Below are 265439 nucleotides of genomic sequence, written 5' to 3' on the forward strand. Positions count from 1 at the left end.
TATAAGTTTTAAAGTTGCAAATCTGCCTTGAAATTATGCCCACTCAGCAGGGTCAGCCAACTTCTGTCACACTACCAGAATTAGAAACTACACTGGTGGTGTAGTGAAGGTATGGCAGAATTCTACCACCATTGCACCAGCAGTATGCATGATCAATGCAACCTCTGTGCTGGAAGGACAGTGCCAACTGTTTGTATTCTATCCAGCATCCTTTATGTTGTATTGTTTAAAAGTTGGTCCCAGTAAGGATCCGGAAGAGTGTGCAAGAAAGGGAAAGGGAGGAGAAGGAGAAAACTGAGTTGTTTCTGAATAAACTCTTAGTTAAATCAATATAAGATTACTTTTTGTTTGTGAGAGAAGCAGCTATACAACACGAACAAAGGAGAAAAGCTGTCTGAAGTCATGGGTGTGGCAGGGGAGGAGTGACATTTATAGATTTCGCTTCTGTTGTCCCAGGTGTTCCAATGATGAATTTAAGAGGTTCTATGGTAAGCAGAAGGACAAGTAGCTCCCACCCAGAAGTGCACTACCGGTGTGTCTCTAGGGCCAGTTAACGCCAGATTATCTGGACACATGTAGGTAAGGCTTCTTACCTGGGCAGCCTCTAACTCTTCCTGATAGCAGTGGTGGCTTATGAAGACTCTGGGGGGACAATGACAGAAACTGTCCTCTCTCCTGGCCTTAGGTAGCCACATTTTAGTTTGCATCTAGACATTTTCTTTCCTGGTGACAGTAGTGCTAAGCTTAGAACTCAAGCAGAGGGTGCCTCATAGGACCTCATCAGGGGCGTAGCAAGGTTGAAGTGGGCCCAGAGACAAGATTTTTTAAATGCCCCCCCCCCACTGAAGCTCAGCTCATGAAGTAAAGAAATCTTTTAAAAAGGTTTTGTAAACTGTGGATGATGCAAGTCATGTAATGGTACTAGAGAAAGACATGCTGTTCTGGTAGCTCCAGGTCTTAACACTCACATCAGTTTCGGAAGATGAATACAACTGAAGGAAGCCTGGGCGGGTGCGCGGCTGGGGGAATCAGTCATGTGATTTGCCTCTGGGGGCCCCCAAGGCAGTGGGCCCCCAGACAACTGTCTCCCCTTGCCCTATTATAGTTACACCCCTGGACCTCATGAGGTCCTCATAGGACAGTATGCTAGGTTTTGAGCTATGATCAGCATAGCAGCCTATATCACTAAATCTGGTTTGTGAGAATCTAGCACAGAGGTTGCCACCTTTTGGCCTGTTGCAGATAAATTACTAATCCTCTATAAGTAATTTGTACAGGAAGCAACTTTAGCTGAGAAATAAGATTTTGATATTTAATACTAACTGAAACATAGGCTAGGACAAGAATAGACTAACAGTCTCATACAGAGAGAGGGAGAACCTCTCAGTTTGAATCCAAGACAGCAGGTCAGAAGCAAACAAACTGTGACTTCACCTCCAAGCCAGTACACAGAGACAAAATATACAGGCAAGCATATCAAGTACAAGAACTGAGACAATGCTATGACAAAATCGCACGTGCTCTGCCCCAGATGTTGCTCCCCTCATCCCCAGCCACAATGGCCTCTTGGATGATGATGGTTGTGGTCCAGCATCATCTGGGGATCCAGGGTTGAGAACCCCTGATTTAGCATGCTGAATCAATATGTAGGTCAGTCACAAAAGCATTCCATTACCAAAAGAATTAGGATGTCCTTTCTTTAATGTTTGTTAATAATGATTGATGTTGGCTTTTCTCAGCTGGTAGCAATTCCCATCTGGTAGCAACACTGATAGTTTTGGTGTACTATTTTTATTGCATCCCCTTTCCTCACTTTTTACTTCCATCCAGGAGACCTCTGAAGCTGGCCACATACATATATTATCTGTGCTTTGAATTAGTTCCTCATTCTGATTCGAGATGTCACTTGAGCTTTGATGCTGCTTCCAGGTTTGGTTTTGTTTTTGCTCTTTCTACTGAGACTCCTGTGCCAGCTTCTTAGTTTGGAGCTCATGCCAAAAGCATTTTTCATCTTGAGGAGTCTTTATATAGTACACAAGAACATAAGAACAGCCTTGCTGGATCAGGCCCAAGGCCTATCTAGTCCAGTATCTTGTTTCACACAGTGGCCCACCAGATGATGCCCCTGAGAAGTCCACAGGCAAGAGTTGAGGGCATGGCCCCTACAACTGGTACTAAGAGGTATCTTGCCTCTGAGGCTGGAGGTGGCCTATAGCCATCAGACTAGTAGCCATTGATAGACCTGTCCTCCTTGAATTTGTCTGAGCCCCTTTTAAAGTCATCAAAGCTAGTGGCCATCACCACATCCCATAGCAGAGAATTCCAGTGTTGTAAAAGAGGGAGAAAAATTATCTCTGTCCATTCTCTCTACTCCATGCATAATTTAATACACCTCTATCATGTTTCCTCATAGTCGCCTCTTTTCCAAACTAAAAAGCCCAAGATGCTGTAGCCTTGCCTCATAAGGAAGGTGCTCCAGACCCCTGATCATCTTGGTTGCCCTCTTCTGCACCTTTTCCAGTTCTACAATATCCTCCTTAAGATATGGTGACCAGAATGGTACGCAGTACTCCAAATGTGGCTGCACCATAGATTTGTACAAGGGCATTATAATATTAGCATTTTTATTTTCAGTCCCCTTCCTAGTGATCCCTAGCATTGAATTTGCCTTTTTCACATTTGCTGTGCACTGAGATGACACTTTGAGTGAGGTGTCCATCATGACCCCAAGATCTCTCTCCTGGTCAGTCACTGACAACTCAGGCCCCATCAGTGTATATGTGAAGTTGCGGGTTTTTGCCCCAATATGCATCACTCTAAACTTGCTTACATTGGACTGCATTTGACATTTCACTGCCCACTCACCCAGTTTGGAGAGATCCTTTTGGAGCTTCTCACAATCTGTTTTGGATTTCACTACCCTAAATAGTTCAATGATATCTTCAAATTTGGCCACTTCACTCCTGCATACCCCAGGCGCGGCTTGTGAATGCATCTCCGGGGGGCAGGGGGGGTAGCTTCTTTAAGGTAAACAGAGCCAGTGCTCCATGCCGCCCAGCAGCCCCCGTGGCAAAGAATCACCTCCGCCACTCACCTGGCTCCCGCAGAGGCGAGCCTCCGCTAGCGGCCAGGTGAGTGGTGGAGGCGATTCCCTGCCACAGGGGCTGCTGGGCGGCATGGAGCACCGGCTCCGTTTACCTTAAAGAAGCTACCCCCCACCCGGAGGAGAGTTCACGAGCTGCACCTGGCTTACCCCAACTTCTAGATCATTTATGAACAAGTTAAAGAGCACTGGTCCCAGTACAGATCCTTGGGGGACTCTCACTTCATACTTTCCTCCATTGTGAAAACTGTCCATTTACAATTCAATACAACAAATATTTATATACCATTTTTCAACAAAGGTTTCCCAAAACGGTTTGCATAGAAATAAGGTTAAATAAATAAACAAAATGGCTAAAATGGGTCTCTGTCCCCAAAGGGCTCACAATCTAAAAAGAAAAATAAGATAGACACCAGCAACAGTCACTGGAGGGATGCAGTGCTGGTGATGGATTGGGCCAGTTGCTCTCCCCCTGCTCAATAAAGAGAATCACCACTAAAAAGGTGCCTCTTTGCCAAGTTAGCAGGGGTTGACTTGGACATTTTTGAACTGTGTGTTTGGCAAAATGTGATATTCTGTTCTGTTTGGGGAGGGACTGTGTGTGTTTCTGTTCTGCAGTATTTTTTGCAAGGCAGAGTTGCAAAGAGGTGGCATTTATTCCTACCCTCAGTTTCCTGTCCTTCAACCAGTTGCCAATCCACACATGAACCTGTCCCCTTATAACCTGACTCCTAAGTTTACTCAAAAGCCTTTAGTGGGGAACTTTGTGAAAAGCTTTTTGGAAGTCCAAGTATACAAAGAGGCTATTCTCATAATGAGAGAAACCCAGGATAAGAGGCTATTTTCACAATGGGAGAAAACCAATTTTCTCCCATTGTGAGAACCACCAGGCTCACAAGAAGCCCTCCTCTTAAATGGGATTAGTGGACCGAGTGCTCCGCTAACCATGTTTTCCCGATTGCGAGTCGCCACAGTGGTGACTTGTGAGGAGATCCCTGCCGGGAGGCTAATAGCACTTAACAATAGCAATAGCACTTACATTTATATACCGCTTTATAGCCGGAGCTCTCTAAGCGGTTTACAATGATTTTTAGCATATTGCCCCCAACATTCTGGGTACTCATTTTACCGACCTCGGAAGGATGGAAGGCTGAGTCAACCTTGAGCCCCTGGTCAGGATCAAACTTGTAACCTTCTGGTTACAGGGCGGCAGTTTTACCACTGCGCCACCAGGGGCTCATTATATGAACCTCCTGGTGTCGGGGTCTCTAGAGGATGCCCCGCGCAGTAGCACAGGGCATCCTGGGACTTCTGAGGACCAGGCAGCCCCCGATCCCTGCAGCCCCTACCGTCTCCAATCCGGCCACCCAGTAATGAGCAGCTGCTCGTCTGCGGGGAGAGTGGGCTAAGCCCGCTTTCCCCACAGAACCCTCCCAAGCTCTACACATGGATCATATGTAGAGCCTCTATGTCAACCAGATCACCTTCATCCACATACCTGTTGACACTCTCAGATAACCCCAAAAGGTTAGTAAGGCAAGACTTGCCCTCACAGAAGCCATGCTGGATCTCCTTTAGCAAGACCTATTCTCAATGTCTAACAATTTTGTCCTTAAGTATGCTTTCCATCAATTTACCCAGCACAGAAGTTAAGCTAATCTGTCTGTAATTGCCTGGATCCCCTCTGGATCCCTTTTTGAAAAATCAGAGTTATATTAGCTACATTCCAAGCCTCTGGTATAGAGCCTGACTGTATGGACAAGTTACATATTTTTGCTAAGAGATCAGTAATTTCACATTTGAGTTCCTTTAGAACTCTTGGGTGGATGCCTTCTGGCCCTGGTGATTTGCTAAGTTCTAGTTTTTCAAGGCAGTTTAGAACACCCTCTCTCATCATCGCAAATTGACCCAATTCTTCAGCCTCCAAGCCTGAGCAAGTATATGGTCAGTATCCTCTTCCGTGAAGAGGTGAGATGCAAAAAACTCATTCAGCTACTCTGCAATCTCCTTATCCTCCTTAATAATCCCTTTCATGCATTCATCATCTAAGGGTTGATTAATACTGCCCTGAGCCATTTTGGAAGGATGGTATAAAAATCAAATCAATCAATCAATCAATCAATCAATAAGGGTTCGACCGCCTCACTTGCAGGTTTTCTGCTTCTGATATATTTAAATTCCCGTTGACACCTCTAGCTATATGCTCCTCTCTTTTTGCATCCCTTATTGTATCCTTGCATTTCTTTTGCCAGAGTTTATTTTCCTTTCTGTTCTCTTCATTTGGGTAAGGTAAAGTGTGCGGTCAAGTCAATTTCAACTCTAGTGCCCACAGAACCCTGTGGTTTTCTTTTGGTAGAATACAGGAGGGATTTACCACTGCCTGCTCTTGCACATGTTGAGATGATGCCTTTTTCAGCATCTTTCTATATCACTGCTGCCTGATATAGGTGTTTCCCATAGTCTGGGAAACATATCAGAGGGGGATTCAAACCAGCAACCTTCTGCTTGTTAGTCTAGCATTTCTCTGCTGCGCCATTTAAGGTGAGTTTCTTCATTTGAGTAGGACTTCCATTTGGGTAGGACTTCCATTTTCTGAAGAAAGCCTTCACTTTAATAGCTTCCCTGACTCTACTTGTTAGCCATGCTGGTATCCTCCTGAACTTGGTGTACCTTTCATCCTTCTTGGTATGCATTCCAACTGAGCTTCTATTATTGTGCTTTTGAATAAGTTCCATGCTTTCTGGAGTGAATTGACGCATCTGTTCACCAAAGATGTTCTTCCCACACCTAATAAATTCCATGCCATGCCATATCATCTGTTTTCAGTTACCATTGTTTCTTGTTACAAGTTCCTTGTTTTAGAAAGATGCCATGGATGCATATTCTGCAGGCTATTACTTATGAGGAAATCAATGGCATATTATTTGAAATAAATTTAGGGCTACAAGACTTGTATTTAAACCCTAACACTTTTTTAATGCTCCCTGCAAAAAAAGTGTCTATGGAAAAATAGGGCAGACATTTAAATTTATCTCTCTTTTCTTAACAGATCAGATCAAGAAAATAGGAGAGAGCTCAGAAAGTATTGCATTGTCTGGAGAGATGCTTGAGTTTGGATCCGTGACCCTGTTCTGATTCTGAATGCCAGCCCAGCTACAAAGCTAACAAAGTATTTTGAGCCTGATCCTATGCAGGCTTTCTTAGAAGTAAGAGCATGGCTACAGTGAGCATAAGACAGCAGCCTTAGGTTAACAACCAAGAATATTCATCTCTAGAAGACTTTTATGTTCATAACTCTCTTTGAAACTAAGCAGGACTTTGCATCTGCAGCAAATGTTACTGCTGCTGCTCCCCCCCCCGTGCATACTTCTTGTGTGGTTTCCCCACCCCCACCTCATCCCTTCTACATTTGCAGATGAAGTTCTTGCCAACACTTCCTCTGCAAGCCAGTAATAGGTCAGCTGTCAGAGTGTGCAAACTGCAGAGGAAGTACATTTTTTGCTGCTGAAGAAACTGCCGAGTCAATGCAACTGGCTATTCTGTGGTGCTGTTTATCCTGCAAGCGCGTACTGACTACCTGTGTGACAGAGATCAGATATTCTGCATGAGGAAATGAGACTAAGGCTGCAGTCTTGTGCGCACATGCCTGAGAGCAGGTCCCGTTAAACTCAGTAGCACTTAGGACCAAATTTGACCAGTGTGTTTAAACCCGGAGCTTCTCCAAAGGGGTGAGCATCCCTCTCCCATGTATAGCTAAATATACTGGCAGGGATGTGCACAGAACTGGTTTGGAGGCCCTTATGGGCTTCCAGGCAGTGGGGGTCTCCTTTTAAGAGTGGGGGAGGGTGCACTTACCCCTCCCACCGCTCCCCCCACCGCCAGCATCAGTTTTTTTAACAGCCTATTGGGGCAGCAGCGTACCTCTCTTGTCTTCTGGATAGGGATGTGCGAACCGGTTCGAATCTGAACCGGGGTGGTTCGGAGGTTCGAGTTCGAACCAAACCAGCCATCAGGTTCCAGCTGCAGGTTCAAATTCGAACCGAACCAAACCAGGGGGTGGTTAGAACAAAATCAAAACCGAACCACCCTCTCCTGGTTCGAACCCAGTTCGAATCCGAACCGAACTGGGCAAACCTGTTTTGTGCACATCCCTACTTCTGGATATGACTGGAATTTGCTGACATGCCTGCATGCACTTGCATGTGTGCTTGACATGCCTGTGCCCGTGCCAGCATGTGCAGGCACGTCAGCAACATCCGGTCATATCTGGAAGATGAGGACAACGGGGCAGCAGGGAGGTACGCTGCTGCCCCAATGGGCTGTTAAAAAGCCTGACACCAGTGGGGGGAAAGTGCCAGGAGGGGTAAGTGCACCCTCCCCCAGCTCTTAAAGGGAGACCCCCGCTGCCTTCGAACCATCCCAATGCGGTTCCGTGCACATCGCTAGATACTGGGTGCTGGGCTCTTGAACACTTCTCCTTACCCACTGTTTACTCCCATCCCCAGGCGCTTTTCTTCCATTTGGGCTCACTTCCAGTATCAGAGCCCAGCTGAATGGCAAGTGATGTCAGGGGATCAACTACAGAAAAGTATGCCACAGTTAAGGGAGGAATGTGGGTAGCAAGTAACACAGATTCCTATGCAGATGGCCCCTCAGAGTCAGATTTATCCCATATAGTACTGAAGGCCTTGAAGCTGCATCTCATATGCTTTGAGATGCTGTATCTCAGATTCATATGCTTTGGGAGTATATTCCTAGCATATGGAATTTATCCTTACACATACCTGCCAACATGTCCCTATTTTCTCATTCAGGTAATGGGGAAACAGGGACATTTTGTCAGGTATGCTTACATAAGGAATTATGGATCCTTCAGGCATGAATTGCTAAAAGGATCATTATACAACTGAAAGGACAGATCCACTCCTGACTTCCAACTTTGGAAAACTGATATGTGATTCCTTCCCTGCTGGCATTTGAATTGGTTTTCTTTTGACAGAATGGCAAAGAAGAACCTTTAGCAATCTGGTCTAATTTTAATGAACTGTTTGTGGTTTAAAGAGGAATAGCCTTGGAAGATTGTTTCTCAGTGATTAAAATGAGCATTACTTTTTCTGTTTGGGGTATTTTTTATTTTTATTTTTCATTTGACTATGTATTTATTCATGTGGGTTACTATTTTTGTCATTGTCTGTTTTAGTTGAAATAAAGATATACTTTTCAAGATAAAAAGTGATGATAAGAAAAAGAAAAATTAAGGCCTGCTGCTCTTTTCTGAAGTAGAAGATATTCTGGATTTTAGAACTCTGAAATTCTATGATTCTGTGATGAAGCATAAAATTTCTTGGACTATTGTCATATCTTTACAGTCCTAACATAGAAGGAGTTATCTTAATTAGATTGCAGATAAAGGTTTGTTAAAAATAAAGGGTTATCTTTACTTGCTCTCAAACCTGAGAACTATGGCTCTCACAAAACTGGGTGGTGCCTTACAGGCAGAACAGAGCAGGGTAGGTCATCAGTCTTGTTCCAACCCAAAATAAATCCAGGGAAAGGGATTATTCAACGTGTGTGTGTGTGTTTAATGAATTTGTATACCGCCCACTACCAAAGTCTCTAGATTATTTACAGCATAAAGCAAACCAAGAACAAAACAAACCAAGAATTTAACAATTAAAACAGATTAAAATATTAATGAAAATACCAACTAACTAAAAAGCTTGGCTACAGAGATGTGTCTTCAGTTGTTTCCTAAAAGTCAACAGGGATGCAGCACCTCTAATCTCAGCATATTTATCTCAGCATATAGACTGCCCTTTCTTTCGTTTGGTTGCTACATAGGAAGCCTCATTATACTGAGTCAGACCATTGGCCCATCTAGCTCAGTACTGCCTACACTGACTAGCAGCAGCTCTCCAAGGTTTTGGGCAGGATGGAGTCTTTCCCAGCCCTACCTGGAGATGCTGCCAGTGTTGGAGATGGAGTTCCAGTGCATCGACCTTTTTGCACCAACTATCCTAATGACCACTAGAGGCATTGGGAATAGAGATAGTGAGTGAGGGTCTCCTTACCTGTCTCTTCTCTATGACCCCAGGACTGACTCTTCAGCACTTCCTATGCTGAGTCACAATCCTTCCCTTCCTCCTAGAGAGCAGATGGAAACATCTCTCTCTATCCTTACCTATTCATTATGTAGTCCTTTAGATTAGTTTCAGGTCTTTCCTATCCAAGTGTACTTAACCAATAAATACTTAGTATTTAGTTCTGTAATGACTTCCATGTGTATTTTCTCTAAATAGCTGCAACAACTAAACCATCCTCTGCTACCCACTCTGTAACTGGAATGTGTGCCCATTCCTCAATCCTTTGCTGTTTTACCCACTGAGTTAAACATTAATAACCTCTAGCAGCCAGGGAGTGAAACTGGGATCTTCTGCATGTAAGCAGATGCTCTATCACTGAGCTCTGGCCCCATCCCCTAAAGAGAACACCTTACAGTGCTCACACATAATCATCCATCCAGATACAAACCAGTGTGGGCCCTTGTTAGGAAAGAGGACAATTCATGCTTGCTTCGCAGAGACCAGCTCTCCTCCTCTAATCCTCCTTTGCTAATCATCCAGTAAGTAGTTTCTAACCTGTTTATAAGGCAGGAAGGCATCTTAGTGTTTCTACTTGGCAGGAGAAGTATTCCCTCTTCAGTATACTAGGTGTTGCTTCTCACACCCCCTTTGAAATAAAAAATGTGTGATTCTCACTAGTGAATCATACCTGTGTCTGAAGATACCAGCAGAGGTAATCTGATGATAATTGATAATAACATATGGCAAATAGCTCAGAAAGAAGGCTTGCAAATGTGAATACTTCTCAAAATGGTGAAGAATGGTTCAAGGTCAAAATACCTCTCAAAATGCTTGTAACCATTCAGCAGTGTAATTGCATTTATAATGCAAGATGCAACAGCTGGCTAAAGCAGGTTAAATCAAAACAAAGTGTATAGGAGCAAATAACTAAGGTGCATGAGAGGTGCAGAAGAATTCTAGTGCTATTCACAAGTTATGTTCAAACACCCATACACTGAGTGAACAGTATAGTGTACACAGATAACAGATCTGTACACGGGTACAGTTATTCACACATTACATTGAACACAGGTACAGCAGCAAACTTCCTATCTGTACCATGCATTTGAGGGGCCTGTACTCAGGTTCATGTTTAAAATGAACACAGATACAGTCATTCACACAAAAACATGCACGAGTATACAGGCCTCTGTATACTTTTACAGCATAATGTCAGAATGGGGCTAGAAAGCTGCTTCTGTGGCTATTTTGAGGGCCAAACTAGATGTGATCTAGGAGACCCATGATCAGAGCTCCCAATCTTTGTCTAAAATCACCGATAGGGTCCCAAAGATTGGATTGGGGCCCTGGCACTGGGGGAGGGGAACCAACTCCTCCGCCCCACCACCATTTCCCACTTGAAATCCCACCCCCTCCAAGCTGCTACTTGTTATTTTACTTATGTTATTTTATTAATTATTTTATTTATTTAACATGTTTTTATACTGCCCCAAACTTATGTCTCTGGGCAGTTTACAACAAAACAAAATAGATTGCAACAGAAAAATCAAAACATTAGTTAAAATAAATGACAGCAAAAAATTTAAAACATGACTACAATTTAGAATTTTAAAACAATGTTTTAAAACAATGTAAAAACTATTAAAACAGTATTTGATTAAAAGCCTGGGTGAACAGATGCGTCTTAAAAGATTTTTTTTAAAATTGTTGAACTCGTATATGTCTTTCCCCACTCTGTGGCCAATAGCAGGGGTGTGTACATGAAAAGCCCAATTCAGAAATTATGTTCAACCCTCATACAAGGAGTGTACAGTGTACACAGTTATTCACACATTATGTTGAAACAAGGTACAGCTGTATGCTTCCTATCTGTACCATGCATTTGATGGTCCTGTACCCAGTTTCACTTTCAGAATGAACGCAGACACAGCCATTCACACAAAAACTTGTACCTGGGAACAGACAACTGTACGCCCATACAGCATAATGTCTGAATCGGGCTGTGTGTGATTCCATCAGAGAAACAACCTGATTGGTGGTGGGTGGGGGGCAGGCAATGAAAACACCCTAACCCCTGGTGGCCCTCTGCTGTTTTGAGAGCGAGGGGAGTTCATGAGGCAAGGTGAGGCGGTGACTTCAGGCAGCAGATGATGACCCTTGCAAGCTTTCAAGGAGCACCTCTCCTCACACTCCTTGCAAAAAGGGCGAGAAGAGCAGAGGAGGCTACTGACAACCTTCCGTCCTCTCTGCCCCCTGTGCCACTTTCAAAACTTGCAAGGGTTGGTTTTGAAAGGGGGCTGGCCCCCAGGGCCATGGACAAGGCAGCACACACACACACACACACCACGCATTGCTTTCAGGCAAAGAAAAAACAGCAGTTGATCCCAACACAGGACTCCCAGGTCACCTGCAGTTTGGCCCGGAGTTTTGTCTTTTGGCATGAGTGGCTATATCCCTAAGTTCTCATCTCTATGCCTAATAACAGGGGTTATTTGATAACCCCAAATATCAGGGATTTGGGGACAGGGGTTAAGTTAGGGAATGGATGCAGAGGCACAGTGCTAAATCCCACTGGCCATGGCTTTTTGGTTTTTGTTGAAAACAACAAAATGATTTTCTAGCCCTAATTCAGGCATTATGTTGTATGTGCATTCAAAAGGAACATTTTATGTGTGTGTGAATGACTGCACATGCCTGGGTACATGTCCTTCAGATACATATAGGGAGTGCACTGCTGTACATGCACTGAATATAATGTGTGAATAACTATGTGTGTACAGATCTGTATGTGCATACACTGTACACAGCTCAGTTCACAAGTTATGTTCAACTCACATAAATCTGTGTACAGTTCATGCACATACATATATGTACACACATAAAATCATTCACATGCTATGTACCAGAATTCCTATATGTAGGTACATTTTATAGGGTCTGGACTCAGGTTCGCAATTTAATGTATGCATGTGCAGTCATTCACATAAAAACTTATACATGTGTATAGAGACCTGAATACACATACTATGTAATGTCTGAACACAACTACATTGCATGTGCATTGAATGTAACATACTGTATAAATAGGGGCTGTGAATCTAGGGTTTGTATATATGTTTGTTTGTTCATTAATTCAGTTATTCATTCATAATCATTTATAATCACAGGCCTCCCACCTCATGTCTAGTCTGACCCTCAGGTGTATAATAAAGGGAAACCTCAATATTAGCTTCTCATGTTCACACTGAGGAGGAGAGAGTTAACAGCCCACTGTTTTATATTTCACCTTTTGTAGGAGAGAGTTCCAACACAGGAACATAGGAAGCTGCCTTATACTGAGTCAGACCATTGATCCATCTAGCTCAGTATTGTCTACCCAGACTGGCAGCAGCTTCTCCAAGCTTGCAAGCAGGAGTCTCTCCCAGTCCCATCTGGAGATGCCAGAGACGGAACTTGTAACCATCTGTATGCAAGCATGCAGATGCTCTTCCCAAAGAAGCCCCATCCCGTACGGGGACTATCTTAGAGCACTCACATGTCGCCTCTCTTTCAAATGCAAACCAAGGTGGACCCTGCTTAACAAACAGGACAATTCATGCTTGCTACCACAAGACCAGGTCTCCTCTTTATGAAAGGTTAGCTAGAGGTAAAGTGGCCAGGTCCAGATCTCCAAAGAGAGCATGGATTGTTAAGGAACGTGGTTTCCCCCACTTATCTGGGTGCAGAGGAGCAAGTACAGAGTGCAGGCGAAATTCTAGGGACCCAAGCCTTGAATATGTTGCAATGAGAGTGGATTATCTAACAGAATCACCAAAAATCATTATTAGACAAGTAAAAAAACTTGTCTAATAGAATTATTATTCTATTCTATTCTATTCTATTCTGTTCTGTTCTGTTCTGTTCTGTTCTGTTTGTTTGTTTTAGTACATTTATATACTACCCCATACAAAAAAGTCCCTGGGCGGTTCACAATATAAAGGTATTAAAACATTAATATAATTAAAACAATTAAAATACAATAAAAACTCTAAAACCATAACTTTAAAACTATAAACTAAAAGCCTGACAAAACAGACATGTTTTTATTTCCTTCTCAAAAACATTCAGAGAAGGGGAAACTCTAATTTCATTAGAAGTGCATTCCAGAGTCCTGTGACAACTCTAAAAAAGACTCGGTTTTGAGTCACCACCAAACGAGCCAGTGGCAACATCAACCAGACCTCCCCAGATTATCTTAACAAGCAGTGGGATTGATGAAGAGGAAGGCACTCTCTTAAATACCTTGGACCCAAGCTGTTTAGGGATTTATAGGTAATAACCAGCACTTCATATTTTGCCTGGAAACATATTGGCAGCCAGTGTAGTTCTTTTAAAATTGGTGTAATATACTCTCTTCAGGCAACCCCAGAGACCAGCCTGGCTGCTGCAGTCTGTACTAACTGCAGGTTCCGAACTGTGTACAAAGGCAGCCCAACATAGAGTACATTGCAGTAGTCAGGCCTGGATGTTACCAGCATATGCACCAGTTTTAAGGTCATTTATATCCACAAATGGACGTAGCTGGTGAATCCGCCAAAGCTGATAGGAAGCACTCCTGGCCACTGCCTCAACCTGAGAAATCAGGGAGAGGTTTGGGCCCAGAAGTACTCCCAGACTACATACCTGCTCTTTCCAGGGGAGTGCAACCTTGTCTAGAACAGGTCAATCTAAACCATTTCCTAAGTCTTGACCTCCCACAATGAGTACCTGTCTTGCTTGGATCCAGCTTCAGTTTGTATTCCCTCATCCAGCCCACTACCACTTCCAGGCAGGCACTTAGGGAAGTTAGGCCATTTCCTGATGAAGTTGACATGGAGAAATAGCTTTGGGTGTCATCAGCATACTGATAACACCCTGCACCAAATCCCCTGATGATCTCTTCCAGTGGTTTCATGTGGACGTTAAAAAGCATTGGAGACAGTATGGAGCCTTGCAGGACTCCATACCGGAGCTCTTGTTTTGAAGAGCAACAGTCTCCAAGCGACACCCTCTGGAACCTACTTGAGAGGTAAGAGCAGACTCACTGCAAAACCATGCCTCCCACTCCCAACCCGTTCAGGCACTCCATGGTTGATGGTATCAAAAGTCATCAAGAGATCCAAAAGGATCAACAGAGTCACACTCCCTCTGTCAATTCCTAATTGGAGATCATCCAACAGGCTGACCAAGGCCACATCAACCCCATAGCCTGCCCCAAAGCCAGTTTGAAATGGGTCCAGATAATCCACTTCTCAAGATAGCCTGGAGCTGAGACTCCACCGCCCTCTCAATCACCTTGCCCAAGCATGGGTGGTTGGAGACAGGCCTATAATCACTCAGTTCTGAGGGATGCAATGCAGACCTCTTCAAGAGTGGTCTAATAATTGCCTCCTTGAGACAAGGAGGCATCCTGCCCTCCCTCACAGAAGCATTAATGATCTTAACAAGGCCCTGAACTCCTGAGTTGATCCTGACAAAATTGGTTCCAAAGTGAGCATTAAAGTCCCCCAGAACTACCAGTCTGGGAGACTCCAACACCAGCTCTGCAACCAAGTCAGCCAGCTCAGTTAGGACCTCTGTTGGGCAGTGGAGTGAACAGTACACCAACAGAACTCCCAGTCTATCCTTGGTCTCCAGACATAGGGATGCACATTCAGTATAGGCCAGTTCCCTGACAGGAACCCTTGTAAAGGAGATATTAGTCTTATTTACTACAGCCACTCCTCCCTGCCTATGTCCTCTCCTCTCACCTGCTCTATAACAGAGTATCCTGCTGGGAGATGCTGGGCCCAAACTGGACCACTTGCCTCCATCATCCAGGTCTCTGTAACATACCAGGTCAGCTCCATCATCCACAATCAAATCATGGATGATTTCTTTTTTATTTTGAACTGACCTGGCATGACAGAGAAGCAAGGTGAGGTTCTGTGGAGGTTTGGTACTGCTCTCCATGGTCCATGAGCTGGCAGGGAAGCTGGAAGGGGTAACAACTATTAGGCTTCTGATCTCCCTTCCCCTGTAATGACCTGCTACCCTTTTTTTATCTAAAAAGGACTGTCCTCTATAATACATATGGCCACCCTACTTACAGACCAAGACCTTAGGGGCAGCAGGTTGACTTCTCTCCCGTGTGGTCAATCTGCTTTTTCTAGGTTCATTTTAATTAGGCTCCCTGTGGTCTACTGAGACATCTACCAAAGTGCCTACTTGAAATAATCTCTTAACTGTTAAGGTGTCCCCAATTTGTGTTACCTGCCGATGAATATGTGAATGGGAAATTAGGAACGTGTTGGCAGGTATGTATGTGCATTTGTTGTGAGAAGAAACTATGTAGAAGAAGTATGTGGTACACCGCTCTGGGCTCCTTGGAGGAAGAACGGGATATAAATGTATAAATAAATAAATAAATAAATAAATAAATAAATAAATAAATAAATAAGGACATTATTAAAAGTGTCTTGCTGGATGAGAACAAGGCCATTTCACCCAGGATTCTTTGCAAAAATCCCAGAAACTAACAGGAGGCCTAAATGTTGGCAATGGTCTCCAAGTCAAAAAGAAGAAAGGGAGAGGAGAGCTGGTCTTGTGGTAGCAAGCATGACTTGTCCCCATAGCTAAGCAGAGTCTGCCCTGGTTGCATTTGAATGGGAGACTAGAAGTCTGAGCACTGTAAGGTATTCCCCTCAGGGGATGAAGCCGCTCTGGGAAGAGCAGAAGGTTCAAGTTCCCTCCCTGGCTTCTCCAAGATAGGGCTGAGAGAGATTCCTGCCTGCAACCTTGGAGAAGCCGCTGCCAGTCTGTGAAGACAATACTGAGCTAGATAGACCAATGGTCTGACTCAGTATATGGCAGTTTCCTATGTTCCTATGAGAGGCACCAAACCAGTTGAAAATGGAGAACTTCAGAATTCAACTTTATTATTAGCCCAATGCATAACAGCAAAGCCTTTATTATAGACTCTTTAAGACAAGAGCAAGAAGAACATTATTTTTTCTTTACATACAACGTATACTTATTATCACTCCAAAACTGCACGGAGGGCAGAAACTGCCAAAAATGCATTGGCTAACAAAAAAGCATTCCACCAGTAAATTGTGGTCTAATTCCTGCCTACCCCATTCTAATAATATCTGAACTCATATTGACATTATTTTCTAGAGGGGAAATTTTACTGGGAATCTAGGACTTTTTTTGATTGACTGAGTCCTGCAATTGCCAGAGAAGGTAGATAGGCAAGACACACTCTAAGGTACTCAGATTCTTAAGCCTAAGGAGGGGGGTATTTCCTAAGGTATGGGGAGAAACGTACCTTACAAAAGAGCTGATGAGGCTGGTTTCGCGCCATAGTTACTTTCCAACCTGCACTGACACTGCTATGGGACTACCAGAGATCAATGCAGAGATCATCACAGTCCTTGTAGATCCCTTCGGAAGCTTCTGTTGAAAGCCTGATAAATGGATGGATGGATGGATGGATGGATGGATGATGATGATGAATTTGATTTCTATACCACCCTTCCAAAAAATGGCTCAGGGAGGTTTACACAGAGAAATAATAAATAAATAAGATGGATCCCTGTCCCCAAAGGGCTCGCAATTATAAGATGGATCCCTGTCCCCAAAGGCTCACAATGTATGCAGGGCCATAGCTATAATTGAGCGGATGGGTTCAAAGAACCTGGGCCCCCCAGCTCCTGAGGGCCTCCCCAGTTCCACACCTCCCTATTTTCTTCATTATCTCCCTTACTCCGAGGGCCCATTGGGGAGAAGGGCGAACACAGGCCCCCTCTCCCCTAGCTACGCCCCTGTATGTATGTACTGGTGAATTTATATTCTGTCTTTTCTGTACATTGCAGCCCAGGGTGCCTATAATGGCATACAAAACCAGGTTCCCTCATTGCTTCTCTACTCCCAGCAGCTCAGTGACAACAATTCCCCAGCCCCTTCCTCCCCTCTTCTTTTCTTCTCTTCCCTCATATATCCAGTTTCCTTGAGTGGCCTCTGCGATTGAGGCACCACAAATCAACTCTCTGGTGTCACCACCTCCTTCACTTCTTGTTTCCCCTCTGTCATGGGGCAAGTTCAGATGAACACTTCCCTGCACACACAATGCTGGGGATGCACTGAGAGCACATCTACCTTGACGTCACCGGCAGATGTCCTGGTGTGCTTTTGACACCGTTTAAACAGGTTTTTTGAGCATGTATAGAGAGAAAATTCAGGTGAACACCCCTCTTGTGCAATTAAAGGGAATGCTGAAGCATGTTGGGACATCTGCCTGTGAAGTCAGGGCATGTGTGTTCTCAGCACTTCCACATCACTATTGTGTGTGCAGGGCTGTGGTCAGCCTGTGGCGGTCACTGGAAGAGAGTGGCGGAATGATGTGGAGAAACCATATGAAAACATTCTCCGAAATTTCTCTTGGAGAGGAATTATGAAATTTGAAGTGAATTTCAGCTTCTCCTTGGGCACGCTGGCAGCCCTGAAATTCAGAGAGAACTTCCACTTTGCAGAAATGTTTTCACAGCTAATTTTTATCTGGAACTGTTTTGCCTGAGGGACATACCTGTCATGCTGCAAGTCACATGTAGCACACAGTCCAGTCTTAGCATCTGTGAGACTCAGGGGAAGCATGAAAAACCAGGTAAAAGACTGAAAGGGATGAAAAGAACGAACAAGAGGCAGAAAATACAGAATGGGAGTGGGGGAATAAGAGGAAAGCGAGGGTGTTGCATTCCCCTCTTTTACATCTACAATATGACAAGGAAATTGCTATGCAGAGTTACACATTCTGTAAGCACAAAGGAGAGGATGATCAGCCAAAACATATGACTCACTTCACAAAAATACCCACATTCGCATAATCTCATAAGGCAAATCCCCAAACCTTTGATCAAACCTTTGGTCAAGTCTCTGCAAGGTTGCATTCACATGGACAGATTAGAACTTAGTGTTTAGGACCCCTTCCTTAGTATAAATTAGGAGACTGGTGTAGCTATTACTGAGTAGTGCCTGTGAGTTTTGCTAACAGAGTTTCTACAAGCAACAAATGCACATTTGTTTCTCATTTGTTACACATAATTGTTTCTTTGTGGCAGAAGATAGTTCTTCTGTTGCACAGGTGTTGTCTTTGCTTTATCATTTAAAGTGCAATATTTTGTTCTGGGGGAGTGTTAACTTTCCTCCGCACTTGCACATTCACTAATTGCTCTCTATAATTGTCATGTGGAGGTATGGGGACCACAGGCTCATGTTATCATTAAGAATTAATTTCTTTTAAAAAGTAGTTGCAATTTTTTTTAAAAAAAGAAGCCATGCACTCTTTCATTGTATAATCCCAACACAGGAAAACTCATCTGTCCCTACCCCCAGTTTTAAAAACTGCAAACAGTAACAAGTTCCACATCTCTTGTGCAGCAGTTCCTTTCCATTTTATATACCTTTTGAACAATTAAACGTGTTTTTGGCAGCTGTGTTCTTCTCCCTTTCCTGCACTGAAGTGCTGGTCTAAGTAGCTACTAGAGAGAGGGCCCTTTCAGGGGTGGCACCCCATTTATGGAACAGCCTCTGCAGCAAGGCTCCCCTGACACCATCACTTAAATTTTCTAGATGCCAGGTGAATACCTTTCTGTTCACCTGGACCTTTTAAAAATTAAAAAATGTTTTTGTATTTTATTGTAGCCTTTTTGTTGTTGTTTTAACTTGTTTTCAATTGTATGTTTTATTCGATAATTGTTTTATTGTTTTATGCTGTCCGCCACCCAGAGAACTTTTGTTATGGGGTAGCCCACAAATGCTGTTGTTAACAAAAACAGTTCTTAACATCATGATCTATGCATTTTTTATAGCACAATCTATGTTTTCTTAGTCTCACTGAGCTCAGTGGGACTTACTCTGAAGTAAGTGTGCATAGGATTGCAGCCTGTGTGTGTGTATGTGTCTTGGACAACATATAACTACCTTCATGGGTGCAGACAGAGTGAAAGTTTGAGGAGGAACTCCTTAATTTTTTTGTGGAGAGAGGAAAAACACTTTTGGGGGAAAATAAAAATATGTTTTGGGAACTGAAGATATGGGTTGTTACAGTTTATTGTGGCTGGGGATGATGAGAGTTGTAGTTCAGCAACATCTGAACTACAGATGGGTGTGGTCTTGGAGGTGGCATTGAGTTCCCCCAAGCTTCTTGTCTTGGGGGACTTCAGCGTCCACACTGAGGGCCCCCTTATAGGAGTGGCTTAGGATTTCATGGCCTCCATGGCAACCATGGGCCTATATCAATTGGTATCGGGCCCTACCCACATGGCAGGACACACTCTGGATCTGGTTTTTGCTGACCAGGGAATAAATGATCTGGAGGTGGTGGAGTTTGAGATAACTCCCTTGTCATGGGCAAATCATCATCTTGTGGAATTTTGTTTGTCTGCTCCATCTTCACTCTGCAGGTGTGGTGGACCAATTAGAATGGCCCACCCCCAGAGACTTATGGATCTGCTCAGTTTTCGGATAGCCCTTGGGAAGTTTCCAGGGTCCAGAGCTGGTGACTCTGTTGAGGCCCTGGCTAATCTATGGAATGTAGAGACAGCCCGGGCTATTGACACAGTCATTCCTAAATGTCCTCTCTGGCTTGGTGGAGCCTGTTCTGCTACTTGGTTTCCCTTGAAGCTTAGGGCAATGAAACAATTTGGACGACAGATGGAATGCTGCTGGAGGAAGAGTCGTAATGAATCTGACTGAATATGGGCTATAGCTCATTTTAGGGACTACACCGTGGAGTGGTGGTAATGTTTTTTTCTCTGCCTCCAATGCTGGTCTGCTCAGTGCAGACCTGCAGAGCTGTTCTGTGTAGCAAAGACATTGTTCCACACATCCCCCCAGGTAATGGGGGAGGAACTATCTACAGCCCATTTTGCTCACTTTGCATGACACTTTGCATATAAAGTTGCTTGCATCTGTGATTATTTGGAATTCAGGGTTCCAGCAGTTCCGGCAGACATGCCTCAGATACCACCTGTTCCTATTGTGTTGGATTTTTTTTTTCCAGTTAGTGCACCCTGAGGATGTGGACAAGATCCTGGGCAGTGTGTGGGCAACGTCATGTGCTCCGCACCCTTGCCCTTTATGGCTAATAAAATCTGCCAGGGAGGGTACAGGTAGAGGGTTGGAGGTTATAAACAATGCTTCATTAAGGGAGGGCAAGATACCACCATGCCTCAAGGAGGTGATTGTAAGACCATTATTTAAAAACACTTCCTTTGGTTCCTCCAACCTGGACAAATATAGACCTGTTTCTAACCTTCCCTTTCTGGGCAAGGTGATAGAGCGTGTGGTGACATGCCTGTTGAAGAGAGTCTTGGATGACATGGATTATCTAGACCCCTTTCAGTCTGGCTTCCATCCTGGATATGGGCTGAAACTACCTTGGTTGCTTTAGTGGATGACCTATGCCAGGTGCTTGACAGAGGGAGTGTATCCCTGTTGGTTCTGCTAGACCTCTCAGTGGCAGTAGATACCATCGACCATGGTATCCTTCTGGACTGCCACTCAAGTATGGGGATTGGCGATATTGCTTTAGAGTGGCTTTGGTCCTTTCTTGGGGGGATTGTCCAGAAGGTGGTGGTGGTGGACTACTGCTCAGCTCCTTGGCCATTGGCCTGTGGGGTCCAACAATATTCAGGTTTGTCCCCCATGCTGTTTAATATCTACATCAAACTGCTAGGAAAGGTCATCCGGGGACTTGGACTGAGTTGTCAGCAATATGCAGATGACACTCAGCTCTGTCTCTCCTTATCATCCGATCCTAGGGAAGCAGTAGATGTCCTCGGTCGGGAGCTGGAGGTGGTGATGGGTTGGATGTGGGCTAATACACTGAGATTGAATCTGGGCAAGATGGAGGTGCTGTTAGTCAGCAGGAGTGTCAATCAGGATGAAGGTATTCGACCGGTTCTGGATGGGGTTGCACTCCCCTTTGAAAAAGCAGGTGTGCAGTTTGTGGGTATTGCTGGACCCGGCTCTGCTTTTGGAAGCTCAGGTGGAGGCGGTGGCCAGGAGTGCATTTGCACAGATTTGGCTAGTGCACCAGCTGCGTCTCTTTCTTGAGAAGGAAGATCTGGCCACAGTTACCCACACCTTAGTCATGGCTGGATTACTGTAACACACTCTTCATGGGGCTGCCCTTGAAGAATATTTGGAAACTGCAGCAAGTACAAAAGGTGGCAGCTAGGATTTTATTTTTTTTACACCCATTTTGAAAGCTAAATTGGCTGCCAATTTGTTTCTGGGTCCAATTAAAGTTGCTGGTTTTGACCTTTAAAGCCCTTAATGATTTGGGCCCTGGATATCTGAGGGATTGCCTGCTCTCAACCATTTCTGCCCACTTGACAAGGTCATGGGTGGTGGAGGGTATGGCTCTGCTCCGCGTGCCAACAATGAGGAAGGTATACAGTACAGGGCCTTCTTAGTTATTGCCCCCAGACTTTGGCATGCTCTCCCACTCCTCAGTCTCCATCACAGTCTTGAGAAAACAAGTGAAACCTTGGTTTTTTTGCAGGCTTTTATATGAGTATTGTTTTTGTTGCTGCTGCTCTGTATTTTATGGTTCTATTTTGTATGTTTTTTAAACTTTTGATTAGATTTGTATTTATATATTCCAGTTAAATATTTTTATTGTGCAACTGTTTTATAGTTTTATATTGTTTTAAAAGTTTTGTAAACTGCCTTGAGATTGTTTTAACAAAAGGCAGTGTTTAAAAAAATCAATCAATCAATCAATCAATCAATCAATCAATCAATCACATCTGGAGTACCTCGGGTTGGGAACCCCTGGGTTATTTTTAACTTCATGGGGAATTCAGTAAAATGAGGAGGTACTTCCTCAAATGCTTGTGCATGAATCTGCATCCTGACTATCTTCTTATAGCAAGGCTTGCCTCCATCCTTATTACCCTCTAGGACTGAATGGGAATATATCACAAAGGTTAAAATGCAGCTTGTGCCCACTGATTTGTAGAAAAATCTTAATGTGCCCCCTTCTTAGGAGGCTCTCACCTGCATCCTTACCTGGAAGTGATTAAAGTTGTGCTGTCGAGTCAGTGTTGACTCCGGGCGACCACAGAGCCCTGTGGTTGTCTTTGGTGGAATACAGGAGGGGTTTACCATTGCCATATCCCACACAGTATGAAATGATGCCTTTCAGCATCTTCCTATATCGCTGCTGCCCGATATAGGAGTTTCCCATAGTCTGGAAACACTGCAGTGGGGATTCAAACTGACAACCTTTTGCTCCCAAGGCAAGTTACTTCCCCACTGCCACTAGAATAATTTAAAGTTAATTGGCACAGTCCTCCTACCTGCTTATGCATGACTCTTCTCACATGTAGGTGATTCTTCCCCATAGGGGTGAATCTCTCTCTCTCTCTCTCTCTCTTCGGGCCCCCAAATAGGTAGGTTGCAACCCAGCATTTTCTGTCCTGAAAACCCTTGCCTCTTGTATACTATGAGATGCTTTGGGAGGTTTCTGTGGTTACCTCTTGATAAGGGAAGACAGACTGATCTTCATTATGACTTCACATGTCACCTATTCAGACATTACATTGCATGTGCCTGCAGGTGTCTATACACATGCACATGCTTTTGTGTGAATGATTGTCCCTATGTTCATTTAAAAAGTGAACCTGGATACGGGCCCCTTCAAATGCAGAATGCAGACAGAAAGTGTACTATTGTAAGTGTGTAGAACATAATGTCTAAATAATGGTAAGTGCGTACCGTGTACCAGTGGCGTAGCAAGGCTGGTAGTGGCCCATGTCTGAGCAGCGCCAACCCCTCAGGCCACCACCTTGCAAAATATCGCTGCCGCTGCCACAGGCTTATTGCCCACCTGGCCTCTGAGGCCCCAGCTATATGTTGCTGCTGCCTGTCACGAGGCAGTATAATGATGTAGCACCCGGCACCATGCCAGGTGATGACATCATTATACCACATTGCGGCCAGTGACAGCGGCATGTAGAAGGGGCTGCAGAGGCCAGGTGATTGGTTGACCTGTGGTGGCAGCAGCAAATGGCAGGGCGGGTGGAGGCGCAAAATGGCAGACGCCCCGGTGGTGCGCCTGGGGGCCTGTGGGACAGAACACAGGTGAACGTGAACACCAGTAGATATACCCCTGCAGTGTGCAAAGATTATACGTGCATTGAATGTAATGTGTCAATAGGGCTATGTTCTAAGCAGAATTGACAACAATGTGCCAAAGCTAAACTTTGGTGCATCTTTCCTCACATTAAGACCTGCCTTCATTTCTGTTCTACTTTCATCTCCACCCACTGTTTAAACTCAGCTCCTACTCCTTTAAGCTTCTTTCTCCATGCTGCCCCTTTTCTTCTCCTCCGTATGGGTTTCTTAAACTATGTTGTCAACCTACATCCCAGTAGACACTTCCTAAATATACTTTATGTATTTGTTTATTTTTATCCCTGCTATAGTTTCAGTTCCCCCTCGTATGGAAACTGGTGTTTGGTTTTCCACACGCCAATAAATAATAGGTGCTATTTTCACACAAACTGGTTTGTACCCTGGGGACAACCCCAAATCCTCCCAGGCTAATTAAGCTGCATCTGAAAATAATAGCACAGGGTCTCTGCTGGTTGGTTAGACATTCTCAGAAATGCAACGCCACGGCAGACTGGAGTACCACAATGGTGAATCAGTTCCATAGTGCTCTGTAAGGACAGAGAAACTCGGCTTCAGCTGCCAGGATGAATGGGGTGGTGCTTTTGGTTAACCCATTCCTTGATCCAGGGGCGTGGCAAGGTTGGAGTGGGCCCAGAGACAAGATTTTAAAGTGCCTCCCCCCATCACTGAAGCTCAGCTCATGAAGTAAAGAAATCTTAAATGATGCTGAATAGTGGTAACAAAAAGCAGTGTGTGTGTGTGTGTGTGTGTGTGTGTGTGTGTGTGTGTATCTCCTGTGTGCCACAATAGAACATCATCCTAAATTGTTTTTTTAAAAGGTTTTGTAAATTGTGGACGATGCAGGTCATTTAATGATACTAGAGAAAGACATGCTGTTCTGGTAGCTCCAGGTCTTAACATTCAGATCAATTTCAGAGGATGAATACAACTGAAGGAAGCCCGGGCGGGTGCATGGCTGGGGGAGTCAGTCATGTGACTTGCCTCTGGGGAAGCCCCCAGACTAGGGATGGGCCTGGACCGGTCCGGAGGCCATTAAAAAAGCCTCCGGACCGATCCAGACCGGTCCAGACCTGGGTGGTCCGATTCGGGTGGGGGGGTACCTTTAAGAGTGGCGGGAGGGTGTACTTACCCCTCTCGCCGCTTTCCCACTTGGCGCCGTAATGTTTAGAGCAATTGGGGTGGCAGGACACCTCTCTGCCGCCCCTTCCCCGACGTTGCTTAAAAAAATGCCCAGCAGTCCTTTGCGCGTCACAGAGATGTGCGCGGCGGCAGGGAGGTGTCCTGCCGCCCCAATTGCTCTAAACATTACGGCGACAAGCGGGAAAGCGGTGGGAGGGGTAAGTAAACCCTCCCGCCGCTCTTAAAGGTACCCCCCCACCCCAGTGCCGGACCACAGTTGGCGGTTCCGTGCACACCCCTACCCCAGACAACTGTCTCCCCTTGCCCTATTATAGTTACACCCCTGCCTTGATCTACACCAGCTTTTGAATGAGGCTTTAGTTACTTGAATACCAGTACTGGAGTAGAGGCAGGGATAACAAACAGCCAGCAGCAAGAGCATGGAAAAAGCAGTCTGCTCTTGCCTCTCTGTACATCATGTCTATTTCATTAAACTATTAATATCCCTAATTCCACTCCACTGCCTTGTCCTTGCATACCACAGCTCTTTTCCCTTGGATTCTACAAATGGGAAGTTAACTACAAATGCATCATTTGAAGAGTGGCCCCTAGTGGCCTGGAATCATCCCTAACCTCTTAATCAGTGCCAGATATAGGCACAAGATAAGTGAGCTACAGCTTAAGGCCTCACATTATGCAACAACCCCATTTTCTCCTTCTCCTTCCCCTCCCTTTTCTTTTTCTGACTCCAGCCCCCGCTCCCCTCTACAGAATCCCCAAAGGGATATACTTCTAAACAACAAAACAGAAAAGATACTGGATATAATACAACACACTTTTGTTAGATGGTTTGTTTTTCGTTGCATCCTTGGCAAGCAAAAACAAAGCTTTATTGTTTCTATTTTCATTGTCCTTTTAAAGACTTGTATGTATATATGGTCATGCTATGGCGTCTGTTAAGCTTGGTATAGCTTAGGGCCTTGGCATGTCATTATCTGGCCCTGCTCTTCATGCTGTTTCATAGGAAGCTCCCAAGACGTGTCAGATTTCCGTAGGAGTGATGTTGCTGAACTACAACTCCCATCATTCCCAGCTACAATTTATTGTGGCTGGGCATGATGGGAATTGTAGTTCAGCAACATCTGGAGGAAGGAACCCTGATTTGGAACCACTGCTATAGACATTTACTAGTGAGTAAGTATAGCTAAAGTTTCTCACCAAAAGCCTTACTGTATATGTTATTCTTTTCAGATGTATCTCAATTAGCCTGGGAAGGTCTGGGATAATTCCTACTTTGCATGTGACGTGTGTGTCACATACTGGTTTGTATGAAAATGAAAACATACTGGTTTGTATGAAAATAGCATCTATTGTTTGTTTGTGTGCAGAAAATGTCAAATGCTAATTCCCATATGAGATTTTTAAAAACACCTACTGTGGATTGGTTAGTTTGGCTAGGGAGTACCTTCCTACCGAACTCAGTGGGAGTTACTTCTGAATAAACATGCACAGAACTGGGCTGCTAAAGGGGAAGAAAGACACTCATCATACTTCACAATTTCTTCACACATACGTCACAATATACCTGACCAATTTTTTTTTGTAGTTGTTGTTCTAGTAGTGCATGTGAACCACTGTGTAAAACAGAGGTGACCAAGAACAACATGTTAAAAGTAGTTGTCATACTAAATAGTTTCAAGTCAATATGAATGTGCATGAACCAGTTCGGAGGCCCTTTTATGGGCCTCCGAACCAGTTAGATAGACTGGCGGTTCTGCTCTATGGCGGATTAACATAGTAGCAAATGTAGCATTTGTTACGGGCCCGTGTTTTTGAGGGCCCTGCCCGCCCGGCTTCCAACTGGGAATTAAAGTTAAAACTTTACCTGTTTTATTTGGTCCATGTTAGATAAAATATCCCTTTCCTGCTAAATGTGCCTTTTAAGAGAAGGCCCAGCACAACATTTGTTCAGTGGCTGTTGCTGGTGCCTACCACATTTTTCTTTTTAGTGTGAGCCCTTTGGAGACAGAGAATAATCTATCCACTCTTTATTCTTCTATGTAAACCACTTTGAGAATTTTGATTATATAAAGGTATATAAATCAGGCGCGTAACAATGATAGGGCAAGGGGAGACAGTTGTCTGGGGGCCCCACTGCCTGGAGGGGCACACCAGAGGCACCTCACGTGACTCCCCATTGCCCCCTGCCCAGCCCCATAGCCTCTCAGCCACTTGCCCTCTTCGCCGTCTCTCCTGCTTGTTCTCCTGGCCGGCAATCCAGGCAGCAGACAAGCTGCCAAGAGCTCCTTTTCTCCCGCCTCTCAGCTGATCGGCGGGTGGGCGGGGCTTCCACGGAGGCCTCCGTGTAGGCCGCGGTGAAGCCTGAACTCGAGTAGGGCCCAAGCAAGCCAGGAAGGAGGAGGCAGCCAGAGTGCTCTCTGCAGCAGAAGACCCCTTGCTGCCCTGCTTAACCCAGACCAGCATTTGCCAGGTAGAGTGTGAACTCCTTTTTGTGGTTACCTTTCCCGCCCTCCCCCCCCCATATATAGGGATCTGTTTGCCATAGGGCTTGGATATGGGGGTGGGGGAGGAGGGACCGAGAAGTCTCTGAATATTTATTTTGAAACAGCTTGGAAAATTTGCTGACTTAAAAAAAACTATCTAAAAGTCCTATAAGTGGCTTGTTTCATGGCAGAAAATAGCAAAAACTTCTGGAACAGTATTTTATTAATTTTATTCATTCATTCATTCATTTATAAATGCACTTATGTTCAAGTTGTTTTGCAACCCAGAAGGTCTGAGCGAGAACTGTGAAGCATGTGTGGTGCTTTTATTTTATATTTCTTGTGTGTGAACTGCTCCCCAATAACTTGCAGGGACTTCAGGGTCAATCTGGCCAACATGTGAATGCAGCACCTCCATTCCAGAGGAGATGTGTGTTAAAGGGCTTTAAAAGCCTCCTGTGAAAAACCTCCTGCAATCAAACTTGACTGAATTTGTTCAGAATTCTGAGAAAACAAACATAGGCTCACCCTGCATGGTTGAAAGTCTCCTTTGCTAATCTGCAGCGAGGGGCCCATTTTAATAATTCATCTTTCTAGTGTGTTCTAGGCATGAAAAGTAATACAAATGTATAGTACTCAATGTATATCACTGTATATTGTGACGTGTGTGTGTGTGTGTATTCAGTGAAATGTATTTGCAGGCAGCATACTTATTTTGGAATATCAGACTTAAATCCTTGGGGGCCTGGGGTGTGCGGAGGCCCTGGACTTGGGGGGGGGGGCATTTTAAAATCTTGTCTCTGGGCCCACTTCAACCTTGCTACACCCCTGATATAAATGTTCACTGTTGTTGTAGTAAGTGTGAGTTTGTGGCTTGGTCTCCCATACTCCAAAATATAGCAAATGGAAAAATTGAATTACTTTACTATGCAAGCAAATAATTTATGTTTTAATATGTATGTGCATTTTTAAAAATTTAGGGCCCCTTTTTCACATATTCTACAGGCCCCGCACTTCTGCTGGTTCGAAGGTGGGGGGGGTAACTTTAAGAATGGGGGAGGGTGCACTCAACCCCCCCTCCACACTTCCCCCTCTGGCACTCTGTGTAAAAAAAGTTTGACGGACCGGCAGCGTACCTCCTTGACACCCCATTGATCCCCTGACTAGGAGTGACCAAAAGTGCCTGGCACACGTGCGCATGTCTCGTACACACACACACACACACACACACACACACGTCACATGCATGATGTGTGCATGCCCACCTGTGACGTGTGCACACACGCCGGGCACTTCCAGTCACTTCTGGTCAAGTGATCAATGGGGTGGCAAGGAGATATGCTGCTGCCCCACTGGACTATTTTTACAAAGAGCCCCGGAGGGGGAAGCATGGCAGGGGGTGTGTGCACCCTCCCCCATCCTTAAAGCTACCCCCCCACCATCGGCTCAAAGGACGCTGGCTCCGTGCACATCCCTACAAGTCAACACTTGTAGGCTTGTAGGGTTATACTGGTTTTATTGTAACCCACTCTCAGACCTTTGGGTATAGGGCAGGCTAGAAATGTAAATAATAAACAAACAAACAAACAGTCCAAAGGCATTCACCTGAGAGTTCTTAACAGAAGAGGTCTTACAAGAAGCTGTTACATGTTCACTGAAGCATCTAACGACAGTAGGGTGCATCAGACTAAATTAATCATGACTAAGTTCCGGGGGCTGACATCCTGACGAATGCTGCACTTACACAAGGATTTTGTGCTGGTGCAAGGCTGTTGTGCTAGCTAGTTGCACTAAGTCTGGTGTGTTGCACTAGCACACACCGTTTTGTGGTTATGCAACAAGGTACACAACCTGTGGCATGCCTCATATGTTTTGCAGAGAACGTTTGTACAAGAATCCAAGAACACCGTTTTGAGCATCCTTTGGATTCCGCACAGCTGCACAATCTTATTGCGGTAGCACAACTTTGTTCATTGCACAAACATAGCATTAGTCAAGATGTCAGTCATTGAAATGAATGGGAATGAAGTTAGCCATGAGTAATGTGTCTCATTGATTTAGATGGTTGACATCCTTACTAAATTACTCAACAGAAGTCCTGTTGAAACGAAGTAGTCTGTATTTGGAACATCACACTATTTACAAACCTATTTTAAAAGATTAAAACTGAATGCAAAAGCAGACAAATTTGTGCAATGATGGATTCTATTTATTACTTTTTAGAATTCAAAATTTGATGATATATGTTCCCAGAGGTGCACCGAGGCAATTTTGGAGCCTGGACCTAAAGGCCTTTGGAGGCCCCCCTCCCTTGCAAATTAAGCATCATCATGTTCTGTCAGGCAACCACACCACCCAGGACAGACTAAAGAGGATTGGGGGGGGGGGTGCAGGGGCTGTGGAGGCCCTGGACTTTGGCCCCGAAGTCCAGGGGTAAGAGCGCCTTTACTCTGTTTTCTTTGTTATGATTGTATTGTATTTTTATATTAAGATATTTTTTTCATTAAAAGAAAAGGAAAAAAGAAAGAAAGAAACCAAGTAGCATTTTAGGGTAATTCCTGCGTTGTATTGTTGAGTAACTTAGTCTAGATGTTAGCCAATGGTGTTCAGTTATGATTTAACTAGTCCGGATGCTGCCCATTAAAATTAGCTTCCATTTTATTTATGGTGTTTTCAAATAGGACCACTATTCAACCAAGGCAATTATAGGTGGATATTCAGAGCTTGTGGTTATTTGGTACTTAAATAAACCAAAACCCAGTAAGTAATTACAACTGCATTCTGTTGGAATGGAGAAACATGTGTGCTAAAAACAGATTGCAGATTAATCCAGTTGCTGGGAAATGCAACCTGAGTTTGATTCCCAGGTGTGTTCTTGCCGAGCTCTCTGAATTACACTTAAGATGTTTACCACAATATCGATGCCAACAACAGATGGTGGTGTGACGTTCTCCTCCAGTCTGTTGATCTGTTATTCCGTTAAATTGCAGAGAGGACTTCTTTAGGCAATAGAAATCAAATGGACAAGAAACATCCCCCAAGACTAATCTTTAATAGTCCTTTTGTTGTTGTTCAAGTGTAGCAGATTATTTTAACAGATTATGTAGGAATGACACTGTATTCAGTATTTCAAGCACAAGAAGGAAAGCAAATGAGCAGCTCTGAGTGGTAAGAAGAACGGTTCTAATTTGGAATATTGGAGAACACCTTCTCAGAATGGATCTAGTAAAGTCTGCATGTTTAAATGTGACAGCAGTTTCAATAACAAACTATTTGACAAATCTGAATGTTGGGATTATCTTTTCTTGCATGGACCACTGGTCTGTGATGCATCAGGCCTGTGTTTTGGTTGTTTTAAAATGGAGGAACACTAGAAGAATTTGCAAATTAGATGTTTTGCTTGCTACAGTTGGTAGAGTCTTGTCCATGGGTAATGGGGATCTGAATGTGCAGCCCCCGACATTTTCCCTCAGCCATTCAGGGAGGCATTCTGACTTAGTGGCGTTGAGTCATAATCCCACACAATGGTGGTGGGAGGGCTGGTGTTTGAATCTTTTCACAGTTACAGCTTAGTGTTTGAATTTTCCAAAAAGACCCTTTATTGCACAAAAATGGAAGAAAAAAACACTAAAAATTGGTATTACAAAAGTTGGGTCCCCCCCATTGTTGGGTGTTTTTTTTGCACAATAAAGGATCTTTCTGATGAGAGTTGAGGAGTTATTATGTGCATTGCATCTCTGACATATCAACTTATACATATGCTTCAAGTACAAATAAATACCAAGTGGCTGCACTGATCTACTAACTACTATTATTTATGTACCAATTTCAGTTTCTAAAAGTCCTCAAAGTAGTTGACAGAGGAGGAGGAGGGAGTTCCCTGTCCCCCAAAGGGCTCAGTCTAAAAAGAAACACAAGGTAGATACCAGCCACAGTCACTGAAGAAATGTTGTGCCAGGGGTGTATCTAGGGTGGGGCAGGCAGGGCATGTGCCCCAAGTGCCACTTGAAGGAGGGTGCCATTTTTAAAAAAAAAATAAAAAATGGCCACCAAAACAAAATGGCCACCAAAACAAAATGGCCACCACGCATGCTCTAATGGCCTCTGTGAGGCCCTAGGCCATGCCAGGCCTCACAGAGGCCATTTGAGCATGCACAGTGGCCATTTTGTTTTCAGCGGCCATTTTAAAAAAGTATTTTAAAAAATGGCCACTGCACATGCTCAAATGGTCCCTGTGAGGCTCTAGAGGCCAGCAGGGGGAGGGGGAACTTTTGCAGACACCCCCCCAACCTTAGGAAGCCCCCTGAAGGGGCTACAGAATAAAAAAGATTTAATTAATATAATACAAGTCACTGTACACATATTTAGTTTGGCACGATGTACAGAGGGTTTGTGAATACTGAGCTGAAGCTTATGAGCTAGGATTGTATTCATTTGCTCGACTTTGCTTCTTATGATAAGTGAGTTAAATGTGATGTTTTAATAATATGACTATTAATGGTGAGTTTGTCTTTGAATCAGTGTGAAATCCTTAGTATTAAGACCCACTGGGAGTTTCTTGCTCTCTTTCTCTCATTTTAACTGTCTATCTGAAATACTAGAATATATTCCAAGCAGTGACACAGTTTACTCTGCATATCCTTTAATTATTTTCAGAGTATCTGGGAAAAGTCAAATTCTCCATTTATTTTTAAAACTTATGTAATAGTGATGCTACAATGCATAGTAGAGAATTAGACAGGCACTTCTGTTTAGTTTTCCAAGTACACCTCCACATAATATTTGGGTATTTCATGAGCCCCAGCATACTGAAATTTGTCATTTTCTGGCATTTTTTGGTCTGGCTACATCCACTGCTAAATATTTTTTTAAATATTAGAAGATTAAGGAGCTTGACTTGTATTTTTCAGCTGATATTATGGTAAAGTTATCTGAAAGATGGGTGTCAGATGTTTGGATAGGGGGCGCCATTTCAGTGTTTGCCCTAGGTGCTATTTTCCCTAGATACACCTCTGTGTTGTGCTGGGATTTGGTTGCTCTCCCCGTACAAAATATAAGAGAATCACTTTAAAAGCTGCTTCTTTGTCTAGTTCACAGGGCCTAGTTAGCAGGCTGCACCTCTTTGATACTCCCAGGCTCAGCCATGAGCTTTGCACCACATTTTCTCAAGGGCACTCTTTCAACACATAGGAACATAGGAAGCTGTCATATACTGAGTCAGACCCTTAGTCTATCTAGCTCAGTATTGTCTTCACAGACTGGCAGCGGCTTCTCCAAGGTTGCAGGCAGGAATCTCTCTCAGCTCTATCTTGGAGAAGTCAGGGAGGGGACTTGGAACCTTCTGCTCTTCCCAGAGCAGCTCTGTCCCCTGAGGGGAATATCTTACAGTGCTCGCACATCAAGTCTCCCATTCAAATTCAACCAGGGCAGACCCTGCTTAGCTAAGGGGGACAAGTCATGCTTGCTACCACAAGACCAGTTTGCATATACTTGTACTGTATATGTAAAGAAGGTTACATAAGGTTAAACTCCCTTGAACACTAGTCCCTACTCTAGTTTTCTGCACAAGTGAGGAGTGTGTGTGTGTGTGTGTGTCTGTCTGTCTGTCTGTCTGTGTGTGCTCTTCACTTTTGCAGGCCCAGGGCAATTGGAGCTGATAGTGGGGTGGGTGTGGGTGTTGGGGAAACACAAACAGACTCCCTGCAACTGCTCCTTCTACTGCAGATGAATGGGACCAGGCTGTTCTCCCCCTTGCCATGGGGTTCTTCCTGACAGAAGGAGGATGAAGTTACCCAGTAACCCTTGTTCCTGTAGTTGGTGGCAGAAGCCCAAATTTCCTTCCTTTCTACTTCTCCTGAAACAAATACATTTAATGCATTGCAAATAGTCCACCTTATTGATTCACACTGCTCCTGTGTGTACCTCCTCCAATTCTAAATCCAACAAACTCATCCTTGTATTTGGTTATTAATTTTAGTCTCTTTCAGTGATGTAAGTTGGTGCAGGACAAGAGAGCTTTTAATTACACCTGTGCAAACCCTCAGCTATTCATCCCATTATCTGCTTTGCTTTTGCACATAACTGGACTAGCCCTATGTAAACAGTTCCACTGATCAGGAGTAAGGAGGAAATATTCTTTATTATCTTTGCAGAGCTAACAGAGGCAAAAGGCTACACAAATATTTTACATGCATACCATTTCTCTTAAATATGCCTGCATGGAAGACAGCTGATAAGGTACTGTTTGATAAGATGGCAGAAGTAAACGTTAAGTAGATACAAATAGTGTGTGTGTTCAGGGAAAGGCTCTGCTTGCTGAAAGGTTAAGAAGATAGAGAACAGACTGCTTGCTATGGTTTGACTGACAGCCTTGAAGGGTGATCCGGGATCAGGCTGAACATTGCTTGATGGCTCTGGCCTTTGGAATGTAATACCCATAAGGGATTGGGGGAGGTACAGAGAAACATCTTGAAGGATTTTCTGCAGCTGGAATTTGAGCAGGGACAGAAAAAGCTGTGAACTGGCTGTAGGTGGAGCGGTTTGGAGTGTATTTCTCTCTCTCTCTGGAACATTAATTTAGGATTAAGAATCATGCTGTCTGCTGTAGGAGTCCTTTGCTCCCAAAGGGCTCTGCTTGTACAAGAGCACAAGAGGCGAGGGGAGCTCGTCTTGTGGTAGTAAGCATGAATTGTCCCCTTTGCTAAGCAGGGTCCACATTGGTTTGCATTTCGATGGATAACTACATGTGAACACAGTAAAATATTCCCCGTAGGGAATGGGGCTGTAGATCAGTGGTACAGCATCTGCTTTTCACACAGAAGGCCCCAGATTCAGTCCCCAGCATCTCCAGGTAGGACTGGGAAAGAGTCCTGCCTGAAACCTTGGAGAGACACTTCCAGTCACTCTAGACCAGGGCTGCTCAGCTTCGGCCCTCCTGCAAATGTTGGCCTACAGTTCCCATAATCCCTTACTATTGGCCCCTGTAGCTGGGGAGTATGGGAGTCGTAGTCCAAGAACAGCTGGGGGGCCTAAGTTGAGCAGGCCTGCTCTAGACAATACTGAGCTAGATGGACTAAAGGTCTGACTCAGCTTTCTGTGTTCCTCCCTATGTAGAGCATTGGAGACTAACAGTGTTTTAGTAAATCATTACAAAGATACAGTACTAGTCTCCAGGGTACTTTTGTCCAATGGGAACTAAGTGTTAACCACCCTTCCCTGTGCTCTGCTATGGAGAGCTAACTGTAGAAAAGGCATTTGGAACCATGTGCAATAGAGAAGTTAGATTTGCAGGGATGGTGGTGGAATTTGCATTTTCTGTAGCCACTAAGAAATGACGGTGCGTTCCCCAAACATCGAAACATCATGTACTTGGTGTGCCTTTTTCCTTCCGCTCTAGTGTGTGGTTTAGTTTACTCACTTGAGCCACCAGTAGCTTTCTGCCCTGCAGGCACCTTGGATGTAGAGCACTGTTTGGGCTCCAGTTTCCTGCTTGTGAGAGGCACATCATGGTGATAAGGATGAGAGGAGTAACCATGGGGGTGGGGGAAGCAGGGTTGCAGACAGAAGGAGAGCTTGAGAAGCAACTCCTCCTCAATTAACTCCTCACTTCCTTCTATTTTGTGAAGAGAAGAAAGGCTGTTTTCGAGGAAGGACATCTGGATTATTAGGTTTGGTGGGGGAAGTTCAGTCAATATACAGGAACACAGAAAGCTGCCTTATACTTAAATCTGTCTGTCTAGCTCATCACTGTCTATGTTGATTGGCAGTGGCTCTACAAGGTTTCAGGCAGGAGTCTCTTCCACCCCTACCTGGAGATGCTGCCAGGGACTGAACCTGGGGCCTTCTGCAAGCAGATGTTCTGCCAATGAGCTATGGCCCCATCCTCTAAGAGGAATGTCTTGCATCAGACAGCACTCACATGTAGTTACCCATCCAAATGCAAACCCGGTGGACTCTGCTTAACAAAGAGGACAATTTATGCTCACTACCACAAGACCAGATCTCCTCCCCAGTAAAATGAGGGGAAACTCCTCAAATGCTTAGGGGAGTATCTACTCTCCTGGGAAAAGGGCTCATTAGTGGCACCTCCTTCCTTGGTCTGGAGGGGTAGGGGCTTATACTTGATGATGACCTTCTGCTGGTCCCTTCTGTGATTCTGTTCAGCACAGTGTAGTGAATTCAAAAGTAAGATTGTTGCCGTGTGCAGCTCCTGCAGAAGAAGAATCACCTATAATTATTCCTTCCAAAGAAGCTGTTTATGTTATAATTCAACATCTTAGGCAAAACGTGTCAGCTCAGTAAAAATATCCCCATCCCCACTGTCAAATGCAATGTAGTTTTATGCCAACAGAACTCTAACTATGTTGCTGCAGAGCTAATTTGTTCTTAATCTATTCTATTTGCTTCTTCTAATTGTCTTTAGCGGCAGCTAATGTGAATGTAGGGGGGCAAACCCGCTGTCTTTGCTCAGCACATAATGTAAGAAAAATGAGTGGAATGGAACGTCTCTCACTTGTTTGTGCACAGCGTAGATGATGCAGAGGAAGAAAAACAACAGAAATCTTCATCGTGCACCAAATATATTGGATGTTTAAAATGTCTCAGTGTGAAAAACAAGTTTTTGGACCAGACATTCCTCAGACCAATTGCAACATTATTTGGTTGGGTTTCACAAACACAGGGAAGTTATGATTGTGGGGTGGGGGAACCCAGGGAAAAATTCTACTTACACTCTTGTCTATGAATGTAAGTGTATCAGGTTACATGGGCATGACAATGCTTTATTAATGTTCTACTGGCCTTGACCATTTGCAACAGATTAATCTGAGCACATCTGTGTGAATTTAATGTCAGACTATTTCAATCGGCATATGGAAAATGCGACCAAATTGTGCTATAAATCAAAGTGACTGATTCACGCTCTAAACATTATTCACAGGGCTTGTTTAAGCCGTCAAGGGATAGACATTGTCTCAGGATTGATAGTTCTGAGATAAATTTTGTCTATAATGGGGTGCAGCAGGTCTAAGGTGTGCCATTCATGGTGCCAACAGCAGCTTTCCTGCCACCACAAATAGCAGCTTTGTGTGGCAGTTTTAATCGGGACCGTGGTGCCAGGGGAGAGGGCTAACCCTCCTTCCCATACACTGAGGTTAGAACATAAGAAGAGCCTTGCTGGGTCAGGTCTAAGGCCTATCTAGTCCAGCACCCTGGACCACACAGTGGCTGGTTGGGGTTAGATCCCTTGAAAAGTCACACAACCAGAAGATGAAGGCACTCGGCCTCTCCTGCCGTGAGCAGGATCAAGAACCCCCACCAGAGTTGACCTTTGGGGTGGGCGAACTCAATGGTTGCCCAGCGCACCTGAAGGGAGCACTGAGCTGAGCTTTGTGGCCTGCTGTTTGTTGAGTGTAATGTCTGCAGTAAGCTAGGGAGAAAGAAAGCACTCTCAGGAGCATTTCCAGGCATCAGGCTTTACCATGAGAGTATACTGAAAGTTCAAAGTTGCCCCCCAAAAAACTGATCGAAAAAGTGGAATTTTTTTTTACCCTGGACATAAATCATAAAATACTCTGCAATGAAAAACTCAAATTGTGTGTGAAGTACCCCTCAATAGTCCACAGGAACTTCGGGGTGAATCTAGCCAATATGTGAACGCACACCCTCCATTCCAGAGGAGAAGCAAGCTAAAAGCTCCATCTGGAAATGTTCCAGGAGAGAGCTTTCTCTGTCTAATTTTGCTCTTACTATAAGACAGTAAAGGGCTAGGTTGGGGGAAAGATGGAGGGAAGAAACTGGAGAAGCTGCAGAAAGCCTGTGAAACGTCAGTAGGATCTCAGAACTGGAAAAGGACCTCACTGGCTGCAACGCATCAAAGTATTGAGGGGTAGCTCTGGGTCCTTCTCATGGGCATTGCTGGGGAAGCTTGGAAACAGTGGTAGAGTCTGTTATACTATTAGGATTTGTAAAGAGGAGAGCTGGTCTTTTGGTTGCAAGCATGACTTGTCCCCTTAGCTAAGCAGGGTCAGCCCTGGTTGCATATGAAAGGGAGACTAGTAGTGTGAGCACTGTAAGATATTCCCCTTAGGGGATGGAGCCGCTCTGGGAAAAGCATCTAGGTTCCAGTTTCCCTCCCTGGCATCTCTAAGGTAGGGCTGAGAGAGATTCCTGCCTGCATCCTTGGAGAAGCTGCTGTCAGTCTGTGTAGACAATACTGAGCTAGATGGACCTATAGTTTGACTCAGTATATGGCAGCTTCCTATGTAGCAAACTGCTTTCTACAGCTTCAGTCCTCAAGCCTCCTGATGAGTGGTGGACCCACAGCCTGGAGGAATTCGACCTCAGAGTGGGGATGGAGCCACTCTGGGAAGAGCATCTAGGTTCCAATTTCCCTCCCTGGCATCTCTAAGGTAGGGCTGAGAGAGATTCCTGCCTGCAAACTTGGAGAAGCTGCTGCCAGTCTATGTAGATAATAGTGAATTAGATTGATGAATTGTGTGATTCGGTAGAAGGCAGCTTCCTGTGTTCCTATGTTGTCCTGTACAAGCTAAACAATTTCCAGCATTGATCAACTAACCAAGGGGTGCAGGGGCATATCTACTGGTGTTCACCCGTGTTCTGTGAAGATGGGCTACTGGGATCTCCACCATTCACTGCCTTCATCTGCCCTGTCATTTGTTGCTGCTGCCACTACAGGCTAGCCACTTGCTTGGCTTCCGCAGGCCCTGCCAAATGCCGCTGTCCCTGGGATAACAGGCATTGGGTGGGGACATCATTGTACAGCAACAGCAGCGTTTAAGAGGGTCTGTGGAGGCCAGGCGGGTGGTTTTTCTGTGGTGGTGGCAGCAGTATTTGGGAAAAGGTTGGAGGGACAGACCTGGAGGGATGCTGTGCTGGGGATGGATAGGGCCAGTTGCTCTCCCCCTGCTCAATAAAGCGAACCACAACTTCTAACGTGGTGATTCTCTTTATTTAGCAGGGGGAGAGTAACGGGCCCTATTCACCCCCAGCATAGTACCTCCAGTGACTGTTGCTGGTGTGTGTCTTATGTTTCTTTTTGGATTGTGAGCCCTTTGGGGACAGGGAGCCATCTTATTTATTTATTGTTTCTCTGTGTAAACCGCCCTGAGCCATTTTTGGAAGGGCGGTATAGAAATCAAATCAATAAATAAAGAGTGCCTCTTTGCTCAGCTAGCAGTGTGCATGCACACACACATGCACCCACACCCACCATCAGTGGCATTGTGAGGCTGGCAGCAGCCCAAGACCCAGCTTTTTGGTGGTCTGCTGCTATCGCAGCCCTGCACCCTGAGGCCTCCACTGGCCTCAGCTCATCTGCTGCGGCCCCTGCTGCAGGTGGCCATGGAGGCCAGATGGATCACTGACCTGTGGCTGTGGCAGGTGGCAGCAATATCTGGCAGGGGCTGCAGAGGCCAGGTGCTTGGTTAGCCAGGGGTAGTGACAGCAGCAGATGAGCTGAGGCCAGTGGAGGCCTCAGGGTGCAGGGCTGCAGCAGCAGGATACGAGCTGCTGGATACGAGCTGCTGCCGCCCTCACTATTCGACTGACGGAGTGTTTGTGTGTGCATGTCTGCACACTGCTAACTGAGTGAAGAGGCACTTTTAAAAAGTGGTGGTTCTCTTTACTGAGCAGGGGGAGAGCAACTGGCCCTATCTAACCCCAGCACAGCATCCCTCCAGTGTCTGCCACTGACTGGGGTCTATCTTATGTTTCTTTTTAGACTGCACATCCTTTGGGGACAGGGATCCATCTTTATTTATTCTTATTTATCTGTGTAAACTGCTTTGGGAGCTTTTGTTGATATGCGGCATATAAACATTCATTGTCATCGTTGCCACAACAATTCGTCATCATCGTTGCCATAGGATATGGTCCAGGGCAGGCCCGACCTTAGGGCAGGGCGACTGGGATGGTAGCCCCGGGCCCCGCATTTGGAGGGGCCCCACTGTGCCAGCGAGTGGCAGGCAGCTTCTCAGATTGCCCACGTGCTCAGCTCCTGGAGGCAGCATGCACAACAGCCGCTGCAGCCGCCCGCCACCACCATGTGTGCTTGCCTGGGGGCGGGGGGGGGGAGCAAGCCCTGTGCTCCCTGCACCTGACGCAGGGGGCGTGGCTCCGTTCTGAAATGGGGCCACACACTCCATTTCAGAACAAATACCGGCAGTGCTGCGTTCAGAGCGTGGCCAACATCTGCTCTGAAACGGGGAGTGTGGCCCCATTTCAGAGCAAGGCCACGCCCCCTGCTGATGCCAGACGCAGGGGGCAGGCCCCTTCGCCCCACACCCCACAAGGGACGGTGCTGGTCCAGGGGCCATATCCTATGGCCAGCTCTGACCCCTCACAGCTAATATGTAAAAATAAACATACACAGAGAGACGGGGAGCTGATCACATGTTTAACGTCATCATCATCATCATCATCATTATTTGATTTCTATACCACCCTTCCAAAAATGGCTCAGGGCGGTTTACATAGAGAAATAATAAATAAGTAAGATGGATCCCTGTCCCCAAAGGGCTCACAATCTAAAAGAAACATAAGACACACACCAGCAACAGTCACTGGAAGTACTGTGCTGGGGGTGGACAGGGCCAGTTACTCTCCCCCTGCTATATAAAGAGAATCACCACGGTAAAAGGTGCCTCTTTGATCCATATAGTTTGATCCATATAGAAGAAACTTGACACTGATCCAGTGACTTCTGTTCAGCAAGATATGCCTCTTACACATTAGGGGGGGATCTGTCTACATTGGGCAAGTTTGTATTAACACCAAGGGACACCAAAACAATTTTCCGAAGAAGCTAAAAGTACTGGATGTGTCATACAATGACATTGTTACTCAATGAGGTGCTCCACATCTCCTGTGTTCTTTTTGTTACAGCAAACCAACATGGTTACCTCTCTGAAATTTGCTGCTGGATGGGATGCTTGAGGCTGAATCCTTTGAGGAATTGGGTGAATTTTGGATGCTTTGTTATCTACTCCACACAGCACACTGAAAGACTATAGAATGTAAACAAAGTTCCCTACTGTGGTAGCCATGTCATTAAATTTATTTTTCCTCTTAAGGACAAGGCTTAGTGAAAAGATTGTTAAAATGATGCATGTGAAAAATAAATAAGGAATGTAGATTACAGCCTTCGAGTCACAGGAGTGTGGTGGATGCTTCCGTAGAAAGGGAATAACATGTCTGGATATAGCTTCTTCGCAGACTTTAAAGTGTGAGTGTGTGGGAGGAAAACTAAAAATAAGCACTAGTATGATTATTTCAACACTAAATTGCAACATCTGATGCATTGGCAGAAACAAGTCTTTATTGTCGGATTGCCAGTTTTTCAACTAACTCTTGCTCCTGAGTTTTTAACAGTAGCTTGATGGACTGACATGAGCAGGTAGCAATGTTTATCCCTGTGCTCCAGAAAGTGTCAGCTACTGATCTCTGTACACCAAGGTGCTGCTAAAGGCAAAAGTGTGGGCCAGTCCATTTTTGCTAGTCAGTTGGCAATCTCATTGTATTACTGAAATAACAGAGCTTTCGCAAAAGGATACTGGTCGACATCAAGAGCAAAAAACTGCATGTAGGAGGATGTTGCACTATTTCAACCATAGGTTCAACTAGGAGATGTTGCACTATTTCAACCATAGGTTCAACTAGGAGTCATTCTCAGAACTGCAGCCATGTCCATCCATGGGTATGGAGGTGGAGAAATTCCAGTGTCCCTTTCTTGTGCTAAATTTAATGGTGCAGCCTCCTCTCAGGAGGAATGTGAGTGTCACTTGAAATAATTTCACATGCTACTTTTGGCACCCATGACATAGGCTGCTTCGCCCTGCTGTAGCTTATGGCATAATCAACGTAGTCATTTATCTGGCTCTTTTTGCGAACACTGAATTACAAACTTTGTTTTGCAAACTAGAGCAATTGCTCAGTGTGACAGACTCATTCAGATCAGCTATAAATTATTAATTGGGGCTGTGTTGTCAGTGTGAACATATTGTGCTGCATAATAATAGCAGCACAAACAGCAGAGGAGCTGTGCTTAATCTGCATTATTGATAAATAGAGAAGAATGTTCACTTCTAATTACACATTACATTCCAAGCAACAATCTAGAAGGTTCTCTTTTAACATCACCTTCCACAGGAACCAAAGGCAAAGGCAGCTTCAAAGGACACACTTGTAACTCTCTGGTCTGGGAATGACTCTGTGTTGAATCTATGCCTCATTAAGATCTATTCTAGGATCAAACAATTTTGGTTTAAGAGTTAAGATGCTGTTTTATAGCTGCTTCCCTCATACACACAAAGAAAACTTATGTAGATTTAACTAAATGTTTATTCAGCAACAACTTCATTTTCTTCTTCACCTTTGCCTCCCTTTTCCTTTCTGACTCCACCCCACACACTTTCTACAGGATCCCAGCTGGGATAAAAATCCAAACAACAAAACACAAAAGATAACTAGATAGAATACAACAATGCTTACAGCTTATGTGCCCAAAGCCAGGGAAATTGTAAGTTAAGGTACTGCCTTAACTTCTGTGCTGTGTAAGCAAAAAACATAACCTACAGCAAAGCTGCACAACTTTGGTCCTCCTGCAGATGTTGGACTACAACTCCCAGAATCCCTGACTATTGGCCTATGTGACTGACTAGGGATGGTGGGATTTGTAGTCCAATAACAGCAGTAGGGCCAAATTTATACAACCCTGACCTACAATCATATAATGTTCTCCTTTAGAACTTATCCTCCATGCACCCTGCGATGAGAATGCCCCAGCAACTTTCCAGAGACTGGTCAACCAGTTGCTAAATGGGCCATGCCATTTTGCCCTTGCATGTCTGGATGACATTGCGATTTTCAGCTCTGGGACGAACAATTGTTCATGTAAGTACAGTCTTGATTGACATGCATATAGCAAGTAGAGCTCACCATAAAGGCCCCCAAATGTCAGTTTGGATTGGTAGAGGTGACTTATTTGGGACATAGAGTGGGGTGGGGCAGAATCAGGCCCATTACCGCCAAAGTAGAAGTGATCACAAACTAGCCTAGGCCAATCAAGAAGCAAGTTCAGTCCTTTTGGGGACTCGCTAGCTATTACTGCCAGTTTGTGGAGGGTTACAGCACAACGGCAGCACCTCTTACTGACCTCCGCAAAAAGTGTCTGCCAGATGCTGTTGCCTGGATTCCAGAGTGCCAGCAGGCCTTTGTCAAACTGAAGACCCAACTCACCTCCCAGCCCGTTTCCCCTGTAACAGGGATTCCCAGATGTTGTTTACATCTCCTATAATCCCCAGTAAAAGGCCATTCTAGCTGGGGATGCTGGGAGTTGTAGGAAACAACATCTGGGAATCCCTGTTTTAGGGAACACTGCTCCCAGCCCTTCTTGACTGCTTCTGACTTTTATAAGGCTCTCCAAATCCATACAGATGCCTCAGACCAGGGCCTAGGAGCTTTTCTGCTGCAAGATGATGCAACTAGAGAGCTACATCCCATTGCCTATCTACAGCCGGAAGTTTCAACCCTGAGAGCAGCAGAACTATGCCACAGTTGAGAAAGAGTGCCTTGCCATTGTTTGGGCCCTCACCAAGCGTCAACTCTACGTGTGGGGGAGAAGGTTCACCTTGTAAACAGACCACTCCCCTCTTTGTCGGCTAGACAAGGCTAAAGGAACCAATGCGAGATTGTTGCATTAGTTTTTGGCTCTACAAGACTCTGACTTTGAAACAAAGCACCTCAAGGGAAAGGACAATGTGGCTTCTGACTCTTTGTCCCAAAGGCCTATCTAAGGCCTCTTTTGTCACAAGAACCTACCAAATAAGGTCCCCACTTGTTTGCTATGTATGAAATAATATACCTGTATGGCCATCCAAAGAACTATGTATTGCCTTGTATTCAAATTGCCTCCCAAAATGTGTAGCTAATTAGTGTGCATGCATTATTATGCGATGTAATGGACCATGATAGTAGAAAGACTTTGAATTTCCTGTTCAGGTTGATGGGCGTGTTCAGAAGAGAACAGTGTCCCGATCTGAAGATAAGCGGAGAGGAATGTGACAAAACACAGACCTCCATCTTAGCTCAAGAATGTCTTACACTCCACCCTGAGTGCTCTGAATGGGGGACATGCCTCCCTTTTATCACTGAATGAGGACAATCTCTTACTTTTGCCGCTGAAGAGACAGGGCCATCAAGGTACAGGCCTAAACCCTTTTCCAGAATAGGTAACTGACTCAAACCAGACCCACCTTTAGACAAGTAAGTTTAGGTCCACTAAAGAGGAGGAATCTCCAGTCTGAAGGGAAAATCTCAAATCCCAACTGGCCCCAAACCAGCATGACATCAGAGATGTGTCAGGCCTTCTCATTGGATCCAAGAGCTGCGTATCTTAGGAAGAGGAGGACAACCTTCCCCCTCCATAATGGCTATAAAAATAGAAGGCAAGGGCCAGGGGTGTAGCAAGGTTGGAGTGGGCCCAGAGACAAGATTTTAAAATGCCCCCCTCCCTCACTGAAGTAAAGAAATCTTTAGCTCATGAAGTAAAGAAATCTTAAATGGGGCTGAATAGTGGTAACAAAAAGCAGAGTAAAATGTATATATCTATGTGCCACAATAGATGGTACTAGAGAAAGTCATGCTGTTTTGGTAGCTCCAGGTCTTAACACTCACATCAGTTTAGGAGGATGAATACAACTGAAGGAAGCCTGGGCGGGTGCGCGGCTGGGGGAGTCAGTCATGTGACTTGCCTCTGAGGGGGCCCCCCAAGGCAGGGGGCCCCCAGACAACTGTCTCCCCTTGCCCTATCATAGTTACGCCCCTGGCAAGGGCCTGGCCAGCGTTCACCATTTTCCTTCTGCTAATGAGTGTTCCAGGGAGAAGCTGTAGAGATTAATGCTCTCTCGGCCAAGGATTGCTAGACTAAGGTAAAACTCAATGCTCAGTTAGTTAGTTCATTCATTCATAGTTTTTGTATTTTCTTTTGAATTCCTGTGTACTTTTCTTTACTTCCAGTTTTCCCTATTTTCCCCAATTCCTTATTCTGTGTGCAAACCTTGCTTCTTTATACATGTCATATATTTAGAAGTGGCTTCAGTCTGGTTTAAAAGGTTCTGGAGGGTTACTTGCAAACTCTTCTCCATGTGCCTGGTAAAGTCATGCACTACTGATGAGTTGTTTTCATAAAAATATATTGTTGTCTAGAACTGGGTTGTATAGACTCCAGCAGTACAATGTCTGTACGTCCCAAGCCAGACAGTTCTAGGGTTCTTGAAGCCATGTCCAAGCCTGGTCAGTGGCTTTAAATCAGTCTTCAACTGGTGGCAGCCTATCTCGAAGGAGCAGCGTGCTCCTAGATTGGGATCAGAGCAGTCTTTCTACTGAGAGTAAATCCCAGGAAAGCATAGAGTAACCCCCATCTCATCACACACCCACATGCAAACACATTAAAACACACATACAATCAAGTTTCATGTCTACTCAAATGTGCACAAACATGTGCAGCCACCTGCCACATGAAAACAGATGCAGCTGCATTTCATATATAAATAGATGCTGCAACACATCACACACAGATGCAGCAACACATCACATACAAACCAGTGGCGTAGGGAGCGCACAGGTGACTCACGTTTTTATGGGCAGCTGCTCCCCTCTCCATGTGGTGGCACACTCCCCACCTCATTCTTTTCTGGGGCTGCTTTGTTCACCCCTTCTTTTCCCCGAAGCTTGCCATCACGGGCACCCAATGCCCCTTTCTCCCAGCAGTGGTGAGGAACTCCCTGACCCAGCAGCCCACAGGGGAAGTGCCCTGTCTCCTCCACCCAGCTGGCCACTCATTTGAATGGTTGGCACAGCAGCTGAGTGCAATGCTGCTCATCCAGCTGGCTGTTGCAGGCAGGGCAACTTGGCCACCTCCTTGTGTTAAGCAGAATCAAATTCCTAGTTCTGGCTGACAACTTGAAGTGGTTTCTTAATAGCTCTGTTAACAGATGCTCTCCTCTTCAAAGGCAGCTATTAGGACTCTTACAAGTGTCACATTTCTCCCGCCTCACAGCAGAGGCACAAGAGAAGGTGTAAGATTACCATATCTCCCTTTCTCCACTCCCTTGAAGATATGTGTGAGTCAGTGAAAGAAACGTTAGTTTTTGGGGTTGTTTTTTTTAGCAGAGCCAGACTCAGAACTTGAGTCGAGAAGATGCATGAGCCAAGCACACTGGTACGGGAGGCATCTTAGTTGACAGAGGATGATGATGATGATAACACAGTATACCTGGACTTCCAAAAAGCTTTTGACAAAGTTCTTCATCAAAGACTCCTGAGGAAACTTACAGGTAGTGGTCATGGGATAAGGGAACAAGTACATGTGTGGATTGCTGATTGGTTGAAGAACAGGAAACAGAGGGTAGGTATAAATGGAGAGTTTTCACAATGGAGGGAAGTAAGAAGTGGGGTCCTGCAGGGATCTGTACTGGGACCGATGCTTTTTAATTTATTCATAAATGATCTAGAAGTTGAGGTAAGCAGTGAGGTGGCCAAATTTGCAGATGACACCAAACTATTTAGGGTAGTGAAATCCAAAATGGACTGTGTGGAGCTCCAAACTGGGTGAGTGGGCAACAAAATTGCAAATGTGGTTCAGTGTTGGCAAGTGTAAAGTGATGCGCATTGGGATGAAAAATCCCAACTTCAAGTATACATTGATTGGATCTGAGCTGTTGGTGATTGACCAGGAGAGAGATCTTGGGGTCGTAGTGGACAGCTCGTTGAAAATATTGACTCAGTTTGTGGCAGCTGTGAAAAAGGCTAATTCCATGCTAGGGATCATTAGAAAGGGGGGTGAAAATAAACAGCTTACATTTTATTTTATTTTATTTATTTAACACACTTCTATACCACCCAAAACTCACGTCTCTGGGAGGTTTAGAACAAACAAACAAAAAGTTAAAGCATTAGTTAAAATAAATGACAACAAAAAACTAAAGACAGTCGTTTAAACAAAATAAATGACATAGTAAAAGTTAAAACATTACCACAATTTAAATTTTAAAACAACATTTTAGAACGATGTTAAATCAATATTTAATTAAAAGCCTGGGTGAATAGGTGCATCTTTAAAAACTTTTTAAAAGCTGTCACAGATAGGGAGGCTCTTATTTCAGCCATGAGCACATTCCAAAGCTTCAGGGCAGCAGCGGAGAAGGCCCGTCCCTGAGTAGCCACCCCGAGTAGCCACCAAACGAGCTGGTGGCAACTGCAGACGAACCTCTCCTGATGATCTAAATGGGCGGTGGGGTTCATAACAATGAAAATGTTCTCTTAAATACCCAGGGCCCAAGCTGTTTAGGGATTTATAGGTTATAACCAGCACCTTGTATTTTGCCCAGAAACTTACTGGCAGCCAGTAATATGGTCTCTCTGAGATGTCCCAGAGACCAACCTGGCTGCCACATTCTGAACCAGCTGTAGTTTCCAGACTACACACAAGGGCAGCCCCACATAGAGCACATTGCAGTAATCCAGTCTGGAGGTTACCAGCATATGTACTACTGTTCTGAGTAGGGTTGCCAGCATTTCATTGCCAGAATGAGGGTCACAAGTTCCAGAATGGGGGACACAAGTTTGTGGGGGCTGGCTGGGGGTGGCTGGCTGGTGGAGGCTGGGAAGTGTATGCAGTAGTAATCAAAAGCCTGAGTATCATTGACATATATGTAATTGAATTATATGCTAGTGAATAAATGAGAGACAAATGCTGTCCCTATTGGGACCAACATTTCATCCCTGAAATGAGGGACATTCTGCATAATGGGGGACAGTTGGCAACCCTAGTTCTGAGGTTGTTTATCTCAAGAAATGGAAGCTGAAGCTGATAGATGGCACTTCTGGCCCCTGCCTCAACCTGGGAGACCAGGGAGAGGCTCGGATCCAGAAGCACTCCCAGACTGCATACCTGTTCCTTCCGGGGAAGGGTAATATATATAGTTTTGTATATTGCTGTTATTCAAAACTATGGTGCGGCCACACCTGGAGTACTGCATACAATTCTGGTCACCACATCTAAAGAAGGACGTTGTAGAACTGGAAAAGGTGCAGAAGAGGGCAACCAAGATGATCAGCGGCCTAGAGCATCTTTCTTATGAGGCTAGGCAACAACACCTGGGGCTATTTAATTTAGAAAAAAGACGGCTGTGGGGAAACATGATAGAGGTCTATAAAATCATGCATGGTGTGGAGAAAGTGGATAGAGAGAAATTTGTTCTCCCTCTCACATAACACGAGAACCAGGGGTCATCCCATGAGATTGATTGCCAGGAAATCTAGGACCAACAAACGGAAGTACTTTTTCACACAACGCATAATCAACTTGTGGAATTCTCTGCCACAAGATGTGGTGACAGCCAACAACCTGGATGGTTTTAAGAGGGGTTTGGATAACTTCATCGAGGAGAGGTCTATCATCAGCTACTAGTTGGAGGGCTATAGGCTACCTCCAGCCTCCAAGGCAGGATGCCTCTGAGTACCAGTTGCAGGGGAGTAACAGCAGGAGAGAAGGCATGCCCTCAACTCCTGCCTGTGGCTTCCAGCGGTGGGCCACTGGGCGAAACAGGATGCTGGACTAGATGGGCCTTGGGCCTGATCCAACAGGGCTGTTCTTATGTTCTTAGGTTTGCAATAAACCACTCATTGGCCACGTGTGATGATGTGTATGCAGGCTCATATGGTATTACTGCACTGAAGCTGTAGTACTGGACCTTATACTGCACAAATGATGGAAATACCTGTAGAATCTGCAACAGATGTGCTTTCATAATCTTCTTTCACTGCATTCTGCACGGCTGTATGTTCACATTCCCATGTGCACTTCAGATATATGTTCAGTGCCAACGTGGGGGATATAGTCTGCACCACTGGCAGGGACAATGTCTGTAGAAAGTTTACCCGCACTGCATTGCTTCAAGTGGGAAATATGCTCCTGCTCCTGCTTCAGTTGCAAGGATCACAACAGGCATGTCAGCTGCCAGCTGTTGGGCATCTCCTGAGAGACCATCATGGCAAAAGAATGAGATAACAGTAGATTTATGAAATTACTGTAATCTGATGCCAAGATGGATATGAGGCCAACATTGCTCTTGTCAAGAAGCAGTGGAAAAGATTAGTCCAAATATCACAGGTCAGAAGAAGGCCAAAGGAGAAGCAGGAACATACGTTCTTGTGAATCAGTGAGTTCTGCCTTGTGATTTTGGCTTGTAATGGAATTAACCTAGTAAAGGAAATAAATTGTGCTTGGACTACGGATTAAGATTTCTGTACACATGGCGGTTACTGTGCCATCTGTTTTGTACTGCAAGGAAAATTATTTTAAAACTGATGCTTGCATGCTACATTAATACATTATTATTATTTTTTGCTTTAAGAGTGTGTTCTTTAAAAGAAAATTGAAAGAGTACAACTAAGCAGCCAATTCTGTACTGAAGTAAATGTGGCTAATATCTCTCAGGAGGCAATGAGCAACTCTCAGAACTGGCTCTTTTCAGAATGAAATGTTCCTAATGTGCAGAATTACAGCTGTAAAAGTTGCATTTGTGCAGAGCATTTCCATAATTGTTGCTTACCCGAAGCCACTGAAATATATTGTTTTACAATGCACGCACTAAAAATTACACATGGAAGACAGAGAGAAAAACAGTGTTAGCAGTGTAATTGCTTTCACTGTGCTGGAGGGGGATTTTAAAATGTAGCAGGAATGGAAATGTATTTATTATTTGTTTAAGCAGATAGATGTCCCTGAAGAAATGACAACAACTCACTTCCAATTAACATTGCATACTGTACCTACATTGAAAGCATAACCTCTCTTTTCCATGCTGTTAAAAGATTTGTAAGGCAAGTTTATGGTCCAGTGGTCCAGTAACACAGCTTTTGCTATGTTGGAGCTTACCCTAATGTAACTAATTGAGGTCATATGCTCTTCCAGCAGTGCATGGGCATTTGGGCGGGGGTCAGGAGGCAAGAGGGGGCAGTTGCCCCCCCCCAGATTTAACCAGTTCCAACTGAATTCATTGGGATATCCAGGGAGGGGGTATAGGATTGCTGACTTTGCCCCCACCCCCTGCCCCCAGAAAAAGTCCTGTGGACCCCCATATAAGCAATGTCAAAAGTACAATATTAGGAGGAGGAGGAAGAACATCCAACAGCTTGCCCACCCACCCAAATCCCTGGCAACTGTGATGCTACCCACCACTCACAAAGTGGGATTGTCTCCAAGCAGAAGATCAACTAGGCCTCAGTGTCCTGAATAGGGGGAGCTCTCCCATGAGGCAAAGTGAAGCAATGGCCTCAGGTGTGGAACGCAAGTGTGCCCCCCCCGCCATGCCAGCTGCCACCACCCCTTCTGCTCTCTGCTTCTACTGCCCCTGTTCTGGGATTGCTTGCTCCTTGACCAAATGTAAGAAATCATCTCTCTCCAAACCTTTTGCCTTGGGTCAACAAAAGTGTGGGGAAGATGATTTGTTTGTTTGTTTGTTTGTTTGTTTAATATACCTCCTGACTCCAAAGGCTCTAGCTATGATGATGATGACGACGACGATATTCTAACAACAACATAATTGTATTTCTTAGCCGCCCCATAACAAATTGTTCTCTGGGTGGCTTACAGCACAGCATAAAATATAGAATACAAACATACAATACATTAAAACATAACTCTTACTTCGATGATTAACCTCTTCGATGCTCTTACATGGCCTAGGGGTTAGTGTTGGACTAGAACCAGGAAGACTTGAGTTCCCCATTCAGCCATGAAGCTCACTGGGTGACTCTGGGCCAGTCATGGATCTCTCAGCCTATCCTATCTCATAGGGTTGTTGTGAGGATAAACATAACCGTGTACATCGCTCTGGGCTCCTTAGAGGAAGAGCAGGGTATAAATGTATGAATAAATAAATAAATAAATAAATAAAAATAAACAAAAAAACCAGACACATGTATCTTCCGCGAAGAATTAGTTAGCTGGAAGATACACAATGGATATTAGCTAGGATTAATCCAATGAAGCCTCAGTGGTTAGAGGCAGTGTATGTTGTTTGCTGGGTGCAGGGGCAAGCCGCAGAAGATGGTTATTAATTTCATCATGAGTTGCACATGAGCTTCTTACAGCATCTGAGTGGTTGGCCACTGTTGGAGAAACAGAATGCTAGACAAGATGGACTCTTTGTTCAATCCAACAAGGCAATTCATATCTTCAGTAGAGTTAGTTCACACATTTAGCTATGAATCATTGAGGTCATTCACACAATCAAAAACTGTGTTCTACCCGGGTTTGGGAGCTGTGTGTGCTTCCAAATTTTGGTTGTGTAGAAGCAAGGTTAGAGGAAAACCTGGATAGAAGTGATTGTGTTGGAAGCAAGAAAGGTTTCCTCTACCTTGTTTCCACACAATCACTTCTACCCACGTTTTTCTCTAACCTTGCTTCCACGCAACCAAAAATTGGGAGCACACAGAGTTCCCAAACCCGGTACAACACAGGTTTTGATTGTGTGAATGACCTCATTATGTAATCAGAGATGGAGTAGTATACATGTGTCAGGGTCACCCTAGACCAGGGATTCTCAAACTTGGGTCCTCAGGTGTTATTGGACTTCAACTCCCATAATCCCCAGCCTCAGTGGCCTTTGGTTGGGGATTATGGGAGTTGAAGTCCAATAACACCTGAGGACCCGAGTTTGAGAATCACTGCCCTAGACCAAGGGTAGTCAACTTTGGCTCTCCAGCTCCTGCTGTTGGACTACAACTCCCATCATCCCAAGTCACAATGGACATGGTGACTGGGGATGGTGGATGTTGTAGTCCAACTACATCTGGGAATCTAAGGCTGGGAATGCCTGCCCTAGACCACATCATCCCCCAAGTGAAAAATGCCTTCACTACCTCCTCCATTTGTTTCATTTTGGAATGCCTTTTTTTCATTGCATCTGTGGCCTCTTTCATGACCTTCATGCATAGTTCGTTCCTATGATAGAAAAAGATAAATTTCCAAAATGGGCTGATCAAGATGAAGAAAATTACTCAACATAGTCCCACTGAAATGAAAAGGACAAGTCAGACATTTCAGTAGGATGACTTGGAGTAATCTTCCTCCTCATGTCATGGATCTGATCTGTATTTATTCATACTATATATATAAGCAAATGAAACCAAATTGTTTCCTCCAATCTCACAGAAGTTTTTTCATTTTAGAATAACTGAAATGCCCAGTGCCCCTGGAGGTCACTTGCATTGCATGCCCCTAAATCCAGCCCTGACACGCATGTATGAACTGATCTTGAGGAGGTAGCCGCTCTTCTAATTTCCCTTCCAAATTATTTCCCTTCCAAAGCATGTGATTCCAACCAGATATGACACATGGAAATGGAAACTGTCCACAAACCAAGGACAGGCTTTTAGATGGGTGGTTTGACATGTTTAGGAACAAAAGGGCCAAGCCTGATCCACATTTGATCCAATTAGGTTTTTATTATAATAACAAAAAAGTAATGTGCATGACTAGCTGCTGCCTTTTGAATTATGGCGCAATGGATGGAGAAGTCTGGCTTCCAATAATAACAAATTACACAGAAGGTTAAGCCAAGGTGTGTGTGTGTGTGTGTGTGTGTGTGTGTGTTTTTAAAGACTGATGATCGGCAACAAAATTGCATATAAGCAACACTTCCTGGGTTTATGAGTGCATATTACAAATGAACAATATAATTTGTAGGAGATAACTGCATGCAACACAAATACTGTGTTTCCTTCAGATGCTTGTAAGAGGCTTCGATAACTGAGTCTATTACTGTTCTAACTGAGCCTATTTCTCCACTGAGTGAAAGATTTCATAGCACATAAATGACAATAGTCACACATAACTTTTATCACATTTGTGAAACAATGGCCCCTGTTTGCTGGAGAACAGCCGAACAGAATTCCACATTTCCTGAGCAACAGGGAGCAGGAAGTTGATAGTTGTGAAGCATAAAACAAGCATAAAACTCTGCACTCTTTTGCTATAATGCCTGGGGCTATTTGAAGCCTTGTTGCTTGAATTGCTGTAAATTTGCTGCTGACCCACTTTTTGGTTTTACTTTTAGGCAGTGGTGTAGTCACAAATCCAGAAGTGCAGGCGCTCTTCATGACAGCCCCCATAGCCACGCCCACCCCAATGGCCACATACCCCACTTAGATTAGTCAATCTTTTGGGGTGGGTGGGTTCTGTTACATGAGGTCAAGGATAGTTTCCTAATACTAAAGAGCTTGAACCTCACAAAGTTATTCATCCAGAAGAGAGTCTGGATTGTCAGCCACAAAGGGTGGAGGATACTCTTTGTAAGAGAAGACAGGAAGAACAGTAATCAAATCAACTGTAGTCCTATATTCAGTTATGTAATATCGGACTGCAATATTAGTTTATGTAATAAACTGTTGGAACAGCAAGAGGAGCATGCCATTTCCCTTTAGAAAGCAAAGGGCTTTGTGTACCTGCTGAGACCTTGGAGGGGGAAAAGTACCGAGATGGCATCCCTACCTGGCCTGACAGCACTATATCACAGCTTTTAGGGCTCATTCTCAGCAGACTTGTTGCCCTGCAGATAGCCACAAGGAAAAGCAGTTCCGTGTCTGTTACTTTTTCACACAAAGTGCCTCATTAATTGATGGAATTCTCTGCCACAGGTGATGGCTACCAGCTTGGATGGCTTTAAAGGGGGCTTAGACAGATTCATGGAGGACAGGTCTATTAGTGGCTACCTCCAGGTTCAGAGAGGCAGGATGCCTTCAAATACCAATTGTAGAGAGCCATGATGGAAGAGGAGGTTTCTGTTTAGGACTCACAGAGACATCTGCTGGGCTGCTGTGAGAAACAGGATTGAGGGGGTAGATGGATAGGCTTTGGGCCTGATCCAGCAAGGTACTTCTTATGTTCTTATGTTACATTCAGCTTCAGTTCTCAACTCCCACCAAAGTCCCTAGCAGGAGTGTCCCCACTACCAACAGCCACACAGCTGCCATTTATCCTGGGATGAAGGGGGAAAAAGGGCTCATTTATCCTGGGATGAAGGGGGGGGGGGAAGGGCTCCAATTAGCACCAATGGGAGGAAAGCACAACTTGCTATTCCCTGGCTCAAAAGGACAGACTTCACGTTGTAGAATGACTGAGAATTATAGCAAAACTTTTGTCCTGGCAAAATATCTTCATGATAAATTGTGGGGGTTTTAATTTCTGGTTTATTTTAAAATTCAAAACCCGATTTTGGGGTTTTAATCACTGTAATTGTTTAATTGTTGTTTTAAAATGTTTTAAAATTGTTAATTGTTATATTGTTTTTTAATTTGTTTTAACTCTTTACTGTTTTAGTGGTGTGTTTTAATTGTAAACCTCCCTGAGCCATTTTGGAGGGGCGGTATACAAATGAAATATAAATAAATAAATAAATACATAATCTTACATTATTCTTTACTCTTGCCTGCTTCAATGTGTTGCCATCAGCCCTTTTGGAGGGAAGATATGCATGTACTTCCCATCCTCAAAATTTGTGCCTCTGTTATTCAGGCATAATTGAAATGGTGGAGCACATGATGCACTACTGTTTGTTCTATGAGGACATTTGTTCCCTTTTCATTATTCCAACTCTGATAGATTTCCCAGGCAGGACTGATGATTTTTATACACTTCTTGTTCCTTATTGATTCCAATGCTGAAATTACCATCAAAGTTGCAAATTTTTGCGCTTCTACAGCATGTGTTCTTAGGAGACAGTTCGTTAAAGGACGTAAGAACTGCCCTGCTGTATCAGGCCAAAGGCCTGTTAAGTCCAGCATCCTGTTTCACACAGTGACCCACCAGATGTCTCTGAGAAGCCCACAGGCAAGAGGAGAAGGCATGCCCTCTCCTGCTATTGCTAAACTGGTATTTAGACACATCTTGCCTCTGAGGCTAGATGTGGCCTGAAGCCATTGAGAGACCTGTCCTCTATGAATTGGTCTAAGCGCCTTTCAGAGCCATCCAAGTTAGTGGCCATCATCACATCTCTTGGCAGAGAATTCCATAGATTCACATACGTGCGATGTGAAAAAGTATTTCCTCTTGTCGGTCCTAAATTCCCTGTCCTTTAGTTCATACTATGACCCTTGGTTCTAGATGACCCTTGGGTTTGTTGTGTGTAAGAGAAAAGTTTTTCCATGCAAAACTTTGCACACCTCTATCATGTCTCTTTGTAGTCTCCTCTTTTCCAGACAAAAAAGCCCCAGATGCTTAAGATTTGCCTCATAAGGAAAGTGCTCCAGGCCCCTGATCATCTTGGTTGCCCTCTTCTGCACCTTTTTCAGTTCTATAATGTCCTTCTTAAGATACAGTGACCAGAACTGTACACAGCACTCCAAATGTGGCCACACCATAGATTTGGATAAGGGCATTACAATATTAGCATTTTTTATTTTCAGTCCCCTTCCTAATGATCCCTAGCATGGAATTTGCCTTTTTCACAGCTGCTACGCACTGAGTTGACACTTTGAATGAGCTGTCCACCATGACCCCAAGATCTCTCTCCTGGTCAGTCACTGACAGTTCAGACCCCATCAGTGTATTGCCCAATTTGTATTGCTTTACACTTGCTTACATTGAACACATTTGCCATTTTTTGGCCACTCACCCAGTTTGGAAAGCTCCTAACAATTGCTTTTGGATTTCACTGCTCTAAATAGTTGAGTGTCATCTGCAAATTTGGACACTTCACAGCTTACCCCAACTTCTAGATCATTTATGAGCAAGTTAAAGAGCACTGGTCCAAGTACAGAAAGTTAAGTTTCCAGCTAAGTGTTTTTAAGGTATAGACTGCTGATTTTGTACTGCTGGGGTGATGTATTGGTGTTGTTGTTGGTATATTTGTTTTGTATTTTTTGTTGACTGGTCTTGGACCATAACAAAAAGATTGATTGATATTCCCTGGCATCATGAAAGCAAACACTCACTGAGCTCTTTAGCCCCTACCAATCTGATGATCTTGTGGAAGAAGTGGGGAAGAATAAAATTGTGTAAGTTCACCTCCTTTTTTCACAACTTTTTGCAGGGATGAAGAAAGTAATTTGCATGATATTGCTCTTTCAATGAAATAATACACCCATCTTGATGAGGAGTTGCACATTCATTCTTATATATGCCAGTTTCTTCCTGTTAGAACAGGAAAAAAGTTATTTATTACCAATCTTTTCAAAGTTATATCAAGCAAGGTGAATGAGGAAATTTTGTGCAATATGTTAGTAAATCATATTCATAATTCATAGCTGATCATAAAACATAAAGTGATTGATGCCTCTGGAAGAAAATGTGAGCAAGACTCCTCTCAAGTATGCAATCTGGCAAATAATAATGCCAGTACTGATCATTCAGGAAATGAAAAATAGCTTCTTCAGCAGGGTGCTGCTTTCTGTGTATGTGGAAAGATTATTTCAGGAACCAAAAAGTATACAAATTTTCTGATGCTGAAATCTTTCAAATATGTTTGTCTTTGATGTACAAATATGTGCTGCTTTTAAATGCCTTTGCAAAATGAAGATAGAAGATGTTCAAAATTATTATGGGTTTCAAGTTTTCTGAAAAGTCACACTTGATTTATTTCATGTGAATCTGCATTAAATAAATCTGGGCAGGATTTCTGGCACTCGCGATAATGCTTTTAAAACCAAGTATAAACTGCATACATTATTTTGTTTAACTAACTAAATTAAAAAAAAACTTATGTGAACTGTTAAGATATGGGTGTGCATATTAGGAACACAGGAAGCTGCCTTATTCAGAATCAGACCATTGATCCATCTAGCTCAGTGCCATCTAGCTACACTGATGGGCAGTGGATCTTCAAGATTCCAGGCAGGATTCTTCCCCAGCTCTACGTGGAGATGCCAAGGATTGAACCTGAGGCCTTCTGCATGCAAAGCAGATGCTCTGCCCCTGGCTACAGCACCATCTTTGTTTTTATACTGGCATCACCTGCAATAAGAACAGATAGGAAGAGAGGAAAATAAATGAGTGCTGGATCAAGCTGCAAGTAAGTGTATACTACAAAGGTTGAATGTGCAGTGGAATGTGCATGTATCCTTCTCATAAACCACCATGTAGATTAAATAGGTAGCACTCACACACTTCAATGAACAGAAAAAAGTTCCACATTCACAATGGGGAGGGGCAATTTTTGCCAACCTCCTCTTTCTGCTTCACCCCACCTTCCAAAACTATATCCCTGAGGGTAGGGGAGCCCTCAGGTGCAGATTTTGGGAGACTGCAGGGGCAGCAGATGTAAGGGGTGTATTGGCAAAATTGCCCCTCCCTCCTTGCATGATTGGAACTTCTTTCAGTTACTGAAGTACTCATTTGGATGCTGCCCAGAGTTTCTAATTTGGAACTTAAAAGGTTTTAATTAAAATGCTGACCTCAAAAAATTGATGGAATGATTTACTTCAGAAAGCAGAATCCATGGAGTGACTCAGACACCACTCAGATCGATGCATCACTGGTTAGGCTGGATATAAAGTTGGGATGGGGGAGAGAACATAGGAAAGCCAAGTGGCTATGAAATGCAAGAGGCACGACTGTTCCAGATGAAGCTTAACTATATACAAGATGAGCACAGACTTGGGGCAGTTATAAACAAAATAGAATCACAGCAACCAAGTAACAAAACAAAGCAACCTACAAAAAGGGGTGAGGGAGAAAGCAAGCAGAGTTAAAACAATAAACCTAAGTACAATCAAATCAGCTAAAAGTACTAAATGGCACACATACAAGAGTACAGCAAATCAACCAAAGTTAACAAAAGCAGAACAAACAGACCTAGATCTAACAGTCAGAAGGCATTCTATAAAGACAATTTCAGGGCAGGCCAAAAGGCTCTTTGAAAAAAAACAGGTTTAAAGGCATTCAGTAACAATATCGTGTTTTTAGTTTTGCATTGCTAATTTAACGGCTGTAGTAGGAGAAGAAACCCTTGCCTCAACTGGGGCCTAAACAAATAGAATCAAGCATGCCATGCCAGTTTTCTGGCTCAGCAATTTCACACTGGAATCTCCCTCTGACATTTATTTGTTGAAGAATGATGACTTTGGGGTCAGCAGCAAAGTGTCCTGAAGGACTGAATGTTTTCTGAATGTTACCATTTTTGATTCAGATTTGTCCATGTATAGAGACTGATCAATTTGCCCTATAAAGACAGGAGAAGAACATTGTTGGTAGATGATGGTGTATACACTGGAGGATAAGAGGTACAGTAAATTGAGTCTCTTATGTTGCAGTTGATGTTATTACATCCTGTAATAATGATAAATAGATTTGAGGACAGAAATGGCAATTGAATTTGTTTTAGGGCAGTGCTGATAAAAATACCTCCCCCCGCACCACATCCATCAAGTCCTTTCGGGGCGGGGGGGATTGAGGAGCTAAGACAAATTTCACCAATTTTTGTTTATGCAGGGACAAATTTCTCAAAATTTGACAAGAGTTGCTTAATGAGGCAGTGCAGAAGTCCTTTTTCCTCCCCACTGCCCCCCCCACAACTACGCACCTGTGCAGAGAGAGGGAGCAGCAAAGCTGGTAGTGCTGTAGGTTAGTGACCAATTCTTGCTGCCATCTGAAAGGAATAGTGTGACATCAAAACGTATTAACATTTTTTTTAAAAAAAACCATCCTGTAATGCACTGGGAATTGTGCACCATTGTGGTTCTGCAAAATTCATTCTAGGTTTTAAAAAACACATGATAAGTATGAGGTCAGTTGCCAGAAAGTTGTACACTGCTAGCATTGCTGCATCTTGTTCAGGCTGAGCCTAGGTCTCTGGTTGCAGAGCTAGACAGGAATCCAGGAGGAATTCATACCTTGGACAGCTTCCAGAAGAAAGGGGTCAGAACTTCAGACAGCTCCAAGCAGGACATCAGAGGTGCTGAGTGTTGCAACACAAAAGGGATGTTGACCCAGCATCTACTTGGAACGGAATACCATTTTTTATGGCTACTGCTGAGGTAGAGTGGATTAGCCTTACATCTTCCCTGGGAACCTCCACTTGGTCTGGCAGATCCTTAAAAGATTCCTCTTAGTCAAAGGATGAAGGCTGGGCCGTGTTCTAAAGACTTAGTGGGGTACTAGTTCTGGTTCCCCTGGTGTAGGGGGCTGGTGGTGTGGGTGACCCAGATCTGAGTCATAGGATCTTCTCACCCTCTCTCATTCCCTGAACAGTCCACTTCATCCCCCAGTTGGCAGGGGGAGGTCCCAGATCTGGGGTTATGGCTTGCTGCTACCACCGCGCTTGTATTGGCATGGGGCTAAGATGGTTAAAATGAAGACAGAAAGTTTTTAAAAGGACTTCCATGGCACTGCTGATTAGTCTTTGTTTCCTAAAACTTTTAGACCTTTGCCCAGGTGTGGCTCATTCTTACTCTTCTCGCTCTATCCTGGCTACACCCTCTGTCTCACCTTGTCTAATCATGGCATTAAGGAGCCAGCATGATGTAGTGGTTAGAGTGCTGGACTAGGACCGCGGAGACCCAAGTTCAAATCCCCATTCAGCCATGATACTAGCTGGGTGACTCTGGGCCCGTCACTTCTCTCTCAGCCTAAGCTACTTCACAGGGTTGTTGTGAGGAGAAACCTAAATATGTGGTACACTGCTCTGGGCTCCTTGGAGGAAGAACATATAAATATAAATGCAAAATAATAATAATAAACCCCAGGATCATGGGTTGGTCATTTGCCAGGCACCAAATGGGAAGAGAGCTGGTCTTGTGGGAGCAAGCATGAATTGTCCCCTTAGCTAAGCAGGGTCCACCCTGGTTGCATATGAATGGGAGACTGTATGTGAGCACTGTAAGATATTCCCCTCAGGGGATGGAGCCGCTCTGGGAAGAGCATCTAGGTTCCAAGTTCCTTCCCTGGCATCTCCAAGATAGGGCTGAGAGAGATTCCTGCCTGCAACCTTGGAGAAGCTGCTGCCAGTCTGAGCAAAATGGACCAATGGTCTGACTCCGTATATGGCAGCTTCCTATGTTCCTCTGAACTTAGCACATGACCAGCCTGCACGCCCAGGGTTACTGCCGCAGCAGTAAGGCAAGGCAAGAGAGAGGCAGACAGGACAGAGTGAGGAAAGTGAGAATAAGCCCCACTTGTGGCTTATTCTCTGCCCTGCCCAGACCCATCCCTACTGGCCACCACTGCATTCACTTTTAACTACTACTGGAAAATGCTGAATGCCCTCTCCACACTTTTGCCACCTTTAAATATGGTGGTGCAAATGAGAAGATCAGTAATTCCTGTAGTACACTATTCCCGTGTGCCAGTCTGGTCATATGTCGTTCTTTTTTTAGAAATACCCAATGATGTTATTTTCAACTATTTTCAACTATTTTTAACTGTTCTAGTTGTTTGAATTTTGGTATTATTGTTTTAACTTTTGTGTAAACCCACCATGACATGCAAATTTTTGACAGCATATTTATGTGCCAAATAAAATAAATAGAAATACATCTGAAGGAGTTTGTCCCTGTTTGGGGAGCTGGAACAAGTGCAATGATTTTGGCTACAGGCAATGGAACATCTGGGATGTCCTGAATCAAAAAGGGAAGTATATAGATATGTTTGTGGTCAGTGAATTTCTGCTATAAGGAGGTGCTTTTATAGCCATTGCATAATTGCACAGTATTGTCCAAAAGATGACAGCATGCTGAATGGTGCTAGTGCAAGCTCAGGAGGGGTGGAAGATCTTGAAGTTCTTGTGAAATTTCTCAAGAGTCTTCTGCTCTTGAAGCTGAAACACAATATAGCTGAATGTCAAATAATGATGGAGATAGCAAATATTCACTTATTAGTCTCTATCAAAATTCACAGAGGATACTGAGAAAAATGTAGGGGAGAAATTAATTTCAGTCTCTACCAGACATGCCCTGTAGGATTACTATTCCAGACGTTCTTTGTAACAGCATTAAACAGGAACTTCTGTTATTTTGTTATTAGCAAGAAAACATCAGTTCTTACTACAATTGAGAGCTGTTTTCTCATGGCACACAATCAGGATCCAAGATTCTCCCAAAATTGCTTTAAAAGAATCAAATGAACAGCAAAACTTCCTTGAAATGAAATAACACAGGGAGAGAAACCACATTATGAACACTAAAAACGGTTTCTGCAAATGGTAATGTATTTATATCACTGAATATATGGAGTTACTTTCTCTTCTGCCTGGAATATGAACTGAACAGCAAATGAAATATGGACATTGATGCTCAAATGGAAACATTATTGTTTTCAGAAAATGCTTTCTATGCAGTTTTAACCTGACATTCAGCTGAGAGAAAGAGAGAGAAACTGAACAGTGTTACCGGTGAAAGTTGGGTAAAATTTGAAATGAAAGCTTTTCTTGAAAAATAATAACATTTCCATTTAAATATAAATCAGATCTGCTCCCCCCTCTCCTTTTATGCTTTTTATGAACAATTTGGTTTTTGTAGTTTTCAAAGGGGGTGACAACTCAAAAGAATGTGAATTCCACCCGCATTTTCCCCAGCAGGGGGACAATCTAAGGGTTGGTTTTTTTGCATAAACCCTTTCCCAGCATTTTCATGATGCAAATAAAATGTGAAAACAGATGGCTAAATGAAACTCAGGGAAAGAAAAGAGATTAAGGTTGTAGTTGTCTATAAAATGTTTATGTGATCTTAAAGGGTTACTGTGGCTAAAGTGGCATTCAGAGCGTGACTAAATAAATTCGACAGGCTTGGATCTAGGTGGTTTTTCCTTTACTATCTTAGATGAAGTAGGTTTAGAGATTCTCCATTTATGTATTATTTATTAATTACTGCCAAGCATTTCCCCCCCAATTTTTCAGTGTTTCCACACCCTAGGTAGCTTACATGTGAATAACAAATGTGCCCTAAAATCCTTCTAGTATCACAGTGTTTTCTGGCATGCATTCTCAATCTCTCTCTCTTAGATGTTTCTCAATCCACTTTTGATATAACCAAGTTACACATCAAAATCACAGTAACATGGCCATTTCTATCAGCATATTACAAAGAATATTTGTTTCCATTCCAAAAACCAATAAATGGATGCCAGTTATGAAGCGAACAGTCTCTGAATTCTGCCTTCTGTCTCTTAATTTAACAATTCCACTTAACTTTCCCCCTTTCTTTCATGTATAGGATGCATTGTCCTTGCATTCTGTGCTGGGGTGGTACAGTTGGAGTTCCAGTTTCATGTTTGTGTTGCAGGCAGGTACTCTTGCTCAGGCAGAGTACCTGTAACAAAGAGGATTCTGAGAAGACAAATGTTAGCAAAGTGCTCTACCCATATATGTTTTGGGTGTAGCAGGCTGTTTGTGCAAAATGTTGCCTTTTAGTGCAAAGTGCCCTTTCTCTGTGGTTGCCAAAAGGAAGAGCCAGGCAGCACTCCCTTGGCTTACCCATACACTGCAGAAGGTCTCCAGTGGCCTCAAACCTAAAATGCAGAGCTCTGTCAACATTCAGGATATGAAACCATTTACATCCTCCAAACTGTTGCACATTGCACAAGGTGTTGCTACTGATCTGATAAAGCCTGTGTATGCCACAGCTGTGTCATTCACAGGAAGGACAAAGCAATCACAATCTCAATGGCTTCTACAGTGCGATGGACCTGAAGCCCAGAATGAATGCATTCCCCCCAACACACACACACACACACACTCTCTCTCTCTCTCTCTCTCTCTCTAATGATGGTAGCTATGAATTAGTTCTAGAATCCCATCATTTGATTCTATGAGCTAATCATAATGTGAGTCAAAGGATCAGGTAGAATCTCCCCACCACCACCCCTTGCTTTACACACACACAAACAACACACACACACAGCATTCTACTTGCAATTGCCAGATGCTTTTACTGATAGTAGTCTGCAATATTAGCAATACAAATATGTACCAAGAGAGCTCCTATGACAGGAGCATATTATTTATACTATCCACTTAACACTTTACTTTCCCACTAAGACAATGGGAGGCCTTCACACAATTAAAAACCTGTGTTTATTTTATTTTATTTTAATTTAATTTAATTTATTTTTATTTATTTATTATTTTATTTATTTTATTATTATTATTTAAAAACCTGTGTTCTACTTAGGTTTGGGAGCTGCGTGTGCTCAGCTTTTGGTTGTGTGGAGGCAAAGTAAGAGGAAAACCTGGGTAGCTTTTCCTCCTGTACAATCACTTCTACCCAGGTTCTCCTCTTACCTGCTTCCACACAATCAAAAACTAGGAGCACACATAGCTCCCAAACCCGGGTAGGGTGCAGTTTTTGACTGTGTGAATGATCTCTTTGTGATCCTGTAGCTGACTTTATGTCTGCTTCTTACTGTCTTGCTGACGGATTCACAGCCAGCATTGACAAAACTGCTGGCCATGCCAGAGTATGTATTCAAGATTGTTTTCCTCCTTTGGCACAAATAGTAGTTCAGTTCTATTACGAGACAATGCTATGAATCTCTCTGCTAAAGGCTGTTGACTTTGTCAACAACATCACATGAAACTGAACAGCTACTGGAGAATGGGATAAGAACCAGGATGTTTTTCTACACTCATCTATTTATTCAATAGATTATTGGACTTGAATTTTATTATTACAGTCAGTGACCAGCAATCAAAAAATAAAATAGAAAATAAAATTAGAGTAAAATAAAATCAAAAAGAGGACTGGGTGATAAGAGTATCAAAAACATATACATACAGAAGTCTCAATTACAGTTCATCAACTGCTCCCTTCTCTGTTTGCATGCTGCTGCCCAGAATCTTGCTACAACTGCTGTATACTGGTCTGCCAGAAGAAAGAAAGTGTAATTCTCTTCTGATCGACCTGGCATGCTTTTTATAAGTGGTTCAGTCCAGGCAATGCAAATGTCCCTATAAGCAGTATAAAAGCACATGAGATGGACTCAATATTGCCCAAACGCATGGACATAGCCAGTTCCTGAGTGGTATTATCTTAGATCTGCCATCCAAAATGGCAGAAGGCAGGGCATTAAACCAGGCCAGCGAGAACACTCTCCTCTGATTTAGAGGGGTCGAATTTGTAAGGTACATCACTGGCTGAGGGTAGTGTGAGAAGCCACCAGGAATGCTACTAAGGTTAACAAGACTTACATCAGATTGGTTCTCCATATTCATAATATGTTGTTTAATAATTTCTTTGGTGGCATCATGTCCCAATAAAAGTAAATATTGTGGAGAGAGGCCATATCTGCCCAATTTGTCATGAAGGCTCTTACACCAATTAGAATGGAACTCATTTTTCAATACCAGGGGGGACCGGCCCTGATGGCAAAAATATAATTTGAGCCAGTAATTAAATGTGTGAAGCCACCCCTGGACCTCGACTCTGGTTAGACCCATCTCTAACCACCTTAAGTGGCGCAGTGGGGAAATGCTTGACTAGGAAGCAGAAGGTTGCTGGTTCGAATCCCCACTGGTATGTTTCCCAGACTATGGGGAAATACCTATATTGGGCAGCAGCGATACAGGAAGATGCTGAAAGGCATCATCTCATACGGCATGGGAGGAGGCAATGGTAAACCCCTCCTGTATTCTACCAAAGAAAACCACAGGGCTCTGTAGGCACCAGGAGTCGAAATCGACTTGATGGCACACTTTACCTTTAAGCATAGGATGGCATTTGAAACACATCTAGGCACCTGGAATATGGCACGAAGGAATCTAGACTGAAAGACTTCTATGGGTTTGAAGTTGCAGGTGGAATAGATCTGGACTCTGTATAGCATTTGTGCCAATGTTTTGGCCTGGTATACCTTGACAGCTGTTGGGATAAAATAGCCCCCTCTAGTATGGAAGGATTTTAGTATAGCAGATGCACTCCTCTGTGTACTTGCTGCAGCATGTTCGCATTGTGTACCCCATCATATCATTTGCGTGGAAAACTATGCCCAAGTACTTATGGCTCCTAACCTGCTCAACCCTACTCCCATTAATTTGACATTTGTGTTCTTTTGGCAAATATCACAACCCTAGTCTTTGGGGTATTTATGACTAGAGGTGGAGAAAGATATTTCCATTAAAGGAATTTAAGCAGCAAGGCTCTCTTCCAAAAGATGATTAAAATGTTACCTCCACATAGCAATTTGCTAATAGTTTTGTGCTGATATTGTTTATCTTGGCAAAAATGAAACAAAGGGAAATGAGTCCACAATTAAATTATGAGGGTTGCAAACACCAGATACCATTAGTGGGTACCTCCCCACCACACCAAAAAATCCAAACCCAAACCCCAATATTAGGATGTTCAAGACCATATTCTTATGAATATATTACTCTGTGGTTTCTAACTACCTCTTGTAAACTCTTATCCCCAATGTCATCACATCTTGTAGATATGAAACTGTAATCCCCTCTAAGAGATGGGAGTGCTCAGGTATGCATAAACATGTGTGTGAACTTAAGTGGGATAGTTTAATGTAGCATTGTTTTAATGTAGCAGTGTGCACTCTGCTAGTTAGTGAAAAGGTATCACCATGGCAAGTGATTCTTGAAAGAATTTGTTATCAGTAGAAGATCAGCAGAAAATGGTGGATTGTAAGATAGGAGAGTTCTTGTCTGGAAGAGAAGGATATATGATTTCCACTGACTGGATGCTGGCACAGTGGTATTCTAACATTTTCCACAATTTAACAGCCTGGCTTTTCATTTTTTGAAGTTGGTAAGTGTTCTCTATCCCATGTTCCATCCTGTTAGCTGCTGCTTTGAACCTATTTATTTAAATATTTAATGTACTCTCTATATAAGGACAAGCATATAGCTTCTGCAGTACAATCTGCATGTAACATAACCAATGGAGGGGACATAACCAATCAACAGTGGAGACACAACCAATGGAGGAGGAGAATAGGCAGCCATCAAGAGATAAGAGTAATGGAGGAGAGGCAAAAAACTGCAAGGGGATAGTAGCTTGAGTAGTAAATAAAATCCTGGCTGACACATCCTTACTAAATTTACTAGAGGAAATACCTATCTTGTCCTTTTAATTTCAATGGGACTCAAATAAATTTAGTCAGGATGTCAGCCACTGAATATTAATGAATATTCTCTACATCTCTAGGGACCCATATACACATTTTTAGTAACTTAACAACACTTTTACATGCACAACGGAAAGGGGAGGGAAACAGAATGTTTAAACGGATTATTGTGCTCACTTCCTATGCGCGCTTCCGGATGGGCAAGATCCTAATTCACAATGTTGTTCCGAATTAATTAATCTGTGATTACGGTATATATGCAAAATGGAACACACTGGGATGGCGGCGGTGACCACGTTTTAAAATCGGATTGAAATGCATGATATCAACGGAACAAGAATCTAGCTATGAGATTCCACCCCGCTCCCCCGAATGTTACTTGCAGTTCCGAAAAAAGAAAAAGAAACAAAAATTCCTTCCGTTTAGCATCAAAATTCCTTTCTTGTAGCATCAGAGGGAATATGAGTTTTAAGACAAAATACTGCATCCTATTTCTGATTTATAGCACACACCCCACCCGGAACGCTGCTGGAACTGAAGCGGTTTTCCATTCCAAGGCAAGATGATGAGGTGGGCGGGGGGCTGAGTGAGACCGGACAGAGCGCCGGCCTCAGACAGGCTTCCAGAACACCACAACTGCGCACGCGCCAGCAACCAGCCGCTGGCTATTTTCCAGGTGGCGGCTGCTCCCCTCCCGCCTCTATGCAATACGGGTCCAGGAAGCTCCTCCAACGCATGCGCTTTGGCGTCTCGCACCTGGCGGCGTTACCTAGCAACAAAGCGAGACGCGCTGGAGAAAGAGAGAGAGGTGTGAGGTCTTGGGAACGGCTGCCCGTGTAGACAACCGGGTACAGATCGTGCCGAGTGAGTGAAGTTTCCCCGGGGTTTATAGGACTGAAAAGCTGTCTGGAAAGAGGTTGGGAAGGGGACTGTGCTGCTTGTTCCCGACTGAATAACGAGTATCATGGATCTCCAGAAACTTTTCCATGCAGCGTTATTGAGCAGCGGAAATCCCACGGCTCAATAACGCGGCGTGGAAAAGTTTCTAGAGACCCAGCGATAACCACTTCATTGTCTTAGCTATTATTAATTAGAAATATCACTTGACCAAAGAAATCTAAATTGATATTGCATCATGAGTTTTAACTGATAATTAAATTTGCAAAATTAGCATAGAAATAAATCGACTTCAAAGGTTTTGAAGAAAATGGCATTATTTGTTTTTCCTATTATGCGCTCATGTCAATAATCATATCATATACTGCTTTTCAACAAAAAAAGTTCTCAAAGCAGTTTACATAGCAAGAAAGAAAGAAAGAGAATAAAAGGATGGTTCCCTGTCCCCAAAGGGCTCACAGTCTAGAAAGAAACACAACAAGGGAGACACCAGCAACAGCTACTGGAGGGATGCTGTGCTGAGGCTGGAGAGGGATAGTTGCTCTCCCCTGGCTAAATATAAGAGAGTGCCACTTTTAAAGGTGCCTCTTTGCTGGGAAGTAATAAGGTAAAGTGTGCCGTTGTGGTGCAGTGGTTATTAGAGTGTGGTGTAGTGGTTAGAGTGCTGCACTAGGACCGGGGAGACCCGAGTTCAACTCCCCATTCAGCCATGATGCTAGCTGAGTGACTCTGGGCCAGTCACGTCTCTCTCAGCCTAGCCTACTTCACAGGGTTGTTGTGAGGAGAAACTTAAGTATGTAGTACACCGCTCTGGGCTCCTTGGAGGAAGAGCGGGATATAAAATGTTAATAATAATAATGATAATAATAAAAAGTCAATTTAGACTCCTAGCGCCTACAGAGCTCTGGTTTTCTTTGGTAGACTACAGAAGGGGTTCACCATTGCTTCCTCCCGCGCAGTATAAGATGATGCCTTTCAGCATCTTCCTATATCACTGCTGCCTGATATAGTACCAGCAGGGGATTCAAACCGGCAACCTTCTGCTTGTTAGTCAAGCATTTCCCCACTGCTCCACTTAAGGTGACTTTTGTAGGTAAGTACCAGGCACCATTCCAGAAGAGGCATTCCAGAATGTTTCTTCTAAGAAGGCACCTGTCACCCAAGGATTTGTAATTGCTTACATTGAAAATAATTAAATTTCCACCCACCCCTACTCTGGTGCTGTGTGATTAGTTGGAGCACCTTTTTAATCAGTCCAAATATTTTTAGTGGCTTTATCTAATAATCTAATCTACTAAATATTGCAGCTTTAATTATTATGTTAATTATTATGTTTAGTTACCATAATTAGCAAGCAACAAAAAAAATTAATCACTGTGCTGGAATGGTGGTGCTGGTTGATAATAGTATATTAGGACAGGAACAGATATGCAATCTGGCCTCAGATATTTAACTGAAATATGTAATTAAAATGTACAATATGCATCCTTTTAGTCTGGCTGTTTCACTATGCACATCGTTCTTTCCCATCCCCAATAAATGTCCACCCTCAATGCCTCAGTCTGTGCACATCCCTAGCACCTTCATTTTCCCTTTCATGATGGTGTATGTTTGTTTTGTGCAGCACAACATTAACATATATATAAGCATACAAAAAAAATTGTGCAGCCCAATCCTAGCATGGTTATTCAGAAGGAAGGATGTTAAAACCTATCTGTTTGGCCTGGCCTTCCAGGGTTTTTAAATAGTTGTAATTGGTTTTAATCTGGTTTTCAGGGTTTTTTTAAATGGTTGTGATTGTTTAATTACTGTTTTATGATTTTTGTTTTAATTGTAAACTGATTTTAATGGTTTTATTTTAATTGTAAACTGCCCTGAGCCATTTTGGAAGGGCAGTATAAAAAGCGAATAAATAAAGAAATAATAAACTTGACGTGACCGCAGCAGCCACATTTGTTGTCACACATCTGCCCAATTTATCTGTGAGGCATGTTTGTAAAGGATAAGAAGGGTCTAATTTTAATGTCAAAAGGGCACAAGGATAAAGGCAGCTCAACCCTCTACTCCCTAAGGTAGTCTACCTCAATTCCTGTGGTTTAATTCAGCCTTATTTTTCTCCCACCCTGGAAACTGATACTTTGTTTAATATTTCAGTGATGTAATGTGCATAGAATTGCAGCTCTAATCCTTAAAATCTAATTGTCTGGATCTCTTTTCTTAGTGCTTTCTTGTATTCATCAGATTTTAAAAAAAATATTTATATTTTTATTTTTGGTCTTCAAATATATTTGGTGCAATACAATTTGACTGAAGTATAAAAACTTCACTCTGCCTACTACCTCAGAATGGGTGGCAGATCTCCCTAAGACTTGCAGAGGACCCTTCTGAGCAGACCTTTCTGTGTGTGTGTGTGTGTTCTGTGTTCTCCTGCACTTGTGTGGATGTCTTGAGACGGCCTGATCAGAGCAGTGCTAGAATAATTAGAGGGAGCAAAAGTAATATTGATAACATTACTGAAGAAGAAACAATGTTTCTTGGCAAATTTGTGAAGAAGAGTTTTGTTCTGGGTGGCAGTATCAAAGCAGTGTGTGTGCACATGCATTCAGAGTGGGACCTTCTAGATTCAACCTGAGCGGGATATAAAATTAACTGAGCGGACATCCAGAAACTTGTGAGCACGCACATGTGTGCACACCTTAGAGGGAACACTGCTAGAAGACATCTGCGTCTGTTGTACTTCTGTGAAATGTTGGGAGGGATCCTATTCCATGTCAGGGTGGATTAATAAGGGCAGTTTATCCTGGTAGCTGTGAGAGCTCAGAAACAGGATGGACAACAACAGCACATAGTCTAGAAGTCTGTTTGGATCCTGCATTGTTGAAATGGGTTCAGGCCCTGAATGCTTGTCTTCTGTGCTCAGCAAAGCACTCTGCTCCTATCCTATGGCTGTGATGTCTAGGTGATATGTTTGCTATCTTTGCTGCTGTTGATATCCATACACTTCTCTCCTCCTTGACTCAGCACTATTGTCCCCGTCATGTCTATCAGGCTCTGCCTCAGCTGAGACCCTGCAAGTTGCTGCCCCTTGTGGCATCCTGATGCACTGCAACAGGCTTTTGAACTTACAGCCCCTAAGTCCCGACCCATGGGATCAGCCACAGAGTCCCCTTGCAACAGCTTCCTGTCTGAAGCAAGCCTTGTCTCCGTTTCAAGGTCCTCTTGGTCCAGGTTCATTGTATCTGTTCTCTCTGGCCTGACTCCTTGGCTTCTCTGACCTTTGGCTCTGTTCTTGACCTCTGACTTTCCGCTTGCTCCCTGACTTATGGTTTGTTTGTCTGGCTCAGCTCTTGACTTTGCTGCCCCTGTCCTATGCCTTGCTGTGTGATGTGGTCAGCCTACCCTGGCTTTGACTCCACCTCTCACCTTCTCTGGTTGCCTGCTGGACACTCTCAATCCTGGTTGCCTGCTGGACACTCTCAATCCTGGCCTTCTCCAGGTCCAGATGGTGAAAAATGTTGATATACATCACCAAAAAACTGGAAATGGAGGATGCTTTTCACCAAAAAAGTCTCCACTTCGGATTAAATTTACATATGGTTAGTGGTATTATATATGCATATTTTGATAAAAATTGGATAATTTGAGAATAAATACAGTTTACTGCTATGAAGCTGATGACCAGGTGAGCTGTTTGTCTGCCCAGTCTGCTGTCTAGGTACAGAGTTCTCAAGGCCCCTGCTTCTTAACTATAAATCCATCTCCTGGTTAGGTTTACCACACACACAGTCCTCTCTCTTCCTCCCTTAGGGGTCACCCAGCCTGCTCTGCCCAGCCAGGTCAGCAACTTCACCTCTTGGCTCCAGGCAGGACAGCCAGCTAGCTTTTATATGCTGCTTTTCAACAAAAGGTTTCACAGTGATTTTCAAAGAAAAATAAATAATAAGATGCTCCCCTGTCCCCAAAGGGCTCACAATCTTCTAACTGAGTAAAGTTAGTTAGCTAACTGCTAATTTCTCACTACCCACACATTAAGGAAGTAAGCTGCACCTGCCTGGCCTACCTATCTGTGCTCCTGCATCACGTGGCTCTGCAACCTGCCATTGAAGCAGAACCTCCATTCTGGCTTCCCCATTGGATGGATGGTCAGTAGGATGCTGGCAGGGGAAGGAGACCGAGGAAGAAAAGCTGCTCATGACAGCAAAGTATTCTGAGAGTGAACAAAATGTTCCAGGTGCTGCCCAGAACTTCAGTCACCATAACAAAGGCAAAAAAAATGTTGCTTGATCTCCAAAATAGTCTCCATTCCTCCTAATGCAAAAAAAGAAAAAGAAAAGAAAGGTGTTCCATCCCCAGAGTAGACTTTTATGTCCTCTATAAAAAGTCCTGAGGAATTTGTGTTCTAGATGATTGGTCTTAATTCACATGTGTAAATTTCCCTTTTCCATATTCGAAAGTTAATATTCATTCTGCCAGCATCACAGCTAGGGATGGCTAAGAGTTCTGTCTCTCTGGGAACATCTGCACCACAGCAGTATAATGAGCCTCGGTCTAATGAATGGCAGCTTAGCCAAATACTTGAAGGGGAAAGAAGCAGGGAAGATACTGATTTATGCAGGCAGATTTTAGGGATTTTGAAAGCAGAGCCTCTCTGGAGCTTATATTTTTCTGATACTTAACAAATCAGTTGAGGTCAGCAGGGTTAGAATCTTATGCTGTCATCTTTGGTACTCAGGGCTGCTGCTGTATTTGGAAAGAATGTCCAAAGAAGAGAAAATTGGTTCAAAAAGGGCTAAGATGGGGTATACTCATTAACAATATAAAAACAGCACTTCTGGATCAGTGGCTAATCTCTCAGAATCCCCCAAGCAGGGCATGAAGATATCAGCCACCCTCTACTGTTTTCCCAGCAACAGGTATTCAGTGGCATGCTGCCTCTGGACATGGAAGGTTTATACAGCCATCATGGCTAATAGTAATACTTAGAATGTGCTAACTCTGGTGCCTGGATAGGGATGCCACATCAGACCTAATTTGTGTAGGCAAATTTAAACAAATTCATGTAGGCATAATTATGTTAAAATGTTAAACAGGCCATGTTAAACTACCTGTTCCTTAATGCTGAACTTGAACAAAAAGAAGGAAAATGGATGTACTTATATAGCTGCCTACTGAATTAGATCTTATAGTCAACCCGCACAGAACATCTGTGCGCTCTTTAGGGGTGTGCTGTTCCCCCCCACTCTCTTTTGCCCCTCCCCCCACCCTCCTGCCCCACTCTCCTTGCCCCCTCTCCCTACCTCCTGCCCCACTCTCTTTGCCCCCTCCCTCCAGCCCCCTCCCCCACTCTCTTCTTACTGGGGCGGCAGCGGGCTGAAAAGTTTCCCTCCCATCTCAGCCTCTGATGCCTCCTGCCTCCGGCGGCCTGGCCGGGCCGGGCCGCCACCTCTTCCATATTTTGGAAGGCCAGGCCAGGCTGTCCCGCTGCCTCCGCCTCCCAGCAGCCAGCTGAGGCCACCTCCTGTGGCTATTTTGTGGCCTGCTCCCACCGCCGCCATTTTTTCTTCCCCCTCAGCTCTCGCTGGGCCCAGGAACTCTCGCAATGTGTCGCTAGAGTTCCGCCGCCAAACTCAGGACATGCACCCGCTAAGAGAATTAATTATATAGATGCCCATCTAGCTGACTGGCAGCAGCTCTAAAGGACTCAGGCAGAGAAGGATCTTTCCCAGCCCCGTTACCTGAGATCCGTTTAGCTGAAGATTAAATCTGGAACTTTCTGCATTCAAAGCAAGTGCTTTGCCACTGAGCTATAGCACCACCATCACAAACTTTGCTGTTGAGGTATCCCTGTGTGTCACTCACTACAACTGTACCAAATTTGGTTCAAATCGGTTAGACGGTCCACAAATTATCCCGCTTGCACCTCAAATGATCACACGTCTGCCATCTTGAATCAGGTTGGATGACATCATCACAGATTATGCCATTGAGCCATCCCTATGTGGCACTCACTAAATCTGTAGCAAATTTGGTTTAAACCGGTTATAGAGGCTCACAAGTTAGCCCTCTTGCACCTCAAATGTTTATGCATTCCCCATCTTGAATTGGGGTGGATGACATCATGACAAACTACACTGTTGAGGTGTCCCTATGTGTCCCTACAACTGTACCTGATTTGGCTGATATTGGTCCAGACATTGTGAAGTTGATAGAGGGGGATACATACACGGACAAACGGAATGCCGGATGATCTCATAGGCCTATTGGACAGTAGGCTAAAAACCTGTATAAAACAGGATAAAAGGATAAAATGATTAAAACAATTTTATGATATAAACAGACCATTTAAATTAATTAATTAAAAGCCTGAGAAGACAGATGTGTCTTAAAGCTCTTTTTAAAAACCGCCAGAGATGGAGAAGCTCTGATTTTGACAAGAAGTGCATTCCAGAGCCCCAGGGCAGCCACAGAGAAGGCCTGGTCCCATTGCCACCAAACAAGCTGGTGATAGCTGTAACTGGACCTCCCCAGATGATCTTAATAGATGGGAGGGTTCGTGATAAAGGCAGTACTCTCTTCGTTACCCTGGACCAAGCTGTTAAAGGTTTTATAGGTAATAACCAGCACTTTGTTTTTCACTCAGAATCAGAAACATATCAACAGCCAGTTCAGTTCTTTTAAGACTGGTGATATATGGTCTCTTTGGATTATCCTGGAGACCACCAGTCTGGCTGCCATATTCTGCCCCAACTGTAGCTTCCAGACTACCTATAAAAGAGCCAGCGTGGTGTAGTGGTTAGAGTGCTGGACTAGGACCGGGGAGACTTGAGTTCAAATCCCCATTCAGCCATGATACTAGCTGGGTGACTCTGGGCCAGTCACTTCTCTCTCAGCCTAACCTACTTCACAGGGTTGTTGTGAGGAGAAACTCAAGTATGAAGTACTCTGGGCTCCTTGGAGGAAGAGTGGGATATAAATGTTAAAAAAATAAAAATAAATAAAGGCAGTTCCATGTAGAGTGCATTACAATAGTCAAGCCTGGAGGTTACCAGCATATGCACCACTCTTCTAAGGTTATTTACCTCCAGAAATGGGCGTAGCTGACATATCAGCTAAAGTTGAAAAAAGCACCCCTGTCCGCTGTACAGTATATGACATTTTACAGAGCAACATAAGGTATCTGCCCTGAGGAATTTACAATCTGTATTTAATAATAGGAGAGACAACAGAAGGAGACAGCAGAGGCAGTTGTAATAGAGGATGGAGTCAAGATGCCTCCAAATCCAAACCAAAAAGTTAAAGTCTTTTAACCTATTTGTGATGCTTTGTCTCTCATACTTCTCATCAGTCTAGCAATGTATCGACAAAGCTGTCCTTTCACAGAAGATATAATGACTGGAGTGTAGTTGTCTATATGAACTGGCTTTGCCCCTATTGGACAATTTTTAATGGAAGTTAGATAGGACTTAATAAGTCTAAGTATTCTTTCATAGCAGATTGTTTCTTAATCTTTTGTTCCTCTGTATTCCTGCTTCTGTCACCTAATGGCGCAGCAGGGAAGTAACTTGCCTAGGGGGCAAGTGTCTGCCGGTTCAAATTTCTGCTGGTGTGTTTCCCACCTATATTGGATAGCAGCAGTATAGGAAGATGCTGAAAGGCATCATCTCATACTGTGCTGGAGATGGCAATGGTAAACTCCTCCTGTATTCTACCAAAGAAAACCACATGGCTCTGTAGTCGCCAGGAGTTGACACCGACTTGACAGCACAACTTTACTTTTATTCCACCTTACTCTTCTACTGTATATCTTAGACCTTGAACAATTGGACACTCATTTAACACTTCAGAAGCAACATCAACCCTGGTTTTAAGAAAGAGCTCAAGCTCTTTGCTGGCAAAAGTAGCATGTGAAGCAGGAAAGCTTGCTAGTGGAGGCAATACATTAATGCAGAGTGTTGGATTTACGCTTTTCTTGAGAAATGGGGGGGAGAGCAGAAAGAACTAATTGATTTTACAGCATCAAATTATAATTGCACATTGCCCAATATTGGAGTTGAGTTAAATCTTGCAGTCACACTATTTTACATCTTTCAGATTTTAAACCAGCTGAGTGGCAGTCTGCAAGTGCTTGCGTTTGTTTCCCAGCTGCATTTGAAGTAGATGTCATTCTGCTTGAAGTTGATACTGTAGAAATCATGAACTAAAGTGTACAGACAACAGACAGACATTTTTCAGTGCAGAGATGGGAAACAGGGCTTAATCTAATTACGCTGACACTTCTTTAAAAAGCTCTTTAGTTTATGTGACCCTGTAATATGATTTGCTTTTGAAGCAGGCCTTCCTAATTTTCTTGATAAAAATGCCCTGCTGTTAATTTAAAGTAACTGATTGAGTAGCTGCCATGTCCCATTTATTTTAGATGCCTATTAAAACACTTTTTCTTAAAGTCTCTCCCTCTTGGGAAGAAGGATTTCACTGTGCATCTCAGCAAGATATTTGAAATCTCACACATCATTTTTCCATTCAGATTGTTTGACACAGCTTGTGTGATCCTCAGGGATTGCGGGTGTAGCTTCTTCTGGAAATCTGACTTCTGCCTCATGAACCCTGTGTTGCAGATTTTGGAATGTGTTTTAGTATAACATGCCATTATTTCGTCTCCATTAATTTAATTTAATAAATGGCTGATGACTATATTTAGTACGGTCCTAAACTCAGTGGAAAATATGTTTCCTTTCTGAAATAGTTCACAAAGTTTTCAGCTGAGGACTAGTCTTGCAATCCGGATGTCTGCTCCTTGGGTGGGCAAAATGTTGGACTTTTGGCTTGAATTATACTTACAAGATGAAGATCTGGTCAGTGTATGAGATTCTAAGATTTAAAATGCCATCAATTTAATGGTTCTTAAAACTGAAGGCTTTTTAAAACCCTAGAATCTCTTATATTTACAAAGTCCATTCATGCACCAAAAAGCATGGACGTTATATGTTAAAGGGCCCGCTTTAACTTCTCTGCTATGTAAGCCATATACATGTCTCACATGTTATGACACTTACACTTTAGCCTCCATGCCTCCCCTCCATGCACATTGCTGTGATTGCATGAGACACCTATTAATTATACAGTTGTTTCCCATGGCCCTCATACAGCCACCATTAACAAAGGCATAGTGTCCAGATCACAAGAAGTAATAGTTCTACTCCTGGGCTAGTTGGATCTCACTTGAAAAACTGGCCAACATTCTGGGCAGTGTAACCTCAATGTTAGCAAGCCACCGGGCCTACCTGCCACACATGTAAAGGCAGTCCTGGGCTGTTGTGAAACTTCTTAAAACAGCACACGGGCACTTGGTTCATGCTGCCTATTTATCTACGACATTATATTCCACTGTTCCTCCAAGGAGCCCAGAGCAGTGTACATGGTTGTGTTTATCCTCACAACAACCCCATCAGCAGTGGTAGCTGGTGAGGGTGGCACAGGGTGAGCGGTGAGAGATACCTCTAAAAGTCTTAGTGGATGATACAGTTGGCACCTGGACACTGCAGGGAGCAGTGGCGCCCTGCCCGGTTTCCTGCATGGCAGCCACCTCATCTAGGGCACTCAACTGGCTGCAGTACATGCATAGTGGCCAGGTGAGTGTTGTAGGCAGAGTGGCTGCTACATGGGATGTCAGGCGGAGCACTGCTGCTCCCCGCAGTGTCCTGGTGCCAGCGGTATTGTCCGTTCAGACTTCTAAAGGTATCTCTTGCTGCCCTCACTGGCCGCCATTGCCTGTTAGGGTTAGGCTGAGGGATAGTGACTGGCCCAGAGTCATCCAGTCCATTTCATGGCTGAACGGATTTGAACTGGGGTCACCCTGATCCTCCAACACTCTAACCACTACACAACAGTGGCTCTCAGTGTGGAAACAATGGAAGTATCACAAAGCAAGTGCCTGTGCACAGTTTTAAGGAGTTTTGTGACAGCCCGCCTTTGCGACAGTCCCAGGGCTGCCTTTTACGTGTGCGGCAGCCACACCAGCTTGCTAATGCCAAGATTACACTGCCCAGAATGTTGGCCATTGGGTCCAATTTGGGCACCACATTTTATGAAGGACATTGATCAAATGAAACTGGTTTAGAATAGGGCAACAAATCTGATGAGAGGTCTGGAATCAAATCCTGTGAGGAGCATTTAAAGCAGTTGGGTATGTTTAGCCTGGAGAAGGCTAAGGGAGATTTGATAGCTACCTTCAAATATCGGAAGGGCTGTCACAGAAGAATAAATTGACTTGTTCTCTGTTGCTCTTGACAGCAAGACTAGAACCAATGGGTTCAAATTGCAAGGAAGTAGATTCAGGCTAGAAGTTAGGAGGAATTTCCTAAATGTAAGAGCTGTTAGTCAATAGATCAGTTTGCCTCACACAGTGGTGAGCTCTCCTTTGCTAGAGATTTTCAAACAGAGGCTGGATGGTCATCTGTTAAAGATGCTGTAGCAGATTCCTGCACTGAGTTGAATTAGAAGGTTCCTTCAAGCTCTAATATTTTATAATTGTACGAGTCACAGTTCTCACAAAGCTCTCATAATCACAATGGAAAGACTAGCTTGCGAGAACTGCTACATTTTCTGACCAGCAAAATATTGGGATCAGAGTTCTGGGGAAATGCAGCTTTCCATAACTCAAAGTATTACCCCTGCTAACTGAGCAAAGAGACGCCTTTTAAAGTGGTGATATTTAGCAGGGGGAATGCAACTGGCCCTGTCCAACTCCAGCATAGCATCCATCCAGTGGCTGTTGCTGGTGTCTGACTTATGTTTCTTTTTAAATTGTGAGCCCTTTGGGGACAGGGGACCATCTTATTTATGTATTATTTGTTTTTCTATGTGAACTGCTTTGAGAACGTTGGTTGAAGAACGGTATATAAATATCTGTAGTAGTAGTAGTAGAACCGTCTTCATAATAAAGTAACATCATAATAAAGTAACAATGAGCTACTTTCAGAAAAGACGTTTAGCCCTTTTTTCCCCTTAAGAAAACCTATCTTCTGGAAGAGCCTACAACTGTCTGAGGCAATTCTCATGACCAGTGAAAAGCAGGCTAAGGGAGCTTAGCCCGCTTTCCACAGACTGTGGGAACCACTGGGCTCACAGGTGAGCCCGGTTTCCCCAAAGTGGGTAACCCGCTTAAATACCCCTCTCCTTAGCCCAGGTTTTCTGATCGTGTATTGCTGTGGCATGGCAACACATGAGGAGACACCTGTTGGGAGGCTACAAGCATCCTCCCAGGCTTGAGGGTCTCTCCAGCATGCCCCGGGCGCTCATGCGGGGCATCCTGGAACTTCCAGGGGGCACGCGGTCCCCGATCCCTGCAGCCCCCGCTGGCTCCGTGATGGAGCCAGCAGTTGTGTGAGCGGCCGCCCTGGCTGCCCAGGGCTGCAGCCTTGATTGTCTGGCATGTCTCACTGATCGTGAGACTCGCCTCTCTGTCTTCTTAGTTTCTGCCTCAATGCAGTTTTCATAAAATAATAAAATAATATTAAGCTGTTTGAATCATTACAATCTAATTCAGAAACAAGTAATCAGGGAAGAAAAATGGAAAACCATTAGCCAACTTTGTGGGTTAATACGACAATGAATTTCTAAGATTTCCTGAAAAGGATTCAAAACTCCTAGGGAAAGGTGATGTTAGCTGCATAAGTGGATCAAGGAGTGAATAACTGCTGAGTAGCTCACCTTCTATCCTTTTCTCACTGCCTGTTCTCTAGAGGAGGCAATTGCCCTCAGAACTGACCTCTGATTTCTTGTTAAAAAGGGTAACACATCTGGCAGTGCTTTCACTTTTATGTTTTGCTTATTGCTGCTCATTGGGCTTTAGGTTTTTTCTTCTGACATCTATGCTTTTAGAGATGGAGGGAAAATAAGGCAAGTAGTCACTGAAGTGTAAGTATAACTGTTCAGTCCCATCACAATCTTGGTGTTTTTGCCTGATATTAAAAGTAGATGGCTTGCATTGTACAGAACACATCAAAGGAACATCAAAATAGCATCGCGTCTGTAGATATGAAAGGATATTTATTGTTGTCAGCATGAGAATTGCAGACTGCATATATTCATTGGTCATAACAATCTGAGATCAAAGTTGTATTGAACATTCTATTATAGAATGTGATGTTCTGAGTTGTTATAGAATGTTCTTCATAATTGACAGAGACTTTCAAAGTCTTTTTTTTTTTTTTGCCTTTTAATTCTCCAGTAATACAACTTGGATGTTAAGGTATGTGTGCAAATGGGCCACAATACCCATAGTGCATCATTGTGTTCCCATCTCTTAAGTGTTGTTTTTTTTAACTGCAGCTGCTGTGGGGGGGGGGCAGTCTGAATCAGGAGAGGGTTAATGCTTTTCCCTTGCAGTGTGGTCCAGTTGAAAATAGCCCTCCTCTGAAGCTGTTATTTGCCTTGATAGAGAAGCTGCCTGCAAAGTATTATAATTTTTAAGTGAGAAAATATCTGTGAAGTTAGCAGATATCTGAATTTTTGAGTGTGTACACAGTCACTTATACATGAAGTGAGCCTTCATGTAACGTACAACACAAGTGTACACGTTCATGGGCTGCCTAGCTTCCAGTTCCACAGTCCTTGTGAAAATCAAGTATATTTTCACAATATGCATCATATGTGCAATGGCAGTTGTAGCCCAATATGTTACTGTGCATCGGAAATTGCTTTGTAAATAATCCTTCAGAAACATGAGCACTGTTAACAGATGTTTTAAAAAAAACTGCCCTTGGTTGAATTTTATTCTTAGTCTTCACTTGGAAAAGCCTTTTCTTGGAATAAGATGCTTTGATAAGGAGAAGAGAGAATATTTAAGCTCCGACTAGATGTCACCAGCAGCAGCAGCAGCAGCAGCAGCCATATTTGTTCATGTATCTGACCCATTCACATATAAAAAAGGGGTGTGGGCAGGGCCAGTGACAGAGGTCACCATGGTCAGGTTTCTGTCTCAGCAGGGGATTGACTGCTAACCCTTGTGGACCCCTGGTTTTGCTGCTCCTCATTTTTGCTGTAGTTGCCTGTTCACTTGCACTCTCTGAGTGAGGAAGCAGCAACAGGAGCGAGGAGAAAGAGGAGCAGCCTCTTCTCACTTTCATCTCTGGTCAGCCATGTGGATTGGGTCCAGGTAAAGAGGGCAAGTGAATGGGCAGCAACAGCAGCAGCAGCAAGGAGGAGGTGGCCACAGTCAATAAAATGTAGCATTTGTTTAGGTTTTTTTTTAGTGTCCCAAGTGCTTCCGTACAACCCTGTAAGGTAAATACGTATTATTATCCTCATATTGCAGCTGGGGAGCTTTTCACCAAAAGACGTATGTGGGTAAGGAGAATAAAACCCTTTCCCACCTTTCCTCACCATGCGCTGTTGCTTCAGACGTTTTTCTCCTTGGTGTAGCTCACTTTCCCCTATCAGAGCCTCCCACTTCCCCATTAATGTGTGAGGGGCAGATGTGGTGGCCTTTGTCATGTGCAGTTTGACCCTTACTCTGCAGACTGAAAATTTTACCTCACGGCCACTGCTTCTATTCATATGATAAATGGAAAGACTGAAGTAGACAGTCACACCATTTAAAATAGGACTAGCCGACCCCGCACAGAGCATCTGTGTGCTCTTTGGGGCCGGCGGTTATCTCTCCCCCGCCCCCTTCTGCCACAGTCTCTGCTTCCGGGCCCAGCCACCTCTCCCCCCCACTGCCACTTCTGCCTCCCCTTTCTTTCCCCCTTCCTGGGCCTTGCCGCCACTGCAGCCGGGCTGGGCCCGCCACCTCTGGCCTCCAAGGCTGGGCCCGCCGCAGCGGCAGCAACCAATCCTCCTGGGTGCGCCTCAGCCAATCAGGCGCATCTGCCGCCCAGCCAATCAGCTGGGCGCTGGGACACACATTCCAAGGCACACCCAGGATAATTATATATATATAGATAATATCCTGCTACTCTTTGTCCTTTTTGGAGTCAATCTGTGCAGTCAAGAAGGCACTGTCTTCTGGGATAGCCTCTATTGCAGTATCTTAGTCTTGTTCATGTGGACTCCACTGGGAAGGTTAAGCTCTAAGCCATATTTTCTCGTGGGGCGTGCCTGCTAAAGATAGAAGCAAGATAGGCCTGCACAAATGGAGGAGCAATATAGCCACTGTGTTAATAAACCAAAGATTTGCATAACCATGGGGAAACTGCACTAGTTTCTCAGTTGCTCAACGTCTATTTACATTTGTGTGATTAGCAGAGATGATTCCATTTCCGTAGTATAATATGCCCACTTTGGAGCTGCAAATAAACAAACACATTTCTTGTATGTTGCTTTAGATTTGAGAATGCAGAGCAAACTCAGTGAACTAGCAGAAGGGGAAGATGAATATATTTGAATCCTAGGTATAGGCACTATAGTAAAGGAGGCAATTAAGTTCCTGAAGTGAGGCCAAAAAGCAGTTAGCCCAATGGCTTTATAATTGCTTCATATTTATGCGTGTTCCTACACATTTTAGTGCTCTTAATTGCTGTCAGACTCAAAATACTTGGGGAAGAAATGCAGTTTTGATTTACCAGAGTAGTGTATTCAGAAAGTATATGCTTCAAATTACGCGAAACAACATCCCAAGGTGAAAATTTGATTCTCCAGCACCACTGAGCTTGTGCAGTTATACCTTGCAGTGAGCAAATGTTCAATACAGTGAGGTTAGGCACTCACTTAACACAGGTGTAAATGAGAGCACAAGGTCAATAGCTTTGGAGAATCAATTCCATGATTTTAAAATAAGTGCTTCTTACATACTGGTTCACTACATTTCCTGCTCTGAATCCATTCAAATTCTGTTTTTCAGAGGCACAGTGAAGCCTTTCTACTACATCTATGTAATAACTTGGAGAGTGTTGGCACATTCAGGGAGTTAATACTGTAAGATTCTGGGCTTATGATCACAGAGTCAAAGAAAATTGCTATCACTTGTAGGTTCGGAAGCCTAGATGCTCTTATCTATAGATTTTTATCAGCAAGATCACTGGAGGAAAGAAAGTCAAGGTACTAAATCAATATATTTAGTGAAATGCCCACCCATTAATGGAGATGTCAATGGAGTACCTTGCTGATTGGAGTGAAACTACATTTTGGCAGATGTGTTTCCAGGCCCACCTCAGTTCACATGAAGGCAGGGTTAGGATTTTACATTGGAAAACAGACAGATGGGAGTGCTTACCTTACTGATTCTCCTGCTTGCTGATTCTCCCTTATAAATCCCTCCTTCTAGGTGTTTTGTTATGACATCTAGTCTCAGAACCGGTTGCGGGGGGGGGTGGGGGGTGGTGGCAAATGGGAAAGGTCACATATTTCCCTCTAGCTTCTCCCCAACCTTAAAACACTCCCTAGTTAGTGTTTTAAGGGAAACATGGGTCTGGGAATCCTTTATTTCTGTTGTAATTGAAGGCAGAAGTGAAGCACAAAACGCTAAGCTAGTTTCTTCTGTAAAAATGGTATTTATGTATTTAAATATATTTTCATATAATAATTATTGTGTTATATTTCTGTTTTGGGCATGCAGTTGAGTTTACCGCACAGAAAAATTAGCTCTGTAGATTCCAATGTAAAAAAATATAATTTTAATTGCAGCCCTCAGCTTTAGCTTCCACACTGCTTCTTAATCTGTTACCTGTTATATCACTAGTGACTTGTATATTGTGATGGGAATTGACCGACCTCCTACTGGAATTCACAATTCATGATGGTCACAGTATGAGTTCAGCTCGTGAATTGCAATATGAGTTCGCTATCAGTTATGGTTACAGTTGTTTCTCGTGCTCATGGTTCTTTCTACAATTATATTTTTACTTAGACAGTATTCTGTCTGTGATCCAATAGGCATATTATAGAATATAATATTTGGGGTGTATTCTTTGTTTGGTTCATATTGTACTATGAGCATCTACACTCTACTTCATTTTTCTGCTCACACATTTTAATTAATATGCTTATGTTGATCAAATATATATTTCTAACTCCAAATTATAAATTTGTGAGAATGCAGGAAGTGCTGACAAGTTCCACTAGTACAGATTCTGAATACACATTGCATTGCTTACAACAAATCTGAAAATGATATCAAACTTTTTGTAGCATGGAACATAGTCGATATTATCAAATCAGCAGGATCTACCGCAGGATCTGAATTGTGGAAGCATACATAGTAGCTAGTAACTGAGGTTAGAGGAGGGTTTTTATTTTTATTTTTAGAGAAGTGGAACAGAGCTGCTATTGCTTTAGCAGCAGCTAAGACCACAAATCGTGTCAGGATGCCCAGTAGATAAAATATCCTTTTCAAACAACTTGCACCCAACAAACCTAGGATTTATTCCTCATTCCAATGATAACCATTCCATTGAGTTCAGTGGATTACAATGAAGCCCCATACAAACTGTGCAAATATCAGTTTGCTCACCATCTGCTCTTTTTTGTTTGTTTTTAGAATGGGTAAAAAGGTGAAAAAGGAAGTGGAGCCTCCTCCCAAGGATGTGGTAAGTTTATAAAATACAGCTTGCTGCAAAAATGAAAATGCTTCACAATTATAATCTCCAAATGTGTTCTACCTTTTCAGTCTTTTACTCCCACTTATTTCCCTTTCTATCTTTAAAAATATCTTACAAAGATAACCACATTTTCATTTTGGTTGGATTGTGCATGTAAAAAGGAAAAACAAACACTGGTTTTATGAGGAATAATTTGTGTAGGGTTCTCCACTTTAAAAATATAAAACAGTGCAGGTTTCCCCTTAATCAAGACATTTATTTATTATATTTTAGGTGTTAAATTGAAAAGAAAAAGGGATAGAAAGACATGGACATTATTCACATAAATACACTAGAAGGCCTATTCAGCTTTGCCTCAGAAAGAAGGGTATGTCAGTCTCTGCAGATGGAATCCAGAGATTATGGTCTGAGTCACACAATTGTTCAAATCTAGGTTTAATGTGGGTTGCTGATATTAGCATGATTGTGTGAACCCATGCCAAGGCAAGAATCTCAGATTCATCTCAGGCCATAAAACTGATGGGCAGATTCATCTCAGGATTCACACAATCATGCTAATGTTGGTAACCCACATTAAACCTAGATTTGAAGAACTTTGTTTACGATCAATGATAAGATACAAAGGTCAAACTCCAAAACAACCCCCCCTCCCAATACAATACAATAGGTACAGCAAATCAAATTAAGTATAATGATGGTAGCAAGATCAAATTACATCTCGTCGGCAGTCCTTTGTTGACTGATTTTCATGGCTATCAAATAGAAATTGGCTACCTTTTGGGTAATATCTACACACTCATCAGAAAGGAGAAAACATGTGCAGTAAGGCCATCCCTACCTAGCCTCTTCAATAAACAAGGGTGTGATCAAGCTGGCATGTGAGTCTTTATAGAAGGAGCAGTACAAAAGAATATGTTGTATTGTCTCAAGCATTCCTTTACCACAAGGACATCTCCTATTGGCTTAAGGTTTTTTATTATACCTGCCAAAAAGTACTGCCAAGGGAAGCACATCACATCTGACTCTGAAGAATGCTTTATGTGACTTGGGGAAGGTAAGTAATGATAGATATTTTGCTGGAGAACAGCTGATATTTACATAATACTCTCGACTGAGATCAGAAATCATACTGAGATCCTTTTTATTTATTTTTATTTATTTATTCATCATACTTATATACTGCCCAAACTTTCATCTCTGGGTGGTTAACATAAAACAATGAAAACACATATAAAATTAAAAACAAATCAGTTTAAAACCAACCATAAAATTAAAACAGACAGTTTTAAAAACCTGAGAAAGCTTGGGTGAAAAGATGGGTTTTAAGGTGTTTTTTTAAAAATTGCCAGAGATGGGGAGGATCATATCTCAGCAGGGAGTGCATTCCACAATTTCGGGGCAGTGACCAGGCCTTCTTGGGGTAGTGACTGGGCCTTCTGCTGATGTGAGGCTTAGAACATAAGAACAGCCCTGTTGGATCAGGCCCAAGGCCCATCTAGTCCCACATCTTGTTTCGCACAGTGGCCCACCAGATGCCGCTGGATGCCTACAGGCAGGAGTTGAGGGCAGGCCCTCTCTCCTGCCGTTATGCCCCTGCAACTGGTACTCAGAGGCATCCTGCCTTTGAGGCTGGAGGTGGCCTATAGGCCTCTGACTAGTAGCCGTTGATAGACCTCTCCTCCATGAAGTTATCCAAACCCCTCTTAAAGCCATCCAGGTTGTTGGCTGTCACCACATCTTCTGGCAAAGAATTCCACAAGTTGATTATGCGTTGTGTGAAAAAGTACTTCCGTTTGTTGGTCCTAGATTTCCTGGCAATCAATTTCATGGGATGACCCCTGGTTCTAGTGTTATGGGAGAGGGAGAAGAATTTCTCTCTATCCACTTTCTCCACACCATTTTATAGACCTCTCTCATGTTTCTCTGCAGTCATCTTTTTTCTAAACTAAATAGACCCAGGTGTTGTAGCCTTGCCTCGTAAGAAAGGTACTCTAGGCCCCTGATCATCTTGGTTGCCCAATAAAGCCACACTTAAAAGCAACAATGAAAAGGTTTTGAATAGTTTAAGATAAAAGTAACAGCAGTAAAACCAACCAATATTTGATCTTAATCTACAAAAAATAAGAAAGCATTTGACACTTTATAGAAACCTGAATAGATGTGCTAGTCTCAAAACATGTTGCTTCTGATTAAGAGAAGTGAGAGAGGGAGTTATATAAGTAGTGTAGGCTTTTTAACTTTTATGGACAAACAGCTTAACAAAGCAGTGGAAAGAAGCTTCTATTAAGAATATGAGGAGAACCTTGCTGGATTAGACCAAAGCTCCACCCAGTACAGCATCCTGTTTCCCACATAGTGGTCAACCAGATACTTCCAAGAAGCTTACAACCAGGGCATTAAGGCAATAGTCCTCCTCCACTATTGTTTCCCATTACAGGGCTGTAGCTACCATTGATAAGGGGGGCCACCGGCAGCCTTTCCCACTCCATAGGGTGCATCGCGGCACTGGGCACAGCATCCCCATTCACAATGTATCTTCAGGATATGAGCATGTCTTGGACACTTTGATGACCATGTTCAGCCCCAGCTCCATGCCAGCTGCATCTGATGCAGCCTGATGACATCATCCGTTGGGGTTTGTAATTATTTAGCAAAGCACCAAAAAGAGAAACTGCCCACTCCAGTTACAGAGTACAGTGCAGAGTTTAGTTGTTGCAGTTATCTTAAGAACATGCATGGAGATTGTTGTACAATCTAACTAAGTAGGTTTATTGGATAGTACATTTGAGATAGGAAAGACCTATCCTAATTATCAGCTACATAATGAATAGTTAGGGTGAGAGATATGTTTCCATCTCCTCTATAAGACGAAAGGAAAAGGACTGACTCAGCACAGGAAGTACCTGAGGCGTCAAGAGAGGGGTCATAGAGTAGAGGCAAGCAGGGACAGGTAAGGAGACCCTCACTAACTACCTCTACTCCCAATGCCCCTAGTGGCCATTAGGATCGTCGGTGCAAAATGTCAATGCACTGGAACGCCATCTCCAATACATCGAGCTGGCACGGCCACAGTGGTTCTGTGAGGCAGAGCTGCCCTAATTCCAGGAGAACAGGCTGTCTCATTACGGCAGACTTGCTATCACTGGGATTGGAGCAGTTCTGCCTCACCAAGCTGACACAACTGTGCCAGCTCAGTGACATCATCAGACTGCACCAGCTTGCCCAGAGAGCAGCCGGTGCAGAGTGAGGCTGAGCATAGCCATTGAGGTGTCCAGAAGTGCTTGTGGCCTTACCTGCCACTGCTGTCTGGCAAAGTAGGAGGCTTCTTCAAATCTTGTTCCAGCCTGGGCCACCTCCAACCTTCCCACTCCCCTGGTCCTGTTATACATGTATACATGTATGGTCAAGAAGTGAAAGAATGAGGTCTCGTGCTACTTTTTCTGTTATGAATACTAATGGTGTACTCCAAAGCAGAGGTTATTCCAGTTTGGAAGATATACTCTGCATCCTGTACCAAGATTGCTTTTGTTACTGAAGTTTTGAATATATTGTAACTGAATTCAGTCTGCTCTTTTCTTGGCCAGTTACCAGTATCTAGTGTTTTTGAAGTTTTAAGAGTTACTCCTTCAGTTTTCTTTGTATTGGGGCATTATGGGCATAAATAACTATGTTATCACTCATATATTTCTTTGCAGATAAAATATCTCATTACTGGGCCGACTTGGAGGGTGACTCCATAATTACTGTGATGTCTAAATTGTCCAGCAACTCCTCTTATGTGGTTCGACTGGATCGGTTTCAGTTTGTGACTCCTGTCGATGTGGACAAGCTGCTCGGAGCAATGAGGCCTATCACTTGTTCTCTTGACTCTTGTCCAACATGGCTTGTTCTATCTAGCAGGGAAGCTGTTGTAGGAGGCCTGGTAGAAACCATAAATGCTTCTTTGAGGGAGGGCAGGATGCCTTCTTGTCTTAAGGAGGCAATTATTAGACCTCTTCTAAAGAAGTCTGCACTAGATCCTTCAGAGTTGAGCAATTATAGTCCTGTCTCCAACCTCCCTTGGTTGGGCAAGGTAATTGAGAAGGTGGTGGCCTCTCAGCTCCAGATGGTCTTTGAGGAAACTGATTATCTAGACCCATTTCAAACTGGCTTCCAGGTGGGCTATGGGGTGGAGACTGCCTTGGTCGGCCTGATGGATGATCTCCAATTGGGAATTGACAGAGGAAGTGTGACTCTCTTGGGCCCTTTGGATCTCCCGGCGGCTTTCAATACTATCGACCACAGTATCCTTCTGGAACATCTGAGAGTGCTGGGGGTGGGAGGCACTGTCTTACAGTAGGTTCTGCTCTTACTCTTGGACAGATTCCAGATGGTGTCGATTGGAGATTGTTGCTCTTCAAAATCTGAGCTTATCTATGACATCTCTCAGGTCTCCATACTGTCTCAAATTCTCTTTAACATATACATAAAGCTGCTGGAAGAGATCATCAGGGGATTTGGTGCGGGGTGTTATCAGTATGCTGATGACACCTAGATCTACTTCCCCATGTCAACATCATCAGGAGATGGCATAACCTCCCTAAATGCCTGCCTGGAAGCAGTAATGGGTTGGATGAGGGAGAATAAACTCAGACTGAATCCAGATAAGATGGAGGTACTTATTGTGCAGGGTCAGAACTCCAGAAATGATTTTGATCTACCTGTTCTAGATGGGGTTACACTTCCCCAAAAGGAACAGGTACGCAGCCTGGGATTACTTCTGGATCCACACCTCTCCCTGGTATCTCAGGCTGAGGTGGTGGCCAGAGGGGCTTTCTGTCAACTTCTGCTGATATGTCAGCTGCGTCCGTTTCTTGAGATGCATGACCTCAAAACAGTGGTACATCTGTTGGTAACCCGACTTGACTTTGGCAATGTGCTTTATGTGGGGCTGCCTTTGTACATAGTCCTGAAACTTCAGATGGTACAGAATGTGGTGGCCAGGTTGGTCTCTGGGTCATCTCGGAGAGACCACATTATTCCTTTGCTGATAGAGCTACACTGTCTGCCAATAGATTTCCGGGCAAAATACAAGGTGCTGGTTATAACCTATAAAGCCCTAAATGGCTTGGGCCTTAGGTATTTAAGAGAATGTCTTCTTCATTATGAGCCCCACTGTCTATTGAGGTAATCTGGAGAGGTCCATCTCCCATTGCCGCCAGCTCGCCTGGTGGCCACACAGGGGCAGGCCTTCTCGGTTGCTGCCCCAAGATTGTGGAATGCACTCCCTACTGAAATAAGGGTCTCTCCATCTCTGACAATTTTTAAAAAGTCTTTAAAGACACATCTGTTTACCCAGGTTTTTAACTGATATTGTTTTGATTGTTTTAATGTTGTTTTTAGAATATTGTTTTAAAATTTTTTATAATTGTGTTTTTTAAAATTATCTTGTTTTGTTTTTAACTAATGTTTTACCTTTGTTTTTATCTTGTTGTAAACCGCCCAGAGACATAAGTTTTGGGCGGTATAAAAATATGTCACATAAATAGATAGATAGATAGATCGAGAGAATGGTCCTCTAAGGCAGTTTCTGGAGAGGACTGAGGGTGGCTCTCCTTGGAGAAGACGGAACTGACCAAAAGAATGACCCTCTGACTTTCTAGGGTGCTGCAGCAGCAGGATATTCTTGCCTGTGGACCTGTAAAAAAAAAAAAAGTCCCAGTGGATCGGTTCTGGCCCCAGACCTTATGTTCTGCAGGCCTGCTCTAGCAAGATGTACTGATTTTCTTGAAAACTGTTCTTGCAATGTAGCCAGTGGGTGGTACATGGCCTAGACAGAAGACAGTTTGTCCAAACTCGAGATACAGTTTTTGAGTATGATAAGAATGTTTAATCTCCTTTGAATGTAGAACCTTCTGAAATGTTTGATTCTAAATAAAGAACAAAAGGCTTTGCCCTTTCTCAAGCTATGTCAGTTTCAAGCAATCTATTAAATAGGGTCAGAGCAGCTGGATTTCATAGCGGAGTCTTCTCTGATTGAGAAAGGTCAGAAATGGAAATGAACATTTGCATTGCTTCCAGCCAGCTGAACAGGAATCATGTCATGGCAGTGCTTTGACCAGTCTGGCATCCTGGAGCGTTGGTGTTTGAGAGAGGAACCTTTGTGAAGATCACACAAGAAGGGCCATATCTATTTTTAACAGCCACTCTAACTAACAGTGCAGAACTTGCCATCCATGGCCAAATTCTGTTTCTGTCCCCGAGCACTTTGGCTGTGTGGCGATGGCTCTGCTGGGCTTGATTTCTGGAGAAAGTGCTTTGCTGGTAGTCAGTGGGCAGAACAACCAAGTGTTGGCAGAAAACTTCTTGGAGCCATGTCTGGCACAGAACAATTAAGTCATTCCTGTGGCCTGAATAATTCTTTTGATCTGCAGGGGAGTCGCAACACTTCCCCCAGCGTCATTCATAATGCATAGGCAACCTTCTTAATCTTCTGACATTGTGAGTGCAGTGAAGCAGTGATGCTGCACCACTGCTCTGCATTTCGAAGGACCAGCATGGGGAAACTGCAAAAGTCCAGTCAAAACTGCTAGATGGAAGAGCAGCAATGTAGCTGCAGTTCATGGAAAGGTGTCAAAGGTGGGATTATCTGTGCAGCACAGCCACCAGCACAGACAGCGACATAGCAGGCTTGGCGGTGACCCCAGGGACAGACTGCTGCTTGCTTGCATAGCCACACTCTCTGTGTCAGCATCAGGCGCACACCGATGTAGGGGATGCGGGCAGCACTGGGAAGAGCACTCCCTTGCTTGGAGTGAGGGATAGAAAGCACCCAGCTGGCAAAAAAAGCACTGGTTGGGAGTGGGCCATGCCTTGCACTTCCAGCTGCTGTGCTTTTGCTGGATGGGTGCGGGTGAAGAAGTGCCCCGGGGAAGGGGCAAAGGGATGCCATGGTGACCCCCCAGACCCTGACTGCCCAGAGACATTTGCCCTCCTTGTCCAATGGTGGCTACACCACTGAGCACAATAGTTATACTTTGAAGGGGCAATAAGGATCTGCCAATACATGGTACATTCATAAGAGCTTTCATATTGGTTTGGACATCAGCCAGAGGGCACTAGAAGGTTTATAATAAGAAAGAGGCAGATTTATGAATGCAGAGATTGGGGGAACTTGAATTGTAGAATTGTCTTATTGTGGTGCTAACCAGTCATTGTGTTGCCTCTTTCAGTCACATGCGAAAATGCAGTGTTCCTTCCACAATGCAGCAGATATAGCTACTGGTTTTGGGACATGGAAAACGGATCCTCCCCCTTTTACTCCTCCTGTATCTGTTGTGTCTGCACATGCACTCTTAAGTAATGATGGAACAGTTGCACTAGCAACAGTTGACACGTGGGGTCATTGCATTGCTGTACCGCTGTTTTGAAACATGTTTCTATTTAAGGGTGGGGAATTATGGGTAGATAACAGATGGATGAAGACCTTGTAAATCCACCCATTCCTGTGAATTCCATATAAAGAGTGATTGAGCGAGGTGTGGCAGTCTCAGACTATTAGCAGATTCTTGTATTGAGCAGGGGATCTTCTTGACTAGAAGATCTCCAAGGTTCCTTCCAACTTAAAAATAGAATTACATAACACCACACCTGGAAGTGCCTTTATACAATCATTCAAGGGCAGGCAGTGTCTCATGGATTCAAGGAGGATTTTTCGCTTCAAGTGTTATGCTTCATTTATTCCCAAGCAACTAAAAAGGCTGGACTTGAATGGAAATCCTCTAAAATGTTAATTTTGATTCTGTGCTTTGTTATGTATCACTGTTTTAGCTGCATCCATATTTAAGATAAAAAGCTCTTGCTAGAGTCCATATGGATGTTGCTTTCATTGAATCTCTCTTGGCTCTTGAGCCCAGTTATGTGAAAGGTTTCACAATTGTATAATCACATAAGTGTGCGGGAGACAATTGGTCATAAATTAACTATTTTTTCACTTATAGCATATATTCATTTTGTTTGTATCACAATACAGGAAAATTATAGTTTTGTTCTACCTGCTTATTTATTGTGTTATTTTATTTTGTTTTCAAGGAAACTTCTGTTCATCTACATAAACAGTGCCAGTTCTTCAGATAGCTTATGAGACCATCAATACTCTTAGTTGTTTTTGTTGTCTTTTCTCCAGTTTGACAACACTCTTTTTGTATTGCCAATATTGTGCACAGATTTTGAGATGACGGTGAATTGTATATTTGCATTGATTTTTTTCTGCAAGAGCAGAAGTGGGACTAGACTATAGAGAGCATTAATTCTGCCCTTTTCAGTAATCTAGATCACCAGACCCAGATTTTAAGTTATCAGTGTTGGCTGGGCACCTGGATTTTTGCACTCCTGGGCGTATGTCCAAAGCTGCCCTCACAAGTTTCTAGTATCTCTGATTTTAAAGCAATATGTTTCTACTCTCGATACTTGTTAGTAATTTAATTACTTTCATACATCTGTTGTTTTTAGTAGTTAATGCAGCATTTTAAAAGATGATTTTGGCCTTTTCCTCTTGACAAGAATGCTAAATTGCTATCAGAGTAGCTAACAAACAGGCAAACTATTAAATCCTTTAAGTTGATAACCCCATCTCAGTGTGTCTATTTTAACTCTCATCCTGAGATGACTTTTTTACACATTAGTAGGACATTCAATTTTACACTGTGATTTTTTAAAGGAACCCCGCTTGAGACTAATCTCCCCCTTATTGTCTAAGTTTTTAGGACACTGATTATTATTTTTTGAAGTTTTTATTACTTAACCCAGATGAAAAAATTATTAATATAGTGGCCAAGTGTGTTTTATAATCTGCAAAACTCGATCTGATCTTTAGCAATGCATTTCATAAGTAGTTTATACACTTCTCTCTTCTCTTTTTAAATTTTATTTACATGATGTATTTCTTTGTATATTGGCCTATGACCATAATAAAGTTCTGTTCTGTTCTTAACACATTAGTAGGATTTCCTACTCACAAGTAGTCCCATTGGTTACATTGGCTGCCCTCCAATTTTTCAAGGCCACAGAACCTACAGTAATTTAATACTTTACTTCAAGGGAGTGCAGTGCTGATTGCCACATCCCAAACATGGTCCCTGTGTGACTGCACAACTCACTGAGAATGTTTGCTAAGAAAAATGAACATTTCAGACTCTACACTAATGAGGATCCATATTTCGACATCTTATTTCTCAGCATTTCAGCTGAAAGGACACACTGTGATTGACCTAAAGACAATAATCACAGGTCTAGGAGCTGTTCAAGAGCATTCTACAGACCAGTATCCCACAATCGTCACATGTTTTGCTTGGTTTCTTGCCAGCTGTGCTTGGGCACACACTTCTTGTGTTCACAGAATACTAATATCTTCTGTACTTCCGAGCCAAGCACAGATAACTGTAGTTCCCTTTGTGAATGTGGTTCCATCTCTGGGAGTATGTCTAGCTTCTTCTGTCTTATAGTGCCTACATAAGTCAACTCCTTGCTCAAGAAAGTCTCTGCCAGCTATACACTGAGGGAAAAGTTATCCTTCACCACAATCCTCTGAGGGCAGGTTTAGATGAACACAGTTCTGCACACACGATAACATCAGACAAGAATGCACCTGCCCTGATGTCACTGGTGGGTGTGTCATTGTGCTTTTGGTGCATCCTTTAATCGCATAAGAAGGATGCTCATCTGAATTACTCCACTGCATGCACTCCAAAAAGGTTTTGGAGTGCATGTAGAGAAGTGATTCCCCTGAAGCAGCCCCTAGTGTTGTTCCATGGCTGTAGACATTGCTGCACAACTTGCAGGCCTCCTGGTCTTAGATGTAGTCCTCCAGCTTATTTCCCAAGGTAAACATTGTCTGTCAGTGGGTAGGATGTTTCTGCATTACAGCACCACCTTATTTTAAACTGTACTTCTTTGGTTTGCTTGGCATGTGTTTCTGCTGAGGTGCTGTTCCACAAGGAACAGCACCTCAGAATCCTAACATCTGCTCATCAATTGTTAGGTCAGACTCAGGAATGTAGCACTGCTTCAGCTGCTGTGCAAAGTCCAGATACCTCTAATGGTTGCCAGCTTGGCAATCACTCTTTTCTCCTGTCATGTGGCTTTGTCATCAAATCTGAGTTACTTGTGATGTCCTCAAACTATCTCAGCTGCATTGTGGCACAGAAGTAGGGAGGTCCCCCAAAGTGCTGCCCACAGTTGCTGTAGCTTTTGGTGATTGGTATACACCAGCCAGGACTGTTCAGTTCTGTTAAGTCATGGTGCTTACATTGGAAGCTGCTACATACTGATTCCTCCCTCAGAGTTAATGATGGTCATCCCCCTCCCTCCTTCTCCCGAGGTCTGAGATTGCAGTGGAGGGAGTTTACTCACTGCCTCCTTTTGCTGAACTAAACATCTCTTAGTCTGATCTTTCACCAGAGGACCCAGACCCCACCTATCACTGTTCACCTCATCACTGACCTGCCCATCCTGGGGGGGGGGGGAAAGAGAAATATTTATTTCATCAATACATCACTTCAAAGGCCCCCCACTTCCTTCTCCATTTCCTGTCTCCACCCCCACCCTTCCCTGTTGAACCTCCTTGCTCAGCCTCCTTTTGTTGTTTCCCAAACCTAACTCATCATATCTCAGGGCTGTTTCAGGCATCAGAAGCCCTGCCTTATTGCCATTGTTCACACCAACTGCTACACCAGTGTCTGATGGACCCTGTAATTGCACGGCTTTCTCTAATCACTTGACTAGCACCACTCATTCTGGTCAGGCCTTGCCATGCTCCAGGGTGGGCCTGAGTGGCATGTCAGGACCCTGCACCATTCTGACATCTGTTGTTGCTTCCCCCTTTCTGGTGAGTCAAGCAGAGGGAGCAGTATGAGGGACTGATGGTGTCTGATTGTTTCACACGCTATCCCTGTGTCCTCATGTATAATGTATGCATTGGGCCAGTGACAGACTGGTTGTAAACAATCTCTTTTGCCATTTTTACTTGTCATGTAACCCATTATCTCAGTACCTTCACTGGCAGGCGAGTGAGGTTCAGCAGACTGTTCAGTGCCACACATCCCACTTCTACATTTTTTTGCTCTCTCTACCTGGAAGCAAGCACCACCAACACCCTTGGGTGGGGGGAGACGCTGTATCCCTCTAGGAGAAATGGGAAAAGACCAGAGATATACTGTGGGTAGTCGATCCACTGATGCCAGGCTTACTGAATCTTACATGTTGTGGTTGCTGCTGTTGTGCTCCTTTTGGCTTTGTTCTGGTGGCTAAAATTCCTGCTTCTGTAAGGTCAGATGTTTTTGAATGATTTACTTGTTCCAAATAATAGGTCTGACATTGTGGGAGGGACTGATTTCATCTGCCCTAACTCAGGAGCACAGAACTAAGCAGTACCTTAGACTGTTTTTCAGACATTATCATCTTTCAAGGTCAATTGAGCTTGCAAGGGGAAACAAAACTGAAGTTTTTAAAGAGAAACAGGGTGTTCACTCCCATGGCTTAACATGGGAATGGGATAGAAATCACACCATTGTAGGAAATCCATTCATTTGTGGATGGTTTTCTCCCAATTGACTTAACATGGGAATGGGATAGAAGCCACCCAACCATAGAGTCCATTAATTTTGGCGTGGTTTTCTACCCTGTATTATATTTTTATGATATTATTCATATCATAGGAACAGCCATGTTGGATCAGACCCAAAGCCTATCTAGTCCAGCATCCTGTTTCGCACAGTGACCCACCAGATGCCTCTGGGGAGCCCACAGGCAAGAAGTATGTGCATTCCTTCTCAACAGCTGTTACTCCCCTGCAACTGGTATTGAGAGGCATTGTGCCTCTGCGGCTGGAGATGGCCCACAGCCACCAGACTAGTAGCCATTGATAGACCTGTCCACCATGAATTTTTTTAAGCCCCTTTTAAAGCCACCCAAGCTGGTGGCCATCACCACATCCCAAGGCAAAGAATTCCATAGATTAATTATGTGCTGTGTGAAAAAGCACTCCCTCTTGATGGACCTAAATTTTCCAACCTTCAGTTTCATGGGGTGACCCCTGGTGACCCATTCCAACTGTGCTTCTAGAATTGTGGTTTTAAATAAGTTCCATGCCTTCTGGAGTGATTTGACCCACCTGATTCTCCCTTTCAACTTCCTTTTTACCAGTTCCCTCATTTTTGAGAGGTTTCCTCTTCTGAAGTCCAACGCATATGTGTTGGACTTCTTTGACAATTCTCCACTTGCATATATGCTGAATTGGATCACACTATGGTCACTGCTCCCAATGGTTCTGTAACTCTGACATCTCACAGCAATTCCTGGGCACCACTCAGGATTAAGTCCAAGGTTGCCATTTCCCTGGTTGGTTCTGCTATTGACTGTTCTAAGGCACCGTCATTTAGCATGTCTAGAAATGTGGCCTGTCTTTGGTTACCTGAATGTGAATTTACCTAGTTTCTGTGTGGGTAGTTGAATTCACCCATTATTACTGCTCTGTCTCTCTTTGATGCCTCTCTTACTTGCTTCTCCAGTTCCATAACTGGAGAGGAGCTATACTTGTGGATATATTGTGTACCAAAGTGCAGGTAAGGGCATAGCTGGGAGTGCATTGGTTTGCTTGTTTGTGCACATTTATGCAGCTGGGGGTGGAAATCTATCCCAAAATCTGGATGAAAGTTAATTGAGATGCCAGGTAATGTCCAGTGCCTGATTTTTGTATTGCCCATGATAAACTGCCAGCGCAAGCAATGAGGTCCAATGAGATGCACATTTTTTGGTAATCATAATGTGATTTTGTTTCTAGTTTGATCCGTTATCAGTTGAAAGCAAGAAAGCGGCAACTGTGGTGCTAATGCTCAATTCCCCAGAAGAGGAAGTTTTGTCTAAAGCATGTGAAGCGCTCTATAAATTTGCCTCAAAAGGTGTGTCTTTCCATGATCAAATTTCTTATATTTCTAATCTTTAATAGATCTGTTCAGTCCTAAGCACTTCTATGAATAATTATTATGATGAAAATTACAGCTGCTATTTCTAAGTATTTTTAAAGTGCCAACGGCAATGTACTGAACAGAGAACAGATTGTGGTTTCTATCCTGACTAGTTGACCATGTGCAATTTCTGCAGGATGAGGACCAGGAGGTAAAGCCTTAGCCAGATGATTCAGATATCTGCTTCTGACACGTTTGATGGGATTTTACATGAGATTTTGAAACAAAATCTCCCTTGCATATATTAGAAGCTTTCTATCACCTGTGTTACTTCCAGGTTAAAAGGTTTCGTACTTTCAAATACAGTTGCCCCATTAAGACATTACGTTGTACGAATGTACAGATATCTGTACACTCAGATATGTTTTTGTGTGAATGATTGTACCTGGATTCATTTTAAAAGTGAACCTGGATACCTGCCCTTCAAATGCATGGTACAGAGAGGAAGTTAAATGCTGTACCTGAATTCAACATAACATGTAAATCACTGCACCTGTGTACAGATCTGTACCTGTGTATAGGGGCACCTCATTATCCACAGGGGTTCTGTTTCCACAGATTGCAAAACTGAGGATAGTGGAGCACTGAAGCATTGATAGTGAAGCATTGAAGTCAATGGAATCGCAGGGGTTAGGTTCCCAGACTTTAAAACCAATCACTAAAAAGCAGCCAAAAATGTGAAAATAGGCCAAATAAAGTGCCCTACTATGCTCCATTGGCCTTCCTGCATCCAGTGACGTCACTCAAGCCCCAGAGTGCCTGAAATTAAGTAAAAAATAACATGGGTTTTTTTTTTAACTTAATGAGCGACAAAATGGCTCCTGTGCTCAAAATGGTGGTTGGAAATGACCCCCAGTGTCATTTTTGGCCACCCCCAACCTGTAGATACTAATGAGTGTACAATGTACAGGAGAACCTCTCTATCCATGGATTCACCATCCATGGATTCATGTATCTGCGGCCAGGTAAAAGACACCCGGGGAGGGGGAGGAACAAAAAGGGTTAAACATGCATATCTGCAGGTTGGGGGTGGCCAGAAATGACACTGGGGGTCATTTCCTACCACCATTTTGAGCACAAGAGCCATTTTGTGGCTCATTTAGTTAAAAAAACCAACAACCACCACCACGTTATTTTTTACTTAATTTCAGGCACTCTGGGGCTTGAGTGACATCACTGGACTGTTAAACATAACGTATGAATGGGGCTAGTATTCAGCACATGCATTCTGATGCAGTATTGTCTAATAAGAGAACTGTACCATTTGCATAACTGTATGTTTATTATTTATTTCATTTCATTACTACCACCTTTCTGCCATTGCACTGAGGGCAGTTAACAATTTAAATAATGCTTATATTCTAATAGATACAATACAAAAGGGGGAAAGAAGGTGGAGGGGAAAATATTCAAATTTCAGTAATAATGCTTGTATAAAGTTACATAATTTTAACTTTACGTAACGGCTACATGGGAGAGTGCCTTCTTCAGTATGATCCCCCACCGCACTTTAAGGTCATGAGGAGAGGTTAGTCTCCGGCTGCTGCAAGCTTGCCTGGTGAAGACTTGGGATTGAGCCTTCTCTGTAGCTACTCCCGGCTCTAGAATGTGCTCCCCATGGATTTATTTATTTATTTATTTATTTATTTATTTATTTATTTATTTATCTGTCACATTTGCACACTGCCCCAAACTTTCGTTTAAAACTTTCGTTTAAAACTTTCGTTTTAGAGGCTTAAAAGTTTTAGCAGCCTTTTAAAAAGCCCTAAAAACATATCTTTTTAGCCTGACCTTTTGTGAGTATGGGAATTATTTTAAACTAGTTTTATTTTATTTTTTAATGAGTTTGTTCTATCTGTTTTTATATTTGTGTACTGCCTAGAGCGATCTGGGTGAGGTGGTATAAAAATCTAAATAAATAAATATAAACAAACAAATATAAATAAATAAATAACCAGGTGGAATGGCCACTGAGGGATATGGTTATGGGAAGGGAGGGGTCAAATGGCATTTGGTCCTGATGAACCAATGGGGCAGGCCTCACGTCCTCACCTCTCCTTCTGCAGCCTGGTGGAGATGGAGACAACTCCGGGAGAGGAGGAGCCAGGTGGCAGCTACTCACAGCCAAGCCAAAGGAGCAGCCTGGCTGTTGTCTCACCTCTCCCTCAGTTGCACCTGGGTAGAATGGGATATTTGAATCTACTCTTAGGCGTTTTCCAGACTATGAAATTTGCGCCAGTTAGAGGACTGCAAAGTGCAATGGAATGAGGTAGCAGTTTGAAACAGCGAGTGCAGCGGTTCTGGGGCGGTTGTCTATGCACCGTGACAGGGTTTTGGCTCTCCATATTGCCCGCCACTCTAGTGGTCTTTTCAGGCAGGGGATGTCCAGATTCCACCTGCATCGCATTCACTGGCCCCTCCTACTCCATTTCTGGCCAATGGGGTCACGGAGGGCGGCTGAAGCAACAAACTATTTTAAAAAACCAAAAAAGTGCAAGCGGTCCATTCGCAGATGTGTAAACCTGGGTGTAAAAATTAGAAAGGGGATGGGGGCGGAGAGAGCATGAAAGCCCCTGAGCTGACTAGACCCATCGATCCGGTGGGATCTGAGTGAGAAAGTGTGGTAGGCGGGGGAGTAGGAGCCGGCTGTAGGTCCATCTGCTCAGGAGGAGCAGAGCGTGGGGGTGTCAGCTGAGATAGAGAGAGCCATCCAGGAACAGGTGTATTTGCACTTCCAAGCAAAACAAACAAGATCGGATTGCTGAGGAACATTGGAAGCTGCCATATACTGAGTCAGACCATTGGTCTATCTAGCTCAATATTGTCTTCTCAGACTGACAGCGGCTTCTCAAGGTTGCAGGCAGGAATCTCTCTCAGCCCTATCTTGGAGATGCCAGGGAGGAAACCTGGAACCTTCTGCTCTTCCCAGAGCAGCTCCATCCCCTGAGCAGAATATCTTACAGTGCTTGCACATCAAGTCTCCCATTCATTTGCAACCAGGGTGGACCCTGCTTAGCTAAGGAGACAAGTCATGCTTGCTACCACAGGACCAGCTCTCCTCCCTGGTGTTTGATCAGGGGAGAGAAAGAGAGTGAGAGACCTACACACACACACACACACACACACACACACACACACACACACACTCCCTTCAGCCAGCCCGGCTAGTCTAGAGTGGCTGCTTGACTGGAGACCATACAAGGGAGTACAGAGGGAGGGAGGAGCCTAGGCTTCAGCAGCCTCCTCTTGCTTGCGTACGCACGCACACAAACACACACAAGTCATTTCACCCTGGCACCAGAGCCAGCAGCTTCTCTCAGCCCAGCGCTCGGGGTGGTGGGGGGCAGCCAAGCCTTGCCCTGACAGCCCCCCCCTCTTAAGCAAGTGGGATTTCACAGAAGTAAATGATTTAGTTCAATGGGCTTCCTCTTCAGTAAAAAGTGCATGAGAAAGGGTTGGATTCAGAAATCTGCTCAGCTGCTCTCCCCTCCCCTTCTGTGTTGACAAGCTCAAGTTATGTTGGAAGCAAGCAGAGGAGGAGGGAGATGTGTGGTTTGGGATCTCTGGGGAGGAAAGGAAGGGAAAGCCGAGATTTCTCCCTGCCTGTTTCTCTCCCCGCGGTGAGGGGGCGGAGGAAGCAAGCACGGGTTGGGTGGGGGGCAAATAACTGTCCATACTGCAAAATGCTACAATGCATAAAATGCAGGGAAAGGCTCCCTACAATGGAAAGCTACTTTCCTGCAGCACATTTACAGTGTTGTAGGGCAGAAACGCATCATTAAAATTCAAATCAAGGCATGGGAAATGCGAATGGCACCCTGCTGACAATGCAGCGACACCAATGTGGAAACACAGGCAATACGGAGGGCCAGTTAGAGGATACATTATGAGTATGTTGCAGCGTGTAATCTGGAAAATGCCTTGGAGAACAGGCCAAGTCAGTTTTTGAGATGCTCAAGCCTTTCCCCTTTAATTTCTATGTAATCTAGAGAAAGCATTACTCACTTTCAGAAACAGGCACATGTAAAGTCAGCACTAGACATCCCCAAATGCATCATTCCCTGTGACAGGGATTCTTTATTTGGTTGATGACTACAGCTCTCATCATCCCAAGCTGCAGTGGCCTTTAGCTGGGGTTGATAGGAATTGTAGTCAACAACACCTAGGATTCCTGTAACTGGGAACACTGCCCAAATGCTTGCCTTTATTTGGTACACCTTTATTATACATCTACAGGTAGTTTATAATAATTCACACTGTGTTCTTGACTGACATCCTGACTAAGCGGAAGTCCTAAGCCCTTCCGCTAAGCGGAAGTCCTACTGAAATTAATAGCACAAGTTAATCATTATTTACCTGTCCTATTAATTTCAATGGGATTCCCATTGAGTAATTAAGTTAGGATGTCAGCTCCTATTATTTAAGCTAGAGAAACTACAATGGGAGAAGGAGGGTTTATAAAAGAATAATGACAAATCTGAGTTCTAAGACTATGGTGCTTTTATGGAATAGGTGCATGAATAAATTTCCATTTTGTAGTTTGACATTAATATTTGCTTCACAGGTGAAGAAAACAAGCTAACTCTTCTTGAACTTGGAGCCTTGGAACCTTTATTTAAATTGGTTACACATGAAGACCCCATTGTACGCAGAAATGCCACCATGGCAGTTGGAATCATGGCTTCTCATAGTAAGGAGTCTATAAGGAATTTTCTGCTTGTAAACATGGTTTTTTGCAATTGTATGTGATAGCAATATTAAGCATCTGCTTAATATTAAGTATAATATTAAGTATAAGTCATGAAATTATACCAGAATGATGCTAGATTTTAGCAATAGCAATTTATCTGAAATTTTAAGGCTGCTGAATCATCATGGTGATGGAATATTTCCAGCAGCTAAACTGGAGGTATCCGCTCTCACTGTGTAGAAAAGATCAAAGAGAAGGAGCTATACAGAAAAAGACAAACTAGTACTTGAGACTGAAAAGTCAGCCTAGACTAGGCCAACACAACTTGTTACTCAAGCCAATCAAATATGGCTGCCCACCAGGAGCTTGATAAACCTTCTGTTTTTGTTGACTGCCTGAGACTGCAAGGGGTTATTAAACACATGGTAGGCCACAGTACATGGCTGATAGGTTTGCATTTGGTTTGGTGTGTCTTGGATTGTGCAGGCCTGACCTACACTAATTACAAAGAGTAAGGCTGTTCACGTGAGCAGCCCTGCTCAGGCATGCACTGGGTAAGGCTGCTCTTGTGAAGCACTGGGATTGAGGCTGATCCTGATGCTGCCCTGCTGGTAGCCTGGAATGCATCACTTATCAAGGGGGTCACATTCTTCTTGGACTTGAGAGGAGTGGGGCTCCTTGACCACTTATACATGGGGTTGGTTGGACTTGTCAGGCTTGCACTTCAGCTTAAGTAGGATGTGGATCAGGCAGTAAAGAACATAACTGTTGCCTGTAATATGTAACATTTCAGTAATTAAAAATAATAAGATGGCTACTAACTGAGCAAACAGGCACCTTTTAAAAGTGGTGATTCTCTGTATTTAACAGGTAGAAAGCAATTGGCCATATCCCAGTGGCTGTTGCTGGTGTCTATCTTGTTTGTTTTTTAGTTTGTGAGCCCTTTGGGGACATGGAACTGTGTGTGTTTGTGTGTGTTTGTGTGTGTGTGTGTAAGCTGCTTCAGGAACTTTTGTTGAAAAGCAGTATATAAATATGAGTTGTAGTCGTATTTGCTACATTTAACACTGAATTCTGTAGTTTAAAATGGTAATTAATAAAATAGCAAATTATGTATAACATATTTGGTGAAAAATTTCAGGAAACTCTCAGGGACATATTTCCATGATGTACAGTGCTCTTCGGAGGGAATGGGAGATTGTCAAAAAATAGCCCCTCCCCCATGTGACGGCACAGTATTAGTATGGAACTCCACACTGTTGTACTAGCACAGTGTTAGTCTGGATATCAGACAGTGAAATTAAAGCACCACATTTCAATATAACTTCTATAAATGGACCAGAAACTTGAAAAGAGTATTAGGGCAGGGGCCATAGCTCAGAGGCAGAGCATCTGCTTTCCATGCAGAAGGTCTCCGGTATGGATCCCTGGTGTTTCCAGGTAAAGCTGGAAGAGACTCCTGTCTGGAACCCTGGAGAACTGCTGTCAGTCAGTATAGATAATGCTGACCAAGATGGGGCAATTATTCTTATTCAGTTTAAGGCAACTTGGTATGTTCAGATGACAGTGACCATTTCCCAAAAATAAAAATAAAAATCATGGTGGGGCATTTGAAAATTGGTTTTTAAACAGGCTTCAACCAAAAACCTTTGCAGAAATTTTGCTAAAATTAGTGAATGGGATTACTTGTCAGTTTTCTTCATTCTTTGATAAAATATTATTTTGCATTTCATATTATTTAGCAAACAAATAATATCAGCCTTTTTAAAAAATTGCTTGATTTTTAGGCTCTCTGTATTTCTCCTGTCCGCTCTAGAGCAGAATGCTTCACCCTTGAAGTTGCTCCAAAACCAATCAGAGAATGAGTAAGATTGAAATATAGCATTGAGTCTGACTCTAAAGTTCTGCTGGACTCTGTCTTCCTTCAGTTAACTAAACATATTGCTTCATATCTATATTTGCTTCATTTTAGATGATGTGAAAAAATCGTTAAGGCAGCTAGATGTTACAAGTGCATTTATAGCTCGCTTGGCACCAGAAGGTAATTTGCAATGCCATTTTGTGCAAATACTTGTTTACTTTTGCCATTTGACAAGGAGGCGTGTCACACGATTACTGTGAAGCGCCTCGATGAAGTCTGCAGGGAGAACGGGCTTAGCCTGCTCTCTTCGCAGACGATCATGCCCGGAGCCCTGGGGCGGCTGGATCGGCTGCCCACATGACTACCGGCTCCGTCATGGAGCTGGTGGGGGCTGTTGGGAGTGGGAAGTCCCAGGATGCTCTGCGCGAGTGTGTGGGACATTCTGGGGGGACCCCCGAGCCCAGGAGGCTGTTTGCAGCCTCCCGGTCAGGGGTCTACTTGTGTGTCGCTGCGTGCCACAGCAGCACAAGAGCAAGAAAATGAGGTTAACAGAGCAAGTGTTTAACAGAGCAAATCTCATTTAAGGGGAGGGTGCATTAGACTGGCTAGCCACCTGCGAGCCTGGTGGTTCCCACAATCAGTAGAAAGCAGGCTAGGCTCCCTTAGCCCGCTTTCTACCAATCGTGGGAATAGCTTCAAATAGTTTTTGTAAAACTATGGTTTCTTGAAAGATTTTCATTAAGAGAGAGAGAGAGAGTGAGTGTGTATGTGTGTGTAACTTATGAGTATAACAAAGTGGGGGATGAGATTAACAGTTTCTAATGACATTTTGATAACGATCAACACAGCATTTACTGTGCTGGTTAATATCTAATTGCTGTATTTTCTTTTTGTGCTGTAGAAGATGTAGTCACCCACGAGTTTGCTAGCCTTTGTCTAGTACATATGGCAGTTGAATATAACAGTAAAGTGCAAATATTTGAGCAAGGTGGATTAGAACCACTTATCAGGCTGCTAAGTAGTCCTGACCCTGACGTTAAGAAGAATTGTGTTGAATGCATCTACAACTTGGTACAGGTGATGGTGTTTCTATTTATTGTTACAAAGTAATGTTTCTTTCCCTGTAAATCTTCAGTTTGTAATTCAGGATTAGTTACTAGCTGTATGGTTATTTCATTTATACCAAGTTTTCCAGGTATTTCATTCTCAAGAAGGTAACTGATACAAAAGAATAAAGTGATACCGGTAGTTCCTAATCAACAAAGACAAATGTAAGAAATATAAACACCAGGGTGAGAATGTATAAAATGCTTTGGTATCACATACAAACGTACAAGCATTTCTATAAATCAAACACTAGCATGTTTGTTTGTTTATTTGTTTGTTATCATATTTTTATACTGCCCAAAACACAAGTTCTCTGGGCAGTTTAAAAAACAATAAAAACAACCAATAAAAAGATTTACACATTTCAACAATTAAAATTTTAAAAGTCAAAACTATTAAAACATAATTAAAACACAATTAAAACAACATCTAATTAAAAACCTGAGTGAACAAATGCATCGTGACTGCCTTTATAAAAGTTTATAAAACTGTAATAAAAATCTTCATATTGCTTTAAGCTGTGGATATCTTGAACATGTCATGAACAAGCACTCTGACTAATTACTCACAACACAGAGCAAGAATAACAATTGAAACTGCCAAACAAATTTCAACCTTGTGGTCTTTTTCAGTGGCTTCGGGCCAAACAGCACATTATGTTAAATATGGTGTGTGTGTGTGTGTGTGTGTGTGCATTTTCATTTAAAATAGCAACTGGTGGTGGTGAGGCTGGGTCTCGGAATTCGGGGTGTGGCAGCTGGAGAGAGGTTTTTGTTTTTGTTTTTTTTAACTTTTTCTGTTCTCTCGGTGTTCCTGGCAAACATTGCCCCCTTCCCCCATCTACTGTCTTCTACTTGCTCCAGGAATGTGCCAATGCCAGCTTTCTTCCAGAGGCAAATAGCAGCCTCAAAGGAAGGGCGATTTTCATTGGGACCATGGCATGAGGGTAAAGGGTTAAACTGCACTCCCTATGTGCCATGGTTCCAATTCTGCTGCCCTCCTTGGCAGCTGCTATTTTAAATGAAAACAGGCATGTGCACACATACGGACATCAAACGAGGCAATTAATGTAATGTAATATGTAGCTTGGCTCATAGATGCTACCCAAGCTTCCTTCCTGGGGCAAAGTGTAAATGGGGGAGGGGGCAGTTTTTGCCAGGAGCACAGCATGAATGGAAAAGGTTAAAACCTTCTGCCCACTTGCTACAGTCCCAATCCTAAGACCCTGCCCCCCACCCCCACCCCGGTCTATCTTCTCCAGAGTTCAGTGAGTTCAAAGTTGCATTCATTCACATTCATGTTTTCATGACATATATTTTTTGTAAAAATGTACAGCAAATCAGGACACACTGGGGCCTGACTGCATATAATTCAGGGAAAGTTGCTGAAGTGTCTGAAGCATCTGTATGGTTTGGGCTACATTCAAGGCCAAGTGACACTTTATATTAAAAGCATAGTTTGGCCCCATGTCTTTGTTTGCCCCAAGGGAAATTACAGATGTAGGAGGCCCTGATCTGGATCAGGAACATGGTGTGGAGGGAAAGGATAAGCTTCCTCCTACCATGGCTCTAATCCAGATTGGGGGCCTCCACAGTTGTTGTTTGTCTCTGGAACAATGATGTAGTTGCAAATTCAGAAGTGCAGGCACTCTCCATAACAGCCCCCATAGCCACACCCATCCTGACAGCCATAGCTCATGGCCACTCCCACCCCAATGGCCACACCCCTCTCAAGAAAGATGCAATAATTTGGAGGGTTCAATTACGAAAAGTCGAGGATCATATAGACTCTAGGGAACGTACTAGAATGAATGACAAGGAATGCCCACTGAAATGCACTGGTTCCTTCTAAATGGCTATGGAATACACTGAATGGCTGTTGGCCATTTGGAAATGCATTCCTATGGCCATTTAGAAGGAACCAGTGCATTTTAGTGGGCCTTCTCTGTCATTTGTTTTAGGATGTCCTGACACTAGCCTATCATAGGACTTGCATGCTGACTGATCCCAGGTTCAATCCCTGGCAGCTGGGAAAGACTCCTGCCTGAAACCATGAAGAGCCGTTGCCAGTCAGTGTAGACAATACTGAGCTAGATGGACCAGTGGTCTGACTCAGTATAAGGCAGCTTTCTATATTCCCAAGACAGATAATAATGATAATTAATGATAATGATAATGATAATAAATGGTTGGAATATCAAGACAAGCACACTATTTCCATGTAGAAAGCCAAGGTCTTCCATGTAGAAAGCCAAGGCCCTGCTGAGACCCTGAAGGGGGGAAAGTACCAGGACTGTGTCTCTGCCCATCCCTGCAGCACTACACCACTGCCCTGGAGGAAAGCTTGCAGTGGTGCCAAGGAGAGCTTCACTCTCAGAGGAAATGGCCCCCGTTTGGGCGGAGGAGGGATTTTAATCAGGACTACAGCAGGAGAAGGGATCGTAATTATCCTTCCCTATGACCATGGTCCCTGTCTGGATTGGGACCTTTTGTGCTTTTAGCTTACAAAAAAACAAGCATGCAGGATAGACTACACATTTAATGCAACTTGTAGAAATAGAGATCTGTTTCTCTATACCAACATCATCAGGAAATGGCATGATCCCCTTAACTGCCTGCCTGGAGGCGTTATTGGGCTGGATGACAGATAACAGACTGAAGTTGAATCCAAACAAGATGGAGGTACTGTCTGTAGGGGGTCGGGATCCGAGAGATGGACTGTTCTGGATGGCGTTACACTCCCCCTAAAAGATCAGGTTCGTAGTCTGGGTGTGCTCCTGGATCCCGTACTCTCCCTGGCTGAGGCTGTGGCCAGGAGTGCTTTTTATCAGCTTTGGCTGATATGCCAGATATGTCCATTCTTGGAGACTAGTCACCTTAAAACAGTGGTTCGTATACCAGTAACTTCTATGCTTGACTACTGTAATGCACTCTACATGGGGCTGCCTTTGTATGTGATTCGGAAAGTACAATTGGTATGCGGCAGCCAGACTGGTCTCTGGATCTACCTGAAGGCACCACATAACACCGATTCTAAAAGAACTGCACTGGCTGCCAATAGGTTTCCGAACGAAATACAAAGTGCTAGTTATTACCTATAAAGCACTTAACGGCTTAGGTCCAGGGTATTTAAGAGAACGCCTTCTCTGTCATGAACCCTGTCGCCTATTAAGATCATCTGGAGAGGTCCGGTTACGGTTGCCGCAAACTCATTTGGTGGCAACTTGGGACGGCCTTTTCTGTGGCTGCCCCAGGGCTTTGGAACGCACTCCCTGCTGAAATAAGAGCACCTCCTTCTCTGTTTGCTTTTAGGAGGACACTGAAGATGTACCTGTTTTCCCAGGCCTTCAACTGAGACTCAATTTTTAAATTTTAATGTGTTTTAATGTGTTTTTATCTATTAAGATTTTTATCTTTTTATGAATTTTAAATGTGTTATATCTTATGTTTTAATTCTGTACACCGCCTAGAGATTTTTATACTAGGCGGTATATAAATTAAATTAAATTAAATTAATAAATAGGCTGACGCTTAGGCGCCTTTTCTCATGTCTTTCTACTAGTGATACCAAATCATATTGTAATTTTTTTTTTACCCTGACCTTTATATTTCTTCCACCTCATTTTCAAAGACATCTTCTCTGCCCAGCAATAATTTTGGAACTGGAAATGCAGGGAAAGGCTACGTACCCATTGCTGTGCTCAAGGAAGCAACCCTCTCGGTCAGCACTGTCATCTGGAACAATCCTCATCCCATATTAGGACAAGATTTTTTTATTGAACCAACAAACTACCAAAGCATACAGTATTAGGGGAGAGGGAGGGAAGGGCAGCGGGCTGACATCCACTTCTCCATCCAAAGCTGATTGGTACTGTCACACTATGCACACACTTCCCCGCTCTGCCTCCATTGTTTTGTTCTCCTTGACCCCTTTGCAATTGTGAAAGGGAGATCCATGGCCAACAGTGTGTGGATTTCTCACACTGGGTTGAGGTGATTTACTTAATAGTAAGTCCCATTGATTCCAATGGAATTTGCTTCCAATTAAATGTGCATAGCCTGAGTGAGAGCAGATTCTATTTGCATGCATATAAAGGAAAGTGTTTTCAGGACTAGAATGCATAAAATCCATCCTCTCTCCGCTGTGTGGAAAAATTGTTTGACCCTTCCAAAGGGCATTACAAAAATGTCTGTCTTTTTGGGAGGTGGAATCAGAAATAGTTTTTGCCTTATTCTTGCATAACACACCATGATTTTGCACATCATCTTAACTCTAGGTAAATACTTTTGACAGCTCCTTTTAATAAAGGAAGGGAGGTTATTGTAATTGGTTACTTTCACAATCAGTGTTAATGTCACCATATGCTGGTTAGCAAAAGAATAGTGCATTTGTATGAGAGTTCTTTTCAGAGGCTAATAGCCTGATCCACAATCCAGTGAAGCTGAAATACTAGGATTTAAGCTGATTTAGCTCCATTGACTTCAATGGTATCAAACTGGCTTAAGTCCAAGTTCTCCAATTTACTGCACTGCAGATCAGGCTGTAAGTGAATCAACTCAGTAATGAATTCAATTCACAGCTCAATCTTTTCTAGGGCATCAGAGCATGTCTTTATTCTGAATCACATTTTCCTGTTTTCCTTCTTTTGCAATCTAGCTGTCTTTGTTGTAAGGTGTATCTGGACAACTGCACCTGGTGCTTGCTTAGATTGATAAGGGAAATTGCACAGAAACCTGCACAAGATACTATTTTTAACTCATAACGTTTTGTTTTTATCATTTTAATGCCACATAGCAGCCATCCATTTTCAAAGATCTGTATGCTAGGAAAGTTTAGAAATATTTAGCAGGACAATTTTAAACTATATTCAATTATTAAAAAGTAAGAAAATTGGGCAGTGGAAGTGCAGTGAAGTGTGTAGATATCTTCACATTCAGATTAAATTATCAAACAGCATTTGACACTTTTTTGTAAGATTCATATGTTGCATTAGAAGTTTTGCAGCCCAGGTGATCCCCCCCCAAAAAAAAGTACTTCAAAATGTAACATTAAATTAAATCTTGATGATGCATGTTAAATTATCTACGACAGGATTGCTGAGTATTGTTTCATGTCATGTATTGTTTTACAGCATACCAAGTGACAGCTTCAAAATAACTTATTTAACTACATTTCTACTCAGATGTTCATTTTGCAAAATGACAATATTATACATTGTTATATTTTCCAATCACTTATATAATTCTTTTTTTAAAACTACAGGATTTTCAGAGTCGTGCTGCAGTTCGTGACCTAAATGTGATTCCTCCTTTGCTGGAACTTCTGAAGTCTGACTATCCAATTATTCAGTTGTTAGCTCTCAAAACTCTAGGTATCATTAGCATTGATAGAGAAACTAGAGTGATGCTAAGAGAAAATCAAGGACTAGATCATCTTTTCAAGATATTGGAAACCAAGGTATCATTTACTTAAAATGGGATCTGTCACTCAGTTTAAAACATTGATTAATAATATGTGTGTTCTCAATCATTAAATTAATCAATTAAATCTGTAGAAGTTTGCCTATCTGGAAAAGCAATCATTCCAAAGGAAAAAAACATAATTCTTTTATTTTAGTTGATTTAATAGCAAGCATATTCTTAGAAGAGAGGCATTACCCCTTTTCTCTCACACATGAGGGAATGCTTCTTTTAAGGAAGCATTTGCGATCTGCAGTTTTATAAATATTTATTTAAAATAATTTTAAAATCTGCTTCCTGGTTTGTTCTTTTCTTTATGAGATTTTTATCCCTTCATTCCATTCTATATAGAGTGTTTGAGGTAGCTAAGCATTACTTAAAAACAATCCACAAATAAAATAATTACAAGCATTCAATGTTTTAAAAAATCAAGGGGACTTCTTATTCTTAGCTACCTTGAGCACTATGTATAGAGTGAAAAGGCAAGGTAAAAATCTAGCAAGTGAATAAATAATTGGGCAGCAAAAAAAATTCTGCCAATTGTCTGAACATTCAAACTCCACTTGAAAGTATGATAAACTGAAAACCTAAACTTTAAAGGTATAGTCAATAAAGACAGATTTTTCTCTGTACCAAATACTTACTGAGGCTATTCACACAACACGAGCCGTCCAGGGTAACCCAGGTGGCTCGTGTCGTCTGCCCCTGAACACTTGAGCTCCACTTTTTAACCCAGTGTTTAGCTGAGGTTAAACCTGTGGTTCATTTAACCTCAGTCAGTGATTGTGTGCACAATCACCACTGGGTTAAAAGGCTTCTGGCAGTGAGGAGGGGGAAGGAGCAGTAACAAGAGCCACCACCATGGTCGTGCCATGTGGCACTCTGGCTTGCAGGAGGGGGAAGTCATCCCGCTCCCAGCTCCTGCTGTTGCCGCACCACCACTCATGTGGGTGCATGGTGCAGCAGAGGCGAGGGCAGCCACTGCTCGTCTGCTGGGGAATGCGGACGAGCTCCTGCATTTCCCGCAGCCCTTAGCAGCAGCCTCCAGAGGCCGTATGCACAAGCTCACTGACTCCCTAGCTCAGGGTTTCTTCACCTTGGCCCCCAGATGTTGTTGTACTACAACTCCCATCATCCCCAGATATGGCCTTTGTGGCTGAGGATGATGGGAGTTGTAATCCAAAAACATCTGGGGGCCAAGGTGAAGACACCCTGCTCTAGCTTATTTTTTCTAGTTGCGTGGGAAAGTGAATGGCCCTAGATTGCCATCTCTTTTCATAGTCCCAAAGACAATAATAGTGCTTTTTGAACAGTATCTTCATACAACATACGAAAGCTATAAACATATTTTAAAGAGTGGCCTAATGAATGGCATACTTTGTACCATAACATGTGGTCAAAAATCAGTGGCAACCCAAGGCCCACCAGCACCTGAGGCAATGAAGTGGGTTGCTGTTTCACCTTGACATGCAGAGCAGCTTTTTCTGAGATGCCCCCTCCCAGCTCAGATCTACCTGCTGCGACCTGTTTCCCAAGATGTAAAGTCCATTTTGAGGTATGCTAGGAGGTGCTGTTCCCACCCACCAGCCCAGATTTCCACTCACTCTTCTCTTCCATCCCCTTCCCAGCAGGGGCCCTACCTTGCCTTTGCCATAGTCACCACAGCTTTCCTCATTTGCTTGCTCTGCTCCAACTTTGAAAAGAGTGGAAGGAAGTCTGCTAATGCCAGTAGAGTGCTGGCTTAGAGCATCTCTGTGGAAATGTTCCAGGCCAGCACATGACAGTAATTTCATTGAGGCTAATAAAGTGCAGGTATATCTAGGCCATCACTCTATAGGAGTTAATCCACTGCCTGCAGCTCCTTCCCCAGCCAGCCAGAGTGGCAGTGGAGGGAGAGAAAGGAATTGTGGTGGAGGCGGTTGGCAGGGTACCACTGAGAGATGTTTGGGGAGGCTGTGAACTTGGTGCTGGTTTAGTGGAGGCAGCCAATCCACTGTCTTGGTGATTGCTCAGTTTGCCTAATGGGCAGGCCACTCACCACAAATGGCAGTAATGTAGCACTTTGCAATCCATATTTTTGTCTTCATTTAATGTCTCTGATTTTGTAACTTTTAGGAATTTAATGATCTACATGTGGAAGCTCTTGGAGTAGTGGCAAATTGTCTTGAGGATGTGGATACTATGCAATTGATTCAGGAGACAGGGGGTCTCAGAAAACTACTTGCCTTCACGGAAGTTTCCACTCTTACAGATTTTCAGAAGAATGCAGCAAAGGCCATTGCTAAAGCCGCTTATGATCGTATGTCATTTCTGAAATTCATATTGAATTGAAACAAATTCATTCATGGAAATATATGAGACAAGTTAGTCATGACTAATAAATTTATTTCAGTGGGATGTAGTCATGAATAACTTAGTCTGCTATCTGGATCCTGCCCAATATTTCTTACGAATAGCCTTTAGAGCATATTTGGCATCAATAATAGGTTCATTTTCATGATTAAAGATAATATTGGATTTCATGGACTGATATGTGGTGTGATTTCATGGACTAATATGTGGTGGGCGGTGGGTGGGGGTGGGGACTGAATATTCTTCCTTTGGGTGGGACAGGCCAGATCACTTCTCATTCCTTTCTACTCTACTATTCTATGACATAATTTTTTTGTAATCTGTTCAGCAGTCAGTGCAAGATGCCAGCTAGGGAGTGGGGATAGATGGGCATAATAATGGCAGGAGGTTATTTCTCAGATTAGGAGCACTTATCTATCTGGTTATTATAAAGTATATAACCACAACGAACACTTTTGTAATATGCAGCCTGACCCTATGCAAGCTGACTTGGAAGTAAGTCCCAGTGGGGCTTACCCCAAGTACATCTGCATAGGATTGAACATGTCATGCATCTGATGAAGTGGACTGCAGCTGACAAAAGCTTATACTACAATAAATTTTAGTCTTTAAGGGCTGTGTTCACACAGTCACAAGAATCCTAGTTAAATAGTTAATCAGGATTAGTGAGCCCAGCAGAGCTGATAGAGTGAACCCAGAATTTCAGGGCAATCTTGGTCAAACCTCTTCAGTGAATCAGTGAGGCTCTTCTCACAATTAGTGAGAAGAGCCATGAGGGGGTTTTCAAGGAGAGCGGGCTAAGCCTGCTCTCCCTGCAGACGAGCAGTCAGTCTGCTCCGGGCAGCGGCAGCAGCGGCTGCCCACATGACTGCCAGCTTCATCACAGAGCCGAAGGGGGCTGGGGAGTTCGGGGGCTGCACGGCCCCTGGAAGCTCCAGCTTGCCCTGCGCAAATGCGCAGGGCATGCTGGAGAGATCCCCCAAGCCAGGAGGCTGCTTTTCAGCCTCCCGGGCAGGGGTGTCCTCTTGAGTAGTTGCACCACAGAGCTACGCTGCAACAACTCACAATCAGAAATATCGGATTTGCGGAGCACTCAGTCCGCAAACCCGGTTTAACTGCCAGGCTCCTTAAGCAGGTGACCCACTTAAGAACCACTGGACTCACAGCCGAGCCCGGTGGTTCTCACGATGGGAGGAAATCGGGCTAGCCTCCGCTAGCCCGATTTCCTCCCATCATGTGAATAGCCTCAGTAACTAGGATAGATAACCATGATTGAATCCTGGTTATTTATCCTGGTTTAATGCTGGTTAACTGGAGTGATTAATCCTGATTAATTCATTAATCTTGATTAACTTTTTAACCAGGATCCTTGTGACTGTGCAAATGCAGCCAAAGTGCAAATGAGCCCCTGGTGGCGCAGTGGTAAAACTGCCGCCCTGTAACCAAAAGGTTACAAGTTCGATCCTGACCAGGGGCTCAAGGTTGACTCAGCCTTCCATCCTTCGAGGTCGGTAAAATGAGTACCCAGAATGTTGGGGGGCAATATGCTAAATCATTGTAAACCGCTTAGAGAGCTTCCAGCTATAGAGCGGTATATAAATGTAAGTGCTATTGCTATTGCTATTGCTATAAGACATTCTGTTATTTTTGCTGCAACAGACAGACATGGCTACCCCTCTGCAAACCACAATCCTAGAGTTTGATCTCAGGCAGTTAGAAGCAAAGCAGCAGCAGAATTTAAAATGCCCTATAGATTAATGTTCCTAGTGGATTAGCCACTTCATTCTATCTTTTTAATAATTATTCATTCTGTGAGTCTTTGTTTATATAAACAGTTCACTGCTTTTGAATTCACCATGGAATTTTGAAGTGTGCAGGCTGAATACACTCCACATTACAATACTGTTTAAATATGTCTTGGAGTTGCATATACTGATGCAACTCCAATATACAAATCACTATAGTCATATAGTGATTTGTCAAGTTGCAGTCAAAGCACAGCAGTGCTGTATAACAAAATATAATAATATAAAGAATAATGTGCTTCTTATTGTCCATAATAGGATTTTGAATCCCTTAAGGGATTCTGATGACATAAGCTGTGATAGTCTTAGATGGGTGCTTATTTCTACCATCTCTGGGTTATTAGATATTTTTAGAATCTCTAGAATTATTACTTTAATTTTATGTACATGTGCCATATGCAGTTTCTAATGCAGAAAAACTTCTTATTCCTTGCTGTATCTTAGCTTTTAGCTTCCCAGTATTTTACATACTTTCCTCAGCTCTTGGTTTGGCAGGATGAAGTCTTAGAGTTTATTTATAGGCACTAATGAAACTGTAGGAGGATTAGAACTGACATCAATGGACCAGCTTCTGTTCTTTGCTGGCTTATTATGCAGCTTGTCAACAGGGGTTCATCACAGAGTCAGTGGCAGGTCCACATAACCTTGATCATCAGCAATACAGATAAAAAAGCAGGAGCTTGAATCAATTATGTATTTTTCTTCCCCATTTTTGTTTTGTTTTGTTTTGTTTTGCAGTGAAGAACTGAAGGAACTAAGGATATGCAATTCAATTCATGTGTGAGTCGATTCATGACAAATCGGCGATTTGTGGATTCACCCACTAATTGAATCGCCCCTTAAATTAAGGGGCTGATTTGAGAAGAAATCAAATCACCCCTTATTCATAGTGAACTGATTTGTGTGATTTGCTTCATGGGTGCCATTCCATCTTTGTGTTTTTCAGTTGCTGATTGGTTTTCTGGCACTGGCTTCCGATTGGCTTGAGAACTCCTTGCTTCTTGATTGGCTTGTTTCATTCAAATTAAGTATTGGCATGGGAAACTGTACCCCCATTGGTTGTGGGGAGGGAGGAGGGAGGGGGAGGCCAAAGGAGGGATTTTCAAAATGTATTTAAGGGACTGATTGGAGGCAGAGAGAGCCATTGCTTTTTGCCTTAGGAGAAGATCATCAGGAAAGAGGCTGCAGCAGCACTGAGAGCAAAGGTGGTGGTGGTCTGGGCCTGCCTGCCTGGCCCCCACTGTGAGTGGAGAGACAGACAGAGGCTTATCTGACTCTCTCTATTTTTTAAAATTATCCTTTTAATTTGCAGTGCCAACAAGTGCTTTTTTTTTTTCTGGGTTTTTTTTTTTTAATTGTACCAGCAGCACAAGTGACTTTAACTTGGTGCTGCTTGGAATTTTATTTTATTATTCTTGCTTGTAGCCACCCCACTGTGGCTTTAATAACTGGGGTGCTGTATGTGCTGTTTTCCCCCACCCCTAATTATTTTAAAATAATACCAGCAGCCCAGTGGCTTCACTGGGTGCTTTTTGGAATTTATTTCCTTGTGTGGTTTCTTTTCTCTCTCATTGCTTGTAGCCAGCCCCCTTTAATAACTGGGGTGCTTTGATTTTTCTTTCTTTCTAATGTTATTTAAATGCTGCCAGCAGCCCCTAGGCTTTAACTGGGTGCTTCTTGGAATTTTATTCCTTGTTTATTTGTTTTTCTCATTGCTTGTAATAACTGGGGTATTTTGCAGCCCTGCTGCCACCTTTGCTGCTGCTGTCTGCTTGCTGCCTCTTGGATTAATTTTTGGTTATTGTAGGCCGGTGAGTGGTGCCCAGCATGCCAGGCTCGCACTGATTATCTTTTTGGGGTTAATTTTTTTAATTGTTTGGGTGGGTGGGTGCCTGACAGCCCACCTGCCCTCTCCCCAAGCTGTCGAGTCCCTGTGTTTGCTCAGCCCAAGAGTGCCTTCGAGAGGTATACCTGGCAGTCTCCAGCCGAAGACACTTCTGGAAGGCCTCAGCCGAATATACCAGATAGGCGAGACACCCCACCCCCACCTTGGTCAGGTTATTAGTGTTCTTTAAATACATAGGGCCTAGTTTGGGGAAAGGGAGGGATTGACTAGCAGGACTGTAGGACAGGAGGGGTGGGTTAGAGAGAGGCCACAGTAATCTCCTGCCCTTCTTTGCCTTCCCTTCACTTAGACCTGCCCCATTGTTTCCCGGTCCCCTCCGAAAATACCACCCCCATAAGGCCTGCTTCTTTATTTGGGTTGGGGATTTAATTTCCCTAACTTCTGTGTGTGCACCACAGTGCTATAGATCGCTCTGTGTGTGACACACAGTCCATAAATAGACCACCCCCTTACTCCACACACCCTTAATTTTTTTTTTTAAACCCAAGATGTCTGGGTGGGTGTGAAGCAGTGCCAGGAGCAGAGTAGCAAGCAAAAGGGAGGGGTGATGCTGCTGGGCATGGAGTGTGACCGCAAGAGGGGCCTACTCCCTGAGTCGTCCCCACTGCTGGTGTGGTTGTGCACAGGCTCTTCTTTCTGGAGGAGCCTGGCCCCACAGTGCAGCTGCCTGTGGCAGCTGAGCTAGAAGTAGAGGCGGAGGTCCTCCCCTGTCATGGAAGAAGTCTTCTTCCCATGGCAGCAGGGGAGGAGTTGAGCCCAGTCAGAACGCTCTCTCCATACTCCCCAATCCCTGGGCAGTGCAACCCCTCTGACTGAGACTGAGGAGGAGCAGGGGAAGTCATTCCAGTTGTTCCTCGACCTTCTCAGTTCCGGACCGAGGGCGGTGGTGGTGGCGGCCCCCAGAACAAACCAGTAACCTCAGTACCAACAAGAACAAAATGGTTCTGGACCAAGAGTGTGCAACCACTTTAAGCACTGCCCTGGTGACCCACACCATGCTGTTTGCATCTACTATAGGACACAGTCAGAAGGGGTCAGGATCCCAAGCATCTTGGGACAGTGATACTGCAGCACATGCAACAGCATTACCCAGGGGTCCCTGCTCCTGCTAGCAGCAATAGGCCTGGAGATAGCAGCAAGGCATCTGCTCCTGCTCCCAAGCAGAGGTTGCCTGCATAGTGGGTGCCATTGATGGGCAAGCAGTATAGTCACCTGGACATCATCTCATCATTTGGGCCATTGTCAAGATGATTGCTTTGGATGACCAGCCATTCCAGGTGATGGAGAACGCAGGTGGTGGAGAACGCAGTTCTGCTGGCTGCTCCAACTGCTGGCCCCCTACTACAAGATCCCTTCACACACCACATTCAGCAGGCAAGTAGTGCCCTTCCTGTACATGCAGGGAGGCCATGTTGGGGCTACTCCGCACAGCAGTGCCTGACACCTTCATGCACTTCACTGCGGATCTGTAGGTAGGCAACCTTCCTGTCCCTCATGATGCACTAGTGGGGTCAGGAGTGCAAGGGGACAGCTACTGATGGTGGTGTGGCCAGCCTCTCCCATGCAGCGAAGTACAAGTGGGCTGTGCTGCATGTGGAGGTGCTGGACACTGAGCACACAACAGCCAAGCTGTCAGCGGCCATGAATCACCACCAGGTGGAAGAATGGCTGTCCAGGTAGCCAAACTTTTACTGAGGGTTCATGGTCACCGACAATGACACCAACATCACAAAGGCAGCTGAGCAATGTCTGTGTTCATCCATTGTGTGGTGCACACTATGACCCTGGTTGTGCAGGATGCACTTTGCCCTTCTGGCGCTGCAGCTAGGCAAGACATTCCCGCTGCAGGTGCCATCCTACTGCTGCCACGGCTGCTCTTGTGGGGAAGTGCTGTAAGAAAGCAGCTTACTTCCACTGGAGTGAAAAGGGTAGGCGTACGCTCAGGCAGTGGTAGCTTGAGCCTGACTGAACACCTGATCCCTAAGGATGTTTCCAACCTCTGGAACTCCACCTTTCTCTTGCTCCGGCGCCTGCAGGAGCAAGAGTTGGCCATCCATGGCTTGGCAAGGAGATGTGGCTTGGAAGTGTGCAACCTGTCCAACCAGGGCTAGGCACTCCTTTTCAAGGCTGTCTTGGCACTGGAGATGTTATTTGTTGCCACAAACAGCTTGGGTGCCAGGACAGCAACAATGAGCCAGGCTTTGTCCACCTCTCGTCTCCTTGAGAAGACGATAGGTGAGCTCCAGACCACACTGGCCACTGAGGAAAAAACTGCCTTGGCAAGGCAGCAGAGAAGTGGAGTGATGCATTGGCTGAGGACTGGAGTGATGGACACCCTTGGGTAAATCAGCAGAGCATGTTTTGTCCTGACTATGTTAACCAAGGATGAAGGGCAAAGTGGTCCCCCTGACCAGCTTCCCAGGAGGAGGGACTCCTGGTTGTAAAGATTAGGTAAGCTGAGGGTAGGAGGCCAGGGCGCAACCAAGAGGAGGGTGCTGGAGTGCCTACTGCTCATGCGCAGTCCACCACTAGCAGCAGTACTATCACCGCTGCTTCCCGGTCTAGCAGTGTGGTGTCTCTGGTAGGGCCAAGTGAGCTGGTTTTTCTACCTCTGTGTTCCACCTGGTGGTTCATGGAGGGGTTCTTTGGCACCTTGCTAGGGGCATGGGAGGAGCCCACTGAGCCCTGCAGCAGTGCTGAGCAATGTGTGCTGCAGTACCTGCAGGAGATGGTGGCAGGCTGGGAGATGGAACTGCTCCAGTTTTGGGCAACATCTTGCCAAGTCAGGCCAGACTTGGTGATGGTTGTCAGATGGTTCCTCTCGTGCTCGCCAAGCAGCATTCAGAGTTGAGAGGGTGTTCTCCATTGCTGGGGGGGCGTGGTGACACCCCACCACTCACACTTGGACACTGATATGATGGAGTGACTGGTTTCCCTGAAGGCCAACCTTCACCTGCTGGGCTACCCAGAGGGTGAGTGACTCATGGTCATCCCCACCCACTGCAACACCACTGGCAGTTTGCCCCACCCTGGCCAACCCCGAATCCAGATGTGTCACAGTCTTCCTATTAGAGCTGCTGACACATGCAGATACACATGCACAACAGTACCATGGCCAATGATGATATATGGACTGGTGCCCTGACTCATGTATCAGGCTGTCAGCTGGGATCCAGCACCAATGTAAGGTCATGGTGTGTTATCCATACACAAGCAACCAGGCAGGGATGTACACTTATGCTGGAGAAGAAGAAAGAAGACTTCTTCTCATGGTAAAAGATGAACTCCATGTCTGGCCTTGAGAGTAACTTGTGCTTCACTCACTGCTCTGGTCTGCTCTGTTATCTGTATTCTGCATTGCAATATGTACTCACTCAGTCAAAATCTGGCTGAAGACGTTCTAGTTGAACTTATGGCTGAGAGAGCAATTTGTGCCAATGATGTTACTGCAGTGCAGGAATTGTGACTTGTGACTTGACACAAGGCACTGCAAGTGCATTGTGACTTGCAGTGAATCCTGGGTCAGTTATTCTTTTTTGGACATCTTTGGACTGTGTGTTTGGCAAAATGTGGTGTTTTGTGTTGGGGGAGAATGTGTGCACTTCTCGTATGCCGTGTTGTTTTTCCAAGGCAGGGCTGTGTGCGCTCTGCTTTTTTGGTGTGCGCTCTGCTTTTTTTGCCCATAGGGAACAATGGGAAACATGAATCACCCAATTCAAAACAGACACATATGCACACCACCACCATGGCCAATTTACTGGTACCCTGACCCATGTGTCAGGCTGTCAGCCAGGGCCCAACACCAACCTGAGGCCATAGTGTTATCCAGACACAGACAGACCTTCCTTAAGTTGTGGTTTGGTCTGTTTGTGAGATGGTGTTGTGGCGAGAAACAATGGCAGCTCTGTTTTCTCTCTCTCTCTCTCTCTCTCTCTCTCTCTCTCTATATATATATATATATATATAAAATTTTTTTTTTGGTGATTGCTGTGAGATGAGCTCCATGTCTGGCCTTGGACTAACTTGTGCTTCACTCACTGCTTTGGCCAATCTGCATCTCCCATTGCAAGGTATACTCATTCAGACAAAATGTGGCGGAACATGTTGTTCTAGTTGAGCTTATGGCTGTGCTGGCTGGCTGCTAAGGGTGCTGCTGTGGCAGCTGTTGCAAATGAGTCATAAACAGAGGGTTTAATATTGGCTGCACTAGAACAGGCACTAAGAACAAATGCAATAAGAGCAAAAGTAGAAAAATCAACAACAAACAGCAAGTGCTGCCTTTGTAAAGAAGCAGGTGAAACAGTGGACCACCTAATCAGCTGTTGTGAAAAGATTGCACAGACTGACTACAAACAAAGGCATGATAAGGTAACAAGGATGATACATGGGAACATCTGCAAAAAATATAAGCTACCTGTAGCCAAAAATTGGTGGGACCATAAAATTGAAAAAGTTGTAGAAAATGAAGATGCAAAAATATTATGGGACTTCCGACTACAAACAAACATCTGCCACACAATACACCAGATATAACTGTAGTCGAGAAGAAAGAAAAACAAGTTAAAATAATCGACATAGCAATACCAGGGGATAGCAGAATAGAAGAAAAAGAAATAGAAAAAATGACAAAATACAAAGATCTACAAATCGAAATTGAAAGGCTGTGGCAGAAGAAGACCAAAATAATCCCAGTAGTAATTGGCACCTGAGGTGCAATTCCAAAATACCTTGAGCAGCACCTCAACACCATAGGGGCCACAGTAATCACCATCAGCCAATTACAAAAAGCAGCTTTACTGGGAACAACCTATATCCTGCAACGATATCTATAATAATAACAGCAAGAACATTGATAATAAAATTCAGCCATTCCAGGTCTTTGGGAAGGACTTGATGTCTGGATAAAACAAACCAGTCAATAACACCTGTCTGACTGTGTAAACAACAACAACAATAAATTCTGTATTGTTTTTCAGTGGACTTTACTTTAAAGATAAAATTAAATTTTTATTGAAAACCTAAATGTATTTATTTTTATCCTTGCTCCCAGATTCTCTAGAAAAAGAAAATACTCTCTTTTTCCTCTTCACCCCTTTGCTTTTGCTTATTTTTATCCCACAGGCATTGTTAAAAATAAGAAAAAGTATTACAGGCTGCAACAGATTTCTGACAGGAATGGCTGGAATTATGTTTCTATTACCTATGACCCTGTATAGTTGGATATAACTGTCAGTGCCAGTGCTGTATCTTCTTCTTACCTTTCTGTATAAATGAAGTCAATGTAGTTTCACCATAAAAGTTATCCTGCCTCGGTATTTTACAAGCTAGTATAGTTGCAGCTGCTAGGCAAAGAAAAATAAGAGGCTAGAAGTGTCAAATTGTCTGCAGTGGTATGCAGGTGCTTTTGATTTGATTTTTTTTTCCTGTTCCAAAGGCTGTAAACACCCCAAATACTGTAACTGAATACCGTGTTACCGAAAACATTTTGGCAATTGCAATCTGCAGCTGTGTCTAACAAAACACTGGAAACATCATACATCCAGTAACTTTCAGTGGTTGTGAATGAATGCTCTCCACCCCACTGTGTTTCAGCTGCGGATACAATTGGTAAAAACTCAGTAGCTCTGCTTATGAAGGTAGGTTTGAATATGTGTATGTTGAGGATATTTTTTTTTCTCTGTCTGCATCTGCAGCTCACTTGTCTTAAATTACATAGCAGGGCTGATTGAGGCTGATGTTGATTAAGAGGGGAGTGAGTCGTAGGATGCAGGCATGCTGCTTTGTCCACCCATAATTACAGTGGTAAGCATATCTAACAAAGGCTGAGTGTATGGTATGAAGTTTAGTTGTTGCTGTTATTAAAATTAAATGGATTTGGAGATTATTATTTTTAAAAAAATCAGTATTGTACATTGGAGCTCTACGTTGCAATCTCAAGCACACGTATTTGAAAGTAAGTACAATAGAAATGGATGGAGCTTATTTCCAAGTAATGCATCCAGGATCTGCTGTAAATCAGTGTGTTTAATTTGTCATAAAGTGTGCTGTAACCGCAAGGTAGTTTGAGCCATGATTTCACAAACACAGTTTGAATTTGAGTACATTTCTCTCAGAGCTGAAAAATAGTGGTTGGTAGTTAAAGATTTCCATACATTATGGTGGTGGGGAATCTCTCTCTCTTACTGCAGTTGCCATCCACACTACAGTATTAGTTTTTAAAATTAGCCTTCTTAGCAGCTACTTCTGGATTTATCCTTCTGGGATTACAGTATGTCAGCAGTTTTAAAAATATGTTTTGCCTTTACAGAAATTACCTGATTCAGTTTTCTCTCTCTTAGTGCTGATTTGTTTTACAAGTATGGACCCGCAACAGTATATCCCTGATGTGAATGTGTTACCTAAACAACTGTGCCTGAGCATGGTGGAATTTTTAAACACCTGTCTCCCTCAGAAGAAGGAGGGTTTATGACTGTCTTGAGGGAGTTCTCTTCAAGTTCAGAAATCTCCACTCTTTTTTTCAAGTCCTCCTTCCCTCCTCCTCACCAGGGTTCCATTAGCTTAACCTGGTTGTTGGTTAACTGCTCTGAGAGTCCATAAACATTCTGCTCCATTGGGTTATATTGGGACAGGTTTTTGGGGGAGGGGGGGTTGTCCCCTTAGGTTTTTTCCCCTTCAGTTTTTTGTGAAACAGCCATGGTGGGGAGAACCTTCCATCAGCTTTGGCTGATTCGTCAGCTGCATCCCTTCCTTGAAAAGAATGATCTCAAAACCCCAGGCTTGACTGTTGCAATGCACTCTGTGTGGAGCTGCCTTTGTATGGTGTTCAGGAACTTCAGTTAGTCCAAAATGCGGCCGCCAGACTGGCCTCCAGAGAGACCATATTATGCCTGTACTTAAACAATTGCACCGGCTGCTGATATGGTTTTGGGGAAAATACAAAGTGCTGGTTATTACCTTTAAAGCCATGAATGGCTTAGGGCCAGGTTACCTTAGAGAGCGCCTCCTTCTGTATGATCTCCATCGCACATTAAGGTCATCTGGAGAGGTCCATCTCCAGTTATAATTGCTACGTCTGGTGGTGACTCAGAACCAGGCCTTCTGTGCAGCTGCTCCTGGACTGTGGCATGCATTCCCGGCAGAAATTCATTGTTTAGGATTAGAGGTGTAGCTATAATTGAGAGGATAGGTTCAAAGAACCCAGGCCTCCCAGCTCCTGAGCTCCAGCTCCACCCCTCCCTACTTTCTTCATTATCTCCCTCACTCTGAGTGGCCGCCAGGGAGAGGGGCAAACGTGGGCCCCTTTCCCCTAGCTACACCCCTGTTTAGGATCCTTGTTGGCCCCTAAGAGAGCACCTAATACTTTTTGGTTTGGTCTGGCCTTCCAGGGTTTTAAAACTCTCTTAAAATGGTTTTAAAACTCTCTTAAAATGGTTTTAAAACTCTAATTTGTTTTTCTAATTTGTTTTCTAATTTGTTTTTATATGTTTCAAGATGGTTGTTTTAAATGATAGTTTGTTTTTGTTTTGTTGCTGTGCATCACCCAGAGCCTTTGGATAGGGTGGTGTAAAAATCTAATAAATAAATAAATAAAATGTGCCAATTAACCAGGGTCTGCTGGTACCTCCTTCTCACCTGCAGGTGCTCCAGTAATGCATCCATCATAACACTTTCAGCTATTTCAGAAATAGATATTTTATTTGATACAGTGTAGCTGCTGTTTGTGGCAATATGCCACTCATTCCCATTATATTTGAATATGGCATCATATAGAATACAGCCAGATCACATGGCAAGTTCTCATATAAGATCTTTTCGTCTGCTGGGAAATAAAAACAAGAGCTGACACATGAATGTCTCACATTATTTATCTATCCTACATGTTTCTGTTGTTAAGAGGTATGCAGCTCAGACCTAGCTATGTTTATTCAGAAACAAGTCCCATTAATTTTATGGAATTTACTTTCTAATGTAGGCTTAATCCATATCAAACTGAATCAATGCAATTTTACCATTGTGTTCAACAGAATATAAAATGCAATTTTCAGTCTTTCAAATTGTTTTCTTTTTCTTTTTCAACAATTAAAGCAAACATTTGCTTTATTTCAATTTTCCCAGAACCTAAATATGTTTTAAATTTAAAATATATTTTATTGTATCTGCTACTTGGAAGAACAGTGAGAATAATCAACATTTTTGCTCTTGTACCAAGGAGTGAATAACTTGCTGTATCAACAACAAATTACTGAAGGATGGAGACCCCCTAGAGACCATTACCAGGGATTACAGACAAGTTTGGCAAGCATCAAGCCAGAGGCAAAGTCCATTACATGTCAAGCCAATCTGTAATCCCAATTAATGCCATCTCTAGAGTGTTGGCTGCTCCACATCAGTAATGTGGCAAATCTGTTCTTATTCAAAATTATCCCAGAACCACTATACTTCCTTCCTTCCTTAGAAAGGTGTAACTTTGGTGAGCTGCAAAACCGCTAAGTATCTCATGACTACTTGTATTTGAGATCCAGTTTTTGCTATGCATGTTCTGAATAGATCTCCTTATCTGTCTATTGTGGACTTTTAAAAAAAGCAACTAGAGTGCTTAATTATATATTTAACAATCATTCATGTTCCCTTTCTTAAGTATGATGATGAAGATGACATTGCTTTTCAACAAAACAGTTAACAAAGCAGTTTGCATGGAAAGATAACACAAAGATATAAAGTGTGTGTATGTGTGTTGGAAGCAAATATTTTGGTTTTGTATAAAATCACTTTTCAGTGACATTTTCCCATTCAAAGTCAGAGTAAAAATTAAGTTAAATCTAATCTTTGATCCTTTTCACTTCTTGTTGATTGGATTTGGTAGATGTGCCCATCTGCTGCAGACCTGAGTTTGAATCCTCATTCAACCATGAAACTCACTGGGTGACTCTGGGCCAGTCATGTATCTCTCAGCCGAACCTACCTCAGAGGGTTGTTGTGAGGATAATAACTATGTACACTGCTCTGAGCTCTTCGGAGTAAGAGTGGGATATAAGTGTTAAACAAACAAACAAACAAACAAATAAAGTGGGGGGGGGAACCTCGGGACCAAACATGATTTATGTCATATAGAGTTTGGCCCTCAGGATGTCCTGGTTATAATGATTCTGGAGACTGGAGGACTTTGTGAGCTTGACTTTACTGAAGTCAAATCTGCAATGGTATCAGCTAGGGATAATACACTAGTGCTGAACCCCAGATGATGAAACAGAGCTCATATACATTTTTCTTCCCTCTTTTTGTTGGTTTGGAAAGAGGCATAAATAAAACACATTTTTAACTAGCTTCCCACTTTAGCTAGGCTATGCATTAATTTGATTTGTACTGCAACTGTCAAGTACACAGCATCTCTACTGGAAAATGTGACCTTTTAATTTGCATGTACATGGCTCCTATTAGCACTAATTGAGGGAAGACATTGTACCCTAGTGAAGATGGATCTGGTGGGTTGCGGGGGTGGGGTGGAAGGCATGTGGGTCCTTGTTTCTACATAAATTCAATGATTTTTTTTTTAATATAAAAGGGGACATAATCTCTAATGTTATTAGCGCTTAGAGTTGGTAATTGGAATGCATCCTTTTGACCTGTTCTAAAGATTCCCATATTTCTGCACGCTTTACAAGCCTGAATCAAGTTCTTTATGCAGTATAAGGGCTAATATGTTATCAGTGTATATTCCTGCATTGTGTTTTGAGATTGTGCTGAACAGAACCAACATTTGCTAGCAATATTGTCTGTATGGAAATTGATATTTTGCTCCACTTCTAGTTGTTTGCCATCTCATTTTCTGAAAATTGCTATACTGCTGATTTGTTGTTGTTTTTTATATGCAGAAGAAAACAGAAAAATCCTCCATGAAGAAGAAGTTGAAAAATGTCTTGTCAACCTATTGGGAACAGATAATGATGGAACCAGAATAGCTGCTGCTCAAGCCATTTCGGAGATGTGTGAGAATTTAGCTAGCAAACAAGCCATTGGAGCTATAGGTAAATCAGTTACGGAGCAGATGGAATTAGGAGCCATAAGAAAATGTTTACCAATCTGCAGTTTTGCCATGGCTAATTTGAAACTGCATATGTACAATTACTTTCTTTTTCCAAAGGAATTCCCCAGCTGGTTCAGTTGCTAAGCAGCGACAATGAAGAGGTAAAAGAAGCTGCCGCTACAGCTCTAGTTAATCTGACAACAGCCAATCCTAGTAATGCAAGGTAAATGCAAGATCAATAGTTGGGCACCTTAATCAAAACATATTTCCAACCACTCCTATGCAATTCCTAGATATTCTGACATATTGCCCTGTTACTTCCATTTTCCTTTAAATCCCACTTCTGTGCTACTCAATGAATCAGCCAGTGTTGAAATGTCACTTCATAATTTTCTTTACTATGAATACATGAATCCAATACAGTCAAGCATGCTAGGTTTTTTGGTAAGGAACCTGAAAGATCGTGGATGTTTACTAATGTATAACTTTGCATTATGAGAACTTTTGGGAAACTAGAAAAAGTGTTGATATTACATGGAACATTTTAAAATTCTTCTAAAGTTTAGTTATTTAAGAATCTCTCCTTCATGAATATTGAGGTGTTTCATTGCTTTAACTCTCATTGAAAGCACCAGAATTTATATACCATGGGTTCAATCCTGTCTACTGTAGCTGCAGTAGTACCCCACATATGGAGGTATCACCTTCGGGCCAGAAGTTAGTATCCTTTTTCCTCCCTCCTCTCTTGCCACATGTTCACAGGGGTGTGTGTGTGTGTTTGTTTGTTCAGGGACCATGCCAGACTGTTACAAGATAATGGAAAGGCCATGAGTATCTTTCGTACTCCCTGTAGAGCTATTTGTGAGAACCCAGAAGTTCAGGGCAATCTTGGTCAAACCACTGTGGTTAACTAGCATTTAACCAGGATAGATAACCCCAACTGAATCAGCTTAAATACTGGTTAACCACAGCGGTTTGACCAGGATTGCCTTGAAATTATGGATTGCTCACAGTCAGCTGTGCTGAGTTCAGTAATCCTGATTAACTTTCTATCCAATATCCTTGTGATTGTGTGAATCCAGCCTCAGTCAAGGAATGTGATTTACATTTATTGTCTGAGCAGAGGATGTAACCTGGAAAGCAATAGCCTGTTCCCCATTCCCTGAAACTGCCTGTTGGTGGTGCCTGGCCATGCGCTTGTGAATATGTGCTGAGCAAGGAGGGCAATAGGCTTCTTTTATGCCCCAAAGGAGATCCCTTCCACCCACAAGTGACTGAATCAACTTCATGTATAAAAGTATATTTAGCTTCTACCATCAAGAAGTCTTAGTGGCAATCCAGATAATTTTTACTGAGGCTAGTAGATTTTTATTGGAGCTTGTGATACCATATATCAGTGTAATATAGCTTGCATTTACATCTGTCTGTACAATGGAGATAGGGCATTCCAATATTAACTCTGCACTAACTCATCCATTCAGAACTAGCTAATACTGTATAAAGGTGTGCACGAAGTAAAAATGGTAAAGGGGAATCCTCACCAGATTTCCCTTTACAAGCATAGCTCCTTGATCCCGAATTGGTCTGCCATGGACTGGGCTTGGTTTAGTTCGATCATGGACTGGACTGCCTCTGGTCCGGTTCATGATCGAACAGTTGAACCAGCCAAGTTTGAGGCAAACTGGGTTGGAATCGTGCACACCCCTAGTACTGTATCTCTGCTTCTTTCCTCCATAATTATAAGGGGAACACTGATAAGCCATCTCATAATCCTGTAGAAGATCCAGGGACAGTAAAGACAAGCATGAGAAACAAATATCATGGATTTCTGTCTTAGTTTACTGAATATGCCTACAAAACAGAATATTTGATTTGAACATGGAGAATTTTATCTGGGAAATTGGTAGCTCTTGCACTGGGCCAGTCAACAATTGATCAGGATTTATTTATTGAACTTGTTTCAGCTGTGTTCGTACTACTCAGTTTTCTGAACATTTGTGTGATTGAGCATGAAAGTTCATAAAAACCAATTGTTAGCATGCATACTCAGTTATGCGCATACATATACATTTTTCTCCTCCACTTACTTCTACCCGCATCCAGATTATAAGGACTGTGTTCTTTGAGTCAGAAGTAAAACCATATGTGACTTACATGAACAATCACAAATGAGCAAGGTGGTTCAAATATCAAAGCAATGAAATCTGCAAAAAAATTCTTGGAGTATCTCGAATAATGAATAAAATGGAGCAAATGATTGGCTCGTAGATATTCCATGAAGAGAAAGAGACATAATTCGTCAGATACATTTTATTTCACAAATTATTCACTCAACTCTAATAACCACTGACTTTAATTTAACATTACCAGATTAAACCTCATTCATCATGACTATTTATTTCTTTATTTGATTTTTTATACTGCTTCACTTAGATAGCTCTAGGCGGTTCACAAATAAATATAAAAACAGATCAAAAACAAATAACTCATTAAAAGACACATGTATTCACTCGGGCTTTTAATTAGATACTGTTTTGATAGTTTTTAACATTGTTTTAAACTTTAAATTATTATGGTTTTAGCCTTTTTATTTTGTTATAATTTATATTTTATTGTGAGCTGCCCAGAGACATACGTTTTGGGCGGGAGAAAAAAAAGAATTAATTAATTAATTAATTAATCAACATTAAAACCAGTTTAATATCATTTCTGTATTCACTAAAAGCCAGGCTAAAAAGATATTTTAAGAGGCTGCTTTTAAAGGCTTTAAAAAAAAAATCTTTTAAAGGCTGCTAAAACTTGTAAGCCTCTAATATCCATAGGGAGCACATTCCAGAGCCCAGGAATAGCTACAGAGAAGGCCTGATTCCAAGTCATTGCCGGGCAAAGCTGTGTAGACTTTATTCAACTCTCTATCCGCTGAAAATTTGACTCTGCTTCTCCTTTTATTGTGGCTCTTCAATTAATGTCAGTTGTAGCTAAGTTCACATATAAAGAACTCACTCTTGGTCCAGCCCTGCTAGAACAGCTTTGCTGTGCTCTCCAGGTGAAAGGTAATTGTAAAATGGATTGGTACAGTCCTTTGAGGCTTTCCCGGAGGGGGAAATAACTCTCAGGAGTGTGGGCTGGGGTACTTGCTCTCTAGCACCTCCTTCAGAACCCAGCTCATTAACTATAGTGGATTTGATGCTGGGCTCCAATGATTCATTTTTAAAAAATTATTTATATTGATGTAAACTGCTTTGGGAACTTTTCTTGAAAAGCAGTATGTAAATATCCATCATATATCGTTGTATATCGCTATTTACTAGGATCTTGAGTTCCTAGGCATTGGGACAACTCTAGAACACCTAGTTTGAAGGAGCAAAGGTGTGGCAAAAAAGTTATTGGGGGAGGAAGGATTTTGCTATACAGTAAGGGTATTCACATGGATGGGTGGGAGGCAGGGTGGAACCTACCTTCCCCCCAGACAACTGTCTCCGATTTCTTTAGTGCGCCACTGCTCACCCACACAATCCATGCTGCTCCATGCAGCACAGATCACTGGATGCTGGGAAAAGAGTCCAAGTCTCTAGGAATCCCATAATTCACTGCACAAGTACGGTGCATGACCCCGGTGCCAGGGTTAAGGGCGCACTCGCACCCTCAAAGTCTTGCTAAAGGCTGGAGTAAAAAGTTGGGCTAACCACAAGGGCAGCGCCAGAATCGATCTCACAGATGTACACAGGCAGCCAAACCCAGGTTGGGCTGTGCCAGCCTGGGTTTGGCTGCTCATGTGCGCAGCCTCATAATATACTTAAAGAGGTAAAGTAAATAACGGTTTCAGTTTATTTACCTTATTAATGAAGCTTGCTTGACATTTTCAAATTTATTCAGAAAATGAGTCAGATTCCTCTTAGAAAATAATTTTTTAATTAGGCCAAAGCTTCCAATCTGCTTTGCAGCTAGTTTCCTCTTCCTGTCCAAGAACATGTGGCAGGAAAGATTGGGGTGGCGAGAGAACCAACTAAGATATCCAGGGGAGACAATCCTGCACTCCTCCACACACACATGGTCTCACCCAGCCAAGTTTCTGGTCAGGAAGGAAACTAAGGGGTTGGCCTGGCTCCTGGGAGGCTGGAGGAGTCTCCTACCTACATGGCTGCACTGACTTCTGTTGCTTATTCTGGGGTATAAGAGTGAGTGAATGAGGTGGCTTTGAACAATGGAGGCCTTTGAAAATAATTATTTCAAGCTATAGGACCATAATATACAAAGCGTATTCTCAGAATTGATAATGAAGACATTGAAGTGGTGGATAGCTTCTGCCTTTTAGGATCGACCATCAATAGTAAAGGATCTAACAGTCAAGAAATATGCTGCAGACTAGCACTTGGTAGGGTTGCAATGAAGGCCTTGGAAAGGATATTTAGATGCCGTGACGTGTCTATAACTACAAAGATTAGAATTGTTTGGATCATGGTTTTTCTCATGACATTCTATGAATGAGAAAGCTGGACTTTGAAGAAGCAAGATAGAAAAAGTATTAATGCTTTTGAACTTTGGTGCTGGAGAAGACTTTTGAGGATACCATGGACAGCCAGGAAAACAAACAAATGGATCATAGAACGAATCAATCAAGAATTTTCACTCGAGGCACAAATGACCAGGCTCAATCTACTTCAGATACATTATGGAAAAACCCAGCTCCCTCGAGAAGTCCATAATGCTGGGAAAAGTTGAAGGAAAGATAAGAGGACAACCAGCAGCAAGGTAGATGGTCTCGATTACGACAACAATGAATGCACCACTGAGAGACCTTAAAGGCCAAGCTGAAGACAGATCATCCTGGAGAGAATCTATCTATGTGGTCACTAAGAGTCGACACCGGCTTGACAGCAATCAATCAATCAAACAGTCAAGGAACAGATGTAAGAATACATCTTTACATGTTACATGTTACATCTTATGGACCTATGGTCTGACTCAGTATATGGCAGCTTCATATGTTCTATGTTCTAATCCCGTCTCTCCTTCCCCACATCTCCAACATTTATCAGATTTCCTCAACTCACATTCACAGAGTCTAATCGGAGTCCAATAGGACTAACATAAGCCTCAAATCTTTGGCAGTTTAAGATACTTTGGCAGTTTCAGCTAAAATCACATCGCATTGATGTTGTGAGATTGATACATTCAGTTCTAAGCTCCATTTAATTCTTTCAGAATCAAGTGGAGTTGCTACATGGATTTGAATAAAGTTGTAAAGCATATTATGAGCCTGATTAGATTAATCAATATGATGGTAAAATTTGATATCTGGAACCTCTGGAGTTCTCTTTCTCATTTCAGTTCTACTTTCCTAGCAAGCACACTGACTTTGGCCGTTCTGTTTTTGCAACCAATATTCAGTACTTGGTTATTCTGCTCTCTTTTGATAAACCTTATTTCTTCTTTGGAAAAGTCCTGGAGTCTCAACTCTGCCCTCTGGGGTACCTTAAAGGTCAAGTTGAAGACAGATCATCCTGGAGAGAATCTATCTATGTGGTCACTAAGAGTCGACACCGACTTGACAGCACTTAATCAATCAATCAATAGTCTGACACTTTGCTTTAAAATACCAGTCTGGTGGATGGGGGAGTGGGAAATATTTTGTGGGGAGCGCTTGCTATCCCTTAGAATTATTTATGCCTACTGGGCATGCTACCCTTGTAATCCAGAAGGCCATCCTCACCTGTCCTTCGTGGCCAGCCTGTAGTGTAAAAAGATGTAAAGTTAGTGTAAAGCCACTTGTGTGTCTGTACCCAGCAAACCTCAAGTTCTGTCTCTTTTTTTTACTTATATAGGCCAGAGCAGACTAACATAATTAGCTCGATCCATTCAACGAACTAAGAACTCACCTAGTGATTCTACCAGAGCTCTTGAGGCCAGAATTGTCTAATAATTATGTAGCACATTAACTACCAATCAGTTTACTTTTTATTTTGAGAGAATGCATCCAGTTCAATATACTGAATGTATATTTCTCCATGGAACCCTTTACTTACATTATGGTTTGCCTGAAAACCCACTGGAATAAGAAGGTTATATTGTAGCTTCACAAGACTTCAAAAGATGCTGACATGAGTATATTAGATAGGGTAGACTGAGAATAGACTCATTTTATTATAAACATATTACATCTTTGATCCGATAAGACCCTATATTCATAATCTTGAACCACAGAGGCAAGAACAACCTATAAATCTTTTGCAACAAGGACAGTGTAATAGCTAACTTAATTGAGAGAGGCTGATTATTTTTTATTGCAAATCATTTTGGTGGGTCACCAACTTACTTGACTGCAATATGTGATCTTGTTAGAAGTATATATACACAAGACAGTGCAACACACTTGAGCCTAGAATGGGTTGAAAGATGTTCTGTGCCTTTTCAAGGTGTAAACCTTAAGTTATGCATTGTAAGCAGCATTCATGATATTGCTCTACATCTACGCTCCTTTGTAGCGATTTTGGTCAGGGACCTATCATTGCTGTTCAGACATATGAAAAAGCATGCATCTTAAAACAAATTATTATTCCATTCAAAAAGTATCCATTTCCTACCTAGTTTCATATAGTATAAAGAAAGAGTGCTGTCCAATTAATGTGTGCTAATAACATTTCTTTCCTTGCCTCTCCTGAGGAAAGCAAACTTGTATTAAATTAAATATGATAGAGTTTTTCAAATTAAACATTTGTCCATTGGGGAAGATGCCACTGTCCTGTTATTATCTCCTTCCCTGAATCATAGCTTTATGTCAAGCTTTAATGTTTTAAGACTACTTTCTTGTTTAGGCTTGTTCATATAATAATTATTAGGCTAGGACACTTGGAAGCTGTATGCACTCTCATTTTGCGATCATGTTTGAGGGGGAAAGCAAGGTTGAAGCGGGAGGAAGTGGTCATCTGGAAGAGAGGGGCTGGGTTGGACAGCATTTCCTCCTACCTCAGTAAAGTGCTGGGTACGAGAACTTGGTACAGTGGCACCATCTGACCCAGCTTCTCTCTTCCAGATGGTCACTTCCTCCCACTTCAAACTTGCTTTTCCCTTCACATACAATCACAAAATAGCTCCTGAGCTAGAGTCAAACACTTGTCCTATCCTAATAATAATTGTGTGAATGAGCCTTTTAAGTGGCTGGCATGAGGGAAATTACTCAGAGTAGTCCCACTGAAATTAGTAGGACAAGTTAAATATTGGCTGACTTGGCCTAATTTTAGTGGGGCTACTTGACTAATTTTCCTCATCCTGTCAGTCAGTGTCCTTTAAACAGTCCCTGAAACTAAACAGCACACTAGCTTTTGTGCATTAGACCATGGATTCAATATGGTGGACTGCCAATTATGCAATAAACTTGCACTGCCCCACTTGCCTGACTGCTTCAGGATGCTGCTTCAGTTTCAGGTTGCCACACTTTGAAGCAGGCACAGGCAAGGTAAAGCACAGAATTGAATGGCCAGACTTTCAAAGACCACGGGCCAGATGTTCAGCCTCCCAAATGAAGACCAGATTTTCTGAAGGGCCTGAAGAAAAGCAGGTAAATGGCAACTGGGTTGTTTGGCAGCTTCAATCCCAGTGTCAGGTGTGAACATGACTCATATCTGGCCCTAAAGAGATATCCCAGTCACTGCTGTAAAGCCTATGGCCATCTCCTCAGTAATCTAAAGTGTACGATAGTTCACCCCCATCAATCCAATGCTGAAATAATCAAGGCTGTACCAGGAGTTCAAGCTCAATTTAATAGGCAGGACCCAATTTCTGCATCGCTTGGTATTAATTTACAGCATCGCTGCCATCTATTGGTCATTATGCCATTTTCTTCTACAATTACCACATTTTATAGCGTTTTAGTCATACATTGCCTTGCCTTTTATTAAAACAAAATATATGCATTCTACCTGCTGTTAAATGTAAAACGAGGCACCTAGTTGCCTTATTGGTGCTATTTATATTTTAACAAGCTCTCAAACCCTGCTGACATAAACAGCTACTGTACTGTGAAATGAAGATTGGGGTAACATTATATTGGGTTTATATTACCTTCATAAATATTAATTATTCTTGGTAACAAGTTATTATTGTCAATTCTCCACTGTATGGAAGTTCTAGAATAGGTGAGTTTGTTTATTTCATCTGAACTAGTAATTAAGGTTGATCTTTTTCCCCATTATGTATACATATGATCTATATGGTGTTTTGCTTATTTATTCATAAGAGTTAATATCTTGCCCTTCTGTCCCATTTTGAACTCTCAGTGTAGTTTACAGTTCTGGAATAAAAACCAAGAACAATACACATATCAAATACCAATTCAGGTGGACCTCATTATCCGTGGCCCTGACATCCGCGGTTTCATGTATCTGAGGTTGGGCAATGGAGACCCAACCTCAGTATATATGTGGTTTTTAAAAGGGTTAGTACCTGCAGTTTCTGGGTGGCCAGAAATATCCTCCAAGGTCATTTCCAGCCACCATTTTGTTTAAAGGAGCAATTTTGTGGCTCTTCTGTTTAAAACAATTTCTCCTACATTTTTCTTCTATTAAGCAAAAAGCAGCCATGGGAGGAATCTCCTGCCTGCAGGGCACAGGAGGGGCCTCTTATTCCCCTCTTGCCAATCCTCACTTTCTCCACTGAAAGGATCTGATGGTTGCTTTTTGATTAACGAGAGGCACCTCTCCTTTTAAGTACACTTCATAACCATGCATTTAGGTGATCATCTAGATCTAAAAAGAGGAAGAGGAGATCAGCAACAATACTAAAAGTAGTGGTGGTGAGGGGCAGGTGAATAGAGGATTAAAAGGCCTGGGTAAATAAAGTCTTTGACTAGCACTGAAAAGACTGAAGATATGATCCTTGTCTTCTCAATATTTGGTTTTGCTTTGGCTTTTGAATCATTTCTTAAAATTTATTTTGCTATGTAAATTGCTTTGAGAACTTTTAAATTGAGAAGTATATACATTTTTAATATTAACTTTAATAATTGTATAGCATTTGCACATATGTATTGCGTATTAAAATTTCTGTGCAAATACATGACATATTTGCTAAGTATTTGTAGAAATTCTGACTGTTTCACTGAGTCCTTTAAAAAAAAAAAGACTAAAGGTAATATGGCAACCAAACCCCCACCCCCAAACTGTCTTTGAATAATACCTGTATTACTGAAGTTTGGAATAAGCTCCTTGTCTCTGTTGTAACAATGTGACTTAACACTGACCCCTAGTGACAGCCTGCAGAACTTTACACAAAGTGTATGTCAGTAATAGTAGCATCCTTTGTACAAGATGATGTTATATTAGAACATAAGAACAGCCTTGCTGGATCAGGCCCAAGGCCCATTTAGTCCAGCATCCTGTTTCGCACAGTGGCCCACCAGATGCCGCTGGGAGCCACAGGCAGGAGTTGAGGGCATGCCCTCTCTCCTGCTGCCACTCCCCTGCAACTGGTACCCAGAGGCATCCTGCCTTGGAGGCTGGAGGTGGCCCACAGCCCTCCGACTAGTAGCCGTTGATAGACCTCTCCTCCATGAAGTTATCCAAACCCTTCTTGAAGCCATCCGGGCTTTATGTTGGCTGTCACCACATCTTGTGGTAGAGAATTCCACAAGTGGATTATGCGTTGTATGAAAAAGTACTTCTGTTTGTTGGTCCTAGATTTCCCGGCAATCAATTTCATGGGATGACCCCTGGTTCTCATGTTATGTGAGAGGGAGAAGAATTTCTCTGTATCTACTTTCTCCACACCATGAATGATTGTATAGACCTCTATCATGTCTCCCCGCAGTCATCTTTTTTTCTAAACTTAAAAGCCCCAGGTGTTGTAGTATTGCCTCATAAGAAAGGTGCTCCAGGCCCCTGATCATCTTGATTGCCCTCTTCTGCACCTTTTCCAGTTCAACAGTGTCTTTCTATTAGATGATTGACTCATGAAAGAGGACACAGAATGCCTCCTTATCTTTTTGGGACTGTGTTCAGAAGGTTGGGGGAGTTACTATGTATATGAGTATTTATCAGGTTTCGCTATTCTGGCCTGAATATAAGCATCTGGGCTGAATATAAGATGTCACATATGTGGGACTACAGAAGACCAACAAAGAAGAAAAAGTATTATACCTTAACATTAAACACGTTTATTAGGAAGCCTATTTCCAAGTAATTAAGTACCCAGGACCAGGACCTAAATCTGCATCCTAAAAAGATATGATTTGATTGTTTCTCAAAACAATGCCCTCTAAAGCATTTTAGCTTTTTAAATATTTGTTCTATTCTAACGTATTTACACTACCTAGGGATGCACATGTCAGGTGGTGTAGAAATACGATGGATAGATAGATGATAGATAGAGTAACTATGGCTCACAAACTACCAGCTGGTTTTCCTCATCAGTAGGAAATCATCGCTCCTAAATCCCAAATCTGTATGTTCCTATTTAAGGTTGAACTGAACTTCTTTTCTTTTTTCCACATTAACTGGGTTGGAGCATGAGCCTATGGAGACCATTTGTTCCTTGTTGCTTCTTTTAACTTCCTTTGTTGCTTACATAATGGAGTTTAGGGAAGCTGCCGTTTGGCTGCTGAATCCTGAAAACCAACTTTGAAATGGGCCTTTGGCTACAGAATTTTCGTCCCTATTCTTTGTGCAATCTAGAACAGAGAATATGTGAACTGGAACACCATTAAAGTAACTGATTTGTTTCTTTTCAGTGCTAAAGACTACATTGGCTTCTATATTTTTTAGTCAAATCTCTTTGGGTTAATCTGTTTCCTGTGCTTCACCATTAAGAATTTCAACAATTTAACTTTTACTTGTTGTATTGTTTTTATGCCTGTTTTTAATATGGTTTTATATTTTTAGCTTGATGTTTTTATTGCCTTTTTATTGTATGTTTTTAACTTTTGTAAACTGCCTTGGGGTTGTCTTTTAACGAAAGGCGGTATATAAATGCAACAATAAATAAACAAACAAACAAACAATGACACCAGTCTTTCAGTAGGGATGTGCATGGAACCGGTGGTTCCGCTGGTTCAGCGGCAGTGGGGATCTATCTCTCCAATGGGGGAGGGTGCACTTACTCCTCCTGCCTCAGTTTCCCTGCCAGTGTTTGTTTTTGTAACAGCTAATTGGGGCAGCAGTGTACCTCCCTGCCGTCCCATTGCCCCCATTGGCCGGATAGGGCTGGAAGTTCCAAACGTGCCCGTGCATATGCCGACATGTGCAGGTATTCTGGAATTTCTGGCCATATCCGGCCAACCGGGGCAATGGGGTGGCAGGGAGGTACGCTGTCACCCTGATTAGCTGTTACAAAAACGAACGCCGGCGAGGGGAAAGCAGCGGGAGGGGTAACTGCACCCTTCCCTGCTCTTAAAGCAGTACCCCCACCGCCTTCCAGCCTCCCCGCCGCGGTTCCGTGCACTTCCCTATCTTTCAGTGCAGAGACTGCCTGACTATTTGGATTTACACTCAAAAGAAGAGTCAGAGTCAATTAATCTCATTGGAATTCCAGACTAGAGTGCTTTAAGTGTAGAATATTTTTTTCTCTCCAACTTGTTCTTAGCCTCCAGAATAGCCTGAGGAAAATATTAAGTAGTATTCAGTTCTTCTTCATGGTCTCTCTGTCTGTGTCGTCTCACATGGACAACCAGGCCTGCACAGAGCTGCATTCAGAAGCTTCTAGACTCTAGAATCTAGAGCCTTGCAGAGCATTCTAGCCCTTACCTTTGAGCATAATCTCATGTGTTATGTATGACTCTTTTCAACTGGTACTTCAGCAGCATAATAAGGAATTCTCTCTGGAGGTCTGTAAAGATATTCCTCTTCTTATGTTCAAAAAACATTTTACCTCCGATTTCCTCTTTTCATCATGGGGATGAGGCCAACCTTGTGACAGAGCATCTGCTTTGAATCCAGAAGGTCCCTGATTCAATCCCTGGCAATCCAGGGCATTTTCCAGATTACACGCTGCAACATACTCACAACATATCCGCTAAGTGCCCGTCCCTATTGCCTGTATTTCCACATCGGTGTCGCTGTGTTGTCAGCATGGTGCCGTTCATCATTTCCCATGCCTTGATTTGAATTTTAATAATGCATTTTTGCCCTACAACATTGTAAATGCGCTGCAGGAAAGTAGCTGTATTTTTCTGTTGTAGGGAGCCTTTCCTCACATTTTATGTGTTGTAGCATTTTGCAGTATGGACTGTTCTCCCACCACCACCGCCCATGCTTGCTTCCTCCATCCCCTCACCTCAGGGAGAGAAACAGGCAGAGAGAAATCTCAGCTTCCCCCTCCTTTCCTCTCCACAGATCTACCACACATCTTCCTCCTCCTCTTGCTTCCAATATAACTTGAGTTTGTCAACACAGAAGGGGAGGGGAGAGCAGCTGAGCAGATTTCTGAATCCAACCCTTTCTCGTGTGCTTTTTACTGTAGAGGAAGCCCATTGAACTAAATCATTTACTTCTGTGCAATCCCACTTGCTTAAGAGCCTCCCCATCTCTTACAACTTTTAAAAAGGCAGTCAAACACATTTATTCACCCAGGCTTTTAATTAGATACTGTTTTAATGGTTTGATGATTTTTAATAGCTTTAACATTTTAAATTTTAAATGGTTGTAATGTTTTTATTGTTTTGTTGTAAACCGCTCAGAGACTTGTCTTTTGGGTGGTATACAAATATGTTAAATTAATCAATCAATAAATACTACAAGGCAAAGAGCAGGATGTGAGAACAATCACTTACTTAAAAGGAAGCCTACTGAGCTGAATCATGTTTCATTTACTTCTGTACAATCCCACAGCCCTCACTGGAGGAGCGCTCGCTTCCCCTCCATTTCTTCCCTCCTGTTTATTTATTTATTTATTTCTCTGGAGGTGTGCCACCGCCATCCTCCCTCCTTAGGAGAAGGCCCAGCAGGAGGGAAGCAGCGAGGGCAGAGAGGAGAAAGGTGGAGAGGAGAAAGGTGCCCCACAGCCTCCACAAGGCTCCCCAGCCCTAGCGAGGCTCTGCCTGGGGCACTGACTGAGGAGGAGTGGCGGAGGCTGCTGCTGCTGCTGCTGCTCCCAGTAGCCCCAGCAGGGGAACTGAGGGTTTGCTGGCTGCTGTTGCCATGGAAGAGAGCACCCACCTGGGTGCACCAGTTCTTCTCTTCCCCCTTTCCAGACTTGCCACAGGATTCCCTTTCAGTCCCCATTTATCTCATACACACACACACACACACACACACACACACACACACATAATGTCGCACACACTCCACAACTCCATTGGCCCAAATGAAGCAGGAAGAGGGGCAGATAAACACATTTCAATGAGAATATGGACACTCCTGCCTGGGAAATACGTTTCAATGGATGGAAACATGAAGGGCAACCAGCTTAAAATGAAGCATTAAATATAACCCTGTACTTTCGTTTTGAAACTGTTGCACTATTCTGTTGCGCTTTGTTGTAAACTGCCCAGGAACCTAAGTTTTGGGCGATATAAAGCTATGTTAAATAAATAAAATAAATATTCCATCACAGTTTGCAACACATTAACCTTTGCAAATCGTGTAGTCTGGAAAATGCCCAGGCAGGGCTGGGAAAGACTCCTGCCTGAAACATTGGAGAAGCTGTTGCCAGTCAGTGAGCTATTCCTAGCACTGAGCTAGGAATAAGGCAGCTTCCTATTGCCTTTGTTTTTAAACAATAGAAAGAAAGGAATATTTTGGAGTTTATCAGAAATCATCTCCTTTCATTATAATTTACTTCTTTAAGAGAGAGAGAGGAGGGAATATTTCATTTCAACAAAATTAATCTCCTTTCATCATAATTCACTTTTTAAAAGAGAGAAAACTGTTTTACCTATGTTTTTCATCTCCTTTCATCATTAAAAGAGAACTTTTAGGATGAGCATGATATCAATGTAAATAAATAAATAAAATAAAAACCTCACTATCTGCAGATTCGCGTATCCACGGATAATTGACACCTGACCTCAGCATATGCTGGGGGGGGGGGGGCGATGGCAAAAAGGGATTAATTTCACATATCAGCAGGTTGGGGGAAATGACCTTGGAGGCCATTTCTGGCTGCCATTTTATGATGAGGAGATATTTTGTGCCTCATTATATTAAAAATAGCATACCCCCTGCAACTTTTTATGGAAAATGGGGAGTTTGGGCCTTGCAAGGGGCATAATTGGACTGCTGAAGGCCTGCAGACCATGATAGGGCACTTTATTTAGCTGGTTTTTTGCAGGCTTTTGGTTGGTTGGTTGGTTTTTGCTATTTTGCAGCCTCTGGGAACCCAACACCCCCCCCACACACACACACAATCTCATTGACTTTAATGCCTCACTATCTACAGTTTCATTATCCACAGATAAAGCGGAGAACGGAACCCCCATGGGTAGTGAGGTTCTCCTGTATTTACTTTCACCAAAAATAAAAATAAAAAAGAGAGGTGAATTTCTTTCAGACACCCACAAGTGCAATTCCAACCAAAAACCACATTGGTTTTGGTACTTGGGTCAGGTCTTGATTTCTATATCTTATTGTATGAGCAGTTCACCTTGGTTGCCAACTCTCACAGGACAGACAGTTCAAGCCTCAGTGCCCAACTATGGTCCCTGCACCCAACCCTCACTGAATGGGCAATTCAAAATCTTGGTACCTACCACAAGCCTTCATACTTACCTATATTCACCTGAATAAAAGACAACTCTGGTTTTAAGACAACCTCCTTAAAAATACAGGTTAAATAAAAGTTATATGTATTTACTTAAAAGGAAGATAATTTAAGATGACCCCCTAACTTCTAACATCAAAGAAGTTGGACAAAACCTAGTATTGGATTTAGGTATATATGGTAGTTTCAATACACAGACAATCCATGCTCAGTACCGAACCATAGTTCTTATTCCTAACCATCTATCTCTATACAGACAGACGGTACAACACCTTGGTACCTAACACATATCTTGCTACCCAGCTCTCAATTTATGGACAATCAGAGCCTCAATACTAAACTGTGGTCTCTGTATCTAGCAAGCCTTAGCATCTCATCTTCACTGTATGAGCAATTCAAAGCCTTGGGAACTGGCTATAGCCTCAGTACCTACCCTCTTCTTCATACAGGTATGTCAGAGCTTTGAAGCTCGGCTACATTATTGCTACTTATTTGTGTCTAGATATCTAGTACTCACTGTATAAATAGTTCAAAGTGTAGGTACTTAAAGCACCTGGGCTTCTAGTGCCTATGTCTCAATGCTTAACATTCACTATCCAAATCACTCATGCCACCCAGGCTCTGAACTAAGTTGGGCACTGGGCAGGGCCTCAGGTCTGGACTGTAGGCCTCCTTGAAGGTCCTTAACCAGTGGTCAGCTTGAACAACTTCTGAAGCCTCCCCTGGATGCAATGACTGATCATGTTTTTCAAAACTACCTGCACCAACCTCCAAGTAGAGTCAGCTTACTAGTCCCCCACGTATGTGACTGCACATAAACCACAAAAAAGAAAGACAGGTTGCTTATTTATGAGTGGCGTACTTGGAGTGGTCCACAACCCACTCACTTTCCCACTGCATGTATGTGGATGATGCAAAATGTCTGGCGGTGTTCTACAGAGGAACTGAGGGAAGGGTGTTCGCCTTGCCCTCATGGCATGCATGAGGCTTCCTCACTTGAGGGCAGGGCCTTGATTATTCTACAAGGCTCTAGATGTTTCCAAATGCTGCCCTACGTTGGCCTAGATCTCTTGTATCTGTGTCTCCACAGATAATGACTTGAAGAATGTAAAATTACTGGTAAGCAACCTGTCTTTATCAATAGAGTGGCAGCCCATAGGTTTTCAACTGCTAAAAAGTAGAACAAACTAATTAAATATTTCACTACTTTAGAGCCATCATTAGAAACTAGTGAATATTAGTTGCTGCTTCAGGCCCCTTTCCCCCCTAGATGGGTAAAGATTAAAATACATTAAAGCAAAGATATAAATAGGAAAGCACACGGATAATTGAGATTTCCATCTGTATATTTCCTATGTTAACATCTCTGCCAAGTTTTGTTTAACAAACAGATGAGCCTAGTAAAAAATGACTATGAAACGATAGTCAGTTGGGCATATGCCTTATGTTGTTTACAAAAATAACATTATGAAGGCATATATGAGAAAAGGATTCCATTGCTTTGAGTTTGTTCCATTGACACTGCTGTTAGATGTGTTCAGCTCGAAGAAGTAGAAATCCATCTATCTTTAAGAGCAACATGCACAAGCCAGAGATCTAGAAAAATGACACATAATTGTCTTGAGGAAGCATCCCCTTATTCAGCTAAAGGAAGGAGAAAACTGATGGTTGTTTTTTCAGAGGGGTCCATTATCAATCGATAAGAGAAAATGTGCTTTTGGTATGAATGACTCATAATTTGAGAACAAAATAGCATTTCCTATTCTGCTCAAGATAAATGCTTTCTTGAGAGGGATAATGCTTTATGATTAAACAGTTTAAAAGAGGTCATGACAAAAAAAACGCACAGCATTTATTTCTTTTCTCAATCTTTCAATAGCAGGTTTCTGGATTTTTCTTGCTCTAAGATGTGTGCCAAGTTGTATTAAATCCCAGCATCCTCTGGGAAAGTAATAAACTAGCATAGCTCCTATAATTTGTATCTGTTCCTTTTGCTCGGTTGACTTCACTTTCTTAAGATAGGGAGAATGTTGGACTATTATAGCACCGTGGAAAATGTTTCAAACTGTTTTATTTGATGTGAAGTCATTTTTGAAGACTACTCAGCTCTGCTTTGCTTTCTCCTCTACCAGACTTTTACATCCTTAGCCTTCCAAGCCTTAAAATGCTAGTGCAAGAATCATGCAGCCCAACCCTATCCATGTTGACTCAGAAATAAAACCCACTGAATTCAATAGAACTAGCAGCCAAAATTGATGAGATGTTTAACTACATCTCATAAATGGTCCTGGTGTGCTTGCCTTTTCTTATGTAAATAGCATATGTATGGATTGGGACTACAGTGGGTGGTTGTTGTAAAGGACTTTGATCCTACTTCCTATTATGGTCCTGATCCAGATCAGGGGCCCTTGCATGTACTACTGTCATGGCCCAGCCTACCCAGCCCCGACTCACAGTAGTTTCTATGAGTCAGACAATGAAAAGGCAGGACCAGCACTATTTCCAGCCCTGGATCATGACACCAGGCTAGAATCGGAGGACAAAGGATCTGCATTAGTCCCAGTCCTGGATCATAATGACACCAGACTAGAAAGCTGAAAGAGCCCCAGAGCTGCAGGCCCCCAACAAAGCTCCCTCTTGGCCTGGGCCCAGTGTTCCCTCTAAGGCGTGTGCGCACGCTCACATGTTTTTGTGATCTCTGCTCAGTTAATTTTAGATTGCGCTCAGGCTTAATCAGGAAGGTCCCACTCTGAATGCATGGACGAACACACTGCCCTGACACTGCCACCCAGAACAAAACTCATTCCACACACACATGAAAAAAATTAGAGAGAAAACTACCTGGGCCCCGCTGAATCACCACTCCCAGAATCCACACCCACTGTGGAGTCAGCCTCTCATACACCATTATGCCCCTCCAATGACTTCACACGAGTTCTGACAACAAACTCGGCAGGAACAGATGGAGTGGAGGAGGAGTGCCAGACTCCAGAAGGCTGCCTTTTTAGGGCTTCCCCTCTCTAGGGAAGGAGGCGGAGCCCAGGAGGTATAATCTGGGCTCAGAGGTACTTTAGGGCTCAGTCTGTTTCTGATGTATGTTGAGTTAACCCCTACTAACTTGGCAAAGGGGCACCTTTTAACTTGGCAAAGGGGCACCTGTGGTGATTCTCTTTATTTAGCAGAGAGAGAGTAACTGGCCCTAGCCACCCCCAGCACAGTACCTCCAGTGACTGTTCCTGGTGTCTATCCTATGGTGTGTGTTTTTAGATTGTGAGCCCTTTGGGGACAGGGATTCATCTTATTTATCTGTGTAAACCGCCCTGAGCCATTTTTGGAAGGGCGGTATAGAAATGAATGAATGAAAGAAAGAATGAGTTACCCTGTTTCCCTGGACCTCTCCAGGGTGTTATGGAATGCCTTGCTCTGCCTTGCCTTGTCTTTACTTTGCCTCACCTCACCTTGTCTTTGCCTTACCATGCCTTTTCTTTGTCCTGTCTTGTGGGAAATCTGTAACTTACACTATTAACTAACTAATGTAGCACTAGTGTTACACAACCTTCAGGGACGTATTTTCAGGAGGCATAGTTGTCTTCAGAGGGAGAGACTGACAAAATCACCCCTCCCGTGTAGCACTAGTGCAGGGTTAGAGCATCAGCTCTGCATGCATCTGGATATCAGCCACTGCAAGCAGTAACTGTACACAGTGGCTCACATCATGTACAAATGTCTGTGCACATTGTCACTGGAGATGATGGGAGCTGCAGTCTAGCAAAGTCCAGAGACTCATGGTTGGGACTCCCTGCCTTAATGAATTTGTGAAAGTCCCACATCAATTCTGGTACCTTTAGAAATCAGTTTAAGTCATTGGAAAAGTGGACCATATACTGTGCAAACTGCCAGTATATGACCCCCAAATGGGTTACATACTGCATGTTGTAACACAGCGTGCATGCAGCTGCACAAGTGCACTCTTGCACACATGCAAAAGTGTGCAAATGTAGTTGTATGATAGTACAACCATTATTTCCAGTGGCCATACTAGCACAACTGCTTTTGCACAATTTTTGTGCATGCACAAAAGCAAACTTGCACAACTGCATGCATGTGTTACAACATCCATGGAAATGTGTGCAGTATGTGAGACCCCCATTCCAACCTCTTTCTCTGATATCTAAAGGCCCCACAATCAATGTGATTTGTGCACAAATACGCAAAGGCAGGTTTTCGTAACCATGAGTCCCCAGATGTTGTTGGACTACAATTCGCATCAACTTGAGCCACAGGGGCAGAAGCAGAGTATGGGAACCCAAAGCTGGGAAGCCCATATTAAGGGATGTTTTATTTGACTGAAAAGTTAACGTAGGTTTGGGGTTTGCCTCCTTTTGTCCACTGTTGTAGTGCTGTTGCTGAAGCTGATGGCATTGAACCACTGATCAGTGTTCTGAGTGCCAAGAGAGATGGGGCTGTTGCTAGTGCTACTACTGTCCTCACCAACCTGGCCACCCAGGAGCCGCTGCGTCTCAACATCCAGAGCCATGGGATTATGACTGCAATTGTCAAACCACTGAGTTCCACCAACAGCATCGTGCAAAGCAGAGCCGCACTCACTGTGGCTGCCATTTGTTGTGACATTGATGCAAGAATTGAGGTGAAGTATATTCATACAATATGCTGCCTACTTTGGAGCTTGTTATTAGAAAAACCTGATGCTTTTGCCTTTTGTGGCTTTCCTGGAGCAGTACATTTTCTTATGTTTCTGAGGAAAGGTCTGCTTTGTGGTTTTGTAATACCCATGCACACATCAGTTTGTAATAAGCTTTGCGAAGAGCAGAAAAATTGAGTTGTCTCTAATTCTCAGTTGTGTTTCTCAGGTAGGTTTGAGAAAGATTTGTAGGAGTTTTAAGCAGCAGGCAGTATAATTTTTTAAAATATACTGCAAACCATTTAAAAAATAAAGACAGGGATCCACATATGTTCTGTCTTAGTTATAGAGGCTGTTCACATGACCATTCATGGATAGGCCAAGCATCCTACCAGCCATACTTGGGCAGGTCAGGTGTGTGGCACACAGTGGGAGCAGGCAAGGCAAAGTCAAACAAACAGGATTCAGGAGCCAGAGATCAGTCCGTTGGGGTGATCAGTCCATTAGGCAAGTCAAAGCAGGCAAAGGGTCAGAAGCCAAAGATCAGTCTGTTAGGAGCAGGCAGGATCGAAGTCCAAAAACAAGCAAAGTGTCAGAAGCCAGGGAAACCAAGAACAGAGAGGAGGAGCAGAACCAAAACAGCATGCATCCACAGCATGTCCTTAGTTCAGGGGTCATGATCCCTAGACTCTGGAACTCCTCAGTGTTAGATAATTGGAGTTCATTGCACCATCCCCTTCTCCATGGCCCTGGGCCCAGGTGCTGACTGGGCCACGCTTTTTGAGGATATCAACAGCGGAATCAGCAGATCAGACGGGGCTATGGACATACTTAGCAATAGCAATAGCACTTACATTTATATACCGCTCTATAGCTGGAAGCTCTCTAAGCGGTTTACAATGATTTTAGCATATTGTCCCCCAACATTCTGGGTACTCATTTTACCGACCTCGGAAGGATGGAAGGCTGAGTCAACCTTGAGCCCCTTGGTCAGGATTGAACTTGTAACCTTCTGGTTACAGGGCGGCAGTTTTACCACTGCGCCACCAGGGGCTTGGCAGTTTTACCACTGCGCCACCAGGGGCTTGGCTCCCACGATCTTTCTTTGGTTCTGTATCCCTTCCAATCTACCAAGTACTGAAGAGGACCCCTGGAGATCAGAGAGTCCAGGATCTCCTGGACCTCAAACTCATCCTCACCATGTGTTGTTGTTGTTTGTTGTTTGTTGGTCAGAGAGAGCAAGGAACAGTGGAATACTGGGTGTACCTTCATCAAGGGAGGCAGGTGAAGTTGGAAGGCAGCTGGGTTGGTCACCTGGACAATCGGAAAGGGTCCTGTAAACAGAGGGTCAAGCTTTTGTGAAGGGCGAGTAGTGAGCAGGTATCTTGTGAATAGCCATACAGAGTCTCCCACCTGTATAGACAGTCCTGCTGTCCACTTCTTGTCAGCCTATGACTTGTAGGCTTTTTTAGCCTGTTCCAGGATGTCCTTCAGGTCAGTCTGCAGGGCCTGAAGTTCTTCTGGGAATTGGTTCATGGCTGGTAAGTTGGAGGGTAGACAAGGAGAAGGGCAATATCAGGGATGGAAGCCATAACTGGTGAAGTAGGGAGAGTACTGAGTAGAGCTGTGGGTGGAGTTATTTTAGTAAAATTCTGTAATCCAAAGTAAGTTTGCCCAGTTTTCTTGCTGGTATGAGGTATTACTATGGAGGTATTGTTCCAGGGTATGGTTGGTCCACTCAGACTGACCATCTGCCTGGGGTCGTATGCTGAAGAGAAGTAAACCCCCTACATCCAGTACCCAGAACAATTCTTTCCAAAACATGGCTATAAACAGGTTCCCTGTCCAATGCTATATGCTAGGCCATGGAGTCTGAAGATGTGCTGTAAGGACAACCTGGCAGTTTCTGGGGCAGATGGAATCTTGGAGCAAGGAATAAAGTGGGCCATCTTAGTGAAGGCATTAACAACTATGAGGATGGTGGTTTGTCACTGGGAGGGAGGAAGATCTGTAATGAAATCCATGGTCACAGTTTTCCATGGCCCTTTGGTGGTAGGCATCGGCATGAAAAGTCCTTTGGTGTTTCCTGTGCTGTCTTTTGCCCGTATGAATGTCTCAGTTGTGGTTACATACTGTTGAACATCCTCCTGAATCGTGGGCCACCAGAAGTCTTGAGTGACCTGGTGTGTGGTCTTATAGAGGCAGAAATGGCCCATGGGTTGGACGTCATAGCACAAGTGCAGCACCTGTAGTCGGGCTACCCCTATATATAGTTGAAAGTGCTGATACAATAGAACATTGTAGAGGAAGGTACCTGCTGGTGGTGAATTCGTCCCTTCCTGCATTTGGCAAATCTGGTCTTGTGCATTGGGGTCTTTTTGTTGTTGCTCACATACAAGATCTAACAGGTCTGAGTCTTGTTGGGTAACTGTGAAATTCTCGGGTCATAAGCAGTGTTCCCTCTAACAGGAATTCCCAGATGTTGTTGACTACAACTCTCAGAACCCCAGCCAAAGGCCATTGCAGCTGGGAATGCTGGGAGTTGTAGTGAACAGCATCTGGGAATCCCTGTTAGAAGGAACACTGGTCGTAAGAGGCATCTCATACGAGGATCTCTCCTTATCCTCCAGATATTATGGTTTCCTTGACAGAGCACCCACTCATCAATTCTGAGAGCTGGGGACATACACAATACAGAAACTGAAATGCGAATGCAGCACCAGCCTTAGTTTAACTCCCGAAGGGGCCACATGGCCCCTGCTCGAGAGCTAAACTAGCACCCTGCGGGGGGCGCGCCGGTCCCGCGAGACGTGGCCCCTGATTGGTCGGCAGCCTGGATTCTTTGAACCTGTTGGCCCAATGGTGGCTCCGCCCCTGTGAAGAAGGCAGTCAAAGCTGAAGAGTTGTAGTGTAGGCTGAGAGTCCAGAAGAAAGCTGGAGAAGGAGTTCAAGAAGGACAGAACTGAAGAATTGCTGGTACAGTCTGAGAGGAGATCAGAACTGGGGCTGAAAAGAACTAAGAAGTTACTGGCAGAGAGTGGAATCTCTTTGGAGAGCTGAAACCACTTGCATGCAAGGAGAAACAGTCTGGGGCTAAACTCCCCAGAACTGTGAAAGAGAGAAGGACCTGAAACTGAACAGGGAGAAGCCAGAGTTGCTGGAATCAATCCCCAAAGTAACTGCAGTGGACTCTGAGTTAGGGTCCAGTGATAGACAGGTCAGTTGGATGTGTTTTTACTACATTTCATTTGTTTCCTTGAGCTCATTTGGTGGCTGTTTTTGTAACAAACTTTTCAAAGAAACTATTTGGTTAATCTGAACTATTATTAAAGTAAAAGTTCTTGTTATTTTTAAAAGGGAATAGCTTCTGTCAGTTTTCTCCACCCCATGCTTAATGCCTTTTACCTCTCCCTCTACCCCCTATATATGCAGCAGAAGTCTGGAAGGCTGTTGTAGTAGACTAAGCCAGAGTAAGCCCAAAGCCTACTTGGTCGCAGTGGTTAAACTGAAAGGTCACAGGGCTAGTTGAGACCAAGCCGTGACAAATAGTAGCAGCACCAGGAGATCCGTGACCCGTGGTAGCACAGGAACATAGGAAGGTGCCATATACTGAGTCAGACCATAGGTCCATCTCGCTCAGTATTGTCTACACAGACTGGCAGCGGCTTCTCCAAGGTTGCAGGCAGGAATCTCTCTCAGCCCTATCTTGGAGATGCCAGGGAAGGAACAGCAGGACAGATCCTCCACATGGGGTATAAACGCCCCACTGGAATGTGAGCTGCTGGTACCAGGTCAATGGCACAGTCATAGGGTCAATGTGTCTGCCTCCTCTGGACTGAATACATCCTGATAGTCTGCATATTTATCTGCAGTCTGGGCCTGCTGTAAGCAGAAACACTGGCAATACTCCAAGGCAAATCTCACTTCTTGCTGGCTCCAGATAATGGTGGGGTCATGCTTGGCTAACCAGGTTATCCTAGTATCACAGGAAAGTGGGGGCAGGTTGCCACATTCAGTATTGGAGTCTTCTGGTGGTTTCCAAATTACATCTGCAGTGCGGGCATTTCATGATCTTTACCTGAATGAGAGTTGGTTTCTTACAGATGGGAATCTGCTGTTAGGTAACAATGGTCTGGTCAATACATGAGTTGGAGTCTCAGAGTCTATCATGGCTGAGGTGTGGAGCTGCTGTCCCCTTGGAAGGCACAGGCTGATTGGTAGGGGTATGTGTCCTAGAGGGCCAGACCAGGAGGACCCTTCACAGGTGTACCTGGCCATGGTGGGTACCATCATACTGGAGGGAATCCTCTTGGCAGGGCATGCTATTGCAAAGTGTCCAGGGGATCTGCAGTACAGGCACAGGTTTATTTGGTGGCGGCATGCCTTCTCCGGGACCAAATGAGGTCAAATTCCTCCAGGCTGTGGGTCTACCACTCATCAGGAGGCTTGAGGACTGAAGCTGTAGAAAGCAGTTTGCTACATAGGAAGCTGCCATATACTGAGTCAAACCATAGGTCCATCTAGCTCAGTATTGTCTACACAGACTGACAGCAGCTTCTCCAAGGCTGCAGGCAGGAATCTCTCTCAGCCCTATCTTGGAGATGCTACCAGGGAGGGAACTTGGAACCTTCTGCTCTTCCCAGAGCAGCAGCTCCATCCCCTGAGGGGAATATCTTGCAGTGCTCACATATCAAGTCTCCCATTTATATGCAACCAGGGTGGACCCTGTTTAGCTAAGGGGACAAATCTTGCTTGTTACCACAAGACCAGCTCTCTACTCCTGCCCAACATGATTGGGCAGCAAATCTGGGTTGCCAGTGATCTCTGCAATGGGAATTTAGCTGACCTTCTATTCATAGACACAAGGTGGGCAGGGTAATGAGCAAGTCACCCTTGCTAACTCATCTCAGATTGGGTCAGCCAGTACTACTTGAAACTGGTCCACCAAGGCCACCTTATTTAATTCCAGGTCCTGTGCACATAGATGGAAAGCACTGGCATAATCCAGCACTGAACCCACGCCCTGACGCAGGTGGCGAATCTGGCAGTTTGGCCTCCTGTTTCTGAGGGTCTTCCAAAAGCCTTCTGTAGCTCTACGAGAAACAACGCCCAATCATTTAGGCATGGGCTGTTTTGGAACAGGTATGGAGTTGCCAGTTTGGCAGCACCACCCTTTAATAGGCTGATCACAAAACATGTGCATATCCGATCTGAGGGGAAGGCTTCTGGGCATAGTTCCATGTATAACCTGCACTGTGCTAAAAAAGTGAGGAATATTCTCTGTGTCCCATAATATTTCTATGGAAGAGCTATTGGGCACTTGCCTTGGCAAGGTGTGAGGGCAAGTTGAGTAGCTGGTGCTGCTGAAGCCTCTGGTTCCTTCTGCAGCCTGCTGTTCTCAGCTGCTAGTTGTCGCAGCTGCTATTTGCCTCTTTTGCAGCAATCAAGACCTCCATTCCTGCCCTGAAGTGGCTGAAGCAAGCTGCCGTACCTGGGCGGGTCAGGTGTGGCAGGAAGCACACTGTGGGAGCAGGCAAGGCGAAGTCAAGTGAACAGGAGGTCAGGAGCTAGAGATCAGTCCATTGGGACAGGCAAAGCACTGTAGCTCCACCCTAGCCTGGAATATCTTAAAGGGGCTGTGCCCTGTTTCTTACGTGCTGGCTGCGGCATAACTATGGCCACTGGCTGTGGCATAGTTGGGTGGCTGCTGGTGGGGATTGGGATGCTTCTGCTTCATCCTTTGACTCAGAGGACTCAAGCAAGGGTGTGTGGAGGGAGTCTGCAGGTGCTGGCATTTCCATTGGTAAAGGTGAAGTCCCCTCAAAGCTTGCCTCATCCTGCGAGTTCTCTCAGTCAGAATCAGTCTCTGACCCCTTCACTCCTCTGTGTCAGACTTGGGTTCATGACCCTACCCAGCTTCAGGAGCCAATTTTGGGTTGTGTGCTAGAGAAATCTAGGCAGGGGTGGGGGGAGTGATCGTCTGTGAGATGAGATCTGGGTAGAATGGTGCCATCCTACCCAGCACATACACCCAGCACCTTAAAGAGGTAGTAGGAAGAGCTGTCCTACCCAGCTCTCATCTCACAGACCACTCCCCCTACTCCTACCTAGGTTTTCGTTAGCACATGACCAAAAATTGGGAGTGCCCACAACTCATGAAGCTGGGTGGGATTCTTGCCCTGCCCTATTAACGGTCACGTGAACAGTTCACATCCCTGCTATCCTTGAAGGTGCACAACATGAAGAAGCATCCCTGTAGCAAGGCATGTCCTTAGCTACATAAAGATGATCACACAAGCAGGAGGGCAATTTTTTTGGATCCTTCCTTTCTTTGGAAGTGCCCTGTGGGGCCCCCCCCCAAATATTTCTTGAAGGTCATTCAGCCCTCAGCAACATATTTTCGTGTGGCACTTCCAGGGAAAGGAGGGATCTGTGAAAATCCTCCTCTTTGTACAATCAACTTTACGGAGCTAAAGTAGTATCTGCTGCAGGAACATTTCTTCATGTTGCAGGACACACCGTTAGTGTCATTCACTATATGTAAGTGTACAAGAAAATTGCACGCACACACACGCACACACACACCCCACCCCAAAATAAATTCTTATGGTTTAGTTCACACAATCACAAGGATCCTGGTCAAAAAGTTAATCAGGGTTAGTGATTAACCAGCATTTAACGAGGATAGATCATCAGGATTCAATCCTGGCTAACTAGAATGGTTTGACCAGGATTGCTCTGAAATTCTGGGGTTTCACAACCAGCCCCACAGGACTCACTAATTCTGATTAACTTTTTAACCAGGATCCTCATGATTGTATATGTTTTGGGAGGGATCAGAACAGTGTATGTGTTAACTCTTAAGGCAGAATCAAAGCCAGAATAGAAGGCCACACAATCGCAACCTAGTGAATCAGCTACAGCCAGAAGCAAATTGCTGTAGTGGGGCATATTCAGCATCAATTTCCTTGATTCTCTATCAGTTCCAGTCTGCTTGATGAGCCTATACAGCAGGAGCATAGAAGCAAGTATGCCCTCATCTCCTGCTTGTGGGCTTTCCAGAGGCATCTGGTGAGCCACTGTGGGAAACGGGATGCTGGACTAGATAGGCCTTGGGCCTGATCCAGCAAGGCTCTTCTTATGCTCTTCTGTAAGCTGGATCAAATAGCAGACTGGTGCTCTTCTTCACTGGTGGATCTGTGCCAGTAAGCATCTCAACTTGGAACTTGACATTGCAAGTAAGTCCTATGCTGCTCCTTGCACACACAGAGAAAAGACTTTCCTCTACTTATCCTGGAAGGAAATGCACAATGAAGATAAATGCACAGTGAAGATACTGTGCAAATAAGGCCTTAACTGTTCAGCTTTGACCATTGCCCTATGCCTTCTACATGAACTTCACACTTGGATCAATGCAGCCTTTAGCAAGCAATGTCTTTCTTTTCTTTTTTGTTGGTCTTTTTAGTTACGGAATGCGGGTGGACTTGAGCCTCTTGTTAAGCTCCTGCATTCGAAGCATGATGAAGTCAGAAGAAATGCTTGCTGGGCCGTCATGGTTTGTGCGAGTGATGAGCTAACCGCAGCTGAAATGACCAAGCTAGGGTAAGTAGAAGGGCTGTGTGCTGAAGTGGAGGGGAGCAGTGGGTTGCTTGAAGGGGGTCTCTAGCATTGTTTTATTCTTGAATTTATATGGAGAGGAGCTTTTCACTTGTAAGATCCATGGAAATAAAGTTTGAAGAATCATTTCATAGCTTAGAAAACTAGAAAACAGCATCATTCTGATTACCCAGGCACACTCTTGCCACATTGTGAGTTGTGTATATTCTTTGCATGGTGATGGAATATTAGCATTAGAGAAGTGCACGAACCTGTTTGGAGGCCCTTTTACGGGCCTCCGAATAGTTTCGAACACTGGCCAGTTTGAATGTTCGGCGATGGTGGGAGTGTCGGACTTTAAGGGCAGGGGAGGGTGTACTTACCCTTCTCCTGCTCCCCCCGCCCCGCCACTGGCACTCAGTTCCTGTAAGATCCTTCAAGGCGTGCACTATACCTCCCTCCTGCCCCTTCTCCTCTCTGGCCGGAAGTGGCTGGAAGTACCTGGCATACGTGCGTGCGTCTCACCCACTACTTCTGGCCAAGGAGCGGAAGGGTCGTCAGAGGTGTGTGCTGCTGCCCTGAATGATTTTACAGGAACTGAGAGCCGGTGGGAGGGAAACGGGGGGAGGGGTAAGTGCACCCTCCCCCGCCCTTAAAGTCCGGCCCCCTTCGAACCACCCCTGCCTGGTTCCATACACATCCCTAGTTAGTATTCCCCCACTGTATTGGGTTCCCTTCCTCTGAAGGAGGCCTTCCTCTGGAAGAAGCGCCTTCTGTTAGAGGAAGCGGGGAGAAACCTTTGGATACAACCCATTGTATTTAGTAAATGTTCTTTCTAACAAATTGTACATGGAAAAACTTTTTTTTTTTAAATTGTCCTTTGTTTTAAAACAGTGCTTTAGATATTCTTGAAGAAATTAACCTATCATTTGGGCGTAAAAATAACTTCAGTGAAGCAGCTTTGGAAAAGATCCTTGACCACAACCTCCCGCAGAAATATAGTCAATCAGGATATTTATCACCCAGTAACATAATTTCTGATGGGTTCTATGATTATGGACAGGTAAATAACATTTAGTATCTGTTAGAAAACTTGGGCAGGGGGGCTGTCACTTATCTTCTCATTAAGACAAAATATTTGGGTTCTGTAATCCCTTAACATCAACAGTGCCCGAAGAATTAATAGCAGGCTTCACATCCATGAAACTACCCTTCTCGCCTCTCTTTTCTTCTCCTTTCTGGCTTATTACTCTCATTTCCTTAAATCCAGTATGACACACTACAATTACTGTTTTCAAAAGGTGGCTGACATGATGCATAGTGTCATGGCTATGCTGTGTGCCATGTTGGAAGTCTTGTGGACTCATAAGGCCTCAGTGCTGTAGGGAATGCAGAGTTGTCACACTCCCATTTGTGACAATGGGAGTGACTGTGGGAGCCCTGATTGAACTGCTCATTCCCAGCAGCCTTGGAGCTGCCTTATGAGTCCGCAACAGCTCTGATGCAGTGCGCAGTGATGTTGTACCACTGCACATCATGTCAGTCAACGTTCTGGGGAATCGTGCGCTTCCTTAGGAGTTTACCAATGAGAAGATAGTAATGCCAAACAAGTTTCCCAGCAAGGCAGAACCCAACATATTAATTTCTTCCTGCAAAGCTGAGCTTCAGAGGAGTATTAAAGGTGTTTTAGAATGCACTGTCTGGTCACGTGGAGTGATGCTGAGGCCCAAAAGGCCTGGCCAGTCTCCTGCATGAATTGAGGAGAACTTGCTCCAGAGTGCTCTGCAGTGTGCTGGGATTCAGTGGCCGATGCTCACAGGGCTTCATCAGCACTAATGGAAAGCGGGAAGGCTTCCTTGAAAGTAAAGTGTGCCGTCAAGTCATTGTCGATTCCTGGTGCCCACGGAGACCTGTGGTTGTCTTTGGCAGAATGCAGCAAGGGTTTACTATTGCCATCTCCCATGCAGTATGAGATGATGCCTTTCAGCATCTTCCTATATCGCTGCTGCCCAATATAGGTGTTTCCCATAGTCTGGGAAACATAGCAGCGGGGATTTGAACCAGCAACCTATGGCTTGCTAGTCAAGTCATTTCCCTGCTGCACCCTTAGGTAGATTTCCTTGAAAGTAGAGAGTTTGAAAATAATTGCTCTACAGCCAGCCTGCTTAACCTAGGCCTCCCAGCTTTTTTTGGACTACAACTCCCATAATTTCCAGCTGCAGTGACCAGTAGTCAGGAATTATGGGAATTGTAGGCCAACATCTGCAAGGGGGGACAAGGTTGAGCAGCCCTGCTCTACAGCAAGAGGGTACTAATTGTAACTGGGGCACTTCCTGAAGGCATTTCCTGTTGCTTAGAAAGATCAAGGGAAACAATCCATACTTGCAGTGCAAGGAAGTTATTTGTTAGTCAGTTTCAACAATGGTAATTTTTTTGATGCTGTAAGTCCTAGTGAGCCAGGACTGAAACCAGTCATTTGCTACTTTAAAAACAACAACAAAAACTTGGTTTTCCTTTTCTAGACTTGACATATTATTTTCCTGGATATGATATATTATTTGATACTAGTAGGTGAGGACCGTTGTTGACCAGGCATAGTCATTTTGGATAGATTACACTTATAATTATAAGTTCTAATCCCATTGGAAATAATGGCTTACTCTTGCACAACTCCTGTTGTGCAATCTTCATGTTTTTGCAGATTGCAAACAGACAGTATATCAGCCAGTTTCTTTAATTTTAAATGCATACATGTCCTTTCACAATTATTTTACTTCCATTCTCTTTAATCATGCTTTAGTTTTTATTAAACAGGCACATACCATGTTGTGTGTGCTTTTTAAAGGTAAACAACCAAGTAAGCAGTATGAATATCTTAAAACAACACTTTGCACTTTTTATTAACACTGGGCAGCATCCAGACTAGTCTGTCATAATTAAGCGCAGGGGCGTATCTAGGGGTAGGGCAGGCAGGGCATGTGCCCCGGGCGCCACTTGAAGGGGGCACCATTTTGTAAAAAATTTTTTTTTTAAAAAAATGGCTGCCAAAAACAAAATGGCCACCGTGCATGCTCAAATGGCCTCTGTGAGGCTCTAGGTCATGCCAGGCTTTGCAGAGGCCATTTGAGCATGTGCGGTGGCCATTTTGTTTTCAGTGGCCTTTAAAAAAAAAAAGATTATTTTTAAAAACGGCCACTGCACATGCTCAAATGGTCCCTGCGAGGCCCTAGAGGCCAGCGGGGTGAGGGGGAATCTTTGCAAACCCCCCAGCCTTTAGGAAGCCCCCCAAAGGGGCTACAGGGAAAAATAATAATAATAAAAATATAATATAAGACACTGTACACATATTCAGATTGGCACTATGTACAGAGAATCAGGGCTTGTGAATACTGAGCTGACGCGTAAGAGCTAGGATTGTATTCATTTGCTCTTACTTTGCTTCTTGTGATAAGTGAGTTAAATGTGATGTCTTGCTAATATGGCTATTAATGGTGAGTTTGTCTTTGAATCAGTGTGAAACCCTTAATATTAAGGCCCACTGGGAGTTTCTTGCTCTCTTTCTCTCATTTTAACTGTCTTTCTGAAAGACTAGAATATATTCCAAGCAGTGATACAGTTTACTCTGCATATCCTTTAATTATTTACAGAGTATCTGGGAAAAGTCAAATTCTCCATTGATTTTTAAAACTTATGTAATGGTGATGCAACAATGCATAGTAGAGAATTAGACAGGCACTTCTGTTTAGTTTTCCAAGTACATCACATAGTATTTGGGTATTTCATGAGCCCCCACATACTGAAATTTGTAGTTTTCCAGCATTTTTTGGTCTGGCTAAGTCCACTGCTAAATAGTTTTTGAAATATTAAAAGATTAACGAGCTTGACTTGTATTTTTCAGCTGATATTATGGTAAAGTAATCTGAAAGATGGGTGTCAGATGCTTGGACAGGGGGCGCAATTTCAGTGTTTGCCCTAGGCGCTATTTTCCCTAGATACACCTCTGACTAAGCGGCATTAATCCCAATGAGACTTAGTCATGACTTACTTTGTCTGGATGCTGCCCATTGTTTAACATCATTTGAAGGGAAAGCTGATTTTATAGTGTTGCTGGTCTCAATAGAAAAATCACTCAAAATGTTAATAGCAATAGCACTTACATTTATATACCGCTCTATAGCCGGAGCTCTCTAAGCGGTTTACAATGATTTAGCATATTGCCCCCAACATTCTGGGTACTCATTTTACCGACCTCGGAAGGATGGAAGGCTGAGTCAACCTTGAGCCCCTGGTCAGGATCGAACTTGCAGCCTTCTGGTTACAGGGCGGCAGTTTTACCACTGCACCACCAGGGGCTCCTGTTAACCAAGTTAAGAATTTATTTTCTTTTACAAAAATATTTCTGTCAAAACCTCTTTCCTATGAAAAATTTGATTTTATCTGATTTTATGATGACATTTCTAACTGCTCAGACTATTTGTGAGTTCTGATTATATCTCTTGTGCTTCATTTTAAATTTCCTGAAGGTAAAACCTGGTGTAAAACTATTATCTCTGGAGGAACTCAGTTCTCAGGAGCTGAATGACCATCGTGCTATAATCTTAGTAAATGTTAAATCATCAGAACCGTGAGTCTCCTAAAATCTACTTTGACTTGAATTGTGTGCTGCATGAGGTAGAGGAGTGTTTACTTAAGACATATAGAACTGTCTCATTTTGAAGCCAGGTCTAAACTTAGTAATGTCTATCCTGGCCTAAATAGCGGGGCTGAGGGGGAATGAACACCTTAGCTAAAAGGCTATAGGAGAGCATGTTTGGATAAAATTGGGAGAAGTTAGGGCAGGGGTGGGCAAACTTGGCCTTCCAGCTGTTGAACTACAACCTTCATTACTCCTAGCCACAATTTATTGTGGGCTGGGAATGATGGGAGTTGTAGTTCAACGACAGTTGAAGGACCAAGTTTGCCCACCCATGAGTTAGGGGGTGTCTTGTGGATTTCATTAAGGCCTCTGCACCTTCCCCCTACCCAATAATTTGAATATTGCCCTGATTAGCAGCAGCTCTGTAGGGTGTTCGGCAGAAATATTCTCCTAGCTTGCTACCTGGGATAATCCTTTAATTGAAGATTCCAGGAAATGACATGGGACCTTCTGCACCCAAAGGCTGTACCTCTCTGCCACTAAGCTATTTTGATACATTGATATTCCATCCTTCCTCCAAAGCAGAGACTTTCCCTACTTTATCCCCACAGTCACTGGTAAGATCAGTTATGCCCAAGGTCATGCAGTGAGTTTCATGGTTGAGCAGGGATTTGAGCCCAGGTCTCCTCAATCAATGTCCTACCCTCAACCCAGTACACTACCCTGGCACCACCACCCTTTTATGGCTTATCCCCTTCCTTATTCTCCTATTATTTCTCTTTCTGACCCATCCGCAAGACAGAGACCAAAATGAGAAAGGATTAAATGCCGAGTGTGATGGGATAACTGTAGCAGAAAAACACTTCCACTTATTCCTGACCACTAAATACTTCTTCATATAGAAAACTGGTAAAGAATTTGTGGAAGATACCCAAGCTCAGGATTTGTTGGATCAATGGAAAGAGGGAAGTTCCACCAAGAATGTCTTCCTGTGTGCCTTGACTGGTTTAACTTGCTGCCCAGAAAACACTATTAGGTGGCCATTCTCAACAGAACCTAGACAATGTAAGGGGACATAGGGTAAGGTGTGATCTCGAACATTGTAGGGCCCAAGCTATGGCTAATAGGCTAGCTTGCTAGTGGGTTTATGAGAAAGAGACTTGGGAGCCTTTCCTCCCTTCATTGGTCCCCTGAAGCTAATGATTGGGATTTCAGGTGGCATACATCCAGGGGTGTGGGGACAATGGCGCAAGGGGGGACAACAGTCCCTGGGATACCAGGGTCTGGGGGGTGTCACTGGGGCACCCCCTTGCCCCCTCCTGCACCCTGTCAGTGAATGAAGTGCTGGCTGGCTGGAAGCATGAGATGCACCCCACTCCATTGGAACACCTGCTGGCTCGGGGCTTCTTTCCCTGCCTCACTCCCAGTGAGGGGGGGGGGGGCGAAACGCTGAGTGGGCAGAATTGGGAGAGGGTCCGAAGGACCGTCTTCCAGGCAGTGGTCATGCCCCCTGCACTCTCAGAGAGGGAGAGAAAGGAGTTCCCTGCCAGTGATCCAACAAACCGCTGACTGAGGAGACTCTGCAGGGAGACTAAGTGGCCCATCCCCAGTACTGGCCACGCCCCCCGAATCTGACATTGATTCTGTTGGAGATGAATTTCCAGTGCATCGACCTTTTTGCACCAACTGTCCTAATGACCACTAGGGGCATTGGGAGTAGAGACAGTGAGTCAGGGTCTCCCTATCTGGCCCTACTCTATGACCCCTGAACTGACTCTGCAGGACTTCCCGTTCCTTTCCTCCTAGAGAGCAGATAGAAACATCTCTCTCTCTCTCCTTACCTATCCATTATGTAGTCCTTTAGATTAGAGATCGGTCTTTCCTATCTAAGTGTATTTAACCAATAAATATTTAGTGTTTAGTCATACAAGGATCACCATGTCTTTTCTCTAAATAGCTGCAATATCCAAACCATCCTCAGTGGAGTGTGTGCTCATTCTTTAGTGCTCTGCTGTTTTACCTATTGTGGGTAAAAATCAACAACCTCTAACAGATTCAAGGGGCATGGTTTGGGTGCACACGTGCCAAGACACATTCATGGAGGACAAGTTTGTCAATGCTTACGAGTCCATGACTACCTCTATGTTCAGAAGCAAAATGCCTCCAAACATCAGTTGCAGGGAAGCAATGGCAGGAGAGGGGGCATGCCTTCATCTCCTGGTTATATTGCTTGCCAAGGCATCTGGTGGGCCACTGTGAAATTAGGGTGCTGGACTAGATAGGCCTTAGGCCTGATCCAGCAAAGCTCTTCCTATGTTCTTATCATTTCAGAGAACCAACTCCTTCTACAGTGGAGGAAAAGATACAAGAGCTTAGCACCCGAACTGGGATTTCTACTAGTGCTTTAAGAAAAAGTAGTAAAGAAAAAACCAGGTATGGATTTGAGTTTTATAATTGCTCTAGATGGGATAAATTCTAAATGAAGAAATTATGCTGATTTCACTCAGTGGCTGACATCCAGACTAGCCTTGCACTGGTTCAACAGTGCTGACTTCTATACTAATGCAGCCCCGTCGTGCAAGTTAAGGAAGGGGTGACTTTGTGAGCTGCCCTGAGTCATTTTGGATTGGGCAGTATACAAATGAAATAAATAAATAAAATAAAATAATGGCACTTCACAAAAACATGGGAATGTGTGCCTGGCATGTCATATGCAGGTTGTTTGAGAGCCATCAAATGAAGTCTGTACTTCTGTGTGAAGGAATTTAGAAAGAGGACTAGGAACCGATGAGCCACAGGAAGATGGAAGATATTGGATAAAGTCATAGGAATGAAACTCTTAAGGGAATGGAAGCCGTGAAGGCTTCTTTCCAATATTTGCTTATGTGTGTGTAGCGGGGTGGGTTCCCCCACCCCCAAATTCAACTGCATTCTTTTCCTTTTCCTTTGGTTTTGCTTGGAAAGCATCTGGGGATTCCTAACATCACGTATGTTGCTCTCTGTGTGTGATGTGTGCACAAACCCTCTTAAGAATTTCTATGCTTTAGAAAAATGAAGGCAAAATGGGCTAATATTTGTAATCTTGATAGTTCAACAGAGGAGAAGCCAGACTCTCCAGGACGGTCTTCTTCAATCAGTAAAAGCAGTGCTAGAGAGAAAGGATCAAGGTCTGTATCTTAGATGATCCACCTCCATACTTATTCTTATTAAGGGCTAAAGTGCAAAAACATTAACAGGTAATAAATGCAACTATTTTTAAACTAGACCTTTGTCTAGATGAACTCATATGGCTGAGGCCCTGAATCCAGGGTGTATGGCGGGGGAAGAGAGTGCAAATGAAGATTGTGCAGAGAAATATCCATAGTGATTCCATTTAATTTGGGATTTTGGTTGAGCATCTAGTCTAACAGTTGCTGGCTTTGGAGTAGCTAACGTTGTGATACCCCAGCCCAACAGCTTTCTTGATTCCTTTGTTCTTATTTTTTGCATACTTCTAAGTTCCAAGATTGTAAAAAGGGAACTCTTTGCATGCGTAGGAACATTACTGAGCTTAAATCACCAGGATTATACAGGATCCTGATCTGTTTCCTTACAGCCATGATTTTGCAACTGGTTTCATCAGTATTGTAGAACTATAATACTATAAACGATAAGCTTTTTATTATAGCCCTGTGACCAAGTCTGTGGTGCTGTGGTTCACTCAAGTTTTTAACATCAAGCCTTCCAGGTAATGCCACCTAATGGTGCAGTGGGGAAATGCTTGACTAACAAGCAGAAGGTTGCCAGTTTGAAACCCCACTGGCACTATATCAGGCAGCAGCAGTATAGGAAGATGCTGAAAGGCATCATCTCATACTGTGCAGGAGGAGGCAATGGTAAACCCCTCCTGTATTCTACCAAGAGAAAACCGCAGGGCTCTGTGGGTGCCAGGAGTCAAAATCGACTTGACAGCACACTTTCACTTCACTTCACTTCCAGGTACCTTGGATGGATTACTTTCCCTAAAAGTGGTACATTTGTTGGTAACCTCCAGACTTGACTTCTGTAATGCACTCTACATGGGGCTGGCTTTGTACGTAGTCCGGAAACTTCTGTTGGTTGAGAATGCGGCAGCCAGTTTGGTTTCTGGGTCATCTCGGAGAGATCACGTTACTCCTCTGTTGATGGAGCTACATTGGCTGCCAATAGGTTTCTGGGCAAAATACAAAGTGCTAGTTATAACTTACAAAGCCCTAAACGGCTTAGGCCCTGGGTATTTAAAAGAACATCTTCTTCGCTATGTGCCCCACCGCCCATTGAGGTCACTTGAGGAGGTCCGTCTCCAGTTGCCGCCAACTCGTTTGGTGGCTACACAGAGACGGGCCTTCTCAGCTGCTGCCCCAAGATTGTGGAATGCACTCCCTACTAACATACAATCCTCCCCATCTCTGGCAATTTTTAAGAAACTTCTGAAAACACATCTCTTTAACCAACCTTTCTCAGCTTTTTAAAACTTATTTTTAAATTGTTTTGGCTATTTAATTGGTGTTTTATGATGTTTTAATTGTTAACTATTATTTTATGCAGTTTATAATTTTTGTTTTAATTGTTAATTGATTTTAATGGTGTTTTAATGTAAACCACCCTGAGCCTTTTGGAAGGGCGGTATAAGCATTTTAATAATAAATAAATAAATAAATAAATAAAATAAAGAATACCGTAAAGCTTTTTATTAGCCCGTTTAGATACATTGTGTGCGGCTGTGCTTGCAGAAAGATTTAAGAAGGGTCTGTACACAGAGTGCCTATGTCTGCGTATAATACCGTTGTCCCTCGCCAACCACAAGGGTTCCGTTCTGGAACCATTCCAGGAAACCCTCGTGGTTGGCAAATTCGCAGTTGGGAACCAATAGGGAATGATTGAAAATGGGGGTTAGGGGAATCACGGTCATGAAATGGTAGAAAAATACAGTAAAAAATAGAAAAAACACCCCAATTCCCAACCCCCCCCCCCAAACCTTCCACCAAACCGCAGATACTCAGGTCGCAGTTGGCGAGGGCGGTTACAATTTCCCAGTCACGGATACTCAAATCCACAATTGGAAAAACCGCAGTTGACGAGGGGCAACTGTACAGGAAATATTGAAACAGCTCATCTTTTGTTATACTGCAATTTTTATAATGATTTTCAGAGTTATTATTTTCATGATAAGATGGTTAGAATGTTTGCTATTAATTAATTATTATACTTAATATTATTAAGTATTTATTATACTTAATAAATTATTAAGTATACTTAATAATTATTATACTTAAGCTGTTAATACATTATTATACTTAAGCTGTTTGACTAGTACTATGCAAGTATTATTTAATGTTTCTTCCTTTCTCTGTTCTGTGATTGAAATAATGATTGATGATTGCTTGATTCATCATTTCTTATGGGTTCCAGAGTGCTACTGTTTCCTGATTAGTATAGTTAACACAAATTGATTGACTGATTGATTAAGTGCTGTCAGTGTCGATTCCTAGCAACCACATAGATTCTCTCGCTAATATAAATACCATTATATTTAATGGCTGTTGATGCACATTCATTGGACAGCTCAAGATTCAAACTTGTGTTGTTGGTTTTGTTTGCTTGTTTACTGAAGAAAGGGGAAAGGCAAAAAAGAAGAAGAAAAACCAAAAGAAGAAGAAATAGAACCAATGTCTAAAATAGTTGAAGTAGTTCCTGAAAAGGCCTTATGGCTCCCCCCTTTTGACCCTTTTTTAATGGATTACATCACTGAGGTTTCAAGAACAATTCTGCCACTACCAACCACCAAGGAACAGGTTGTAACCCTTGCACAGTGAGTATTGGAATCCACCCCCAGCACAGTAACTCCAGTGACTGTTGCTAGTGTCTGTCTTGTGTTTCTTTTTAGATTGTGAGCCCTTTGGGGACAGGGAGCCATCTTTTTTTTTAAAATTAAATTTTTATTAATTTTAACAATAATCATTCACAGCACATTAAACAAATATGGACTTCCCGCTCACACCTCCTCATGAATCACCAACTATAGAATTAACCCTTGCTATAATAATAATTCAAAACATAGATTTAAACTTTACAAACACAATTTTGATCTACTCAACCTGCTAATATTACTAAATTTCAAACCCTGTTGTAAAATCAATATTAGGAAAATAGTTCTTTAAATACTATAAAAATGGTTTCCAATCTTCTTTAAAACATTCTAAATTTTGGTCTCTTATCAATACTGTAAGTTTTTCCATCTCCGCATATTCCAAAAATTTTATCAGCCAATCTTCCTTTGAAGGCAGTTCATTGCTCTTCCATTTCTGTGCATATATTATTCTGGCCGCCGGGACAGGGAGCCATCTTATTTATTTGTTATTTCTCTGTATAAACTGTCCTGACCTATTTTTGGAAGGGCGGTATAAAAATTGAATGTATTATTATTTATTTACACAGTCAGACAAGTGTTATTGACTGGTTTGTTTTATCCAGACATCGAGTCCTTCCCAAGGACCTGGGATGGCTGAATTTTATTGTCAATGTTGTTACTGCTGTTACAGATATCGTCGCAGAATATAGGCTGTTCCCGGTAAAGTTGCTTTTTATAATTGGCTGATGGTGATTTCTGTGGCCCCTATGGTGTTGAGGTGCTCCTCAAGGTCTTTTGGAACTGCACCCAGGGCGCCAATTACCACTGGGATTATTTTGGTCTTTATCTGCCACAGCCTTTCAATTTCAATTTGTAGATCTTTGTATTTGGTGATTTTTTTCTATTTCTTTTTCTTCTATTCTGCTATCCCCTGGTATTGCTATGTCGATTATTTTAACTTGTTTTTCTTTCTTCTCGACTGCAGTTATATCTGGTGTATTGTGTGGCAGATGTTTGTCTGTTTGTAGTCGGAAGTCCCATAATATTTTTACATCTTCATTTTCTTCAACTTTTTCAATGTTATGGTCCCATCAATTTTTGGTTACAGGTAGCTTGTATTTTTCACAGATGTTCCAGTGTATCATCCCTGCTACCTTGTCATGCCTTTGTTTGTAGTCAGTCTGTGCGATCTTTTTACAACAGCTGTTTAGGTGGTCCATGGTTTCATCTGCTTCTTTACAAAGGCGGCGCTTGCTGTTTGTTGTTGACTTTTCTACTTTTGCTCTTATTGCATTTGTTCTTAGTGCCTGTTCTTGTGCAGCCAGTATTAAACCCTCTGTTACTTTCTTCAAGTTGCCATTCTTAAGCCATTGCCAGGTCTTGGTGATGTCTGATTTTCCACTTATATTGTGATTATTATTATTATTATTATTATTATTATTATTATTATTATTATTAATGTGAATTTAAAATAAATACTTCTGAAAAAGCATTTTGCCATAGGAATTTACCAACCAAAATCTTTCTCTGTTACCTGCTTCACCTTGCCACCAACTCGGAGAAGCCATACATGCTTACTCAGTCTTATGGGTCCCCTTATAGCAGGGGTAGGATACCTTGGCATTCCAGCTGTTGGTGAGAATTGTAGCACCAGCTGGAGAGCTAAAGATGCCTACTCCTGTTTTATAGTCTGCCTTTCTCTGCAGAAAAGATCCCAAGTAGCTTACAGTTTCACATAAAAATGCAAAGGTAAAATGAAACTGTAAAATAATCAATATAAACTGAAAACATCTAAACACAAAGGAATTATGTGATTTTTTAAAAAAGAAAAATTGTTTTTTCTCACGCAAATTTAATCAGTTGATTAATCGGCTAAGATTTCTTGAATTCGGCAACAGCCCAAAAAATAACCTTTGCAGCAAGAAACCTCTGCCTGCTGTCTTGAACCCCTCCCCCGATTCTGTGGGTATGCAGAGCTGTGACGGTTCATATGGTGCCATGTCAAAGTACAGGAGACTCACCAATAAGGTGTGTTTAGCTTCCGCAGTTTTGACCTATTGTGGGCAACTTCCTGGTACACAAATTTAGTTACTGTAGAGGTAGTTTTGGTCTTTTGCAGGGTTTTCTGGTTGAGATGTAAAAGTTGAAGGGAAAATGAGCAGCCATGCCGCTTCTCAGCTGAGAAGGGGTTGGGGATTTAAAAGTTAAAGAGGTTTTCCCAGCCACTTCTTAGCTGAGAAGCAATGGTGGACTGCTCATTCATTTTAACTTTTAAATTCCCAGCTCCATTAATGAGTTTCCCCACCACTTTTCAACTGAGAAGGGGTTGGAGATTTAAAAGTTAACGCAAATGAGCAGCCACGTACAAAGAAGAGTTTTCACATTTTAATCTGCCAGCAATGTTCAGTGTACTTAGAACCAGAATACTAAAGAGATAAAATGAGAATAATAAATTTTTTACTTGCTATATATATTGTTGTGTGCTTCTGTACTGAGAACCTAAGGGCAAGTTCACATTTTATGCATATGGAGGTTGCTTTCATAGGCTGCATTGACAATGCTGGCATGGAGAGCGATCACATGAATTGCTGAAAAGTGATTACTTCCTACATATGCTAGTGGAGTGGTGTTGGGAGCAAGGGAGAGCCTGTGTGCAATGTACTGATTAGCATGTTGAACTAGAACCAGCGAAACCTAGACTCAGATTCCCACCTATAGCCAGGAAGGTCACTGAATTTCAGTCATTCTCTCTTAGCCTAACTTACCTCACAGGGTTATGGTGAGGATAAAAGTAGGATGGTAGCCTATGAGTGCTACCCACACTGTGGGAGCTTCTTTCCTTCAAGAAAGGCTTAAATGAACCGGTTCTATTTAAATAAAGAAAAGAAGCTGCCACACTGCTTCAGTAAAATATAAACTGGCTCTTAGAAATAGGGACTGAAGATTTATTATTTTTTATGCATCTATATCTCATTCTTCCTCTAAGGAGTCCAAAGCAGTCTACATGGTTTATGTTTATCCTTACAGCATCCCTGTGAGGTAGGTTAGGCTGAGTCACCCAGTGACTCATGACTGAACAGGTAAATATGACTGAACAGGGATTTGAATTAGAGTATTCCTGCTCCTAGTCTAACCACTACACCATGCTTACAAGGCCAAACAGGCTGGAGAGTGTGTCTCAGATCACACTGCATGCAAATAGCCAAAACCACTGCCCTCTCTGCCTGTTTCTTCTTCTTTGGCTACTCCTGTCCTTGAGTAGTCTATTATAAAAATGTGGAAAGACTCAGAACATTCTGGAATTAAAAGGTAAGAATTGTCTGGCCAGATCCATCCATCTAGTCCAGCCAAATTAAGCAGCTGCCCCTGGGTCCTCAGTCTGAGCTCTGGCCTTTCTCTGCCATTTGTCCCCAGCATTTGGTACTCAGAAATACAGTATTCTGCTCCCATTCTGGATCAATTCATAAAATGAATCCACAAGAAGTGCTACCCAAATATTCCTGTAGAAGTAGTTTTAATACTAAGCCTCATAAATATGATAGAAAGGATTGTTTTATTTTGTCTCGGTGGACTTGAAAATAGGTATGTTGCAGACAAAATGGGAGGTCCAATCCAAAGAGACAAGTTGCATGAATTCAGCTGGGAACTTCATCTTAGTGAAATCGAATATGAACTGAAATGCAACGTTGTGCCTATTGGGAAGATCAACAAAGGCACCTTCTACCACAGGGCTTTGCTTTTCAAGGTAAAGTAAATTACTCCAGCACGTTATCTGATTGAGAAATCCTGTTGTTGTTGCACAAGTTTCATTTTAATAAGTAGATAGCACAAGTGAATGTATCTCAACTGCAATATAATCTTGCTGCAGTGTTGTTCAAGCCTTATTTATTTATGTACTTACGGTAAGTCATTGTGTGGTTAGCCAATACTGATTTCCCATCAAACAAAAAGGTAGCGGCATTGCTATTCTGTTAATATTCTAGTTATAAGCACCATCTAAAATTGTTAGCATAGAGATACAGGTGAATCTAATACAGGACCAGATAGAAGGCAAAAAGATGAATGGCCATATTGGCACTCCCCACTTCAGATCTCATTTCAGCTACAAACACATTGGGGGGCCTTAGGCAAGCCACAATATCCAAGCCTTATTTGTCCCATTTGTAATGCGGTGATAACAATAGCCCGATTATGTTGTACAAGTGTACAGATGTCTGTATACGTATACATGTGTTTATATGAATGACTGTACCTATGTTCCTTTTAAAGGTGAACCTGAATACAGGTACTTCAAATGCATGGTACAGTTAGGAAATGTCCTTCTATATTTATATTCAACATAACATATGAATGACTGTACCTGTGTACAGATCTGTACCTATGTGCACTGTATACTCATTGTACGAGTGCTGAACATAACATGTGAATGGGTCTAATACTGACTTACCTGACAGGGTAGGTCATAAAGAATCCTTATGATTGCGAAGATAACATTTGGGAATGATGGGGCTGTAGCTCAGAGGTAGAGCATCTGCTTGCATGCAGAAGGTCCCCGGTTCACTCCCTGGCATCTCCAGGTAGGGCTGGGAGAGACTCCTGCCTGAAACCTTGGAGAGCCACTGCCAGTCAGTGTAGACAGTACTGAGCAAGGTGGACCAATGGTCTGTCTCAGTATAACAACAACAACAACAAATATTTATATACTGCTTCTCAACAAAAGTTTCGAAAGCGGTTCACATAGCGAGGCAGTTTCTTCTATAACCTATGTAAGCACTTTGAGCAATTGGGGAGAGCATTATATAAATAATGGCTGACATACTATGTGATGTTACATGCATGTTGAAATGTAGCATTTGCGCTGTGTAAGTATTCTCTCACACAACAATTACTCAAAAAGAGCTACACAACAGTATAGTCATTAGGGATGTGCACGAACACATCTGTGGGGCTCCTTATCTAAATGCTCGTGTCTCCTTGCAGCCCTGGTCAGCATCCTACCAGAAGTGGCTGATGCACATGCGCATCAGTAGGACTTCTGGTAGGATCGAAAGGAAGTATGCTGCAGCCCTGCAGCAGCGACTTTGGGGAGAGTGCCGGAGGGGGAGGTAAGAGCACCCTCTTATCCGACACTAGTCAGAACAAGCAGTAGTGCAAGCAGTGCTTCCACTTATTTCCCCATTGCCCCAAATGGGGTAATGCCCCCACCTGCAGCCTGAACTGATACAATCCAGGACAACATTTACCCCCTGTTTTTGTTGAATGTATAAACTAGCCTATAGTCCACAGCAGGATGTACCACATCCCTATTCTGAACATGTGGATCAGCCCTTGAAAGCTAATAACTTATCTCTTCCAAGAACTGTCTCCATTTTCAACCAATCCACATGGCTGCCTTAAAGGGAGGGATGAGACAAGAAGTCCTTCTCCATTGGCTCAGTGGAACCAATTGCCATTTGGCTCCTCCCTGCCTCCAGAACTTATGCAGCAGCCATGGTACTTGGATTTGCTCATTTTCCTCCTCTCTCCCTGTCCTTTCCGCCTTTTATATAACATTTACTGTATTAAATCGTAAACCATCATTTTAGCCCGTGAATTGTCCTGACTGCATTGGTAGAGAACAAGTAAATAAGTACAGTAAATAGTAACAGGTTTTTCATCTGCTTCCTTCCCTCCCTAGGTTCTAGCGGACAAAATTGGTGTTAGTTGCAGCTTACACCGTGGAGACTACAACAGAGCATGGAATGAAGTGCAATTAGTGGATGATTCTCCCCTGGGAATACCTGGACTCCTGCTTCCTCCTCAAGTATACATTGTAGATCTCATGTATGAGCCAGGTGACCTGATGAAAGAAGGAAGTGCAGTGGCAGATCGCTATTGCCGTATTTAATTCCCTTTCCAGGGCTCTTCAAAACCAAAGGTTGCTTGTTAATTAGTTTTAATTGAGTTTGTGCAGAGAGATTTAGAAGGTTTATTTTCAGAGTTGGGCTGAGTGCCAGGTGGAACACTTTTGCATGCACTGATGGGTTTATATGGACATTGGATATTTTATTTCCCTTTGAGGTTCTGAAATTCTAACATGTAGCTCTCAGAGATAGGCATCATTTCAGACCAAATCTTGTTCATGTTGTTGATGAATATTTAAAATAAAAGGCAGATATCAGGAATGTGAATTGGTGGCTCAAGTCGTTAAACATGCTTTATAGGTTTTGTTTTAGATTTCACAGTCCACTGTGACACTGACTCTTTGCAAACTTTAAACCAAGAGGTCTGCTTTTTCCATGCATTTCCATGTGGCTTGAACAGAAGTTATTGAATTATGCCTTGTTAAAATAGATATAATAAGAGATCTGTTCTCTTGCTCTATTTCTCTTATTAATGAGGAAGACATGGAACTGAAGCACAAGAAATAAATAGCTCATCCTAAGGCCAAAAATGATGGGGCAGCCATGTGTCAGCCCTATTAACATATAGAGCAGAGGGAGCTGCCTTTTTTTTTTTAATTTAATGTTTTTTGACATTTTGTATTTTACATACATCTTTCCCCATTTCCCCCCATACCTCCCCCAGCCAGCCTTTGCACACTGTGCTGGCTGAGGGAAGGTGGGAAAAGGAAGGAGAGATAGAGGGAAAGAGAACGAGGGAGAGGGGGAGCAGAGGGGGAGGACGGGAGAAGAGAAGGAAATACACACCGTTGCACCAATAGATCAGGAAAGGTTTTTATTATTATTCTAAGAATAGTTCAAGCAAATTATCCCAGACTTCTGACCATTTATCCAGTTTATTTACTTTTATGAGGGCTCATTTTTCATGTGCCGCCAACTCGAGCAACACATGCACCCATTCCTCACTCCTAGGGAGAGTGGGAGATTTCCATTGCCGCAGTATTACTCTCTTGGCTACAAGTAAGCTTCTCCATAGCCATTGTTTAGGACCTGATTTTAGTCCCCACTCAGTTGGGATATACCCCAGTACTGCGTTCAGATCTTTCAGCGCAAGGGATGAATCTATCACTAAATTAGTATGCATAATAACCTCCCTCCATAATCCTTGCACTATGGGGCAGTCCCAGAACATATGCGTTAAGTTGGCATGAGGATTATTGCATATCCAGCCATTACTATTTGAGGCCATTTTTAATCGCTTAAGGTGCAGAGGGGTCCAATATGCCCTGAAAATAATCTTCTGTTGGATAAGGCACAATTTCTCAGCCGGTCGGTGAAAGAAGTGAGCACATCCCCCCCTCCCCCTCCTTAATTTGCTGCACAACGTCCCTTGAAACACTTTTCTCCCAATATCAGAAGTGACTGGCGGGGGCGGGGGGGGGCCTTTAAGCCATGGCTCAGAGGTAAAGCATCTGCTTGCATGGTCCCAGTTTCAATCCCAGGTAGGGCTGGGAAAGACTCCTGCTTGAAACTTTAGAGAAGCTGCTACCAGTCACTGTAGACAATACTGAGTTAGATGGACCCAGATGTATGACTCTGAGTAATACAGCTTCCTGTGTCCTTGTAGAGTAGTGCAATGATTTCTCTCCCCTCCTCTGCAAACTTCATTTAATGTGAAAATAAATAAATAGAGCCTTCCTACTTTAAATGTGAATGGGACCAACATGACAACACCAATGACCATTCCCTCCTGATGCAAATAGCAGTAAACAGGAGAGGATATTTTTGTTGGGACTGCAAAAGGTGGTAAAGAATTTTTAAAAGCCCTCCTCCCTCACTGTGGTACTGATTCCATTTGGACCTCCTATAACTGCGATTTCCACTTTGAAAAACAAACACCCAAGGATCAGTGATATCATTTGGCCACAAGTATCTCCTGCTGGAGTGAAGATCATCCATCCAGAAGGTTGCTGTGTGCACTGTTGTCAGAGTTGGACCCTAAAATCTAGCACTCCAGACAGCTTACAGCACTGAGCTGGGAACATAGGAAGCTGCCTTCTACTGAGTCAGACCATTGGTCCATCTCGCTCAGTATTGTCTACGCAGACTGGCAGGCAGCGGCTTCTCCAAGGTTGCAGGCAAGAGTCTCTCCCAGCCCTATCTGGAGATGCCAGGGAAGGAACTTTGAACTTTCTGCATGCATTTACCCAGATGCTCTTCCCAGAGCAGCCCCAGCCCCAAAGGGGAATAGCTTACAGTGCTCACATGTAGTCTCCCATGCAAATGCAAACCAGGGTGAACCCTGCTTAGCAAAGGGGACAATTCATACTTGCTACCACAAGACTAGAGCGGGCACAGTCCCTAACAGATACTTGGCTATCATGATGCTGATCACATGGGGTTGGAGGCTAACTCTAGGAGCTCTTTCTCCCTCCACTGAGTATGGACTAGATTCAAGGTCCCCATCTCTCTCCGGACAGTTAAGAACATATGTTGATTAGTACCCTCAAAACAGTCAGTGGCACCTATTGGGTGAGTAAATCCATCAACTCAAGAGGATTTTTACGTTCCACTTAAATGCTGTGCCTATGGATCTCTGCGGCAAGGCAATTTTGGTTGCCATTATGCCTCTCAAATGGTATAGTGATAAACATTATTTTGCTCTCTCTCAAGGGATTATGAAATCCTTTCCCTTTAGAAGAACGATCAGCAATGTAGATCTAAGCTAGTGCTCTTGACAGAAGTTATCATTCCATTTTTGTTCCAATCAACTATTCCAGCATTTCAATATCTCTCACACTTTTAAAATTTGGCCTGGCACAAAACAGCCTATCAGTTCTTCTTTGAGGCTTGCCATATCCTAATAGAATCAGACTTCTAATTTAAACTTGGAAAATTCCAACTTTTTACTGTACTCAGACAAGCATCTTCTTTTATAGTTCCAAGTAAGATTTCTGGAAACAAAAATACAGCCAGGGTTCTTTTGAGCTGGTTTTCAGTTGTGTATAACAGAGAGGTGTTGGTTACCGTTTCAGGCCTGTTTTTGGAAGCTGCAGTTACAGCTTGAGGCTTCTCAGCTGACTACATTGTGGGCCCTGAACAACTTGTGTGGCCGGGCAGGTGCTTGAGGTTGACCTGTCCCCCTACCTTCCATTTTTGCTGCCAAGCAACGAGAACAAATGTTTCAAGCCCCTGGTGGGCCACCATATGTGGCTGATTGGCTGCATTTGCAAGTTGCAGACTTATTGTAGTATCCTAGGTTGGGGAGATGTTAGATCATAGAAATTATTTGACATTTAGTGGGGGCGGGGAGGCAGGACTTTATACACTCTGGTGCATCTGCAAAAGTAATAGGGCAAACGAACCTGTGTTTTCTCATGAATTTGTTTTAGAAAAGTACAGGCACAGATGAGCTTCCCAGGCAGCTAGCTTTCTAATATCCTAGTCTTTGAGGGAGTAGAGCAGTGGTCTTTGCTGTTTTTTAGGCAAGGGCCACATTGGCAAAAAAAAAAAACCCACCCAACAACACCCAAAACCTTTAACGTGAGGGACCCAGCTGACAGCCCAACACTTGGTTCAGGGCACCATCTATCTCATCATGGGCCATGGCGGTGGCATGCGTGTGTGCATGTCTGTATGTGTCAGCAGCACTAAAGGCTGGCTGTGACACATCTGGTTAGGGAGTTGGTTGTGGGGTTGGCCAGGGTGGGGCGAACTGCCAGTGATGTTGCAGTGGGTGGGGATGACCATGAGTCACTCACCCTCCATGGCCAGTGTGGGATAGCCCAGCAGGGGAAGGTTGGCCTTCAGGAAGACCAGCCGCTCCACCAAGTCAGCCACTAAGTGTGAAAGATGAGGTGTCAGCACGTTCCCGGCCATGGAGAAAACCCTTGTGCTCTGGATGGTGTTTGGTGCGCATGAGAGGAACCCTCCAGCAACCATCGCCAAGTCCAGCTCAACTTGGTGACGTGTTGCCCCAAACTGGGTCAGCTCCATCTCCCAGCCTGCCATCAGCTCCAGCAGGAACTTCAGCACACACTGCTCAGCACTGCTGCAGGGCTCGGTAGACTCCTCCTGTACCCCTGGCAAGGCACCAAGGAACCCCTCTGTGAACCACCGGGTAGAACACTTAAGCAGATCCACCGGCTCCTGCCAGGGACATCACACTGCTGGACTGGGAAGCGGTGGTGATGCTGCTGCTAGGGGTGGACTGCACACCAACAGGAGGTGCTCCTCCTGGTTGTGCCCCAACCTCCCCTCCTGGGCTCGCAGGGCCCTCCACTTGGGTAGCTGGTCAGAGGTGACCGCTTGCCCTTCATCCTTGGGCCACATAGGCAGGACAAAGCATGCTCTGCTGATTTACCCAAGGGTGTCCTGAGCCAATCCACCACTCCAATCTTCAGCTGACCTGCCAAGGCAATTGCTTCGTCTGTGAACAGCATAAACTGGAGCTTACCCATCGTCTTCTCAAGCAGAAGAGCAGCAGGCAAAGCCTGGCTTAGCATTGCTGTCTCAGTACACAAGCTGTTTGTGGCAACAAAGAATAGCCCAAGTGGCAAGACAACCTCAGAAATGAGTGCCCAGTCCTGGGTGGATATGTGGCACGCTTCCAAGCCATGCCATGACTGGCTGGCATTTATTTATTTATTTATTATGTATTTATAACACATTTCTATACCACCCAAAACTCACGTCTCTGGGCAGTTTACAACAAACAAAAAGTTAAAACATTAGTTTACATAAATGACAGCAAAAAAGACAGTAGTTAAAACAAAATAAATGATATAGTAAAAGTTAAAACATTACCACAATTTAAATTGTAAAATAACATTTTAAAACGATGTTAAAACTGTTAAAACAAAAGCCTGGGAGAATAAGTGTGTCTTTAAAGACTTTTTAAAAGTTGTCAGAGATGGGGAGGCTCTTATTTCAGCAGGGAGCGTGTTCCAAAGCTTTGGGGCAGCAGAGGAGAAGGCCCGTCCCCAAGTAGCCACCAAATGTGGCAACTGCAGACAGACCTATCTTGATTATCTCAATGGGTAGTGGGGTTCATGATGAAGAAGACGTTCTCTTAAATACCCAGGGGCCGAGCCGTTTAGGGCTTTATAGGTTATAACCAGCACTTTGTAATTTTGCCCAGAAACTTATCGGCAGCCAGTGTAGATCTTTCAGTACGGGAGTAATATTGTCTCTCCAAGATGATCCAGAGATCAACCTGGCTACCACATTCTGAACCAGCTGTAGTTTATGGACTATGCACAAGGGCAGCCCCACATAGAGTGCATTTCAGTAATCCAATCTAGGGGTTACCAGCATATGTAACACTGTTCTGAGGTCGTTTATCTCAAGAAACGGACACAGATGGCATATCAGCCGGAGCTGATAGAAGGCACTTCCGGCCACTGCCTCAACCTTGGAAACCAGGGAGAGGCTTGGATCCAGAAGCACCCCCAGACTGTGTACCTGTTCCTTCTGGCGAAGTGTGACCCCATCCAGAACAGGCAGATCAAACTCATCTCCTGAGTTTCGATCCTGCACAATGAGTACCTCCGTCTTATCTGGATTAAGTCTCAGTTTGTTATCCCTCATCCAGCCAATTACCGCCTCCAGGCAGGCATTTAGGGAGGTTATGCCCTCTCCCGATAATGTTGACATGGAGAAGTAGATTTGGGTGTCATCAGCATACTGATAGCACTCTGCACCAAATCTCCTGATGATCTCTCCCAGCAGTTTCATGTAGATGTTAAACAACATCGGAGTCAATACAGAGCCCTGAGGGACACCATACAAAAGTTCAGATTTTGAGAACAACAGTCTCCAAGGGACACCTTCTGAAACCTGCCCGAGAGGTAGAAGTGGAACCACTGTAAAGCAGTGCCTCCCACTCCCAACCCCCTCAGATGCTGCAGAAGGATACTATGGTCAATAGTATTGAAAGCCGCCGTGAGGTCCAAAAGGACCAACCAAAAGGAGTCACACTTCCTCTGTCAATTCCCAATTGGATCATCCATCAGGCCTACCAAGGCAGTCTCCACCCCATAGCCCGCCCAAAAGCCAGTTTGAAATGGGTCTAAATAATCAGTTTCCTCCAAGACTGGAGCTGGGAGGCCACCACCCTCTCAATTACCTTGCCCAGCCACTGAAGGTTGGAAACAGGCCTGCAGTTGCTCAACTCTGAGGGATCCAAAGTAGGCTTCTTCAGAAGCGCCTCATGGGGGGGGGGGGGGCTGGCAATGCCACCAGCAGCAGATGTCCCCTAACTCTCCTTCCCCCACCAGTGCACTGTGAGGAAGAAGCCTGTAGCCCACTGCAACTGGTCCACAGATCAGCAGTGAAATGCACGCTTGTGTCAGGTGCTGCTGCACGCATCAGCCCCGACACAGCCTCTCTGCACATACCCAGTACAGGGAGGTTACCACCCACCTGCTGAAGATGGTGTGTGATGGGATCATAGACGGGGGCAAACAGTAGGAGCAGCCAGTGGAAGCTAGTGTTCTCCACCACCTGGACTGGCTGGTCGTCCAAAGCGATGATCTTGGCAATAACCCAAGTGATGAGATGAGGCTCTGGGCGATCAGACCTCTTGCCCACCGACTGCACTCACTGCGCAAGCAACTTCCCCTGCTCAGGAACAGGAGCAAGTGCCTTGCTGCTAATTGAGAGCACATCTGGCCTATTGCTGCCAGCAGGAATAGGGGCCTCCAGCCTGGGGGCTGGAGGGTGACGCTGTTAAAGGTGCTTCAGCATCCCCGATGTCAAAAGATGCTTAGGGTCCTTCCCCGCTGCTGACTTGTGCCCTGCAGTGGGTGCAGACAGCATGGGTTGGGTCACCAGGGAAGAGCTCAAAGTGGTCCCACACCATACTACCATTGGAGCCAGCCCAGCCCTGTTTCAATGGTGGTGGTACTGGGGCTGCTGGTTCCCTCTATGGGTCACCACCCACTGCCCTAGATCCAGGGCTGAGAAGGTCCAGGAAGCAGAATGACTTCCCCCTGCTCCTTTTCAATCTCAGAATGGGTTGCACTACAAAGGGGGACTGAGGAGGATGGAAAGACTGCTCTGGCTAAGCTAGCAGGTGACACAATCACCGCTGCCTCCTCTGCTGCCACAGGAAAAGCTTCTTCCTAACAGGGGAGGACCTGGCAGCTTCACTGCAGGACCACCCTCCTCCAGAAAGGTCAGCCTGCACAGAGCCACAGGGGTGGGGGCGACTTGGGGAATAGGCCCCTCTTGCCGTCACCCACGATGACCAGCATCACCCTTCCCTCTGATGGCCACTCTGCTCCTGCCTCAGCCTTGCACCTTCCTGGATATCTTGGGTGTGTCCCCCCCCCATTAAAGCCCTAACTCTGATGTGGGGTGGGAGGGAGAAGAAGCACCTTTAAGATGGGTGTTTTTAAAAGGGGTGTGGGGTCAGAGGCAGTCTATTGATGCTGTGTGTGCCACACATAGTGCTATCCATAGCACTGTAGTGTGCACACAGAAGCTAGAAAAATTAAATCCCCCCCAAATAAAGAAGCAGGCTTTACTTGGGGCTGGGGGCTGGAGGGGAGCGAACAACAATGGGGTAAGTCGAAGGGAAAGTCGATTACAGTGGCCTCTCCTAACCCACTCTTACAGTCCTACCTAGGACCTATTCCCTTCCCCAACTAGGCCCTATTTAAAGAACAAAGTACAAAGTTCTTTATTTGCGACCCAAAGTCAGCATAACATAACATAAACAAATCATCTCATAACATAGAAAGATACAATTGGAGAAAGGAAATATGTAAAATATATAGATAAATATCCATGAATGAATAATCAGTAAAATTTTAAAATTAATCAAAGACAGGCTCGCTGCTGTAACAATACTGCAATAGAACAGAATTTGGCCACCTTAAAGGTGACATCTAAAGTTCTATCTGCAAGAAGATAGATTCAGATTACTTTATTTACGGTCAGTGACCAAAAGAGAGATATGCAAGAAGATAGGAAACAAAAATTTCCTGAGCAACCTGGGAAGGGTGTCAGAAGAGGAGTTAATAAGGAACATTTTAAATCTCTATATAATGGACAGCGCAACAAAACATATTGGATGGATTCAACTTCCCCGATACCACATGGGCATAATCTATCCTCCCTAGGAATCCCCAGAAACCTCCCCAAGATCACCGCTGAAGGTAACATATCATGTCTTGCTCTGAAAAAGGCCCTCTGGTAACACATCATGCGTAGCAGGGCCCCAACTAGAACTGCTCAAACCCAGCCTCCTTTTAGTACAATCAGGGAGTCGGGAGAATTATTGTTGGATTTCAAAGTCCAAGAGTCTTTGTTTCAGGATCTGCCTAGCCTGGTTGTGACTTAACAGGGCCAGGTAGTCCATAGACAGACCCAAGGACACAATTTTGTCCTGAATAGTCTGGGCCCAAGTGGGCTGGAATACATCAGCCAAGATAAGAGAAATCCATCCTCAGGAGGGAAATCTGACTTTGAGCCAATAGGTCAAAACAGACAACCAGGCCCAGACCTCGATCTTCAGAACACCCAACTCAAATCTTAATAATACATTGGGGACGCATCTAGGTACTCTAAGTAGAGCCCTAAGGAAGTCATTTTGAACCACATCCATAGACTTGTATGAAGGAAAAGGACCAAGTTGCGCCCCATATAATAGCTGGCTCCTAACTTTGGCTGCAAATAATTTCAAGGCGGCCGAAATGATCTCACCTCCTTTAGAACAGAAAAATCTCTGGATAGCCAGAGAACTTCTCCGTGCCGTAAGAATAACTTGATCTATATGCGCCTTCCATGAACCCCTTGCTTGCAGGGTCACACCTAGATATTTATATGTATACAGGTGAAACTCGGAAAATTAGAATATCGTGCAAAAGTCCATTAATTTAAGTAATGCAAATTAAAAGGTGAAACTGATATATGAGACAGACGCATTACATGCAAAGCGAGATAAGTCAAGCCTTAATTTGTTATAATTGTGATGATCATGGCGTACAGCTCATGAAAACCCCAAATCCACAATCTCAGAAAATTAGAATATTACATGGAACCAAGAAGACAAGGATTGAAGAATAGAACAATATCGGACCTCTGAAAAGTATAAGCATGCATATGTATTCAGTACTTGGTTTGGGCCACTTTTGCAGCAATTACTGCCTTAATGCGGTGTGGCATGGATGCTATCAGCCTGTGGCACTGATGAGGTATTATGGAAGACCAGGATGCTTCATTAGCGGCCTTCAGCTCTTCTGCATTGTTTGGTCTCATGTCTCTCATCCTTCTCTTGGCAATGCCCCATAGATTCTCTATGGGGTCAGGTCAGGCGAGTTTGCTGGCCAATCAAGCACAGTACACTGTATACTTTTCAGAGGTCCGATATTGTTCTATTCTATTCAGGCTACGATGGTTTGCATGATCACATGAACTCACAAAAATCTCTCCAGCCCAGGTTGCTCAAAACAGGTAACCCAGCTTTCCTACCCTGCTCTTAAGGGGAAAAGAGCTCAGCTACCTTGAGTCTCTGGTCATGTGAACCCACTTGACAAGAGTTAGTACAATTGTTGGTATAGCAATGCTGCTACTGATGCCAAATGCAACAGTCAGCATTGATTATGTGGTGCTAGCCATGTGTTTTCATGATCAAACGTGCCCACATACCACACAGTGAGGTCCAAACTAGATGAAATGGTCAGGGGCGTAGCTATAATTGAGCGAAAGGGTTCAAAGAACACGGGGGCCCCAGCTCCTGAGGGCCCTCTAGCTCCATCCCTCCCTATTTTCTTCATTACCTCCCTCACTCTGGGGGGCCACCAGAGAGAGGGATGAAAACAGGCCCCTTCCCCCCAACTCCCCCCCTGGAAATGGTAATTGAGGTGTTTGGCCCTGCAAGTTCTTCTTTAATGTAAACAGTGGCTTACATACCACAGTGGCAGACATGCTGCTATATTCTACTGAAAAGCACGCCACCGCTGTTTACAAATGTTCAGAGTCTCCATGGCTCCTAAGCACAGTGTCGTCACTACAGTGATAATGCTCCCACTGGAAATCATGGAAGCATCATCACTGAGGTGATGATGCTGTGCTTAGAAGCCATGGAGGCTCTGTGCATTTACAAGCAGCAGTGGCATGTTTTTGAGTAGAACACTGCAGACATCTATCTCACTTAGGAGGCATCTCACTTAGTAGACTGCATGGTATGCAAGTAATTACAATCTGCAGGAGTGTCTGAGTTGCCTCTTGGCTTATATTGATTAGCAAACTCTGTCTACTATAGTGTGTTTTACTACCATCTAGAAAACCTCCCAGTCTATTTCTACACCATGTTGGCTTTTATCTTCTGCCAGTAGGAATTAAGGGGCACAGTTATTGAGAGAGCATCTCTCTGTCCCTCAAACCAGGGCAGAAGAAGGGAGTCCCATTTCTAATGTTAATCACAAAACTCCCAGCTACACAGTACCCTATCACCGACCACCAAAAGCCAATTAGAATTAGGGGAGTGTGAAAAACCATTCACTGCCGAACCGATTCAGCAGCTCAATTGTGAACTGGCAGGTTTGGCCTTTTTTTAAGCCAAACTTTGTGTTACGGCCCATTTGACCCATGAGTATATCCCTGGTTCTGGCAACCCAGATTACCGAACTGGGGGCAGTTCAGCCCACGATCAAACCAGACCAAGCCTGATTTGGACGAACTGGTTTGGCTTTGTTTGCTGCCCACGCAACTGCAATTTGAGACAAACCATGATTTTTTGTTCGTGCACACCCCTAATTAGAATAGGAGGAGACACCTGAGCAGCTAACACACTTATATCCACCAGGAACTGTTTCCTTTAGACAGCAAACTGCACCCCCTAGTCCTGATTGGTTGGTATTTCATGCACCTCCTTTGGTGCACCACCAGGCATATGAAAAGGCTCAGCATAAACAGAGATGCTTGAGATGGCAGGATCTAATCGAGAAAGAGGCTAGGTTGCTGAATTCATCCTTTTATGATATTAGTGTTTACTCTCTAAGCTCAAGCTCTTCAGGTGCATCAGCATTTTAAATGAGGGAATCTCTGGAGAGAGTCAGGTCAAACAGTCGGATTAAATATTCATATGAGTCTTAATCCACTCACAGCGATGAGAAAAAATATGAAATGCAAATGGGAATCTAAAATCATTACTGGAATACTGCAGCCTCCATTTGATCAAATATTGTCAGTTCAAAGTGATGTGAAAGCTGGACTTTGAAATATCATCGTGGGCTTCAGCCATAAATACTTACTTCCTTTTCTCTTCCCCACCCCCTACGGTGTCCTCCTGGGAAAACACCCATGGAGGAGAAAAGAAAAAGCACTGTGTTAATGAAAGAGCTCAAACTCCGCTAATAAATCAGCAGCAACATAATCTGGTGTATGTTTTAATTAGTCAGATGTGTCATTTTTGTTAATTGCAAGATGGATGGAGACACTAAAGACTTGTGGGGGGGCAGTATTTTAGTGTCCCCCCCACACACACACTGTTAGGAAGATCTCAGTTGTTAAAATAAAAATGTCATTCTCCACTTTCCTTGATTTATACAAGAATGGGATCACATCAAACATATTTCACACCATATAAATTGAAAATTATATACACATTTTCTGGACATGTTGTAAAATCAAGCAATATGAGCAATTGATAGTGTTCTATGTTAACCAAATAACAGGTTATCAGTTACCTGAGAATCCTATAGGGATTTTATTGAACTATTTAAAAGATATTCTGACTAAAGATGATAATGAAATGATTACCAGCATACAAGCTGCTGCAAAGTTCTCCATAGCAGCATATTTGAAACATAAATCCTCCATTATCTGAATTTTTTTTAAAAAAGAATATGGGATATAGCTGTGATGATTAAACTTATTATATAAGAGGTAGAGCTAAGCAGATATATTACTCTCACCATTAAGGAATGGTCACTTTTTGTGTCTTTTTAGAATGATAAATTTAGCAATGAAGTATGTTCTTATTCATTGTACTCTTTAAATTGAAATGTGAATGTTCTATTGTTAATATTGTTTGGATGGATTAATAATTAACTAACAGGCTTTTCTCAAACATTAACTATCAATTAAAATTTAGTTGGAATTTTTATATGTTAAGAGAAGCCCTTTAAAAAAAAATCATCATAATATTAGCCTGCCTTGAGCCTTTTATTTTTATTATTTGGAGGAAGGTGGGGTAAAAATGTTGTAAAATTATTTAAATGCATACAAACATAATGGCACATTTTATGATTGTCCATTCCCCAGTCACAGCAAAGGCAGCCTTGCTGTAGTGAGGAATTTAGGCCGAATCCCTTGTTGCGAGAAACGGTACTTTATTATTAAGGAAAGCAGTCTGTCGAGAGGAAGAGCCATTTACCTCTGACTGGTGCATGAAACGTGACATACGCCAGCACTTAAATCATTTCTATTTTACTTTTTTATGATGTAGTTGTGAATGACCTCTTTCTGCATTTGTAATTAGAGGATGTAACAGATGGCCTGGGCTTAGTTCAGGGAGATAAATCCATTAAAAGAACCTACAGGAAGCTGCTGCAGACAAATGGTGGTTCATCTAACGCGTCGTCCAAGATTTGTGCTGTATGTGAAGGTTGGGCTTTGGAGATTCCTCTCCGTGCTGGAGCGCAGAGAGTTCGGCTATGGTGGTGTGAAGGCCTTTGGGGAGTCGCAGGGAAGTGATGGAAATACAGTAACTGTGACCAATGCCATCTCACTGATGTTATGGAGACAAATGGTTGCACGGATAGATTTATGTGCCTGGGAGGACCTGTCAAGCATAAACATCAGTGAAGGCCCCAGGACTTCTTTATAGACAGACCAAGATTTCCCAGGCAATTACCTGCAGCCTAGACTTGCTGCACCCTGTGCTTTAAGAAGCCAGTCAAAATGATTCTCCAGATTTGGCTCCATAATAAAGGCGAATTCAGTAAACAACATAAAATATGCAAATATCTTAGGCATATATGCAGATTGGCATTGGCCAGTCATGGGGAAGAGCAAACAACTAAGCCCATTTGCCATCCTGCTCCTTTTACCTTTCCTTCTGAGACTGAATCCCGCTTTGTCCACAAAGATTAATTCTATTTTCAGTCTTCAGGACTAGATATTTCCCTTTAATTCTTAAGGACTAAAACCTTGCTGCTTTTTTTTAAAGGAGAGAGTTATGCTTCTCAGGATACTGAATTCTGCACCCATTGTTAGTTTCTGTGTTTGCATGGCATGATCACAGAATTACAGGATGCACACAACCCTGCCTACAGTAGCAGCCCTTGGGCAACAAACACAGTGGTTTTCATTGGTAGCTGGCATTTGATGCACCACTGTGGGTGGACAGAATGGCTCAGCATGGAGCAGGAAACGTCTGAGCAATGGGATGGCTGCCGGCCAGCTGTCTGCAGGCCACTCCTAACACCTGCTTCCTGCCATGTGCTAATCTAGTACCTGGCCCTGCTGCTTGCCCGCTGCCACTCATCGTTTTGGACTCTGAACAGCTGGCATGAAGCCAGTTCTCATCTCCCAACCACAAACCTGTTTCTCTCTCCTTTATACCACTGCAACAGGTCTGGACTGCATCTACAGATTGCTTTTATGTTAACTTACATTTCCATCCTATGCTGACGGTCTCAAAACTAGTGTGTATATGCAAGGAAGGAAGGAAGGGGGGTGGGGAGGGAGAGAGAGAGAGAGACAGACAGACAGACAGACAGACTGACTGACTCCTTTCATAAACAGCATTCCTGTATGCAATGACTTGATCACAAGGGTTTGCAGAAGTGGATTTCTACAAATCAGATAAAAACAATTACATACTCTGGATGCTGAACACTGCTACACAAATGATCAACAAACAACAATGGACTGGTAACTTTTTGTGAGTCACAACATGGGCAAGACAACTGCAATACATTCCCAATCAAAGGACCTGTGTCCACTCCTCCGCGAAAGTGTGCCACTGACTTCTGCAATCCTGAACCCATCCATCTTTCCTACCTATCTCCCAAATGCTGGAAGACCTGCAGCAAAGAGTAAATCAGCATTCTTGGAAGTCTGAGGATTTAACTCAGTAATCCTTTCCTATATCCATGGACCTCAATCAGCTGCCCAGATTTCCAGATGGCAACAAAATGAGAAGGGGGGAACTAATATTACAAGAATATCAGAACAAGTTTAGAGGTTCCACAGAGATGTACACTGAGACAAATTTTATTTCCTTTCTTTATTAGTCATTATGTGTAATTATCTTGTTCAATGCTATATAGTTTTTAACAGTTTAAACATTGGATTAAATTGTAAATTGCTTTAATATGTTAAAGTTTTAGTTCTGTTTTAATTTGTACTGTTTTTATTGTAAACCACCCAGAAATGCGAGCTTTGAGTGGTATACAAATTTGTTAGAGAGAGAGAGAGAGATAGATAGATAGATAGATAGATAGATAGATAGATAGATAGATAGATAGATGCATGGGGGGGGGGTTGTGCTCGTGATGTCATGAAAAATAGCCCATTTTAATTCTCTGTTTAATTTTAATTATCCCATTGGTTTCATGGAGCAACCCTTTCCATTTCTTCTGCCCATGACTTTGTCAGTAGTTTTCTAGCCAATATATATTAAACTAGCAGGCATTTGAGAACTCCTCCAAGGGGACATACCAGCTATATTTCACAGAGATATGACCAAGGGAACTCATTTTACAAGACATTGAAAAGAGTGTACCTATTAGAAGCTTGTCACTGATTTCTATGGGGAGACCCAGCTCCAGTTTTCCTCTCTGTAATTTTGCAATTTTCCAACTTTGCTATCCAGAACAAACATAACAGTAGCCTTCAGGCCTGTAAGGAGAAAAAGAAAAGAAATGCTAGTGTTTTTGTGGAGTGGAGAGAGTTGTACTTTCTTTTTTGCAAGTAACAAACTCCAAGGCAAGCAACACAAACTGTAAAATGGCCAAGCCCCCAATATACTGGGAAAGATGGAAACATTTGAGATGGATGGTTTAAAAAGAAGAGTAATGAAGTGCTTCAGATAAAGTCAGTTTGACTCCTCCCTCGCATCTCTGGGTGGTTTACAATAAAAACAGTACAGATTAAAACAGAATTAAAACTTTAACACATTAAAGAAATTTACAATTTAATACAATGTTAAAACTGTTAAAAATTATATAGCATTGAACAAGATAAAGAAAGGAAGTAAAATAAAAGAAGCCCCCAATATACTGGAGGAAACAGGATATGCGTGTGCGGATGTAATATGAAAGCAGAGACAATGCTGTCTGAAAGCCACAAATATGATATCACATTCACAAACTCAGAATAATTTGAGGATATAAAGAAGATGGAGGCATAGGCAGGCTCAGATCAGTAGAAATTAAAACAAAATAAAAATAATGAATGTTCAAACTCCCAACAGACTCCAAGGAACAATGTTGGAATGTAAAAATCATAAAAGTGAAATGAAGATACTTGTTTCTTGTACAAGACAATGCTTTTTAAACTAATTTTTTATGAATGACTGTATTTTGTTTTATTGTGTTTTAGTATTGTTGTATTGGATATGTTTGTTGTTTCTATTTCTGCTGGCCAATGGCTGTAATAAAATTGATGATGATGTACAAGACAAACATCTGCCAATAACAAGACTATGCACGCAGCACAATCTGCAGTTCTTCTAACTCTCTTACAACTCAATCAAATGGAATGAAAGGCATGTGTGTTTCCTCTGCTTTATTTTTCTGAACATCCCTCTCCCTTGCCTTTCTGATTGAATTTCTGTGTTTCAAGGAGCCCTATCAGTTTCTTGGACAGTGTAAAGAATGTGTCTGAATTTAAGACGAGACTACTTTGTGCTGTCAGTTCCCCCCTTGCGTGATCTCTCCCGCTTCCTTCCACGGCCGCAACACGGACCAGAATTGAAAGTCAAACCTGAGGGAATGAAGCAGAACCCTGTGCCCCTGACTGGGTCACTGCTCCCTTGGTGGCTAATTGTGCTCAGCTGGGGTGGATGCAAAAGAAGCTAACAGTGTGGGTCATTAGATTTACTATTCATCCCAAAATGAATGTACACCCTTAGAGCCTAAGTATATTTCAGGGTGGCTGTTTTCCCTCCTATAAACTGTGGAAAGCGAGGCTTGTAAAGGGTTGTAAATCTGTTTCTCTGTGACTCACCTGCCTGGCTGAATTATATTGGCTCAGCATCTGCTGATATAAATGTGAGATGACCTGGCTGCCCTTCAAAGCTGCCAAGCAGGCTATGCCAAGATATGGTTAGATGGAAAAAGGCATCACCATGTGGAAAGAACTCTTGCCATCTACCACCTACTCTTTCATACATCCACCCACACACATGCTGTTATTCCTGCTGCTTCCCAGAAATAAAAATCCTGGAAAATTCAGCAGTTTTATCCCTCCTCCCATAGCTAAGATGATGTACCTCTGACAAGTGATCCTTCTCTGGAGTATGACCACACCAGGAAAGAACCTTCCTTGAGTTTTAACAGCACAATAGATGCAGTTATTGTCCATTTATTATGAAAAATCCATATGTCTTCACTCCATGTAACACTTCCGTTCATGTGTTTCGCTATGAACCTCCCCAGGTATTCAGGCCTCACAAAGGTGCCTTTTTAATATCCTCTCTTTATATGGCCTGGATCAGGGGTTCCCAATTTTTAAAAAATACGTGTACTCCTTGTTAAAATTGAATTGTCTCCTTTGTAAAGCAGGGTCAGCTTTGGTTTGCATTTGGATGGGAGTGCATGTGAGCACTATAAGGCCCAAGAGGAGATCGAACCATAGCTCAGTGAAAGACCTTCTGTGGCTTGCGTACCAAAGCCTTTGGATGGGGCAGTCTATGGATGTAATGAATGAATGAATGAATGAATGGGCTACTCCAGGCACTGACCCACATCCAGACTAAATTACTCATGAATATTCCTAGCGAAATTAATCGAGGAAGTTTACTCATTTCATTAGTTTCACTAAGACTATTTATGAGTAACTTAGCCTGAAAGTAAGGCAGTGAGTGTAGTCTTTCTCATAACTGTAACATTTAAGAGCGCGTGTGTGTCTAAGTGTACACACACATTAGATAGATGGATGGATGGATGGATGGATGGATGGATGGATGGATGGATGGATGGATCTATGAGAGGAGAGCTGGTCTTGTGGTAGCAAGCATGACTTGTCCCCTTAGCTAAGCAGGGTCCACCCTGGTTGCATATGAATGGGAGACTACATGTTTGAGCACTGTTAAGATATTGCCCTTAGGGGATGGAGCCACTCTGGGAAGAGCAGAAGGTTCCAAGTTCCCTCCCTGGCAGCATCTCCAAGCTAGGACTGAGAGAGACACCTGCCTGCAACCTTGGAGAAGCCGTTGCCAGTCTGTGTAGACAATACTGAGCTAGATGGACCTATGGTGTGACTCAGTATATGGCAGCTTCCTATGTTCCTATAGATAGACATACAGATAGACAGACAGACAATTAAATTTTATAGTTAGAGAGACAAGCTTCTGCTGACACTGGCTCACATTTACAGTAAGTTACTTGTAAACATGTAAGTTTACATGTCCTATTAACATCAGTGGGAGTATGCAGTGCTAATTTTATGAAAGCTATCAGTCAGGGTGAAGGAAGGGAACATAGCCAACCAATCAGGAGCAGAAGAGTAGAGTCTTCACCCTCTTCCAGTGTTCCAACAAGAATTCCCAAATGTTGTGGACTACATCTCCCAGCATCCCCAGCAATAGCCTTTGCTTGGGGATTCTGGGAATTGTAGTCACTCATATCTGGGAACCTGTTAGAGGGCACACTGCCCTCCTCCCTCCCCTTCTGCTGCAGAAACATTGCTGAGATGCATCGCCTTCAAGCCAGCAACCATCAGATGGGGAACAAATAGTGTGGCTGCAGCATGGGGAGGCAGAAGAGCTCCAAGTACTCCCTGGGAGGCCTTCAAATACCCCTAGGAGAGGGAGTACCAATAGTATCCCCTGTTGTTGGGAAGTCCCGGCTGGAGCAAAGCATTCACCCACACTCTGGAATCTTCTACCGAAAGAGGCTTCCTTGCTTGTCATTCTTATTCGCTTTTACCTGGGGTGAAGTGTTTTAAACTTGGAAACAGTGGCCTTACTCTTGTATAACATCATTTGCCCAATTTCTGCATTTGCGTAACTTGCATGCACATATTGTTATTGGGCTGACATACCCTTGCGCAGTATGTCACCTACCATGTGGAAGTACAGTTTGATGGCTGGCTTCGTGTCTCATGCAACAAGTCATCACACTCCAGGCAGTTTGTGCATAGTGAACATCATGTTGAGACCGGGCTGTTTGGTTCCTATTGTTGAGTTGCACCTCCAGTGGAGGGAAGGCTTATATTAGGGATGTGCATGAGCCTGTTCGGCATTCTATTCCTAGAACACCAAACAGGTTCGGAACCCCGTGTTTGAACCAATTCAAATGTGGGGGCAGGGACACTTTTAAGGAAGGGGGAGGGTGCACTCCCCCCACCCCGTGTTTCCCCTGCTGGTGCTCCCTCGAAAACTGGGCCGGCGGGGCGGCAGAGTACCTTCCTGCCACCCCATCCCCTTTGGTCCGGAAGTGACTGGAAGTAGCATGCACGTGCCCAGTGTACGCACATGTGCACGCTACCTCCGGTCACTTCCAGACCGAAGAGAAAACAGGGCAGCAGGGAGGTACTCTGCTGTCCCATCGGTCCAGTTTTCAAGGGCGCACTGGTGGGGGAAACACGGGGGAGGGGGTAAGTGCACCCTCCCCTGTCCTTAAAGGTGTCCCCCCCACCTTCAAACCAGCCCCCACCAGTCTGTGCACATCCCTAGTTTATAGCTGTGTTGCTAGTCCTCTCTTGGGGGATAATAGTGTTGGCCAGCCTGAACTCAAGCTCCGTGTGATTCACACCCCTGAATCTTTGCTGCTTTTGCGTCATGCTCTGTTGAATAAAAGGCTGTCCAGTAATGGTTGGTAGGAGAGCATAGATTCTCTCCACCTCCAGCTATATACATATAAAATCCTTACAACCATAATTAACAGCATGCTCCCTCTGAGTGCTGAAATGATCAGATTTAATCATTAATTAAACTTAGTGTGGGGCCTCTTGCACTGCATAGTTTTCAGGAACTTTGACCCACAAGACAGCAATTGATGGGTCTAATAATGAGATCTGCTGAGTGCCCTCAACTTCCACTGAACTCAGCACCTGTTCTGAGCATGCAAGTGATTTACGTTGAGTGCAAATGACACTGTAGCCATAATTTTTTTTAAAATAAAAGTACGTTAAATTTTCCCATGAGAACATGTAGATTTGGTCATTGGTCAGGACAACAGCTATCTTCATAATTCACTTCTCATATAAAATATTACTGGGTTTTTCAAAAGAAAAAAAATGTTAAGCATTAACATTGATTCCCATGATACTTAGTAATGTTCATTGGCTGTCTGCAAGGAAATGTGGTTGACAAAATTAATACTGTGTAGTTAGATAAGGTTTGACATTGCAATTATAGAAATATGGAATTGTTCTGCCTGCCGTGATGAGCCTGCCATTTACTTGAGTACACATACAAAACTCCAATGGGGCTACAAACATGAATAAAGCATCAGCTCACACGGGAGGAGGCAATGGTAAACTCCTCCTGTATTCTACCAAAGAAAAACACATGGCTCTGTGGTTGCCAGGAGTCTGAGAAACAGAAAGCCAAAAAATGCAAGTAAAATATCTGTGCAAAGTGGAGAATCATATTAATAGGTTTCATGGGGAGAAGACAGAGCTCAGGGGTAGGGCCAATCTTCAGTCTGCACAAGGTTCCATGTTTAATCCCTGGCATTTCCTTCCCATTAAAGATCTCATGCCCACACTAGATGTGATGTGTGGGAGATCTACTGGGAGTTCCATAATTGGGATCTCCTGTGTTTTATTTTGGTGTTTTTTTTTAACTCCAAAAGCATCTGTGTGGGGCTGCTAATTTGATTATAGACGTGGTGCGGGGTGGAGTGGCCTGTTAGCTTTCCCCCGCTTTGGTCATTATCTCCCTGCTGAGAGAAGAGCTTCCCCTTCCCTGGCAACTTTTTAGGCGTCTCTAAAGACTTGTTTTTTTCACCCAAGCTTTTTAACTTGACTGTGGTTTAAAATTGTTTTTAGGTTTTCATTTTCAGTCTGTTTTATGTTGTTGTAAACTGCACAGAGATGGAAATTTGGGGCGGTCTACAAATTTGAAAAAGAAAGGGGGAAAAACGCCCTGGATGTAGATGGACTACCCACAACGCTGCTGTGAACCCCAGATTAGCACGGGGCCCCGGGGACAAAAAAGGGCCTCTGCTCCCCACCTCCTCCAGGGAGACAGAAGGGGAAGCGCAAAGAACAAGCTGCCACTCAACTGGAGGACATTTTTTAACACCCGCCCCCGCCCCCCTGTTCAGTGGCAGGTACGCTACGGCCGCCCACAGGGCAGGTGAAGAAAGGTATAGCGATGCTCGACTACTGCACGCCGTACAGTGCAGAGTCTTGGTGGTAATCTTTGACCCGTGTTTATTGCCCTGTTGCCGAGTCTCTGGGGGAGCAAGAGATCAGGCCCGGCCAGGGGAAGGGCGGAGCCTGGCGGCGGCGGCGATACTGCCTTCTCGGGGCCTAGCAGCACAGCTCCAGCACAGGACGCCGGCTTGGAGGCCGCCATGGCCCGGCAGCTCCGAAGACTCCCCTGCCTCCAGTCGCTGCAGCAGCTGCGGCTGCTTCCGGGGCCGCCACTTCTCCCTCGAGCCGCACCAGGGCCCGCCCGCCGCCACGGCGTCTGGCTCGCCTCTCGAGCTACTCACAGCGACTCGGGTTCGGGTAATTGTTGCAAGTGAGCGAGCGAGGGCGGGCGGAGGGGTGGCGGCTGCGCCCCTTCGCCTTGCCTTGCCTTGCCTGCCTTGTTTTCCGCCAGCCTCCTCCGGTCCGGGAGTGGGAGCTGGGAGGGAGGCGCCGCGCAGAGCCGCCTGGGGGTGCAGGAGGAGGGCTTCTTCCTTCGGAGCAGGCATGTCCTGTTAGGAAGCAGAGCGAGGCTGTCATACTGGTTGCCAATGGCACAGTAAGGCAGTGGTTACTTTGGAAAACTGGTTGGTTGAAGTGCCGCCAAGTCGGTGTCGACTCTTCGCGACCACATCGATTCTCTCCAGCAGCATGATCTGTCTTCAAGGTCTCTCAGTGCGGCATGCATTGCTGTCGTAATGGAGTCCATCCACCTTGCTGCCGCTCGTCCTCTTCTTCTCTGGAAAACTGGTTAGGGTAGCCAAATGGAAAGGAAAGGCTTAGGTACATTACATAGGAAGCTGCCTTATGTAAACAGCAGACAGTTGGTCCTACTGTGTGTGCGCAGCTTCAGTGAGGTTTCTCATCCCTGCCCAAATGAGTTCTTTGGTACCGCTCGCTGTCCTCTTTGGTGTTTGTTTATCTTAGGGTTGGTGCTCCTGTATTTCTTTAAGAGGATTTGTAAGAAAACATTTTGGCAGGTACGGTTGGAGTGAGAAGCTGCACCCATTAAGAAGTAAGGAGGCCTATACTCTCCTTAGTCCTATTAGATGTTCTCACATATTAAGAGGCAAAGGTGTGGACTGCCTCCCTTTCCATACAATGCATTTATATGAGTAGGATTATAATTGTGACTCTTGTGGGTAGGTGTTCTAGATTAATTCAGTGCAAGGAGGATGTAATTTTGTGTGGAGATTGTCATCTTTCCCACCAGATTTGGAGGGTATGAAATAAAGCCAGGGACTCAGATCCAGCTGAAGCTAGTCAGACTACAGCTATGATCTTATGCACGCTTGCCTGAGAGTAAATCCCACAGCCATTAGAGACTTAACTTTCCAATGAACCTATGGGATTATGCTTGAATCTGACAGAAACAAGATTGTGGCCAAGTGCACAGCAGAATGGCATGGAAATCAGGTGGCAGAGTGTTGATGAGATGTGTAGAATGGGCTGTACCACTTGCTGGGTCACATTTTTAATGCTCTTTTACAATTTTTTTTAAAAATCACTCCAAGGGAGAGGTGAAATGGTGGTCTGGAATGCAACAGCTTCTATATTGTAGATGTGATAGGTGAATGGTTAGTTATAACCTGTATGAAACTGCTGTGTACTGAATCAGCCCATTGGCCCATCTCACTCAGCGTTATCGACACACTGGGAGCCATTTTCCAGGATTGCAGACAGGGGCTTTTCCCAGCCCTACCTGGAAATGTCTGGGATAGAGCCAGGGCCCTTCTGAATACAAAGCTAGTACTCTTCCACTGATGCCACCTAATGGCACAGCAGGGAAGTAACTTGCCTAGGGAGCAAGAGGTTGCTGGTTCAAATTCCCACCGGTATGTTTCCCAGGTTATGAGAAATACCTATATCGGGCAGCAGCAATGATATAGGAAGATTCTGAAAGGCATCATCTCATTCTGCATGGGAGATGGCAATGGTAAACCCCTTCTGTAGTCTACCAAAGGAGACCACAGGATTCTGTGGTCACCAGGGGTCAACACCAACTTGACAGCACAACTTTACTTTACTCTTCCACTGAGCTATGGCCACGGCCTCTGATGGGGCCACTGGGAGAAGTGAAATGCTGCTTGTGTGGCAAGCAGTGTTCCCTCTAACAGGGATTCCCATATGTTATTGACTACAACTCCCACAATCCCCAAAGGCTATTGCAGCTGGAGTGGATGCTGGGAACTGTAGTCAACAACATCTGGAAATCCCTGTTAGAGGGAACTCTGGTGGCAAGAGTGATATGTCTATTTGAAACCATTTTGTTTCTTTACAAAATCTTTCTGTAATGATATATAATACCTTTTTACTGCACTCCAAGCCCCATTAAACTTCTCTTACAAGAAAATGAACCTCTGACAACTTCCTAGTAAATTCCATGGTTGTCAGTCGAAGATCTTCTCTCAGCAGCTGTTTGGAGTGCATCATCTTTCCGCAGCTTGTCAGCTGTAATCAAAGGCGTCCGTGCTCTGTTTCCTCCTTGCTCTGGATGTAATTATAGTTTTTCTTCTGGTGCATACGGATTGCCTCCAATCTGGTTTATGGACATCTGTTTTACATGTGGCAGCTCAAATCTGTCAGTGGCTTTTCAGTAGATTCAGGTGTGTTTCTCACTCTCCCACCTTTTCAGAAAAAGACCGGGGCTCTTTGACAAGGTACGATGAATCGAGCGTTACCGTTGACTGGCAAAAGAAGTTGACTCCTGAGCAGTTTTATGTCACCAGGGAAAAAGGAACTGAATTGGTAAGCCAAAGGGATCGAATGCTTCCCAAGGACACAGGATATTATACAGAGTTCATGTTCAGTCTTGATTGGTTTAAAACCACTGGCGGTTAAGAAACAAAATGTTTAATTTTAGGCACGCTATATAGAACCACTAATTCCTTGACTGTTGGGAAGCATTTTTAAAATATATGTATTTATTAATGCAGAGAGAGAGAGAGATACACAAATATATAAAATGTTTTACAAAGAAATAACTTTAGAACTATCCAAAACCATCACCTTACAGTAAATGCATCAAATCATAGTAAACAAGGCATATGGGTAAATATTGGCTGACATCCAGACTAAGTTACTCCTGAGTAATCCTACTGATATTCAGTAGTTCTTTAGGGTAGCTCCCAAATAGTTCAATTGCATAATTTAGTCTGGATGTGAGCCACTGTCCTGAAGGTTAATAGGGAAGCGTTTTTTATTAAAAACCAAACTACATGTTACAGCAATAGATCTGTGTCTTTAAATGTGGGCCTGTCTGAATCTCATGTAAAGTGGAGGGAGGGGAACATCTTAGCACTCAATACCCTTTTGTGTTTTAACTCCTATGAACTAGTGTTCCCTCTAACAAGGATCCCCAGATGCTGTTGACTACAAGTCCCAGCATCCCCACCTGCACTAGCCTTTGCTTGGGGGTTATGGGAGTTGTAGTCAACAACATCTGGGAATCCCTGTTAGAGGGAACACTGCTTCTAACCCACCTAACCACTATTCAGGTGATTGAGCAGATTTGTGTTGAAGGCACAGGTCTGCCACCATGTCATGTAGTTTGGCCTGTAGAGAGAAAATATACTAGAGTCAGGGTGGGTTGTGTGAATTCTCTGATCTTGCCCCGTGCCACCCAAGTACAGAATGTGATCATTAGTGCAGAATTCAATATGCTGAGAATGTGTTTGTCTTTTGCTTTAAGAGCAAGGTTTTTGGCCTTGATAGCTGCGCACGGTAAATAAGTAAGAACATAACACATCTTGCTGGGACATGAAGTCTAATAGCAGGGCAGGAAGGCACTGAATACTGATGAAAAGAAAGAACTTCACACAGTGGGTTATTTGCTTATGGAACTCACTGCTACCAGGTGTGATAGCCATTGTCTTAGCTAGCTTTAAAAGGGGTTTGGACAAATTATTGGGCCATTAATGGATCTATCAATCATCTTCTTCATTATGTGCCCCACCACCCATTGAGGTCACTTGAGGGGGTCTGTCTCCAGTTACCGTCAGCTCATCTGGTTACCACACAGAGATGGGCCTTCTCGATCGCTGCCCTGAGATTATGGAATGTGCTCCCTGTTGAGTTGCGATCCTCCCCATCTCTGACTATGTGTATTTTAATTGTTTTTATCTCATTGTTAACCGCCCAGAGACGAAAGTTTCGCTGGTCTATAAATTTGATAAATAAATAAATATGAGCCATGAGAACTAAATGAAATCTCCAGCTTGAAAGGCAAGATTTTATTTATTTAATTAATTAATTAATCAATCAGTCAATCAATCAATTAATTAATACATTTCTATACTACCCGAAATGCAAGTTCTCTGGGCGGTTTACAAAACAATAAAAACAGCCAATAACTGATTAAAACCTTTCAACAATTAAAAAATGTTTAAAAGTTTAAAACTTTAAAAAGTTTAAAACTATTAAAACACAATTAAAACACAATTAAAACAATATCTCATTAAAAGGCAAGATGCCAATGAATACCAGTTGCTGGTTTAGCCTTTCCCAATGGCCCCTTCCAGAAACTGGTATTCAGTGGCATCTTGCCTTTCAGCCTGGAGAGTTCATTTAGTTCTCATAGCTAATAACCATTGATCAACCCATGGCCCATGAATTTGTCCAGTCCCCTTTTAAAGCTAGTGAAGCCAGTGGCTATCACCAAATCCAGTAGCAGTGAGTTCCATAGGTGAAAAACCCACTCTGAAGAAGTGCTTTCTTTTTACTAGTATTCTGTGGCACACTAGTGTGCCACTATATATTTAATTTCTTGAACTTTCCCATAAGTGTAACCTATGCAAAATGACTTTGCCCAGTCACCAACGGGCCTCACCCACTAGTGTGATATTGTGAGATGACACTGTGCCTTACTCACATTGTTGCTGCCCTTTGGTTCAGACCCCAGAAGGATGTAAGGGGAGAAGGGGCATCCCATAATAAGAGTGGTGCACTGTGTATGCAAACTGATTGTGCATCCATGCTAGTTTTACAAGCTGACTTTGGAGATGTAGAATTAGAATCTTAAAACATGTATGTTTGAAGCCTTTTAGTGGGATCCATTTAACAAACACAGAGCCCGGGATGTACCACTGCGTATGCTGTAGCACTCCGTTGTTCAGGTAGGAATCTACTTAAATATAATTTAATATTAACACATATGCACACACACATTTAAATGTTCCACTTATAAGACAGGCTATTTCAGGTACTGCCATAAATTCAGACTAAGCTACTCACGAGTACTCCCACTGAATTAATGGGGCAAGTTAACTGGTCCTAGTCTGTCAGGAGCAGAGGAGAAGGGTCTTCATTTCACTCTCTTCCTTCCTCTTCTGCAATGGACACATCGCTGAGCACCTGTCAGCTTCAAACCACCATCCTCAGGTGGAGAACAAATAGCACAGGCTCCCAGTGCAAGGGGGCAGGAGGGCTATTAATACCGCCTAGGAGCCCCTCAAGTACCTCTCGGGGTACTAGTACCCAGGGGTGAAGAAACATCAGGTCAGTTTTTCAGCCATACAAAATATTTTACTCGTCAAGCTATGTTGGTACATTACTCATCAGAACTTTTTTCACTCGTCAGGCATCATTTTTTACTCATCACAGACTAGTAGACTAGTGGATTTCTGAAGCCCTGCTCGTACCCCCTGTTGGGGACCCCTGGTCTTTATGTCGGCCAGTATGAGTAAAGCACCTGAGTTTCAGAGGCAGTGCTTTTCATATTCAGGCATCAAAGGGGTATCGGAGCTGGGTCACCTGAACTGAATGGGACACCCACTCAATGGCCCTGGCTGGAAAAATAAGCTAGAAACCAACTTCCCTGGGCTTTGCCCTTCGCACGACAGAACTTTCTAGAGTGTGCTAACCTGGCATGGGACCTACAACTTCCATCTGAAATAAGTGTGAACCAGTCTTGGATGAATCCTATGGGATCCATGGTCCCCACTGGGGCTACCTTTTTAACCAGGGGAGGAGTTGACCACCCTCCCCGCTTTTACTGGTGAAAAAATAGCTCTAATAAAAGAAAAACCTTATAGCCCAGTCTGGTGGCACCAAAAGCACTCACACAAACACTTGTGTGCAGGGAAGGGAGGGGGAACTCGGGGAAAGAAGAGGTGGTTTCCCAGGAGCAGAGGAAAGGGGGCTCTCCCTGTTCTACCTGCCCGATGTGAAAAAGGAGGAACTAGATTCTCTGTGGAGAAGGTGGGGTGAAGATGCAGAAGTCCACAACCTCTGGGAGGAATCCCAGTAAAGTAAGAGTTGTGCCCTCAAGTTGATGTCGACTCCAGGTGACCACAGAGCCATGTGGTTTTCTTTGGTGGAATACAGGAGGGGGTTACCATTGCCTCCACCTGTGCAGTGTGAGATGATGCCTTTCAGCACCTTCCTATATCGCTATTGCCCGATAAAGGTGTTTCTCCCATATTTCTGGGAAACATACCAGCGGGATTTGAACCAACAACCTCTTGCTCGCTAGGCACGTCATTTCCCCGCTGCACCATTAGGTGGCTTCATGGATCCCAGAGGCTGGGAATGAGTGCTCCTCTAGGATTTGACTGAGGGTGATCTCTGGTGGAGAACAATGAATGTTGGGGTCGTTAGGCATTACCTGGAGGTTTTTGCTTCCTGAGAAGAATGGAAATATAGACTCTAGAGGTTAGAATTGTTCCTAAAGTGCATACAGATACTGGGGATTTAGTATCGTCCAAGGAACATGATCTGGCATCAAAGCAGAGATCAGGAGTGTGAAGATGTGAGTGAGGAGAAGGGGAGTCACGGCTGCCATGCCCTGCGGGGAGGGTCTCGGGAGCAGAGGTGCACAGGGGCATAACTACCATTAGGCAAGGGGAGGCAGTTGTCTTGGGGCCCCACTGCCTCAAGGGGGCCCCCAGAGGCACATCACATGACTCCCCACCTGCCCATGTTGCACCCCCTATGAATTATGTTGAGTCTCTTGGAGATCGGCAGGAGCAGAGGGTAAAAAACTAGATTCAATGTGAACTAGATATTCACCATATTCATAATGGGGATGTGAGTGCACTATATATTGTGAAGTGTGTTTGTGTGTGTGTATCAGCAAGGGGCCCATTTTAAAATCTTGTCTCTGGGCCCCCTCCAACCTTGCTACGCCCCTGGAGGTGCACCTAGGTAATTTTGGAGCCTGGACCTAAAGGCCTTTGGAGGCTCCCTCCCTCCTCTGCAAATTAAGCATCATCATGGTCCGCCAAGTGACAACACCACCCAGGACAGGCTAAAGAGGATTGGGGGGGGGGCAGGGGCTGTGGAAGCTCTGGAATTTGGCCCCGAAGTCCAGGGGTAAGAGTGCCTCTGGTCAGGAGCACTTAAAGTACGGGAAGCTCCTTTGGGGTGGCAGGATTTCCTGGCTCGGGCTCCTATGAGGCAGGGCACTGTGGCTGCATGCTTTCCTTGACCAGCTCCTTAAGCTGCTTCTAGCTGCAGTGCTGAACATTGTCTTGTTCCAGGACCCTCCTATGGGCAGGCAAGGTCCAGACTGTGTGCCTTTCTAGGGACACAGGGTGAGGGGGTGTACCCGGCAGCTCAAGTTTGGACCTCCTGTGCACTTTCTAAGGTATCACTGGGGCTTCCTGCAGCTTCCCTTTAAGGGCCTTCTCAGATGCTGAGCATGGAGAGCTCTGCACAGAGGTAAGCAGGGGGAGCATCTGCCTCCATGCAGGCCCAGTGGCAAGGTGTAAGGGATTCGGCTTTGAAGCCAAATCTTTGCACTGGTCTACCTGCCACCCGTTGCAAGTGGAAATAAGCTTCAGGCTGTGTGGCAGAAGGAGTACCCCTTTCTTGCCAGTAAGGTTTTCAGAAGCCACTTGAACAAAACCAGGATTTCATCATGTTTACTAGTGAACGGTATGCAAAACCAAGAGCCGCCCATTACAACACATCCTTATCTCTGCACATGCAGAATGTAAGCACTGTGTTTCCACAGCACATGCAGCTTACTGTGCTCTCTCACAAAACACTCACTGGGGATTAGGAATACATGGAACGTAAGCCTCGGCTTTTATAGATAGCAAATTACAGAACTTTAATGGAACATCAAACCTCAATCCAGTTATAAAATTACAGCCAAGGGTCATACTTCTTAAAATTATCTCGACTGCATTCAGGACAGCTAAAATAGAGATCAAAGCAAATGACATATGTTGGGGCTATGGTGTATTGAGGGCTAATCTAATGCACATGTTTGGGGAATGTCCATTTATCCATAAATGCTCTAGTGAAAGACTTCAAAGGACAAGTAGAATTTTGAACAGCAGTATTTTGGTGGCTACTAAAATGTTCCTAGCAGAAAATCTAAGCAATGCACCTATAAACAAATTGCACAGGGATAGTTGTGGTTGAAAGCTATTTTAATAAGCCAGAACATTGGCAAGGGGTTTCTGCTGTAAGTAAAGATAAACCCAATGTGGAAGACATCGCTGTGAACTAGAAGAGTTTAGCATCCATTCCAAAACTCAACAGTGGCCGATGGAGAGAGAGTATAATCATGTTGTCCAAAAGTGTTCTTGTGTGGGCATGTGCCACTCCCACTGCTTTGCAAGGGAATTCCCCGCTACCCCCACTCGTCTGAACATATAATCACTCACTGGGCGGGTTCAGATTTCACACAGAACCTTGGACAGAGCCACGCTCCATGTGATGTCCCCAATTGCTGGGAATGTGCACTCCACCCTCCTGTCCCTGCGTGATAAGCCTCATGCCCACTCTCCCTTCCCACCTATCACTTTCTCTCTCCTCACTTTGCCCTGAGGTACACAGGCTGTCATTCGTCAGGCTGGGGATAGAAATCCCCAGTTGGGCAATTGAGAATTTCTGTCCCCAACTTGGTAGACGGCAGCCAGCCCATGCAACAAGGCGGGGCAAGCTGAGAGAGAGAAAAAGTTACACATTTGTGACTCATCTTATGCCCCACCCCCCCTCATCTGCACTGTCTACCACTGCATGAGTATCTACTTCCTATCTAGGTTAGAATAAACTGAGATTGGTAGTGTCATCTGAACCAACCAATCTCAGCTTATTGTACCACTGTTACTACAAATTTTTATATACTGCTTTTCAACAAAAGTGCTCAGTGTGGCTTACATAGAAGAATTCTAACCTACTTGCTTCAGATAATCCATGATCTGCAACTCCCTTCAAACCTTTTGGTACAGATCTCAATTATTTGAAGCAGGCAGGTTAGAATAAGCCGAGGTTGATCAATTCAGGTGATACAGGTGGACCTCATTATCTGTGGGGGTTCCGCAGATTACAGTGGGTAATGAAACTGTGGATAATGAATCATTAGAGTCAATGGGATCATGGGGGTTATGTTCCCAGACTTTGAAAACATCACTAAAATGTTTTTCAAAACTGCTAGAATGGGCCAAATAAAGTGCTCTACTGTGCTCCGTGGGCCTTCTGCAGTCCAGGGGTTCCCCCCAAAGTCCCAGAAATTCTGTGAAAAATCACAGGGGTTTTGTTTGTTTGTTTGTTTGTTTGAACAAGCAAGCCAGAAATTAAATAAAATAAATCTAATGAATAAATCAAATCAATTCATTTATTTCATTATTAAATAAATAAATGAATGAATGAATCAATAAGATGGCTCCTCTCCACAAAATGGCAGCGAAAATGACTTCTGAAGTCATTTCCAGACATTTTTGACCCGCAAATACCCACACGTTTAACCCTTTCCACCCTCCCTCCGGCATATGCTGAGGTTGGGTGTCTATTACGCAGCTGTGGATACGCAAATGGTGAATCTGGAGATAAGGAGGTTCTCCTGTACAACTAAACTCAGCTTATTTTAACTTAGGAAGTGGATGCTTACACAGAGATGGGAGCAGGGAGCACATCTTCCAGAAACTTCAGGATCCATCCTGCACAGCGTCTGGCCCTAACTGAGGTTCCATGTGACATCTGAACCAGCCCAGTGCTGGTTGGAACATCTTGAGGCAGGGGATTCCATAGCCCTTTTAAAAGCTAATCCTTAATTTTACTTTAAATATATTTTGAAGTTTGTGAGTCAGGATTGTCCTTAAATGATAACTGTAATTGAACTATTATTCATTGACCACTAGGTGTCAGTAAAGAGTATTGGTCCTGGACTACTGCTAGAAAACCTGTGTGTGACAGTAAAAAGACAACATTCTTCAGGTTGCATCTATTTATTTATTTTATTTATTTAATTTATTCAATTTCTATACCACCCTTCCAAAAATGGCTCAGCACAGTTTACACAGAGAAATAACAAATAACTAAGATGGATCCCTGTCCCCAAAGGGCTCACAATCTAAAAAGAAACATAAGATAGACACCAGGAACAGTCACTGGAGATACTGTGCTGGGGGTGGATAGGGCCAGTTACACTCCCCCTGCTCAAGAAAGAGAATCACCACATTAAAAGGTCCCTCTTATAGGTAAAGCACTTGTCTCTAGAATCGAACAGCTCCAAAATACTCTCACTTGCAACCTTTAGCTTATTTAAAAGACTTAATTTTAAAGTGCAAATAATCTTTTGTGCCTCATTTCCCACTAAAACTGGTACAAGTAGCCAAGTAGTAGATCCGTTCTCGGGCAACCTAGTCTACAACCCTGTTAAGCCATAGTAATTGGATTGAACTGGATTCCCAGTCCTACATGCATTATATTAGTTAGAAATAATCCCTATTGATCTGATGGAACTTCCTTGATTGCAGCAGCCAGCCTAGAAGAGCAAGGTGATTAATACTTCCCCATGGGCCACTTTAGCAATCAGAATTGCCTCTTTCCCAGCTGCTTCCCTACCCATGAAGATGGGATGCACTTACTAATCCAACTGAAAGTCATAAAGACCCTTGTTAATATCAAATATATTTTCTTTTTTTATATATTATATATTCTTCATTAATATTTAGCATTGGTCTCCTTAATAGCTCAGAAGCCAAGTATGATTCTGGCACCGGGTGGCCGTCCTTCTCGGAAGCATACGGAACACGTGGCACAGATGAGAGCAATACGAATATCCTGAGACGGTCGGATAATTCATTAGGATCAAGTGGTATGGAAGTCATTTGCAAAGAGGTAAGTTTGCCTAGAAGAGGATTGCACAACTTCAGCCCTCTTGCAAATGTTGGACTACAGCCCCCATCATCTCTGACTATTGGTCATTGTGGTTGGGGACAATGGGAGTTGTTGTCCAGAATCAGCTGGAGGGTCACAGTTGTGCAGCCACCGCCTAAAAGGAAGCACATGAGGCATCTCAGTAGGAGTATGGTGTTCCATCTACCTGCCATTGTGTGAGACAAAAAGTGAAGGGATTGAACACAGCCTCCTGCTCACAGAGCAAAGAAGTGCCAACTGGCCCTATCCATCCCCAGCACGCATCCCTCTAATGGCTGTTGCTGATGTCTATCTTAAGTTTCTTTTCTTAGATTGTGAACACTTTGGGGACAGGGAAGAGCCATATTTATTTATTTATATTTATGTAAACTGCTTTGGGAACTTTTGAAAAGTGGTATATAAATACTGGTCATATTTGTATTATTTGTTTTGTTTGTAGCTGCATGAACCCATCAAAAGATACTTCCATGTACTATTAAACTGCTCACTTAAGAACATCATAATAATAATTATGAGCAGCATCCAGACTAACACTCACTTTGCTTTAGACTGTAACCCACATGCCACAATTTTAATTAAGATCTTTTTAATTTCACTGGGAGAACTTTGAGAAATTTTCCTCATCATGTCAGCCAGTCTTTTCTACATCGGCTAACTTTAAATTTCAATGGGATTACTTTGAGTAATTTTCCACATCATGTCAGCCATTGGTTTTAAGCCCATCTCTTAATGATTGGTAGCACATAATGTGTAGCGTATACCTGACACAGGAAACTGTTGAATTCCAGTTACAGAATCTTTTCATAAATTGACTCAGGCAGAGTTGGGTTTTATACTTTGGGCATTTGGAAACACCAGTGGGAGGAGGGAGGAACTTGCACAAAGGTTGTTCACATGACTTTTTGCTGATCCGAGGAGGGAGGGCAGGTGGAGGGAAAGCAGGAGAGCACCTAACTACCCCCCAGACAACCCAACAGCAATCTGAGCAGTGCAGCTCACATACACACACGACTGATGCAGCCATGAGCCCGCACAGCATTCTGGAGGCTGGGAAAATGCGTCCCAGCCTCCAGATATCCCATAATGCACTGTGCAATAAGTGTGGTGCATTGGAGGATTCCCTCATGAGTTGGGCACTCTAGGAGCCCGGCTCTGTGTCTGCTCAGGCTGCAACCCCAGACCTGAGTAAAAATCCTGGGTTAGGGTTCAATCCCAGCCCTTCACATGAGCAGCCCTACCCAAGTAGGGCTTCGCAAGCCTGGGTGAGGTGGGTGGTATGAACAGCCTCACAGACTAGAAGCACTTCTAGACAGTTTCGGAATAATTGGCCCCTTTGGCTATTACATCAGTCTGTGTTTAACTGAGGTAGATGGGCTTTAATTCAAAAACCTGGCACCATACTCAAGCCTGTTCTCTTCTTGCAGTGTGATGCCCATCTGGGCCATGTGTTCAGTGATGGTCCCGAACCATCTGGGCAGAGATTCTGCATCAACAGCGTTTCATTAACATTTAAACCATGCTCAAGCCAGTGAGGCCTTTCATCTCTACAGCCCACACATGGATAACGCTCAGGATTTTTTTTTTGCCAGAGAGGGCCGCCTTGAAAACCTGTCAGGAGGCCGGTGTTTGCCACCATTGTGACTATTTCATGTACATACAGTATACATGTGTAGATGCTGAGCTACTGATGTGAGTGAGAACATTCCACAGTGGAACATGCTCCTTTGATGCCCTCTCTGGACATGCTCATGCAGCTCGTGACCATGCAGAAGGCTCCATGAAATCTCGTGCCGACAGCAGATCCACACATACTGTACAAAGGAACACACCTTCTACATTTTCTGAATCAATTGCATGTTAGTTGACGGTCAAGTTTCTAGTAGGTACAATAACCAACATTATGCAAATATACATGTGTATATTTCCATTGCGGTCATCTTTGGAGGTCCATCTCTAGTTGCCACCAGTTCGTCTGGTGACCACACGGAGACGGGCCTTCTTGGTTGCTGTCCCGGGACTATGGAATGCACTCCCTATTGAGATACGATCCTCCCCAACTCTGACAATTTTTAAAAAATATTTAAAAAACCATCTTTTTACTCAGGCTTTTTCAGCTTCTTGATAATTTATAGGTTTTAATTCTGTAATTGATTTTTAAATTGTTATTTTATTTGTTTTCATGTGTTTTTATATGTGTTTTAAACTGTTTTATATCATTGTGAACTGCCCAGAGACACGAGTTTGGGGTGGTATACAAGTGTGGGTGGTTGGTAAACAAACAAACAAGTGAATAAACAAGTGAATAAATAAATAAAGGTGTGGTTTGCATAAGCATGGCATAACTAAAATATAATATATCATATTTACTCGAATTCAAGACTAGGTTTTTTTCAAGTTCTTTCCTATTAGAAATTGGGGGTTTGTCTTAAATTCAGAGTTTTCTTCCTTTCATTTTAATATGTGTATAACCCAGCCTGGTCTGCTACAGTAACCTTTCTTTATAGATCTATAGCAATATGGGAAACAATATTTATTTCATTCTAGCCTGTTTTTCTCCCCATTTGTTCACTTGACAGACATCGGAATGTTCTCAATTCACATAGAATATGTCTTCATGGATTTTTGTATTTGTGAAATGAGTTTTTCTAAATAGAAAAACCAATGCAAAACAGATTGAATGTTTACAACTTCCTCTAGCAATGTTGAAATAAAATGGGTTGCTCCCAGTGCTTTTGATTGTTTTATTTTATTGAAGACTACATAAGGTTTCAGATGTGTTGTGGGCCATGCCTCATTAATGACCCAGCGAATCAGCATAATTATCTATGAACATTTTCCTTCCTTCCTGGTTTTACTGAAACACTTTCTAAGCCTCTGAAGAACAAACCTGGAATGTTTATCAGTGTTACCTATACATAGGCAGTCCCTATGGCCTGGTCTACATACAGTGGGGTGATAGAGTATAATGTAACTTCCGACTACAGGGAGGAAATAATATTTTTGAAAGCTCTCCTACATTAAAAATACCCCGCAAAGAGAAAACTGCACAGCAAGCAAAAGACTAGGCTAAGATCTGTATCGCTTGTGTGCTATTTTTCTATTGGCGGATTTTTTGTAAAAAAATTTTTTAAAGTATTTCAAAAGTCTGGTGGTCTAAAGTGGTAGAGCCCATTCTGTTTCCTCAGCATTCTCCCACCTCATTCTCTTGCATGTCTAGAACCAGCCTTACGAGGTGCTGCTCTCAGGGAACCTCTCACACAAGAGATCACTTCAGGATCGTGACAGCAGCAGAAAGAGATTGCTTGTTCCTTTGGGCTGGGGCTAGAATCCTAGAACTTCCCAGCAAAGCACCTGCCTCTGTGTTTCCTCCTGCTCTCCAGAATTGTGGCACATGCCATGCACAAAGCTAGCGTTGAACCTGGAGTCACCCGACACGTTTTGGGCCAGTAGTTGCCAAGACTGCTCTGCGTTCCTGGCCAAGCACCAGCCCTTGCATTCACCCTTTGCATCTTAAACCAGGCTTGTGGCACATGCCTCACTGGGGACTCAGTGCCCACCAGGCACCTACACACCTTAGCTCCCATTGGAATAAGGTGCCAGCCCACAGAAGAAGAGAGCACCACTGCCATCATGAACCTCGCCGCCTGTTAATATCATTGGGGAGGTTCAGTTGCAGTTCATTTGGTAGTGACCCCAAACCAGCCTTCTCTAGGGTTGCCCTGGGCCTCTGGAACACACTCCCAAATGAAATCAGAATTTTCCCATCACTGGTTTTTAAATGGCTTTTGAAACCACCTGTTTTATCAGGCTGTTAGTTTATGTTTTTAAATTTTTAAAGTTTTATTTATGGTAATATTATTTATTTGATATTTTTATACCACCCACTACTGAAGTCCCTGTGGGTGATTTACAACAATATAACAAACCAAGAAATTTTAACAATTAAAACAAATTAAAATCAAATTAAAATATCCATTAAAACTATCAAGTAGCTTGGCTAAAGAGATGTGTCATGAGTTGTTCCCTAAAAGCCAACCGGGATGGAGCAGCTCTAAGCTCAGCAGGAAGTGAGTTCCACAGCTCTGGGGCAACTACAGAGAAGGCGCTCCTTTGAGTTGTCACCAGATGAGCTGGCCGCACCCTTAGACAAAATTTTAGTCTGCTTTATATGTTTATTAGGTTTTAGTTGCTGTTTGGTTAGCTTGTAAACTACCCTAGGGAGATTTTATATAAATTTTATCCACATAAAATCTGAGATTTGCCCTGTGATTTTATATAGATTTTATATATATTATATAAATATGACAAATAAATAAATAAGTTACAGTGCCATGAAAGCTAGCTCTACAGTCTGCAATCCAGCCCCCGCTTCTGAGGTTTCAGACCTCTTAGCAAAGCAGAAACGGTATTACCTGTTCTTTCTTTCTCTCCCCCTTCCAGCCTCTTTCTCATTTATTTTCTTTTTATTAATTGATTTTATTTTATGTACATACATACATAACCCTTACAATGCAAATAATTCCAAAAACTCTGACCAAATCACCTCATAAAAACAGGATCTAGTATTGAAAAAAGAATGTTTGTGGGCTGCTAGAGTAAGTAAATAGAAGATCTGTTTTTCAATATCTGGAGGATATTTACATTTCCAGTTTTGTAGAATAATGCCTTTAGCCACCAGAAAGGCTCTAGTAAGCCATTTCCATTGATTAAGGGTTATGCCTTCTACATCAGAAGGCAATCCCAACAAAACTGAAATAGGATCTAGAGAATATTCCCTTGCTATAACTAAGTTGACATAGTCACTTATCTTTTTCCAGAATGGAGATATTACCTTACAATTAAGGAACAGATGTAAGAATCCTGCTGTCTCTCCTTCCCCATATCTCCAACGTTTATCAGATTTGCTCACTCACACTCACAGAATCTAATCGGAGTCCAATAAGACTGAAAAACTATTTTTGTTGGACTAACTTAAGCCTCAAATCATAAGATACTTGGGCAGTTTCAGCTAAAATCATATCCCATTGATGTTGTGAGATCGATACATTCAGTTCTAAGATCCATTTAATTCTTTCAGAATCCAGTGGAGTTGATACATGGGCGTGGATAAAGTTGTAAAGCATATTATGAGCCTGATTAGATGAATCAATATGACAGTAAAATCTGATAATATCCGGAGCCTCTGGAGTGTTCTTTCTCATTTCAATTCTACTTTCCCAGCAAGCAGACTGACCTTGGCCAGTCTCTGCTTCCGCAACCAATATTGAGTAAGTGAATATTCTGTTCTCTTGTGATAAACCTTTTTTCTTTCTTTGGAAAAGTCCTGGTGTCTCAACTCTGTTTGCCCCCCGGGATACCTTACTGTGATGCCGCACTATCTGGACTTGAGCCAAAGTTGCGTACCCTTGCTGGTTGGGTACTAGTTCATCCGGATCTGCTCTACCAGACAGATAGTTTGCCTGCTTCCCGCATTGATCAGGGCTGGCTGCAGAAGGGACGTGTTCCCCTAGCATCTCGGTAATGCCTCAGTTTTCCAACCAGAACTGGTTTTTGTATTACAGCCCTGTACATGCAGGCTAGGTGCACCAATGTCTATGAGACACAGCTCTGAGCAGGCAGGGTAGCAAAACGTTGGACGTTAGCAAGCCTTGCGGCCTTACTATAAGGTCTAAGGTGAGCCTGCACAATATAAGGCCCGGAGGCCGATCTGGCCTGGGAAGATCTTTTTGCTGGCCCACAGCAAGGTAAGTCCTGCAGCAACAGCAGGAGTCTGTCCTACAGATGAGCAGCAACGGCTGAGTGCAGTTGGCCTCTTGAGACCAGAAGCCCCCTCTCTGCCCTGCTGGTCCTACCCCTGGGGTGTGGAGACCACTGATACCATCCCCATCCCAATTTTTCCCTCGCCTTTCCACCCAACTCCCTTGCTTTATCTGCCCCTTGCTGAAATCTGTCCTTGGGCTCCCACACACCAAATTCATGGTTGGCTCCAGTCCAGTGGTCCCTCCAATTTTTCTCATCTCTGTGCGGAATGAATTTTGTTCTGGGCGGCAGTATCAAGGCAGTGTGCGCACATGTGCATGCCGCGTGGGGCTTTCCTGATTCAACCTGAGTGGGAATGAAAATTAACTGAGTGGACATTTTAAAAAACCCTTGTGAGCGCATGCACATGTGTATGCCTTAGAGGGAACTCTGCTCCAGTCCACTGGGGCATTTAAGTTGGGCACCCCTGCTCTAGGGAAAGATTACCGAAGCAGGGTTGGTGTCCCAGGTTGGCTGGTTGGGCACAGCCCTTTTATGGTGCCAGCAGCGCCTTTGCCACCAGATGTTCCTGTTGGGCAGTGGGGAGGGTGGGAGGAGCGGCTGCTACATGAGTCCTGGGGATTTGTGGGCCGCTTTTCCTCCTGCCCTCACCACTGGCCAGTGGACTTCCTCCCAAAGGCCCTGCATTTCCACTTCAGAATGTGAAACAGCAGTCTGTGCCTGAGAGCGTGCGTGCATATATTTATTTATTTATTTATTACATTTATATCCCGCTCTTCCTCCAAGGAGCCCAGAGCAGTGTACTACATACTTGAGTTTCTCCTCACAACAACCCTGTGAAGTAGGTTAGGCTGAGAGAGAAGTGACTGGCCCAGAGTCACCCAGCTAGTCTCATGGCTGAATGGGGATTTGAACTCGGGTCTCCCCGGTCCTAGTCCAGCACTCTAACCACTACACCACGCTGGCTCCTTTGCTATATTGCTATATATATTAATATATATTGGGTGGGTGTGGGTGTGTTCGTTCCCACAGGTGCATTAAGAACAAGATGCATCCAAGATGCATCCATATAGCCATCTCTAAATAGCTTACAGAGATGCTGGAGAAGGAGATAAACTCTGAAGAATCACAACACTAGTGACTCACCCAACCACAGTTTTAATAAGGCATGCATAAAAAGCAAAAATATGGGCAGTGATGTATCAGGGACAAATACCACAAAACAGACACAGTCCCTGTTTTCATAGCATTTCTACTCTGGACAATACAAGATCTCTTTTCAAGTCTGACCTCCTTCAGTACAGCATATAAATTTTAGTGTGACCCTTCAATATATTGCAATATTGTCTACCTGTAAAACAGCAGTAACAGCGACCAACCTCAAAGAAGGGTTGAAACACTCTGCACTTTCTAAGTGCTATAGAAATAGTAACAGTAATTTATTATTTATCATATTTATATACCTCCTGAGATGTGTATCCCTAGGTGGTGTACCTAATTTAAAATACAGCAAATGTTTTTTAAAAAGAAAAAAAAGAACGCAAACACAATTTTACAGAATGAAAACAAACAGTTTAAAATTAATTTCAGTTAAAAGTCTGAGAAAACAGGTGTGTGTTGAGTGTCTTTTTAAAAGCAAGCAGAGATGGGGATGCTCTTATTTTGACAGAGAGCATATTCCAAAGCCTGGGGCAACCACAGAGAAGGCCCAGTCCTGAGTCACCACCAAATGTGGCAACCATAACTCCCCAGATGATCTTAATAGGCGACAGGGTTCATGACAAAGGAGGGTCTCTCTTAAATCCCTGGACCCAAGCTGTTAAGGGCTTTATAGGCAATCACCAGCACTTTGTATTTTGCTCGGAAACATATTGGAGGCATAATAAAGAGACTTGCAGAACCCCGAGCACAAAGATGAAAGGGAGTTGGGGGGGGGGATGCCATCCTGTTCACAGTCCCTCAGACCAGATTCTCCTATTACCTCCTGCACTTAAAGGCAGCCTCCATTTGTTCCTTTGCCAACAACCTCTGCAGACAATTGGGCATTGGGGTGCAGCTTAAAGCTACCTAGCAGGTGGCAATCTAATTGCTATCAAAATGGCATTTGAGTCTCTTATTTAGTCATCCAAACTAGCCTACAGCTGGCTCTCAACCCTGATTACCTCCTGTGCCATTAGTCCCAGGTTCAAAGGAGGCACAGGCTTCAAGACATTAGAGATGTAAAAATAAAGTGATTTGCATGCTACTTGTGGAGCAGAACCAAAGGCCGCCTGTGCGTTTGGGGAGATGCTCGTACAGGTGCCATATTCCCAGTGGTGAGCAGTCAGATCTGCAGGTGAGCTGCTGTCTACCAATGGCTCCAAAGCAAGGGCCCTTTTCAGCCTATTCACCGTGAAGCTTTCATTGTACAATCTGGCATTCGCCGTCTGACCTAGTTAACTGGTACCAGCCTGACGCTTGGAGCAGAGAAAGGCGGCTGAAGAGAGGATAATGCCAACTAAAGGTGGCATATCCTCCGCTGGATCTGGGATGGTGCCAGGAAGCAGCAAGCCAGAGACTGAAGGGGCAGCCCAGCCAATGGGCTGTATTCAATCTGCTTCCTCTCTCTTTTCGTCTACAGGAATAATGAAAACTACTTGCAGAGGCTGGTTAAATGACAAAATTAATCACACCTTATTTCCAAGTATTTGCGTATTAAAAGAGATCTCCTAGTTTGGCACCAGCTTCAGACACAGATGTTGGTTTGCCGCTCCGTATTTTAGCAAGGGATTGGCTTTTGTCTTCTATAAAATTGGGATAAGGTGGCCACCTTCATTAGGCGGTGAGGTTGAGATGGTTTCTGGCATGTGTACAAGAGCCAGACGCTCACTCGTTCATGCAATTTATACTCACGTTGAGCCTGTTTACAAACGGAGTGTGAAATCTGTGCATCTTAATCAATGGGTTTACCTTTAGACACCGGTGGAATGTCTCTAATATATTTGCATTCTATCCTTCCTCCAAGGAGCTCAGGGTGGCATACAGGATCCTCTCATTTTAACCCCACAGAAATATATCTATAAGGTAGATATAAATAAACCTATAAGGTAGATTGGACAGAAGAGCTGGTCTGGTGGTAGTGAGCATGAATTGTCCCCTTTGCTAAGCAAGGCCTGCCCTAGTTTGCATTTGGATGGGTGACTACATGAGAATGCTGTAAGATATTTCCCTTAAGGGATGGGGCCATGGTTCAGTGGAAGAGCATCTGTGTGCCATGCAGAAGAGCCCAGATTCACTCCCTGGCATCTCCAGGAGGCTTTACAGACAGGGCTTCTGCCCCAAATCTCCTTCAGAAGAGAGTGTGTGCATTCACACACCACCCAAACTGACCCCAAAGTCCCTTCGAGATTTTTGGACCCACTCCACCCACAAACCGGGCTTTGTGATACGGATTCTAGCTTATCTCGACGTATGTCCGGGTTTTTTAAATGCTGGTTTAAAATGCTACTGTTTCTGAAAACGCTGGAGCAAATGGGAGAGGCACTGACGTAGAATCATTAGCATGATAGGAGGCATGCTCTCTTCAGAAATGCAGATCTATCTCTGCAGGGAGCTCTCTCTCCCCACCTCCCATTGGCTAGAAGGAAAACACTGACGCCTGCCATGTGGACTTGTTTCAAAAGAAAACCGAGAGCAGAGGGGAGGGGCTGCTTCCCTCAATGCTGCGAGTGAACTTTGAAGTGGTTTTGCTCAATGTTTACCCCAAAGCCTGAAGCCAAGTGCGAATAACTCCCAGGTAGAGTGGGAGAGACTCCTGCCGGAAACCTCGGAGAGCCTCTGCCAGTCAGTGTAGACAGTACAGAGCTAGATAGGCCAATGGTCTGACCTGGAATCAGGCAGCTTCCTATGACTGTCCTAAGGTCACCCAGTTTGCTTTGTGGTTGAATAAGGATTTGAACCTAGTTCTCTCAGTCTGACATTCTGACCACTATGCCACAGTGGGGCAAAAGAAAGGCACTAGCAAATCCAAATGTTTGCACTGACTTAATTTATTTTTACATGTATAATGTCTTGGAGCCACTCTAAAATTCTTCTTGCATGTAAGCAGATTGCCCAAGTAACCATCTGTAAGATCAAGCTGGCAAAGACAAGAACCACTCTGATGTTCTCTGAAATACCCTGTTATGTCTTCGTCCATATTTCTTTCTAAAAACATTTCCTTTATTCATAACAGCTCATTCTATTTACAAGTGTTTACAGCAAACACCAGCATGAAGGCCTAAAAACAAAAACCGTGAGTGGCAGGAACACGACTTCGGGCTGTTCCATGGACTCTTGCCACTGGAAGAGTTCTTATGCAAAGCCACAATATGACTGCCTGGAGATTATTTTAATGAAAGAGTATGAGAATTCCACAATAAATAAATAAATAATGGGGGGTTTGCATTACAGTATGAGGATCATGATGGATATGAAAGATACAGGCGATAGTATCTAGTGGTTGCAAGCATTAATTGTCCCCTTTGCTAAGTAGGATCCACCCTGGTTTATATTTGAATGGGAGACCACATGTGAGCACTGTAAGATATTCCCCTCGGGGTGGAGCTGTTCTTGGAAGAGCACTTGCATGGAAAAGGTTCCAGGTTCCCTCCGTGGCATCTCCAAGATTGGGCTGAGGGAGACTCCTGCCTGTAACCTTGGAGATGCCGCTGCCAGTCTGTGTGTAGACAATACTGAGTTAGATGGTATAAGGCAGCTTTCTATGTTCCTATGTGGGCCATAATTTATTTATTTTTTTGAAAGGGCTTGTGCCAAAGTCTTTCACAAGGACATGCACTAACTAAGAAGGGACTCCTATGGATCTGAGGCCCCTCCTCAACCTTCAGAGGAAAGAGAGGGTGTCCCAGCGGGGATAGAGACTTCTTGGTAGTGGCACCGTGGCTGTGGAACATCTTTCCCTGATCTGTTTCCCTTATTTGGCACCAAACCTGATGGTTTTTAGGTGCCAAGTAAACAAAAGGCTTTGTTTTTAAAAAGCTTCTGTCATCATTGTGTTATCATTGCATTAACTTTTAACTGCTGTTATTCTATTATATATTTTGAAGAGTTTGTGGGTGCATTCGTGAAAAGTAAAGTCACACTTCTCGATTACTTAGGGATACCAAATTTTGCATACACATTCCTGCCACTTAGATTAGCTGAAGCACTACTTTTAGTAGTTGAGCACCACTTTTCACACTGGAATATGCGGGGGGGGGAGGTTTAAATAATTCTTTTTGTATTTTTTAGAAGAAATTCTGAATACAATCCCAATTTAACTGTTATTGTTCTCAACAGGTTTTTAACACTCAATAATTTGATTAATAATTCCAAAACCACATCATGCCCAAGAGAAGCAGAAAATCTTTCTTAGGTTCAAATTGACTGTGATTCAAATTTACCATATATGATAATTATTCAGTAAAATGAATAATGTTTGAAGTTGAAAGCCTACAAATTTTAAACTGATTTAAATTCCCTTTTACGAGCACATTACTAAATATTTCTATTACACATATTCAGTTTCTTGAGCTTTCCTATAAGTGTGGTCTACGCAAAATGACTCTGTCTGGTCAACGAGGGACCTCACATACTAATATACTGTATCTGTAAATAATTATTTTTTGTTTGAATTTTTCATTATTTTGTAAACCACCTGGGAGATTGAAGATTGAAAGGCAGCATATTCATGTTTTAAGTAAAAAACAAATAAAATAGGCTCGTGCTGGGCAAGAGATTCTTTCTTTCTCTCTACTGAAAGGATTTTTGAGAAGCTAATGTCGTCCCAAGATTCTCAAAAGAAAAGTCATAGACAGGTGTTATTAACTTTGGTAGAATTCTGCTTTTTAGATATTCTCCAATGGAAATGTGTGTGATTAATCCAAACTCGTGAAAGCAGCCAAACTGGGAACAGGAGGCAGAGGGGTTCAAATCAGGACATACCAAAGGAAGATCTGAACCTGGCATATCTGAAATACACCAGCAAAAGCTCTTTACACATTTGCAATATGACAAGTTTAGAGTTTATGGTAAAGCAGAAGAGTTGAAAATTGCTCTTCCAGTAGGAAGGGCAAAGAGAAGGCCAAGATATGCACTAATTCCATTTTAACACACAAGATGGCACCAAAGAACCATTGTAGCCCTACAGGAGTTTGCTTTTAGGGACATATGTAAACATGAAATAAATTACATAGTACTCATTAGTTCTAGAATGAAGAGCAGGCCTGCTCAACTTAGCCCCCACCCCGCCAGCTGTTTTCGGACTACAACTCCCATAATCTGCAGCCACAATGGCCAATAGCCAGGGATTATGGGAGTTGTAGACCAACATCCATCTGCAGGAGGGCCGAAGTTGAGCAGGCCTGATGTAGAGGAAATACAAGCTGGGTCCAAATACTGTCTTGTATTGTTATTGCTTGAGAGACAAGCTTCTGCATTTCACAGACTTCTTTGTTGCATCTAAAGGAGGTGAATAATTCATGCTATAAGATGGGGAAAAAAATCATAGGAACATAGGAAGCTGCCTTATTCTCAGGCAGGCCACTGGTCCACCTAATTCAGTATTACCTACACTGACTGGCAACGGCTCTCCAGTGCAGTGGCGTAGGGAGAGCGCTGGTGGCCCCTGTTCAGCCTGCCGCGTCAGCCATGCCCCTTGTGCCTTACATCAGACACGGTGCGTCTGATGTCAGACTGCAGTGGGATGTGACCGTGTTTGCAAACAGGGCTGCGTCGTGCCCTGTTTGTGAGTCCATTAGAGCCAGTGCCGCGTTTGCAGTGGCAGCGTGGAGTGCCTTTCCCTGCTGGTCAAGGCAGGGAGACACATTCCCGGCCAGGCTGGGAACCCAGCGCTGGCTGAAGCTTCTCCACCACAGAGACCTGCAGCTCCACTTTTGAGAAGCCCCAGCCAGCACTGGGTTCCCAGCCTGGCTGGGAACGCGTCTCCCTGCCTTTACAAGCAGGGAAAGACATTCCCAGACGCCGCTGCAAATGCGCCACTGGCTGTAATTTACTCGCAAATGAGCCCGCACCTGTCACGCCCTCGATCTCCGACAGCGAGGAGGAAGGGGAAGCTGTCAACTTTCCAGGCGATGCAGGAGTGTCTGAGGGGCAGAGCCCGGCTGTCAGTGTTCATGAAACAGCTGTGGATAATGACTCTGAGCAGGCACAACAACCTGAGGCAGCAGAAATCGTGAAAGACCAATCGGAAGAAGAGCTATGTAACCAACCCCCGCTGACCCCCCAACAGCGGCGTGTCACGAGACGCAGGGCTCAATTGGAGACTATTAGGAAAAGCAAACGCCTCTTGCAGAGGGCTGATAAGCCTTAAATCCCTGCTAGCTGGGAGCTCTCGTGGCTTGCACTATAAATCACATCGTCAGTCGGCTACTCACTGCTGAAAAACAACATCCGTCAAACTATATGTCGACAGCGTGCAGCCAAGTCCGGTCAAGACCTTGACAGCCCCACTGTTTGCAGATGTGTGACCATGCCCCCTGCAGGTCTGATGTCAAATGCAAGGGTGTGGCTGAGGCACCAGGCACAGCCCCTGGGCATAGCGGCCCGGGTTCTTTGACCACCCCCCACCCCGCGCAATGGTGGCTCCACCCCGGCTCCAGTGTTTCAGGCAGGAGTTCTTCCCAGCTCTACCTGGAGATGCCAGGGATTGAACCTGGACCTGGGACCTCCTGCGTGCAAAGCAGCTGCAGTACTACTGAGCTACGGCCCCCATTACTTACAGCCAGTGTTCCCTCTAAGGCATGCGCACATGCCTGCACTCACAAGTTGTTTTTTTATGTCTGCTCAGTTAATTTTAGATCCCGCTCAGGTTGAATCAAGAAGGCCCCATTCTGAATGCATGTGTGCACACACTGCCTTGATACTCCCGCCCGGGACAAAACTCATTCTGCACACAGATGGAAAAAATTAGAGAGAACACTGCTTACCGCTACTACTAGCCTTGCCTTTGTAGTCCTGCCTCTGATCTTTTAACCCTGCCATTTAGAACAAACACCCATCATCTTCTTTGGCCATGCCCCGTCTTAAAGAAATCGAAAAATTAAACTCCAGCATAGCTGAATTATATTATATCCTTATTGTTACACGCTGAATGGTGTAACAATGCATTTTCCTAAATGGTGAGAAATTGCAGGGTCTACCAGATCTGGTTTCTTTTGGATGAGAAAACACTGGAGACTCAAGGTAATTTGTAATATTTGCTTATTTAACAGTATACATGCAGAGCATAAGAGGACATAATACAAACAAGCATTCTACAAGGCAACCAATCCATCCAAGTGCTTCAGCACCCTCTTCACCCCCAGTTTCAGATAAGTACAGCTATCAACTCTCCTCTCTCTCTTTCCCTGTTCCAAATACAAAGCTGCTGTTTTGGTTCCACCAGCCTCATCTGGAGGGGTGTCGCCTCCGTCAAGCACCAATGGGTGTCTCATTCAAAGATACAAAGAGGCGCCCAGCTATCAGGATGCCATCTCCTAAACATTAGCTGACACTAATGAAACATCAACCAACCATCTTAGACGACAAACCATCAACCTATTTAACAGTATTATTTATAACTCCAAGCCAGAAAGAGAAAACGGTGTTTTGTGCCTTGCCTAAATGATAAATAAAATGTCATGGTAGTACGTAACTCCTGTACCATTGCTAACCCAGTGCTATGTACCCGGCTGTAGCTGCGTCCTTTTACCACTGTGAATTAACAGATTAAGAGCAAGGTAGCATCAAATTCTCCAAGTGCATCATACACACTCCAGGCATGTCTGCACAGCAACTGCTTGCATGCCACATTTGGGCTCCGTGGTGAGCGAAGTCTCTCTGGAAAAGACTGGTACCACTGCCCCCCGGTGGTGAAGATAGGAGTTTGCTTTTGTGGCTGTACAACCCATGCTCATCTGCACTAATCCTCATCAGCCAGGTGAACACGTGAAGAGGAGGTGGCAGGAGCGGAATCTGCAACTGTCTGCACATGGGGCATGTGCTCCAGCACTGAGCTATGGCTTCTTCCTGGGATTGCACTGTGGGATTGCACTCCATGTGGCTGTGGGAGCTATATGCACTGCATGAGTACATCTAATCCCCAGAATAAAGCAATGCTGCAATGGACATGCCAGGGGCGTAGTTATAATTGAGCAGATGGGTTCCAAGAACCCGGGCCACCCAGCTCCTGAGGGCTCCCCAACTCCACCCCTCCCTATTTTGGGCCCCCTCTCCCTTAGCTACGCCCCTGGGACACGCTGCTAAGGCAAGTTATTGCCATTTATGTTTGATTACTATTTTGGAATCATTTACTACTTAAAACGCCCACCCACCCCGAAAATCATCCCAGAAATCAATTGATCAATGTCCATTTCACCACAACAATATTCAGATCAGAACCCCCAATCTCTTCTGCAGCAAAACCTCTCCTTAGCTATTCATAGGTTACATAGGAAGTGGTCTTATAATGCATCAGACCATCGGTCCTCTAGCTAGCTCAGCCTCAGTCTTGCCTGCACTGACTTGGTGGCTCTCCAGGGATGCAGATGGGTATTCCCCAGTCCTACATGGAGATGCCAGGGATTGAACCTGGAGCCTTCCCTGACAGTGGGCTTTACTGAGGGTTTACCCTTGATATAAATCGGGCTACACTCTAACATGCAATGAAAAATCCGAATTGTGTGTGAAGTGTTCCCTGATAGTTCGCAGGGATTTGGGGATCACAGGGCCTTGGGGATATGTGAACATACACCCTCCATTCTGGAGGAGATGCGAGCTAAAGGACTTTAAAAGCCCTGTGTGGGAAACGCCCAGGGCCTATTTGCATGCAATGCCGATGCTCTACCCATGAGCTATGATTCTTCCCCCTAGTCTAATCTTAGAGGGTTCAAGGATATACCATGGAACAATAAGTGGCAAACAAATGTGTCTTGTCCGATACAGTAAAAGCAACCACCACACTTTTCTTTGATCATTCCATTTTGCACTATCTGCAGCTCATCCATTTCTCCTGAAAACTGCCCATCTTTGCAATTTTATTTTAAAAGCCCTTTTGAACATTGTGAATACCAACATGCCAGAACAATATCTTTTAAGAAAGAGAACTCCAATATCTCACATCTACACCAGACACTGAATTACAAATCAGAGAACCACAGAAGATTCTGATGCCTGAACACAACAATAAATGAACATATTTATTTAGGGGTTCCCAACCTTGGTCCCCGGATGTCATTGGACTACTACTCCTCAAAAGCCATCATGCCTGGGAATGATGGCTGAAGTCCAACAATGTCTGGGGACCCAAAAAGTTGGGAAGCCCAGATTTAGAACACACATATATTGCTTTTCAACAACCACAGACATTCTCAGAGCAGTCTACACAGCAGAGCAAAAGAAATGAAACAGTGGGTCCCTGTCCTGAAGGGGTTCACAGCCTAAACACAAAAATAGCACAAGGGAGCCAAGAACTACTGGAAAATACATTGGGCAGGATTAATAGGGGAAATTGCTCTCCCCTGCTAACTATAAGATAGCTACCACTTAAAAGGTGCCTGTTTTGCCTGGTTAGCAGCAGGGGTGAATGCCAATCAATATTGCAAATAACATTCTAGGTCTGGTTCAGTCAATTATCGCAGGGATTCCCTCCCAACCTGGGGCACTCCAGATGTTGCTGAACTACAACTCCCATCCCCCCCAGCTATGATGGGAGTTGTAGTTCAGCAACGTCTGGAGTACTCCAGGTTGGGAACCCCTGAATTATAGCAATCACATACAGACATGATTGTATTCTGTCTGGTCGCTGATGGTAATAATGATTCCATTCCAGACATGACTGTCCATGGTACAAAGGTATCATCTGCTGATACAACACAAACCAAATATCTAAAATGGTCTTTTATCTGCTTGACTATGCACACCTCTGCCTTTCTGTCCCGAACAGGATCTTCAAGGAAGCTACTTCATTCATTCATTCATTTATTTATTTATTTATTTATTTATTTATTTATTTATATCCTGCTCTTCCTCCAAGGAGCCCAGAGCGGTGTACTACATACTTAGGTTTCTCATCACAACAACCCTGTGAAGTAGGTTAGTCTGAGAGAGAAGTGACTGGCCCAGAGTCACCCAGCAAGTCTCATGGCTGAATGGGGATTTGAACTCGGGTCTCCCCGGCCCCAGTCCAGCACTCTAACCACTACACCACGCTGGCTCCTCCTTATCTTCCTAAAAGCAACCCACCAATAAAGCGCATAGACACAATGGCTCACATTCTCTGCAGAGAAATGCTGATGGGCGAGAGAGCCAAAATGTGAGGACCGCCGAAGGCCATCAGTGCTGCCGAGGAGGCAGGCTGCTCCTTTCCTCCTAAACGTTGCACAATCTCAGTTGTAACGCCACTCCCCATTATTCCGGGAGTAGCGTTACAACCAAGATTGTGCAACTCTTAGGAGGCAAAGAGCAGCCTGCCTCCACAGCAGAGTGGACGGGCTTTGGAGTGCGTTGCAGGAACACAGAAGACTCTCTCGCCCATCAGTGTTTCTCTGGGGAGAATGTGAGCCAGTGTTTGTTTGTTTTAAACCCACTAATACAACAGCAGCATTTCATTATCAGAAAAAACCAATAAGCCACAGAGGAAACCAAACTTTGGTAACTTACTCTGAGCAAATGTTGACCTAGACCAGGGATTCTCAACGTTGGGTCCCCAGATGATATTGGACTTCAACTCCCATAATCCCCAACAAAAGGCCACTGGGGCTGGGGATTATGGGAGTTGAAGTCCAATAACATCTGGAGACCCAACGTTGAGAATCCCTGACCTAGACAACAGAGTGTCGTAATCTGTTGCCAGAAAAGAAAATCAAGAGGCCCACCTAATGGCACAGCAGGAAATGACTTGACTAGCAAGCCAGAGGTTGCTGGTTCGAATCCCCGCTGGTATGTTTCCCAGACTATGAGAAACACCTATATCGGGCAGCAGCGATCTAGGAAGATGCTGAAAGGCATCATCTCATACTATGTGGGAGATGGCAGTAGTAAACCCCTCCCATATTCTACCAAAGACAACCACAGAACTGTGGTCACCAGAAGTCGACACTGACTCGACAGCACAACTTTACGATTACCAAATCTCCTGGTCATAGGAAACCTACTGGCTGGGCATCATCACTGCCAAGAGAGCCCGGCTCTTGCATGTCCACTTGCCATGCCACAAATCACAGTGGGTCACAGTATAGGAGCGTATATGGGAGGAGGCCTATAAGAGAGGAGGTGGTGCTTAAAGAGCTTAACCTGCTATGGACTTGAAAGGCGTGAACCAGATCTCTGGACTGGGCTTGGAAACAGATCAGGAGCCAATGAGGTTAGTACAATACAGATCTCATGTGATCCAATATGGGGGCTCTTACCAGCAGTTGCATTTTGTACCAATCCAAGTTTCTGGACAGCCCCATATAGTGCATGATACAGTAATCCAACCTGGATGTGACCAAGTTATGTATAACTATGGCACATCTGCCTTCTCCAGGAAAGGGCATAACTGGCACATCAGCATAAACTAGTCAAAATAAATTGTTCATGGCCACCACCAGCTTATCCAGAAAGAGTGCTGGGTTCAGGAGAACTCCCATCTGCATACCTGATCCTTCAGCGGGACTGGAACCTCATTCAGAACGGGCTTAACACCCACTCCTGGACTGGCCATTCTTCCAACCAATAGGACTTCCATCTTGTCTCAAGGAAGCTGCCAATTTGTCAGTTCATATCCAAGCCCTCTATGTCAGGCAGTTGGGTGGGACCTCTACAGCCTTGCTAGAACCAGATGAAGATAGAACTGGAGTGCATATTGATGCCACCACTCCCCAAGGACCACCTCTCCCAGCAGTTTCATGTAGACATTAAATACCACATTCTCCCTCTGGAACCTTATAAGCCAAAATATTGCCAAAGATCTTCATGTAACAGTGCAGTAGTCCAGAAGGGCCCAAGTCGAGGCTCACTAGCTGTCGCTGGACTACAACTCCCATAATCCCCAGCCACAATTTGTTGCAGCTAGGGTTGATGGGAATTGTAGTCCAACAATAGCTAGAGAGCCTCAGGTTGGCCATCCTTGAAGCAGTTCAATTTTTAAAAAGCTCACTGATCAGCAAGAGGATGGTCAGATAACCGGTTTCAAAAAGTCTTAATCACCAGCAAAGAAAACCATAATCAAAGATGTCTTGGTGCATGCTTAGTACTGGGAAGAGTTGACTTCCCTTCTGTTTGTAGCTCCCTGCAACTGACACTGGTCAAAAATATTACAAAGCTCCAGCTTAGGAAGGAACATCGAAAGCTGCCTTATACCAAGCTAGACCATGAGCCAGGTCTACAAATGTTGGCCAAGAGTATCATCTCAAGGGATGAATGGTCACAGTGATCTTTGGCAATGTCTACCTTCCTAGAAATGGAAAATAGGAGATAGCCTTGTTGCACTTACAGCTTTCTGTGTGTTATCACCCCTTCTTTATTCCTACCTCCAAACAATGAGGGTAAAATTGTAGTCATTTTTGCATAAGTGAAAGAGTTAGGGTGAAGGTTAGGGTAACAATGAACAAATGGTTAGACTCTCTCCATGGAGCAATCTTGGGCAGACATGCCTGCCAATGTTCATGTCCATATGTCCTCTAACAACACTGATAAAATTTGATGGTAGTCTTTATGAGTTTTAAACAAGCTTTTGTCGGGATGCCATGTTGCCTGGTTGCTTGTGTGGCCCTGTGGAGTCTGGAGAAGGGTGCGGCATCCCTCCTGTGGGATCTTCATTCCCTTTAGGGGGCAGTGGGCATGAGAAGGGCCCAGGCTGGTGGGATCCCAGTGGGGCTGAGAGAGCAGCAAGGCAGGGAGAGCTGCAGGAAACAGCTCCAGGGAGACAGCTAGGTTGGGTGTGGCAGGAAAGAGGAAGCCAGGTCAGGAAGGGGGCGGGGCTGAAAGTAGGCTTTAAGCCCTCTCAGCTCTGCACTGGGGTATTTAAAGATAAGGCAGCTGATGATGAGGAGCTGCTTCTGAGTATGGGAGCCAGGAGTTCTCCAGGAGAGGGAACTCACTGAATGCAGCTAGCCGGGAGGATGATAACCCAAGTGACAAACTAACCTCCTCCTCTGGCTGTTCCTGAGGCTGACTTTTTTCTTTTTCTTTTTGCTTACGCAGTCATTCTGGAGTTCAAGAAGGGCTAGGAGCCCCTCTTGTCCCCTGGGAGTCTGACAGCTTTTAAAACACCATTGCAAATTAGGGATGTGCACAGAACCAGCTGGCCCGCTTCGAGTCCAGTCCAGACTCAAACCTGACCGGACCAGTTCAGTCCAGCACCCCTTCAAACCCCACCTGGTTTGGTTCAGTCTGGGGAGGTTTGGTTCAGTCTGCGATGGTTCCCCCTCCCCCCACCGGCTTCAGTCATCACCCCCTCCAGCCGAACCAGCATATTTGCCGCACATGCGCAAATGGCCTCTGCAAGGCCTGGCATGGCCCAGGGCCTCACAGAGGCCATTTGCTCATCTGTGGTGGCCATTTCCTGAAATGCGCATGCATGGCCCTGGGCCATGCCAGGCCTCGCAGAGGCCATTTGTGCATGCATGGCGGCAGGCAACATGGTCACCTCCCCAATCTATGTAGGCCCCAATGGGCTGAAGATCCTGCTGGTTCGGCCGGAAGGGTTGATGACTGAGGCCGGTAGCGGGAGGGGGAACCTTCACAGACCCCCCCACAGCCTAAGGAAGCCCCCCCAAGGGGCTAAAGGTGGATTTTAATTTGTGTGTGTATGTGTGTGTGTGTGTGTGTGTGTGTGTGTGTGTGTGTGTATATATATATATATATATATATATATATATATATATATATATATATATATATATAATTATATTTATATTCAAGAACCCTCGGGGGGGTGGACCGAACCGGAGGGGGCCCGTTCGGTTCGACCCCAAATGGTCGAACCAAACTGGTTTGGGGTCAAACCTGTTTGCACTTGCCTATTGCAAATTTGGTCATTGAAGACCCGATGGTCAGGACAATAAAAGCATGATAACACACTGAAAGTTGAAGTATTGCCATGCTATATTGTCTATTTTCTATTTCTAGGGGTGCAGACCTTGTCAAAAATAACAAGGAGACTTTGTCCCTCCAGATAGTGCTAACCAACCCAGCTGCCTCTTGTACTAATTGGTCCATCTAGCTCAGTACTATCTATTCTGCAGGGATGTGCAGAACGTTCCAAGCACTGTTCCTTCTAAGGCGTGCTCATGTGTGCTCGCTCACACATTTTCTGATGTCCGCTCAGTTAATTTTAGACCCTGCTCAGGCTGAATCAGGAAGGCCCCACTCTGAATGCAGGTGCGCACATACTGCCCTGATAACGCCGCCCGGAGCAAAACTCATTCCTCACACAGATGAAAAAGAATTAGAGAGAACACTAGTTCCAAGGGCAGAATGTTCTGACTCGGAATGAGCCGTTTTGAGCCTGGAACAGAACACGCTTTAAATAAAGGGCCTGTTCCAGGCTCGGAACAGAACAACCCCGTTCCGACCCAGAACGATCCACTATTCTGGGCGGCCACTGGGGGCCTGAGGGCACTGCAGGGAGGATGTGAGAGGTAGCACCTTTAGAAGTTGCTATTTGTTGATACCAGCGATTCTTGCAAAAAGCAGCGGTGAGCGGCACCACACCGACATCTTGCATGGTGGAGGTCCCACCGATGGCACTCAAATGGCGTATATGCGGCGGCCATTTGCGTGCTATTGGCAGGACCTCTCCCACATGGGATGCCAGTGGGATGCCCCTCATCACTGCTTTTTGCAAGTATCGCCAATAAGAACTTTCAAAGGGTACTACCCCTCACGCCCTTCCCTCACTGCCCTCAGGCGCCTGGAATGGGGGAGTGTTCCGGGCCAGAAGGGGGTTGTTCCAATGGAACAAGCAGCTCAGCCAGTTGTTCTGACGGAACATTCTCCTCTTTTGCGTTCTGGTCAGAGCTTGGAACAGAACGCTAAATGCGTTTCGTGTACACCCCTACTGCTCTGACTGGCAATGGCTCTCTGAGGTTTTAGGCAGGAGCCTTTTCCCAGGCCTGACACTAGAGATTGAACCTCAGACTTTCAGCATGCAAGGTGCTCCACCACCGAGCTACGTTCCCATGACCTTGTGTTTCAACTCCAGGGCTGGAGGTGGGGCCAGCCTCCCAGCACTAGACAGAAAGGATGTCGTCCCCTTGTGCTAGATCTGAGAGCTTAGTGTCTGCCTGATCTCAGGCTCTACTGCTGTTCATGAGACAAGAGCATAGGGCTGCACGACCCTGTAACTAGCTTCTGGAAAACTGAAACCAGATCAACAGTTTATTGGCCTGCTCCAGTTCTCATTTAGAAACTTGAAGCTGTGCCAGCCCTTGGAACAGTTCCAGTTTCGATCAAACCTTCCTGTCTGAAGCTCGTACCAAGAGATTTGAAAAGTCCATTTGCTCATCTCTGAATATTTAATGTTTTCCTTTATTTGGGAAGCAGGGGGAGAAATTGTACTCAAGGTTCATCAGCTTAGGATATGTGTCCTTGATGAGGAATATATTAGACTTTCCAAGTGAGAACTATTCACTCCCAACCAGACGGAAACATGCCAAGCATCCGATCTAATGACGCCAAGCAGCCATGGCATCGTTCCAAGAGGAAAAGAGAACTCAGTGTGAGAAATATGCAGCAGAGGGACTATAAATTAGGACACAAGCTGTACAAACCTGCGCTGACTCCGAAATGAACATTGGCACCGTGGAAAGAGGACGCTGGGTTCACACCCGTTCCCTAAGACTTCATATGCCAGCCTAGTAGAGTTGCCCCTCCTACCAAAGCCCCATCGCCCTAAAGAACAGGTGCAACCCCACCCAAACAACAACATTAGAAGACAAAAGAGAACAAATAAGTATTAAATCCCACCACAGTGCTACTTGTCCTAGTAATCAGGGACAGGTGGCATGGGCTAATTCTGCCAGCCACAGGACCTCTTGTTGCACATATTGGTAGAGGAGATGCTTTTATGAAAATTACTGTTGCTAGCAATCACAAGTTATGTGGCAAGAGGATTTGTGTGGCATGGGAAATCATGTATAACTGACATAAAACTGCTGTTTGTGGAATGTGATTGATCAGCAACTAAGGGTTTAATTGGTTACTCAATTAACAGAAATGTTTGCATTTAAATAGATTTAATCCTACTGCATGATCCTGCAAGCCCCTTTATGTATATACAGAGTTAGAGCTATATAAAACAGTACCGTACTCTGGGAAAGAACCCACTCACCTGCACACATGCAGAACTGTTGCAGATTACTTATGCAACTTGTGGAGGTGTGGGTTTTGTTTGTTTGTTTGTTTGTTTGTTTGTAAGCAGCTTGCAATGCAACACAGAGGTGAGAGGATGTGCTGTTTCAAAAGAAGGGGCAAAAGAAAACCTATTGTGTGTGCAGTGCATGCAACTTTGGAGATGATCCTTTGGCTTCTGTTCAGATACCCATTTCCATCTCTAATCCAGTCCACATCCAGCAAGGACAGATTAAACTCTTAGTTGGTGATCAATCACATTCCACAAACAGCAGTTCTACGCCAGTTATACGTGATTTCCCATGCCACACAAATCCTCTTGCCACATAACTAGTGATTGCAAGCAACACTAATTTTCATAATAGCATCTCTTCTACCAATATGTGCAACAAGAGGTCCTTTGGCTCAGGTTATCCTAGATGGAGAATAACCTGAGAATTTCTGGAGGTCTGCTCTGGGGTTTGTTTGGGGGTTTTTGCAGGAAAGGTAAGACACAAATATGACAAATACATAAATCTGTACCATAATCTGGTACACAATATGAACCATATATTACCAAATACATAAATCTGTACCAGTCCAATTCCTTCAGCTTAAACAATTGTTGATCAAGCTCTAAGGATGGTTTCACAAGTGATACTAAGAGCTGATTCCCACTAATGAGGAAAAACCTGTGCATATGGAGCCTCCCTGCCCAGGATTTTAGATCCCAAAGAATTAAACAGACTCCCTTCACAACTGGTCAAAAGAAGCCAAGAGGATGGGGAGGCTACAGGGCTGAACTTGACTTTTCCCATGAACAAATTCAAATTGGTTGGATTTCTGTTTTGTTGAACCCCGACCTTACCAACTGCAATATTACCAGGGATTGAATAGTAACGTCAGAGCACTTTAAAATGTGCAAAAAGAAGAAGAGGATTTATCGATCCTCAATCGATCCTCATCAAGGCTGGCAGCACCACCTACTGCAAGGTTTCCCAAGCTTAGGCCCCCCAATGTTACTGAACTACACTCTCAAGGCCATTATGGCTGGGGAACATGGCAGTTGTAATCTAGGCTGGGGATCATGGCAGTTGTAAGTATCTGGAGACCCAAGGTTGAGAACCCCTGACCTAATATTTTCAGAGCAGTACTTCATTTACTCGGTCAGCAGTTGTCTTGGGCCAATTTTCTGCCTTTGGATGGAACACCCACATCAACAGCTGTGACGCTCCCTCTTCCTGGAGAATTGCCAGAGCTCTATGCACCTGTTGGAAGCCCTGCACAACTTGTTTCTGTTGATTGGCTTCTGATGATATTAGCCCAATGCATGCATTTGTGTTCTGTTTGGTGAGACTGGATATTTTCAACATGGAGTTTTAAATTGCCAAATGAATGAAAAGCGGCTGGAAATACAGACAGTCAAATACAGACAACCAGACAGACAAAGACAGGCAGTCTGTTGTCATCGCAATTGTACAAGACACAGTAACCCTTAGGGCAGTTTTAGCCTTTTTGCTTTCTTGAGCAGAGGGACCACAACTCAGTGGCAGAGCATTTGTTTTGCATGCAGAAGGCCTCAAGTTTGATCCCTGGCACCTCCAGGGACTATTACACACACACAGCAGGCTCTACCGCAAATTTACTGGGAGGCTTCACTGCAAACACAGAGTTGTCCCAAAAAACCAATGCAAATAGGGGATTTTTTTACCCAGGATATAGACTGGGCTACACTCTAGCGCACAGTGAAAAACCCGAATTGAACTGCTCCCCGATAACTCACAGGGACTTCGGGGTAAATCTGGCTGCTATAATGCACCCCCTCCATTCCGGATGAGATGCGAGTTAAAGGGTTTTAAAAGCCCTGTGTGAAAAACTTCCAGGTAGGTCTGGAAATGAGCCCTGTTTGAAACCTTGGAGAGCTGCTGCAAGTCAGTGTAGTAGGGGCGGATCCAGTGGCATAGCTGAGGCAGAGGGGGTGTCTGCCCCCTTCCCAGGGGCCCCTCAGAGTGAGGGAGATAATGAAGAAAATAGGGAGGAGCAGAACGGGAGGCCCTCAGGAACTGGGGGGCCCGGGTTCTTTGAATCTATCCGCTCAATTAGAGCTGCACTCCTGGGCGGATGTACCACTGGATGACCATGTGCAGCAAACATGGGCTGCCCAGTGTGGCTGGAGCCAGAGGAGCCAAACACGGCCTGCCTCCACAGCTGCCCATCCACCTCCTCCCTTACATAAGCACTGCCCTGCTGGATCAGGCCCAAGATCTATCTAGTCCACTGTTTCCCACAGTGACCCACCAGATGCCTCCGAGAAGCCCACAGGCAGGGGGTGAGGGCTTGCCCTCTCTCCTGCTGTTGCTCCCCTGCAACTGGTATTTAGCAGTGTCTTGCCTCTGAGGCTGGAGGTGCCAGCAAAAAGCCAGTGTGAGGGCTAGACATCACGGCCCAGTTTGTACCAGTTCTTTACTGCCGGCTACAATAGGTAGTCCAGGCAGGCGGTCAGCTGCAGAGGGAGGGAGGTGGAAGCTAGCTGTGAAGGCGGCAGCAGGAGCCACCAAAAGATCTGGCCACAGGCTGCTGCCCACATAACTACATTAGTGCAGTGTTGACAATATTGAACAATGGTTTGACTCCGGACAAGGCAGGTTCATATGAAAGGACTAAGGCTGCAATCCTACTCATCTACTAGTATGTTCCATTGAACAGTGTGGGATTTGATTTGGAATAAACATCTTTAGGAGCGCATCGCAATGCCTGCCCTCCATGCAACCCTGCTCCTGACCTGCTGCTCTTGCCTCATCAGGAGAAGGAGGGAGAGGCAAAAAGCACCTCCCAGATGACCCGGGGAAATTGCTCTACATAAGAACAGCCCTGATGGATCAGGCCCAAGGCCCATCTAGTCCAGCATCCTGTTTCACACAGTGGCCCACCAGATGCTGCTGGAAGCCTACAGGCAGGAGTTGAGGGCATGCCCTCTCTCCTGCTTTTACTCCCCTGCAACTGGTACTCAGAGGCATCTCTAGAAACCATCCAAGCAAGGTCCATGTCCAATGCCATCCTGGAGGCCTGGCCCTCAGGTTGAGTTGCTGCTGAGATGGTGGCCTGGCTGGGGAAACTTTTCGCTCATGACTAAATACTACAGGTTGTATCCAAAGAAAGTTAGTCATGACTAGGTCCCACTGATGTCACACAATTTTTCTCATTGATTTCAGCAGCTCTAAGTCATAACTAGAATTCTCTGGATACAACTCCAAGGCTGAACAAGGAACTGCTTGCATGCAAGGAGCCCATTTTAAAGGGTGGCGGTTGTAAAACTTACTTACTTGTTTGTTTATTTAACATATTTATATCCCACCCCCAACTTACATCTCTGGGAGGCTCACAATAAAATACAAATTACAACAAAATAAAAAGGATTAAAAGATTCACAATAAAACACAAATTATAACAAATTAAAAATATTCCCATATTTTTATTCAGTATTCCCATGAGAGAGAGAGAGAACCGATTCCAGATTTCCCTAAAGCTCCCATGAACTTCAGGATGAAGAAATATTTTAACTATGCCCAACACTTGGGATGCTGGACCACATCGTCCCACCCAAAAATGAAAATATTATTTCCCTAACAGCGCACACCAATGGATGGAATGACCCGTTTACATAATCAAGTGTTTGAAGATCCACTGAAAGCTTTTACTTATAGCATAGGTTCTCAAAAGTGAGTCCCCAAATGTTGCTGGACTACAGTTCCCATCAATCCCAGCTGCTGTGGCTGGGGATGAGGGGAGTTGTAGTCCAGCAGCAATCTGGGCACCCAATTTTGAGAAATCCCACTTCAGAAGTTACAAAGTTGTGCAAAGAAATCTATTTCACACATATTTATTTATGTATTTATTTATTTATTAGACACATTTAATACACCTCCCACTCCAAAGACTCCGGGCATGTAAATAATGTAACATGTAATGTAACATGTAACATAATGTAATGTATTTACAATGGCATGTAATTAAGGTAACATTAAAAATTACAATCAAAATTACATTAAAAATAGCAAACTAAAATAGATAATGGAAAGGAAATAAAGTAAACTACAGGGCAAATGCCCGGCGGAAAAGAAAGGTCTTCAGTAAGGATTTAAAGACCAGTAAAGAGGGTGCTAAACGAATCCGAAGGGGAAGAGAATTCCGAAGAAGTGGGGCAGCAACCAAACAAGCCCTTTTGCAGGTGCTAGAACTCCAAACCTTTCGAAAATCAGGGACCGTCAGAAGGGCCATCTGAAATGATCTCACAGGACGGGATGTAACTGGATGGGAGAGGTAATTATGTAGGTAAACAGATGCCAAGCCCTGCATGAAGAACCAGGAGTTTGAATTGAATTTGGAAGTGAATGGGTAACCAGTGCAGTAACTTCAGGAGAGGTGTTACCCTATCATATCTTTTGTTCCTCCCTCTTTTTAACATGCCCACTCAGCGAGACTTGCTACATTCGGTTGGCATGCAATTACTTGTCCCCATACTATTCCTGCCTGGTATGCAGCCTGCTTTGAGTGACTATGAGCACATCCAGGGTGGGTGGAATATCAAAACAGATTTTCTGTTTCCTTGAGAAAAGTTTCAGGCTTGCATCATTCACATGCATGGCTATATTACCTCTGTCATTACATGATTACCACAAACCTCTCCAAGATCTGGAGATCTTGGTCTTCAATCGCTGCTGGGCATTGACCCAGTTTTGTAAAAACACTTGACACATCATCAAGTACTTTCCATTCACACCATGCAGACTTCTTGCCACGAAAGGATGATATGGTATCACACCCAGAGAATGCGTGGAAGAAGGATCGTCCCCTAATTTTTTCAGGCCTCAATGAGTCAGCGATCTCATGGACAAGAATCCATCAGTGCTTTGTGCCCTTCCCAAAAGAAACCCACATGGTCTGAAGGCCATGCTCCTTAAGAGATGAATGAACTGATGTCACTATGACTGTGTCATTGGCTTTGATTGAAAGTTCCTTGATGCCCAATGTTACTGCATTTTTGGCATACATAAATATGTTGGCCTCTTCATGTGAGCAAGGAGCCAAATTATCTACACAAATATCTTGGTTGCTTATAACATTTTCTCCTTTAGTTACAATAATTGTTCCTTCTGCACAGAGTGCTGCCATCTTGTCTGCTAAGAAGTGGGAAAGTTCACTCTTGTTGTTAGAATTTCTTTAAAAGCTTTTCCAGCCATTTGGTTCTGTGTTGGTTCCAGCTCCCCTTCTCCTCCTCAGATCTTTTCCTTGGACACACCCAGTCTAGTCTCTGCTTTCAGACTGTCCTGCAAGTACACATCAAATACAACTCAAATCTCTTTGTAAAATATGTCCACTGCACGGAGAAACACATCCTTTGCATAGCTATCAAAGGTTATTCCTGTTCTCTGCGGTGGTAGGCTATTCACTAGTGCTGCTGAGCCTTCTACTATGATATTATTGGCTGGTGGCTCCTTCTGCAGCACTGTTATATTAGCTTCAAGAATTTCAGTAGGTTGAGATTTCTCACAGGTGTGCAGTTTCCCATTGTCACTGAGTGAGGTTGGAGAGAACTGATTTCCACACTTTAAAAACTCTTGCAAAGTCAGTTGTCTGTTCTGACAAGAGATAAAGGTTGCAATTTTCCTTTATTGTAGCCTGTGGGGCAACAACCTGCTGTGTGAGGAAACCCAACATGCTTTTCTTAATAGGTTAACAGAATAGTTTTCCATCTTCATTGTTTAGCCCCACCATGAATGACTTGAACTACTCTCTAGTCTCTACCGGTGTCATTGTGTATAAAAATCATGTCAGGAAAACTGACCTGCAATATCTCAGCTGTGGAGAACAAGTAGGTCTGTCTATTCTTCTGTGAAAGACTGCCTCATTTCCAGAAGCACATTGGTGAGCTTGCAGACTCTTTCAAAGAATGTTTGTTGAACTCACGCACACTGTTAGTGGTGACTGCTGCTGTTCCTTAGCTCTTTGATACCAGAGGCAGTCTACCATAGGTGAGTGAGGAGGAAAGAGAAATAATATAAGAGAACCCCACGTGCCCCCCAAATTACTTTCTGCTGACTCCAGCTCCACACCCTCCAGGGATTTTTGAATGCAATCTCATTTTATGCATGTCCCCAGGCAGGGAGCATTTTAGAAAGATGATTTCCTTCCAAGACAGTTGCATCTGAGAGGTTTTCCTGTTGGTGCTCCTGGCAGAGATGAGGTCAAATCTGAGTCACCTAATTCTAAATTTGAAGTGTACTGTTGGGGAAAAGTCATTTCAGAGCATAGACAGGGTACAAACCAAAAAGAGTTTAAAACTGTTACATGAGGGCTGATTGAAATACTTTGAATACAGTTTTCCTAGTGCATAAGTGTGCAAAACAGAAGGAAAATGTGTGTTTTCTTAATGTGGCCATGTTAATATAGCAACACCATATTTATTTTCAATCAGCATGTTGCATTTTTGGGATGCCAAACATTATTTTCTAAAACCACACATATCTTACAATATATCTGCTAAATATCAGGCCTTTATCACTATTTGAATGATTCTAGTGAGCTTAAACATGTAATATAGCGATGCTATATTGAATTTTGGATTTTTAGCCACCATTTTGGATTGGCGTATATCTGAAATATATATCTGAAGTATATATATCTGGTGTATATATTGGCATATGGATCCAATCCATTTTGGACTGGCACAAAATATAGTGCCCACCTTTATTTTCTAAAACCACACATATATAACATTTTTGTCAAATCACGTGCTTCGTAGACCAAAGTGCATTAGCTGCCCCACTACTAGGACCAAGTTTCTGTTAGTCGATAAATATGCTATCTTTTCATTTTCTCAGAATTTTTCATCAGGCAAAAAAGACTTGGATTCTGCCTAGTGAAAGATGCAGTGAACTCAGCTGCAGGCAATCTCCTATGGTTGACCTCTGCCATCCAACAGAGAGAGAAGTATTATGCCACCTTTGACAATGTAAGCTTGGCTGTTATCACTTACAGCCACCCATCGGTCAGTTTTCCATTGCATGTTAAATAATGTACGGCCCGATCCTATGCATGTGTGCTGAGGAGTGGGAAGCCCGTGTGGTAAGCCTCAGAGAAGTCCTGCTAATTTGGATGGGGCTTACTCCTAAGTAAGTGTGCACACAGGATTGCAGCTCAGAAATAAATCATTTTAAGTCAATGTAAGTCATTGAAAAGTAAGTTAAATGGGGTTTACTCACAAGTAAGTCTGTTTAGGATTGCAACCATGCTCCCCAAGCCAATGCACGCACACTCACAAGTCCCATTACATTTGATGGGATTTGCTCCCAAATAATTGTGCACAGAATTGCACCCTTAGAGCTCTATCCCATTCATTCTTACTCAGAAATCCCTCTGCTCCCAATTATGCATAGGATTACCATGCAGCCTAACAGCATAATCTTATTTATGCATGTTTGCTCAGCCTTACTGAGTTCAATGGAACTTAAGGGCTAGTAAGTGTGTTCACACTTGCAGCCTTTTCTCTCCCCCGCCCGGCTTTTTAAAGCATCGATGGTAGCAACTATCACATCCTGTAGCAATGAGTTCCATAAGCTGATTATATTAAGTGCGTCCTTTGTTTTAAAGCTGCAGCCTACCTAGTTCGATGGATGTCCCCCAAGTTAATCCTTTTCATGGATGACCCCAACTGGGTCCTCTTTTCTCGTCTGTTGTTGTTTGCTGCCTTGTGCAGTTTTGGGGTGGGGTGGGTGGGTCGGGATGTAAATATATTTTAAACAAAGAAATGAATGCTTGACTTCTGAGAATAAGAACTGGCTGCACACCTCCGGTGCCCTGGCTTCTAAAAGCCCTCCAAGTGTGTGCCTTCCTCGTTTTTTACTGGCGGGGACCAAAAGCAAAGCAGCTGGCGACACCTGCAGCCGCTCTGCCCTTCTTCCGTTTCTAGCCTTGCTTTCTGGCCGGCGCTTCCCTTGAACTGGGAAGGGCGCTCGATCTCTCAGCAGACTGGCCATATGAGACCCACAAGCGCCACACTGGACTTCCTTACCCCGCTTCTGGTAGAGGCCCCGACCCGTCCGCTTTGCCGGCTGCTGCTGCTGCTGCTAGAGGAATCCCGACGAGCCTCTCAGCTCCCGGGCTCGATCCTTTGTGCCCTTCCTTGAGGGCTGGGCGCCGCCGGGTCCCTCTTGCCTAGGCGCCGCCAGCCAGGGCGCAGCGCAGCTCTTAGAGAGCGCAGGTTGTTTCCCCCCAAAGCGCCCGGGGCGGCCTCTCGCCTCGTTCGGTTCACAATCTGCATCCTTTGCATCCTTTATGGGGGGGTCCCCTCCCTTCCCCCCATCCCACCCCCACCCCGGTCGACCTTGATCCTCGAGGTCTTTCACTGCCCTCGATGGAAATGTGGTGGTGGTCGCGGATGTTTTTAAATAGCTTCCAACCCGCGTATTGTGCGCTCAAATTTAGCACCATCCCTCTTGATGGAAATCCAGGCGAGCCCTTTGCTCTTTGCGAGCAGGTGCCTACGGGGTTGGCAAGCCCGCGATTGGCCCAACTTACCAGGGGCCGCTGTAAAAATGTCGACTCCTCACCCCACCCCCGTGGCCTCCCTCCTACCTCCTCGGCGAGTGTGAAAAATCCAGTAGCTAACAAAGGTGGTGGTTGCCCGCGGCGGGGGCGGGGGGGGAGACGTGAATGCTCAAAGACCCGCTTTTCAAGCCCTCTCGCACGTCTGGGGGCCGGTGACTTTGTCTTTGCCTTTTTTAAGAGCCCAAAGAGAGAGCGTCTGTTTTGAGCGTCGGGGGTGGGGGGGGGAAGAGAGGAGCTGGAGGAAGACAAACGCACAAAAAGATACCTGTTTGGCTTGTAAAGCGCCTGGAAATCACCCGTGAGCGACCATATATAATTTGATTTGCTAGGCAATCTGCAAAGCGATTGCCCATCATTTATAATGCGCATTGAGCATTTTGCGTAATTGTGTCTCTTGCTGAAAAGGAAGCACGGCCCCCCTCCTGGCTGCTGAGCGCACAAGTGGCCAGATTCCCATGGACAGGCCCGGCTTGCAGCTTTCCAAGCGCAAGGCTCTCTCGACGCTGCCGCCCCCACCCTTTTCCCAAGCGTCGAGCCGAGCGGGAGGGGCCAGGCAAGCCGTAATCTCTCCAGGCTGGAGGCGCGGGGGCCGCGGGAGGAGAAGCGAGCCGAGGAGCAGGGGCGAGAGAGGAGGGTCGCGCAGGTACGCGCCTGGCGGCTGCATGAATGCGCCCCCTTTCAGCCCCTCGCAACCCGCAGTCCTTGCAGGTGCTGCCTTATGAAAGGCGCCCCCCGCCCCACGAAGCCGCCTGCCGCTTCATTGGTTGCCGAGTGGAGAGAATCGCGGCTAGTTCATCTGTTGTTGGGGCAAACAGAGAGATCTCTCTCGGGGCAGCAACTGCTCGCTTCGGAGGGATGCTGGATGCAGCCTCTATGCTCCATCCGTCTCTCAGGTGAGGGACGCAAAGCCTCGCTGCTGTCGACAGGTGGCGCGCTGCGCTAGACAGGAAAGCAACATTACTTGGTTGGTTCTTCTGAGTCACGCTAGAAACCTGTTGCCAGTCCTGATGATAAAGCTTCAGGGGGCCTCTCAACCCTGGGCCCTCAAATGTAGTTGGACTGCAACTCCCACCACTCACCCCCCCAGCCACAATGGCCTTTGTGCCGGGGATGATGGGAGTTGTAGTCCAACGACATCTGGGGACCCAAAGTTGGAAACTCCTGTGCTATTCCTTATTTTGTGTGACAGTTGAACTTCCAGCTCAATGTTATGCATGTTTACTTGGAAGGACGTCTATTGTGTGCAACTGGGTTTATTCCTGATAAGTGTACATAGCACTTCTGGTAAAACTGATCAAACTCCCCCACCCTGTCCCTTTTAGGAAGAGATTGGGGTTAGGAACATAGGAAGCTGCTATATACTGAGTCAGACCATTGGTCTATCTAGCTCAGTATTGTCTCGACACAGTCTTTCTCGGCCCTGTCTTGGAGACGCCAGGGAGGGAACTTGGAACCTTCTGCATGCAAGCATGCAGGTGCTCTTCCCAGAGCAGCCCCATCCCGAAGGGGAATATCTTACCTTGCTTCCATGTAGTCTCCTGTTCGAATGCAAACCAGGGCAGACCCTGCTTAGCAAAGGAGACAATTCATGCTTGCTACCACAAGACCAGCTCTCCTCTCCTTAAAGACGGAAACCAACTAACCAAGGAGAAGCAAGACTTTCCCCAGAAGCCGGCCTCCTCTTTTCCAGCATTTGACGGGTTCCTTCCCGGGCCAAGAGCCAGAGTGGTGTAGTGGTTAGAGGGTTAAACTGGGACACGGGGAAGACTCAAGTTCAAATCCCCACTCGATCACACTCAGTAGTCAAGGATACTCACAGGATAACTCACAGGATAACTCTAGGCGAGTCACTTATCTCTCAGCCTCAGGGATGTTGAGACGATAAACATAACCAGCCACTTACAGGGCTCTGAGCTCTTTGGAAGAAGAGCGGGATATAAATTCAAGTAAAACAAGAACGGAAGGAAGGAATCTTCGTTGGTCCAACAGGCCAGTACTGCGCCGGTCTGTGAAGAGAAGGGCGATCCGGGACACTGTTTGTTTGGGGAATCCACCTTGACTACTGAGTGTGGTCCAGAGGCTCCTTTCCTTGAGTTCAGCACTGAACCTCAGCCAAGAAGCGGACGATTTGGAGGAAGCAAGGCACAAGAAACGATCATCACAACCGTATCCTCTCTACAAAGCTGTAAAATTTCCCTCGAAAGATTGAGGGAAAATGGCAGCAATGCGCCCTGTTTTAAATATACCGTTCAAGATTCTTAAACCAGTTTACTCCAGGCTGGCCCCACTTAAGCAAGTGGGCCGATAAATAACACAAATCGATGATAGAAGGATCTTTCTCTCCTCCCCAAAGGGAGCCGGAGAGGGGGAAAGCTGATGCTTCAGTAACGCCGGAAAGCTTACACCGCCTTACCCTCTAGTCTCAGAAACGTGTAAATCGAATATTGGTTTCTCTACGCGGTGAGGGTAAAAGCAATCTGTGCGCGCTCAGAGGCACCTTACACTTTTTGTTCCTTGTGAAAAGGTCCAAAACCCGATTCTGGGGAAGAACTGTGGTTCAAAACAGAACGTTGTGCTTCAAACCTGGGGGCGTGCGTGGGGGCGGAGGAGACAGGCAGGGCTAGGAAGCAAACGATTTCAAAATGCTTCGGAGGGAGGCGTGCGTTCCAACGTTGCTGGGGAATGAGTAGAGGGTCTCGTAATCAAATCTGTAAGCACCACCCCTTGAATTCCCGCAAGTTCGCTTTCAGAAGGCGGATGTCCTAGGATCCCCTCCCCAAGTCCCAGTGCGTTCTCCTACAGCAGGGGTTCCGCCCAAGCGGTGGTACTCCAGATGTGGGTGAACTACAACTCCCATCACCCCCAGGAACAATAAATCAGGAAGAGCAAATGGGTTTGGATGGGGAGAGTTCAGTAACGCTTGGGGAGAACTCCGACGATGCTTAGCGAGGGGATCTGCTGCTCCCTTGTAGGTGCGCACAGGCGCGCAGCCTTCCAGGCGCAGGCAGGCTCTGTACAATTATTTGAGGCGTCCTGAGCCGAGGAGAGAGAGAGGCCAAGGGGGAGCCCTCAGTCCAGCTCCCCCCGCAGCAGGGCGGAGGAGGAGGAGGAAATGCCTCCTCCCGGCAGGCGTCCTCCCTCCCTCCTCCCCACCCATGTGGGTCCCCTCAGCCGCACATCTCCATCTTCTTCTCCCCACCCACCCCGCCCTCGCCGTTATTTGATTTGCCTCGACGCCTCCAAATCGATGGCGGCCCATTCGTTACAGTCTTCAGCAGCGGGCTCAGCGGGCGAGAGGGGGAGCGCCCCTCGCCCCCGCCTTCTCCAGGCGCACAAGTGGTGGGATTCCCATGGACTCGGCCTGCAACGCAGCTTGGCACGGGAGGTGGGGGAGGGGGGAGGCGGCGGCGGCGGGGAGGAGACACGTCGGCGACCCCAACTTGAAAGGCCTTGAAAGGAGGCTTTTTTTATGGCGCATTACCAGCCGAGGGCTGCTCAGGTACCAGCTCCTCGCCAAGGGCGAGCCGCGTCGCGTCAGGCCCCCGCTGCAGGTGCGCTGGCCAAGTGGCCGGCCTCAGCGCCTTTGTGCCGCGCGCCTTTCTTTGTGGCGGGCTTTTGTGTCGCCCCCTCAGCAGCCGCTGGCTCGCGATGTCCCATTAGCGCCGCCGCCGCCATGCTGCCTTCCCAATGGTCTACCTTACTTGCCCGCTCTCTGTTTCAGAGAAAGCGCCGGGACCCGCGGAGAACAGCCTGGAAGCCACGGGGCCAAGCCAGACCGACCCCAGGTCTCTCAATCTCACCTCCCTCCTTCGGATGAAAAGAATGTAGGCAGCGGAGGTATAAGGTGGTCTATATTCTTGCCCCCACCCCGCCCCACATGGGCCATGGCGAGCCATAGTGTCTGCTTTGTCTACACTCAAAAGCCCGCTTCAGACATTGCGAACAGGTGTCTGCACATTTGTACAGAGCAGAGGTGCTCTTACCCCTGGACTTTCGGGCCAAGCCCCTGCCCCCCCCCCAAAACATCCTCTTTAGTCTGTCCCGGGTGGTGTGGTCACCCAGTGGAGCATGACGATGCTTAATGTTCGGGGGAGGGGGGGCCTCCAAAGGCCTTTAGGTCCAGGCTCCAAATTACTTAGGTGCACCTCTGCATTTGTACCTGTCTTTGTGCAAATGATTGTACCTGCATTCATTTTAAAAGTGAACCTGCCAGACAGCCTGAAATGCAAGGTACAGATAGGAAGTATACAACTATATGCACTGAACATAATGTGTAAGTAAGGGTACATTGTACACAGATTGTATGCCTGTTGGACATAAGGTGTGAACAGAGCTATAGAGCATGCAAGCAAAAGGGCCAGTCGGCAGGACTGACTCTGTTTGTCTGGTGGAGATTTCAGTGGAACTCCAAAGCTGCAGCATTTAAAAAAAACTTCTGGTTGGCACAAATAAATGCATCACCTCACCAATTTTCTGTTTCTGCCAAGCCAACCAGTGAATGAGCCCTTCTCCCTCTTAATAAGGGGCATTTTGAAACTTCTAAATGAAAGGTACTTGCATGTGGAAACTGCATGCAGGTATTTGTTTGTTTGGCACATTTATACCTTGCCCTTCCACTCTGAAAAGTTTCCAAGGTAGCTTACAAGCATCAGATATAGATTTAAATCATGTGACAACAGCACATATGATGTACTTATGTTCCGGGAATGGGGAAGACCAGATGCAATTTCCCAGTACATGTATGCATAGCAAAATAGTCTTGTGTTGGTTTCCCCCCACATGAGATAATCAACATGCAATTTATAGAACTTTTCCTGCACAAAAGCTCTGTACATGAAGAAAATTTGTTGGTGGCATTCAATTTCTCTTCTCTGATATTTACCCTCCCATTGGCCCTAATGCTGGGTTAAAATATTAGATGGGAGTATCAATTAATCAGTCTTTATTATGGTCATAGACCAGCATAAAGTATAAGGGTGATTACCAGTGTTCCCTCTAACAAGGATGGACTTGATTTGACAGCAATGAATGCACCACTGAGAGACCTTAAAGGCCAAGTTGAAGACAGATCATCCTGGAGAGAATCTATCTATGTGGTAGCTAAGAGTCAACACCAACTTGAAGGCACTTAATCAATCAATCAATCAATCAATCAATCAATCTCTAACAAACAAGAATTCCCAGATGCTGTTGACTACAACTCCCAGAATCCTCAGCTGCAATGGCTTTTGCTTGGGGATTATGGGAGTTGTCGTCAACAACATCTGGGAATTCTTGTTAGAGTGAACACTGGTGATTACATGTTACAAGTGAGAATAGATAAAATGATTATATATGGAATGGTACTTAAGGTACATAATAATACTAAAAATACTAAAAATATATAGTAGAATGTTCACCAGACGCATGAGGGCATAAAAGCCTGATGAGAGCAGAAATTGAGGAGCAATATCCTTCACATTGTCTGCAGACTATGCATTCACAATGTGAACATGCCATCTTGTCCTGAGTGTGATCTTCCCAGAGCCATCTAGGTACATAAAAAGCTGCCTTATACTGAGTCAGACCATTGGTCCATCTAGCTCAGTATTGTCAATGTTTACTCCTCTGACTGGCACCAGGATTTCAAGCAAAGATCTTTTCCAGCCCTACCTGGAGATGCCAGGGATTGAACCTGGGACCTTTTGCATGCAAAGCAGATGCTCTACCACTGAGCTACATCTGATTCACCACTGTTGGAAACAGGGGGCCTGCATTCAATGGATTTTGATCCAGCAGATTATTACATTCTGAGTATAGAAGCAAACACAGGACACGGGTTAGCTGCCTCCATGACTGATTAGTTTCCCAAGGCAACAGCCCTCTTTGGTTAGCTCTACTCAGTCATAAGAACATAAGCAGAACCCTGCCATGTTTCCCATGTTTCAGACCATCCTGTTTCCCACAGTGGTGACCAGCCAGATGCCCTTGGGAGCCCCATCAGCAGGATGTATGTATGTATGTATGTATGTATGTATGTATGTATGTATGTATTACATTTATATCCCGCTCTTCCTCCAAGGAGCCCAGAGCAGTGTACTACATGTGTACACAAGTTTCTCCTCACAACAACCCTGTGAAGCAGGTTAGGCTGAGAGAGAAGTGACTGAGAGAAGGATTTGAAGGCAATAGCCCACCTCCACCCATTACACTGGCCTCCTCCAGCACTAGATATTAGTTGCTTGTTGCCTTTGAACCTCAAAGCTCATACATATAGCCATTTAACTGTTGATCAGCCTCTTTCATGAATTTGTCTCATTCCCTCTTAAAGCCATCTAGGCTAGTAGCCACCCAACACCTCTGGTGGCAGTGAACTATACACCTTAATTAGAAAATTATACACCTTAATTATGTGTTGCATGAAAAAGTACTGGTTTTTCTCCATCCTAAATCTACTGCCAGTCCCTTTCATGTTCCAGTGTGAACAGGAAAGGAAGAAAAGGTATATTATTCATAACTTTAGAATCAACAAGCAACAAATATTTATATACCACTTTTCAACAAAAGTTTCCAAAGTGGTTTACACAGAGAAATAACAAATAAACAAGATGGCTCCCTGTCCCCAAAGGGCTCACAATCTAAAAAGAAACATAAGATAGACACCAGCATCAGTCACTGGAGATACTGTGCTGGGGGTGAATAGGGCCAGTTATTCTCCCCCTGCTAAATAAAGAGAATCACCATGTTTAAAAGCTGCCTCTTTGCCCAGTTAGCAGGGGTTAGGGTTAGGGTTAAAAGTCAGTTATCTCCTGGGGTTGCCTTCAGAAGCCCTAGTTTAGTGATGGAGTACAGCATATTTTGCATGCAGAAGGCCCTATGTTTGGCATCTCCAGGTAGGTCTAAGAATACCCTCTGATGAGCACTGCAGCTGCCAGAATTGTGGACAGTCCTGAACTAGATAGACCAGTGATTTGCTCAGTACAAGGCAGCTCTCTATTTCCAGTGAAGGGGCTCCTCTGGAGAAGGGATGCACAAACTGGCTCATTGACTTAAGTTCCTCATTGCTGCACAGATCTATGTGCCATCGTACAGCATCTTGCGTTTTTAACCCATAGAAAAAAAGTTCTCTTTCAGAGGAATGCAGATGGAGGGAACAACAGAGAAGTGGGGAAAGTATAAAGAAGAATAAGAGGCCTCCCTGTTTATGTTGCTCCAGTCTATGTGTGTGCCTCTGCCCAGCCCAGCCCCAACTAGGAGTCTGTCAGCTCTCTCTCTCTTGGCTAGCAGCAACAACCCAGCAATGCATCAGTTTTGTGCAGAGTAGCTACCCAGCTTGCAGGAAAAGAAGGAGAAACTACTTTCTTAGTCCTCTCCACCACATGATCCCAGAATAGTGCCATTTCAGTCCTTAGTAAAAAAGCAGCAGATAATGTAAGTGTGTTAAAGATAAAACCACATTAAATCAAGGGTTCTTTGACTTGGGTCCCCAGATGTTGTTGGACTACAACTTCGATCGCCCTCAACACACTTTTCTTTACTTCTGCCCTCCAAGGAACTGGGAGATCCATTTAGTCTAGAGACAGATTCCAATAACTTCTAGCTTCCATAAATTCAAAGGGGGAAAGCCAGCGTGGTCTAGTGGTTAGAGTGTTGGACTAGGGTCAGGGAGACCTGCGTTCAAGCCCCCATACATCCATGAAACGCACTGGGTGACTCTGAGCCAGTCACTTATCTCTCAGCCTAGCTTAACTTACAGGGTTATTGTGAAGAAAAACATGGCTATGTACATCACTCTGGGCTCCTCGGAGGAAGAGTGGGATATAAATGTAAAAACAAACAAACAGCTAGCTAGCTAGCATGGCTTGTTGCTTTATCCCCACATGCAAGCTGAGGTCTTTTCCTCTGGGCACAAACTAACTTACAGCAAAATCCTATATATGTTACTCAAAAGAATGTCCCACTGAATGTCTTGCTCCTTGGTATGTGTGGGCAGAATTGCCATCTGAAGCGGTCTGCAAAGAGCCCTCTATACCATCCTCACTTTCACACATTGCAGAAGGGAGGTATAGAAGCAATTCTCTTCTCTGCTCTGCCCTTCAAAAATGGAGCCTGAGAAAGATTTTTGTGAAACGGAACGGAGTTTTATGGAATGTGGTTGGTCATAATAAAGTTGCAACATTGAGCCTGTCTGCATTGTTGACTTCTTCTAATGGATCAGCACTGCTACCTGTGTTCTTAATAGGGATCAGGTAGTATTTCCAAATAGAATAGAGATGGAAGTTTGGGACGGTGTACAAATATAACAAACAAACAAAATATACTCCGGTATCTTTTCCCCTGGAAACTGTGCAATGCTCCCCACCCATAGGCATCACTGAAACTCTGGAAGCCACAGTGGCTGGGGATTTAGTCCTGAAATGACCGTTCTCCATTAAGCAAGGCAAAAGTCAAGCAGAAGGCTTCTTTCACATCATCACACTTTACAAGAGGGGTTCACAAACTGGGCCAGATTTCGACTGGTAGTAGGAGACACACCCTTGTTGATCCCTTCACAAAGCACTAACAGGGTGGCCACCAGTGTGTTCCCTCTAACAAGGATTCCCAGATGTTGTTGACTACAACTCCCAGAATCCTCAGCTGCAATGGCTTTTGCTTAGGGTCTATGGGAGTTGTAGTCAACAACATCTGGGAGTTCTTGTTAGCGGAAACACTGGTGGGCACACTGGTACTTGAATCTGCTTATTCTCCTCTCCTCTTTCCCTCTCTGTCTCTTTCGCCTTGCATCATATCTCTTAAACTGTAAGGCAAGATTTCTCAAACTTGGGACCTTAGGTGTGATTGGACTACAACTCCCATCATTTCCCGACACAATGGCTTTGGATGGGAGTTGTAATCCAAAAACATCCGGAGTGCAGACCCACGTTTAAGGAACTCTGTAGCCATTATTTTTTATAGACCTGTTTGAATGCATTCGAGGAAAAAATGGTATATAAAGGTAGGTAGAGTAATCTGTTATCGGGGCATGTTTACTCATAGGTAAGTCCCACTGAGGTCAGTGCAACCAACTCCTTAATGTTTGTGTTTAGGACTGCAGCGTTCACTAAGGGCTGCAATTCTATGCACATTTAAACATTGATTCTAACGGACAAACTAACTAACCAACAATGTTAAGTGACTTGCATGCTTGCTCATAATTGCATTGCCATAAAGGTAAAGTTGTGCTGTGAGTCGGTGTCAACTCCTGGCGACCACAGAGCCCTGTGGAGTTCTTTGGTAGAATACAGGAGGGGTTTACCATTGCCTCCTCCCACACAGTTTGAGATGATGCCTTCCAGCATCTTCCTATATTGCTGCTGCTGGATATAGGTATTTCCCATAGTATGGGAAACATACCAGTGGGCATTCAAACCAGCAGCCTCTTGCTCCCTAGGCTGTGCAGTATGATGTGGAAAGGTTAGTGTAGAACAGGGCTTCCCAACCTTGAGCAGTCAGATCTTGTTGGACTACAGTTCCCATCATCCCCAGCCATAACAGTTTGGCCATTGTAGCTGGGGATTGTGGGAGTTGTAATCCAACAATCCCTGGCCACCCAAGATTGGGAATCCCTAGTATAGGATATACAGCAGTCAAGTGACAATATCTTTGATACAGGAAGAAACCATACTTTAGAAAGCAGGGAGCACACCATGACAAATATCACTGACTTTCTCCAGAATCCATCTCCCTCCCGCTCCCCGCACTTCCCTCAACTTCACTTCGCTACTACGAAAATAATTTAACTTAAGAACAGCCTGCAATAGCAGTCAATTCAAAATCAAGACTGCAAAAACCAAAATCCATTCCCATATCCATCCTGTGTGCCCCATTTCTATTCCCCCTCTCTCTTTAATTAAAAAGCACACCCCTAAATCTCTAGCCTTATTCACTACTATATATTTATATACCACTTTTCAACAACAACAACAACAGCAGCAGCTCAAAGTGGCTTACATAGAAAATGAAATAAGATGGTTCTCTGTCCCCAAAAGCCTCACAATCTAAAAAGAAACTCAAAGTAGATCCCTTGCAGCAGCCACTGGGAAGGATGCTGTGCTGGGGTTGGATAGGGACAGTTGCTCTCCCCCTGCTAAATATAAGAGAATCACCATCCTGGAAAGGTATCTCTCAGGTAACAGGGGTTCATGTTATGTTCGCCACAGGTGATTGATTGATTGATTGATTGATTGATAAAGTGCTGTCAAGTCGGTGTTGATCCTTAGTGGCTACATAGATAGAGTCTCTCCAGGTCTGGATAACTTCATGGAGGAGAGGTCTATCATCAGCTACTAGTTGGAGAGCCTCCAGCCTCAAAGGCACCTCTAGTCTCCAAGGCAGGATGCCTCTGAGTACCAGTTGCAGGGGAGTAACAGCAGGAGAGAGGGCATGCCCTCAACTCCTGCCTGTGGCTTCCAGCGGCATCTGGTGGGCCACTGTGCGAAACAGGATGCTGGACTAGATGGGCTTTGGGCCTGATCCAGCAGGGCTGTTCTTATGTTTGTATGTTCTTATGATCGCCACAGGTACAATCTACTAAATGATCGCATTTATAGATCTGGAGCCAGCGTGGTGTAGTGGTTAGAGTGCTGGACTAGGACCGGGGAAACCCGAGTTCAAATCCCCATTCAGCCATGAAACTAGCTGGGTGACTCTGGGCCAGTCATTTCTCTCTCAGCCTAACCTACTTCACAGGGTTGTTGTGAAAGAGAAACTCAAGTATGTAGTACACCGCTCTGGGCTCCTTGGAGGAAGAGTGGGATATAAATGTATAATAATAATAATAATAATGATATGTATAAAGTACAGTTTATTCACACATTATGCTCAACTCATTCACAGTAGTATACTCGACTGATACCCTGCATTTGAGGGGACCTGTACCCAGATTCACTTTCTGAATGCATGCTGGTTTTAAAATGCATGCACAAACACATGAACAGTACAGAGACCCGAAGGCACATTCAAGGTAACTTCTGCCTGAATAGGACTTTTATAGTGAGGCATTCATGAACAGGTACACAATTAGGCTTTCATTCATTCTCAGAGGTGTAATGACACAGGGCAAACAGAAGGAGAGGAGGCAGAGAGGTCCATATCAAGACCCTGTTCATGTCTCCCAGCCGGAAAACAGCAGAGCAGTCTGATTACGCGCAGCCCTAATGCAGAGAACGGAAGCATCAATGAAGTTAAAGGGGCTCTCTGCAGGTGCTTCTTTCCAGCTTGGAAACAATTTACAGCCTCTTCTTTTTCATCTCCATCCTCTCTAGCCCACTACATTTCCTGGCTTCTCTATCATTTTGGAGGACAAATGCAAAACCTCTTTCCCCAGAACCACAGGCCAAACTGCAGACCAAATGCTGAATCTCTTTCCCCACTCATGGAAGGTGAGTGGAGGCCAGAGATAAGATAAAAGAGGCCAGTGCCTTAGTCATCTTTGGACAGGAGGCTAGGAACATACTAGGCAGGCACATAGGAAGCAACCTTATACCGAATCAGACCATTGGCCTATAGAGTTCAGTATTGTCTACACTGGATGACAGCAGCTCTCCAAGGTTCCAGGCAGGAGTCTTTCGCAGTCCTACCTGGAGATGCCAGGGAGTGAACCTAGGAGCTTTTGCATGCAAAGCAGGTGCTCTACCACTGAGCTACTGGCTGCTCTCCATCCCATTACCACAGTAGGCTTTAGTTTGTATGCAGTACATACAGGGGCAGCACCTTAAGTGGCACAGCAGGGAAATGCTTGACTAACAAGCAGAAGGTTGCCGGTTCCAATACCCGCTGGTACCTATATCAGGCAGCAGCGATATAGGAAGATGCTGGAAGGCATCATCTCATACTGCGTGGTGGGAGGCAATGGTAAACTCCTCCTGTATTCTACCAAAGAAAACCACAGGGCTCTGTGGACACCAGGAGTTTGAAATCGACTTGACAGCACACTTTATCCTACCTTTACATACAGGGGCATAGCTACAGTAGAAGAGATGGGGCCTGTGTTCACCCCTCTCCCCAGGCCCCTTGGAGTGAGGGAGATAATGAAGAAAATAGGGAGGGGTTGAGCTGGGGGGGGCCTCAGGTCAAGAGCAGGGGGCCCCTCAGGAGCTGGGGGCCCAGGCTCTTTGAAGCCATCCACTCAGTTCTAGCTACACCCCTGAGTACAAACACAGGATCTTGTTAGTTTACTCCTGGGGGTTAACCTGAACTAATATATTCTTCTCTTATCTTACTGCCTCTTTTGCTGTTCAAAAGCATGAATGAAGATTGAATTCCCTCCCCACCCAGAAACACGGATGTGTGTGTATATGAACAAAGAACACTTGTTCACTCCACTTTGGCCATCCTGGATGGCCAAAGGTGGCCAAGATGTTGAGTGCTAATGATTGCTCTCCTTGTGCCGACAATAATGCTGATTCCATCCAGGGAGGAAAGGAACTGGTTTTGCTTTCATAATGTTAGCCTTTGTTTGTGGGCAGAAGCTCAAGGAGAACAAGTCTTGGCCCTGCAAACCAAGATGTACCACTAAATTAGACCCTGTCCCCAGAATCTTATTTGAACCCAGAACCTGGCTTTAATGCCTGCTCCCACTTCTGGAAGTGATTACATTCCTACTATTTAACATTTATATATCATGCTTAAAGTGTTCGGCCTCCTCCTCCTCCTCCTCCTCCTCCTCCTCCTTATTCTTTACATTTATATCCTGCTCTTCCTCCAAGGAGCCCAGAGTGGTGTACTAAATACTTAAGTTTCTCCTCACAACAGCCCTGTGAAGTAGGTTAGGCTGAGAGAGACGTGGGGGTCCTTTTGGGTGTGCTTCAGTGCTACAGCCTCCAGGAAAAATCAGGATCACTCTCGTTTTTCAGGGGTGAAGCTGAGTCTGAAAAAGAATCACTTGCCAGAGGCAGAAGAACTATTGAAAACTGAATGAGGGGATCTCACTTGCAAGTCTAGGTAATTCTGTACATGCTTAAAGGCACGCAGATCTTTTACCCCTGCTAACTGGGGAAAGAGGCACATTCTTAACATGGTGATCCTCTTTATTGAGAATAAAGAGAATCACCTTGGCCCTATCCACCCCCAGCACAGCATCCCTCCAGTGACTGTTGCTGGTGTCTACCTTATGGTTCTTTTTAGATTGGGAGCCCTTTGGGGACAGGGGACCATCTTATTTATTTATTATTTCTCTATGTAAACCACTCTGGGACCTTTTTGTTGAAAAGCGTTATATAAATATTTGTTGTTGTTGTTTTACATAGGAAGCTGCCATATACTGAGTCAGACCATTGGCCCGTCTAGCTGAGTATTGTCTTCACAGACTGGCAGTGGCTTCTCCAAGGTTGCAGGCAGGAATCTCTCTCAGCCCTATCTTGGATATGCTGCCAGGGAGGGAACTTGGAACCTTCTGCTCTTCCCAGAGCGGCTCCATCTCCTGAGGAGAATATCTTACGGTGCTCACACTTCTATTCTCCCATTCATATGCAACCAGGGCAGACCCCGCTTAGCTTAGGGGACAAGTCATGCTTGCTGCCACATGACCAGCTCTCCTCTCCTCTTTAGGAACCTAGGATGCTGCCTTATACTGCATGAGACCGTTGGTCCCCCCTCCAAAGGTTCAGGCAGGAGTCTTTCCCAGTCCTACCTGGAAATGCTGGACTGAACTGGGGACTGAACCGGGAGCCCTGAGCCCTGAACCAGAGGTCCTTCTGCATGCAAAACAAGTTGTGAGCTATGGCCCCATCTCCTGTTCTCTGTTACCAGCATTATCTAGTGTAGGGGATGGGAGGTTGTGCCATCGAGTGTCAGTGTCAGCTCCTGGTGACCACAGAACCATGTGGTGTTCTTTGGTAGAATACAGGAGGGGTTTACCATTGCTTCCTCCTGCACTTTATGAGATGATGCCTTTCAGCACCTTCCTATATCCTATATCAGATGCCATATAGGATGTTGCTGCACTACAGCTCTCATCATCCCCAGCTGAAGGCCATGGTGGCTGGGGATGATGGGAGTTGTAGTCCAGGAACATCTGAGGATCGAAGTCTGAGAGTCCTGGACAACCCACTGAGATCAGTAGAAACAACTCCAAGTCAGCTTGTGAGAGACCCCCAAATAAGATAAGTTGAGGCTCACTGCCCAGCAAGTTGTTACTCCTAATCCCAGATGCCTTTAAGTAGAATATACAGGAGAAGAAGACCATTCATGACCTGTTGAATAATGAATGTACAGTGTACAGGTGTACAGTTATTCGCATGTTATGTTGAAGGTATTATTTATTTATTTTATATACCGCCTAGTATAAAAATCTCTAGGCAGTATACAGAATAAAAACATACAACACAGCACATTTAAAATTCATAAAAAGATTTTAAAAAATAGATAAAAACACGTTAAAAGGTACAGCAGTACAGTTCCTACCTGTACTCTGCATCTGAGGGTCTGTACCCAACTTCACTTTGAATATGCACGCAGGGATAGTCATTCACACAAACACATGCATGGGTGTGCAGACATCTGTACACTGGTGCCATCATGTCTGAATAGGGCTTGCCTCTACCGAGGGGCACACATAGATTCCTCATTACATGCCTGGAGCATCCGAGCAGCTAGCTGCGGTTCGCCCTGACAATCCGAGATGAATGAACGAATCGATCCTTTGCTCCGATCAATCCCTGAACGCTTTCACCCTTACCATGTTTTTGATTTCCTTCCTTTTTTAGAACGGATTGGTCCAAACCGAAGACCTTCCAAGAATTAAGCCTTTGTTCGCGGCCCAACTCTTCTCCGTATTATATCCCCCGTTATCGCCCTTTGTGAAGGGCTTTGAAGTCTAGTCATTCATTACCCTTCTGGCATTAGCTTTGCCTCGCGTTAAGATAAAGAAGCGATGTTTTCCCTCTTCAGCTGGGCGCTGTGTAAATGTTGGACACCCACCACCACCACCACCACCACCCAATGCCACAGAGTGGTGGGGGGGGGGACTCCCTCTGGGACCAGGCATGAAGAGAGAGGGAAAGCTTGTTCCCCCTTGCTTAAAATTGCAGGGGAGAGAAAAGACACCTTTGGTGGTGGTGGTGGTGTGAACTAAGTTTTGGAGATTGAAGATATGGGTTATTAAGGATTTTTGGTGGGGGGGGGTTGGTGGGGGGGGGGATTGATCTGCACTGTGCAGATTCTTCCCGAAGCATTGCATACCTGGCTGTGCCTGTGGTACTTCGATCCTTACCACATTTACGTGGTCGTGGAAGCAAATCCCACAGAACTGAACGAAAATTAATTTGGAAAAGGTTGGATTTGGTCTTCCTTAGTCGTCTGGCGCCAATGATTGAGGTTTGGTTTGGTTTTCCCCCAGTGCAAGAGGGGGCAGGAAAGGGTAAATTCTAAACGCCCCTTTCATGATCCATGGGGAAGCCAATCCAGCTGCTACGGAATAAAAACAAGTATTCGAGTCTAGGTAAAGCGTCCCTTCGAGAGTCGGTGTCGACTCCTCCTGACGACCACAGAGCCCTGTGGTTGTCTTTGGTAGAATACAGGAGGGGTTTACCATTGCCTCCTCCCGCGCAGTACGAGATGATGCCTTTCAGCATCTTCCTATATCGCTGCTGCCCGATATAGGTGTTTCCCATAGTCTGGGAAACATACCAGCGGGGATTCGAACCGGTAACCTCTGGCTTGCTAGTCAAGCCATTTCTCCCGCTAGGAGACACTGTCAAAATCTGAGACTTTTAAAGTCTAGCTTCCCTAGGTCAGGGGTTTCCCTCACTCTGTGGTTCTCAGCCTTGGGTCGCCAGATGTTGTTGGACTGCAGCTCTCATCAGTCCCTTCCCCTATGGCCTTGTGGCCTCTGGCAATTGGAGCTGGAATCTGGGGACCCAACCCTTGCTCTAGTGCAGAACTGAACAACTTCGGTCCTCAACTCCCATCAACAACTACAGCTCCCATCAACATTGGCTCTTGGCCACTGTGGCTGGGGATGATGGGAGTTGTAGTCCAACAGCTGTTGAAGGGCCGAAGTTGTGCAGCCATGCCCCCCTGCTTTTGCTTCACATCAGCCCTGCCAGGCAGGCCGTTATTACTTGCACCACATTACAGACGGAAACAAAAGCGAGAAGAAAGTGTTCGCCTAAGCCCATTCAATTTTCTCTGGCGGAGGCAGGAGTTCAACTCAGATCTCTCCTTGCAAAAGAGGTGATTCACAACCACCCGCTCCCCCGCTCCCAAGTTATTTATATTTACGCTCCGGTGGAAACACTGAACTGTATAGTAGGATAAATAAATATTCCTTAAGATGTGCCCGTAAGAATTTCCTTTTGTCTGTTGGAACGGGTTTCTCAAACTTGCTTTCCCAGCTGTTGCTGGACTACAACTCCCATCACCCCCAGCCCCATGGGCAAAGCCCAAGTATGAGAACCCCTGTCTAAGAAGAACCTAGGGAATGATCCCAGCAAGTTACCATTTGACTTTAAGAGGAGAAGAAGGCATATGAGAAGGCTAGGACAAGTAAAATCCGATATGCCTAAAATCAATACACACACTAAAATCACAAGAAATTGATGTAATCTGGTCTGATGTGTTAAGGGAAAGATGCTCTTAACTTCGGATGCGTAAAAACATTTACAATACTCGATCAATCGAGTCTCCCTCCTCCCTTGGTAAAATAACGGGCGGTTAAAAAAAAAAAAAGATCGTGGCACGGCATTCTTGGTTCTCCAAATCAAGGTTGCTATATTATTTAACAACCCACAGGAAAACGCTGGAGAAAAGGAAGATGCGAAAGACCAAATTAGGCCCGTTCATTCGTCTGAAAGCTTCTTTAAGTAATTGCATACAGTAGTTAGATACACAGGGATACGATTTGGATGCCGGGAGAGATGTGACGGTCGCTGCTAGTCTTGATGGGATTAGACACGTTCATGGGGGGAAAGTATCAGTAGCTACTTGTCATGATAGTCATAAGGAACCACTCCGTTCAGGGGGCAGTGGGCCACTGCATACCAGTTGCTGGCCGGCAACAGAGAGAGGGCTGTGGTTGCCTGCCCCCTGGGAGGCTTCCTAGAGGCATCTGGTTGGCCACAGTGGCAAACAGGATGGCGGATCAGATGGGCTTTTTGCTGCTGCTGCTGCTACTACAAGTGTTTATATATACACGGCTCTTCAACCAAAGTTATCAAAGCAGTTTGCATAGAAAAACGTAGATAAGATGTATAGATAAGATGTAGATAGGGGGAGGGAGGGAGAGAGGGAGGGAGAAGATGCATCCTTAGGATTTAGCTACAAGATCTGTTGAGAAAGTGGGCAAAATCGCGCAAATAAAATTTGCTCTGACCCAGCAGGGCTCTTCCTAGGATTAGTCAACCTGCGCCTACCTGTTAGGTAGAAGGTGTGTCCTTCCCACCTCTGGGTGCCTGTTTGTGGAGGAAGGTAGGTGAGGATTCTCATCCACCCAAAGGCCAACTTCAGACCTTTGCCAATCTCTTCCACAGAGATAAGAGAAGCCCAAAGACCCTAAAGCAGGGCTGCACAACTAAAATGCCCTGGTGGGCCGGAACCATTCACAATTTGGCATGCCAAATTGGCATGCCAAATTGGCATGCCAACTTCACAACTTGGCATGTCAGATTGGCCAAGGTCAATTTTTAGCACATGATTACATTAAAACTAAACATGTTACTAATTACTTATGAATCTATTTCCCCTCTCTAGGGACCTATAGTTTTAGCCAAGGATATAGTGGCCAGAAAATAGGTCCTGCCCTGCTGAATTAGTGGGGCCACTGGAGTTAATGTCAGCCCCAAACAAATGCTAAGTCCTCTTCTCTCCCTAAATCACTGTTGCTTTCAGGCTACAATCCTAGGCATGCTTACATGGTAGTAAGCCGCACTGGGCACACCATGGAACATATTTCTGAGAAAACATGCACAGGATGGTGCCATAAGGCAATTCCCAGCTCCTGTGTTGCTGCAGGATATCTAGGGGCCAGTCAAATAGTCCCTGAGGGCCAGATCCGGTCCCCCGGGCCTTATGTTGTGCAGGCCTGCCCTAAAGAGTCTGACCAGCCTCCGAGGGTTGCAGCCCCTGCTTCCCAACAGAGATTCACTTAAGCGCAAAGGGAAGGAAATGCCCGTTGTGCTTGCAGTGGCTGAGTCCAGATTAACTAAGGCAGAGTACAAAGAGCTTGATCTCTTTGTAGAAAAAAAGGGCAAAACGAGTTCTCAAACTAGGGTCCCCAGATGTTGTTGGACTGCAACTCCCAACATCCTCAGCCACAAGGACCACAATGGGATTAAAAGAACAGCACGAAACACTCCTGAAAGCTGGAGTTTATGCATAGACGACAACTCCACCAATAATTCGGCGACAACTCCACCAATAATTCGGCGTTGTATACTGACAATGCTGGGCTGTGACAGTATAAACCTCAAATCTGTATTAAGAAGCTCCTTCTATGAGGAGGTCAGGATTATTTAATCCAGTGTAATCGTCGGTGAAAACGCCCAGTTTCTCAATAGATCTTGTAGCTTCTTTGGTGGGCTAAACCCTAAGGATGCATCTCCCTCCCTCCGCCTATCTACAGGATCGAATGCTGTCCTGAGATGGCGGAGGGTAGGGAAGATTTAAAAAAAGTGTTTCCAACTGAGGAAGAACTATTATTTTTAGATGCTCTCCAATGGAAATGTGTGTGGAGAATTCAAACTTCTGAAAGCAGCCAAACTGGGAGCAGGATATAGAGACCAAATCAGGACAGACCTAATAAAGAGATGAGCCAGGCATAATTGAAATACACCAGTGAATTTAAGAGCGCGCACACAAAATCCTGCTCTTTTACTGTTGCAGTAAACACCATTTCTGGCTCCATAATCAGAATTACAAACATAGATCCCGATTATCCATTTCACAAAAGCGCACAGATTGAAAGGGGAGGGATCTTTTTAGGCCCTTCATCATGAATATGATAAAATAATCGAAGCATGGTAACTAAGGCAAATTAAATAATCAAAAGAACGCACAGATCTTTGCCTTCCTATGACAGTGGGGGCTGCATCTTTCAGATTTAAGTAGGTGGAGAGCTGCATGCATGCCAAATAAATGACATTTCAAAAACGCTGTGGATTGCAAAGGTAGGCAGGCCCCTTTCTTCTATTAACTTCTTGAGGCACAGTGTGATGTGGAATATATGGGTGGATAGATACCGGGAAGTTTCTGCCTTGGTCGAGGGAGGAGTTATGTGTTGGACTTGATGGCCCACACACCTTGAAGGTAACCAACCACACTTTTTTTTTTTTTTTTTGCTTTTTGTTGAGCGTTTCCTCCTGGCAAACAAGGGCGATATCTCTTGCAGCTCGGCACACCGAGCTGGAAACCCCGCGGCCTTCTCCTTTGCGCAGTGGATTTGTACCTGCAGATCATAAGGCAGGCGCCTCACTGGGCGACCCACTTCGTCGGATGCCACGCTGTGACAGGTAGAACAGCGACAAGGCAGTGCAGAGGGCAGGAGAGGAGGAGCTCGCGCACAGCATCCTATGTGGGCTGGGCTCTGGCTCCGCCTCCCCTGCAGGCACCGCCGTCTAGGTGTACATTACTCCCCTCCTTTCATTCCCGCGGGGTCCCTCCAGCCCCCCCCTCACTGTGCTCTGATTGGCTGGCGCTGTTGGTTAATGGCACGCGCCTGTGGTTGTAGTTATAAGAATCCTCGCGTGCCAGCCCTCAGCTCTTGCAAGTCTCCAGCCTCCCTCTGGGGAGAGAGCGCGCGCAAGCACTGAGGCCGGGGCAGCAGCAAGTCTAGGCACCGCAGGAGCCAAACGCGGGGGGCCGAGGAGGAGGAGGAGGCGACGGCGGCCCTCGGGCACTTGTCCTCGCCTCGCTCCCTTCTCGAAGCCTCAGCCTCGGCGAAAGGGGGCAACAAGAGCGCAGCATGGAGGCGGTGCTGCTGGAGCACTTCCCCGCGGGGCTGGACTCCTTCCCCTCCGCGCCTTACTTCGACGACGAGGAGTTCTTCACCGACCAGTCCTCCCGCGACCCCCTGGAAGGCGACGAGCTGCTGGAGGCCGACGTAGACTTCCTGGCCCCGCAGTTCCACGACTGTTACCGCGGCGACGGGGCGGGCGCTGGCGCTGGGCCCGGCGGGCTCGGGGGTCAGCCCGAGGGCGCCTTCTGCTGTGAGGCGGCCACCGGCAGCTTCTCGTCCTCCTTCTCGCCGCCCTCCTCGCCCTCCTCGCCCAGCTTCGCCTACGAGTGCTGCGGACGGGCGGCGTCGCCGGGGGGCGGCCTGAAGGCGCTGAGCGCGGCAGCGGCGGCGGCGGCAGCGGCGAGGCGGCGGCGGAGGGTGCGCTCCGAGGCGGAGCTGCAGCAGCTGAGGCAGGCGGCCAACGTGCGCGAGCGGCGGCGCATGCAGTCCATCAACGACGCCTTCGAGGGGCTGCGCTCGCACATCCCCACGCTGCCCTACGAGAAGCGCCTCTCCAAGGTGGACACGCTGCGCCTGGCCATCGGCTACATCAACTTCCTCAGCGAGCTCGTCCACTCCGACCTGCCCCTGCGCAGCGCCGGCAGCCAGAGCCCCTGCCAGCCCAAGAAGGTCATCATCTGCCACCGGGGCACAAGTAAGTGCAGCCTCCACACGCTCCAGCGCGGAAGGAAGGCAGGGAGACTTCACTGCAACACAAGCACTCACCACCACCCCCAATCTAGTCACCCGCTGAATCCCCTTGACTTCAGTGGGGCGCAAGCAAACTTGCACCCACACCTCAACTTTAACGGCCATACACGTGTTGTCTCAGCCCCATGGGAACTCCCGATTCTCACTCACTCACTCACGGGATGCCAGATGTAGGCAACACCACCCAGATCGGTCAAGAACAGGGACTTTCTCTAGGCTTTTCCCACAGCAACTGCTGTCCACACGAATACACATAGGCGCCCGTTCACGTAAGACCTGCCCTCCCCCACATACAGCGACACGGGCATACTCTCAGAATTACCAACAGTCACAAGAGAATAGAAACAGACGCATGCGAAGTAGAAATAAAGTAAAGTAAAGTGTGCCCTAAAGTCGATTTCGACTCCTGGCGCCCACAGAGCCCTGTGGTTTTCGATGGTAGAAATATCCACGCGCAATTCTAACGGGCTCTCACCTCATCCGCACATGCAGACTCTTCGCATCCACATAACTATTAGGGACTAGAACGTGGACACCTTCCAGAGACAAAGGCAAGCTTAACACCCGCCCCCTGCAAAGGAGAGCACGAACGCACCCACTCCCTGGGTAGCCTCAGAAGCAACTCTCCTTTTAGGAACACATCCACCTTTTAAAGCAGAGACAGTGTGTGTCTAGGGATGGTTCCACAAATACAGCTGGGTGCTAGCTCAAGGGATTCCTACTTGCGCAACGCCAAGAGTTTTCTGGGATCCCCCTATGTCTAAAGGAATGTGCTTCCTTGCGCGCGCGCCTTGACGCTACTTTTCCTCCAGACACCCACCTCCCCACAGTCCGAGTGGAGCCATTCGGGGTGTAGGATATTAGATTTTCCCCAAGACTTGATAGGCAGAGTTATCAGATAGTTAGATCGAGGGGCTGGGCGTTCTTCGCGCTGCCTCTTAAGTGCAACGGGCACTGAACTTGGTGTGTTTAGCACAGCAGCACACCTGCCGCTAAATTGCGCTGCCGCAGCCAAGAGAGAAAAGAAATCTGAGTGGGTTGGTGCGGGCGTTGATTCTTTCCAGCACTGAGGGTGTGTCTTGATCGCTGGTCTCTTTCCCCCCAGGATCGCCTTCTCCAAGTGACCCAGATTATGGACTTCCTCCTCTAGCCGGGCATTCTCTCTCCTGGACTGATGAGAAACAGCTCAAAGAACAAAACATTATTAGAACTGCTAAAGTGTGGACCCCAGAAGACCCTAGGAAGTTAAACAACAAACCTTCCCTAAACAACATAGAAAACGAGCCCCCGTTTGACTTCGTGTAATGAAATGTGAATGGATTGGACTGTAAATATTATTATACCTGTGTACATGTGTACTTAAAGACTTATATTTTTTCAAAGGTACTTTACAATACAAAAGAAAATTTTCATGGCAATCAACTTTTTTATTTATATATTTATTTGGTAAAGTTATGGAAATTAAACTGTCCTTTTGAATGTATAATTTATATAATTTATCCTAATTTTAAAATATGCAATAATTTGAAGTTTCTTATACCAGCAATTTTGGCCCAGTTTTGCCATTGGGGCAAAATTATTAGTTGGAAAAAATAAAACACTTTCCCGACAATGTGAACGTAATTTATTACCATTTGCTGAAGATGCCAATTATATTATATTAATATTATATTAATAATAAACGTTGATTAAATCTAAAGCGATTTATTTGGAGGAGAATGTACGTGCGTGAGAGAAGGAGAGGGGTGTGGTGTGGAAAGACTGCGTTTAAAGCCCTGGACATTTCCTCAACTTCCAAGAGAAGGTGTCTTGCGGCAAGATCTTAACAGGAATCACTTCTACTTGTATTTTAACAATAGCAGAGGTATACTGCATGTACTGTATTGCCAGAGGGTTTTGACCAGATCTGTGCTTCAAAATCCTCATCCCACTTTGTTCTAGATTAGGACTGCTCGTCTGGATGGGACCCTTGTGTTGTCACTTCTGCTGAAAAAACCTTCACCGGCTAGGTTCCTGTAATTTGGACCAGTTTAAAAAAAAGAAAAAAAGATGGCAACTCTTTTGCAATGGAGTAAGGGGTTTTGCGGATTACACAAAGCCCTAGTCGGCGAATGTTCATTTGAAGAAAAATTTGAAGAGACATACTGTTGTTGGAGCCACCTAATGGCACAGCGGAGAAGTAACCTGCTTAGAGAGTAGGAGGCTGTTGGTTCGAATCCGGCTGGTGTGTTTCCCAGAATATGGGAAACTCCTATACTGGGCAGCAGCGATATAGGAAGATGCTGAAAGGCATCATCTCATTACTGCGTGGGCAAAGGCAATGGTAAACCCTTTCTGTATTCTACCAAGAAAACCACATGGCTTTTGGGACAGCACAACCTTTCCTTTCCTTTTACTGATGTTGGGGAGCAAGAATGTTCTCCTTTACTCCGCCCCTTTTTTAATTAACTTGACCTACTGGTTTAGGCTCAAGCTTTTGTCCTCAGCACATATATATTTCATGCAGGTTTGTTTCCCCATCTCAGCAATGAGGTTCGATTAGTAATGTTCACGATTTTTGTAAACTATTACTTTCACATGGGTTCATATATTCTCTTGTTCACTTGAGATGAGAAATATCCCATTGGCCCCCGGACACTGTATTAGACAACTATCTCTATCAAGGAATTAGGCAATTAACAACAACAACAACAAATTCACAAGTTCATATGAATAGATAATTAAGGATATGATGCAGATTAAGATATTGTCACTCTCTTTCCCCAATGGATCTATGAGATTGAGAATAAACACGGTTCTGATCTTTCAACAGCAAGGATGAATCCAGGAATCACCAGCGTCCACTTTCCTGTGTCAGATCATGTGGCCAAGATCCCTTAATCTGCATCTTGCACAATACTGATGGGCTTTGAATTTTTTCTTTCTTTCTTTGTAAAGTAATGTTGGCTCTGCTATAGAGATTATTACATATTCCTAAATTTGTAAAAAGAAGAAGAAAATATTAAATATGCTATTTCCTTCTTAACAATGAAGTTATTTCACACAAGTTCCTTCAGAACTTTCAAAAAAGGTATGCTCGTCCGGGTTTCACAGCATATGGATGCATTAAACTTGATTAATCAGTTGAAAGCCAAAGTAGCCAAATTCTTAAAAGTGTAATTGATCAGTCCATTATATTATTACTATGATGATGATGATGATGATGATTGATGATGAAGAAGAATAAAGCTGACCTACCTCAGAAGGCTGTTGTGAGGATGGTACAGATTCGCTGAAACTATTAACAAGATGCGGTTGTCAGCAGTAGCCCTATGGTTTTCTCCTATGCCTCCCCACCTGAGCGGTATTATAAGGTGTGTGAGTGTGTGTAGTGAGGAGTGAGGAGTGAGGGAAACCGGGGAGAAAGTGAGGTTGTATCACTACTGAGAGCACTTCACATAAGAACACAGGAAGCTGCCTTACACTGAGTCAGACCATTGGTCCATCTAGCTCAGTATTGTCTACACAGACTGGCAGCGGCTTCTCCAGTCTCCAAAGTTCCTCAGCCCTGCCTGGAGATGCTAAGGACTGAGCCTGGGGCATTCTGTCTGCAAAGCACATGCTCTGGCACTGAGCCACGGCCCAGACCCCAGTCCCCTTGGTCTGTACACTTCGCATCCTGGGAGCTGGGATGGAAGTAAAGATATGGGCAGGCTCCATAACTGAAGTGCCACAAGATGTGGCGGCAGCCAACAGCCTGGTTGGCTTTAAGAGGGGCATAGATAACTTCATGGAGGAGAGGTCTATCAATGGCTACTAGTCTGAGGGCTATTGGCCACCTCCAGCCTCAGAAGCAGGATGCCCTGAATACCAGTTGCAGGGGAGTAACAGCAGGAGAGAGGGCATGCCCTTAGCTCTTGCCTGGGGGCTTCCTAAGGGCATCTGGTGGGCCACTGTGTACAACAGAATGCTGGACTAGATAGGCCTTGGGCCTGATCTAGCAGGGCTGTTCTTATGTTAAGGATGCAGTCCGGCCAGGAGGAAATGGACACTTGCCATGAGGAATGATGACCCTTTTATTGGGTGAATGCCTCTAAACGTTTTATTTTATTTTATTTTATTATTTTATTTTATTTTTAAGAAGAGGATGAGGTCCAAATATGCCAAGATGGCAGAGGCCTATGACGAGACCACCGCTTCAAACCTGTAGGAGTGAGGCCCTGGCGCTGGAGGGGTTAATATAATGTGTCTAGGGATAGAAGGATGGGGTGTGTGTGGATCGAGTTTTACCCCCGCACACTCGCACTGAGCAGGACTCCCCTTCCCGGAGGGCTGAGCGGTGGTGGAGTCTGCTGATGCCCCGAGGCCATTCGCTGCAGCTTCTGCTCCCGCTGCTGGCCAAGGCCGCAGGTGCTGATTTTCCCGTGGTACCCGCCGCTTGTCAGACGTCATGGGCCGGGTGGGTCCCCCGGGAGAGTCCCAGATGCCCAGCCCAGGCCTGTCGCTTGCTCCGGCACAGTGTGGAGGCTGCTGCCCGACCTGGGGTGCCCGGCCAGGCGGATGGGAATTGCGCTGTCCTCCGAGCCAAGGTATAATTACGACTCACTCCGGTACTTTGGGGGAGCATCAATATGGTAGCTGGCCTGCGCTGGCAGGCTAATTGCATTAACCTAGTTAAGGCTCCCGCCTGGCATGGACCCCTTCCAAGAGCAATTACCGAAGCTCATCCCCACTTGAAGATCTCCGATGGGATCCCAGAGCGGAAGGCCCCCCGCGCCCAGAAATATTCTAAGTTGGAGACCTTCACAGCAAATGTTATTAGGCTGACCTCTGTTCTGGGTGGCGGGGGGGGGGGGCAGGAGGAAGGGAGGGAAAGAACCCAACTATAATTCGATTTTGGCCTGTATTAGGACCTCATTAAACACAGAAAGTCGCATTGGCACAAACGCTTCCATGAGGCATGAAATCTCATTACACTCATTAGAAAGTCAAATGGTCGTCGGACTTGGGCGCCGTGGCTTGAAGATAGGAAAGGGCCTGTGTGTGTGTGTGAGTGTGTGTGTGTGTGTCTGGAGAGCCCTCCGCCTGGATTGGACGTGCTACTGTGGCACAGCACAATTCAAACACTACACGCATTGTTAGGGGGCACCTTTTCTTCGGCCGTGCCACTTGTGTGCGTGGTTTTTGTCATTCAATGCCTCATCACGTCCTTTAGTATGGTGCAGATGAAGCGGAAGAGCCCGGCTGCTCAGGGAAAACACCCGGGTCTCTATCTTGTCACTCTCCTGTCTTGACTTGGCAAGTCCCTTTTAAAAAGGCGATCTTCAAAGAGACTGACAGGTTCTTTGGCCTTCCTCATAATCCATTCAGTCCCATTGCAGTAATCTTGCAAAGCACAACCAAACCAAAAATCTGCGCGCGCCCCCCGCCCCCGCCGTTTCTGGTTTAAAAGCAGAGCTTGCAATTTCAGGTCTGCCAACCTCCCCCCACCCCAAGACTCGAGTCATGTAGCGATTTAAGGCAGGCAAGCGCCGAAGTTGCAAGAGAAAGCTCTCCAGAAATGCAGCAGCCGCGTGTGGTGGGAGTGCGGGTGGGGGCAGGGGCGGAATATTGCTTGGCACTGGAAGAACCAGCGTGTGGGCTTGCATGACTGACAGCTATTCAAGCCTTTGAAATCAGGCTTCCCTCTCCTCTTTCTCGCGCCCCCCCCCAACAATAACAATATTCATAGATCTGCCCCCTCCTCTTGGGTTGAGGTATTCATATAAATTATGCACCCCCCTCATCTGTCTGCTCGGAAGTAAGCAGCATTTTTTAAAGGTGTGTGTTGGTGCGGGGGGGGGGGAGGACCGAATTTGCGTTTCCAGCTATACAAAAATCCAACTTCAAATGCTTACAGGATTATATCGAGCTCTGGATGACCTGAAATACCAAATCTGCAATGCCGCCAAAGTCTTTTCAAAATAGCTTGCTAAACTGGTGGAAGTGGGGTGGCAGAATTATTTGGGGGAAGCAAAGTGGAACTATGAGAAACGACGCAGGTCCTTCTTCGGCATCGTCCCGGGCAGGCAGCTCTAAGGAGGCATCTTACCCAGGCTGCTGGCTCCAGGACTCGCCTCCTGAGGCCCCTCCCCTTCCCAACGTGGGAAGGCGCAGCCCTGGAGCCCGGTGATTTATGTGAAAAACAAAAAGCCAAGCAATATCCCAAAGGCTGCTGACATCTTTAGAGAGAGAGCCTCCTCGACGTGTCCGTCCTGCTTCTTTGCATCCGCCTGTCCTCGCCCTTGAGACCAATAGCATTTGTGATGCCCCTTAAATCCCATTGAAAAGCCCATTTCGTTGGACAAAACAGACGGAGAGCCCATTAAAACCTCCAGGCATTAATCTCCTGGGCCCCACCGTGCAGGAAAGGTATGGGAAAAGGAGTGACTCTCCTGCAAGCACAAGCAGGGAGCAGAGGAAGAGAGGCTGCCCCGGAGACTGAGAACCTGCTCCCTTGGGATTCCCAGGCCTTCTAATCAGCCAATATTAGGATTAAGGCCCCTATAATATATGGGCTGTGAAACCTCGGCTAGGCATGAACTCATCCCATTTTCATTAAGGTCTCTTTTGCAGTGGCATAGAGGACCAGCTGCCAGGATGAACAAACACCAGTTGAGTGTCTCTGGTAAATCTCTCCTTCTCCTTCGGCCTCCCCCCTCTCGCCTCTTTCTCCCCCCCCGCCTCCCCCTCCCCAAAGCCTGTGGGAATGGGCCCGCGCTCATTCCACAACAAATTGCGTTTTCGAGATCTGGAAGCATGGGGAGGCAACGATTCCCACGACGGGATGTGAGGTCTGGCCAACAGGTGTTCGGATTTGGCCGAGGGAGATAGGGAAACAACCCAGGGAGGGGAGCGCTCTGTTGCCAGCAAAAGCAGGCTGCCCGGGCGCCTCTTGCTTTTTACATGGCGTGGAAGGCGCAGACAATCGAAATGATATCTTTATTGCTAGGTTCATGTCCTGGGCTATAACATATCAATCCCTGTCGGGTTTCTCTCGGATGCACCTGGTATTTCAAACTTGTTCTTTTTGTGTTTCTGGGTGCTGGGCTGCAGCTGCCTAAAGCAAAGCAAAGAGAGGGAGAGAGAGAGAGAGAGGCCCTCACAATGTCTCCAAGACGTGTTGGCATGGTTTGCTTGTCTTTAATGTACCATTAAGCATTGTCTTGACACAATATGGGAACTGTAAAGCATGACATGTGTTATAATAAAACACATTTTCAATGATACACTTGCACTGGGCGCTGGGAGCTGGGAGCAAACAAACAGGCCCAAGTCCTGCTTTTTTGTCTCCCTTTGCTCAGCCTTCAACTGGCAATTAAACTTAAGACCACTGCTTCCCCCCTCCCCTCCCTGATCAGCCAATTAAATTTTATGTCTCCTAATTTTTCACACAGAAAAAAAAAAGTCTCCGTGCTGGCCTCTAAATACATTGATTTTCTTGCTATCACCTGGCGTTCAGACCTTAGTTCCATTTATCAAGAGGAGGATCGTCAGGCGTTGCATCAAGTGACTCTGTTACCATACGGCTCTCACCATTCTGGCCTATTGTTTTCCCTTGTTAATAACTCATTACCAGGATTTAACAAATCCACCATTACATATGTTTTGTGTCTCCATATTTTGATCCGTACGATTAAGCAGATGTTACGATTGAAAATTGAAAAGTCCTAGGCTACTCCAGGCTGAAAGAAAGAGAGCAGCCTCAAACAACGAGCTAACAATGAGATTCAGAAGATCTTCAGAAAAACATTTACGACCAATAAACAGCCTCCAACCTGCTCCATTTCAACCATTGTGTGCCGGGGGGAATAATTAAGTTTAATAGGGAATAGGTCTGCGGGGTTTTCAATGCCAAGATCACAGGTGCGGGGTGGCACGCTGAATGATTCGCCTGATTTTTGCCAAGCTCAAGGGCTCTTCTCTAGGACTTGCGAGCAGGGGGGAAACATTGTCATTTCTTTTAATTCGCAGTATTACTTTTAAGGAGAACAAAGGGGCGGAGGGAGGGAGGGGCGATGAGTGGCTGACCCGGCGAATGAGGCGCGCGCGACTGCACAAGAGAGCGGCCTCTTTGGCGGAGCGCGTCGCCACTTTGGTGCGCAGGGGCCTCCCTGGGCCGACTAAAAGCCTCGTTCCTCGCCCCCCCAGGCCGCTCCCCCCAGCCTCAATCCACCCCTAGCCTCGTCCAGGGAGTCCCTGGAGGCCTCAGCCAGGCTCCCTAGAGCTTTCAGTCCGGCGCTCGAGTGCCAGGCGCCTCGCGGGGCAGCTTGGCCAAACTCTCCCCAAACTCTGAAGCGAGCGTCTGGGGAGGGTCCCCGGCTGATGACGCGCATGCGCCCTGCCTCTGCCCACAGTCTCTGGGGCTCAGGGAAGCCGGCAAGGAGCTGGTTCACGAGGCCCCGGAGACGGGAGGACCCCCCGCCGCGGCCCCAGCCCCCCTCGGCTTGCCCTCGCGGGACTGAGAGGCTGGAAAGGGACCTCGAAGAACAGCTCTCCGCCTGGCCTGCCCTCGTTGCGCATGGAGGTCTCCAAGAGGGGCCCTGCCAAGGCGGCCCGGCCTGCGGCCTGGGCGCGCGGGAGGGAGGGGCTCTGTCGGCGGCGGGCACCCTGACATCATGTCAAAGAGGCGCACCTCGCCTCTGCACCAGGGCCCGCCCCCCAGGCGGCTGCCAGGGGGAGAAGGAGCAGGTCCCCCTGACAGGAATGGTGTCGCCGGCGCTCCTCGCACAGTCCTGCTCCAAGGTCGCGGAGCTCGCTGGCCAAAGGCGCCCAGGGACAGAGCGGCTGGACCTTGAGCTCAGCCCAGACCAGGAGTCGCGGGGCAGCTCTCTGAGCCGCCGGCTCCCTCGCTCTTGGCGCCAACAGTTGGTTTCCCCCTCTCCTTCCTGCGCACCTGCTCTGAGGCAACTTGTTGCGCGGAGCTGCTCTCAAGCTGCCGACGCCCGGCTTTCCCGCGTAGAGGCTACCCGAAGCAGGCAGCCCTGGCCGTCCCAGCCGAAAGGACAAGTCCAGGCATCTTTTCTAAGGAAGAATCGCCTTTTGGGGAACTGTCTCCCCTTTCCTTCTCTTCTGGCATATAGAGGACTCCTGCTGCCTCTGGGACATGGGCATCTCTGCGGGCTTCGCCAGGCCTCTCCTCGCAGCAATTCTCTTGCGGAGAGAGGGCATGGGGACTCGACTGGCGACTTGGCTGCAGTATCGAAGCAGCCAGGAGAGGAGCCCAGACTCTGACGAGGGCAAGAAGCTGCTCGGGGCGGCAGGAGCCCAAGCAACCGGGATTCCCTGATCCTGGGTAGCCCCAGCTCCAACCAGCCTCTTTCCCTCGCAATCGCCCCCCCGCCCATTTACTTAGGACTGCCGCACACCAGCCCAAGCCAACCTGGAGAAGAGCGGCCCATTTGCAGGTCCTGCAAATTGGAATTACCCATTTTAACTGGAATTACCTTCCAATTAAAGCGATCGCTTCTAGATAGCTCGATCTACTCTCAGCCCTGCTTGAGGTCTGCAGCCCGGGAGGTTTTCAGAGGCAGAGACAAGGGAAGGAGGAAGAGGGGAAAGGATGCCTTTCTGTGGCCCTGACTAAGAGGTGAAGAAATGCTAATAAACCCCAGCGCCGGACCCCTTGTGAAGGGGAAGGCGAAGGCTTGCCTGGACAGCGTCCCTTGCTTGCTGTTCGAGCTTTGGCTAAAAGGGCACTTCGGTTAGCAACAGGCCGTTTCTACGCTGGTGCGAAGTATTTGGGACTTTGTCAAATGCTATTTTGTGGCAGGCAGCTCCTTTGGCTAGGCGCTCAATGGGCACCCTCCAGAAGCTTAGAAAGCGGCCCCTCCCTTCCCAGCGCTTTCAAGAAAAACTTGAATAGTTGTCAAAGTGGAGGAGGCAAAAACAGGGCGTTCAAAAAACAACACCCACCCTTGAAAAGTCTTGGAAATGGGTAGATTTTGCAGGTGTAGAGTGAAGTTAACAACCATGCACAGTGTGTGCTCCCCCAGTGAGGCGAGTGTGACAGGGACAGCTGGCTCCGTTTTCCCTGTGAAAACCCCCCCTTGGTGGACCATACACAACGACAGTGACCTTTCTGCAGGGGGAACCAGAGCCGGCCCTTTGACTGAATTAGTCACAAAGGCGTCTTGCTATGACTTTTGTTCCTCGCCAAAGCCAAGAATATTGCGTTTAATATGAGAAGGATTGTCCCCAGCTTTCTCGTGCTCCTCCAAGAAATATGACCAGTCTGATTTAAGCGAGCTCGTTTCTCTTCGCCGCCGCCGCCGCCGCCTCCCCCCTCCCCCTCCCACGCCAAGACCTGGGGATGAGGAGGCGCACTTTCCAGCGTGCTTCTTCTCTCCAAAGGAGCGCTCCGTCTGGGTGTGCAGCGACGAATTTATCCATCTTTTCATGATCTGACAATACTTGGAAATACATCATTGTCACTGGGGGTAGCTTGATAGATTAGCTGGAGGCGCGGAGCCCTTCTCCAAGGTCAAGTTGAAGATTCTTGTTTGCTGTTGCGCTGAAGTTGGTTAAGGCGCCGAACAATGCCCGCCTGTTAACTTGCCTCTTGTTCTGCCGTGGAAATCCCCAAAAGGTTTTTTCCTCTTCTTGATGTCTCTCTGGGGCTGAGGCGGGGGTCGGAGCGGGGTGAAGGGAGGAGGTGAGCGAGGCTGCCTCCCCACCCGAAGTGCACCCCACCCCACCCCACGCTCTCAGTTAAGATTTGACAGCGGACTCCTAGGAACGGCAGAACCTAACAACGATCCCGAAGGACCAGAAAAGTTTCCTGCGTGCCCGAAGGCCAGCAGGACATAGTTTCTGCCTCTGTAAGGTGCCAAAGGCGAGCCTCTGGCTTCGCACACACAGCCCTCTTCCCTCTCACGTGCCTTCTGGGGGCGATGTCTTTTTACAAGCTGGATTCCCAAAAGCTTGCCTGGAGCACGACAGCGGTCGGCGGCCACTGTTGCCAAAGGCTTGCTTTTTACTAGCCTTGAACCTGTTGTCTAAAGGGCTCTTTGAACTTCCCTTGGCTGGGCGAAAAGTTCCCTTTCGCCTCTTTGCAGACTTCTGCAAGCCTTCGTCTGGCTCGCCACCGCCGGTTTCCTCTTTCTCGCTCGCTCGGAGATGATTGATATTTTTTATTCAACCCAACTTTTATTTACCTTGCAAAAAAATGTTCGGGGGACCCAATGTGATAAATTACAGATATGCAAATCACATTGAATGGTCTTGTAAGTGTGTCTCGCTAGAGCTGAATAAGGCCTTGCAAGCCGGTCTGTGCGCACTCAGGACCCCAGGGAGCTGATCAAAGCACCCATTCTCTTTCATCCCCAGTATTCTCCTCCAAACTATTTCGATACAATATGTTTCCATGATGCCCTTAATGGGCTCGGGACACAGAACTCATTACAACCTAGCTAGTTCTGCCGACCCCTTTGTTCAGAGGCAGAAAGTTAAAGGGGGGGGGTAGGGGAGGGGGGAGGCTCTGCCAGTTGCCAGCTTTCTGAAATGCTAAAGCATGCGTCATTTTTCACTAGGTCTCGTCTTGATATCCTCAAAAGACAAACTATGAAAACCGGCTTGGCCTTTTCTGGCATTAATTACGCTGCTGTCCAGGCGAGCTGTTTTTGCCTATTATATGCATTTCTCAGCGGGGATTTTTCTTTTTTTCCCTTTTTTGGGTACGACTTTTTGTTTGTTTGTTTTTTGCAGCTGCCCGTTAAACTATGAATGCATTTTTTTTAAATCACTGGGGGTGGGGAATGAGAGAGAGAGAGAAATAAGAGAGAATGTTGGTTATGATAAAACGTTTTAAAACGTTTTTGTTGAGGCACACTCGGATAAAATAGGGACCTCTGGTCCAGTTTTAATCCAAAATCTGGATTAAAAACAACAACTGGGGCTTCATCTTGTACCAAAAATAATAAATAAAAAAATTGTTCACCAATAGTCGGAGTAAGAGGAGATGTGCTGTCCTCCATTCGGTAGCACGTGGGAAGCTTTTGCTACGATCGCCAGCAAAGCTTTCCTCCGATTCACCGAGAACCTCATGCTGTCATATTGGCTGCCATAAAGCCTCTTCTGCGGTGAAATGGGCTGAGCATGCAGGAAAGGAGGATTGGAGTCCGCACCTATAACTCCTTTGTCCCATGACTGCAACGGCAAGGCGTGGTTCCATGTCTGTGGAATCACCGTCACAAATCAAACTCCCCAGAGAAAACTTTCATAGGAGCTGACATCACTCCGAACGCGATGATCTCCAATGCACAGCAACGGCCGCGAGTCGTGGAGCTCTGACTAAATACCGTGTGGAAGGAAACTTTCCGGAGCATGTGTGAATCAGTCCCTAAATTCGATTTAAGCCAGTGGGACTTTGATCCGGGAAAATAGAAGGATGCTTAGGATGTGCTTATAAAGAGTTGTTTCCATCTTTGGGTGCTTTTGGCCAATGGCCATATACCCTAAGTGCCTTTCAAGTCACAGATATAGACTCTACCCTTGATGTCATCACTCCTCAGAACAGTCTAACCCAAGCCTGCACAACATAAGGCCCGGGGCCCGGATTCGGCCAGCAGTGACTATTTTACTGGCCCCCAGGTATCCTGCAGCAACACAAGAGCTGGAAACTGCCTTATAGTGCCTTCCTGTGCATACTTTCTCGGAAATATGCTCCATTGGTGTGCCCAGTGAGGTTTACTCCCATGTAAGCATACCTAACATTGCAGACTGAAAGCAACAACAATTTAGGGAAAGGAGAAGATGGCATTTGTTTGGTGCTGGCATGCACTCCAGGGGCCCCACTCACTGAGCAGGGACAGGACCTATTCTCTGGCCACTAGCCTTGGTTGAAACTATGGGTTTATGGACAGGAAGAATAGACCCACAAGTAACTAATAATATCTTTACATTTAATTTAATAATGTGCTAAAAATTGACCTTGGCCCCTGCAGGCCAGGTTGTGGATGATTCTGGCCCACCAGGGCATTTGAGTTGTGCAACTCTTTAACCCTAACCCTACGCTCACATCTCCAGGTAGAGCTGGGGAAAGACTCCTGCCTGAAACCTTGGAGAGCCGCTGCCAGTCAGTAGACAATACTGAGCTAGATGGACCAATGGTCTGACTCGGTGTAATGCAGCTTCCTTTGCTGAAGTAGGTAACTCGCATCTCCATTTCACAGAGGGAGAAGTAAGATTGAGGAAGAGGCCCCCTAGTGCGCTGAGATTCGAACTCAGAGCCACTCCAGCCACCGCTTCTCACGTGACCCATTCCTTTGGGGTCCTGAAAAAGTTTTGGGAGAACGATCCTTCCAAGTTCCCTCCCTGGCATCTCCAATGTAGGGCTGAGAGAGACTCCTGCCTGCAACCTT

General features: G+C 44.5%; 3 protein-coding genes and 3 long non-coding RNA genes across 10 annotated transcripts; 4 read left to right on the forward strand and 2 right to left on the reverse strand.

The window, feature by feature from the left end:
• Positions 1-39664: 39664 nt before the first annotated feature.
• On the forward strand, positions 39665-44196 carry LOC128329457 (uncharacterized). The gene is made up of 3 exons (XR_008309657.1): positions 39665-40045; positions 41775-41921; positions 42464-44196. It is a non-coding gene; the product is annotated as an uncharacterized LOC128329457 (long non-coding RNA).
• A 9863-nt stretch (positions 44197-54059) lies between these two features.
• Positions 54060-65705, reverse strand: LOC128329456 (uncharacterized). Its single transcript, XR_008309655.1, has 4 exons — positions 65275-65705; positions 57614-57679; positions 56487-57253; positions 54060-56046 (listed from the first exon to the last, which is right to left on the reverse strand). It is a non-coding gene; the product is annotated as an uncharacterized LOC128329456 (long non-coding RNA).
• A 99-nt stretch (positions 65706-65804) lies between these two features.
• Positions 65805-168338, forward strand: ARMC3 (armadillo repeat containing 3). 3 transcript variants are annotated; one of them, XM_053260701.1, is made up of 19 exons: positions 65805-65961; positions 82472-82520; positions 95350-95467; positions 100098-100223; positions 102196-102264; positions 102986-103161; positions 108454-108648; positions 110766-110949; positions 124586-124738; positions 124855-124960; positions 143824-144073; positions 151533-151669; positions 152558-152726; positions 156187-156287; positions 158631-158732; positions 159389-159466; positions 161932-162129; positions 165751-165913; positions 167846-168338. In XM_053260701.1, the coding sequence occupies exons 2-19, from the start codon at positions 82473-82475 to the stop codon at positions 168053-168055; spliced, it is 2583 nt and encodes an 860-aa protein (XP_053116676.1). In that variant the 5' UTR covers positions 65805-65961; position 82472; the 3' UTR covers positions 168056-168338. The 3 variants fall into 3 exon arrangements, with proteins under 3 accessions (XP_053116676.1, XP_053116678.1, XP_053116677.1); XM_053260703.1 differs by lacking the exon at positions 161932-162129; XM_053260702.1 differs by lacking the exon at positions 102196-102264.
• LOC128329458 (uncharacterized) lies at positions 70662-189010 on the reverse strand. Its single transcript, XR_008309658.1, has 4 exons — positions 188897-189010; positions 182791-182906; positions 72162-72274; positions 70662-70734 (listed from the first exon to the last, which is right to left on the reverse strand). It is a non-coding gene; the product is annotated as an uncharacterized LOC128329458 (long non-coding RNA).
• Positions 188611-202429, forward strand: MSRB2 (methionine sulfoxide reductase B2). 3 transcript variants are annotated; one of them, XM_053260704.1, is made up of 5 exons: positions 188611-188912; positions 191227-191339; positions 193629-193705; positions 199517-199664; positions 201128-202429. In XM_053260704.1, exons 1-5 carry the CDS (start codon positions 188756-188758, stop codon positions 201233-201235), a joined length of 603 nt encoding a protein of 200 aa, XP_053116679.1. In that variant the 5' UTR covers positions 188611-188755; the 3' UTR covers positions 201236-202429. The 3 variants fall into 3 exon arrangements, with proteins under 3 accessions (XP_053116679.1, XP_053116680.1, XP_053116681.1); XM_053260705.1 differs by lacking the exon at positions 188611-188912 and adding an exon at positions 189067-189374; XM_053260706.1 differs by lacking the exon at positions 188611-188912 and adding an exon at positions 189077-189258.
• A 48718-nt stretch (positions 202430-251147) lies between these two features.
• On the forward strand, positions 251148-253733 carry PTF1A (pancreas associated transcription factor 1a). Its single transcript, XM_053264097.1, has 2 exons — positions 251148-252004; positions 253166-253733. Exons 1-2 carry the CDS (start codon positions 251317-251319, stop codon positions 253363-253365), a joined length of 888 nt encoding a protein of 295 aa, XP_053120072.1. The 5' UTR covers positions 251148-251316; the 3' UTR covers positions 253366-253733.
• Positions 253734-265439: the final 11706 nt, after the last annotated feature.

The sequence above is a fragment of the Hemicordylus capensis genome, chromosome 6, assembly GCF_027244095.1.
Source record: "Hemicordylus capensis ecotype Gifberg chromosome 6, rHemCap1.1.pri, whole genome shotgun sequence".
NCBI lineage: Eukaryota > Metazoa > Chordata > Lepidosauria > Squamata > Cordylidae > Hemicordylus > Hemicordylus capensis.

What these genes read in the sequence shown, in the direction of transcription:
- ARMC3 (XM_053260701.1), top strand. Translation starts at nt 82,473, where the DNA reads ATGGGTAAAAAGGTGAAAAAGGAAGTGGAGCCTCCTCCCAAGGATGTG. An exon ending in TGGAATCATGGCTTCTCATA is followed by an intron (nt 100,224 to 102,195) that starts GTAAGGAGTCTA and finishes GCTTCATTTTAG; the next exon opens with ATGATGTGAAAAAATCGTTA. An exon ending in ACAGGGCTTTGCTTTTCAAG is followed by an intron (nt 165,914 to 167,845) that starts GTAAAGTAAATT and finishes TTCCCTCCCTAG; the next exon opens with GTTCTAGCGGACAAAATTGG.
- MSRB2 (XM_053260704.1), top strand. Translation starts at nt 188,756, where the DNA reads ATGGCCCGGCAGCTCCGAAGACTCCCCTGCCTCCAGTCGCTGCAGCAG. An exon ending in GGGAAAAAGGAACTGAATTG is followed by an intron (nt 191,340 to 193,628) that starts GTAAGCCAAAGG and finishes GTATGTTTGAAG; the next exon opens with CCTTTTAGTGGGATCCATTT. An exon ending in TGTAGCACTCCGTTGTTCAG is followed by an intron (nt 193,706 to 199,516) that starts GTAGGAATCTAC and finishes TCTCCTTAATAG; the next exon opens with CTCAGAAGCCAAGTATGATT.
- PTF1A (XM_053264097.1), top strand. Translation starts at nt 251,317, where the DNA reads ATGGAGGCGGTGCTGCTGGAGCACTTCCCCGCGGGGCTGGACTCCTTC. An exon ending in CATCTGCCACCGGGGCACAA is followed by an intron (nt 252,005 to 253,165) that starts GTAAGTGCAGCC and finishes CTTTCCCCCCAG; the next exon opens with GATCGCCTTCTCCAAGTGAC.